This window comes from Corvus moneduloides, chromosome 11 (genome assembly GCF_009650955.1).
Source record: "Corvus moneduloides isolate bCorMon1 chromosome 11, bCorMon1.pri, whole genome shotgun sequence".
In the NCBI taxonomy this organism is placed as follows: domain Eukaryota; kingdom Metazoa; phylum Chordata; class Aves; order Passeriformes; family Corvidae; genus Corvus; species Corvus moneduloides.
The window spans coordinates 11,667,074-11,928,467 of record NC_045486.1 but is presented as its reverse complement, the minus strand read 5'-3'; the positions used below and the strand labels follow the sequence as shown (position 1 = coordinate 11,928,467).

The 261,394-nt window shown below is 50.6% G+C and overlaps 1 protein-coding gene, 2 long non-coding RNA genes and 1 other non-coding gene across 4 annotated transcripts; all 4 read left to right on the top strand.

The window, feature by feature from the left end:
- The first annotated feature begins 20,149 nt into the window (after positions 1-20,149).
- On the top strand, positions 20,150-136,158 carry PLXNA1 (plexin A1). Its single transcript, XM_032120422.1, has 32 exons — positions 20,150-20,259; positions 33,936-35,282; positions 41,538-41,720; positions 69,727-69,867; positions 71,934-72,034; positions 72,491-72,614; positions 74,710-74,863; positions 75,548-75,647; positions 84,597-84,711; positions 89,319-89,519; positions 97,642-97,738; positions 98,034-98,224; positions 101,788-101,939; positions 102,250-102,370; positions 102,716-102,852; positions 103,406-103,573; positions 104,456-104,549; positions 105,023-105,262; positions 105,420-105,563; positions 106,271-106,505; positions 107,870-108,012; positions 110,495-110,751; positions 114,671-114,737; positions 119,316-119,462; positions 120,292-120,451; positions 121,005-121,108; positions 121,535-121,631; positions 122,300-122,490; positions 123,165-123,334; positions 125,026-125,238; positions 128,266-128,416; positions 131,797-136,158. The coding sequence occupies exons 2-32, from the start codon at positions 34,080-34,082 to the stop codon at positions 131,890-131,892; spliced, it is 5,697 nt and encodes a 1,898-aa protein (XP_031976313.1). The 5' UTR covers positions 20,150-20,259; positions 33,936-34,079; the 3' UTR covers positions 131,893-136,158.
- A 12,514-nt stretch (positions 136,159-148,672) lies between these two features.
- Positions 148,673-171,738, top strand: LOC116449542. Its single transcript, XR_004242417.1, has 4 exons — positions 148,673-148,948; positions 151,339-151,507; positions 161,124-161,227; positions 170,264-171,738. It is a non-coding gene; the product is annotated as an uncharacterized LOC116449542 (long non-coding RNA).
- A 17,875-nt stretch (positions 171,739-189,613) lies between these two features.
- LOC116449565 lies at positions 189,614-228,522 on the top strand. The gene is made up of 10 exons (XR_004242440.1): positions 189,614-189,833; positions 190,797-190,868; positions 193,975-194,370; positions 195,966-196,113; positions 196,221-196,332; positions 211,011-211,232; positions 217,973-218,103; positions 219,985-220,161; positions 220,552-220,672; positions 227,095-228,522. It is a non-coding gene; the product is annotated as an uncharacterized LOC116449565 (long non-coding RNA).
- On the top strand, positions 200,935-201,017 carry TRNAL-UAA. The gene has a single exon. It is a non-coding gene; the product is annotated as a tRNA-Leu (tRNA).
- Positions 228,523-261,394: the final 32,872 nt, after the last annotated feature.

The following is a 261,394-nucleotide window of genomic DNA, read 5'->3' as shown; positions in this document are numbered from 1 at the left end:
CCACTAACTTTTCCTTCCAAGCTGAAATCAATTGTTCCCTCAGGGCTATGTAACAAACTACTCCTGAAGCTGGTTTCCCCTTGTGAATGGCCTAAATTAGATGCTCTCCCTGGTTGCCCTCATTGGAGTAGCTTGTGCTTTATCCAGCCATTCCATTTGTGCCATTTGCTAGGAGATGTTGATAGCACTTGTCTGGTTCCTGCTGCCCTGTGTTGTTCTCTGTGGGAGCTATTGCATGGAAGGCCTGCTGTCCCAGGGAGTGTGGAAGAGGCAGTAGGAACCTGGAATCTCATTTTGATTCCTACTTTGCATCCTCCTTTGTTTTCAGAAAGTATGTTTAAAAATAATTTCTGGTATCTTTGGAGCAGATTTGCTAATTGACATGAGTTGAAACAAAGCCCTTTGGCTCACTTGGATCTTTTTGAGGAGTTAGAATCTGTTTGCCTCCTTATGGATCCCTAAAAGCTTCGTTTTAAAATTATTTTTGAATGCTGAATTGATATTGGGGTGACAGCTGCAGGGTAAGTTGTTTTCATTCCCATCTACTGCTAACATTTTTGGCAAACTGGTGCGTGCAGCTCAGTCCCATACACTTCCTACTGCCTGCTCTACAGAATTTAAAAAAAAAAAGTTACCTTCAGTGTTTGAGACCAGAAAACAGTTTGGAGTCATCCAGACACTCCAGCCATGACTTCTGTCTATGTGTCTGTGGATGAGCAGCTCTGCTGGAGTCTCTGGGTGGGCATCTCCTCCTTGCCAATGGGGCAGAGCTTTTCTTTATTTAGTCCTTGAACTGTCTGAGCTAATCTCTCTAATGGCCAGCAGTGAAGGACATGAGTGACACTCCCTCAGGAGGAGTAAAAGGATGGGTTTTTTTCCCTCCTGCAACCTCTTGGACATCCCACTGTACCCATTTTCTTGGTGATGGAGTCCATCATCATAGTGAGTTTGATTTTTATTTTCCACGAATGGGGAGTGCCACTGTAAGTCAGGATTAGCTAAACATAACATTAAAAATAAAGCACGGCTATTAATTTAATGGGTTCCTTGTTACAACCATCATAAAACAAGTAAACAGGAACTCTGCCAGTGCTGCCTGCAGTCCTCCTCCAAGTGGCTGAACCAAGGGAGAGATTTGAACTCTTGCCATTTGATAAAGCCATGTGTGAACATGGCTTTTTAAAAATTAATTCTTTACTTTTGCTTTAGTAGTCTTTCAACTGCTGGAGAAGCCTGGCCAGTGACTGCAATGGAGATTTGTGGCTCTTAATCAGACAGAGGGGAAATGCCAGTTCAGGACTTCATTTAAATCGTATCAGCCAAAATAAAAACTTACAAAAGGCAGAGGAATTGTTCTTTGTGGACTGCCTCACTGAAACAGCCTTCGTAGTCCCTTCAATCCTTACTTACTTATTTTCTTTTGCAAAGAAGAATAAGTAAGTTTTGCGTTGGGACTTTTTCCCCTCTACTCTTTACCTTGCAGAGTGCTGTTCTAACTAATGGCAACTCCCTTGGGTTGGAGTTTACTGGATTAAATGGATCACACTGTGGATCTGTGGTGGCCACACAGACTGGGTGACTGCTCCCAAGCAGAGTTCTGTCATTGCATCTCAGGGCTCACACAGGCACACAGGTGTCCAAACAGTGCAAGCTGAAAGCAATAGAATTATCTGTGTGATGAGCTTCTTCCAGACTTAAATCAGGTGCTTGTGCAATGCTGTGGGGTCTTCAAGTTAAAGAGGTTACAAAAAGAGAAAATACTCATCCGTTTGTTTGGAGACTCCATTCTAGGATTTTTATATAGTGCCTTCTGGTATCCTGAAGTTTACATTCCCAGACTGGAGGGTGGTTTACAAAACGGAATATCCACAGTAATGTATCTAATATACTTCATGGCTGCTTTCCCTAACCTGCTAAGGAAATCCAGCTGTGAAGCCTCAGTGCCAGCTGTTGGTTCCACCCAGCCACTGGTTGGCTGCATTCCCCTGTGCCAGGAAAAAGGAACTCTGCTGTCTGAAGGAAAGGGTTGCCATTTAGTAGTCTGTGGCCAAACAGATAAAGAAGAGGATTCATGCTTCAGAGTCTAAGCTGATTATCTTCGTGAAAGTACCCTCATCCGGCAGGGTCTGGCTCGTCAGCTTCTCAGAAAACAAAGCAGATGTCCTCTTCTGAGGCTGCAGGTGGTCCGGTATTGCTCACTGCTGATCCAAAACTCAGGGTGTTTTATTTGAGGCTACTTTGACTCAATGAATGTGATTAGATCTCTCTAGGTTATAGTAGTCCAATGTTGAGGTAACAGTATCCAAGTGTGGCATCAGGAGAAAGAGATATATTTGCTTCCTTGTACTGGTGGGCAGATGTTTCCACGTGTGGTTCTTCTGCTGGGTGAAAGAACTTCATTCAACACTGCAGGGAATTGCACAGAAAAATGAGACCCACGTGCACACCATAAATTTAAGGTGATCTATATCATTCTTGTGACTGTGAACTTGGTCACTGCCAACGAGTGCTTACCTCATGGGATTGCTTGGGAGGTCCAAACTCAGTTCTCTGGAAAAGCCAAGCACACCCATTACAGGAAGGTTTTATTAAGTTGTACTCAAGAGAATTGTGCTCCAGATCTCTTTGCAGTCACCCCTGAGACTGGGAGCTCTAACACTGCTACAGACCTTGCAGCACTCCCGAGCATGCAGATGACAACATAATCACAGCTGTTCTCAGGAGGCCAGAATTCTGCCATTCTCAACTTGAAAGAAAATTGGATTTTAATGAGGAGTACAAGGTGAAAACTTCTGAAACTTGGACGCCTTTCACCATCCTTTGAGAATGTGGACCGTGGAGCAAAAAGCATGAAAGGTGGCTCAGCCCTGCTCCTGCCCACAGGGCTAGCCTGTGAACAAGGCTCCCTGGGGAGAGCTCCTAGCTCTCCCTGCTCTCCTTGCTCCATCTGGCCCACAGGAATTAGATCCCTTCCATCCAGCCTTAGATTTGTGGGTTAAGTGATTTATAAACCAGTCTGCAATATTTCTTCTTGTTGCTGTATATCCTGACATATTCTCCCGAAAGTCCTTTCCAGGATTTTAAAGTTATATCACATCTCTACCTGCAGACTGCAGAAGAAGCACCTTCCCTCTCATGGTATCTGTATGTCCAAGGAGGCTGTGCCTGGCCCAGGGTTTTCCCTCTCATGTCAAACCTGGAAACTGAGTAGTTTGTGGGAGTGAAGGGGAGGTGCTATGGGAAAAGGAGTGGTTGAAAATGTACCTTGACTGTTAACTTGGGAAAAACTAATAGCCTTGGTTCAGGTTTTCTAAGGATTCTCCAAGCACTGAAAATTTGGGTTAGTGAGTATGGCAGGTGAGTCTCAGAGCTGTGCCATAAATGAATGGACTTTTCCATGGACCTGTGTGCAGGGTATGAAGTAGTGTAATAGTGCCCTTAGTCCAAACTTCCTAATGCAAAGTCATCAGTGATTTTGTAGCCCCTTACTGTTAACAGAGGTACTCCCTACCCCAGGAGTGACAGGGACTTCTGGAGAAGCCTTAGGTACTTTCTGCCTTCCCTAAAGCACTCTGCAGGGCGCTGACTGTGGGGACATCTGTGCAAACTGAAAAGCAAACTGATCCTGCTGACTCTGCCTCATTTTACTTCCCCTGACAAGTAATTGAGTGGTTGCACTTTATTAATGCTAATGACTTTCTAGTTTGAGCTGTTAGTGTACAGTTTGATATTTATATTTATTTATTTGTAACATCCAGACTTTGTACTGTCTGGATTAATCCTCGAGCTAATCTGATGCTGAGCCATTATTGTGACAATTGAGTCACAATACAATTTGACATTCATGCTTACCTGGTGTAGCTAATTTATGTAACCCAATTTATAAATTACATAAATAGGTTACATAATTTACCACATACCTTGTACACTTCACAGTAATATTCCCAGCTTGCAATTTAAACAATCTTTATACTGAGAATAATTTACACTGAAGACTCTTGAATAATTTTGCAATCTATTCCAGGACAGATAAGGAGTCGTGTTTGTTAAAGAAACACTTCCTAGTGTTGATTTTAACTTATTAATCACCCTGTCCTGCTTCCCAGATAATCTGTGGCCTGTCCTGGGTGATGCTCTGCTGGCAAGGCCAGACCTCTGCAGAGGTCCATGTCTTCAGCTTCTGCCTTTCAGGAGCTGCTTGCCTTGGAATGATGAATTTCTCCCTCTGTCATGCAGCTGAAACTTCAATGCAGGTGGTCCTTGCTGGAAAACCATCTCTGCTGCCTGCAGGCTCGTCCAGGGGTGCAGAACCCTGGCTTCTCCATCACCCACCCGGGCACATACATGATGGTGGTGGCGTGCCCATGGTGAGGTGGGGCTGGAGGCGAGGAGGGGGCTTTGCCTTGATGTGGGAGAGGTTGTGATGCAGGGGTAGAGGACACATCCATGGGGGGTGGCCCAAAGATGCTATATGTGACAAGTCCTTGGGAAGTTTCTGCTTCACCCAGCTGGTGTTAAACAGGTCCTACTGCAGACCTTGTGGCACCAAGGTGTCAAAAAGAAGAAGTGAAAAGCATCGTGCAGCCTGTTCGTGACAGTGCCTCCAGGCATCTTGCTGGCAGCACCTTGTCCCCAAATCTCTGTGCTATCCTCCAGGAGCAGCTCCTGGCAAGCAGCCCCAGCACTGGGACCCAGAGGAGGAGGATGGTGCTGTTCATCACCCCTTGTTTGAGAGGCCTGTGGGCCCATTTCCATCGCTCCTGGTCGCTGGGGTTCTGTGAGTGGCCATGAATGTCATTGTGGGGCTGGCAGGTGTGAGCCTGGGTGTCTGGCAGTGCCCAGGCCCCAGAGGCAATGCTGCTCCTTGCAGCTGGGCACTGTGTTGACATGCTGGTAATGTTGCCAGAGCTCCTGCTCTCCAAATCTGTCACTCCCCATCTTTTGGAGTCCAGGCTGTGGCTAAACAGCTCCCACATGGCCAGCAGTAGAGAAGAGAGGCACTGGGGCAAGGACCTGGAGGCAGATGCTCATGCAATCACCAGTGTCATCTTTGCTTTCCTTGTCCTGTTTTTCATCCTGCTGCCACTTCCTGGCTCCTCCACTTTTCCCAGGAGGGGCCAGTGGTGACAAAGACCATTAATTTTGCATCAGCTGCTTCAAAACCCCATCAGACCCCTAGCCTGTCACCCTGATATCAAGCACCACAGATACCAAACCTGCCAACAAGATATTTAGGTGTGTGTGGATGGAGGTTGTCTCACAGCGCTGGCAGCCACCGTGGCCACCAGCCACCTCCCCCTGATGCTCAACACTCTCCCCTTCCCCGTGGCCCTGCTGGGAGGAGATGGCCCCTCCATGAGCTCCGTGGTATCTGGGGGACCACGGCTCTCCCCAGCTCTGCCTTTGCTCCTCCCAATCTGCATCCCAGTCAGAGCCAACAAATGATCTATTACGTGCACGCAATCCCAGCACGTGCACAAGCTAGATTCACACACCCCGAACCCGTGTGGACAGACCCCGACCCGGCCGGCTCCTGTAATTATCTCCTGCAAGGCAAAACAATTAGGAGTTTCTGCTCTCCCGTCCCTCCCTTCCCCCTTCCTCTTCACTGTTCTTGGCAAAAAAAGGTTAATTAAACTCAGAAAATATCCCTTTTCTCCCCCCTCCTAAGCATGAGACTTAATTTTCTCTTTATATTTGTATTTAATTAATTCCTGCAAAGGCTCTGACTATATTTTTTTGGTATAATTTCTTTCTTTGTCTCTCCCATTGTTAATCCTTGCATATTCAGTTTTTCTCCTCCCTTTTCCCCTAGATTTGAAATTCTATTACCATTTCAGAAGGCAGGCGTTTGAAGAGAAAATTGAATACCCGTCCAGTCTTGATAAGAAGGGACATTTGGTACTAACAGTAATTTGTGAAGCAGATTTCCCCACACCCCGTGGTTGGTCCCCACCTTTCCCTCCATGTTTGCTGTGGATGATGCGTGTGTGCCATGGGGGCGTGAGGATGTCACAGCATTTTGCAGCCTTTATATCCCTGGATTACTGCGTCAGGGCCATAATGCCCTGGCAGCAGCGTGTGGGGATGGGTGGCATGGTGACATGCTGTGTCTGACACCTCCCATGCGCCTTCACACCCCTCAGGTGCCGACCCTGCACCCCCACTTTGCTCTTTTTGCTCAGGGATGATGCCCTATCGTATTGTCCCCATGGTTTTAGGGGAAGCTGGACTGTGTTGTTTTCAGGAGAGCTCCTGTTCCCAGCTCCAGGAGTATCCCCGGTGCCAGCAGGACTGGGAGCAGCTGCCCTCGGCCTCCCTGTGCAGAGCACGAAGGGTCATTCTCGGGCTGTGGCTGTGGGAATGCGCTGGCCTGGGTAATGCATCCACACCGGGTTGGATCCGGGGAACCCGGGGTCCTGCAGCTCCTCCATCCCAGACATGGCCCTGGGCACAACCGCGCCCCTTGCGCCCTTCCCCACCTTGTCCTCGCACCTAGTGCGGGGTGCGTGGTGCTGAGGTTGGGGCATCTGCTGTCGGTGCCAAAACAGGTCTGGGGGTTTGTGGTGACTTTTTCCCTGCTCCGGGCTCGCTGTCACCTCCTGTCGCGTCCCCCGCACGGGGCACTCCGCACTGCCGGGGCATGGGGAGCGCCCCGAGCCCGCAGCGTGGGCCGGGGACCCGCGTCCCTCGGTCCGTCCCTCGGTCCGTCCCTCGGTCCGTCCCTCGGTGCCGGCAGCAGCAGCAGCAGGTGGCACTGTCGGCCCGCGCTGCCGCCGCTCCATCGCCTGGGGCCGCCGGCGGGGCTGCGGCCGAGGCCGGGCGGGCCCCCGGGTGCGGGGCTGCGCTGCCCGAGGCGCCTCTCGGGGACGGTCCCGGCCGAGCCGGGCGCTGCCCGCCCGGTGCGGGACAAGTAGCGGCTCCCCGAGTGTGCCGAGGGGGTAGAACGGGCCCCCGACATTGTCTGGGTGATGCCCATGATGGCTTGGATTGAGCTGAAGTGAAATACTCTGCTTCCTTGCCCGAGAGACTCCCTGGGCAGCCTGTTCCAATGCTTGACAGCGCTGTCAGTGAAAAAAATTTCCCTCATATCCAATCTAAACCTCCCTTGGCACAACTTGAGGCTGTTTCCTCTTGTTCTGTCCCTTGTTATCTGGGAGAAGAGGCTGACCCCCACCTGGCTACAACCTCCTTTCAGGTAGGTGTAGAGAGACAAGGTCCTGGTGTTTCTGCCCCAGAAGTGCCCAGCCTGAGCTGGACAGCCACCACTGCGGTCACTGGTGAGTCTGTGACCCCAGAGAGCCCCTGCACAGGGCTGGGTGTTGGGTCCTGTTTGGTGTCACGCTGGGGCTGGAGGATATTGGGTCCCAGCAGGGCAGGACCATGGTGTCAATGGACCTGTGAGTTCCAACAGGAGCCCCAGGGAGAACTCCCCATCCTGGCACAGCCGTGACGCTGAAGTGGACATGACGGGGAGCTGAGGCAGGATGTGAGAGTCTGGAGAAACCTTTTAAGTCCAGGGGCAGCAGCCTGGGCGTGGTGGGCATGGGGATGACTGCTGGAGCTGCAGAGCCCTCAGGGAGCAGCACTCTCCCCACCTCCCTCACTGCTGGGTAAATCATGACGGCTTGGACTGAGCTGAAGTGAAATATTCCCTATTTCCTTGCCCAAATCTGTAGTTTCCTTCTGGCTCTGAGGCTCTGGGCCATATTGCACATTTGAATTTAAAAGCAGACTTGTGCTTGGGCTTGTTATTTATTTATTTATTCTAGAATTGTTATTTTCTTTAAAATCAGGGTCCTTTTTTTGCTGCAGCTTTGTGGTTCCTCTTGGAGCAATGACTGATGGACCTGGGTGCCAAGGGCTGGGGGTATGAGTCAGAGGTCGGTCCCTGGTTGTGTGGGGTGTCCTTGGGGATATCTGAAGCTGGCAGGAGGAGAGTGGTGGAGGGGAGAGCCTGGTGCTGGCTCCCAGCCCTGAAAAGGGAGATGCAGAGTTAAGGCGATAGCTGGGGGTGCTAATGGGCACCCCTCTTCCCCTCCCTGCTGTAGGATTTGCCATCTGCTGTGTGAGAAGCGGCATTTGCTCGCTTCAGGGATGTCACACTGGGGATGACACATCCCTTCTCAGCGTTGCTGGGCTGTCCTGGCTGGGCTGCACTCTGCCCATGCCCGGCGAGCCTCGTGTCCCGCAGGGCTGGGCTGCAGCAGTGTGGGTCTGGGCCCTGAGTTGTCGTGGTTTTGTCTCACTCCCTGGAAAGCCAGGAGGTTGGTCCCTGAGACTGTGGCACAGGATGCCCAAGTCCCAGTGGCCCTTGCACGGGCTCTTGGGCACCGGCTGGGAGCCGAGTGGGGCAGGCAGGGACCAGCCTCACCCCTGCTTTGGGGATGGGAGCAGTGCCACGGAGCAGCTTTGGAGGGCGATGCTGGCGGGGCAGGTGGGAGGGAAGGGTGGAGGGGCAGGAGGAAACAAGGATAACTAGAGGAGGAAGGAGAGGGGAGAGGGTGGGACAGGCGAAGTTGCGCAGAGAGAGGAGGACACTGGGGAAGGAGGGGTACAAAGGCAGGAGAGAGCCCCGCTGCAGGAGCAGCCGCCCCGTGCCGCACGCCCAGCAAGCCCATCTCCCTGTCAAGCTGCTAACGAGGATTAATTGCCTGTTCCGGGCTCCTGTGCGGGGCTGCAGCCGCTGCCTCCTGCCCTCCGGTGCGGGTCCCCAGTGGCTCCGTGGGTAATTTATGGCCGCATCAGTGCAGGCAGCTGTTCGCAGGTTGGCAGCAGCGCCGCTGGGAGCCGGTTCTTGGTTTGAGCCTCTAAATAACCCCATCGGCTCTGCAAACCATCCTGGCCAGGCTACCCAGCCAAGCTGCAGGGAGGAGAGGGTGGGAGTCAGAAATCACTGGTCCATCCCCACAGGCATCAGGGTCCCCAGGCCAGGGGAGCAGATGGCTGCAGCCAGCTCGTGGCAGCCTTGTCACAATGGGGTCCCTTAAATACCGATACCACAATTAATTGGGATTCACTGATCGCTGCTGAATCTTGCTGCCTCGCTGCACATGGGGCAGGCGAGTGCCGGCAGCCGGTGCGATGCCCAGCGGAGGCTGGAAGCGCTGCCGGCATCTCTCTCCGTGCCCTGGGATATGTGTGGAGACATATGCTTCCCCAATCTGCTCGAGCCTTGGTGCTTTTTGACCATTCCTTGTAAACGGCCTCAGTGGGTTTTAGCTGGGTAAGGAGGTGCCGGGGACACTGAGGCAGTGAGATGGTGGCTGCCCCACAGCCCCATCATATCATGATGGAAAGGGCTGGAAGGGGAGGGAATAGTTTGAGGTGCAAGAAAAGCCCCGGGGCCATGTGCTGGATATTTTGGGGATGCTGGCTCTTCTAGAGTTGGATCTCCATCCTAGGGTGATCCAAATCACCCTGAGCCTAGGCCAGCACAGCCAGAGGTATAACCCAACCTATAAACCTTTTCCTTCAAGGATTTAGTGTCTCTTAAGCCTTGTCCTGGCTCAAAACAACCGGAAAAGCAAAGCAAAGCTTGCAACCACCTCCCCAGAGTCCCCTGGCTGCTCTGATCACACACTGCCAGCATAATCTCACTGGTTTGCAAGCCAGAAGGATGTGACCTGACATCGTGCCTCATCACTTCCTCAGGTGAGGTGGCCACTGGGGCACAGGGGAGCACAAGGGCTCCCCCAGCTGCACCCAGGGCAAGCCAGGGGACCATGCTGGCTGCTGGCCTTGGCCATTGGCATTCCGGGGTCCCTGGGGGAGCACCTCACGTGCAGCCTGCCCTGGGGCTAGCTGCTGTGGCTCTGTACTCCAACACTTTTGACAGAGGCGATGTGTTTCTGGTGTGCTCCTTCCCACAAGCAGTGATTTTGCTTTCCAAGGGGTTGCCTCAGTGTTCCTGAGTTTGCTTCCCCGTTTGCCTCATGCAGCAACTTGTGCTCTTCCCTGCTCTGCTCCTCAGGTGCTTCTGCCACCAGACAAATCCAAGTCCCTGTCATGTGGGCTGAGGTTCATGGGGAAGGCAGGAGCCCAAAGGATGGGGAAGAGGCATCTGGGGGTCCTGCTAGGCCTGAGGGAAGAGGGAGAGCCCATGGGATGCAGGGAGCTTGAGAGGTGACAGCAAAGCCCCTGCCAAGGGCCAGGGAGATGCGGGGGCTCTAGAGGTGGCTCATGCCTGCAGGATGGGGGTTTCCTTGCTGATGGAGTGGGGTTCTATAGCCTGGAGCCCAGTGGGATTGCAGCAGGCACAGTGTTGTGCTGGGCTTTATTATGAGCCAGTTAATAACTCTGGACTGGATGGTTCGTTAAAGGAGTTAATTTACCCTGGGCTGTTCTCTAATGTGGGCTACAAGGCTCAGCTGTGGCCGTGTCAGGCTGAGCCTCTGCTGCCTCACTGCCCAAAGACATTTCCCTTCAGCCTCACTCCCAGCAGCAGGGCTTGTGGGGTGAGGAGGTGACAGCAAGGATGGGCTGGGGTTCCCCCGGGGTTTCTGCTGGCACCCCCTTCTTTGTGCCCCCCAAGCCCTGGCTGGGACATGCAGCACCCCCTCCCCACCTGAGTGTCCCCATTCCTGCAGTGAGGCACCAGCAAAGCCCTGTGGCCTGGCTCAGGGGCCTGCCCTCCCTGGTCACCCCCAGGTGGCTGAGCTTCCTCGTGGCACCGCACTGGGAACCGGATTTAGGAATACATATTGACATTAAAAAAAGCCCCTTTGTACCTATTAATTGAAGTCATTAAATTTAATGGGATGGTTATTGCATGTTAAATAAATACTGGCTAATTATGAAAAACATATTTGCCAAGGTTTAACTATAGAAAAGATGCCTCAATTACATGGTTATTAAACCTCAAAAAATATACACTTTTAATAATGAAGTGACATTTAAATAACATACATTAACTGTCTTATTAAATGTTGATTCTTTTCATATTTGAGGACTTTAATTTAGAGCATTTTCCCTGGCACTAACTATACGATGCATCATTAGCTGTCTTTCACTCTTCATTTTGTAAACTTTTTTAATAAGTAGGCTGCAGTGTTTGTATCTGCTTTTGTTTTCCTAGCTTCCATCTCTCTCTTCAGGCAGCAGGGATGTGCCAGGGGAGTGTGCAGGCAGAGCAGGAACTTCCAGGCAGCTTCTTCAAATCACTAAACCCTTCCTAAAGATGGTAAACCCCTTCCTAAATCTGTCATCCTAAAATAGGCAGGCAGCCAAGCTCTTCAGGACTTTTGACACATTCTTATGGGAAGGACCACTCTGCCTTGCTCTTGGTTTTCCAGATCGAATTGGTTTGCAGAAAGTTCCCAGGAGATAGAGAAGAGGGTAAGAGCAGGAGCTCAAGGCTGCAGTGGAAGCACCATCCTGGTATGGCAGAGGGAAGCTTATTTCTGTCTCTGCTCCCAAACCATGGCACTAATCCTTGGAAAAATCAGTATTTCCCAGGTGTGGGGAAGCTGCCTGGAGAGGGATGCTCTGTGGGGCACATCCCCCGGTGCTGCAGCACCCAGCCCTGCTGCTCACAGGGATTCCTCTGCGGCCAGAGGGGCAGGGAGCAGGGTCTGGGCTGTGGGAATGGCGTGGAGCAGCACAACCCAGGGCACACAGCCTCCTTCCTTAATGCATTTATCGATTGCAGTGAACACGTCAGGATGTAATTTAGAAATCACTCTCCCAGAATCAATTAAAGACCTTACTGGCAACATAGGCACCTCTTCTAGTTAAAGCCTTCACCCTTCCCTCAAATGCACACCCCACCATTCCTGCTCAGCTTTTGGGGAGTTCTTGTCTCACTCCCAGCTATCTGGGAGTGTGGGTGCTGGGGTCACCCTCTGGCAGACCTGCTGCCTTTCTGAGAACTGGTGTTGCCTCAGCTGCCTCCCAAACCAGCCATCAGTTGTGGGCTGTCAGGGAGCCAAGACCTCTCATCTTCCGGACACATTCTTAATGTTCCCCGCGTCCACAGCGAGGTGAGTAATCTGTGCTCGGGAGGCCCGGTGGGCAGCACAGAGGCACTTAAATTAATTATGGAGGAGTTAAGTCCCGGGGGGCTCCTGGGGGAGCGGGGCTCAGGCTGGGCTCGGGGGCAGTCGGCTGTGCTGACTGCTTTGGGCAGGGGCTGGAAGGTCCCTCGCCTGCCCTGCGGCTGCTCCGTCGCTTTGAGGAGTTGCCCCAGCGTTAGTCCACAGCTGGGGTCAGGAGGAGGGGCTCCTTAAAGGCAGCAAGTGGGGCTGGCATTGTGGGCAAGGGGATGTGGCATGTCCTCTGGCTTTCAGGCCAAATGAGTATGGCCACCATGGGACGGTGACGTGCCAGCTGGTCCGTGCTGGCTCCTGAGGGCTGGATGTGATGCCTGTACCCCATGATGGCTTTTTCTGGGGCACAGCCAGGGCTGCCGGGTACATGGAGATGGTGTTGGAGGTAGATGGTGTCCCAAACCCATCAGCTCATCCATTTCCCTTCTCTCCTATTGCACCATTTGGTGCTGGCAGGGAGAGCGGGGTGCACCCCCCAGGCGAGTGGGTCTGGGACCAGCTGGTGGTGGCCCCAGGTCTCCTAACATAGAGAGACATCAAGGTGAGGATGGCTGAACCCACATGAGTGCAGCTGCTGGTGCTAGGCCAGCAGGCCTACAACCGTGCAGGTTCAGCAAAGCAGAGTCTGGGCTTGTTTGTTTGGGCGCAGAACCTGAGATTCCAAAATGTATCTTGGGTGGTAGAGGGATACAGTTGTTACTCAGGTTCCTGTGCTGCAGGAGAGGGGGCAGTCAGAGTGGGCTGCTGTAGTAAGCGTCAGGCTTTGTATTCTGGTTTTGACTTTGTTAATGTTATGGGGTTTGTTCACAAAATGGAACTGAAAAATCCTTTTACAATGGTAATCTCTCTTCCAAGGCGTAGACCTTCGACCATGTTTAAAAGAATTTCCCTTTTGTCCTTTTTTTCCCCTTTTTTTACTGTTGTGATGAACTTTCATCAAAACAATTGCAGATTGGGTTTCAATTCTGTAAAAACCACTAAAGTGGTTTTTACAGAAGTGGAAGTGGAAGGCTGGGATTTGGGTCCTCTCTTTGCACCCTCTCTCCTACCGACTGTTACAGGTGCCCAGACTGAAGCCAGAGCCAGAGTGGAACATCCCTGCTCCATCCCAGCACCGTTATGCTCACAGTGGTGATGCCAGGACTCCTCTGGCAGCGGCCTGAGGAACAAACCCAGCTCAGCTCTTCCCCTGGCTGCCTTGGGGGCACCAGGCTCTCCAGTTCCTCCCACCCCAGAAACAGAAGAAACACAATGACTTACAGACCCACCTCAGGAGGACCAGGAAGCTGAAGCCAAGAGACCACAGGTACCCTCAGGCTGCAGTGTCCTGCTGCCCTGGGGCAAGGCTTGTGGCGCTTGGTATTTCACATTTCTTCCTCACTGAGGTTTGTGATGCTCCTCAAGGGATCTCTGTGCTGCAATATAACATCCCTGTATAGGGAAATTGTCTTAAGTAATGGTTTCTGCAGATTTTTTTAAGGTATATTTATCCTATCTTTTATTGGAATAGAATTATAGCAAAATTAGAAACTAAAATAACTTTAATTACGAACTTCATGATTCGGTATGTTGTAAATCTTTCAGCATAATATTGTGCCATAAAAATGCTATTTTGTGATAATTATTATTATTATAATTAATGTTCCTTAATTGCTGATGTCGCAGGCGTGTGTTATCTCCCAGGTTTTCCTGCAGTATCTCTGGAGGAGCTCTTCCACCGCGGGGGAGATGCAGAGGAGATGCAGAGGATTCAGGCTGGTGCCTGGGTGGGTGCTGCTGTGTGCACATGGGCGGGTGTCCGTGTGCCCAAGCGATGCTGCTGGCTCATCCCACCCTGTGGATTGCTCTCGGTGCTTCCCAGACGAGGAGGAGGAGGCTACAAGCTGTGGATAATGCCTCTGCCCCGGGCTTTGCTGTGATCATAGCACACTCTGGCCGCCCACAAGCTCCCTCCCGCTGGGAGATGGGCTGGGTGTGGTTTGATGGCTCTGCCTTTGGTCTGATGAGAGCACCCCTGTCTGGTGAGAGTGCCCGTCTGTCCTTGCAGGGGTGGGTGCAGATACTTGTGAGCAGGAGATGCAGGGTGCAAGCAAGAGGAATATGTGATGGGGAACTCAGACCGGCCAGAGGGAGGTGGGGACAAGGCAGTAGGATGGAAAAATGGTGGAATGGATGCAGTGGCCAGACCAGGGCTTAGCAGTTCTTGTTAGCATCCTTTATCAGCTTGGAGGATGCTGCTGGGGTCTGGGAAGCAGCAGCAGAGAGTGGGTCTCCGGGCCCAGGTGCGAGGGAGGAGCAGGAGCACAGGGATGGAAAACGCCTGGTGCCAAGCATGTGAATTTTTCATGTGGCCCAGAGGCCTCACTTGTAACAGCATGGGGCTGTCCAGGACCAGCTGAGAGAGGGAAGGCATGAAAATAGCCACTGCACCACCTGCTTCACAGTGGTGAGTGTATATGGGATGAAGCTGAAACCAGGATACATTTTTAATGACTCAGGCAGGGCTGGGTTTCTTTAAATAAGACTAGACAATGAATATGTGCTCCCGAAGCTGTGTAGTGCACCACGAATGCATTATTTACAGCAGCTTCTTCCTTGTCCGTTTTAATTTTACATGGGTACTGGAGAAAGGGAAGGGATTCCTTGGTGTCTCATGGCCACCCACTTGTTCCATGTGACAAGAGGTGAATTTTTGAGCCACCAAAGGATTTGGTGTTGATCTTTCCACTGACTTGAGTCGTGGGGCAAACAGCCATCCCAGGAGTGGAGCCTGGCACCTATAGCCCGAAGTTTCATATGACTGGTGCATCATCAGGTCTTGATTGTGCCATTTTCTGCTTTCTCCCCATGGATGAAGTGCAGGGGGGATGCTCTTAGGCCACTGCAGCCTCCCCTTGTCCCTACCCATGCTCAGCACTGAATCGCTGCTCCTGGCACTGGTGGGGGCCAGAAAGCCTTTGGGAAGTGGACAGTGACACATGATCCTAAGAGTGAGGCAGGAGGAATCTGCTCTGTGAAAATGGTCCTCAGGTGACCCTGGCAAGGGAGGAAATGGAGCAGGTAGGAATAAACAGCATTACAGTGGCAGAGCAGAGGTGGAGGAGTGCTCCAAAGAACACAAAGTTACCCTGTGTCTCTTCTGGCTGTTCCCATGTCTCCCAGTGGGATGGGTGTCCCTGCACTGTGTGGCAGTGATGCCACGTCCGTCGTGGTGCATCTTGGAGACTTTGTGGACCTGAGAAACCAGGCAGTGACTTTTTTCCTACCTTCAACATTGCCCTGGCTCCAAGTCTGTGCTAGCGGCACCCTGTGCAGGGACGTCGGGCTGCCAGGGGAAGCACAAAGTGGTTCCAGCACTCCTGAGTGGCTGCAAAGGTGGGATCAAAGTCTAGGAGCTGACGGACACGAGGCTGCTTTCCCCAGCACTGCCGGGCCTGAGAGGGTTGAGATGGCAGCTTGACGGCTTGGAAAATAGGCTGAGATGAAGGAATATCAATACGGAGAGCGAGCTGTTCCTGCCGAACAGCCCCGGGGCAGCTAACGTGAAATGCTGGTTGTCTCGGAGGAGTTGACAGGTGTCTGCATCAGGCATCCTGCTAATTAAGCACCGTCATGAGTCACAGGGCTAAGGGATGAAGGAGCTGGGAAGGAGCTCAGCCGGAGCAGGTATGGCCAGAGGGGATCTCTGCAGGACCTCCCTGCCCTCCGGGAATGGACTGGTGCATGCATGATTTGCCGGCTGGTGGATACACAGTCATGGGGCGGGTGGGTCATTTGGGAGCTGGGGATCAGCTTTGAGAAGAGCAGAGCGAGCCGTGCCACCGGGTGTTTGTCCTCCCTCATTGTGGCTGTGTGTCCTTCCCTGGCTCCCGTGTGCTGGCACTGATGTCCAGACCAATCTCCTGTCACTGCCCTGGCAGGGTCCCCCAGAGCATCTCCCACACCCACAGCTCCCAGCACCCATCCCATCAAACCTCCTCCCAAATCAAGGTGTGCATCACTGCCAGTGTGACAGGCTGAGGAAATGAGGGCATCCCCAGACTTGTCTCTCTCCTGATCCCCTTCAAGAAGATCCTCTTCTTACTGAAATGAGCAGTGGTGCTGTCAGCCCAGCGAGGCCTCTGCCAGAAAATTCCCAGGAATATGAGCATGGTGGGGTGGAGGAAGGGGCTGCTTGCCCCTTTGTGGACACTGGTGATCCAGAGTGGGCCGGTAGCAGCAGGCAGAGGGTAAAAGCTGTCCTGGTAGACAGCAAAGTGCCTTTCTTTCTGGACAGAACTGGGAGTGAAGGAAGGCTGCCACCCGGATGACAGCCCCTGTGCCACCCTGTGTCCCTTCCCCGTGTGCCTCTCCAGCACATTTTGCTGCTGCCCTTCGTGCCTCTGCAGCTGCGATCCCCTGAAAAATGGCTCTATTCATTACCCATTTTAATTCCACCCTGGATCCCCAGAGCTCTGCAGACACAGTTTGTTATCCTGGCTGTCAAGAAGCTTAAAGAGCTGCTGATGCCTCCTGGAAAACTTTGACAAACCCTCTGGTCAGACCCAGTGCTGCTCCCCAGCCCGGCTGCTCAGCCTTTCTGCTCCTGAGGCTGGATTAGCAAAGATGTCTATGAGGATGGGAGGAGGGAAAAAACCCCATTGCTGCCATCTGGGCAGAGAGGATCCCTCCTGCTGCCCATGCCCATCAGGGGGATATCCTGGGACTGTCTGGGCAGAGCAGAGCTGCAGAGTTTGGCTGTGAGGGTCCCCAAAGCCTGTATTTGGATTCCAGGCTGTTTTCTGGGCCAGTCAAATTTCACAGCCTAAAAACCTTTGGGCTGAGGCTACTGGGTTTCTCTCATCCCTGTGTGTTCAGTGCAGGGGGTTTAAAGTGGGGTTCCAGGTTCTGGGGGGTTAATTTTCTGAAAATTTTTCCACCTGTGGGTGATAACCAAGGGAGGTGACGGGGCTTGACTCCTGCACTGTGCAGAACTCTACCTTTTAGCAGAGTTTTTTAGCAACCAAAAGTTGGAAAGAGTTGAAAAACCGTGAATTTTTCTGATTGTTTTTGGTCCCTCACCGCTCAGACTGGGAGAGCAGAGCAGAAGAGCCTCCCCACCTCTTCGGGCTCTCTGCAGTGACCTAATCCTTTCCCAGTTAGCTTCTGGTTTTGACAAAGTAGTTATCAGGCTGCTTTTAGAGGACAGGATGCCCCTCAGTCTCTCTGGTAACACAGGCAAAGTGCCCCAGCACCCCAGGAACAGTTTGTCTCCCAATGTAATTTTGGTCGGAGTTGGGTAAGAAGCGCCGAGTCAGCGCTTAGCGCCATGAGAAGGAGCCGGGCGAACCTCTCTCCCCTCAGTGCTGGGATTTGGCTCCAGCTGCCTCCGGAGCCATCCTCTGCCTCCAGCCCTTCCTCCCAGCACCCTGCGGAGCTCGGGAGTGCTTTTGAGGTGCCACTCAAGCCGCTGTCCTCGGGGCACGGGCAGGCTGTCAGCCCGCGGGGGCTGGCGGGGAGGGCGTGAGGATGCGCAGGGAGGCTGGGGATGAACCGAGCTGTCGAAGCCCCATGGGAGGCAGGATAAAAGGCCAAGCTTCCTGAGATAACGAGGGTCTCTCTGCGGGGGTGAGGTGCCCAGACGTGGGGGAAAGCCATGTGAGTGACAAGCGTGTCCCAGTGCCCGCTGGGCGTGGTGTGGAATGAGCCATCGGAGCAGCCACGGGAGCTCTGCGGGTCGCTGGGAGCCTGAGGCTGTTTCCCACCCAATACAAACCCGGGATCTCCCCTGCCAGCTCCCTCCCGACTCTGTGCTGGGCCCTGGCATGGGGGGGTTCTTGGATTTTCTTTCTGTCTTCTCTCAGGGCTGGACCCTCCTTGGTGAATCTGGAGGGGGCTGGCAGTGCACTCTCAGCCAGGTGCCCGTTCTTTTCTCAGCTCCACCACCTTGGTTCCCCTTGTCACTGGATGTATGTGGACAAATCCATCTTCCAGCAAAAATAAATCGCTCCAGTTTCCTATCCCAGAGGCACACGGGAATGGTAGCACCGGCCCAGGGGTCGCTGCTGCTGCGTCACTCAGTCCTGCTCTGGGGAGGGAGAATTCATCCCTCTCTTTTTGCCTCTGCGGCAGGAGACGGCAGCCATGGGACCAAGGTGCCCGGGCACCAGCCCTGGGAGAGAGTGGATTTAAAAGCAGCGGTGGGAGATTGCCTGAATATCTCTCCCTTCTTTTTTATTCGTTTAAGAGGTTTCGCTGTCTCGGTAACTCCCGTGAGAGACAGGAGCAGCAGCCTCTTTGGATGTGAATACCTGACAAGTTTTTAATGTGAAAGGAATTCACTAAATTTAGTCTCTTGGAGGAAGGGAAATAAAGAAAAGGAGAAGTGTTTCTTTCAGTCTGGGGGAAGCGATCCAAATCCCAGCCACTTCCCTGCCGGCAGAGCTTGATGTCTTCTCTGTCCTGAAAGCTTTTAAGTCTGGCCCCATGTGTGTCCCTGCACAAACAAGAGGTGGGAGAATGGCAGGCCCTGATGCTGTGCCCTGGGGGAACAGGCCTGTTGTCAGCTCCTGGAAATGGAGGTTGGTGAGGTCTGGATGGGGAGATAAATGAGAAGAAAACCTTGCTGTCCAAGTTGCAGGGACATCATCTCTGCTCTCAGGTGGGCTCTGAGTGAGGTGTGAGCACTGAGATGCTGAGGGTGCTGAGGGGAGTGAAGCTCTGCTGTTGAACCCAACCAAATCACCCTTTTCCTCCTCCATTTTCCTCCCTACTCACACTGGAGCCTCTGAAGGTCCATTTTTTTCTCTGTTTTGGTACTTGAGACTCGCCTGTGCCTCATGCTCTCCTTCCATGTCCCCTCCCAAAGTGTCCTGTGCTGCTCTCCACAGCCTTGGGATTCAGTTCCTCCTGTCAGACAGGGCAAGGAGCTCCTGTGTGTTTGTAGACACACACACCTGCTGGGATCTTGCACAGGAGGCCTACATGTGTGCCTGCACAAGGTGACCGCACACCTCCCTTCACAGATGGGGCAACTCCCAGACTCCCACGGTGTGTCCCTGTCTAAAGGACAAAGTGTTGAGAGCTGGTGGGGCTAAAGGTCTGGCTGGCTGCACCCAGGCGAACCTGGCTGAGCAAACCACCTGGCACCGATTGCCCCCGTGTGGCAGCACACGGTGGGGTCCCGGTGGACCAGAACCACTTAGAGCTCCTTCTCCTAATGGGGAGGTCTGGATAGATCCGCTCCTTGTCGTTTCCATCCCAAAGGTCTCTTCTGCAATCTGTGGATGTCCCGATGAGAGGCACTGTATTTATTCCTGCTGATTTTTACAAAGGTCCCTCCCTGACGGGGAGATGATGGAGCATTTCCTTAGGGCCTACCCAGACACAGGCCAGGGGAGAGGCAGGGTGCCGCGGTGGCACTACTGTCTCCGGGAAGGGACTCTGTGGCTGGCACGGTGAGAGGGAAAAGTAGGGGAAGGTTACAAGAGTGGATAATACTGAGTGTGCTTAAAAAAGACAAACGACCACTTCTAGCCTGTAATTAATATTTTTAAACGTTTTTTATTGTTTTTCTCCCCTTTGCAATTTTAGGCGGAGCGGATGCGGTGCCAGGGGGAAGATGCTGAATGGACACCCCCGGGGAACGAAGTCCCGCCGTGGCGTGCAGGGGTGCGGCGGGCGAGGACGCCCAGGTGGGTGCGGGCCCCTCCTCGCCCCGACGCCCCTCGCGGTCGCCTCCGCTCGGTGAGCGCCGTGCGGGAGCCCCTCGGTCCCTCCCTGGCGGCGTCGCCCCTTTAAGGGCGGCGGGGGGCGGGGCCTCCCCGCTGCTCTCCCCGCCCCCTTTCCCCACCTTGGGCGCCCCCTGGAGGCCGCGCGCGCGCGGGCGCGCCCCCGCCTCCCCTCCCCTCCTTTCCCTCGCGCCGCCGGTGCGGGGCGTGCGCGCGTGCGCGCGGCGGGCGGCGTTCCGTCGGGGCCCCGCGCCCCGTCCCATTCATGCGGGGCAGCGGCGGCGGCGGCGGCGGCGCGAGCGAGGCGGGCGCGGAGCCCCGGGCGGCGGCGGCGGCGGCGGCGGCGGCGGGGGGAGGCGGGCGCGGAGGAGGAGGAGGAGGAAGGGACGGAGGAGAAGGAGGCGGTGGCGGCGGAGAAGGCGGCGGCGGCGGCGGCCCGGCGGGCGGCTTGGTGTGGAATGCAATTATGGCTGGCACGGCGGAGGCGAGCGGGGACCGGAGCCGTGAGTAACCCGGTTGCAACTTTCGGGCGCGGCGCGGCGTGCCCGATCGGTCGGTTCGTTAAAAATAACGCGGATTTGGCTTTATTGCCCCCCTAAAATATTTGGCTTTATTGCCACCGCGGCGACGGCGCGGGGCTGGCCCGGGCAGGGCACGGCGGCCCCGTCGGGGGGCGCGGAGGGGCCGCGGCGGCCGGGCAGGGCTGGGCCGGGCCGGGCAGGGCCGGCGCCGCGCTGCTGCTGCCGCCGGGACCAGCCCGCATTGCGCCCGGCGGCTCCGGGAGCCGCCTCCCGCGGGGGGACAAAACCGCGCCGGGACCGAGCCTCTTTCTTTATCCACCGCAAGCCCCGCATGGGTCTCGTAGCGGGGTGTGCCCGGGACCGGGCAGGTGCGGGCTGGACGGGCTGAGGGCCGCCTCCCCGCTTGGAGCTGCTCGGGCCGGGGCGCTCCCGCGGAGAGCCGGTGCCAGCGGTGCCTCCCTGTCCGGTGTAGCGGCGGGGCTTGGCCGCCTCCCTCCTTCCTTCCCTCCCTCCCCGCTGCACCCGCCCGCCCCGGCTCTCGGCGGCGTTCGCTGCCCCAGCCCCGCCGCCCACCCGGGTCCGGCACTGCTGGGGACGTGAACGGGGCTCAGCCTTTCCCGTGCTCGCCGCCTTGGATCACGCATCCGCCCTGCCCTGCATCTTCGCTGCCATCCCCGCATTGTGCTGCCCCACATCCTCGCTGTCATCCCTGTGTCCGCGCTGCCCCGTATCCCCGCTGCCATCCCCGCATTGTGCTATCCCATATCCATTCACGCGTTCTCGCTGCTTTACATCTCCGCATCCCGCCGGGGCGCGGTGAGCGGCATCCGGGCTGGGCTCGTCCCGAAGCCCACAGCGCCGCCGTTCCCTCCGCGTTCCTCGTTCCCCAGCTGCCGGCGGGGAGGTGCCGAGGGTGCCCTGCGGGATGGGATGGGATAGGGTGGGATGGGATAGGGTGGGATGGCTGCCGTCGCCCTCGTTATGATCGCTACTATTGTGATCGCGCTGTAGTTTGGCAGCGCAGCGCTGGGCACCTCCGAGCGAGGCGTGGGAGGCTGCGGTACCTGTGTGCGGGGCTGCGCCGGTGCGCGCCTCGCGCCGCCGATATGAACGTGGAAGGTGGCGAATAAAGCCGGCTGCGCGCTCGGTGCCCCTCAGCCCCTTCACATTCCTGCCCAGCGAACACACACGGCAGCTTCGGCGTGCGATCGGGGAGGGATTTGCAAAATCTCTGTGGCATGCTGAAATAAATCCCGAAATCCCGCAATCCCTTCTCCTCCCTTGTCTTCCTTGCGGGAAAATTCTTCCTTCTGCCTCTGGCCGAGCGCCGGGGTAGGGGGAGCCAGGGGAGGGGGACTGGTGTGTAAACAGGGCTTAACATGAAGGTCACTGGTTAAAGAGGAGACGGATGGGAGAGAAAAGACAGGCATTAACCTCACTTGTTAGCTCCCCCCTGGCTCCTGCTTGGGGAGGGCAAAACAAAAGCAGAACCTGCTAACGGGGGGGATGAATATTCATGATCCTTCTCGTATGCTCCGGGACACGGAGGGGAGAAAAGTTGGGCAGATGAGCCGCCTCCCGAAGCTGCTTTTCCTCCAGCTTCCGAGAAAATCCCTTTTTGCTGAGCGAGAGCTGTGTCGGGGGGAATTACCAGCCTTTTGCTGGATTTCTTTTTTTTCATTTTTTATTTTTTCTTTTCTTTCGTGTGCGGCTTCAAGAAGTAAAAAAAAAGGAGAAAAAAAAGAGGAGCCGAGGCTATTGACTACATCAAAGGTTATCCATTTGAAAACACCATTTTCCTCTGAACAGCGGCTAATTGCTTCCTGAACAATCCCAGGGTCTTTTGTATATACTCAGTGGGTAAAATGAGTGACTCGATGTCTCTCTCTCAAGACACTGGTGACCGAACAGGGCGGAAAGGTGGAGAAGCCAAGGAAAAGCAGTGGGGCAGATGCCTCTGGGAGGATGCATGGATAATTTCTTAAGTGGCTGCAAGGAGGAAAGGGTTTTTTTTCTTCTTCCCGCTCGCCGCCGAGTGATCCGCTGGTGCCGGTGGATGCCGGTGCCGGCAGCGGCGTGGCGACACGGGGCCGTAAGGAAGGCTGGTAAGGAAGTTTGGATTCAAAATACCCGATCATATGTGTGATCTGGTGCTCCCCATCCGCTTGCGGCTTTGGCTGCCGGTGCCGCTCCTCCGAGAGAGGCAAGCCTGGATGCGCTCGCTGCTCCCGAGGGGCTGCGGGGAGGCAGCGCCGGGGGCTGGCTGGCTCCTGCTCCGTTGGGTGGCTGGGCTTTTTCTGCAGCTGCTACCCTGAAGATTAAAGTTTTGGCGACGTTGCTTTTGTTAGCATGGTGATAGCGGCGTCGGGGAGACTTTTCCCCTCTTGGCTTATTTTTTTTAATAGAAGCATCGGATTTGGAGCAGAGCGCAGGCATCCGCCTTCGTGCAGGATCGGGTTGCGCACGGAGCTGCGGAGCGGAGTCCTTGTGCTCCGTCACACAAAGCCCTTTCCCCGAGCGAGGCAGTGCCCTGCGGGAGGTAAACAAACTCCTCCGAACTCCGCTGGAGACGGGGCCAAGGGCCATGCCGGCGGCTCCCGGGGAGTGCTGTTTCACCGGGGCTTTGCGCAGCCGAAATGGAAGAGGGTAATAAAGCGGCGCTGCTGCGTGCTGGCAGGGCTGCCTCCCCTCCTCCATGGCGGCGGCAGCCGGGGCTGGCCCCTGCCCTGCTCCCTGCGTGTGAGTGTCACGCCAGGCTGGTTATTTCCGTGGGTTCGCTGCGTTTGACTTGTGCTGAACAAAGCGAAGGATCTGGCCCTGGGATCGGACTTAAATGAAGGGAGCTCGGATGTGTTTATTCTCTAGGCTGAGTGTGGGTCAGGGCCTTTGTTGCTGCCTGCCTTGCTCCTGGCTGCAGCGCTCGCTGCCTCCGAGAGCCGGACCCGGCCCTGAGCTGGGAATTTCCGAGGAGCGGAGACTGGTGCTGCCGTGCTGGTGACACCGGCTCCCTGCAAACCGGGGGAGCATTACCTGTATCGGGCTTCTGCTAAGTCCCACTGGGCTTTGTTGTAATTGCCTTTCTGTGTAGGGTGTTTTGGTGCCTTGGTCTTCAGTGAGAAGTCAGTCACGGTTTTTGGCACCTCTGGCTCAATGGAAGGGGAGCCTTGAAAGAGCCAGCATAGCAGAGGTGCTGCCATGTCTCTGTGCAGCAATGGGAGGGTGGGCGTGGGTCACCCCAATGCCCAGATGCTGTCCTCACTGCCTGCAAGCTTGGATTTTTCATTGATCTGAGCTGGTGGAATGTATGTATTGAGAACCTGGGTTGTGGTTGTCTCTGATCTGTAAATGTCTCCTTCAAGTTATGTTCTTAAGTAGTTGTGTGCTATATGGAAGAAACTAGTGAGTAGAGAGTTCCTGGCCAGAGTTTGACCAGGGAATGGCTTGGTGAGGTATCTTGTATGTAGAGGAAGGCCCAAAGGCCGGGAATTACGCGTGATGTGGAGCTTGGTTCAGCACGGACCATGACTCCTTACCTTTCTTGAGTTTGGATTGGGGCCCCTTTTCCCATCAAGGTGCTGCGTGCCATGGCTTCATGCAAAATGAGAAGGAGCAAGTGTTTGCCACCATCCAGTGGTGAGGTGGCTGGTTTGGCTTTAAACTGGAGACAACCAGCTTCTTTTCTGGCTGTAGCCTGGGAAGTGTCCCATGTGGTGCTGTGGGGAACATCCCACTCCAGGTATGTGGTACTTGGTGAGAACACGTGTGCTCTGACACTGTCCCTGATCCACAGCCTCATCCATGCCCTCTTAGTCTTCCCCAGGGTGCAGCATGGAAGCCATGTAGATACCCCAATATGGTCTTCCTGCTATGCTTGGAAGTCACATTTGAGCAAACCTCTTGTGCATCATGGAGGAGAAAAGCTCCAGCCAGTAAATAAGTTTTGATAGTTTCAGTGCCAGACATGGGCAGTCCTGGCTCTTCTGCCCTGCACTTGGCCTGTGGTATAGCCAAACACACACCTTCTCTTGGGTTTGTCAGAGCGTGGCCAGGCACAGGAAGGTGTCCTTGTTTGCCTTGCTTTCCTGAGCACTCTGCGGCTGCCTCCAGCCCTTGTTCTGTGTGGAAACCACCATTTAAAAACCTGAATGAAAAACATTTCAAAGTTTATTTTCCCTTTAGGCTTGGCACACCTCCTCTTTGTTGCTGGTGTGCCGAGATGTTTGAGTTTAGAAGAAAACTCCACATCCAGATTGTCAGGCTCACACTCCGCAAGTACTTTTGCTTCTTTTTGCTCTGAAGTCGCCTTGGATGGTGCCAGATGGACTATTTTGGGTCACTCCTCTGTCGCTATGGTGTCTTGGTGTAATGAGGACCAAATCCACCCCTGCCCTGTGGGCTGCTGTGTGCTGGTCTGTGCCCCGGGGCAGAGACCCTTGTGAGCTGCCTGAAGCACAGAGATTTTTGTATTGCTGGGATCAACTCAGGGCCTGGTGCGAGCCAGGGTGTGATATCCTCTTTGCTCCTTGAGCTGAGATTGTGAGGGATTTTGCTAGAGAAAGTGCCTGAGGTGAGAACATGCCAGGGGTGCCAGGGCTAGGCTGCTTGGCTCTGGGGGATATGCTATGCAGGGACCATCTCTTCCTCCTCTCTCCTCCTCCTCACTGGCAGCCTGCAGATCGGCCCTGGGGCTCGCTGCCCACCTCCCCGTCCCGAGCATCCCGCAATCTGCCAGCCAACTTGGCACAGAGACCCGGGAGCGCTGGTAATCCAATTTGGGCAGTTTAGCTGCACTTTGCTCTCTGTGCTGCTGGCCGGAGCTCGGGAGCTTTAATCCGGCTAATGACCCCGGCTTCATAACGACCATTTGCCTGATGCAGTTTTCCTTGCTGTTGGCGATGGAGAACAGGGGCTGAGGCTGTTTCTGAGTCTTGTCTGTGGTGTCAGGGACGGTTTCCAGGTGTAGGTACGTGTAATGACCAGAGGGTGAGGGCAGCGTGGAGGGACACTGCAATCCCTGTTTTCTCTTTGGGAGATTTCTCCTTCCCTCTTCCCATTTTTCATCTTCTCTCCCTCTTTTTCTGGTAAAGATAAGCCTTTCTTCCGGAGTTATTTTGCAACGTAGTATTTTCAGAAAGGCAAAGCCAAGAAAAATAAAAGCCTCTCTCTTCCTTGGGTTGCCTACTGTTTAATGTACAAAATATAGGGGTGGTAATTGCATTAAAACATATATAATTATACTGGAGGGAGGAAAAAAAATTCCTGCTAATTGCATGTGTGTTTTGAACTGATAAATGTTGAGTGATTCTTCATGTTTTCTTGGGAGTTTGGAGGAGCAGAGATGCAGTCTGGCATGTGAGGGGTTGGGAGCAGGGCTGGTTTCCCAAAATTGTTGGGAAGCTTGGATGCTCTGAGCACCTCTGGGGCAACATCAGTGCTGGGGGCCCAATCCTTTGTGGATCCACATCTGATGCTACCTCCATCCAGGCAAGTCTTGGTGTCATTGTAGTAGCCCTGTGAGTCCTTTTGCTTTATGTGCTTAGTTAAACAACTGTTTGTGTGTCAAAATATTCAGGCTCTCTTGCAGAAGCAAATTCTTGGCAAGAGAAGAGGCAGATTCCTGTATTAGGGGGAGAAATTTCCCGTGTGATGTAGCCCCACATGCAAGGGCTGTCCCCCCACTTTACCATGGTGTTGGCATGAGTGGGTGCTACTGGGGGGTGGGGGGAGGAAGGATGGTCGCACTCGTTTCAAGTGACACGATGTGAAAACCACATTTCCTTCTGCAAATGCCGACCCCGTCAGAGCTGCCGATAACATCGCAGGTAATTAGAATGGCAGTAAGTTGTTTGCTTTGTGCATGTGGTCAGGCTTTGTGTACGGGCGTTTGCTTCGCTCTTCCTGTGCAGACTGTTAGTTTCAACAGGGGAAGAGGAAAATCCAAAAATATTTTAAGAGGAGTTTAAAAATAATCTTGGAGCTTGGCTGGTGGGCAGGATATTTCACAGGACCGTGTTCCCTGCTGGTCCGTGTCCAGCTTTGTGGCCCTCGGAAGGCTTTGCTGGATGGTGTTAAGTCCTGTCTTGTCATTTTGGCCAGCCTGAGGGCTTGCTGCTGGGCTCTGGGAGCTGGAGTGAGATGGGAGTCTGCCCTGGGATTTGACTTTTGCACTGGGTAGGTCTGGCTGCCCTGTAGCAGAGCAGTGTCGGAGCCGGGACGCGAGCCCCAGCTTACAGCTGCCACGGCCTCTGTAAAACATTGAAATCTGTTCCCCAGCGTTGCATTCCCTCCACCCCCGTCTGCTTCTCCATGGTTTTTATTCCTAGAAGTGTTGGCATGCTGGCAGGGTCCCTGCCTGCCCACTGCTGCTTATCTCCATGTCCGGCTCCTGGATGGCTGCTTCCTTTCTAGAGCCAAGGGGGGGCTCTCCCGTCTCTGGCAGGACCAGAATCGGCCCGATGAGCCCTGCTGAAGTCAAGAACCTGTTTTTCAGGCTGATGTCATCGGGAAGAAATGGGGGAGGAGGAAGGCAGGAAGGCAGCGCCGTTTCCGAAGGAGAGCCGACGCCGAGCCCCATGACGCTGCCAGCAGCCCCGGCTTCCACGGCTCCCAGTGTTATTCCTTATCAGCATGGCCGAGGTGCCCGTGGGGCTGCTGGCACATGCAGGACGGGTCCTGCTCTGTATAGCCTCGTGCCTGCGTGGGAGAGAGCTGGGAGGGAGGGATGCGACCGTGCCAGGGGAGTGTGTAAGCTCCCAGCAGAGCAGGATATCTCTTGGCCTGCTGGCTGTGCCTTGTATGGCTCCCTGGCCCTCTGTGGGGTGATGGCACTTGCTGGAGCTGCCATCCAGCCACTTTCATTAGCAGAAAGTGGGTTTTTGGCAGAGATGCTTGGACAGCCCTTCCAGCAGGGGCGAGCAGCTGCCTCCTCTCGGTTTTGCACTGAAGGAGCCGATCCATTATGCTGACGCCTGTTGGAATCTCAGCCCCTCGTGTATGGTGTCAGGCCATAGTAGCAAGGTTGATGCCTGTGTCCAACATGGCTTGGGGCTGCAGCTGGGATCTGCAGGAAAAGAAGCAGCCTTGCTCTGCCCTCCCTGCCAGCTAGCAGCTCTTGGGCTGCACCCATGCTTTGATGTGTGCTCTGCCCAGGTCTGGTGGGTGAGACCCCCTTACTGTGGGAAATTGGGATGGGATGTGCTGTGTTGGCGCTGCCCATAGGAAAGCAGAGTGTGGGCACGGCACCTCCATGGCCATGGAGATGCCTGTTAATATCAGATGCTCTTTGCCTGTGGTGCTGTGAATGAAGCCTCTTTCGGACTCTCAGAACAGGTTCCCCTGTGGTGGTGTTGCTGTGGGGGGACTTTTGGGCTCTTCCCCTTCCCCTCTCTGCCTGTCCCATTGCCAGGTGAGGCTTTGCTATCTCTCTGGGTGTCTCACTTCTCCTGGGTCAGCTTCACCTTGGGCAAATAAAACATGGGGCTGTGCTGAGCTGGGAACTCCACAGGGGAAGCAAAACTGGGACCTGAGCCATTTCCAGCTGTGGGTTCTTGGGGCAGCATAACTGAAACAGCAGAGGGGGAAGGATGGGAGGTTGATAGGGGAAGGAAAGGCACACATGGCTTGGGAAAGCTCGTTTGGAGAAGTTTTGTGGTTGTTTCAATCAGAACTAATGTGGTGGCAGTTGTGCTTGGCTCGCCACGGGACAGCACAAGTTCTGGTGTCAGCAAGGGGCCAGGCGGAAGCATGGGAATTTCAGCTTAGCTGGGATTAAACCAACCCCAGAATGACCTCCCTTTGCTGGAGTAGAGGGGGGTTCAGCAACCAGGAATCCTCCTGTGGCAGTGCTCCATTGCAAAGAGGGAGCTCTGCGGATTCCGTCTGAGATTTGGGGGAAGCACTGGTGCCAGAGAGGTGAAAATGCAGCTTGGAGAGCTGGGCTGGAAGAGCAGAATTGATCTGGGCAGGGTAAGATCATGGCTTGTGTTTGTGGCTGCCCTGGCCCAGTGAGGGATGTGGAGCAGCAGGCTGGGAAGTGAGGAGTGATGCATTATGCCCCAGGGAATGAGATCAGACAAGGGAAGGATGCTGATGGCCGAAAGATCTCTTGTTGGACTTCTCTGCTGTTGAGAGACCTTGCTTGTGGGTGATCTTCTGGTCTCTGCAGGTCCAGCTGGACCAAGGTGATCTCTGCCAGCAGGGCAGGTTTTTGGGATATTTATGTGGGGCAGTGGACTGATGAGATGTCAGAATCAGAGTCTGGGAGTGCATGGGCCAAAGCCAAAGGAGATGGTGGCCTTCAGGGAATGTGGTCTGTATTTCTTTGCTCTTGAGCTGGGGTGAGATGTTATTAATTGGTGCTGATTGAGGTGGCAAAATTCACATCAGTCTGGTGTTTGAAGCCTTGAGCTGACCTGGGTGTTGATAGTAGGAATGATAGTGCCATGGCTGGTGTCCTGGTGCCTTGGGTCGGGGTCAGTCAGTCCAGGTCTGTGTACTCCTCTCTTGGCTGCAGGGAGCACAAGGGAAGGTGGGGTGCACTCTCCTCCTGGGAAGCCCAGATCCAGCATGTGGGCTGCAAACAGAAGGGCCCTCGGTGGCCCTTGTAGGGTCCCTGTACGGACTGTGATACCCAGGTGAGTTGTGGGAATAAGGCAAAGGACAGCCACAGACTCTTGCTTTGGCGTAGCTGGACAGAGTTGGGAAATATGTGTAGGGCCTCAGTCCATGCCTGGTTTCTGTGGCAGGGATAAGCAGTGCTGGCAGGACCTGCTGAGACTGTCCTCGTGTGCCTCTGTGCCTCAGGATGTTGTGGTTGCGGGGAGCCTGGGTTTCCGTATCGGAAATGCTTGTGAGCCCTTTTTGGAAGGGCTCTCTGCAGGGCAGCCTGCAGTCTCTTGGTGGTGAGAGCACGTAGTGGCTCCAGAGCTGTTCTGGAGTTCAAGCTGTTCTTGGTGTGACTTGACTTCTTGCAGAGGACCAGAGAGGGGGAATTGCGCACTTGAGAAATGCTATTTAATTTCCTCACTGCTTGTTCTTTTATGCCCCTTTTTGCTGAGGGTCAAGCTTCGTGAGCCCTTGGGCAGTAGATGGCTGCTTCTTCTTGTCACATTTCACAGGACAAAAGAGGTTGAATTCTTTGCCCAGAAGATCCTTGCAGGGCAGGAATGGAAGCTGGGGTGGATGGCAGGGCAGGATGGGCTCCTCAGCCCCTGCTTGGGGGAATGTCAGGAGCCTGGGAGGAAACTGAAGATTCTGAAGATATTCTTGATTGGGTGATAGTAATGGAGATTGAGGCACTGGGGCAGCTTCAGAGCCTGCCGTTGATTTCATCAGGATGTGGTTTGAGCCAGGGATAAGGTTTTTAATGATTTAACTCACAGGCTAGGGAGGGACTGAAGTCAAATAGTTTTCAATGACTGTATGCAGTGAAGGAAAGAGTTAAAGTTTAGCCTTGTTACAGCACTTGCATATGTAGTGCAGCTCTGACTTGTACCACCACCAGGCTTTCCTCATTGTTGCAAGGCTTTTCCCAGGCAGATGAACCTAAAAATACACCAGCTCTATGGTGAGGCTGCCTCTCCTGTGGCCCAAAGGCTTTTCTCTTTCCTGGATAATCTCCCCTCTCTCCCCTTTGCTAATTACTGGCAGCTCAGAGCTGGTCCCTTCTCGACTGTTTCTTATTGCTGAGAGCAGCAAGTGACTTGGAGGAATTACAGGTAAAGATGCCATTTCCCCTAAAATTGCAAAGGGGAGAAAAACAATAAAAAACGTTTAAAAATGCCATTAGATGCCATTTCCCCTTCTGTGGGTCGGTTACTTGGTGGTTTTCAATCCCATGCTTTCTCTCCTCCAACCTCTCTTGCAAAAGTGCAAGGCTGTGAAGCTCTTGGTGTGCTTTGCTGGGAGTGAACCTGCTGGGGTCCTGTCGATGGAAGAGCAGGGATGGCAGGCGGGTCTGTGAGTGCCAGATATGCACCTCTGTGCTTGTCTGCATGTTTTAAACCCTGTCTGCGGGTATTCCCATGAGAGCTGCTGCTTTGTAGGCTAGTGCTGACTCTTGGACTTGCTGCCCGGATGAGTGGAGAGCTGGTCCTTAATGCTCTGTCCAGTCTTTGCCTTTTAAGGTTAGTTTTTCCATCCCAGTACTCCTGCTTTGTGCTATCAAAGTGATGATTGTTTTCCCAAAGTGTGATCTCCCATCCCAAACACAGGTTTTTGGGCATATTGCAGGACCCGGGAGCTCTCAGCCTCGGGGGATGAGTGCTGCTGCCCCTTGCCACCTCTCCAGCAGCCAGCAACTGGGGCAGTGGCATCTGTGGGGCACGTCCATGGCTTGTTGCTGAAAGGCTTGTTGGAAGCTGGGATGTGTGAGTGTTGGCTGTGCTGAGGTGGGTGACCCCCATCCAAGTCTTGCAGCAGCTGCAACCATCTCAACGTGACCAATTTGAGGTGAAACCGTGAGCAAATGTCCTTTCCAGTGGGGGATGAAAGGGGTTGGGGCAGATTTGGCTCTTGTGCTGGCTTTGTTTCTGATGGCAGGTTTCCTGCTATAAATAGATGTATGTGTATATATATATATATATACATATACGTGTGTGTGTAAATCAAAACACAAGCCTGTGGTGCTGTCTGGCTGGTGGTGTGGCCCCACAGTGGGGTGAGCCCTAGGGATGCTCAGTGCTGCAGATGCTCTGCACTGCATCACTTGCTGCCCAGCAGCACAGCAGGGTGTGTTTGCAGTCCCACTCTCCCAGTTGGCACACATGCATCCGGGCTGGGGTGTATTATTTTATTGCTGCCTGTTTCAGGGCAGGGCTTGGCTCCAGGGTATCTGCCTGGGGTTTTCCGTGCCTTTGGACTGCACTGGAGGTGTTGGTGCTGCGGGTCTTGCTTCTCGGTGGTGGCAGTCGTATGGTGGCCCTGGACTGCGTCCCCCCAGGGGAAGGTGGTACTTGACTGCAGCCCCAGGGGGTTTGGGTGCCCTGTGGTTTAAAGAATGTACCAGTGGAGCAGCTGCCCTGCCTTAGCTGCACTGTGACCTCTCCATGGGACTTGGCTGCTCCTCCCATGGGCAGGGAGCAGGGGCTGTGCCACCACCCATATTCCAGTGCAGAGCTGCCTGCACTGTGGTGGGCTTGAGCCCTGCTTTAGTTCAATCCAAAGTTCGGGAACCCGTATCACTGAATCCTGAAGAAAGTAGACAAACTAGCCATTTGTGCTGTTTAATTTTTATTAATTGCTGCTGATGGTTTTGAGCAGGACTGGACGAAACCACCACTGGTGTCAGGTCACTAGGACGAGATGTTGCTGCTGTAGTATATTTAGGAGCAGAAGTCTCTGAGGAGCTCTGCAGAGTGTCATCTCTCAGCTCGCCCCAGCTCTGCCTCACTTTGCTCTCGTTCCAACTTCTGATTTGCAGTTCCCTACGTTAATTTGGGAATCTCCTGTTGGGCTTTCTAGCCCTGGTTTGTGGCAGCAGCTCGACCTCTAGTTCTCTCACCCACTTCCTGAAATAGAAGCAATGAATCACAGAAATGCACCAAGAAAGCATGTTTCCTGTCATGCTCTCTCGTCCTGGCAGGAGATGCTCTGGTTGGCATCCCCACGCTGCACCAATCTCCCACTGTCACCTTCCCCATCTTCCCCATTCCTTCTCTCCTTGGCATGTCACTGACACATGAATTTGGTGTCGGTGCTAGTCTCCTTGCCAGGCAGCCACTATGCTGTTCCTGAGGGGCTCAGCTGCATGGGAGCAGTGGCTTGGTGACAGCTGTGCCAGTTTCTTGGGGTGGGAAACCACTCCCTGGTTTCTGTCAGGAAACCCCAGTGTCTGCAGCTGCTGGGCTGTGGCTTTCTGGGCTAACCAGTGGGTTTGTGCTGACAGCACCACTCGGTCCCCCATCAGTGTGGTTTGGGGCTAATAAGCTCTGATCCGGGGTGCTCGTGGTTATTCTCTTACCAACAAGCTCAGAAAAACAAAGATTCTGGGAAGTGTCAGTGTCTTCTGGGAGTGCTCTTGCTCTGACAGTGTTGTGACTACCTACTCCTTGCTGGGAGGCTCCCAGTGTTGAAAAGGTGTTAGGAATGGGTGATTGGGACCATGGGGATGATTTCCAGGGCTGGTGCTTTGGTTGTCTCTACACCCATGGAGCTTTGTGGCACCTGGATTTGGTCTCAGTGTTGCTTATATGCTGTTGTCCAAATATCCCTTGAGACTGTTGCCTTGGAGGTGGATGTGTTGGGAAGTCAAAGAGAGCAGGATGCAGAGCATGTGGGCAGAGGCAGATCTGCAGAGAGGGTTTGGAAGTGGTGCAGAAGCTTTTCCCAACGTAGCTGGGGCCCAGTGGAGCTGGCAGGGCTGCAGGGGTGGCTAGGGCTGGGCTTGCTGTGCAAAAGGAGAGGGGGGTCTTTTTGGGAGTTGGAGAAGGGGGAAAAAAGTTTCTCCCTTTCATTAGACCTCTCCCAGTCTGGCTCTGTGGCTTAGGAGGGGAGCAGCAGAAGTGAAGGATGCCGTGTGGAATGTTGGGGTACCTGTATGGCTCACTGCTGGCTCAGTGATGATGCAGCCCCCCAAGGTTTGCATGTGGCCTAGCTGGTGGGTCCCACAGCCCTGCCAGGAGCAGGGTGCTGAGGCTGGGGCAGTGTTCAGCCCCACACAGCCCTGTTGATACGGCAGCTGGCTGCCCTCTGACACCCTGCCTTGCCTGGACTGGGATCTGGCGAGCTGCCAGTCACCGTGGGCCATATTTCCTACCTGTGCCACTCCCTGCTGGGGATCCTCTCAGAGGTTATCCTGGGCTGAGTCAGAGATGGACGATAAGGAGAGGGAGGAGAGAGAGGCTCTCCTCCTCCTCCACTGCCTTTTGAAGCGGCTTATCTGCACTGGCTGGGAAGCTGAGCTGGTGTCCCAGCTGGGGTGGATGGGCTGTGTGCTGGCAGGGGGGTTTGCACAACCCCACGCTAGTCCAGGGGTGCTTGTGCCTGTGTGGGGGAGGGTGGATGGAGAAGACAGGGATGGGGTATAACAGAGGGGCTGCTGAACTGATGCAGAGAGCAGAGCTGTGCGTTGCTTTCCTGTGGCCATCTCCTCCCCGCTGCTGGGATACCCCACTGGTGTGGGGGTATTTGGCTGGCTCCCCACTGCTTTGCTGCTCCATGCTGGTGAGCCCCAGCTGTGGCACAGCAGCAGGCAGAGCATTCCATTCCCCCTGTGTGTGCCCCCTTGTTCCTCTGGAGCCTCTCAAACCAACTGCCTCATGTCTGGCTCTGTGTTTTCTAATGCACAGAAATGGCAGAAGGACAGGCTTGTCCTTGCCATGCCTGCTTGCTCCCTCCAGCCCTTCCTGCCCGTGACCCTCGTGGCAGGCAGGTGGCAGGATGTGGGGCAACATGCTGGGGCTCTTGGCTCGCTCTCAGCTCCTTTAAAAGGTGCTTTTGAGATCCTCCTCTGTGCAGGGGCTTGGGCTGTGCGTGCTGCTAACTGGGATTTTGCATCCGTTCCCAGCACCGCTGTGGAGTGGGATTGGGGCAGCAGGCCAGGGTCTCTTCTGCCTGCTAGAAAAATGTGAAGCAGCAGAGTCTGCTGGGTGGGATGGAACACGCTTGGGACTGTGCAGGAAAGCCTCCTAACCCCGCTTTTCTTGTCTTTCTACCTCTAGGGCTGACTGGACCGGCTGTGCTCACGATGCCCTGAATGCTGAGCGCAGCGGAAGCAGAGGAGACTGTGTCCCGTTAGCTCCTCCTCCCTCCCTCATCCCTTTAGTTTGGGTTTATTTCTATTTATTTTGTGGCTGGGTTTGGGCATGGCCTTGGCTGGATGTGAGGCTACTGCAATGTGGCTCCTTTGGCTCAAGCACCACTTGTCCATCCACATTTGGACCTTGCTGCTCTTGGGGAGCACCTGGCTACCGCTGGCGGAAGGCAGCCCCAAATCTCCCTTTAGGACTTTCCCGGTTACAGACTGGAGCTTGACGCACTTGGTGGTCCACAACAAAACCGGGGAGGTCTACGTGGGGGCTGTCAATCGGATCTACAAGCTCTCCAATAACCTCACACTCCTGCGGACCCACGTGACAGGGCCCGTGGAGGACAATGAGAAGTGTTACCCTCCGCCCAGTGTCCAGTCCTGCCCACATGGGCTGGTCACCACCAACAACGTGAACAAACTGCTGCTGGTGGACTACTCGGGGAATCGGCTGATTGCCTGCGGCAGTGCCTCCCAGGGGATTTGCCAGTTCCTGCGGCTGGATGACCTCTTCAAGCTGGGTGAGCCCCACCACCGCAAGGAGCACTACCTCTCCAGTGTCAATGAGTCGGGCACCATGTCTGGTGTCATCATCGAGGTGCTGAATGGGCAGAACAAGCTCTTTATTGGGACGCCCATTGATGGGAAGTCCGAGTACTTCCCCACCCTCTCCAGCCGCAAGCTGATGGCCAATGAGGAGAACGCAGAGATGTTTGGCTTTGTCTACCAGGATGAGTTTGTCTCCTCGCAGCTCAAAATCCCCTCGGATACACTCTCCAAGTTCCCCACCTTTGATATCTACTACATCTACAGCTTCAGCAGCGAGCAGTTTGTTTACTACCTGACCCTGCAGCTGGACACCCAGCTCACCTCTCCTGACTCCACTGGGGAGCAGTTTTTCACCTCCAAGATCGTCCGCCTCTGCGTGGATGACCCCAAGTTCTACTCCTACGTGGAATTCCCCATTGGCTGCGTGCAGGACGGCATCGAGTACCGCCTGATCCAGGACGCCTACCTGACCAAGCCTGGCAAGGCTTTGGCCAAGTACCTGGGCATCTCAGAGCAGGAGGATATCCTCTTCACCATCTTCTCCCAGGGCCAGAAAAATAGGGTTAAGCCTCCCAAGGAGTCTGTGCTCTGCCTCTTCACGTTGAAGAAGATCAAGGATAAAATCAAGGAGCGTATCCAGTCATGCTACAGAGGGGAAGGGAAACTCTCTCTGCCCTGGCTCTTGAATAAGGAGCTGGGCTGCATCAACTCGGTAAGTTCTTTACACAAGCCAGACTGTTTCTGGCTGCTGGTGGTGGTCTCTGGCTGGACCTTTCCCAGTACTTTGACCTGAGCTGTGTTTTCCCAGTGGGAAGGACTGGTGCCATTGGGGCAAGGTGCTCAGTTTGCCTCGTAGCATTCCTTGAGGAAATCACAGCTTTGTGATGCGTCAGCTCTCTGGATTTGGGGTGCAGCAGTGCCCATGGAGAGCCTCAAAGAAGGGGCCCCATGCTGACAGAGGGGCCTGTTTCTGATGTCCCTGCCCTGTGGATTTGAGCAGTGTCAGTGAGTTGGGCTGGGACGGTGGGATGCTCAGGCCTCAGGGCAGCTCTGCTGTGGAGTCCCTTGCAGATGGCACATGTGGGTTTGTGAGTGTTGAGTCACCTGGGACTTGGCAGTGGCCAAGCAGCAGGATGTGTGGGACAGGGAGCACAGACCTGATGGAGGGAGGTGGGGAGGCTGGTGGTCCCAGCAGAAGTTGGTCAGATGTTCAGCATGGAGGGACCACATCCTCTCCATGGGGTGCTGGGAGAGCACAAGGCGCTGTCAGAGGTGGCTTTTGAGAGTGGCCAAGGCAAACTGTCATCCAGAGGTGCAGGAGGTGAGTGCTGCTATCCTAGAGCAGTGATTCCCAAGTGAGGGAGCACTCCCCTCTGTCCCCAGAGAGGTGTTTTCCTGCTTGGTTCTCACCCAGGTGCATCTGCTCCCTGCTGGTGTCTCACCTGCTCAGTGTGGGACCTCTGAGTGGTGGTGGGCAGGGGACCTCCCTGCTTGGCTCTCTGGTTTGTTTTCTCATTGAACTGTTACTGTGTTCTTTTCTGGGCAATGTTATAAACCACAAGTAGTTGCAGGAGGCTACAACTCCCTGTGATGGAGAGGTCATAGGCTGGATAGTCCCCAGGTAGGGTCAGATACGGGGCTGAGGCAGGCTTGGGGTGCTGCTGTGTGTGTTTGGGAGGGTCTGGTGGAGGTCCTGACCCACCTGCTATCACCCACCTGCCCCAAGCCCCGCTTGCTGGTGTTCAGCACCCATCACCAAGCCCCTAGCCCTGCTCAAGCAGGGATTTGGGTGCAGGCAGGTAGGCAGGGGTGTCCCTGTGGAGCAGCCCTGCCTTCTCTCCCACCGTCCTCGCTGCTGCTCTGGAGGAGACAGCTAACAGCTGCCTGACAAAGTAAAGGGTTTGCTGTCAAGAGCGCTGGGCTCGCAAATCAGATTTTGGCTTTGAACTAATTCAATTTTGCTGGAAAATGATGAAATCGTTACACGGCTGCCTGTTGGGTCGCGCAGCTGCTGGCTCGGCGGCGGAGTTGCTCGCTGCTGCCTCCCGCACTCCCGGCTCTCCTCTCCCAGTGCCCCACTAACGCCACGTCCCCTGGGCTTGGGGAGGCTGCTCTGCCCCCCTGCACTCCGAGGATGGTTTTAAACTCTGAGGGTCCTGGGATTGCTACCTGGTGGCCAGCCCCTGGGAGTAAGTGGATCTCAAGGTACTCTCTGGGTCCTGCAGATGTGGCTCGTGGGGTGGAAGGATGTGTGTCGTGATGGGGAGGCTCCTGCTTTTGTATGGGTTAGGCTGGGGAGTGGCACCCTCCCCCAGGGGAGCCAGGTGGTGTTTTCTGTCCCAGTCCTTCTCCAGCTGCCAGGCAGAGTGGGGCAAGACATGACTGGATCGTGAGTCAAGCCCTCAGCTCCTTGCTGTGTTAAGCACAGGCCAAACCAGACCACTTGAAGCATGTACCCTCTTTCTGGCAGGAATTTCTGTGCCCCTAAACAGAATAAAGCCACCTCTGGGGTGAGTCATGGCAGTGGCAGATTTCTTGGTGGTGAGGACTGGCCAGAAAATAAAGAGCATGCTGGCTTTTTTATTTCGAAGGAGGCAAAATGTAATTGCTCAAGTCAGTAGTTGCTTGGAATTTACACCCCATCCATATGGAAAATGTGCAAGGAGCTCTCTTGCTCTGCTCTTTCATGGCAGTAAGGGGCTGAGGCTGGTCTGTTCTGGAGGAGGTTTTGCCAGCACTGCACTCCCAGACCTCGAGCAGTGCAGGGCCAAGGGATGCTCATCCCCAGCACTGCAGGGGGATTCTCTGATTCTCCGGAGCTGGTGCTGGAGCTGGGAGGAGAGGCTGCCAGGCAGCTCAGGAGATGTTAGTGATGCCTCACCAACACTGGTGAGTGGAGCGAATTCCTCCCTCCCATTTCTCTCTCTCTCCCTCTGCGATCCAGTGATCTGGAAGTGGGAAGTGGGGTGAAGCTGGCTCTGCAGGGAGGCTCCTCACACTGGTGCACTCAGACCTGAGCATGGACTTCCAAAAGCAGCAGAGGCATCTTGTGGAGGCACCCAGGCCATTTCCCTGTGCCAGCCCTGCTGCCTAAATCGCCCCTGAACCTCTCCAGAGGCTTTGCTGCTCCCAGTGTTTCACTGAGAGGGGCTTGGTGTTGTGTAGCCAGGCTCTTTTCTTCCCCTGTGCAGTGCAGGGCTCAGAGGTCTTTGTGCCTGTGGCCAGATGTGCTCAGTGCATCTGCCCAGTGCTCCTGTCCCCAAACTGGGGGGAACAAGGGCTGGGAAAGGGCAGTGGGCTGAAGCTGGAGTGCAGCGGTTGCAGCAGGGAGTTCCCGGAGCCCTTGACTCCCGGGCTGGCATTGTGGGCAGAGCCAGTGTCTGGAGCCAGCAGGATGTGGGCATCAGCTTTCCCTGGGCTACCCCAGGGAGAAAATGAGTTTTGACTCCTCAGTAAGGCTTGCTGCCCAGCTTGCTGGCACAGGGCAATGGCTGGTGACAAACTGGCTGAAAGTGGGCCAGGATAAGCCAAATCCTTTCCGGGGCAGCCAGAGAAATGTAGGTGGTAACAAACTGTACCACACTGGGATTATTCCTGAGCAGCGATTAATGCACAAAAAGACTGGCATCCCAGCCTGGCACTTAGTACCAGCCTCCTGTAACCTCCTCCCTGGCTCTTTGCATCCCTCCACATCCTCCATCGCAGGCCCTGGAGATGCACAGGGGGATGGGGTGAGCCTATAATGGTGTTAACTGGCGAATTACTGGCTAATTAATAATGCTGAGTGATGCGAGCCTTGTCGTGCTGTCTGCTCCCTCATTGCTTTCGTAAGTGGGCTTGAAGGGAGGCAATGAGACAAGGCATATCAGGAGACACCCGCTCCTGCTCGCTTGGTGCTGTGGGCCTGCTTCCCCGCTCCTTCAGGTCCCTTTCCCCAGGAAATCCGAATTTCCTGATCCTGTTGTGGGGAGGCAAAAAGTAGTGCTGGGAGAGAGAAGACTGCTGTGCTGTGCAGATAGCAGCCTGGGGTGTCTGAGCCAGGGGCAATAGAGAGGGGTGCCAAAGGAAAGCATGGAAATAAAAGCAAAAGATAAAAATAATTAAAAAAACAGCCCAAGAACCCCCAAAAGAAACACCCCCCCTTGCAGTAGGCTGAAGGTCCCTGCAAAAACCCATGCAAATGCGAGAGTGGGCAGATCCCGACGCCTCCTGCAGATCCCAGTGTCTCCTGCAGATCCCAGCATCCGCGGGCTGAAACGCTCCAAGGTCACTGGCCCTCGCGTGCCGTGGTGCGTGTCGGTCCCTGCCAGCACCGGCTGGGGGACAGCTGTCCCTCTGTGCATCCTTCCCTCCGTCCCTCTGCCTTGCCTCTCCCCACAGCCTGCATCTGCCAGAGATGTCGGTGGGTTCCGTAACCCCGGCACTGCCGCCCTTGGCCCGACCTCTCTGTGCTGCCTGCGCTTCCCTAACGAGGCAGTTTGCTGTTAATGAGCTAATTGTTGGCGTAATTATTTATCGAGGTGGTGTCGGCATGGCGGCGGCGGGAGCTCCTCGGTCCCAGAGCGCAGCTGTATTTGTCATCTCCCAGAGAGTATGTTGAGACAAAGCAGAGAGCAGTAAACACCATAAACATCTCTCCTCTTGCATATTCAGCAGCCGCGCGGGTGGGGAAGCTGCAGATTGAACTCAGAGAGAGCAGAATCTGCACTCCGGAGTGCCAGGGCTTGAATACCTTTGTGGCATTGCCCTTAACCCTTCTGCTACTGCAGATGGCTGGGTGGAAGGTGCTGGGGTTTGTTTGGGCTGTGGGCGACAGAAGTTTTTCCCCAGCAAAGCACCTGAGAAATCCCGGATATTTGGATGGGAGCTGTGTATCGGCTGGAACATCGCTCGCATCTCGCTCTGTGATTAGGAAGATGATTTTCTAGGATCTGCTCTTTTAAAATTCCTAGCCTCGTAATGCAGAGGAGGACGCTTAGTATGTGTGTTGGCCAATGGATAGGAGAGGGCAAGGCTGGCATTCAGAGGATGAGTGGGGAGGTTGTGATTTCCCTTCCCTCTTTTTCATGTGGTTGCAGAGACGCGTGGTGCCCCATGTTCCTGTTTTGGAGATCCCCGCATCTCTCATGACTGGCTATAGGAGTTCCCCCAGTTCGGGGAAGGATGAGCAACAGTCAGGCGGGGAAGGGAGTTGATCTTTGTCTGTACATTAACTCAACACCCAAACCCCAAAGTTAGAGTGACTGAGGGAGCCGCCCAGCATCCCCAAAGTGCCTGGGGAGGCTGAATGTGACTGGTCCTTCCCTGTTGGAAGGCTGGCACAGCACTGAGTTCCTGCTGCAGCAGGGAGTTGCACCACTGGCCTTGGAGCTGAATGGTGGCACGGTGAGGAGGGCGAGCAGCCTTGCCATGGCTGTGGGAGGCTGATGCCATTGTAGCTGCGAGTGTATTGTGCTGGGGCATGGAAAAGTGCTGTGTTTTCTCCCCTCCACATGGGTGACTGTGGGTTGTTGGTGGGAGCCGGTCCGGGCTGATCCTTGCTTCCCAGGCAGTGATGAGTGGGAATTACAGAGCTCTGTGCTGCCCTTGCGTACGTGGAGCTCGGCATTTTCCCATATGCTCTGTGCACATGCGGTATGGATTTAAAACCCCTTGGGGACTGGCATGCATTTGGAGCCTGCTGCTTGCCAAAAAACCTCTCTCCCCTTTAAATTCAAAATTATATAAGGAACCTTGTGAAGCAGAAGAATCCCGTGACCGGAGCAGGCTGTCTCCCTGTCAGCTGTGCCTGCCTTGCCGCTCTACCCTCCTGCACCCAGGCTCGCTGCCACCCTTGGGGATTTGGCAAAGCCCTTCACTGCCTGGGACAGAACAGGGATTTTGCTGGTGCTGTGTGACCATGTGAGGCTGTTGCCTCGTGGGGGAACACTGAAAGGCCCATGTGCCCCCCAGGCCAGACAGCCGTGGCCAGGGTGTGTTGTTCCGCTCAGCAGGTCAGGGTGAGGATGCTCGAGGTAGAGGTGAGTGCTGTGGAGCTGGTCCTGGTCCCACTGCCCTGCCTGCAACTCAGCTTTCACAGGGGTCATCCCTCTGCCTTTGCCTTGCCCATCCTTAGACTGTCCTTGCTGGAGGTCCCTGCTGTCATGGCCTTGAGAGTGGAGAGAGGCCAGTGCAGCCCTGCTTCTGCCTCTCCCTGGGCAGAGCTTGCAAAAGCTTCTCCCAGATGTGTGGGCTCCCTCTGAACTGAGGAGGCAGCTGGCGGAGCCAGGCGCCTTGTCTGGGGCAAGGCAGCATGGAAAAAATGTGGGGATTTCCCAAAGACGTTCCTGTGGGAGGAGGAACAGGGCTGGCAGGTGGGTAGTGTGTTTGCTGGAGGCTTTGCTATGTGAAGTGAGGCTCTTCCAGGAGGCCTGACTTGTTTGCCTTGGCATGGCTTTGTCTGGGAATTGTTTTGTCTTTGGGGGAAGGCTGGGGTACAGGATTCAGACCCTCCTGCCTTGCTGCCAAGCTGGTTTCTTTTTTAAGCTTAGTGCTGGGATGAGGAGGAGAGAAATGTGTGTGTGCTGGGGAGCTTCTGCTGACATCCCACGTGTCTGAGATGGCACTGGTAGGGATGGAGGGTGGAGTAGGGATGCTGGGCTGGCTCATGCTGGGTTTGTAAGTGCTGCTCTGTAGGATGCAGAGGACAGAGAGCCGTGGTCTTGGCCTGCAAAGCCTGTTCAGATGTAAAGAGGGCCTGCATGCAGTGGATCTGTCCCAAGTGCCTTACATCAGTGTGTAGGGAATGTTAGGGAAACATCAACTCATGCCTTCCCTTGGCTGGTGAGGTGGCATGGCTGTGGTAGGGCGCTGCCAAAGGTGCTGTAACTGTGGGGTGAAGGTGGGAGATCGCTGATTGCTGTCTGGGAGGTCCAACACGTCAAGGCATTGGCAAAAAGCTCATCTCTCCTCTGCTTTCTTCCAACAGCCGCTGCAGATCGACGACAATTTCTGTGGCCAGGATTTTAACCAGCCGCTGGGCGGGACTGTCACCATCGAGGGGACCCCACTCTTTGTGGATAAAGAGGACGGGATGACCTCGGTGGCTGCCTATGACTACAGAGGACAAACTGTTGTCTTTGCAGGCACACGGAGCGGGAAGATCAAAAAGGTAGGAAAGGCCTCAGTGATGCTGATGGGTAGGGACTGCTTGCCTCACTGGCCCTTTGTGGGGTACAGGTCAGGCTGTGCCTCCATAATAGAGTGACTTGATGTATTTGGGGTAGTGTGCAAAGGGCTGGGGAGGGACAATTTCCCCTTGCTTCTCTCTGCCAACTGAATTTACAAAACCTCTGCCTTTTGGAAGGGTTATATCATAAGGAAGTAGAGTCCTTGCTGATGGTTGATCAGAGCCCATCCTGTCATGTCTCGGGGGCAGGTGGGCCTGCCCTGGAGCTGCCACGAGGCAGACTCTGTCCATGTGGATCCTCTGTCCATCTGGCCTTGTCATTGACCTGGGCAGGGTGGGCAGAGGTGGGTGCTGACGGCTCCAGCCCTGCGAGGGGGAGACTTCACTTCCTGTACCCCACCACAGCACAAAAGGCTGCTTGTTGGTGGCAATTAGCAAATAGCTCCATGCGTGCCTTTCTCTGCCTGCATCTCCACGGGGCACGGATTTCCTGTTATCATAACATCATGCCTGTAATTACTGCTGTACATGCCCTGTATAAACATAGCTGCCATTAACACATCCTCAGCCAGGGAAAGGCCGCGTGAAGGTCCTGGTAGGGTCCCTGCTATGGACCAGAGCTTGGCTGAGGGGTTTGACCTGTCCCTCTGTGGCTTGTGAGGTGTTCCAGCACTGTCTTGGTCACAGCATTCTGCATTTTTGCTACGTCTCCTGCTCTGTGCTGGCCAGGGTGCCCTGCAGGAGGCAGGGTGGTTTCCCTGGCAGGAATCTGGAGCAGGATGCCATTGTGTAGTCCCCATATGTCCTACTCGCTCTGCCCCTGTTCCCCCAGGACCCCTGACAGACTCACCTGTGCCCCTGCCTATTAGCAGTGTTTTTGGGGCACGGGCAGCACATGTTGGGATGGGGAGCAGGAGGGAGGGGTTCTCTCTAGCCCCACATCTTCTGCTTTGCTTTCTGGAGTCCTTGGAGGGGTGCAGAGTGGCAGCAGGGCTGTGGGGATGGAGGCAGCTTGTCCTCCCTTCTGGATCGATGAGGGATCCAGAGGGACTGGTGTCATGTTGCTGCTGGCTGCTCCTGCCGCTGGGCTCCAGATGGGAGCTTTTAGATGGGGATGGGAAGGAAGGAGCATGTGGGAGGAGGGTTCAAAAAGCCACAGCAACAGTGTTACACCTCTAGTTCCTCAGTTATCTAGAGGGGCTGGTGGTTGGCTTTTAGACAGCAAATTGGATTTTTCTTCTAACTGCTTTTTTCAGTTTTTCCCTGGTCTTTGCACCTTCAGAGCCATTTGGAAGGGGTCATCTAGGCTGGGTGCCTGGTTGGTGGGTGGGCTGCATGCTGCAGCCATGGCTGTGGCCAGAACTTGATGCCCAGGTGTGGTTTGAGCGTCCTCCTTCCCTGCAGGGTTTTCCCAAGCTTTGTTTTTCCTAATTTTAAACTTGGTGCCCCAAAGAGCTGGTGTGGCTCTCTGGCCCTGCAGGGCGTGAGGACATGGAGCTGCTGAGACTGAAGAGATGGGTCTCAGTCCTGTCTCTGCGCTGGAATGCCACGTAGGTTTTATAGGCTCATCCTGCCCGGAGCCCCCAGATCCCCTGGGGTTGCAGAGCTCTCCACTGGCAGCATGGGAGCACTTTGCAGGCTCCAAATCCTGCGCCACGAGGTCCTCTCCTTGTCCCTGCAGTGACCTTGAGGTGGGCAGCCCAGCCCTCCTGCGGCAGGGGCTGCCTGGCTGCCCAGCAAAGCGCTGCCTCAGCAGCTACCTGATCCTGCTGCCTGGCTGCCAGGCCGGAGGCAGGGGAGGGTGAGGAGGGGCTGCTGACCTGGCTTTGAGTGGAACCAGTGTGTCCCCAGCCAGGAGATGTGATACCTGGCAGGGGTTCAGCAGAGTGTAGCCAAGGTGGCTCCTCCAGGCAGAGAGGGTGTGTGGGGGAGTAGCACGGTGTCGGGGGGTGCATCCTTCAGCAGTGCTTGCAATCCCTCTGCTTTTAAGCTGTTGGTGTTTCCCACCGTCCCCTTGGCAAACACCCACACTAGGCTTGGTGCAGCCTGCCAGCCCCGCCACCCTTTCCAGAAGCCCTGGCATCTCCTTTGGGAGAGGAAGGGCTGTACCGACAGCTGGGTGCCCTCCTCCCCACCCCCAGGAGCCCTGTAATGGATGCTGCTCTGCTGAGGGGCACCGATCTCGCCATCTGGGCCGGGGTAAGGTCAGGCCAGAGTCAGTGCTGCGTCTGGCTTTTCCTTGGATGGCAGCTCCCATGCCCAGCATTTGTCCAGACTGTTGCATGCAGACAGAGCCTCCCTTTGTCCCCCCCAAAAAGCCACGCGAGCCTGTGGCTGCCCTGCAGCCTCTCCCCAGCCCTGCCACCAACAGTTGCTGCTGCGAGGGCAGGGTGCTGGGCAGCACCTGCTGCCACCACAGCTGCAGGGAGACCCCAACTCCGGGGGGGAGGAAGGATCCTGTAGGCAATGTCAGATTTGCAAAACTGTCTGCAGGACAGGGGCTGTGGGCTGGAATGGGGAGGCAGCAGGGGGATGGAGATCACAACCCCTGGGATGCTGAGCGGGCTGCAGCAGCGGAACCCATGGCAGCCCAGTCTCAGCTTGTCCTGCAGCATTACCAGGCAGGCAGTTATCTTTGGCTGATCCTGAGTTATGTGGAGAGGCCAGGCTTGGAGAGCCCTTGGTCCCGCGTGCTCGCTGTCCTCTGTGCCAGCAGTCATGGGACTGGGGCACTCAGGGAATTCCAGCCGTGCCCAGGTGAACAATGCAGGGATGGGTTCCAACGCTGCTGGAGCTGGCACTGAGCCACTTCCTCTGTACTCCTGAGCTGGCATGGCAGGGACCTGGCCTTGTACCCTATAGTCTGAGAATGCTGTGGATGGGGAAGTGACATGGGGACGTGAGCCATGAGCATGCTGCAGCAGGGATGTCAGGGGATGTTTTTGAAAGGGAAATGAGACTTGCTTCCTAATGCTTGGGTTTTTCCTGGAAACCACCTGTCCTCAATTGGCAATCTTTTTATTAGGCAGTTATCGTTTTCCCAGGCTGTCTTTTCTATTTTTTGGGTGGATAGGAAGCTGTGTGTATGATTGCAATGGGAGTGCTCAGTCGTGTGCTGGAAAGGTACATTTGACACTGCACCCGTGTCAGCTCTTGATGTGTGTGCCAAGGACTTGATTTTGGGTGTGCTTGAAGTGTTGTATGGAGGGAGGGAGGGAAGAAGGATGGCACTGGAGGGGGTGTGCTGATGGTGCAGCCCCCTCCCAGTAACTGCACCATGCTGGGCTGGAGGCTGGAGCAGTGGGACATTCTGGGAGGTGCAGCACAGACCCGGCTTCCCTCCTTTGCTGCTCTGCTCCTCGTTATGCACACAGCACCGCCTTGGGGCTCTGCTGAGCTCAGTGTAGCCCTTGTGGGTTGACCCAGTTTTGGGTGCTGTCTGGTTATTTTTGGGGGGATGAGCTGAGTTCCTCTCTCAAAGCAGCTGGTGGCTCTCTGCCCACAGCTGTCCCTGGCTGCTGTGGACCAGGGAGGCTGTGAGCTGTCCCTGCTGCCACAGCCCTGCAGGAGATACCCAGCACCTCTGGGGATCCAGGTGCTGGAGATCCCTAAGGCAGGAGTGATTGTAGAACAGTGCAGCCAGTGCATCCCAGCCAGGACAGCATCGCACTACACATCCCTTGCAGCCAGCTGAGCTCTCATTTTTGGAGGATTATCTGTCTCCCCAGTCACCACCGCAATCCCTGTAGCTCCCTGTTCTGTCCTGGAACGGGCTGGCCTTGGGCATGAACACATCATGTCTCCGTTGGGAATCTGCTCCCTGCCTGGGGCTTGCGCTTGCCACGGCTTGTTTATTCTCTCCCACAGAAAGCACAGCTGAACTGGGCCTATGTCTGGCTGATTTGGTTTCACTTCTTTGATAAAAATAAAAATAATAATCTCTTCACACTGTGGGTTATCCCCATCCCTAGCAACAGGACGTGGTGCTCCTCTCCTAGCCTGGGGAGGGTTGAGGGGCTCCATGGCAGCTCCCTGTCCTGCTGTGGGCAGGGAGATGAGGGTGCTTTGGGGGGAGCAGATTTGGCAGCCTATGGAGGCACCCCCTTTGAGTTCTCTAAAAGCTTTGGATTAAGGATGCTTCAGTGTGCTCACAACCCTTGGTGTGTCTGGACAGAAAATAGGTGCTGTGGAGAGGGGGAGTTGCTGACTGGGGCCTTTTTGGGATTTCCCTGTTGCCTGCTGGCTCCCTTCTACCACAAAAACCCCTGTGTGTTGGCCTCCTGGGGATGATGCATGACCTGATCGTGGTCTATGTGAGCTGGGAGAAGCAGCCGTCAGGCTCTCTGCCCACCCTGCCAGTCCCTGTCCCCACGGATCCTTTCTCATCACCCTCTCTTAGTGCTCAGGGTAAGCAGCTCTGGCTGAAAAGGGGCCCTTTGTGTCTCGGCGCGTGAAATCCGGCTCCCAGAGTGCGCAGGAAGGCTTGGCCCGCCTCGTGACCCTGCTGCTGGCTATCCTACTTACTGCCTGTGCCTTGGCTGGCTTTTCTTTTGGGGTGTGTGAGGGGGACACAGGACAGATTTGGGGCATGAACCCAGCCCTGGCCCTGGCGGTGTCAGCCGGTGACCCCTGCGGACTCCCCAGGCATCGACCCCTGCGCAGCCCCTGGAAATCCTCTCCTGCCCATGTTGCTGCCTCTTCCCAGCTGGCTGCCCGGCACAAGGGCCTTTTGTTCCTCCTGCCTCTTCCCTCTGCCCTCTCCTGCTCTGTCCCCATCTCATCCTCTGGAGACCCCTAACCCCCTCCCCACACACATACAGCCCCCGTGGGCGCCTGCGCCCAGCCCCGTGAGGGAGATGCACTCCTCGGAGCATGCGCCCGCGCCTCTCCCCAATCAATGGCAATAATTTTATTGGCATGACAAGGTAGCCGACGGTTGCCAAAGTGAATCCATCAAATACCTCTTGGCGGCTCCCCGCCCCCTCGAGAGCTCTCACTGGAGTCGTTAAGCTGTTTTAATCAAGGTGGAGGCTGGAGAGCAGGCGTATTAAGTGGATGGGGTGGTGGGGAGGGGGCGGTGGAGCCTTCCCATCCCCTTGGCTGGTGGCAGGGAGCGCTCGGCATCGCCCCATTCCTGCTCAGCAGGAAGGGGCCCCGCTCTCGCCGGCGTTGGGCTTTGTTGCACCGCCCGGCTCTGAACAGGATGTCTCATTGTTGGAGGAAACAATTAGAAATTCTTCGTGAACCGTTGGCCTCTGGGATCTGCCGGGGCGGCGAGGCCGTGGCTCCAGGCAGCTGCCAGCTTCGTCCTGGGGTGACTCTTGGAGGGGACTGCCACTGGGTTCCTGCTCCTGCCTCGTGCAGGATGGATGGGCATGAACATTTTGTCTCCTGGCACTCCAAGGGATGCTCCAGCATGCTCAGACAGCCTTGGGGAAGGAGAGGAGGTGGCAGGGGACCCACTGCCCTCAAAGCCCACTCCCTCCACCCTCCGTGCCCCCAGGCTTTTTGACTCACAAGCCACAGCCCTCTTTTTTCTTTCCCCCCATCTGCTCCGCTCTCAGCACAAAGCCGGCAGGTGAGCGAGGCCTGGGAGCCTGGCGCCCGGCCAGCCGGGGGGCAGCAGCAGCAGCCAGCGCTGCTCCAGCCTTCGCTGCCGAAAGCGCTGACGGTGCACGTCTCGCCTCTCCCTGGCGCCGGGCGCCCGCAGGCAGCCGTGTGCTCGCCCCCATCCATCAGCCCGCCCTGGAGCCACGGCAGCGGGGCTGCTGGACTTTGCCGGTGTCCGGCAAGGTGACTTCTGGGGAGCAGCGCGTTGTGCAAGCCGGAGGAGGCTCAGGGGTGGAGGCGGATCCCAAAGACCCCCTGTCTTCAAAAGGGCTACCGGGTGCAAACCTGACTTCTGTAATCGCCCTCAAAAGGGGTTTGAGGGCAAAACGCACTTTGGCAGCCCCTCGGGACGGGTCGGTGCTGCCCTGCGGGGTGTGCTCAGGAGCTGGCAGGTCTGTGCCAGCCAAACACGGCGGCATCACCTTCACAGCTGGTCCCTGCTGACCATCCTATGCCCTGGCAGGGGCTGCCACATTGGAAGTATTGTGGAAATAGGGCTGGGAAAGGAAAAAGCAAGAGCTTGCAGGGGTTTGTGACTGTGCCTCGCTGGTCCTGCCCCTGTTGTTGCAGGGCTGTGTAACGCATTGGTGGCCATGGCTTTGCAGCGCGGGGAGAACAAGGCAGACGAGTGATCTTTGGGGTCGTTGATGGGGATGCTGAGCCCCCATAAATGTCTGGGTCACAGTCATTGAGGACTGGCGTTAGGAAAAGGGGTGTGTGGGCTGGCTGGGGGCGTGCAGTGCCAGCAGTGAGCAGCGGGTTTTCCCTCTTAGCTGGTGGGGTTGGTTTGGTTGCTGAAGCGTGAAGCTGCTGAGCATTTTCTTCTGCATCTCTCTGCTGCTGAATGTAGGGCTGTGGCCTCTGTCTGTGACCTCTATTCTGCTGGGAAGAGCGGGAGCACGACTCTTGCTTTGGACTGTGCCTCCTGCTGGGGACCTCTGTGGTGGCTCCAAGGGGACAAGGCAGGGGGAAAAGCCACTCCATTAAGATGGAAATGAGCTGGGAGGGCCCAGCTCTGTTGGATCCCTCCTGTTGGAGCCATTGTGCCTATTCACTGGCTAACTTTCACAAACACTGACTAATTTTGGCTTTTCAGGTGGGAGAATGGCCCCTACCTCCCACCAAAGGCAGCCAAGAAAAAGGAGGATGGCTTGGCTTCTCAGGAAGGCAGCAGTTTGGGAGGCAGGGACTGTCCCTGTGCCTGGTGTGAAGGGGCAGTGCTGGTGTCTTGCTTTGCCTTTGTGCAGCCCCCATTAACCCAGATTTAATGGTGCCTGAGGAATTTGCCCTCAGCCCCTGGCCTGCTGGAGGAGGGAGGATGTGTGTTTAGCAGGAGCTCAGCCAGCTCCAAGTGTTGTCTGGGTCTCTGCATGTTCTAGCCCTGCCTCAGGTAGACACATGACCGCGGGGAAGGTCAGACATCCCCATGGGCTGACCTCCCTGCTTTTCCTTTCCAGGCTGGGAGGAAAATCCATCATCAAGAGCAAGGTGGAGGTGTGGTATGGCACTTGGGGATGCAGGATGTGGACTCCAGCTGCCCCTTAGTGGCTGCTGGATCCTGTAATCCATCTCTGTGACTTTGATACATGGGGGGGGTCATTTGTCTCCAGGTCCAGGCGGGGATGGTGTCAGTCCCAGGCTGCTTGGAAGAGCTGTTGTTTGGCCTCTTGCCCTCGTTAATTATGGGTTTTTCTGAAGTGGAGCAGGAGAAAGGATGCTAATGGCAGGCTGGTACTGATGGGGAAGGCAGCAGAACTGTGTCCCGTGGGGTTGGCATTGTGGGGTGAAATAGGAATAGAAGAGAGCTGGGGTGGGTACTAGGTGGTGGTGAGAGTGCAGACCTCTGGGACAATGTCCCTGTTTCTCTCTGGTGCATTCCAGGGATGACCTGTGCTACCACAGCTGATCCTGGCACCTCCCTGCTCTTTGTGTACCCATGGACCTGCTGCCAGCACGAAACCTCCCCGTGGCAGTGAGAGCAATTGTCTACATGGGAAGCAAGCGGGAAAGTTTTATTTAATGGATGCTTAGTTCTTTTAATGCCATTTAGCAGCTGGAGAGAAGGAAGAGAGCCAGTGCTGTGTGACAAGCCGGCTCTCTGCAGACGGAGAATGGGCTGAAGTAGTGGGGAGCATCCCTACGGTCTGGCAGAGAGAGGCAGGATAATGTGATAGTGCTTTAATTTGTCCACTCTTTGTGCTCTTGAGGGCAGCATTGGTTGGTGCCTTTGTGCCAGGACAGATCTGGCATGTCCAAGGTGCTCAGCCCTGAGCTGCAAGGAGGGGTTCTGTTGGTGGAGCAGGTGCTGGGGGAAGCATCTCCCTCCCACCATAATCCCTGTGTGGGCAAAGGAAACAACGCCGGGCTGAAAAAAGCCAGCGTGGTTTTTATTAGCTACAACCCTAATGATGTATTTTGGATTGCTCTCCTGCGTGGATAAAAATTACCAGTCCTTGAACAAAGGGGGAATAAAAAAGTTGCTCTGACCTTGAAGCTGTTCGTTCACTTGTCTTCATTTCATTCCCCTTGGCTGGGGATGCGGGTCAGTTTTGGGTGCTATTTATAGTCCGCTTCGTTTGGTGGTTTTCTTTACAAAGCGAAAGGTTGTCACCTTTGTTTCTGATACTGCAGAGAGGAGCTGCTCTAGGGAAAAGGAAGAATAAATGAGAAATTTTTCAGAGTGTTCCTGTATGCGGCAAAGCTTTGTAATCTGGGAAGATCAAAAAGCCCTGGACTGCCAACTGGAGCTCCTTGTGTGGAGGTAGCCAGGGTCCATGGTGCCTTGAGGGATATGGGGTGATGCTTTACCATGCTGACCAGTGGCTGCTGGGGCTGATCAGAGCCTTTATTTGCTCCAAAAGAGAGATGGTTTCCCTTTCCGGGCGGCTTGGCTTATGTCTCCACATCCGGCATGGTTGGCATTGTCGAAACAACGTGTGGCTTGATTCTTGCCTTCTCCTGCCCCCAGAAAGGAAACTGTGGCTGTGTTGTCCATCTTCACTGAAGCCACATGTCCACAGGAGCCCCACTGCCGAAGTGGAATCCCCTGCCTGTGCCTGCATCTCCTCCTCCAGCCCCGTCCCTGACAGACAGACTCGTTGAAACAACAAATGTTGCCATAATTTAATTTTCAGGCAAACAATAGTCCGGGGACAATGTTAAATTCATGAAACTGGCTTAATGCGATGACATTTAATGAAGCAATTTGTGCGCTAGCCTGGCCGTGCGTGGCTCTGGAGCAGTGGGGATGCCGCTCCACCCTGCTGGGCAGTCCCTCTTTGGGAACAGACTGGGAATGGTTGGTGCTCCAGGGTAAAAGAGGGGGGTTCTCCTGCTGCCCTCCAGGCTGTGCATGCTCTTGTGGTGCAGCTTTCCCATGCTGCTCTCTGATGCCGCTGCAGTGTGGGCTGAGAGCCGGTGGGTCCAAGCTCTGTGGTTTGGCCCGAAGGGGAGGGTTGATGAGAATGTTTCGGAGCAGGAGGGGACTTGTTCTCTGCAGCCTCTGCTTTCTTTGGACTTTTCCTCCCTTTGTCTGGAGCCCTGGAAAGGTTCTTTGCCCCCCAGCCTCCTTAGTGGGCCAGATGGAAGCCTCAAACCCTGCAGCACCCCATCTCTCATGCATGCAGTGCCGTCTCTGCCCTTCAGGGCCACCCTGGGTTGCAATATCCCGTGGGCTGTTAAGAGGCTGTTCCCTTTGGAGCAAGAGTTAGCAATGATGCTGCCCTGGGAGAGCACAGGCTTGGCTTTGAGGGGGTTTACAGTTCATAAAGCAGGTGAGGAGAGGCAGTTTGGAGGGTGGGGATTCTGGCTGCTTGCTCCAGGGGTGGATTTGATTTGTGCCATCCCACCAGCATCCCTTGGGCATCCTGGCACCAGCAATACGTGGCCGCCTGCTGTGTCCCAGGAGAGGGTTCCCTGCCGTTTCTTTCTCCCCTTGATTGACAGAGCCCTGTAGATCTTAATTATGTGCTGGGATCCACAGAGCAAACCTGGTGCTGCTATGGCTGGAGGCTTAATGCTGGTAATGCTACTCCATGGGCTGGCAGTTCCCAAGGTAAGGGGTTTCCTTGCTTTTCTAGGGACAACTTGTAGCCCTTGCTGGATATGATGGACCTCTGGAGCTGTGTGAGAGGTAGCTGGAGTAGTGGTGAAGGGATGATGTTAAATGTACACATGATTTTGGTGTGGCTGTTCTTCAGGGAACCTCAGGGAGGAGGGAGCTGGAGACTCATGGATGTCCCTTCCTTGGAGGACCCCTGGTCATGTTTCTCACCTTGAAGGACACAGTATCCATGTCTCCAGCACAGCTTTTCTCACCTGTAGTCCTCTCTGTCCCTCTTGCATCCTCCCAGCAGCAACCCTTATCAAAACCTCAGCTCTACCAAACTCATGTCACTGCTGATGCTCTTCTCAACCAGGACTTAAAACTAAATTTTTACGGAAAGACAGCCATATCCTTCTGAGGATGGATTTTAGGCTCAGCAGAGGTGCTTGTGGGCAAGCTGGAGGTCTGTAGAGCAGTTTGCAGTCCTGCTGGTCTTGGAGGCTGGGTCAGCGCCTGGCTGTTCTCTGGTTCCCCTGAATTTTGCTTTCCGTTGACAGTGGTCAAAAATTAATTGGTAGTTGTTGAGCAGAATGCAACTGAAAAAATTAATGGAGAAAAATATGATGCAGTTTGATGTGTGCATGCATGTGTGTCTCTCGCTTTCTACATATGTATTTATTTTTCTTTGAAAGTTTCCAAAAATAGGTCCATGTCTTGGCCGGGGTGACTGCCTCTGTAACTAGCTAAGGAAAGTGGGTGTCTTGGTGACAGCCACACAGAAATGCTCAGCAGCCCTGGTGAGGATGTCAGGGTGGGGGACCTCGGAGGCATCTTGTACTGGCAGCTTTCTTGGCAGAGGGAGGGGAGCAGCCTCTGCCCCCCCTGGGTGCGAACACTGGATTGGGTTGGGCTTGCTGCCACCACCCTTGGTTTCCTGGGGGAGGGTGATGCTTGTGATTGTTTATTTGAGAACTAAGCAAAGTCCTTTAAAAAGACCCAAACCCCTGAAAACTGCACCTTGCAAGCACAGCCCGTGCCAGCTGATCCCCACCCTGTGCAAAGGATAGGAACTTCCCAAACTAAATTCTCCCTTTATTTCTCCAGGGTTACTCTGTGTTGCTCTCCCTCTCTTTCTGGTATGTTTATGAGCCTCAAGGGATCTTGTTTTTATGCTCAACGTTTAAAATTAAAGATGTGTTTCTAGTAGGTGAGATAAACACTCCCTGTCTCAGCTGGGGGTTTCCTTCCTGCCTCTCCTTCCCTCCTTGAATCTGCCGGTGGGAAAGTGTGAGCCTGTGGCTGGAGCACATAACCTGGGAATGAGATTCCTGGGCTCTCCCAGGGGGATGAGTCAGCTTCAATGCAGGATGTGTGAGCTTTGGCTTCTTCCTCCAGTGGTTTCTTATTTTAAAAGAGGCCAAAAAATTGCTGCCTTCAGCATGGGGATGGAGGAGCAGGGAATGGGAAGGGGTAAATGTGCTTGCTCGAGCTTCAAAGTGTGGTTCACCTTGGTGACTAAGGACACACCGTGTGACGATGTGGTGCTGCTGCCCATCTGCAGGTGTGCTCCTTAAATTGTGCTAACTTAGTTGTATAGCAGCATCAGCATTTCTGGTTGGCACCCACCACCTGTGGTCCCTGCTGGATGTACTGCTTGGTGTGCCTTGAGCAGGTCCCCCTGCTCTTTAGCCACTTATCCCAGAGATGGAGCACATCTGTGTCCCACCCTTCATGGAGTCCAGCATCACGACTTGCCTTCCCCCTCTGCAGCCCCATCCTTCCAGACCGTGTGCAGTTGAGGTTGTCCTTCTGTGCACTGCCTGCTCAGCTGGGATACTGAAATGAGACTATGCTTTATTTTGGAAATGGAAGTGATAAGGAGCATGCCACAGCTCTGGTACTCCCCGAGACTGTATCTGCCCGGGTGGCTGTTGATGCCTCCCTCTTGGGATGGAAGCATCTCCACTTACCTCTGCTCAGCTTTGGTTCCCCTTTCACGTGCTGTCACACTTGTGTGAACATCCTCACCACTGTGCTGTAAAAGCCTTGGCTAGAAACCCAGCCCGAATCTCCAAGTACATGATTTTTTGGCTGAGACTTGGCCCACTGTGCATTTCTGAGTCGGAGCCAGAGGTTATACCTCATACCTGAGGACCTGAGGTATTTTTGCAGCATCTACTGACCTCCAAGTCTTGCCCTCAGTTTCCCTGCCATAGGTGGCAGCTCTCACTGGTCAAGGCTGTTGAGTCAAAACTGTTGTTTTTGACCCCTCTAACCTCCCTAATTCTGTTTATGCTCGAGAGCAGGGAGAAACAGAGAGAGAGCAAACGTTTTTTAAATAGCTTGCGAGTTTCTGGTGTTGTTTTTCATTGGGAAAACGACAGTTGTATAGAAGCAATTAATTGGAGGAAAAGTTATTATTCTGGTAATAAATGTCAAGAATGTTTCAAGGATAGTTTGGATAAAATACACTTATTTTTAAAGCCTCACAGCAAAACCAAAAGCCTTACCCTATTTTGAACCTTGCCAAAGAGAAACAACTACAAAACTTCAATTTTCTTTTTTTTTCTTTTTCTTTTTTTTTTTTTTTTGGTGTGTGAGTGTGTAACGTTTAAGTGCTTTTTTCCCTGCTCAGCCTGTGCTGCTTAAACAAAAGCATGTGTTTTCCTGGCGTGCCTCCCTCGAGGCAGCTCTGTTGGAGTGGAGGGCAGGGGCTGCGGAGGTGATGGCTGCACAAGTCCAGGCAAGTCCTGGTTTTTGGCAGGAGCTGGAGTTCTCCCTTCCTCGGGGCAGGGGGGAAGGGAGGTGATGGAGGATTGCGGTCAGTTCCCTTCTCCTGCCTACATTGCCCAGTTCTCTCCTCTGTGCCAGTTGTGGGTGGTGACGCCTGCAGCCAAAAGGAGGAGCAATCCTGAGACGTGTGGAGTACTTTGATATCCTGGGGCGGAAGGTGATAAAGGAAAGAATTAAAGCTTCAGAGTGATGTTAGAGCCTTGGCTGCCTCTCCCGGAGCAGCCATTGCCTGCGGCTTGTGGGCTGTCGGTAACCCCGCTGTGCCTCTTGCTCCCTAGAACCTGGGGAGATTGGCATGGAAAAACTGACATTTTATGGGGGAGGTGATTTCCTAGTGGGGATGTCTGTTTCTGTGCGTGGTCTGAAACATCCCTGGGGTGCTGTGGCTGTGTGAACCTGCCAGGGCGCTCTGCTCACCCCGGAGCGGCCGAGCCCTGCTGCACGCTGCCTTCCAGCCACAGCCATACCTTTGGCCCCAGCTGTGGGGCTCCGCGCTGGTGTGTTTTTCATAAAGGCTCTTAATCACATACAGGATGTTTCTGTTTGTTCAAGCAATGAAATCACACAAACAACCCACCCCCAGTTTGGCTTTCGCAGAGCATCAGCTGCTTGACCCAAGTCCTCGGCAGAGCCGGAGCAATCCTCCTCTCTCCTCCTCCAGCTCTCGACCCAGCAGTGCGGCGAGAACGCGCCTTTCATGTTGTGGACATGCCCTGGAAAGCCGCCCGGCACCGGGGACGGGATTACATTAGGGTTGGGAGCTGGGGCTGACTCATCGCTGGGGCGCTTGGCCGAGGCAGCGGCCGCATCTCGCGGGAGCTGGCAGAAAGGCTGGGAGACCTGGAGCCGGGACCAGCCCTGAATTCTGGGGGCTCGGTTGCAGGCAGGCTCCACATGAGCTGCGGTGCCCCCCCAGCCCTCTCCTAAGAGGAGCACGGTTGTTTTTTGGGTGGGTGGGAGGTGGCTTGCAGGCATCTTCTCATTCCTGGGCACAGGGGTTGTGTATTTTTGCATTACCTCGAGTACTCAGTCCTGGATGGAGGCATTACAAACCTGCCACTGCATTGTCATCTTTCGCTTTGGGCTTTGTCCTTCGGGGTATTAAGCAGAAAGAGAATAGGAATGCGTCAGGGTGGATTGAAATAAAAAAAACCCACCCTGACTTTTCTCACTCCTGTTGCATGCGTTGGTCCCATGGCTGCTGTTTCCATGGTAAAGCAGCAGGCCTGTAACCCAGCCCGCCCCGTGCTCCTCAGCGTTTGGAGGAGCAAAAATCCTCGGAAATGACAAGAATAATTTAACGAGCCATTAATGAGAGTGGGGGAAAACACCGGAGGAGCTGGAGCAGGGTCGGGGTGGGGGCGAGGAGAGGCAGGGCTGGCTTTTGGCAGCGAGAGGGTCACGTTGGCAGCCTGCTCGCCTTGCCTTCGATGTGTTACGAAGTTTTGGAGGTTGCTTGAAAAGTGTCTGGGGAGCGGTGGCGAGCCAAGCGGGCCGCGGGCCAGCTCGCAGCTAAACATGTTGTTGTGTAAAATTGCAGTCAATTAATTTAAGACCTGCCAATTTCAACTGCAAAGCACTAGGAGGTTCTGTCAAGTTTTCAATGGGATAAAAAAGGGGAAGGGGGGATTAGTTTTCAGCGCTTGGAAGGGCAAATAGTGATCCTCTGCCCAAGCCTGCAAAGCACCTCCTCCTCTTTCTGCTTCTTTTGCTTGCAGTAAACTCAGCCTCCACTGATGTTAGAAGTCCTACTGGTGTGTGCTGTCGGGGCTGAGATGGCTGAAGGATGTCAGACAGGGCCTGGCGATCTGCTGATGACCATTTCAGGGCTTGGGGAAGCGCTGGCTGCAGGGGGATGACCACTCCCCTTTGACTTTGCAGTATTCCTCTTCCACAGTCTTGTGGGGAGTATCCCTTCTCTGGCATTCACAAAGTCATCTTTTCCAAACTTACAAGTTTACAGGCCCGCAGATCCTTGGCATGCTGGGCAGTGCACTGGCTGTCTGAAATAGAGGAGGAGCTGGAAGATGCTCAGGGCAGGCCCAAGAGATGCCCTACACCCCCTGCATGCAGCCGTGGAGGTCAGTCCTCACTCACGATGAAGTGCATAGGTTGGTACTCACCATGCAGGAAGACAATCTGCCCCAGAGAGCTGATGGTCAGGTGGGCAGTGTCTGAACCCCAAAAAGGCTTATTCCTCTCATTTCATGGTGACAGTGGGGCAGTGCTGCTCTGCACAGAGCCCTTCCTTCTGGCTGTGCCCTCCTTCCAACTACTCCCCGTGCCTGTTATCCTCTTGTGCTGCAGGATCACAGCACCTCCAGTAAGGGGACCTGGGCTGAAAATCTGGCTGAGGTTTTACTCTCGTTACAGCAACTTTCGTTTGAAAAGTGTTTCCTGTGTTCTGGGGAGTGTGTGTTTGTATGTGCATCTGCAAGCTGGCTTTTTTCCCCCCCTTCTTTGTTATTTTTTTCTTGTTTTACAGCTTAATGAAACTTCTGAGAAAGTGCAGCTCTGCTGTGAGTAAGAGTCATGAGACTGGTGGGGCGAGCCGGCTTTGGCTGTTCCCCTTGGGCTGCTGAGGGTTGAGCTCCTTCTTGGGGCTGCTTGAGCTGGAGACTTGGGCCTCAGCTCTTCCCTGTCCTTCTCCCCGCTTGCTTTTCTATCCATAAAAACACTAGCTTAAATTTACACACATATATTCATGCATCTTTCCTTTCCATGGTCTCATCCCTGGGCTTTTGCTGTTACCTCTGCCATCATGGCTCTATGTCCCCAGGACATCCTCTCCAACCACTGTTGCTTTCTATTTTTTCTACTTTTTTCTATTTTGTCAAAGGGTGTAAATCCACTTCTGCCAGACTTCTGGGGCTCAGAACCAGCTGTGTACCCCACCACATCCAGGGGTTTGTGCTTTTCTGAGCAAGGGCTTTGTGCTTTCCTGTGCAAGGCTTTGCTCAGCGCCTGTGTGTGCAATGGAGCTGCTGCACGTCCCTGCAGGGCTGCAGACTGGCTGCTCCTTGTTGCTTGCAGGAGAGGGGATTTGGAGGCAGGTCCCTCTAGAGCCAGCCTCTACTGCTTAGGCACTGCTGTCTGCGGACTTCCCCAGAATATATTAAGCGTAATTTCCTCCTGCTTCGGTGGAAGCTTGTTAATATTTCACTGGGGCACGGGGGCAGACTGCAAAGCCCACGCTTCAAAGGAGGGCAGCTTTCAGCAGCTCTGGGGTTAGCTTTTGGTTTTCCCAGCTCTTGCTATAACTCATTCTGTGTGGTTTTGAAAATAGGTAAAAAACAAAAAACCACCCAGCAGAGGAGAAAGCCCAGGCAAAGCCCACTGGGCCTGCATGTCCATGCCTTGCTGAGCCAGGCTGTGGCTCTACTGTCTGCTCAGCTCCACTCTTCCTGCACTGGCATTTGGGGAAAAAAATTGTGAATTCATGTCTGGATGCTTTGTGAGGCCCCTTGGGTTTGAAATGGCTGGGAGGAACCCAGTGCAGCCTGGCTGCGCCCTACTGCTGCCAGCAGGGCTTGCAGGTGGGCTGAGGTGGGTTCCCCTTCCCAGAGAGTAGAATTTTGGGAATGACTTTTAGGGAATTACTTTTGCCTGATCCTGGACTCCACAAATCGGAGCAGGATTGGCCCACCAGGAGCAATAACAGAAGAATTACTGCATTGCATGGGCGTCTTTATGTGTTTTTTAAACTGTGCCTCCTAATTATAAATAATGGCTGCGATATGAGATATGATTATGATGGATGGTGATTCTGTATTCCGTGTGCATTAGCAGCTTTAACCTTGCCGGGGTAATTATGTCTCATTTCAAATTCTGATACTATTTATTTGAGGTAGGGGACTGGGAATTTAATTTCTACTGCTTTGTCTTTTAGTATTATTATTATTTGAAAAGGATACCTTTGCAAAATTGTTTTTTAATCATTCCCTCCAGTTGGCAGCACCAGTTTATTAATATTTTCAGTGCCCATGTGGGGCTGTTTGGAAATGTTTGTAGAGGTAGATGTTTTGGGGGAATGTGAAGCTGAGGGCTGATGTATGGGAAAGGAGCTATTCCTTCAAGACACCGGTGTGCACCCCGCAGCTTCAGTCCTTGCAGAGCAGCTGCCTTTGGCACTGGCTGCTGCTGCTGACCCATGTGTCTCTGCCAGCCTGGGCTCCCTCCTCACACAAGGTCCTTGGAGGTCCAGGAAGGGCTGAGCCATCGTCCTGCCCACCCCCTCACCATCTTCGTTGGCACGTTTAATTAAAAACCGCATCAACCCGAAGATTGTGCACGTGGTCCTTAATCAGTTTGAAGTCTCTGTGAGAATAAAGTAATTATACTACTCGTTTGGTTACAGTAATTAAAACTTTAATTAACATCATTTCCCACCCCTTGGCCTCCCTTTACAGATATTCAGGCATGTGATGGGTGTCTGCCAGGGTTGCATCTTGGGATAAAGCTGTTTATCCAGGGGCTGTCTGCCTGTCCCCATCCCCGTTCCCTCCAGCACCAGGCTGGTAAGGTCCACCTGTTCCTGACCCTGACACAGCTCTCTCCAGGCTGCCAACTGCATTCCTATGTGGGAATGCTCCATGGCCAAGGTGCTGGCAGGTCCTGATGGGTAGCAGCTCCACTTGAGGTCCCCTGGGTGCACTGGGAGTGGTGGGGAGGGTGGTAGGTGTTCCTTAAAGATCTCCTGAGAACTTGGTTTTGAACGTGGCATGTGGTCTGGTCTGGTCCTAGCAAGAGCCGGGCTTTCAGAGAGCAGCCCTGCATTCCCAGGAGGAGTTTGTTAAGGAGATAGCCAGGCTCTTCATTTCCCGTTGCATGGACCTGCAAGAGCTGAGGTCACAATGATTTGTAGCTGAGTGCTATCACACCTGGAAAGCTCAGGGTGGGCTCCAGCCCTTCTGTGCCCCATTTTACCACTCTGGGTGAGCCCTGTGGTCAGTGATGGGCTCTGTGTTGGCCAGCAGGACCCTGTGCTCCCTGAGAGCCTGCAGAAGGGATTGCTGCCTGCAGAAGCAGGGCAGGGAGCTCTGCGTCGGTGCCAAAGGAAATCCATGCTGTGTAAAACCTGAGCTCTTAAATATCTTCAGCAGCATCCTTGGGGAAAGCAATCTCTCTATTTAAATCTTCTCAACCTCTCCTTCGAAATTGCTCTGATGCACAGACTGAAGGGCCTAATTTCCATTCTGGTTTTGAGCAGGGAGCCCACTGCAGACAAGTGGTTTTATTTGCTCTGAGTTCTGCATGGTGGGGAGCCACACCCCCATAGCTCTCCCCTGGCTTTTTGGAGATGTATGGAAGGGTGTGGTGTAGCCAGGGTTGTGGCTCTCTAGGTTGGAAATGCTGTAGGAGGGCCAGAAGTTTAGAGTGTGGGAATGAAATTTTAAAATGTGAACCGAAAGGAAGATCAGGGAATTTAGCATCAAGAGTTCCAGCTGGAGTGAGTGAGAAGGTCTAAGTCTATTGCAAGCAAAATATTTGTAGGCACTCTGGTGTGCTCAGTGCTCAGGCTTAGCTGGCTGTTATCACCAGGATCACTGGCCATGGAATGTTGGAGGATTTCTTCTCTAATCTTGAAGGTGTTTGTGTTTGGAGCAGGGACTGTTTTATGAGGAAAGGCAGGACCTGGAGTTTTGATCGTGGTGTGTTGATAGTGGAGCTGCTGATCAGAAAAAGTGAAAAAAAAAAAAAAAAGTGTGGCTGTAACTTTCTGTCTTCTCCTGATGACATGGATTGCATTCCCATGAAGTCCATCACGTAATACATGATTTTGTCATTGAATCTGTAAGAGATTCTGCATGCCCGGGCCTGCTGCCTGTGCTGGCTCTTAATATTTAATGCTACTGCGCCCTGTGATATTTAGACCCTGATTGTTTATTGCTTATCAGCTTCTCTTGGGCAGTCTGGTGTGATTTGTCTGTGGAGATAAAACACCAGGACAGCCCAGAGATGCAGTAAAAAGAGGACTGATGGGTGGGAAGGGATCAAAGCTGGTGTTAAATGGGCGAAGCTGAACCCCCCATGCCATCGGTGTTGTCCTTCTCCCTGTGTGGAGGTGAATGAGCAGTGGATTTTGTTCTGTTACAACCACCTTGCTGCTGGAAATGGCTTTTGGCTCTCATGGAAACAGTGGCTGGTGCACTTATGTGGTTGGAGCTGAATGAGCAGGGGGCTGAGATGGGGCTGCAGAAGGCATTGGAGTCTGATGGATGCGTAAATCCAGACATGAGCCATTGTGCCCTGCACAGGCAGCCCCACTGAAACGGGCTTGACTGGTGCTGAATCTGTATGTGGGGCTGCTGGGGTGGGCACTGGGGTGGGAAGGGACCTGACCAGGGGGAGTACCCTGAAACAGATCCTGCCTTGGGGTATGTCCCTCCACAGCCTCTGCTCTGTGGACTTTTCCTGCCACTGGCTCTTCTGCAAGGCCAACAGCCCCTGCCTAATCCTCAAGCAGCTCCTCTCTCGCTGCTGTGTTGTTTAGGGACCAGGAAGGAAACAGCTATTTTCCTGGAGCCGAGAGGGGAGGAGGGATCCAGCTGATCTCCAGCTGTGCTGCAGCCCTGGGAGCTCATACTTCCTCCCTGACATGTCTCTGGTGAAGGCCTGCTACCCGCTCCCTGCCTTTTTTCTCTGGAAATGGGGCGGTCCCTATTCATGTTCTCAAGCAGCAAGGCTTTGAGCCCCTGGCCATAGGCAGAGACTTTGCCTGATCATTGCTTAATGTCCCAAGTGGGCAGGAGGGTGAGGGTGGTGGGACAAGCCTTTGGCATTCATGTTGGGGTTATCTTGGTCTGGTTGCATACCTGGGCAGAAGCTGAGGGAAGCTCAGGAAAGAAGGTTTATGCTGCCCTGTTGAGCTGAGCAGCATTATTAAGAGGTAAATAAGTGGTGCTTTGGATTTGCAGAATAAATAGCAATTTCTAAGCTGTGGAGAGGCTGGGGATGGTGGCTCTGGGTCTGCTCTGCTTGCTGTGATGGGCTGTGTGTCAGGGGGCACCAGCAGCCAAGGGTTTGGGCTGGTCCCCATGTGATCTCTTTGGAGGAGCCAGTGCCTTGGCAGTGGAAGAGATGGCTTTTGTCTTGAAAACTCAGTATTGAGTCCTTCCGGTGAGAGCTTTCTCTCCAGGGCCTCTCTCTAAGGTTTAGGTATTAACTTGCCCCAGGCTGGTCACGTGCAGTCTGAGTCCTGTGGGAGCTGGGAGGGTGACACATTGCCATGGCTTCATTCATGCCTTTCATGCCTGGGGCCTGCTGGGACTCTTGGGATGCCTACAGTAATTAATGAACAGGAGAAAAAATAATCCAGCATTTCTGTGATGTGCTCTGCCCTTCACTGCTGTCACCCAGGGCTTTATTTTTACATGGAGAAGAGCAGTGGGATGCAGAGAGGAGATCCCTGTCGCATTTTTCTTTGTGCTCTTACCTTCCATTTTGCAAGGCTAAAATTCCTTCTCCATCTGTTCCTGGGCTTTCCTACCTCCACAGCTCCCTCCTTTCTTCCCAAGGCTTGAGAAAAAGCAGGATTGTCTTGCCTGCCTGTGTTTCTCTCCCTTGAGAGGAACATTTCTGTGGTGGGATATGGTGCTGGGGTTTCACTGGATATTTATGCTGGAATGGGCACAGGCACTGTGTGGCTGGAGGCATAGTTTTGAGATGCTCTGTCGCTCCCTCCCCAGGGAACTGATCCCCTGGCAGCTGCTGTGCTGCCCCCAGGGAGAGCCTGGAATTCCTGTCAGTTCTGTTTAGCTTTGGAGGCAGAGCCCCTGCGTGGCACCCAGATCGTGCAGGGCTGGTGGCTGCACGCACGCTCTGTGCAGGGGTTAAGTTGCATCACTGTTGCTTGGCTGAGGGTCAGCAAAGACCAAGGACTGCCACCTTGCCAGGTCATAGCATCACATGGAGGGTCCCTGGGGTCCCCCATCCCCCTTCCCGTGTGCCACTCAGCAGCTGCCAGCACCTCCTGCCTGGTCCCTGGCAGCCCCAGGGCAGCGCCTGCCCATTGATTTGCTTGTTGGGGGCCCCCTCTGATGGCCTCAGCCCTGAGCAATGCTGATTGGGAAATAATTGCAATAATAGTAGAGATATTTTGCTCCTGAGTGACTAGACGATATGAACTGGGCTCTGAGCCAAGAGGGTTTTGAAGGGCAAAGCTGAGAAATCAATGGCTCAAGACTGATGGAGCTGCTGTGGGGCTGGGGGCTGGCAGGGACAGGGATGGGACCTGGGGCTTTATTCAGGATGGAAGTGGGGCAACTGCCTTAACCCATCCCACACTGTGTGTGGCTCCCAGTGAGGGGGAGTGCCTGTAATTCCTCCTACCACTTCATTGTATCCATCAGTCCCTCCTGCACCTGGATTTGACTCTGCCAAAGGCGCTTCTCCTATGCATTACCCCGGCACTTGCTCCCTCCTTCCAGCAGTTCAGTTTTTGTACCGAAAGATGGAAAGGATTTTTCTGACAGTGTCTTAATTCTGTCAAAATTGCTGGAACAGTGTGCTGGGCTGTATTTCCCATCCTGCTGATGGAGCAATGCTGGCAGTCCTGGTCAGGAGGGATTTTGGGGAGGTCTGCAGATGGTGAGCACGGAGCTGGCCAGTCCTATGCTGTACCATGTGGGGTGGTACTGGTGTAACTGGCTCAGCTGAGCCCACTTAGCATAGTGGAGCACCACTTGTGTGGGTGGCTGAACAAGAGGAAAAGATGGAAATGAGTTTAAATGAAAGAAAAAGGCGGTTGAGAAGTTTTGGGGAAGATGTTGCTGTGTTTTGGGGGGTCTGCTGGGCAGGGTTGCTGCCCTGCATCTTCCTCTCTCTCTTCTCTTTCCTGTGGCAAACCACGGTGCCTTCACCCAGTTCCCACCCCTCCTCCCCGGAGAGGTGCAGTGAGTGTGTCTGTGCTCAGCCCACATGGCTGAGCTCGGGATCCTGCCTGGGGATGGCACACTGGCAGTAACACGAGCTCCAAAACCAGCTGGGTGAACCTGTGCCACATCTGCCAGTGTTGGTGAGGTGCTGGATCTGTTGCTGAGCATTTGAACATTGATTTAGATGAAATAGCTCCTCATTTTTTGCTTTATTGTACCAATATGATTAAAGTTCCAATATTCTCCAACTCAGGATGATGTTGGGCCCAGGATAAAAGCCTGGCTTGTACCCATCTTTATCAAGTGAATGGGTTTCACTGAATGGAATCGAGCACCTTACCTTGCTCCTGGGCAGGTTAGTGATGAGGCAGGAGCATCCCAGCCCTGTGTGAGTGCCCAGTGACACCTTCTCCTGCAGAGGAGGCCGGGAGGACAGGACCCAGCTCTGCCGGGTTTGAGCAGCCCGCAGCTGCCTGCCTGTCTGGCGGGAGGCGTGTGTCTGATCCTGGTGCATTCCTGTGCAGGCAGCTGGCGGCATGGCAGGGAGGGTGGCTGGGGGAGCAGTGGGAGCTGGGGTAGCGGCTGCCAGCCTGCCCTGCATAGCTGGGATGTTTCTGCGGGGCCCATCCTGTCACCAGCCCCTGCGAGATGCATCCCCACGGCCTTGCCCGCAGCCCTGCTGCCGGCTGTCCGTACCCTTCCGCTGGGTGCCCGGCTCCTGCCCCGTGGCACAGAGCAGCCGTAGGGTGAGGCTGAGGCACTCCTGGTGGCAATTTCCTGGTTATCTGAGCAAAGCCAGAGGCGAACCCTCACCACCCTGGACACCAAAGTTTGGTAACCTGCAATACAGCGGGAGGGAGCAGGAGCCACTGCCTTCTCCTCCCTGCTGTTGACCCCCAGCATGCCAGTGCCCTCCTCTCCAGCAGTACCCAGCTCCCAGGGCTGTGCCCATGGGACAGATGATACCACAGCCCTGCAGCTGCTCCTGCCCCTGCCTTTCACTGCATCTTTCTGGGTGAAGAGGAGTGTGTGTCTCCTTGGAGCAGCTGATCCAAGAATTTAATTTAAACCCTTTCCCTTCCTTTGGAAACTGGAGAGGGGCGTGTGCATGGCAGCTGCTGGTCCTGGGGAAAGGCATGTGGAGGGGCAGCCGGTGTCCCTGTCCCCACATTGTCTTATTGCCTTGGGGTGACCCCAGGCCATGTGCCAGGAGGGGCTGACCCCCCCAAGGTGATCCCTTTCCCCACGAGCATGGACATGGGATGTGCCTTTTCCAGCTTTTTGTAGGTTTGTCAGCGTGGTGTTGTGTGATACTCTGCAGCAGCTGTCACCTCTGCCCTGGAGTGGCCAGGCTGCACAGGCCCTCTGTTGCCTCTGGGAGGTGGCCCCATGGCCTGGGGGGCAGCTCTGCCAGGACCCACTCCTCTTCTGGTTATGTTTGGCCTGTCCTATGCCTTTTGGGTGGATGGTGCCAAAATCAAAGCAGAATGCTGGGGGTGTTTGCACGGCCCTGCTCTCTGGGAAGGGACATGTGTGCCTGCTGATTTGGGTGCAGGAGCCTGAGGCTTCCATGGTGCCTGAGCTGTGAGCACCAATGGCCTGGGGAGGGGAAGGTTTCACTTCTGGGGCTGGACTCTGCCCTCCACCCATGACAAAGCATCTTCCTCCTCCCAACTCAGGGATGTGCTACAGAGCTGCTCACCGGTAAGATGACAGGGCAGGAGGGGGCCAGGACATGGGCACTGGTAGGGCAGGGACCTCTTTCCAGCATCCTCTCCTCACAGCCTCGTCTTTTCCCCGCCTGTTTAATCTCTGTCCCCGGTGGAGATCCTTGGGGCTGGGGAACTCTCTGCTTCCCTCAGCGTGTGTTGAGAGGGAAGAGGGGAGGCTTTGAAATGCACTCCCATAAATAAGCCTTTCTTTCGCGTTGCCCGTCAGCACCGTGCGAGCCCTGTGGAACTGGAAAGGGTCCCCGTGAAAAGGCTGCAGAGTGTGTTTCAGACAGATAAGTCCCTGCCTTTGAAGTGTGGCAGGCGGGCAAAAGCGCCCTCCTCTTGTAGCTGCTGCCAGCCGCTGCGAATTAATCACAGCCCTGCACAGATAAGAGTACAAAGCCTGGCTGAGCACTTCTCCTGCCCGGAGGAGGGGTCTGCGGGGGACTGCTTGGGACCCAGGATGGAGGCTTGAGAGCCTGGAGGTGGGGAGAGGCCAGGCTGGGGTGGGAGGGCCTGTGGGAGGACTGGCTGTGGGGCAGTGAAGAGTCCCCTCTTCCTGGTGGTGGGCTTAGGGGTGTCCCCTGGGAGATCGGGTCTCTTGGGGACCTTCTCTGTGAGCCCCCTAAGATGTGGTTTTGGTCCTGAGAGGAGCCAGTGGCCCACCCAAACACCTCCCAGACCCCGCACAGACCTCTGCTGGCACGTGTTAAATCCAAAAGCAGCCTTGGCATGTCTGCAGCTGCCTTCCCTCTCCGGCTGTGCTTCCTCCCTCCCCACCTGGTGTCCCTGGCCCAGGCTGAGCTGTAAAGCGCTGTCCTCCAGTGCCGTCCTCCTCTGGACCTGCTGCCAGCACTGGGTGGGCGCCAGGTCATGGCTGCTGCCCTGCATTCCTCTCATTGCCTGTCTTTCCAGAAGCTGGCTCTGGGGAGATGCTCCTTTCTGCCTCGTGCCCATTGCTGATGCCGTAAGGATGTTGGGAGATTTTCCTGCTGGTGATTTGCTGATCAGCCGTGGTTAAGGCAGTGGGGAGGTGCCCCATCACCTGGACAAGCCTGAAGGGCACCTTGCCCAGGGGAGAAACGTGCTGCCGTGGAAGGAGCTGTTCATTAGCAAGGCAATGTGCTCGCCTTCTCCAAAGCCTTGTCTGGGATGGCAACTCCTTTCTCCAGCCAAGACAAAGCCATCCCCAGGAACCGTCTCTGGGTCTCTTGGGAAGGGACTTTGCATATGCCCAGCTGGGGTGTGCAGTGTGCAGTCACTCATTACACCAGGGTCCCCAGGGGTTGGAGCATTGCACCCCATCCTTTCCCTCATCCTTCCTTTGCCAGGGTTCTCAGCTTCTGGGGGTGCAGGTCTTAAACCCTTCCCTCTTCAGAGTGAAGGGGTGCTGTGTGCTGGCCACCCAGCTGGGGTGTGCTCCTTGTTTGAGTGGGGCGGCTGTGCACAGGGGCTTCTGGCAGAGCAGCCCCTGGGCTTGCTTTGAGATGATTCACCCAAGCAGGGAGTTTATAATTTCATGCTTCTGGTCTTCCCCATGTACTTAACAAGGCAGCAGCCCTTCAAGCCGACCCTCACTCCTGCTCCTGTGCTTCAGTATAGCCCCAGGAGCTGGTTGCCCCTTGGGGTTCCTGCAGCTCCTGGGAGGAGGCAGCACTGCTGAGCTGCTGCCTGAAGCCAGCCTGAGGCAGGCAGGAGCGAGGGCAGGAATCCTGAGCAAGAAATTAGTGTGAGTAATTATTAGTATTGGGTAATTATATCAGCATCAAGATGAGGAGAAAGGTTAATATATATATTTATTTATTTATTTATGGTAAATGTCTTTTCCCCTGGGCGGGAAGGCAGGCAGAGTGGGCAGGAAGGAGTGTGTTTCTGAGGGGGTCTGCTCTGATTAAACTGCATCCTCTCCCCCTTTCCCTGCTCCCATCTACCCTGTGGGTGCAGGGAGGAGGAGGAAAGTGGTCCCTTCCAGTGTCTGTAAGAGATGGGAGGCTCCTTGTGCATTCCTCGTGCATTCCTTGTGCTGCTGCACTATATTCCAAACAGCCCATCCTCATTCTTCTAGCCAGGATGGGTAGGTTCATATTGGGCTAATCCTGCTGGGAAGGCCCTGATGCTGTGTTCCCACCTCTGTCTGCACAGAGTCCTGCTTGGTGTGGGGGCAGTCTGGGGTCTATCTGCTGACACAGGTTGCTCATGGAAGTTGTGGATGCCCCATCCCCAGGAGTGTTCAAGCCAGGTCGGATGGGGCTTTGAGCAACCTGGTATAATAGAACCAGGGAGTTGGAACAGAGGTGTTAGAACTAGATGATCTATAAGCTTCCTTCCACCCAAACCTTCCTGTGATTCTGTGGTCTCCTCATGCTGGAGAGGAGGGTTAGGATGCATTTTCCTACCATGACCTAACTCAAAATCTCCCTCTTTGGCCAGCCAGAAAACAACTTGATTACCAAGTCTTCCAAATTTCATTTTCCTGAATCCCAAACACACCTACAGATTATCCTTAACAGGGAGAGAGGTGCTAGAGAGAAGGGTTCCCGTGTATGCGTGGCCCCACCAGAACATCCTGACGTGTGTCAGGCTGGGTTCCAGCCCTGTTTGACTACTGAGAGTATTTTTAGGTTCTTCCTGGAGCCTCAAATTAACTGGAAGTGCTTCACGTCTGTTGTTTTTTTAATATATCTCTTTCTCTTTCCCAGCACTGCACAGTGCAATAATGTAATGGGGAAATTACCCCGCTAGTTAAAAATTACTGCCAGCGCGACATCCAGCCATAGATCTATTTTAGAACCAGGGTAAAACTGTATCGATTATTCTGTGCCGCAACTGTGGCCCATAAAAGGATTGGAAAGGTGCGTTTGTCACTTTGCCATAGTGAAGTGGGGAGATGGTGCCTTGCTGGGGAGTGGAAGGGGTGCTCCCCTTACCCTCCTCCAGAGAGCTGGCTTGGGCAGGACTTTTTAGGGGAGAAGCTGAGAGCTGGAAGGGGAGCAACTTGCGAGGAGATGTGGGGAGGCACGGTTGTGCTCTGGGGGTGATGCTGGGTACCAACGTGCAAAGGACACTTCAGGGCAGGGGTGCCACGTGGCCCTGTACTACAGGGGTCTGGGGCTTGACCTCCTCTGATGTTTGGAGTAGGAACAAACATGGTCCTGGACCTGGCAGATACCCTGGGCAGAGGCTTTAGCACCTCTGGGCTCCCCAGCCTGCAGTGGTACCAAGTGTGGGCTGATGGGGAGCAGAGACTGTGTAGGGGTCTAGCAAAGGATGCTGAGAAGGTGGGTGAATACCAGGACCATTTTGGGTTATGGTGAAGGCTCTTCAGTCCTGTGGAAGGAGGTACAGGGGGTGTTTGGCTGTCCCATGAGCTCCCAAGAGTTAGTCTGGTTCTGCAAGCCCAGTTGTCACATCCCTGGGGAGAGGGTGGCCCCTTTGCTCACTGCTATGCAGGACTCATCTCTCTCTGGTTGCTCAGGGGTCTCTTTCTTAATTAAATACATTTGTTTTGTAAAACTGCCTAAAAATAATCCGGGGCTGGTGCATGCAGGAGGCTGGCAGTGAATCAAAGGCGCCGCTCTAATTAAACGGGCCCCAGTTTGTTTGTGAGCCGCATACATTTCCATGCTAATCAGCTGCACACCGGGATCCTGCTTTCCCGGCCCGTATCCTCCTGATTGGGAACTGTGCAAACGCCGGTGGCAATTTACTGCAGGAGGGGGTGAGGTGTCTGGGATGCTGGGGCTGCTGTGGGGGCACAAGGGGTGGTCGTGGCTGTGCTGGGCTGTGGGAGTGATGCTCAGGGCAGGGCTGTGGGATGCATTTGGGGGGTGCTTCTAAGCAGCCAGTTTGCCCCTCTGCTGTGGGGGGATCCTGAGTCCTGCAGATGGGGATGCTGGACCAGGTCCCTGTGTGTGCCAGCACCAGCGCGGAAATGATCCCAGGCAGAGTTTGCTCCATCTTGCTGGGCACGATGCTTCGCTGCCTACTGCTGGGATTTTTGCAGAATGTACTGCTGGTGTGGCTCCGACCCCACCCCACCCCACAGGAGCAGCCCAGACTCTCTGAGCGATTTCTCTGGCACTGCCTCCCTTGAGGCTGTCTCAAGGTCAGCCCCCAGGGTCAGCCTGAATCTGGGGATATCACAAGTGATGGTATGAGCAGGAAGTACCTCTGGCTCGTGGAGGTGCCAGTCAGGTTATGCCAAGTTTAGCCCTGTGTGGTGTGTGCCTCCAGCTCCACGGTGCCTCCTGATGTGATGATGGCCGGGCCAGGCAGGAACCAGTGTGCTTAGGAAGAGCTTTAACGTAATTGTGAGCCATAAGGAGATTAAAGTCTTCGTCATGTTCCTGCTCAGGGAACAAAGGCGCTTTCTGAACCTCTGTTGACCTCCAACTTCCTTGAGACCCTCTTGACTTCCCCGGTCATGAGTCCAAGTGTTTCCTCTGATGGATGGGCTGATGGGAGCCGTGCCTGCGTGCGCCACAGCATCCTGCCTGGCAGGGCTTGGAGCGGGGCGATGTGCGAGCTGCTCTCGGCACCGCTGGGGCAAGATGGGGTTTGATGCCTTACTGCAAGCTGGGGGCTCATCTGCTCCATGCTATGAGTTGGAGGGGCTTTGGAGCTGAGCAGCAGCACATAGTGGGGTGCAGTGTGAGAACCAGGGATGTGTCCTCCCTCCCTGGAGAGAGACGAATGCCATCAGCATGAATGTGGTGCAAATGCACCAGGCAAATGTAGTAAAGGGAAGGAGGCATTGCAGTTTGGTCTTCTGGAAAGGGTCGGGATGCTTGCAGAGCAGCTGGTGCTTTGCTGTGCTGCAGGGGCTGTGGAGTCACCACATGGGTGTGCGATGGAGGCTGGTGTCCCTGATGGGGCACATTCTGTATCCCACATCCTGGGTGGGGGTTGAGGTGTGTGAGGGATCATACTCATCCCCCTTGCTCTCCCCACAGATCCTGGTGGACTTGCCAGCCGAGAGGAGGCACCAAGCTCTGCAGTACGAGAATGTTGTGGCCCACGAAGGCAGCTCCATCCTGCGAGACCTGGTGCTGAGCCCCGACCGTCAGCACATCTATGCCATGACTGAGAAACAGGTAAGGGGGAGGGCTCAGCAGCCTTCTGCTCTCCTGACTTGACGGCCTGCATTGCAGCCCCAGCTGTAGTCCCATGTGCTGGGAAGCCTTTTGGGCTGCTCCCTAGTGGGGTCTGCCCTTTGCTTCCTGGGACTGGAGCTGCCTAGGGACCCTGGGGCAGCTCCTCCCTGCTCCTCCCTGCAGAAACACTGTCCTGAGGCTTTAATTGTTAGCAGCAGCTGCTTGAAATTCCCGTGGTCCCTGGGGACCAAGGGCTTCCTGACCCTGCCTTGCTGTGAATGGCTGGCCATAAACCTCCTCCCTGTTTTGGCTGTCCCCTCCTGAGCAAGGGTTTTGCCGGTCAGCAGGAGCTCCTTGCTCTGAACAACTTTTTGTCCTCTGGAGCAGTTGCTTTTGCATGACAGGGCAGAGGGGACATAGGGCTGATGCAACCCCAGGCTCCTGGTGTGCACCTCTTGAACCCTGCCTCTGCTTGTGCTGAGCTAATGGGAGGTACAGACCCAGTCTGGATCTGGTGCTGTCACCCTGGCAGTGTGGTCTGGGCTTGTGATAGGAGGTTTTGGTTGTCTTAGTGAGCATTTGCTTGATTTGTGATCTGTGGGAGGGCTGCTGGTGTGAGTTCATCCATCCATGGGCTGAATTGGAGGGAGTGAAGCGGGTTCCTGTCACAGTGGTGACGCTTTCTGGATCTGGTGTCAGTACACCATGTCAGGGTGGCCGTGCTGGGACATGGTGTGCCTGTGTCTCGCAGCACCTCTGCTCCTCTGCCCAGCCAGAGGTGTGTGCTTGTGAGCGGGACTGCAAGCAGAGCTGGGAGCCTCACAGTCTCCTGGCCATCAGCCCGAGGGCTTGGGAGGGGGAAGGATGCTGGAGCAGGGCCGTGGGTTTGTCTAGACAGCCCTATGGGGACAGCAGAGTTCTTCTCCCCCTCCTCCCAGTGGCTGTTTCTGGTTTCTGCTCTGCTGCAGGAAACATGCAGCGTTCCAGGTGGGGCAGAAACTGCATTTGGGCTCCTCCATGCAGCTCTCCTGGGCTGTGTTTCCAGCCCTGGCTCTGTTTCTGTCCCAAAGCTTGCTCAGCTAAGCCTCTCCTCTGCAGGGGAGATGTTGGAGAAGTGGATGCCAGGGGGGCAGTTGCACTGGCCTGGACTGGGGATCTCCTCCAGGGACCACCACACTTGCTGGGACCTGAGACTTGGCTGTGCAGGGTCTGCCTGGGGGGTACCCTCTGCCACCACCTGCCTAAAGCAATGTCAGGGACAAACAAATGGGAACATTACAGCTGTCCTCACCACCCTGAGGGAGCTGGTTGGCCAGCGTATCCCAGCCCTGTAGACATCATGCTGAGCCTGTGCTCTGCTGGGCTGTAAGGAGGGAGAACACCCCAGGTTTAGCCCTCAGTAGAGAAGTTTACAAATTTTAATTAATGAGTGAGTGCTTCCCCGTGGGAGCAGTGGGGAACTGAGGCACAAGCACGGCAGGCATGGGCAGCTGCTCGGTGCTGCCAATGCCTCGTGGCAGGTGAGCAGGAACCCCCTCCCTGCACCCCCTCCCTGTCCCCCCTCTTCTCCTCTCCTCTCCTTAATAAAGCCCACTCTCTTCCCTAGTACGCTCAGTGTTATCAGAGTGCTGGTGGAAAGTAATTAAATGAACAGTTGTAACAGAGCTCGAAGGGCTCAGAGAATGAGGGGATTTTAATCAAATCTGGAGGAGCAATTAATAAAGGACTGGTAACCCTTTCGGAGCAGGGCTGCGGCAGCCACGGGGTGCCTGGCTGGCACTGGGAGCCGATGTGGGGCTGAGCTGGCACAGCCCACTCCCAAATCCTGCAAAGGTGCAATGAAAGGAGCTTGTTTGGAGTAAAAGTCTCTCTGGGGTGGAGGTGTTGCCTGCAGATGTGCTGACTGGGCCTGGGAGAGGAGTGGATGATGGTGAGGGGCTCAGCCTGCTCCCTCTCCTGCCTCCCCACTAACAGGCCAGGGTGAGTCTGTGCTGGGTGTGTCTGTGCCATGCCAAGGTGTGGGCACAGCAGCCCGGCTTCCTTCACTCCGTGCCTGTTCCCCGCAGGTGACCCGTGTGCCAGTGGAGAGCTGTGAGCAGTATGAGAGCTGTGAGCTGTGCCTGGGCTCCCGGGACCCCCACTGCGGCTGGTGTGTCCTGCACAACATGTGAGTACAGCAGGATTGTCCCTAGAGCTGTGCCAGCGACCTACAGCTGACAAAATGTGTCCGTCCCCACTGCTGGTCTCCTTGAGGGCATCCCTCCTGGACTTTGGCCCCAAAATGCCGAGGGATAGAATGGTCCAAGGGGTCAGTCATCCCCTCCTGTGGTGCCCAGGCTGTGCTTAGGAGTATCCATGCATGGTGAAGCTGCTGCCAGGGCCTGCTCATCTTGCCCATGGGCTCCTGGGTTCAGCATTCTTGTGCCAATAAGATAAACTGAACACAAAATACCCCTGAAGTCTCAGGGGAGAGCAGAGCTCTGGTATGGGCCTCGGTCACCCGACGTCCCTACCTGGGCATCATCTCCATGCCAAAGGGTCTGTTTGCACTGGTGCCAGCCCAAAGCCCTGCAGGACCCCAGGGGATTCTCCTCCTCACCGTGGTGCTTCCATCCCCCTGCAGCTGCTCCCGTAAGGACCGGTGCGAGCGGGCGGACGAGCCCCAGCGCTTCGCCTCCGAGCTGCAGCAGTGCGTCCAGCTCACCGTGCAGCCCAAGAACATCTCGGTCACCATGTCCGAGGTCCCGGTAAGACACCTCTGCTCCCTCCTACTCCTCCCCAGCCATCTCCTGACCCTCTGGAGGGGAGAAGGCAATTAAAAATAAGTGATGACTTTACGATGAATAGGGAGAAAGGGGAAGAGAGATCTGAGACAAAACAGAGCAAAGTGCAGGGCATTGATGAGGGCAGGCCATTTGCTCCATATTGATGGAGATAATAAAGCAGTTGATGATTATTCAGAAAAGACACAACTGAGCAATAAATATTTCTCCATAATGACAGCACGACCATCAGAAATGCCATTCATAGCCCAGCGATCTAGCTCTAGTTCAATAGCTTGTCTCTGACTCCAGCCTGCAGTAGATATTTTGGGATGAGACTTTGATGCACAACTCGCTGCTCTCTCTCTGTGCAGGCAGAAAGGATGATGGACTTCCCTGAAGTATTTTTCAGGCCATTAGCACCATGAAGAGAATAAGAAACAGCATATACCAGCAATAAACCGCCAGGTCTGGATATCCAGCAGTCAGGAATCCTAAAAAAGTTGGCCAAGGAGTTCTGTGGCCTGGGGATATATGTAATAATATGACTTTGTAATAAACAACTGAATGTTGAGAAAAGTCCCAGAAACGGAAAAAGTGCTAATTTTTTTTCTCAGTTGCAAAAAGGACCAAATAGTCAGAGAGTGCTTAGTTTTACTTCAGAAGTAGAAGAAGAAAAGAAAAAGAACAGGTGCAGGATACACCTGATAATGATTTAAGGATGGGAATATAATTTATGCCAGTCAGCGTGGGTTTGTGTCTGACAAACCCCATTTTGCTCTTTGATGAATTTATGACTTGAATTAGAAGAGGGACTGCGGGGATGTGATGTCTTTAGGCTCCTACAAGGCATTTGACTTAGTACAACACAACGTTCTGATTAAAAATTGGCATTATACAATATTGATAAAGCACGTGTTAAGTGGATTAAGAACGGGCTCTGTGACAGATCTCAAAAAGTTCTCATCAGAGAGGAATTGTCACTGGATGGAAACAGTGTGGAAAGCACTTTGGCAGGGCTAAATGTTCTTTGGTAACGTGGAGATAAATGTGATATGGCTGCAGACAGGACCTGCTGGGATCCTGGGACTGGAGACTGGTATGGGTGAGAGTTCCTTTGGAGTGGTTGGGTTTGAGTGGGGCTGTTTAGCAGAGAAACTGGGGTTTGGTATTGCCAAGTCTTAAGTTAAACATGGATGAAGGTTCACCTGGTGTCCTGAAAAGTGGTGCTGGGGCTGGGCCCTCACTGCAGGCTCTTGATGCTCCTGGGGTGAAGCCAGGAGCTGGGCAGTGCTTTCACTCCTGGGGTAATTATCTCCATACCAATGGCAGGATGCTGCACGTCCATGGATGACATGGGGATGCTCTGCTTGGGTTGGAGTGCAGCTGTCAAAGGGAGGGACTGAAAAACTCCCATAAACATCATGTAAATGAGTTGAAGGCTGGATAAAATGCCTTGCAGTGAGAGACTTCCAGAGCTCAATCTGCTTAGCTTATCAAAAAGAAGATTAAGAGGTGACTTGATTACAGAGTATAAGTGCCTTTACAAGGAGCAAATATCAGGGACTAAAGGGCTTTTTAATCTATCAAGGAAAAGCATAACAAGAACTAATGGCTGGAAGCTGTGAAAAATTCAAATTAGAAATAAGGCAAGCGTTTTGTAAAGTGAGAACTGCTGACCCTGGGGATGACTTTGTGAAGGAAGAGGTGGATTCTTCCCCTCCTCATCTCTGCCGGAGTGGGTGCCTTTCTGCCTTTCTGTGAAACACACTTCAGCCCTGATGCTGTTCTTGTTCTCTGTAGAGAGGTGAGGCGTAATGGCTTGTGGTGTGCCCAGGGCAGAGGACAGAGGCTGTGAGTCATTCCAGTTCTTAACCCATTTAAATCCATGCTCCTTGCTTGAGCAGAGAGGTACATGGATGGGGCTCCCTTGCAAAAGCCCAGAGCAGGTCTCCCCGCCACGTGTGGGTGGCAGAGGAGGGATTGCACTCCCTAGTCTTTTCTAGATTTACACATAGCAGCCACAGAGGAGCCTATTTTCCTAGTTTTCTGTGTTGATGCTCTTGCCTTTCCTTCCTAGCTGGTCCTGCAGGCCTGGAATGTCCCAGACCTCTCAGCAGGAGTTAACTGCTCCTTTGAAGACTTCACCGAGTCAGAGAGTCGCATTGAGGATGGGAAGATCTACTGCAGCTCTCCCTCTGCCAAGGACGTCATCCCCATCACCAGGGGCCGCGGTGAGCTTGTGCCCCAGAGTGGGAAAAAAGCCTGAGACAAGTGTTGTCCCATGTGTTACCCCACAGGCAGGTGTGGAGGAGGACAGTCCTCCCGTGACAGTGATCCCAGTCTCAGGATCTGGACTCCACCTGGGCTCTTGGGGTATAGGAAGAGAAGGAACTGCTGCTCATGGGAGGTTGGTCCTTTAGTCTCCTCCAAGCCATGGACACAGCTGCTTGGGCACAGCCTATGGCAGTGAACTGAGTAATCCTTAAGGTCCCTTCTAACCCAAACCACTTTGTGATTTTACTTGCTGACCGCTCCTGGGCACCCTGGCCCTATTTCCGTCTGTAGACCATTCCTGGGCAGATGTAGCCGTGGGCTCTAGGACATTCTCCTGACCCCAGAACTACTAAACCCTCCTTCAGTATGCCCAGTATAACCCAAGGCCTCAGTCTCCATGCCAGCAGGTTATATTTAGCTGTAGGAGCTCAGAGCTGTACTTGGGCTCTGCTGGCCTCTTTGGTGTCTGAATGGGGGTGGGTGAACACTCTCTTTTTATTGCCACACTCGGGGGATTTTGTTAATTAACTGGACTGAGCGGTGATGCCCAGCTCCCTCCAGCCCATCACAAGCCTTGGGCTGAATGCTGGGCCATGCACTTTGTCCTTTCTGATGTCTTTCTTTGCCTGGGTCTCTTGCAGGGGACAAACGAGTGGTGAAGCTCTACCTGAAATCCAAGGAGACGGGGAAGAAATTTGCCTCTGTGGATTTTGTTTTCTACAACTGCAGCGTCCATCAGTCGTAAGTGGCCTGGACTTTGTGGGAGGGCTCCAGGAACAGATTGGTGGGATGGTGTGAGACTGGAAGAGGGAGTTCTCAGCTTTGTGGGTGCTGATGTTGCAAGAGGAAAGGGCAGTTGAGTACAGGGGTGTTTACAGTGAGAAACCTCCTCCTTTTGCCTGTGTAAACTGGGACGGTGACCAGAGCACCCACAGTTGGTTTGGGTGTGTGGGAACATGTAGCGTCAGGACAGAACCTCACGTAAAAACAGGGCTTTGGGTTTGGCAAAACTTTGGAAGAAAAAGAGTTTACTGCACTGCACACTGTAGAAATCAATCCGTGTGACTGAAAATGCCAAGCGTCTTGTTATTCCTGGAAACAGTTAATAGGAGTGACTTGGCCATGCAAAAGGAGAAGCCTGTACTTTCCTGCCACGGTACCTGCTTCCCAGGCTTGCTGGAGAGGGAGCTGGAAAGTTACAGCAACATGGGATGGAACAGGCCACATGTCCTGGGGCATTTACCCAAGAATTTCCTAACTGGAAGTAATTGTGAATTTGCTTTCTTGTCAGGCTGCCGTGAAATCTACTCCTGCAAGCGTTTTTAGACAGCTTGAGATATGCGTTTGATAAAATAGAGGAGGTGTGGATTATTGATGTGCTGTCTAAGCAAAGTGTCTAAAGTCTCAAGCCACAACTCCTGATGAGGAGCTGCAGACAGTGTTCTTGAGCAGTGGGGGATGGCTGTGCTGTAGGACCGTCAGAGCTGATGCTGGGGTGTGTTTGGGCAAAGAATTTGGAGCTCAAGAATGCAAGAGATTTCATTACTCTGCCAGAAACCTCCCGTGGATGGTGGCGCTCCAGCTGATCAGTAATTATAGATAAGCAAATGCCAAGTGATCTTTTGAATGTCTTCCTGCAAAGTTTTGAGCCTGGCTTGAGGGCTCTGCTGGAGTTTGCTCCTCCAAAGCCTGTTCAGAGTTTCCACTTCGATCAGGGAAGAGCAAGTGAGATGCAGGTGCCCTGGCTGGGAACCCACCCACAGTGAGCTCCAGGAGGGATGTGTCAGAGAAGAGCCCCTGCAAAGCTCCTTCATCACAGGGATTCCTTCCCTCCTGCTCTTTGCACAGGGAGCAGGGCTCCTCCTGGAAGCGCTATGCTGGTGAGGGAGGAGAGACTTTGCAAACTTGACTTTCTCCCTCACCTTGACTCTGAGATGAGCTTTGTCTCCCTTCACGTCCTGTGGTTTCAATAACATTAGCTCAGCTTTGGCTCGGGCTGGCTGCATGTCATTATTTTGCAAATCAAAAAGCAGATACGACTTTTATTTTTCTAAATGAAAGAAAGATGACTTTTAAGTACAAATGGCATCATATTTAGTCCAATCAGCGGTCTGGTGGGAAGAGGTGGTAGGGGAATTGGCATTTTATTTTATGTGCCTGACACAGGAGGGGAAAAAACACCCTACCCCCCTGAAACAAACCTACAACAAAGAGCCTGACTGATTTATTACTGCGTTGATGTTTAATTTTGGATGCATTATTTAAAAAGGCTAATTATGGATGCATTAATATGTATGGACTCCAGTTGAAGCTGATAGAAAAGTCCATGTTCTAAGCTGGTGAACATTATTATTTTTTTTTTACGTTAAGAGTTTTAGAGTTTGGAGTTAGTTTTAACTATGTGACCTGCAGTCGAATCGTAGCCAAAGAGCATGACAATACCTCCTGGGATGATGCAATACTTTTAAATACCATTTGCAGACAGGCGTCTTTAATGGATGTCTCTGGAGTTAATAGCCTTTCAGATCCAGGTTTCATATTTTGTGGAGGAAAATCTATACATCAGCCTGATAAATTCTGTATTAGGAACAATATGCTTTTCCACGAGGCTAATGTTTTTCCTGTGGAGATCTCTGATCACTGTGCGTTATGTTTTCTTTTTATATTCGAGCGGCTTTGCTGAGGTTGGAAGGCAGAGTTCTGCGTGTCGAATCATTTCTCAGCTGAGGACAAAGTGTTTGGGTGAGATTTTTCAGATGGTTGTGGAGAGATGGGAGGCTTGTGAGGCAGCTCTTTGCTGATGTCAGCTGGGGTAGCTCCAAGGGAAGCCAATGCAGCTCCACCGTGTGCACCAGGGAGAATCTGATCTCTTGTTTTCGGCAGACATCTGGAAAGGCATCAGCAAAATGCGGGCTGTGGGGCTGGTCCTGCTGCTGCATGAGCATCCTGGCTCTCTTATTTCCCACCACCTTGGCAAGTCTTCTTCCCATGCATTTTCAAGTGCCTGGTCAAGGGAGGGATTTGCAGAAGGGAAGATGCTTCTGATCACTTCTACAGGAGAGGAGGGTACAGAGGGGGTTTTGCTGCCTGTATGTTTAGCTGTGATGTTCTGGGCTGAGGGGATGTCTTCCAGGTAGAGCTTCAAAGCTGTCCCATCTGTTAATGCAGGGCTTTATGCCTGTGTGATGGAACTGTCCCCATCACAGACCAGCGTCAGTGGCTCCTGGGGTACTTTGTGCAGGGTCCCTGAGAGCCCTGGTTTGGAATTTTCGTTCCCTCTGGGGCTTCATTCCTTTCCAGGAGTCACCTGGGCAGCTTCTGGAGGTCCCAGCTTTGTGTACTCAGGGCTCCTGTGGGGCTCAGGCAAGTGTTTCCAGGCAGTGGCATCTTTTGGGCATCCTGCTTGTAAAGGCTTGCGCATGAGGCAGGGGATGCTTCTGGCTGAGCTGTGGGAGATGCACTGAACAGGGGAGTGGAAACCAAGAGTTCAGTGTGGGGAAATGAGGCCCTTGCAAAGAGGGATGTGGGTGGCTGAGGGTCTCTGCCAGCCCACAGCAGGGGAGCAGGGCTGCCCACAGGCTTCTCTGCAGCTCCTGGGGACAGGCTCTGGTTCCTGCAGTGGAGGATGAGATGAAAACCCCGTGGCAGGGACTGGGTGGATTCCCTCGAGGGATTCCAATGGGACACCGATCAAGTGCAGGCATTTAAAGGCTGCTCGGCACCTTTGATCGTGTAATGAATCAGCCCGAGTCCAGCGCGTGCACGGGCAGATGTTGAGGTCGTCTTTGTCAGAGTTAAACGCCTTCTTCAAAGCATTTGTGGGGAAATGAGTCCCCTTTTAAGATAAAGATGTAATACCAGGCTCCCTGCCTGCCTCTGGCAGAGCTTGCCGGCGAGGTGGGTGAGTAGGGAATCCTCACGGAAAGCTAGTGAGCAATTCCAGGGAATACGAAGATGTATTCATTTCTTCCCGCTTTTTCCATGTTTCCTCGCTGGATTTCTCCTCTGGAAACTCTGTTTCATAAATCATGTTGTGGCTTGGCATTTTGGAGTGTGTGGCTGTGGGAAGGGAGCTGGCAAGTGGAGTGGGATGGGGAAGAAGATGAGAGCTTTTGGTGCTTCTTTCAATTCTGTGGGCAGGTTTTGCAGAGCTGCTGTTTTTTCAAGCACCAGCGTGCCCAGCGCATCACCAGCATGTCCTGCCACTGCAGTGTGGAAGCAAAAATCCAGGTGGTGGCACAGGGAAAGGGGGAAAATCATGTCAGCAAGTCTGATTCCAAGAGGGGATCTGAGCATCCTGGAAACCTGTCTCGAGTGTGGGAGGTGGTCATGATGCCACCAGCCTTGTGGTTGTGCCTCACTGTAGTGACAGTTGTGACACCCATGTCCTATCAGCTGCAGGGTGCTGAATTTCTCTGAGGCTAGAGCAAAGGCAGACATGCCAAATGGCTCTAACTCCTCCAGGCTGGAGAGATGTGACTCTGCTGTGTCTCCATCCCACAGGTCAGGCTTTCCCTGTAAGCCTCCATTAAGTAAATGGGATTTTAATGCATGTCCCAAGGGCTGGGAGCAGTGGGGTTGTGCCGGTAAGGCAGGGCTGGGCTGTTCTGGTGACTGAGGCACCCGCTGGCACCTGTGGGACAATGCCAGCCCTTGTGCCTTGGCTCCTCTCTGCAGCCATTCTGTCTGCCTGCACATGGCATGGCTGCTTCTCTGTTGGCCCAGTGCTGCTCATTTCCAGATGCTTACAGATGCTTTCTTTTCAAAGGCATGGACAGATGGCTGCAAGCAGTTGAGTGAGTGTATCTGAGTTTGCATGGCTGAGCTGTGTGGTGGTAACAGATCCCTGTGTGTTCCTGGGCGGGGGCAGGTGGAAAATCCTGTAGGATGGCCCCAGAGACAGCTCAGGATAACCTGGTTTATGTCATGTATGTTGTGAATGAGGAGGGCTGGTACAGCCTGGTCTTACGTTTCAGTAAGGGAAGGCAGCTGAGGGTGTTTCAAGAGAATTATTTTAAAACCCAGGGCATGATTCTGCATCCTCCAGCATGATGGTGGATGCTCTGGACCACCCTGTGAGTAAGGACCTTGGCGAAACCCAGCAGAGATGGAGAAGCATTGGGTTGGTGCAAAAGGAAGGGCAGAAATGGATTGAGATGGGCAGGGATGGAGGGAGGTGGGAGCTGACTCCCACCCCACACCTTTCCGGGGCACCAGTGGGGAAGCTGCCTGTAGGTCCATGTAGGGGCTGGGGGACACGGACCGTCTGGTTCCACTGCTCTTCAGGATCTTCCCTTCTCCCTAGGGTAGAGAGATGGATATAAAGCCCAAAGCACTGCAGTTCAGCCCCTCAACCCTGACAGCTGCTGCTCCAGATGCAGGCTGTGCTGGAGCTGAGTATTCACTAAGGATGCATCCTCCTGCCAAGAGGAGATCTGAGGAGCAGTCGGGGGGCTCACAGGCGGCTGTGCTGTGCCTGCACAGATGCTGTTTTCATCAACACTGTGTTTATAATTTCCCTTCTTAATGGACCTCCCCTGCTCTGCTCTTGGTGCCGTTCAACTTCCCCCTGTCCCTCCTCCCTGCCCTTCACTCCATGTCCTTCCTTTCTCCAGTGACGTGCTGCGCCGTAGAAATAGCCTCAGTGTCTGTTGTGTGTGTGCCATGCTCGCACCTCCTGTCCCACTCACGTTTGCTGCTCAGGCTTATCTCACTCCTGTGGATGCTGTTTTTGTTTTCTGCCCTCGCTGTTCAGTGTGATGAAGAGCTTTGTGCTCCTTTGGGCACGTGGCATGCCTGGGGCTGGGAGTGCAGGAAGGAGAGTGAGTGAGGAGCCTGAATCCAGCACTGCTGGCTCTCCACGCTACATCAGCTACAGCATTGCTTTGGGTCATGTGTGGAGACAGCTGTGACCTCTCCATGGTCACTGGAGGTGCCTGCACACCCAGGGAGGAGTCAGTCCCTGAAGCTGCCCCTGGATCTGGGCTCATCCTGCAGTGATGCTTTTGGCCCTGCACCCACCCTGGCAAGGTGTCTTTACTGTCCTTCTGCCCTGTCTCTGCCTCTGCTTCTCTACAGTCCTGTCAGGTGTTTCCCTAGGATGGCCTTATCAAGTCTGGGATCATTTATGGAAGTGGAGGGGAGCAGTGCTGGGAGTTTTTGGCCCAGCTGGTGGGGTGAGATGTGGGCAAGCGTGGGGGCTGTGGGGAGGCTCTGGCTTTGACCCTGGAGCACTCAAACTTGGGCAGAGCTGCTTTGTTGCCTGCAAGGATGCCTCCTCTGGCTGGGGGAGGTTTCAGGCCAGCAGTGAGCCTGGACTTGTTTTGGAATGGGGCACTTGGCACAGAGTGACCCTGAAATGCTGCTCTGAGGCTGGTGCCACGCCTCTCTCACGAGGTCATCAGGAGACAAGGACGGCACTGCCGGTGGGTCTGGCTCCCTTCCCCTGCCTCGCCTGGGCTTCATCTCCACCAGCACCTGGCAGGGCTGGGGAGGAGGCAGATGGGGAACAAGCTGTGGGTCCCTATCAGTGCTGCACCCCCACCATCGGTTTTCTGCCTCACTGGGCTTCTTGCTCTCCTGGCACGCTTTGGGGAGGGGGAACACTTCAACACATGAAGGAGAGCCTCCCTCTAATTATCAGGAGTGATGAAAGCCTCTTAGGCAAGAAGTGGTGAGGGAAGAGTGCCTGACCGTGGGAAGGAGAGAGACGGCACAGATGGCATCATGCTGCTGAGCAGCCTGCTCCTGTGCCAGGAACAGACAGCAGTGGCACACGGACCCACCGGGATACGGACACTCTGGGACACAGCCCCAGCCACGCTGCCCAGCCTGACCAGCAGCCGGGGATCCCTGCCTCAGCTCCTGTCCTGGGCTTTGGGCAGCCTTGCAGGGCGCTGTGGTGGTCAAACAGCCATGCTGAGGCCAGCAGCACTGAGGCAGGCTGTGAGCAGGGTTTCACCACGTTACTGGCACCCGAGTGCTGACTTACTCACCACTTTGACCCGGGCAGGCTCTAAACACAGCAGAGATGCTGCAGAGCAAGGTGTGTGTGGTGACTCTCACAGGGGCATTTGATGTCCTTATGGCAGAAGGAGAACCTTGGCAGAAGGGAGAGGGTGGAAACCATCTCTGAGGATGGGGCTTTAGGAGTGGTTCAGTTAAGTTAGAAGCAACTGGGAGAGCTAAAGTAGGGAGGGGAAACCACGTCAGGGTGCACATGGAGGATAACCTGAGATCCTTTGACAAGTGGAGACCAGGAAACCAGCTGGGACCTGCAGTAATTAAATGGCAAAGGAGACCCTCAGGTGAGGAGGGTCTAGAAATAGCCAAGATTTGGCTTTGACCCTGAAGAACTGCAAAGTGGAACTGCAGTTGTCAGGCTGGGGTGCCCAGGGCAGGGCTGAATTGGGAGCTTCACCCAGCTGCTTTGAGAGGCCTTGTGAGGTGGTGGAAAGGGGATTGGGGAGTCTTTTTGCAGACCCTGAAGGACCTGGTGACTGGAAAATTTCTTCTCTGGAGGATGGTGGGGGCAATTAATGGGAGGTTGTGCCCCAGCATGTGGCTTGTGGCTGCTTGTGCTTCTATCTTAATGACCTCTCTGGGGCTACTCTACTCCCATGAGGATTAATCTGTATGTTCCCTGTCCTGCCCCTCCATATCGTGGATTTATCTGTCCACTGGTCCTTGCTTGAACCCTTAGCAGGAGGGCAGGAGCTGTCCTTTGGCTTTGTTTGTGTTCTCTGGTTCCCCTACCCTCTGTACCTCCCTCCATCAAAGCAACCAGAGATAGGAGGCTGTGGCTCTGCTTTTAAGTTGAATCTCTGCAGCTGAAATAAAACTGCATATATTTGCATAAGGAGCATCTCAATTAGCATATTTGTGGGTAAAGCTAAAAGGGCTGTTCATTTGGAAGTGAAAATGTGAGCGAAACATGGAAATGACTTCCAGCCCCCTTTGCAAGCAGCTTAATTAAATATTTCCTTAGTGTGTGCGCATGGATTTGGGAAGCTCTTGCTGTATCTGTAATGGTGTGTGAAACCCCCGGGCAGGCCAGGAGCCCTGGGCCTGCAAAGCCTTGGGTGTGTCTTTGCACCCTGGGCTGCCCTTACCCTGTGGCTCCCACACCTCCAAAGTGATAATTCTGCTGGAGGGCGAGGGATTTAGCATGCCAGGCTCTGCCGCCAAGGATCTCTTCTCCAGGAAGATTGTCTTTCTGCTGCCTCACAGGGCCATGCTGTGTTTTCCTGTCATTTCCCACGGGTAGAGGCAGAGAGGTAGCTGTGATTAGGAGCAGGATTGGGCTGGGCAGGGCTGCCTGCCTCCTACCAGGGCTGTGTTCAGGGAAAGAGCCTGTCTTTGTTTAAATATAATTGCTTTGGGCCTGATCCTTTTGATGCTCGGATCAGTGAGGAGCAGGTATGAGCCTTCTAGGGAGAAAACTAGTGTTGCTGCTTTTTTCTTTTTTCTTTTTTCTTTTTTCTTTTTTCTTTTTTCTTTTTTCTTTTTTCTTTTTTCTTTTTTTTTTTTATCTTTAAGCCAGGCTGATTATTTTTACTGCCTTTTAGCTTATGCCTCAGCAGCTCTCCCATCTCCTCCTTGGGAGAACAGCTTGGGCTGCACAGACACGCCTGGTGCAGACCCGCCCTGTGAAGGCTCGTGCACTAAATGCAGGACCTGTCTGGTATTTTGCCCCCAGGCAGCGTGGCAGGGGGGCTCAGCCCCTTCCCTCCTCACAGAGGTGAAACCCCCAAAGGCCTCCCTCCAGCTGTGGGATGCCCTGTGTCTGCAAACAGGGATGCCTGCGAGGGGGTTAGCAAGGGGACAGGCTGTCGAGGTGCCACTCCTGTGAATGGCTGTGGGACTCTGTGTGTCCCCTCCTGCTCTGGGGAGAGTCATCAGGTCCCTGGGGCTGGTTTCTTTGGTAAGAGGAATGGAAAGCAGAGCATGGGAGCTCCTGGCATCCCTGGGTCCTCAGCATACTCCCAGAAGAGATGGGGAGAGGGGAGCAGGAGTGATCCCTGTGCACAAAGAGCTCCGAGAGGAGGCTGGGGAGGGAGATGGAAGCGTCTGGGGCTGAGGGGGGGGGGGTGGAAGCCACAGACACAACGTACGCACGGCTGTGGAGGGCTGGGGCTGAGGGGGCTGAGGGAGGGGGTCACACACAACCTATTGTGAGCGGCTGAAAGGCGCTACAGTCCCAAAATGTTAATCTGACCCAACCTTTCGCCAGTTATAATTTTCTTCTCAATGAGCATGCATTAATCTGGCCCTTTCTCCCCTGTTCCCCTGCGGTGCAGAGCCCTTGATGTGCTGCCTCTTGCTAAAATCGCCTTTCAGTGAACCCAAATAAAGCTCCCGAAGTCTGGAGCTCTGCCCCTGCTGGAGTGGGGCAGGCAGGGTCAGTCTGCCAAGAGGAGGAAGGAGCATGGCCTCTTCGGCTGGGACACAAATCCTGCAGTGCCTAAAAGGCCATATCCCCCCACCCTGCTGTGGGCAAAGCCTGGGGGTTCGGGTTGTGCAGGCATCTCCCTCCCAGCGCACGGCCCGTGCCTCATGGCTAAGGGATCCTTTCCACCCCGAGGTACAGGGTCACCTACAGATGCTGTCCTGCTGAAGCATCCTAAGAAATGTCCCTGTGGGCTCTGCCTCGGTGCTGCCCTGATGCTGCCCACTTCTCTCCTTCTGCAGCTGCCTGTCCTGTGTGAACGGCTCCTTCCCCTGCCACTGGTGCAAGTACCGCCACATCTGCACCCACAACGCTGCCGACTGCTCTTTCCTGGAGGGACGTGTCAAGCTCTCTGAGGTAAGACAATGTGCGACTGCTCCCCTTACCTGTTTGGGTCCTGTCATGGCCCCCTGCCCTCTGGGGAAGGGTTTAGAAGAAGGCAAACTGCTTCAGAAACCATTCTCACTGCCTCTCCTGGGATGCTGGGACTGCCTGAGAAGCAGTGAGGGAGGAAAGGGAAGTCCTGACGGGACCGTGTGCTGGTGGAGAGAGGCTGTGTGGCTTCGGAGAGGCAGCTTGGGAAGTCAGGTGAAGCCCGGAGCACTTAAGGCTGAATGAAAGGGAAAACAAAGGCAGAGATGCTAAAGCATTTTCCTTTGATGTTTGTGAAGGGAGCAAGCTGGAACTGTCATTGCAGAACAACTTGTTTTCAGAGAGGGGAAGGTTGAAATCTGTAATACAAACTGTTTTGCTGCACCTCACGCCTTCTTCATCTCAACTGCTTTACTAAGGAACATGTTCTTTTGTGGGGGCTCATCCTGTGCAGCATCCGTGCCACCCACTGGGGAAACCTGCCTGAAACTGGCAGGGTGTTTGCAGGATGTCCTGCTGTCCCCAGCCTGTGGTGGCATTGCTGGCTGCGTGGGTTGGGTCTGGAGATCTGGCAAGCCACTGCTGGCTCTACAGTAAATGCTGATTTGGATCCTGAAGGGAGAGTTACAGGAAGGAAAGTTTCTCCTCTGTCCCTGTTCTAAAAGGAGGCTCCAGTTGAACTTATCCGGGTTTCCCATTGCCTGTATATGGGCCCAGGGAAGGGTCCTGCCACCTCCAGGGGAATTTGCTAACCCAAGAAAGTTGGAAAAAGCTGTTTTCTCCTAGCCTGTGAAGAAATCCAGTGAGTGATCTGCCTGTCTCAGGCATCCCAGCAGCCTGCTCCTGAGGTCACGCTTCCAGCCAGCTCTGGCGTTGCTGCTGCAAATGCAACATGTGGTGTCCACACCACTGGAGCCCAGCAGCTCTCGTCTGCCCATTCCCCTCAGTAAGGCCATGGCATCTGCCCCCCTCCCTGCCAGGCCAACCCCAAAGCATCTGGCTGTACCCCACAGCGGTGTTGCCCTAGTGCAGCTCTCCCACGGACCGACTGCTCAGGAACTTGTGTCACTCCCCAGTGTGAACAGGGTGTCCCCCAGCAGACCTTCTGGCCACACTGGGAAATGGACCAGCGCCTGGTTTGAGGTTTGGATTGCCTGGCTCAGCCTGTTTGCACATTAGTGTGGCCTCAGCAGTTCCCAGCAGGGATGGTGAGGCACCCTCAGACCAGCTGCTGCTGTGGGCTGTGTGACCAGGCTGGGATGAGACATCCTGTCCCCATCCTTGGCCATCCTGGTCCCCAGCAGGGTGGTGTGGTGGGTGGGGGGGCTTGGTGCCAATCCCATAGCACCACTGGGCAAGTTAATGGTAGACATCCAGCCCCATCCTCTCTGCAGGAGGGTTATTTTAAGCAGGATTTGGTCTGTCTGTGTTGGCTGGAGTGTCGTGGGCACCGGTCAGGAAATGCAGGGACAGAGGGTAACTCTGTCTCTGCTCCTTCCCACGGGTATTTTGCCACGATTTCCTGGGTGGGAAAGTGGTCGTTTTGTAGGAAAACAGAGTGACCCATGGCACTCTGTCCTGGGCATGCCAGGAATGTTTGTCTGGTTTTCTGGGGGTGGCAGGGCTGGAATGGGGCGTGGGTAGGAGCCACTACTCACATAAATGTGCCTGGAAATGGTGACAGCAGGAAGGATGTCCCTGTCCACTGTTGTGGAAGCTTTAAAGCCCAGGCTCTGGAGATTGGCCTCCTCTGTGGCTTTGCTGGGGGGTGCAGGGCTGGGGAAGAGGTGATGAAGCAGCCCAGGCTGCTGTTCATTTTTTCCACTCACGATGTGCAGTGGTGACCAGAGGGTGGTCAGTGATGGACATTGGAGCATCCCATCCCAGAAGGCTGCTCTTCTGTGACAGCCCCTGCTGATGCAGAGCTGCTGTGGAGGGTGAAAGGCTCCTGGACTGGGGGGATGAAGTGTGTTGGTTTAGATTAAGCAGGTTCGTCTTTGTTCTTCATTCCCCATCAGTGGGAATGGCTGAGGACTTTGTGAAGGAACATCAAAGCTGGGGTCGGGCCCCGTCCCAGACTGCCTTCATCCTACCTCTGCTGATGCACAGCCTTGCAGCTGGAGCTGGGAGCTGCCAGAGAAACTCCAATGGCAGCATTTGCAGTGTGATTCTAAAGCTCTTACCTCTCCAGACAAACCCGGACACCCATGTCATGTTCTCATCCAGCTGGAAAAATGGTTTTAATGGAGAAAATCCAACTTGTGTGATATTTGGGAATTTTTGTGAGTTGGGGTCTTGCTTTTCTGCTCATCCCATGCCTTCATAGCTGCCTCCTCCTGAGGCCTGGGACTCTGCTGGGAGGGGCTATTTTTGGCAGGACACAGAGCTCTGTGGGCTGTGCAGAGTGTTCCCAAGGGATGGAAGAGCTGGGCAACGCCGGAGCCAGTTGTGTCAGCGGTTGGACTTGCTCAGAGGGGAAATGAGTCGTCCTTGTACCCCCACCCCTCCGGGCACCCTGGGCGCCCACCAGCACCAGGTGCTTCCTGTTTGGGCACAGGCTGACATTTTTGCTGGATGAGACACTTCTGCTGGCAGATGTGGAGTGTGTGACATCATGGGGGGATTCGGCTCAAACCGCGAATCGGCAGAATGAGCCCTCCTGCCTGTGTGGGGAGAGGGACACACGTGCCTGCTGTGCTCCCTGGGCACCAGCCTGCAGGGAGCCGTGGTGAGCCCAGCCCGGGGGGCATGGACTAACCCACCACCCCAGCTGCACTGTGGCAGTAATTACCAAAAAAAGAGGAGATGGAAGTGTTGGAGAGTGAGCCGGGAGTTAATACTTGCCAAGTGTGTATGTGCCCCGTGGGGAAGGCTTGTGCCACCCCTGGGGTCTCCCTGCAATGTGGAGGGGATCAAGCAGGTGGGGGCTGCTTCCTCTGACAGCACTTCCAAGCTGGGAAATGGTGGGGAACAACCACTGTGCAGTCGTGGGGACACTCCATGGAAATGGTAGCAGGCATGAGGTGTCTCCCCACTGTGAGTCAGGCTGATTGTGGAAGGGGGGGAACTGAAGCCCCCCTGTGCAGAGTGGTAGCTGTGATATGGAGCAGGGAGGTGGCAGAGCAGTGCCAAGGATCCCCAGACTGCCCCAGCCCTGTTGCCATCTCCAGGTTGGGGCTAACACTACTGTTTCTCTCTGCTTTTATTTTGTTTAGTATGTTTTGGAGATAAATAGTTTCTTCCCTTGAAAACTGTGCTTTTGGGGAATACAGACTTGTTAAGAACAGAAAACCCAAGGAGTAAAACTAGTTGGGTTTTTCTGTCAATATTTGCTAAATGAAACAATTTCTTTTTCTTTTCTCTGCATTGTTTGAAAGTTAATTAATCATAGCGGCTGAGATAAAGCCTGGCACTTTGCAAGGTCCGGCCTGGCTTGCTGCGGGGTGGCAGGAGACAGCTGGGCAGCCTTGGTCACACATGGCTGCTGGTGGCCTTGGGGCCAGAGCTGCCCCTGCAGCTGCACTGTGGCCACCAGAAGCTTTGTGAGAGCAGTGGAGTGGCTGTGTCCACAGCATTTCTGTTTTTAAAGCAGCTCACATGTTATTCCCTCCTGATATTATTTCAAGCCAGCACTCCCAGGAGTAGCTGCCGTAGGTGTGAGACCTCTGCCCGACTCAGCAAAGGCAGCGTGGGATTGCATCAGGCTGTTGTTTGCCGAAGTGTCACCCACCGGGGCTGCAGAGCTGTTTTGCTGCCTGAGCTCATTTATTTTTGCTCCCTCCTGCTCCCCTGTGCTTTGCACACAAGAGTCACCAGCTCCCCTGGAGCAGCTGGGAGCCCGCGGCTATTAAAAGTGGTGTGTTTTGCCCTCCCAACGTCTCCTTCCCCAGGGGCTGGCAGGGAGGTGCTTTCCTCTCCACCTCGGGCTCAGCAGCATCCCCTGGCTGGAGGCACTGCCTGCTGGGCAGCCTGCAGCCGGGCTGGGTGGGGTGACACTGCTCCAAGCTGGTGCAGATAGAAGCCGCAGCAAAATTTGCTGCAGAGCAGGTTCTCTGCCACACTGCAGGAGCACATTGCTGTATCAAAGAGGGAAAATGCTTTTCTGTCCACTTGTGAAGGAAGGGGGATGGAAGCTGTAAGGGAAACAGGAGGGCTGAGCAGGTAGCTTGACAATGCACAGCCCAGTGGGCATTAACTCTGAAACCTACTGGCTGCAATGATGGCATTGAAGTCCACGTTGTTACCAGTTGGCCCAAACACATGTTGCTGTTGCAGTGCCAAGTTACAGATTCCATAGATGCATCCTCTCCGCACCTCCCACCTAAATCAACCTGAGCTGTAGAAAACACTCTACATCTGCCCTGCCACCAGATTCCTTTGTGCTCTTCTTTCCTGTCTTCAGGGCTTTGGGTAGAGCAGCCATAGGATGCTGGTTTGGGGTTGCTGCACATGAGGATTTTCTCAAGCATGAGCTCAGGGTGGTGTTTTTGCAGCACATTTCTAAGCCTGCCAGCCAGGAGAGGGTCACAGGGGTGCTGGGGGAGGCTGCACAGTGTTCCCATCTCATCGGCTGCCTCTTGTTCCCCTTATAGGACTGCCCTCAGATCCTGCCTTCCACCCAGATCTACATCCCCGTGGGTGTGGTGAAACCCATCACCCTGACGGCCAAGAACCTGCCCCAGCCGCAGTCAGGCCAGCGCAACTACGAGTGCATCTTCCACATCCCCGGCAGCACCACCCGCGTCACCGCCCTGCGCTTCAACAGCACCAGCATCCAGTGCCAGAACACCTCGGTGAGTGTGCCGGGAGCTGTCCTCGGCAGGGGCCCTGGCTGTGGGCTGCTCCTTCCTGCCTGCCCCAGGACCATCCTGGCTCGTTGCATGGGCAGCTTTGCTCTCTTGCAGGCAGGTTGTAGGGGTTTCTGTTGATTGTGGGGTGTGAGGCGGGCTCCCCGCCACTTCCCCCAGGTGCATTGGGAGGCTGCTTGGGGTTGTTCCAGATAGGATCAATGTTGAAGTCACCAGGCTTTAGGAGCACTTCCAAGGAAATTGGGTTTGCAAAGCTGAAGAAAGTTGCCTGAACTGGAGCCAGCTGGGCCCAGATGTGCTGGAGCCCTCCCCACCCCGTAAATCTATCCCACTTTACAGGCAGGATGGAGCTAACACCTCTGTGTCCCATTGCACACATGGAGTCCTCCACATGCAGCTGTGCTTGCCAGCCCTGCAAGCGCTTTCCCTCCTTCCCTGCAGCCTCTGTCTGTCCCTGACTCCATCCCTGATCTGACCAGCAGCTGCCTCCTTCCCCTGCCTGCCTGCCCTCCATCCCTTGCTCCCTGCATCTCTCCCTGCCTCTGTGTCCTTGCCCCCTGCAGCCCTGTCACTTCAGCTCTCTCCTGCAGGCATCTCTGCCTTCTCTGCCTTCTCCAGGCACCTTATCTCCTAAGTGGGAGAGGGTTTTGCAGCCCTGGGTGAGCTGTGTCTGTGCTCCTTGCTGTGCACCAAGCCCATGAACAAAAGCCACTCTGGGTGCTGATGGCCCCACCGGGAGCTGCTGTTGCCCAGCTCCTCAGCTGCCCACTGTGCTCTGCACTGACCTGTCCTCATCTGAATGGAGCCAGCCCCTCTCTTTGCTCTCCCATTTAATCCTTTTAAAATTTGTTTTTCATCTCTCATACTGTGAAAGCTCATTTGCAGCCTAACACCAGCGCCGATCCCTGCTCCCTTTGGTGGCAGAAGTGACATTTAGAGGCCATTTAAGATGAGCACTGGCTCCCTCCTTCCTCCAGTGATCCCAGGGCTGCAGAGCCTTTGGACAGAAGGAGCATCCTGAGTCATTGCCTCCTGCCCTGGGCAGCAGTCCTGGGGAGATGCTGTGCAGCCAGTCCAGTCTCCTGCCAGGTCTCCTCTGCCTGGAGCTGGCAGCTGCCTCCTGCCCAGTTCTGTAGTGTGGGGTTTGGTTGAGGTTATTCCAAAGCAGTTTGGGATATGTGTGCTGCAGGATGCTCCCTGTAGGGAAGTGCTGTGGCTGCGCAGTGCTCACAGCAGCAGCCTGATGGCTCCTGTGGGGTGTTGAGGAGAGGTGCCTGCATCAGAGGGGAGCCTTTACATAACAGAGATGGAGCTTGCAGAGAGGCTCTGAACGATGTGGGCTCATTTCTCCTCAGTGAGTTTAAATTTGTCAAGGAGGGAGATTTTAAAGCAGAACGAATGCCTTGTGTTTCCCAAGGGATGCTGTGGCTGCCAGGATTGGTGTCATGAGCTGCATGGCCTCTGCAGCTCTTCTCCAAAGGGATAGGAGAGCTGGAACGAGCGCTTTATCCTGGGCTGACAGTGGTGGATGTTTGCCCTGGAAATTGTCAGGGATGCCGTGAAAACAGCACAAATTGTCAGAAGAGCATGTATGAGGTGTTGTGAGGTGCATGGGGAGCAGGTAGCAGCAGCTCCATGGGGCTGCAGTCTGGAGCAGCAGATGTGGCTTTCGGGTGCAGGGTGGCTTCACAAAGAGAAAAGGAGAGTTTTGACTTGAAAGAAGCCGCTTTGCTTTCAGGGTCTACTTGCCTGCTTTAACATTTGAGGGCATTGAGCCAGGCTGCATTATGGTGTGGGGGATTCAGATTCACACTTGTGTGGTGTTTGTCTCCTTCGTGCCTTTTTGCAGTCCATCTGGCTGCTTGATAGTGCTTCAGGCTCTCCCAGCCATGGCCCAGTGGCTTCTTCCATTGCACTTCATCCTTTGAGTTAGGATTTTGGTGTGGTGAACACTGGCGAGTAGAGATATAGGAAAAGGATGACATCTTCCCAGCCAGCAAGTGAAGGATGGATGCCAAAAGGCATTTAAGCACACATTGTTTCCAGGAGTTCAGTGGGATCTAAACAAGAGGTTAAATACTCTGTGGAATTAGGGATGCTTTCCTGAATCACTGGTGAATGAAAGGGATAATAAGTCAAGGCCCTTAAAACTCTTTGTCTTTTGTTTTAGTGCTTGTCAAACTCCAATGACTTGTTAGCACTTTGAAGAAAGGACATCTTGGTTAAATATTCAGCAATCCATTCATTAAGGTCTGAGTGTTGACTATAAACATCGTTTGAAACACCCAATAGATCTTTGGCAACCTCAAGGGAGACCAGCTCTGGTATTCCCCAGCATCCCAGGGCATAAACAAAGCCAAAAGAACCTTTTTTGCCTCCTCACTTTGGTCTCTTCTGCTCTTCAAAAAGAAAGCCACCCTAATGGTTTTCCACATGTATTGTAAAGATGCAAAAAGGAAAGACAAGCCTAACTAAGAAAATGAAGATCTTTGCCAATAAACTATTTTTTTGCCAATTCATTGCTTTTAATCTTCTGGAGGCAGACTTTTCCAGGCTTGCTTTTTGCAGCAGAGGATGGAGAAATGGTCACGTGTCTTAATGCATAAGGTTGATGCCACTGAGATTCATTTTCCAAATATCCCTGCCTTTGCCTGTTCTTTCCCCTCTGACATCCCTCAACAGGGCTCATCCTCCTGATTCTGCAAAAATGAAACAGTTTTGCTGTTGAAAAGCGCCACAGTCCCAAATCTGCGCTAACGCTTGTAACCTTGGACTTGATCTGATTTAGTCCTGGCCTTTGCAAAATGACTACAGGTGTTTCTCGCTGTCAAGGGTTTGGCTTTTTCTCTGTAAAATGTTCCTCTTAAGGCTGAAATAGCCCCAGAGCTGCTCTTTCCCTTTAAATGTATAAATAGGAAGAACCCCTGATCTCGTTTTCATGAGCTTGTTGTCTCAGCACTTTAAATTAAGCCTCATGCCTCAGTTATTTCCCTTTCCTTTTAACCAAAGTCCTACGTGGTGAGGAGCAGCTGTGTCACCTCCCTGGCTCCCTTTTGGCTCCTTTCTCACCAGTACCCCTGGTATGGAGAGCCCACCTTGCCCACTGTTTCTGCTGTGGCTGTGGAGGCTCCTGCCCTCTGGCCAGACTCACGTTGGGATGTTCACCCTGGAGTGAGTATTATTGCTGGGACAAAGTGATGTGGGTGCAGAGCAAGCTGGGCTGGCAGGGTGGGCACGTGTGGTACCCTAGTGTGGATGCTGAAGCCCGGCCCCAAGTGTGGATGCTGGGGAGTGAAGTAAGACCTGTCAGATTCAAGTTTTCTGGGTATTTTTTTGTTGCTGCAGAACCTGGGTGTTGCTCTGACATATTCCCAGGGTATCAGGTTCTCACACCCTGCTGGATTTGAGGCAAGAGGAATCCAGGTGAAGAAGCTTGTGTGTGATGGGGGAGAAAAGGAGGAGATCCAGAATGAGAGGCTGAGCGTTACCGTCAAGTTGTGCTGTTGTGCGGTATTTTACTCGGCCCAGGGTATATTTATAGAGCAACATAAATCATACACACATGCCCTGTTCTGAGCACTGCACACCTCCAGTATATGTATCTCTAATTAACCAGCCATGGAGAGGGAAGCAGGATTGGAGCCCACAGCCCCAGCTCCGTCCGCCAGCAAAGCCGCGCTCTCCATCCTAGCGGTGCCTACATTTATCTTTCCTGCAGCAGTGTTTAAAGTGAAAAGGGAGTATCAGGAGAGTTTGATAGGATCCAATTAAATTCCAGCAGATAAAATAATGATGAATTGCAGTTGAGCCCTGGCGAGACGCGATGTACATTACTGCCGTCCCCGTAGCGCGGGGAAGGAGTTGAGGTCATCAACTACAGAAAAATAGGACACAGCTGCAGCCCAAGCGCTCCTCCAGAAATGCAGCCCAGGGGGATGGTGCATGTGGGAGTGAGGGGGGTTGCACAGGAAATTTGGATGTGTGGGTTTGCTTACAGAGGAGCAGCCCCTCTGCTGCCTTCCCCAGGGATGGGCTGGGCAGGTTGTGGCTAGAGTGGGAAGAATGCCCTGTGGTAAGGGATGTTGATGGCTGTGGGGCTGCCCTGCTCCTCTGGGCTGAGAAGGGCTAGGGCCTTGTCTAGTTGGCATGGCATTTGTAGGAGCATTCCAAAGTGCATCTCAGTGCAATCTGCCCACAGATTTGGGGTGTTTCCTGCTAGCTGCAGCTGTGTCCCCCGTGTGGCTCCCTGCAGGCACCTTCTCAGAGTGCCGAATCTCTCATCCCAAGGGAAGCTGGGTAGCTCTCAGTGCCCGTTGCTGCTAGCTGGTGGGTGGGTGAGCAGTGGGCTTCCTAGAATCAAAAGTGGGACTTTCAGGGCAGGTGACAGCTACAGCCCTTGTCATGTGCAGGGCTGGTGGCATTCCCCACAGGGGGGCAGAGTGGATGTGACAACTGGAGATGTGAGAAGAACATGAGGTTGGTGGTTGCTACTTGGGAAGATGCCTGAGGTAAGTTTTGGGTAAAGGGCCTTGAGAAAGGCTTAGTGAGGAGTTCTCTTGCCTGAGCTGCATCTCTGCAGAAGGAGACCTTGCTGGGAAGACCAGTATCCAGGTGGGTGGGGATGAAACATCCTCTGTCCTCCACATTCGTGTTGTAAGCTCTTGATGGAGGTACAGGGAGGCTGGCTGGGTTAGGTAAGGAGCCAGGCAGTTCTCATCTCGGTTGCTGACTCACTTGATGACATCTTTTCTCCCATCCCCTTCTGTGGGCTGTGCTGCATTAGAACACATCACTTTGGGTGCCGTTAGTTCGCTCTCAGGCTGTGCCTGTCGTTTTTTGCTCCCAGAGCAAACTTCCCTTTCCCACAGCTTGTCCTCATAGCAGCTGCCAAACCAAATCATCCTTTGGCACAGCTGGGGGTCCTGGGCACCTTTGTAGAGTGCAAGATGGTCTGATAGCAGGACTGCCTGGGTAGGTGCATCCCCCCACTCACACCCATCCTGGCCTACTCTCCTGCTGCTCATCCCAGTCTGCTGCCAGCCACAGAGATTGATTAACTGGGAAGTTAGTAACAGTTAAGTGTTTACTGGATTTTTAACACCATGTTAGCTCCGAGCAGGGAGGAGACAATGTGATGGGACCTGTCTGTGAGCTCTTTTTTGGGTCCCATAGGATGGACAGATTGGTAAGCACACCCTGCCTGATCCCCACCAGTTGTGGGGCCTTCAGGAAGGTGGTTGCTGCTTTACTTGGATGCTGCCGCCTTCCTGGCTGTGGCTGTGCCTGTGGGTGGAGAGGCCATTTTTGTGCTTACACTATGGCAAGAGCAGCTGTGAGTAGGCCTTTTGGAAACACCTTTGAAAATACAAGATGCTTTGGAAATTAGAGAGGGATCTGATGGATCTCCAAGTCCAGGGAAGCCAAGCCCAGAGCCCCTGCAGCTGCAGCTCCTGCCCGTGCACAGCCAAGTCCTGACTCCAGCTCCAGCATCCTTCAGGGACCAGGAACAGCATCCAAGACACAGACCCACTGCTGTCTCTGCAGGGCAGGTGAGAGGCTGCTGACAGACACGCAGATGCCAAGGACACATTTTTCATTGATATCCATGTTCCCTTGGTGATCCCACACTTTGAACACCAGCTGAGGCAACGACTCCTGCTCTGCCACTTCCCTTCACACAGTCCTGTGCTCCCGCTGCTCCCTGCTGTCCGCTGCAGCTCCCTGTCACAGCAAAGTCAGCATCCTCAGCACCATGTCCTTTCTCAGAGGGAGGCAGTCTCTTGTGCAATTGGTCTCTTGCTGTCTCGGAACCGGTGCATGAGGGGTTAATATTCTCCCTCCTTCTTCCCCTATTCTTCTTCCTCCAACCCACCTCCCAGAAGAACTAATTTCCAAAAGTAGCCGGGGCAGAGAGATGCAAATAAGTGTTTTGGACAGCTGCAGGCTGGATGCCTTCCCGAGATGCCAGGGCCCCAAATGAGACATGTCAGAGTACAAATTGAAAATGCCAATTTCACTTACGCTGCCACGTGGCTCGTCACAGCTAAATTCTGCTCCGGCGCTGCCACCACCCTCCCCAGCATGTGCTCCCTCCTGCTGCCAGGGAATGGTCTCTGTTCACTGCTAAGGGTCCGGCCAGCTCCTCATTGTGGTTCTGTTGAGGATGTGCTTGGGTGGGAGTAGGATAGGGCAAGGTGAACAGATCTGGACTCCTAGCCAGGTTCTGGCTTCATCTTCCCAAGCCTGATGACAGGAATGCTGCTGAGAGGCTCTGGTGGTAGATGGTGCATGGTGGAGATGTGGTGAAGGTCATCTGGGCAAACATGACAAGAGGTGCCATGTCTGGGGGCTGTGCTGGGGGGTGCTGGGGCTCTACCTGCAGAGACGAGATGGTGCTGAAGCTGTTGGGTTTGCAGCTGGATGTGCCTGACAGCTGCTGTGTACGGCTGACCAGCAGCAGCCTTCCTCCCTGGGGAGGGCTGCATTTTGGGGTCTTCCACCCTGCGTTTGGGTGGACAGAGGATCACTAACCACAAGCTGTAGTGGAGGACCAGGCTTGGCTCTCACTGGCACCCTGTGGGGCTGAGCGAGGGGTGTGCTGCTGTAGCCAGGTCTCACACTGGGCGTGTGCCCCATTTTGGTGCCGTGTTTGATGCTGGACTGGTGGTGCTGCCAGGCTGGGAGAGACTCAGCGCAGAAGGGACCAGCTTTGATGGTCAGGCGAGAAGGACCCAAATGTTGTTCTTCTGGGCATGGCTGGCTTCCTTCGTGGGTCACACCCCTGTACCCCGTGCGGGGGTCAAGTAGAACAGACCCACTGCAGAGGGTCCTATGTGGGGCAGCAGCTGGGGCAGTGCTGGAGGAGGTGCTGAGGCCACCTCTTCCTGGTACAGCCTGGGGCTGTGGAAGGTGGTGCTGGGACTGGCTGTGGCCACTGCCGGTGAATGGCTGCTGGTGCGTCCACTGCTCTCTAACAAACTCCAGCAACCCATGAATCATTCATTTAATCTCTCCTGACACGCCTGTCATTTTCTCAGGCGAGGAGCGGGGAATCTCTTGCCGAAGGAGGTCATTAGCTGTCAGGGATGGTTCCAACTGCCTTCCTGCCTCCGTATCGATTAAACCTCTCTGTCTGCATGCAGCGGCTTTGCAGGGAATATTGATGGTGCTGCTGGGGCTGGGACTCAGGTGTTGAGGCAGGGGTGAGGGGTCTGGGTGGGGAGAAGAAGCTGGCCAGGCTGGAAGGAGAAATGGAGGTGGATGTGTCTGGACAGCAGCAGGTCCTAGGACCTGAGTTTTGGGTGCCCTAAAGCTGAGGGGGTAGGATTCCCTGGTGTCACCGCCCTACATGGGAGCTCAGGGTGGTGGTGCCAGTCCTGAAATGGAGTGTAGCCAATGTCTGAGCATGGTGTGGAGCCGGGAGTGGGGCAACTGGGGGTGTGGTTTGGAGAGGAGGAGTGCTCTCTCCTGAGATCTGAAGGTTGCTGTGGCACTGGAGTGGTCCTTGGCTCTGTTCCACCCACAGCCATGTGGCCACAGCTTTATGTCATTTTGTTATGGGCGATGGGGCTGGAGGGGACTGCGAGGGACATCCCCCCACTGGCTGTCAAGGGTGACTCTACTGAATCCACTCCTGTGATGTACCCAGCCTGTCCTCCCCCAGCTTCACCAGTGATGACCATAATCCCAAATATTCAACTGAGCACCCCTGGAGTGGGGAGGGCATGGAGACGGGCTTGGGAGCCTTGTGGGGAGAAGTACATCTGTGCTGCAGAGGCACCATCTGTTTCTTCCTCTTCCAGCAGCAGCAGCTTCAGACCTTTGAGCTGATGGGTTTTGGGTCTATTTAGAAACCCTCTGTTTTGCTGCTTTATCTTTTTTTGTCAGTCCAGCCCACTGGTTTCATGTGCTGTGACCGATACTTTGATGAGTGGCTGTCAGACCTGTTTGTTCCTAGCCAGCAAGTCCCAGCCAGGACCCCATCCCTCTCCTCTGGGCTGATGGGAGACATCCATGTAACAGGATTGTATGTCTTTCTATGCCCCTCACCAGGACATCTTGCCTCAACAATTAACCGGCTCTGCCTCCTTTCTGTTTCCTCCTGCAGTATTTCTACGAAGGGAATGACATCAGTGACCTGCCCGTCAACTTGTCTGTGGTCTGGAATGGGAACTTTGTCATTGACAACCCCCAGAACATCCAGGGTGAGTGAGGGATGGGACAGGACCTGGCTCAGTGCCCCCTCAGCCTCCAGCCCACCCTGGCTCTGACCATAGCTTGCACGAGTGCTTTGATGGGTTTCTAAATAAGAGGCATTTTCCAAGAAGCTTTGGTAGACACCTTTGGCGTTGAGTCCAGGCTGCTGCTGCCTCCTGCCTGTGGGGGTTTGTCCCATTGGGAGTTGGTGGGAGGGGCAAGAGCAGGTGCCTTTTTCCCCCAGAACCTTTGCCCATGGGTTGGGGAGCCCATGCTAACCCTGCCCTGCTCCTGCCATTGCAGCCCACCTGTACAAGTGCTCGGCGCTGCGGGAGAGCTGCGGGCTGTGCCTCAAGGCCGACCCGCGCTTCGAGTGTGGCTGGTGCGTGTCGGAGCGGCGCTGCTCCCTGCGCCAGCACTGCCTGGCCTACGAGAGCAGCTGGATGCACGCCAGCAGCGGCAACAGCCGCTGCACCGACCCCAAGATCACCAAGGTATGTGGGGACGGGCGGGTGGTGATGCCCCGTGCCGAGGGACTCTGATGGGGGATGGGGATGTGGATGGGGCTCTCCAGTGGCAGCTCACAGCAGCCAGATCTACTCAGTGTTTAGTACTTGAGTGTTTTTTGTCACCACTTTCATTTCCAAGGCTAAAATCCTCTCTCTACCACCCCCATGCAATGGGCTTTCTGGCTCATTTCCAAAATTCCAACCCCTCCTGCACATGACTGAGGGATCCAGGAAAGCTCTAAGTTGCTCCTCCATGTGTTGCCATGTGCACTGGGGCCAGTAGTTCATCATCATCATCCCATTTCCCTGACAGCTTTTATGACCTTTGCTTATAAGATTGTGTATATTAATATTCGCATGCCTGTTGGGCTGGGATCCAGGTTCACAAGGAAGGACTGGTGGGTATTTCAGCTGGATACCTTCTGCTTACCCATGCCTGGCCAGGCCTCGATGGTGTTAATTACTGGAGTCTTAGCACAGGATCTGATCTGTTTGGGTTTTAGTGCCTTATCTGATGGAGGCTGGAAATGAGAGTCTTGGCTTTTCCCAGTGCGTGCTGCCTGCCTCTCACATGGATGGGCCCTGCAGTGTGCTGGGTGGCAGCCATGTGGAGAGGGGGGAACAGCCCTGCTGGGCATGCCCCTGCCTGCAAAGAGCCCTGCCTGCAAGAAGTACTGCCTGCAGAGTTGCCTGGGGCTGGTGGAGTGCTGGCAGGGAAGGGATTCATTCCCAGGGAAGTGGGATCGAGCCTCAGAGCCTGCATCCCTACATGGAGGTCTGATGTTGTGTGCAGAGCTGCGGGGCTCCCTGTCAGCTTCCCACCGTGCTCAGGCTGAACTGCCCAAATCTGGACCCCTAGGGATGATGGGAGTGGAGAATGCAGAGGCAGGTCATGGCCAGGGTGGCCTTGCTGTAGGCTGTGCCCTTGTCCTCTTGTGTTCAGGTGACCAGGGCTGCAGGCATCTACACACACACTGCAGCTGATGGTGCCCGGCGTTGGTAACAGCAGTTGGTCCAGAGCTGATGGTAACAGCTCTCCCGCCCTGAATCATTATGAAATTTTACAGTAATTGCAGGTGCAGCAGGAACAGATCTGTTAGCAGGTGGGCTTGACCTTGGCTCTGCTCTGCATTAGTGCCCTGGGAGGTGGCATTTGGTGTGGATGTGCAGGAGCTGTTGGTGTGATGCTCTTCCTGTAGCCTGCCTGTTGCCTGCTGCCTCCCACTCCCCCAGTCCCGCATTTGGGCTGTGGGCAGGCTTGCAAATGGTCCAGGGAAAAGCCTAGTGCAGAGAGGGCAGCATGGGCTGATGGGGGAGAGGGGTCTCCTACAGTGGTTTCATGGGGAGCTGGAGCCTGCTTCCTGCCCAGCCCACTAGAGTGCAGGTGTCTTCATGGGTGGTGGGGCTGGGCTGGGAGATGACCACAGTTCTTCACCCTTGGAGTGAGGAATCACTTACCCATTTTTCAGTGGTGGGGACAAGTCCTTTCCAAACCTCTGTGGTGTCTCACCTAGTGCTTGCTATGACCCTCAGCGTGACACCCTTTCCCTTGGGAAGGGGGTACCCCTTGGCCTCAGCGCTTTCTGGCCATGCTTTGGCCACTGGAGCTGGGAGCAAGCCAACTGCTTGTACCCGCTGGAGCCGTTCTCTTGTTGATGTAAAAGGACCCTATGAAACCAATTAGGAGAAAAGCAGCAGTGTTTGTTGGGGCCAGGGGTGTGGAGGTGGAGGGGGGAAAGGGGAGGGTTGAGCAGCTACTGCTGTCCTCGGCAGCTCCCCCCTCCCACACACCTTGTTTAGCTGTGACCTCCCTGTGCTGGGCGGCCAACGATGTCATTTCATTCCCGGGCTCCTTCCTCCCCGAACGCGTGGCCCTTGTCAGCTTTGCTGCTGTGGAGGAGGAATCGAACATGCCCGGAGCAGCTTTTAACACTCATTTAGCAGCACCAAACAAACAGCAGCTTCTTGCCAGCTGCCCCGCCTGAGCTTTATTTAAGGAGAAAACCCAACCTGGTGCTGGCTGCAGCTGCTAGAACGAGCTCCAATCCCAGACTTGGGCAGGGGCTGAACAAGGTTTAGGCAAACAGTGGTTCCCCACAGCCCCAGAGGGTTTTGTTGCTGTGTAAATAGTGAGTTGTGACTGCCGTGGTCAGTCACCAGGGCTCAGGCACCAGTCCTAGCTCTGATGCTGGCCTGGGATATGTCCTGCAGGATGCGGGTGTGCAAGGGGCCTGGGTGCTCCCATCTGAGTTTGTGTGTGCTGAAGGTGACCAGCCCAATGTGAATCCAGAGGGCAGAAGTTAATCCCAGTGGTGATGGCTGTAGTGGGATTGTGCAGAAACAGCCCCTGGCTGCATGCAGTCCATGAGGGTTGGGGATGTGGACAGTGTCTGCTGCTGCATGTTTCCCACCCTCAGCTCGTCTGCTTTTCCTTGCTGTGGAGATGATGTTCAGGAGTGAGCCCTTCACAAGGAGGAGGAGGAGGAGGAGGAGGATCCATCTGGCTCAGGCCCCAGGGTTGCAGCTGCCCAGATTTGCCAAGAATGCAAAGAGCTTACACGTGCTTGGTTGAGGCTTGAGCCTGTCCAGGAGCTGAGCTTAGTGTAGGCAGAGGTGCCTGCCAGTGCTAGAGGGGATCTCAGCCAGGAGAGCAGAGGAGGCCATCACCTGCAACAGAACCATCCCTTCCCCTGGGTCAGGGTGTGATATCTTCCTGGACTGACCCAGCCTGCATTCCTCTCTCCCTCTCCTGCTGCCTGCAGCTGCCTTTTCCCCTGCTGTGTCTTTGTGTCACTGGGGACCCAGCTGCATCCCTGGGCCCACTCGGGGCTAGCAGTCACTGATGTAAAACTGCCTGTAATTGCCTGGTTGGAGGCAGTGTCCCCACATACCTTGGAACAGAGCCCACACCTCTGTTCATCCCTCATCCTGCCACTGTCTGTCAGGCCACACCTGTCTGCTTTACTGGGCATCATCTTGGTAAATGAGGCGTGGTGCTGTGGTGAGGTCCCCTCCCTTCTCAGCCAGCCTTGGCACAGGGTTTGCCAGTGAAGAGAAAAGCATTTCCCCCCTGCCTGCCATTTCCCCTCTGCAGAGACGTGGTGGAGATGCTTTCTCCTTTGAGGACATCTTGAACATGGGAATCTCATCCCTGGGCATCTGGGACCTGGCCAAAAGCCAGGCACATCCAGGTGCTTCCTTGCTGGTTCAGCTGGAGCCATGGCTGATGCTGCCCTGTCTCCTTCAACTCCGTGTCCTTGTCACCTGGGAGATGGCTATGTCTGCATCAGGGTGTCCACATCCCAGCCCTCTACTTGGACACCTCTCATATCTCCTGGCTTGTTCCTGGGGGGATTTTGTGGATACAGCTGTCACTGGGGAGGTCTTTCCCTCTCTGTGTGCAACTTACATATGTGCTGGCATTTCTCATCACCTGTCTGCTCCTTGCTGCTTGTAGCACACACCCTGCAGCTGCCTGGGCTGCAGCCTGCCTGAGTGAGGTGTCCCTGTGGCTCTGCATCCTTGTGACAGGCCATGCTCTCTCCTAGTTGTTCCCTGAGACCGGCCCTAGACAAGGCGGGACCCGTCTGACCATCACTGGCGAGAACTTGGGCCTGAAGTTTGAAGATGTTCGCTGGGGTGTCCGAGTGGGCAAAGTGGTGTGCATCCCCATTGAGAGCGAGTACATCAGCGCTGAGCAGTAAGTGCTGGCGAGGGGTGGGTGTGCTCCAAGTCACCTCAGTAGGTCAGGGACAGCAGTGATGATGTTCAAATGCTGCCCGCGGCTGCAAAAGACGTAGAGCTGACTGGGCTGGACTGGGAGGGAATTATCTGCTGGTTATGGTTGCTCTGGGAGAAGCCCAAAGGCTTTGGGGAAGCTTCTCTGAGGGCTGGCAGTGTCAACTGCCACCACCTTTGTTTCTCATGGAGCTGCTGGCACCTGAGACCTTTGCTTGGCACAGGGAGTGTCTTGGTGCCAGGACACTGAGTTTCTTACCTTCATCTTTTAGGATTGTGTGTGAAATCGGAGATGCCAGCCTGAGCAAGGTTCATGAGGCACGGGTGGAAGTGTGCATCCGTGACTGCACGCCCAGCTACCGGGCCATATCCCCCAAGACCTTCACCTTTGTGGTAAGCCCTGTGCTGGGGAAGGGTCTGTCACCTTGAGAGGGAGGTGATGCTGGGTGGTTTTGGGTGGTTTTCTGGCTGAGTTGGAAAATTTGCCGTCATTTTCGTGCAGGGCAGGCAGGGATTCTCTGGTCAGTCATTGAGTCATGATGATTGAATTTCTCCAAGGCTGCCTCTGCTCTGCCTCCCCACTGTCCTTCTGGCACTGCCAGGCCTTAGTACTGTGCTGGGCTGCTGTCCCACAGGTCCCTCTCCTCTGTGGCCTGGTCACCCGGTTGAAGCTGCCTGGGGATGTGGGTTTCGGTTCCCAGCCTGTCTGACTCCAGGGATGCTCTTTTCCTTTGACAGACACCCACTTTCTCCCGTGTTGTCCCAGCCCGGGGTCCTCTCTCTGGTGGCACCTGGATTGCCATCGAAGGCACCCACCTCAATGCCGGCAGCAACGTCTCCGTGACCATCGGGGGACGGCCCTGTGCTTTTTCATGGTGAGGGGCACAGAGGGTGGTGGAGGATGGGCAACAGGCCCCTTCAAAGGCACTGGGACCCCCAGACAGAGCAGCAGCCAGAAGGAAGGAAGCCAGGAGGGACCACGGGAGCCATACCCCCAGGGTAGCCAAAGGTGTCTCCTCTTGAAACCTCTGTGTGTCAGAGGCTGCAGGAAGAGCCCTAAGAACAGAGATTTTTCTCTAAAAGCACAAAGCCCTGAGGCATGAAGTGGATAATTTTTAGATTAGGGATGATAATGGAGCGGCTCTTTAAATATTTTCCTGCGGTAATTACTGGTTATCAGCCCTAATCGCTGCTGTTTGCAGCCGCCGCACGATGGGAACGCTCAGGAGCTGCTCAGTCTTTCCCGGCTGCCTTTTGTTTCATTTCTTGGATTTTTGTTTTTTCTTTTTTTTTCCTCCTTTCTCTCTTCACACCCCCCCCCCCCCCCCCAGCTGTTTCAGAAGAGGAGAGGGGCTGGGGCAGGGGGCCCCTGGCTGCCCTGGGCTCCCTCCTGCCCAGGCACTGACATGTTGTGCATTTCTGCCCCAGGAGAAGCGCTCGCGAGATCCGGTGCAGGACCCCCCCAGGGCACACCCCCGGCGGCTCCCCCATCCTCATCAACATCAACCGGGCAGAGCTGAGCAACCCAGAGGTGAAGTACAACTACACAGAGGACCCCACCATCCAGAAGATTGATCCTGAATGGAGCATCAACAGGTGAATCGCAAGCAGCTCGTGGGATGCATAGGGGACTGTTTCCCACATGGATTTCCTGCTCCTGATGGGCACATCTCAGTGCTGTGATAGCTGCCAGGCTGCACTCCAGAGATGTGGCAAGAGGAGTGTGAGCAATGGCTTGGCACCAGGGCCCTTCTAACTCCTGGCCTACAGTGCTCAGCCTGGCAGGGGGCAAGAGCAGAGAGTGCTTTGGATCTGCTTAATTTCAGCTTGACATTTGGCAGCGGCAAATAAAATTAAAATATTTCCCATCGGGGGATTTTTTGAAATGTTTACATATTTTTCTAAAAGGTTTGAATTGGCTGGAGAGGAGGCGAAGGAATCCATTAAGAGCAAATGCCAAGGGAAACCTTCCCCAGGCTGTTGATGAGGAGCGAGCTCCCCAGAGGCATGGCTGAGGTCTCCAGGACCACAGGGCTTTCAACACCAAGCCATGGAGAAAACCCGGCAGAGTTCAGCCTGTCCTGTCACCCGCTGCCTCTGTGGTGGAGAGAGGGTGGCAGAGAGGAGCTTGTACTTTTTGAGATGCTTTCCTGTTGTGAATGCTTAGTTCATTCAAGTCTTTAGCTTGGGAGCCATCTTCAGACCCTAAACCTGCACACAGGGTGGGATGTCAGTGTTTATTACCAGGTTTTATATCTCTAGTTGGCCCTTGGGTCAGCTGAAATGATTTGACATTGGTGCATGCCAGGTCCTGCCAGCCATGCAACAAATGGGTGGGATAAGACATCCTTGGGGCATGGTGGCTCACCCAGGCTGGGGCAGATGGGCATCTGGGTGGAGATGATGGCTGCTTCCTTCCTGGCACTGGGGATCCAGTGCCAAGCTTCCTTTCCTAACCCATAGTCTCCATGTCTCTAGTGGTGGGACATTGCTGACTGTGACTGGCACCAACTTGGCCACCATCAAAGAGCCCAGGATCCGGGCCAAGTACTGCAGCTCTGAAAGGGAGAATGTAAGTGGTGCTGGCTGGGGCTGGGGGCAGAGCACAAGAAGGAGGGATGCTGTGTGCAATGCAGGGCAGAAGGTGCATCCTTTGCCCTTCAGGTGTGATGGTGTGGAGAGGCTGAAGTCCGGGGGCCGCTGCCCCAAAGACAGGCACCGATCTCTCTGCAGACCCTCCAGCCAGGTGCTGTCCAGAGAGGGTTGAGATCTCATTGTTCAAAACTGGTAGGAGGTTCGTGGGACATCTGTATGATATTGAGGCCATCACCAGTGACATCTCGCCTGCCGCCCCTTGCACATCCATTTCAGACAGGAGTCTGTCTCTGCCCTGGGGTGGGATGTGATGCCTGTTGATAGAACAGAACAGGAGATTCCAACTCTAAACCCTGTGTCCAGAGATGCTGCTTGCAAGGGATTCTTGTGGGGTCTGACCCTGACCACCTTGTTGGGAGTGGGTCTGACCTCGTTCCGTGCCTCCTGCAGAACTGCACCGTCTACAATGACACCACCATGGTGTGCTACGCTCCCTCCATTGACAACCCCGTGCGGAGCCCTCCGGAGCTCGGCGACCGCCCGGATGAGATTGGCTTTGTCATGGATAATGTCCAGGCCCTGCTGATCATCAACACCACCAATTTCGTCTACTACCCAGACCCTGTCTTTGAGCCACTCAGCCCCACAGGGATGCTGGAGCTGAAGCCCAGCTCTCCCCTCATCCTCAAGGTAAAGAGTCTGCACCTGGGAGCAGAAGTAGGGACATGTCCCTCTGTGGAGGTGGCCTTTTTTCTCTCCTGGAGCAAAGATTTTGCCGTGTGTTAGGTTTTTTTAAACATTCTCCATTGCATGAGAACTGACAGTCTCATTCCTTGTTCCCTCAAAGGGCAGGAACCTGCTCCCGCCGGCCGCTGGTAACTCCCGCCTCAACTACACGGTGCTGATCGGAGACACTCCCTGCACCCTCACGGTCTCCGAGACACAGCTCCTCTGCGAGTCCCCCAACCTCACTGGCCAACACAAAGTCACAGTAAGTGCTGACACTGGTGCCTCGGCTCCTCGTGTCTCCTGTGTCTCAGAATTTCAGTCTTTATCCCAGCATCTTTTACCCTGCTGTGTGCTCATCCTTGAATAAGGACCAGATAGTAGGTGTATGTGCAGGAGCATCCTCAGGAGTCATCTTCCTGCTCCCTAGGCATCTCTCTTCCTAATTACATGTTTGGTAGGACCAAATACATTGTCACCCCCCCTGCACACTCAGCTTGGTGTTCCTGTGCCCTGGCTGTCTCTGGGTGCAAGGCAGGGGGGATTCCCACCTCTCCCCTGCAGTGCTGGCACACGCTGTAAGGCAGGCTCCTTTGTTTGTGGGGTTGTAGTGCAGCAGTGCTCACACTCCAGGACTCTGCCGTGTTAAAAGGGACCCAGCACAGTCCTCCCCAAGCTCCCCATCTGTGGGGGAACTCGCTTTACATCCCGTCTGTTACTGTAATGTTGTCTGAATGAGACATCAAACTCTCTGCCTGCTCCACGTGCACTGCCAGCATGTGTGCTGCGTGCCTTTAAAGTGCCTCGCGCTGCTCCGGCCCTGCCCCTGCCATGCCTGCATTTTTCCACCTCCTTTGTGCCATGGGCTGGGAGTCATGCCCCAGTTTCCAGCATGGTGGGCACAGCAGGGAGGGATACCTGTGGCACATATTCCCTGACAGCAGGTCCATTTTTTCCCCCACCGTGGTGCAGATCAAGGCTGGAGGGTTCGAGTTCTCCCCGGGGACGCTGCAGATCTACTCAGACAGCCTGCTCACCCTGCCCGCCATCATTGGCATCGGTGGCGGCGGTGGCCTGCTCCTCCTCATCATCATCATCGTTCTCATCGCCTACAAGCGCAAGTCCCGGGATGCTGACCGGACCCTGAAACGCCTCCAGCTGCAGATGGACAACCTGGAGTCCCGGGTGGCCCTGGAGTGCAAAGAGGGTGAGAGATTCCTGTGCCATCAGTATGGGGGTCTTGGGGGGTTTCTTACTGCTCCAAGGCTTAGTGTGCTCCTACCCTTTCCCTGCTGCCTTTCAGAGAGGGAATGGAAATGAGAAAAGCTGCTTTGTTAGTGGAAGTGAACTCATTTTAGGGGGGATTTGAGGATTTTTCCAGTTAAGAAGTTATTTTCCATTTCTCCAAGTGGGAGAAAACAGAGCAAGGAGGGTAGCAAAGGCTTCCTGTGAGTGGGCAGTGGATCTCTCATTATGTGACAGACAGATGCTGTGAAATTGGACAGAATTCCTTGTATGATACTGCTGATAAAACCTAATTGCCCATTATCCCCCTGAGCTGGCTCCAGAGGCCCCGACCCTGCCAGCCACAGCCACAACCAGCCTGGATGCTCCGAATGAAGCAGGCACCGAAAACAAGATAATAAAAAGGGGAAAGAAAGACAAACCCTTTGCTCCCCCAAGTCCCCATCCCTTCACATGCCTGCGGATGGCACTGGTGACAGGGAGAGGGGAGGGAGCTGGTAGAGGGGATGGTGTCTTGTCTTCCACAGCTGGCAGATAAAAGGATCTGCTTTTAATTAAAAGGCACAATCTCTTCCCTGCCTTTTCTCTTTTCTAGTCCCGCTAGTTACAGATAAGATAGCACGCCTTTCAAGCTGACGGTTTGTTTTTTCTCATCAGGCTGACGAGCCTGCAGTCCTCTGCCTGGCTTTCAGCTCCCTTTAAAGTACTGTTAATTTGATTTTTCTGAGGGTTTTCTACCCCCACCCCAACCCTCTTCCCTGGTGCATCTCCAGGACTCTTCTCCTATCAGCTTTTCCCTGTAGGTGCAATTAAAGGTTCAGGACCCCCCTGGATCACGTTCCCCCTGGAGTCACAGCTGCCTCTGCTGGGATCGGGAGGTTCCGGGGTGGGTGTGTTCAAGCTCTTCTCTCAAGTAGTATTTAGGTCAAAAAGAAATGAGGACAATCTTGTGATTTAGGCTAATGTTTTCCCCAAGAAGCTCTGTTTTTGTTCAAGCCTTGCTGTTCCCCCCTTCCCCCACCATCCCTGGGAGTCTGCAAGTGCTGGGCAGGGGGGGATTTGAGCCCCCTGGGACCTGGCAGTTCTGTTCCCAAATCTGCCACTTGATTTATTCTGGGAATGTCATCCCCACACTCTGCAGCTCAATTTCTCCATCTGTGAGATGGGGACAGCAATCACAGCCTGCCAGGAAGAGGAATGCTGAGAATATTCACACCTTGGGGGGGTCCACCCGTGGGGTGCTGGGGGTGTGGTGAGGGGCTGAGTGCCAATGCTGCGTGCTGAGACTCCAGGATGTGTTGTTTAATTCTGCTTTTCTCACCCCAGCCTTTGCTGAGCTGCAGACAGACATCAACGAGCTGACCAACGACCTGGATGGGGCTGGCATCCCCTTTCTGGATTACCGCACCTACGCCATGCGTGTTCTCTTCCCGGGGATAGAAGACCACCCCGTGCTGAAGGAGATGGAGGTGTGGGTCTGTCTGTCTGTCTCTGTAGTGTTTCACATTGGGGATGTGCCTCTGCACAGTCCCCTGCATGAGTCCCTGTGCCCCAGGGCTGGAGAGATGCTTTGGTTGGATGCTGGCCCGGTGCGGTGCATCTTTCCGCGTGGCAGCTGGCACGGATGTGGACCGGCTGCCAAATGGTTACTGCGCTCTCTGACATTAATATCAATATTTATATTAATATCATTGCTGCTGTCATTTTCTACAGCACTTGCTTTATTCAATTGGGTTTGTTTGATGCCTGACCGGTCGCTCGTTTTTAGCAGGGTTGTCTGACATCGCCTGCTTGCTTGGCTCCATTTCCTCGTGCAGAACCCATTCTTGGCATCCTTCCTCTGCTCCCCAAACCAGCTCCTTCTCCTCTCCTGGCCTCCGCACCTCTGTATAATTTAGTGCATGCAATTGCACAGCAATTGCTTCTCATGTGCTGGGCTGCTGAGGCCACTCTTGGTTAGAGGAAGGAGGGGGGTGACCTTCGCTTCCCCTCACTGCTGACCCAGCACAGTAATTAATGTCGACGTGGGCTTCACAATGTATTTAGGAGAAGTAATTGGCCCTGGTGCAAGATGCATGGTCACTAATTACAACACAACAAGCTCTTACCAACTGCAAGTGCACGTGCTGGTGTTGTACACCAGCATGGCTACGGCATGGGCCCTGGCCTTCGGCCTGCTCTGTTTCCCCAGTCCCTAATCCCAGCTCTGGAGGGTGGTGGGGACCCTGTTTCCATGGATTTCCCCTTGCAGCTCAGGTTTCCGGATGCTCAGAACCAAAGCAGGCGTGTAGATCTCCCTGGGGCACAGTCCTTCCTGTCTGTGCAGATGCCTGGCTCTCCTCTCACCTCTGCTCTTGTTCTTAAAGATTTTCCCTAAAGAGGGAAAGTGGAAAGGGTATCAAGAAGGGTATCAGAGGAGGAATTTTGCATTTGCTGTGTCAGGCTGGGTGGACTTTGTCCACTTCCAGCTCCTAACTCAAAACATCCTGCTTGAGAGCACACCAGCTCTGCCTGGCCTGGGAAGCAAGGGGTTAAATTTGCGAAGGGGGAAAAAAAATCCCCAAAAGAGATTAAATAAAGCAACTACAGTTGTGTAAGCTTCATCTAATTTAATCAGGTTTGCTTTTATTTGTCTCTTTACTCAGAGTGTAACATTAGCTGTTGCAAGTGACGGAAGGAAGCGGTGCTTGCTCACGCACACGCTAATCCACAGTGAGCACCGGTACCAGCTCCCTTCCTCTGCAGGGTTTAGGGGCAGGCTGGTTGCTTTGTGAGAATTTAAGCCTGATTAAATATTTAATTCAGTATTGTTCATTTATTTATTTCTGCTAATGATCAGCAAGTTGAACATGGGGGCTTAGAATTGACAAGAACTTGGTGGGAAACAGGGTTTTTGTCCAGCAGGAAAAAGTGTTTTAGAGAGGGAAGTTACAACTGCGAGGAATTTCACTGAACTGAAGAGCACCAATCCAAAGTTTTGATTGAAGTGAAATGATTTGATGTGTCAAAACTCTGTTCTTCATTTTGAGTTGGTGTTTTGAAATGAAAAGTGTTGTTTTATCTCCAAATACCGACAAGAAGCAAAATTTTATGCTCATTCCCCCAGTCAGGAAGACAAGGGGCGGAATTAAAGAAAAATGGATATTTTACCACAGGAAGGCTTTTATTCAGAGGAAACTATCTTGTCTAATGGGAAAACGGAGTATTGTAAAAATATTCATTTCTGGTAACGAATGTGGTCAGGGCTGGCCAGAGATGGGCTGCTGATGGCAATGCAGGTGTGAAAGTATCCCAGCCCAATCCCTGCTGGGTTCTACGTGGCCAAGTATGGCCAGAAATACACCTTCAAATGTCTCATGAGTAAAGGAACTGTTTCAGGGTGTGTCTGCAGTGGGACAGAGCCAGATTTCTGCTATTATTTCCCTATCTGAAATCCATCCCCCCAAACCAGGTGGGTTTGCTGCTGGTGGAGCTCAGGGTTGTGGCTTTATTTGCTTTCTGTGTAATACCCAAAGCACATGTTGCAGTGACTTGGGCGGGAATTGAGCTGCTTGTTAGCTGAAATTGAAAATTATAATTTGTATGTGTGCTTGGGAGAGAAGGAGTGTTTGTTTATGGGAGGGAAATGTGTTTATGTGTCTGCATACAAGTGGGAGAGAGTCTTTGTATGGAATGGTGTGTCTATATAGACATATATATACATTGATGCCCTGAGAGTGTGTTAATCTGATGCTGGGATTTTACAAACTAGATAACACTTCTGGGGGAACTGAGACTGATTACCAAAGGGGAAGCATGGTAGTAGGGAGAGACCAAGTCCAGCTGCTTCTTGACCCTTTTTCATCATTTCTTCTTGTGGGATTGAGGGTGAATTCAGGATGGTTCAGTCCAGCCACCTTCTCGTCAGCCTCCCCATCATGCCTGTCTCTCAGCTTTGCTCTATCCTTGCAGGTCCAGGCCAATGTGGAGAAGTCCTTGACCCTCTTTGGTCAGCTCCTGAACAAGAAGCACTTCTTGCTGACCTTCATCCGCACTCTGGAGGCCCAGCGGAGCTTCTCCATGCGGGACCGTGGCAACGTGGCCTCGCTCATCATGACAGCGCTGCAGGGCGAGATGGAGTATGCCACAGGGGTGCTGAAACAGCTCCTCTCCGACCTGATTGAGAAGAACTTGGAGAGCAAGAACCACCCCAAGCTGCTCTTGCGGAGGTGAGTGCTCCCCTGAGGGGCTGGAGCTGGGGGACAGTGCCCAGGCACTTCTGAGTGCAGTGACATGAGCTGGTGTCCTTTGGGGATGCCGTCAGAGATGGCTTTGGTGTTGGCTGTGGCAGTGAGAGAACTGTCTTTGGTCAAGCATTTCCTTGCTTGTCTGTCTGCAAGCATGAGAGGGATGTAGGACCACCTGGCCCCAGCCAGCTCAGGAGGCACCCGTGGGATGTTTTCACTCCAGTTTGGCCTGTGTGGGCTCATGTTGCCTGGGAAGGAGAGAACAAGGTGCTCGCCAGCTGTGCAGGCTGGTGCAGGGAGGGTACATGCTGGTGTCAGGCACTCTGGCGTGTTGCTGTAGGTCACCTGGAGAAGGGAAGGTGAGCAGGTGGTCCCCCCCATCTCTTGGCATGTGGGGCAGCACTTGCCTTGCCTGGTGACTGCATGGGTGCCTCTGTGGGCTGGCAGCAGACAGGAGTCCTCCTTTCCCCACTCCCTCCTTGGGGCTTACCTGCCTTGCCGGGCACATGAGGGTTTTCCTGGGAAAGTCACTCAGATCTCTGCAAGCCGGGAGTCTCGCCAGGGCTGGGGGAAGTGCAAGCAGGAGGCAGCCTGCCAAGCCCTGCCGTGAGTCTGCCTGCCCCATCAATATTTAACGATAGCTCTGAGCTCTCCTTCATCACGGGCTGATGAATATTGAAAGATACACCAAGTCCTGAACAAAAACTATTAATAAGCTCCACTGGTTCAGCTCGAGGCTGTCCGTGCCATCTTCTCCCTTTGCACACCATGCGGTGCCTCCCCATCTCCACCTCCAGCAGCCTGGTGCCACCAGCCTTTGGCAGAGATACAGGGATGGCTGACAGGCACAGGGCTGGCATGTCAACAGAAAGGCTCAAGAAACCCAGAGCATCTTTCAAACATCAACTGATGTTCATGGCATGGCCAGACTGGACAACGCCTGCCAGGTTTTGTGTGGGTGGCCCTGGGGAAGCACCTGGAGAAGACTCAGATGTGAGCTGGTCCCAGTTACATCTGTGTTGCCCATCTCGTTAGGCACATTGCTTTCTTACTCTCTCTGCTTCATTTATCACGTTACAAGGGTGCCCTTAATGTCTCGAAGCATCTCATTAGCAGCGTGTCAGAGGGGATGTGTCGTGCAGACCTGTGGCTGTCCGGGAGTGGGATGGATCTTGGAGGTGCCAACTGCTGTTCCCCATCCCTCTCCCCTGACTGCATTCTTAGGCTCTTCCCTCCCGATCATCCCTCCATAACACCAGGTTTCACTGAAATATTTAGAATGCATTTCCAGCTCCTGAAGTAAATCAATAAAATATAAATAAAAGGCATCATGAGGAGGCCGGCAGCAGCAGTGGCTAAGCCATGGCAGCGGCACAGGGGCAGAGCCCAGCCTGTCCAAAGACTGTCAGTCCCCAGCCACAGTGCTTGAGAGCCATTGCAGTTAGGACAGGGATAAGGCCCCCTGGCCGGCACCTTGCTTGTGCCTCCCTGAGTGATATTTAACAAAGAGAAACTGTTCTTGAAGCCACGAGTGGTAAAGAGGGCTGTGCTTCTCTATCTGTTTGATTAGCCCTGCTGTTGGGTGTGAGAGTGTGCTTACTGCCCAGGGCAACTGGATTAGCATTGATCTAACTGGGGAGAGCTGTTATTTATTTATTTGGTTGTTGGATAATCCCCCCATTGCTGTGGCATCTGGCTCTATCCTCTATGGATAAAGACAAACATCCGCCAGAGCCTGAGTGGTGGCACTTCAGATAAGCGTTACGGGCTTGTCAGGTCCTTTCTAGGGCCAGGGAGGATGTCTCCTGAATAGCTGCAGTCCACTCCTCCCTTGGCTTTCTCTCCACATCCCTTTCCTTCTCCCTTTTTTGTTCCCCATGGTGGATTTTTCTTTCCTGGTGGGGGCATGAAGCCTTCCCTTCCCTGAAGGCTCAGGTAATGCTGTCCTCAAATGCTTTAAGGAGGGCTGTGCTATTCCAGGGAGGGCAAAAAGGGCTAAGCCCCATTAGCACAAGAGAAAACCTTGGAAGGGGCCATATGACACTGAGTCATCTTGAATGAAGTCTGGGAAAGTAGATTTCCTGCCCCAGCCATCTGTTCTTTGGAAACTGCTCCTGGCCCATCTGCAGGGCATGGCATTGCCATTGGGCAGTGCATGGAATTGGGCAGTGGGACTCCTCCTGATGGCTCTAACATTTTGGTTCCTTCTGGATTTTGTTTCTTGAGTGAGCCATTTGTATTTGTTTCCCTGATGCAAGAGGAATGCAGCCACGTCCCTGAGGTTATTAGTATTGCATGTGCTTTCAGGACCGTCTGCATTTGCAAGTGGCTGATCTGATAATTAATGGGTGGATAAGCTGAAGAAGCCTAACTGGAGAGGGTCGAGGGACCGGCTGGCATTTTTACTTTAGAAGGAGTGAAGGCCATGTTAAAAATAATAGACATATTAAGAGGAGTTTTAATCTTAGGGCGGAGAGGTAAGGTGTGGTGCAGAGACAGGCATGTTAAGCTGCCCTTGTAGGGCTGCTCAGTTCACCAGGGTCTGATGGCACCCTCAGCTCCCTCCACGCCTCCATGTCCCTCTCTCTGCTGGTGTGACACATCCTGGCTGCAGTGCCAGCACCCCAAGGTTCCCTCACTCTATTGAGACTCACCTTGTTTCACACCCATCCTGAGGGATCCTGCTCTCCCTCTTATGCATGGTCCCCAGCAGACACAGGCAGCTCCCCTGGACCTTCCCTGCTATGCTGATTTGGAGCACAGTGGCATCTGGGCTTGAACTGTGCTTTAGGAAACTAGGGGCAATGTATAGGTTTTCTCAATGCAGCTTTGGCTGCTTCCTTCAACTGCATATCCAAAAGCTGAGAGGCACAGCTCCATTTTTAAATTCCTTTTGGTGCAAGTGAGTGCACCACTGTACGCTTGCAAACTCCTACATCACCACGCCACTCTGAGGAGACATACAGAAACCATAAACTTCCACCATTCAGACATGGAAGGGTTAAATTCCAAGCCTGGCACAGTGTCTGTGTTCCAAAAGTATGTGGAAAACAGGTTAAGCTTCCAACTACTGCTCTTACTCCCTCCTTCTCTAATCACCTTGTTTTCAGATGAATTAGTAATGGGGATAAGTTTGATCAAAAACATATTTGGGTCAAAGTTTCTGGACCTAAATCTGGTCGTGGCTTTAACCAAGGCCATGTACCAGTGGACTGGTGGTGGTCAATGTCCTCTTGCTCTACTATGAGCCCTGGTCTTTGAGACTTTAGAGATCAAGGGCTGCTTCAGGGGTTGCAGGGAAGTCCCATGTCACCAGCAGTGGTGGCCTGCATCAGGGCAAGGGCAGTACTGAGTGCTCTGCAGGACCAGAAGCTCCCAGGTGGGGAAAGGGGCTTCCAGCTAGATCTGTCTTTGCCTTGGAACCTCAGCTCTTCCTTCAGGTTATGCTTTAACTGCAGAGCTTCAGGTAGGTTTGGGGATGGTGTACCTGGCTTAGGTGCCTCATACAATCCTCCTGTGGAGGGGCCTGCCTGGTTCCAATGGGACATCATAGAAGAAACAAAGTTCATTGAAGTAGGAGGTACCAGGGAGAAGCAGAAAGCTGCTCATCCCCTGGGTGAGACTCCTGGTGGGACAAGGTTGAGCTTGACTTGTTGCAGTTCTCCAAATACACTGGAGACCAATTTGCTTTTCTCTCCTGGGGAGCTGCTGATGGGAAGGCTTTCCACTAGAGCTTGTGCTGTCTGCTTGTGCCCCTGGCTTTGAGCCTCCTGCCTTTCCAGATGAAGCCTTTTAAAGCCAAAAATAATTTAGCTGCAGTCTAAGGGTGGGGTGGCAACAGGTGAGATTAGAGACCCTTAATATTCTCTGCTGATGGCTTTGCTCTCTACCTTCCCTACAGAACGGAGTCAGTGGCAGAGAAGATGCTGACAAATTGGTTCACGTTTCTGCTGTACAAGTTTCTGAAGGTGAGTTGGGGAAGGGATAGCAACTCCGTGTGGACAGGGAGGTGGTTCCTGCCTTGCTGGGCCAGCCAGCTACCCAAAGCCCAGGCTGACATGCTCCTGAGCATTGCTGCTCCCTCCCAGAGCAGAGATTGCTTCCCAGACCTCCTTTCCCATCCTGGTTTTCTGAGATGCGATTCTGGTCTCCTTTTTGGGAAATAGCTGAGATTGGGAAATGAAATCCAGATCAGGATTGCTTAATGCATAGCGGGTTTGAGATTTTAACAATGGTGCCCTGAGGAAAGATAAATCTGAAGCAACTCAGCTGACTCTTGGAGTGGTCCCCATTCCTCTCTTCTTGCCTTTGCTTGTGTAACTCAGGAGGAAAAAGCCCTTAGAGCTGACCCTTCTATAGGCATGGCTGTGATGGGAGGCTGTTTCTGCCTCTTTGAGTTGTAGTTTAGTGAGTTGCACTCTTCATGTAACGCCACTGCTTTTCCTTCATCTCTCCAGCACTGAGGTTCTGTGGCAGGGGAATGGTTTCCTGCAGGCATCTCCACTTCTGCTGCTGCTTCCCCTGCCAAAGGTGCCCTGGTGGGGATGGATGCCTTGAGGGGCTTGTTGACAGCCAGGGACAGAGCTCCCCACTGCACCTGCATGAGGCTGCAGAGCCTGTTAGCTTGAATTCACCTGTTTCCCAATTTCATTGGGGTAACAGAAGAGGATGCCCCAGTGTAAGCTCTGTTTTTACCACTGGTGCATCTACCCATATGGAGAATATTAATGCCATCAGCACCAGTGCTTCCACCTGCTAGAGCTGCACCAGTTTCCATGCAGATTACACAGCAGCAGCTCCAGTGCACGGACCCCTGGCTCAGTCCTGCTGCAACTTTGGGATGGCTCTGACGGATGAACGGCGCCCGCGATCCTGCCGCTGGTTTGTCAGGCAGCAGGGCTGTTTCTTGGGATCCTGCCTGGTGTCGGTGCAGTGAGACTGGGTGGCACACAGCCGTTTTTTGTGGGATTTCATCCCTCATTAAGATAAAGAGGATTTGAACCATTTCCAGCCAGGAGATGTGAGCGAGCAGGAGTCTGAGCAGAACTCAAGTGATCGTCAACGAGAGATGATTTATAATATCACTTACATGCACTTGGCTTTTTGCCTCTGTCGAGGAATACCCTGTATCTATAAAAATCTATCTAGCTTGCCAGGGGTGGGAGAGGAGAAGAGCTGTGCTGGTCATGGGGAGATGTCAAACCTCCCACCACCCCTTTGTGCCAGGGCTTTGCCCAGCAGGGCCCTTGCATCAGCACCGCCCGGTGGGGTTGGGTAGAACACTGGCAGAAGGCTCTTTGGGCTCTGTGAACTTGGTGGCACAGGCAGGAGTAGCTCACCTCAAGGCTCCCTGAAGTGAACAGGGTTATACTTTGGCCGAGCAAACTGCAGTGCACAGCCTACGAACACCTGCAGCAGTGTTTGGGGACATTGCATTTGTGTGTGTGACCTGACATCCTTTATCTGTCCCTGGCTGGACTGGGCCATGTTCAGAAGCTACTTTGAATCAGCTCGTGCATCACCATTGTCCTGCATCTGTCCTTGTCGCCCTTCAGACAGGCTTCTGGGCACATGACCAGGTGTGGGGCAGGTCTGAGGGTAAGGAGTAGCAAGTGAGAGATGTGGGGATGGTGGGACCAGGGCAATGCCTCTTTATAAAAAAGTCCTTGGCTACACCATGACTTAGGCATGAGAAAACACCTCCAGTCTCTGGGTGGTAGCAGCAGGAGAAAGGTCTGATCTAGGTGCACCATTACAAGAGAAATATACACAGAGGGCCTGGATGAACTTGCTGGCTGTGAAATTTGTTACTCTGGGATTCATCTCCTTGGGAAGTGGTTGAAACTCCACTGCTTGAGTCACTTGAGTTAAACTGGAAGAGACTCGAGGATGTGCTCATGGCCTCTTCTGGGTTAGTCCCACCAGAGGAGACCCACGAGGCTGTTCTCACCTGTCTCTGGGCAGTGAGGATCACAGGTGGCAGCAAAAGCAGGAGAAGGCCATGGAGTAGATGGAGAGTATCACAGCAGACAGTTTGCCAGCAGGGAAGGTGCCCCAAAGTGTGGTAATTGTGCATGTAAATGAGGCAGACAGCCACGTGCCCAGCTGCCAGATTGGCTCTCAGCAAACCTGCCCCGAGCAGGGCAAGATACACTGGGGTGAGGGATGGGCACAGGGACAGGACAGCCCCTCATGCCCTGGGCCAGCAGTGTGGGGAGCCAGCGAGGGCTGGCACTTTCAGGAGGGCCCTATAGTAGCATTTATCAGACTCTTAATGAGATACCTCAGGGAAAGGGAGATGGATAAACTGAGACAAGTGCTGAAAAATGCACAATATAAGGTTCCTGATGAGCTAGATCTAGTCAGTAAGACAGTTTGGGAATTACCTGGCTTGTCTCAGCCTGCTCCCAACATATCAACACAGGCATGCACAGGGTGTCTGCAGCTGCCCTCCTCCAGCTCGGCTGCCATGGAGAGCTCCCAAAGCTCCCCTCAGCCAAGTTCCCAGCAGAGAGCAAACTGCATAAGGGCTGGCAGCATGGGCACAGTCACATTTGGGGGGCAGGCTGCCCTTCATCAACCTGAGGGGCCATCTGGCCACATCTCAGTGGTCTCCTCCTGTATGTCACCTGATGGAGCTCCTCTCAGGTCAACTGCCCAGCTCTGGTTTCTTTGGTCCCTGTTCATTTTGTTGGTCTCTGTCAAAGATGATCCCTAAATCATCCTCATCTGCAGTGTCTCAGTGAGCTGTGACCCACAGCCGCATCTTGGCCCTGGTCTTCAAGAGCCGGTGGGACAGTGAGGCTGGGAGTGAGGTGTTGCATTTTAAGGGTAGGATCCACATTAGGAACAGATGGAGAAGCCAGTGTGGGAAAGACTGAGCCCACCTCTCTTGGTGTGGATCCCCAGAGGTGGTGCAGAGCTGCAGATACGGGGCAGCAGCCATGCCTTACTGGAGAGGTGAAAGCTGTGGGCTGAGACTGCAGCAACCATGGCAGATGGAAGCAAGAGTCCCACTCCAAGCTATCCTTCATCCATACCACTTCCACAGACTTGGAAGTTTCACAAGGAGTTTTTGCAAGCAACCAAAAAAGGCAACTCGAATCCTTCCACCAGAACCAGAGAGGTAGGCTTGGGGTGCCCTGGGACCCCTGGGCTGTCACCACTCTGCAGCCAGCCTCGCCTTGCTGGGCAGCCGGTGATGTGCAGCCTAGCACCCACTTGGGTCTCTCGCTTTTCCAAGCTGACTTAATGAAGCCAAGTTTGCAAATGATACATAATTTCAAAGACAGGCGTGTTGTCGGAAGGTCTGGGGATGATGTATGCCTGTTCCTGCTCGTTAGCAGCTGTCTCTTTAATTACCGCAGATGCTAACGAGATGCTAACAGCATATGGTGACAGGGAGAGCAGCCGCACTTTGCACCAAAGTACAATTTATTTGTGAGGCGGCCGGGAGGGAGGGATGAGGGCCAGTGGGGTAAAATCTGCTGGGACTTCTTCCCATCCTCTCTGTTCCCGTTGTACTCCTTTTTCTCCCTTAGGGCTAATGGCTGTATCTGGAAGGGCTCATTTGGATGCAGTTCAGGGGAGATGTTTGGGCCCTGGGTGATGAACGGGTGTCCACTCTGAGCCCTGCTATGCCAAATCCTGGCTCCAGGCTGGCTGGTGCTTCCAACCTTGGCAGGTCCTTTACTGTTCCCGAATCCAGCATCCAGCATATTTTAGGGAGAAGTGTCTGGTCCAGTTTCCCTTTCCCTTCCTCACATGTATGAGATAGATGCTGATGTGGCTCTGTCTGGTGGCTAAAGCTGGCTCTGACTACCAGGCTTTGGCAGTGGAGATGCGTAGGTGGCAAATGATTTAGCTGCAGGAAACCTCATTGCCTGGTCCCCTCCATCACTTAGAGACTCAGGGCAGGGTTGTCTGTGGGTTGCTCCCTTGCTTTTCCTTTCCAATGGATCTGTCTGGCTGTGCCCAGCTGTCATTTGGAGAAACCTCCTTTGACCTTCTCTCATGTGAGACTGGGCTCGTGGAAGACATCAGAACTGCAATGTGCTACCTGGGCAAGAACCCCCAGGCTGTCCTACTGCAGCATGCCCTTTCTAATTCTCAGGTGCTTCTCTTGTCTGGAGCAGCTCAAAAGACAGGCTGTATCCCATACTCAAGGTCCCCAGACTCAATCTGCTCTTCAGTAGACTTGAATTTACCCTTTTTAGCTCATCTTTGGCTTGCAGAATGAGCAGAATTCACGCAGAAGTATCTGGAAGTTCTGAGAATCTGAGCCAACAGGTTGATAGACAATCAACTTCCAATGGGCTTGGAAGGAGAGAATAAGTTCCTTCACAGGATGAATTTTACCATGAACCCCCTTCCTTGCAGTCTTGAGCAAGGGATGGAGACTCTTTATAATGCCATGTGTGGGGATTGATGCTGCAGGGCCACAGGAGACTTCTGACACAATGGTGGTTCTTGAAAGGCAAAGCTGGTGCCTGGCACCTTCTAACTCTTCTCTCTCCTCTCCTCTCCTCCATCCCCCTGTCCCACAGGAATGTGCCGGGGAACCACTCTTCATGCTCTACTGTGCCATCAAGCAGCAGATGGAGAAGGGACCCATTGATGCCATCACAGGAGAGGCTCGCTACTCCCTCAGTGAGGACAAGCTCATCCGGCAGCAGATTGACTACAAAATGCTGGTTAGTGCAAGCAGAAGGCTCAGTGGTGTTGGTGCTTGCCAGGACTGCCAGGTCCAGCTCTTTAACAAGATCTTGGAGGCACACAAAGTACTTTTAGAGAGAGTTTTGTCCGTTGTTCTCTCCAGCATTCCTGGGTGCCTCTTGGCCTGTCTGAGTGGGGCCCATCTCAGACAGGGTCAGAAACAGGGCCTTTCCTTGGCAAGGTTTGCTCTTGCCATGGGCCCAAGGAAGCCAAACATGAACTGAATCCTTCTCCATATCTCTCCAAGCAAACCCCCTGGCAGTGGCAGGTTTAAGTGAGAGATGCTGTTGAGCTTGTGCTACATGGAGCAGCCCATAGCTCATGTTGAGTGTGGATCGAAGTTAGAGCTTTGAGGTTACTGCAGGAGATGGAGAGATACTTCTCTTCTTCCTTCTGAGCCCTCTCCTCTGTCCAGCTAAATGATAAGCCAGACTCTTCCCCTGGCTGAGCCTGCAGCTGGTTCTTCACCTGCAGCTCAGTCTCCACTGGGATGGTTGGGAGAGGAGTGGAGTGTACCTGGGCATTGCTTGTTCTCAACAGGCTTTGGTGCATTGGGCATGGTTTGCTGGCCCAGGATTCCTTCACTGACTCTGTGCTCCCTTTCTGGGAATTGGAGATTTGAGAGTGGCAGGGAGAGGTGGGGAAAGGGGAAAGGGGAGCAGGAATGTGCCATGTGGGTACAACTCTACAGCAGTCCAGGAGGTGGGAAGACACGGCCTGTAGACAGCTGTAGCCTTGTGTCCTTGGACCTGCCTTTGCAGCCAGTGTATCACAGCCTCTCACTCGAGCCTTTCTGACCCTGTGCAGACCCTGAACTGTGTGAACCCTGAGAATGAGAATGCCCCAGAGATCCCTGTCAAGGTGCTGAACTGCGACACCATCACGCAGGTGAAGGAGAAGCTGCTGGATGCTGTCTACAAGGGTGTGCCCTATTCCCAGCGACCCAAAGCTGGAGACATGGACCTGGGTAAGAGAGAGGCCAAGCACTTCCCTGTGGGGAACAGGGATGTGACTAAGAGCAGAAGTGCCAATAAATCTGGGCAGGGGAGGAAAATCAACATATCCTACAGGAGCACATTTGTGCTTGTTCAGTCCACTTTTGCTATGCTGACTGGCACTGACTGTGTGTGGGGAGCCCTGGCATGAGAATGGGGATCCTGCCAGTTGAGACAATGGGGAGAAGAGCCCCTTTGGCTCTGACTGGGGTCTGAATTGCAGGCTTGAGGTGTCTTGAGATCCAAGGAGGCCAGCAATAGTTGAGAGCAGTGTTAATAGTCTGTTCTTAAAGGGGGGACAGGGGAATGGAGAGGAGCAAAGGTAACAATCACCGCGGTCAAACTGATGCTGGCTTTCCTTGAGTACTTGGATTTGCCCAACACACTGATAGTCATCAGCCTTGGGGCTCAGAGAGGGGTAGGAGGGCTCTTTAGTTGATGCCTGGGTACCATGCTCCTGCCCTTGCCTTAGCTTTGTGCTCCTATTATCCGCTAACCATGAGCCCTTCTCCCTCACGGGGACAGAGTGGCGTCAGGGCAGGATGGCCCGGATCATACTGCAGGATGAAGATGTCACCACAAAGATTGACAATGACTGGAAGAGGCTGAACACCCTGGCCCACTACCAGGTAAGGCTCTCCATGATGGAGAACACGGAGCAGTCACCAGCTGCTTTGAGCTTGAGCATCTTCTCTCCCTCCTCAGCTTGGTCAGGGCCTGGGCTCAGCTCTCCAGGGCCATGGCCAGGAGGTCTGCAGTCACTTTCCTTCCTGCACCTCATGTTTATGGTCCTTTTAATTGGGACATTTCCAGAGTTCATAGAGGCTGTTCTGCACTCTGACCTTACTCTGCCATTTTCATGCTGAGCTTTCTGGTGTGTTCCTGTTCTGCCCCTTCCCCCATCTGTCACAGAGCTATGTCAGGCTTCTTTGCTGGAGATGATGTCCCTGGGGTGGTGGCAGTGTAGCTGCATCCCTCTGGGGCTGGTTTCTGCCGTGGCTGTTCCCCCTGTGCCTCTCTGGTGTGGCAGCCTCTCAGTCCATCTCTGCCCACAGGTGACGGATGGCTCCTCAGTCGCCCTGGTGCCCAAGCAGAACTCAGCATACAACATCTCCAACTCCTCCACCTTCACCAAGTCCCTCAGCAGATACGGTGAGTGCACAGGGGCATCCTCCTCTGGGCTGGCAGGGGAGGTGACACTGGGCTGGGTATGTGGACCCAGGCACAGGGCAAGCGACTATAACTGTAACTCATGTGAACAAAGTCCTCCAAACTCCCAGCTCTCCTGCACGATGCAATTTATTCTGGTGTTGGAGAGGGAACAGGTGCCCTCAGAGCCGTCTTTCTTTGCAGTGTGTTGGACTCAGGGGAAAAAGGCAAATGTTAGATGGCTGCTGTTAAGGGATCTTTTCCCTTTTATTCCCCTGAAATCTAATTAAAAGAAGCACAGAGGCACTTAGCACTTAAAAGAGCAGAGTTGAAGACTCCCACGAATGTGCTGGCATGTATACTTCAGCCTTGGTTTGGGAGGGAATAGTGTGATCAGCTCAGACTGATGCACAGGAAGCATCTGTGATCCTGTCACTTGTGTGCTGGGAGCAGGACAGGCTCTGCAGAATTCTATGCAGGGTGGTCCTGGCCCCTGTACATCAGCTGGGCTTGCATGTGGCTCAGCGGGATATGAGGATGGTCACAGCAGAGCTCCCAATCCATGGTGGCTGCAGGGGCTGAATCCCAAAGCTCCTCTGGAGGGGAGGGCAGTGATGGGGCTGGTGGCGAGGCAGAGGTGGCAGGGTAGGAGCATCCCCCTGTGCTTGCAGAGAGCATGCTGAGGACAGCCAGCAGCCCCGACAGCCTGCGCTCACGGACCCCCATGATCACCCCCGACCTGGAGAGCGGCACCAAGCTCTGGCACCTGGTGAAAAACCACGACCACATGGACCAGAGGGAGGGCGACCGGGGCAGCAAGATGGTCTCCGAAATCTACCTGACCCGTCTGTTGGCCACCAAGGTATGGCCCAGAGACCCAAAGCTGATGCCTGGCTTTTGAAATCTGAGTGGGGAAGGGTTGTGATTTGGGTTGTCCAAAAGTGGTAAGCACTACTTTTTTGTTAGCCTCCTGCTCTAGCACAGGAAGAGGTCCTCATTTGATCTCTTTTCTGAGCTGGAGGTGAAGGGTTTGTGTGTTGAAACCCTCAGTGAACATCCCCTGAGTGGATTTTCCTATTTGCTTTATGCGCCTTTTGGTGTTTTTACTGTTGCCTGTATCCTTGAGCAGCTGCTGGTCTGCAAAGCAGAGATATCCTGGGATAGGTGCCTCTTTGGTGTTTGGGATAAAGCTGCAGAACTGGTGATGTGGGAGGGGTGATTACCCCTGGCATTTGGCATTGCAGCATGTTCCACTTCCCTCAGCACATACAACAATTTTTGTTTTGTATGGTGCTTTCCTTTGTATACTTTTAGCATGCCAGATCATACAGTGAAGGAGATACCTCATCACTGCACTGTCTGTTTCCCAGTATAAACTACTGAGAACCAGTAGGGTTACACAGACTGTACTGTGCTGCTCTTCCAGGTGTAGGAATAGAAGTGAAATTGATTTAGAGGCTGACCATTAGTTAAAGACTCACCTCTCTGCTGGCACAAGGTGTTGCTGAGCAGCCCTTTTCTCTTTCTCCTCCTCAGGGTACCCTGCAGAAATTTGTGGATGACCTGTTTGAGACCATCTTTAGCACAGCTCACCGTGGGAGTGCACTGCCCCTCGCCATTAAGTACATGTTTGATTTCCTGGATGAACAAGCTGATAAGCATCAGATCAATGATTATGATGTCAGGCACACCTGGAAGAGTAACTGGTAATGGAGAAGGACAGTGGGCAAGGGGGGTGGGCTAACAATATCACAGCTTCCAAGCCCTCCCACAGGGAGCAGAAATATGTACCTGGAAATGATCCAGGACAAGAGAGGCCCATATCTCTGTATTTGGGGTGTGGGTAAATCCCTTGCATGCCTTCCTTCGAAGAAAAAAATCCCAGGAATGCAATGTTCCCTCAGCCCTTCCCCAGATCCCAAGCAGCACGCTCCCCCGATGGCTGCAGTCGCTGAGGGCCACAGCAGCTCTGTTCCCATCTCACCTTGGCCTATCCATCCTCTGGGCTCCTCCAGGGATGCCAGCCCCAATTCTCATCTCTGCTGTCCTGAAGGTGTTTCCACGCTCCTTGCTGTCACTCAGCCGTGCCCTGCCAAAGCCAGCACAGATCTGTGTGCACACCCTCGCTGCCCTTGCCCGCAGAGCCAGCCCCTGCTCTGCTAATCTCTGGCTGAACGCTGGGGTGGGCGGCTCATGAGGCCTCCTGGGTGCTGTGCTGGGGCCGGGGCTGCAGCAGGTGTTGGCTCCTTAGCCCCCTTTGGCATTTCTCGTTTCTGCTGCCTCACTGGTTCCACCTCTCTGATCTTGCCGTGACTGGAGACGGGTACGTATGTTCCCCGTGTCTGGCATTTGTTAAATGGCAGCCAAATTGCTTTTGTGTAGTTCAGTAACTGTTTGCAATTAGCAGGGCAGGAAAAGAAACATTTTTAAATGGAGATGTGAGAGCGCGGAAGTGCTTGGAACTGATTTATAACTCAGCTTCCTATATTAAAAGAAGGAGTGAAAGGCAAGGGAGGAAAAAAGCCCCACTCTTCAGGGGCTGGGCACGAAGGCTCTTGCATACTAATGCCTGTGCTTATCTCTGGGTGCTAATTCGACGTGTGGAGCTAATTTCTCCAGGCCATTCCCTTCACAAATGAAATATGTACACGCACCCAGTACCCTCATTAGGAAAGTCCTGGGGAATGAAGTGTGTTTTGTTTAAGATAAAAACATTCACTGAATGTAGGTGCTGGGGGATGACAGAGCAGGGAGGATTTCTGATGGAGGAGGCTCTGAAGCACTCCTGGGAGAGGAGGGGGGCAGCAGGATTGGGAAGTGGAGCCATGGAGGGTGGCATGTGTGTCAGTATGCAGCAAGCAACCAGTCGATGGCTCGCCAGGAGACCTGCTGTGTCTACAGCTGAGAGCTTTATTTCCAGCACCTGAGGCCACCTTAATTTTCCTCTGGTATTAAATGTGCTAATGAGTCCCTTGAGGAGTCCAGTTAACTCCCTCCTCTGGCATGGGAGATGTGTGAAATGCCACACAGCGCCTTCGAAGGGATTATTGATGTGAGAGAAAGGGACCGTGCCTGGTTTGACCCATGGGCTCAGCAAGGTCTCTTCAGTGTGAGTGGATCCTTGGAGAAACCACAGATCTGCACCGCCCTGGTTTGCCTTTGGAGATGTTGGCAGTGCTGAGGAATGTCTTCACAGAGATCTGTGTCTTTGTGGGGGTGGGCAGGGGGGAATGGACATTTACCCAGGATGTTTGCATCCCTGGAATGCTGGGGAAAGCAACCTACCCAATTCTGCGTTATGGGGAGCTCCTTCTCCACAGCTAGAGGTGCATGTATGTGCCAGCTGCCTTGCAGGGTGTGGTTCAGGTGCTGACTCCTATTTTCCTTCATCCCTCAGTCTACCTCTACGTTTTTGGGTGAATGTGATTAAGAACCCCCAGTTTGTGTTCGACATTCACAAGAACAGTATTACTGATGCCTGCCTATCCGTGGTGGCTCAGACATTCATGGACTCCTGCTCAACTTCTGAGCACAAGCTAGGAAAGGACTCTCCCTCCAACAAACTACTGTATGCCAAGGACATCCCCAACTACAAGAGCTGGGTAGAAAGGTGAGTAGACTTGGCCATATCTCCTTGCTTCACCTGGGGGACTTGCAGTGGATGCTCATGGATGTGGGGACTTGGGTTGTTGGGAGGGCTCCTCTTGGCAGCTGACTGAAGCAGGACTGTACTAATGCTGGCAGAAGGTGATCCTCTTGTTTGGGGGATGATGCTTTCTCATTATTGTCTCCTGGAATGAGTTTGCAATGACTGTTCTGAAGAGCTGTTTATGACTTGCTTAAGGGGTGCTAAAAGCAACATCCACTATTAGGTTGTCTGATGTCTTCTGTTGTAAAAACTTGGTCTGTACTAGGGAATTACTAACACCTCCCTTGATTGCTTTTGAAGAGCAGTGAGAACTCAGCCTTGGACTAGAGAAGTGCCTCTTTTGTACCACAACAATTCACCCAGGTTTTGCTGAAATGCTTGAAAATTGTAATTTCCCATCTCTCATCCTTCAGTACGTGTCGCCTGGAATCCTTGTGAGGGTACATGCTCTGAGGCAGTGCTCAGGCTGCTGTCTCTGTGCTGAGGAGCAGGGAGAGGAGCAGGTCCCCTGACACCTTCCAACACCCTCCACCTTCCCTGTTAGCTGATGAGAGATGTCCCTCTGTCCCGCTGAATTAATGTAGTGTTAAAGGTTCAGGGTTTGAATGAGACTGATTTTGATGCACTCAGGCATAATACTGTGTTTAGCTTTATCCTTTTGGGAGAGAAACCTAGGAGATGTCCTCCAAAGCCCTCCAAATAGAGCTACTGTTAAAATGTTACCGTCCTGTGAAGTGGAACTTCATAAAACTTAAAAAATGGCAGATTTCAGGTTGCTGATGCAACTTCTCCTTTGTGGTGATGTGCTGGGTTAAAGATGATGCTTGGTCTTAACTGAGGGCCCTTTTTCAGCATCTTGAGCAAATACAGAATGAACTAAATGAAGAATGCCCAGACAACAGTAAATGTAATATTCTCTAGTTTGTAAGGGTGGAACTTTGTAGCCTAAATCACCTTGGGTACTCGCTTGTGCACAGATATTTTTGTTGCACCATTGGCATGCCTGGTGTTTTGCAGGCAAGTACAAAGACAAGCTTCTTCCCTTGAGGAAGGTAGGGCTTGGATCAGAAGGAAAAATGCCCCTGAAATATGATGCCTGAGATGAGAGATGAGCTGCATTGTAATAGGAGGAAGTTCTTTGTGTGGGGCTGGATGGGGCTTTGGAGTGGGGTCCCATAGGAACATCACAAGCTTCATAAGGTGAATTTCTTTGACCTTGCTATCTCTATGACAAAAATATTCAGCTCTGTGTATGTGCCTGGAAGAAAAAAGGTATAAAACCATTTCAGAGTTAAACATTGGTCTAGACATTCTGCATCCCTGGGGAGGAGGTGGGAGATCTCAGTGGTGACAGATGTTCCTGCCATCGCTTACCTCCAGAATGGTCCCAGAGGCAGATGAGCAGGGGGCAGAGATGTCCTGTGCAGGGGGTGACTATGTCTACCACTGTTCTTCTACTGCAGGGATTTATGGCATAGTCAGCATTTCTGGCTTTTGGCACAGTAACAGTCACAAAGCTTTGCAGAGGAGGGTTGGGAGTGGTGTGGGGGTGGCTGAGTGGGACTGCCAGTCCCAACAGCAGGTCTGTCTGCTGCTGTGGCTCAGGCACCAGCTGAAAAAAGGGCATCCTGCCAATCTGAGGCAGGAATAGCACAGGGAGGGGCTTAGGAAGTGGGGAACCTGGGGAAACCCAAGGGGACTGCTGCTGGGGTCACATGTTATATGTCCTCTGGAAATGGTCGGTGTGACTGGAATCTTGGTCCACATGAGCCAGGCACACCTTGTATTGAAAAACGATGGTTTCTTCCCATCCTATGTGTCATGATAACACCTGGAATGTGAAACTGCTGCTTTAGGACACGTCACTCTGAGGTGATCTTTCTAGGGGTGTAGGAGATGCCTGGTTTAGTCAGAGGTCCTCACCCCAGACCACTGCTCTCCCGGCACCATCCAGGAATTCTCTGGCATCATTTTCTGGGTGTGAATGAGCCTCTTTGTAAAAACTGCCCAAGTAGTTTATCACTAGCTGAGTTCAGTGCTGTGGGATGGAGTGGATCCTCATATTCATCTCCTCAAGTGGTCTTGCTGCCATCTGCTCCTATCCAAGTGCTTCAGCAGTGTTCCATCTCAGCGTTCAGCTGATGACACTAATGATGCTAATCACTGTACCAGAAACTTCACTGAGTGAGGAGTCATGAGGAGCAGAGCAAACCTGGGAGAGGCTGGCACTCTGTATTTCCAGGTGGTAATGCTGGTAATACTGGTCCCTGGGAGCAGCCAGAGCTCATTTGCTGTGGGCAGGGTTTCTTTTTAAAGAAAGGACACAACCCTGGTTTCCAAAAAGTCCTCAGCAGCCAGCCCACTGGTGCATCTGCTTGGTGTAACTCTCCTGCTGTAATGGGATGCTGCAGCTTTGTCCTCTCAGGGTTTTGGTGAACATCCTGTTGGATATTCTGTTTTTCCACTACCACAGCACGTGTATTGCTGCAGGGGCAGGATGTCACCTGGTCTCCTGTTCACACCCCAAGTATTCAATTGAATGCAAAGGGGCATTGTTGGCTTTAGGGACATGGTGACCTTAGGAGAGCAGTAGCAAAACCTTGTGTGTTGCTGCAGGTGTGGAGGGTCCTGGTGCATGTGGTTTGGTGGCAACACATGCCAATGGGATGGGAAGGATAAAAAATGTGTCGTTTAGGAGAGGGTGGAAAATCCCTCAGAGCAGCATCTCTTGGCTTCCCAGCACAGTGAGTAGAATTGCTGGGTGCTGTTCCATCAGGACCATGTTCCTAACGGTGCTGACTGCTCTGTGGAGTGCTCAGAGACCTCTTAATGAGCAGTGTTATAATGGGTGATCACATGTCACTGCTTGGAGGTAAGATGCTCTTCACTTGCCTTTCCAGTGGCTGTTCTCTGTGAACATCGTGGCAGGGACCCATCCCCTCCTGCCTGTCCCTGCTTCTGACCCACTCTTCTGTTCCTCCCTGGCAGATATTATGCAGATATAGCTAAAATGCCAGCGATCAGTGACCAGGACATGAGCGCGTACCTGGCAGAGCAGTCGCGGTTACACCTCAGCCAGTTCAACAGCATGAGCGCCCTGCACGAGATCTACTCCTACATCACCAAGTACAAGGATGAGGTAAGACGTGGTGAGGCAGAGTCAGGCCTGAGCTGCCACTTGATTCCTTTTGTCCTTGTTTCTGCAGTCCTCTGCTTTTTCCTATAAAAACACACCATGAAATGCGGAATAGTAACATATTCCATGTCTGTGCTTGGACCTGGTGGAGAAGGAAAGGTTTGGGAGGCATGAAGCCAGGAGCTGGAGTAGGCAGTGCTCATTCCTCGTATTTTCTGCAGTGAGTAATGTGGGAAACACCTATTTTTCTACACATTTGGCACATGAGCTCCATGAGGCTGCAGAGTTCCTGGCATTATCTCAGCATGCCTCCCCTATCCACTGCCACCAATCCTGCACCATGGTGGTACCAATGCTGTGGAACTGTACAGGTGGTGTGTGGTTCCACTCCTCAGAGATGTTAGAGGATGTGGTGGCCTCTCCAGTGCTTGTTTTGTGAATGTCAGTAAGGATGGTTAAGAACTCCTCTGTTGTAATTTATACAAATTAATTTCTCAAAGCTCTGCTCAAATCCGCAGCCTACATCTTATTAAAGCAATAAAATATGTAACTACTGTAAAATATGGGTCTATACACAAAGCATGATAGTACAGGTTTTATTGTCCCAATAAAGGGGTTTGATGACTGTGTTTGAACGGTGGCTCATTTAGGTGACAGAGTGCCAGAATATCTTCTCACTCAGAGCCAGGAGAGGAAATGGGGTGCCTGTTATACCATGCAGCAATCCCGAGAGGCTTCTCCCAGTGCCTCTTTGAATTTAAGGGGTCCATGAGCAGTTTGTAGCAGACCTGGCCCCTGGGTTTAAGGTCAGCATTGGGATCATGGTGGCCAATATCCTATGGAACTCGGTGCTTTACAGGAGGGAGGAGGAGGTCCTGGCTTCCCTGGTTCTTGGGAAGGTGCTGGTGGGACCTCTGTGCCACTCCTTAGATGACTTTGGATGGCACATCCCAGAGGCCCCTGTTGCTCTGGGTAATGGGTTGGCCATGAAGGGGTTCTGGGGTTTTACACTTCGTACACAGTTTTGTGGCTACCCTGAGAGTGCAAGTGGAGCAATCTGGAAGATCTAGATTTGCTGTGGTCCAGCTATCATCCCTCAGCCACCATCCAATGCTTGCTTCCTCCAGGCTAAAAGTACTACAAGCCTTAAATAAAGCCTCCAAGCCCTGGGTGAGAGCATGGAGGGGACCATGTGAGATGAACCCGTGGCATTAATGAGTTGCTCTTTAGGAGCACAGGTCCTCTTCTTTCCCAAGAGAGCCTGACATCTGTTGAGTGTCTTGCTGTTGCCTGCTCTCTGAGCATCACAAGTGTGTTCACAGCTCTCAGGAACTTCTTTTATTATTTGTAATGGGATTAATAAATCGCAGCTGTTCCCTTTGTTTGTTTTCATTCATTAAGCACAATTATATGCAGCCCGATTGCACCCTCTTTGATGCAAAATGGGAGAGAATAATTTTTCCTGTTGTTCAGTGCAATAATATGCTGTCATTGGCTGTGAATGAAAATCATAATTAATTTTCATTTGGGTACTTGCATCTTGGTAATCAGTGGTCCTGGCTCCTTACAGCAGGTGACAAACCTGGGTCTCTCTATGCTCAGCACAGGTTTCCTTTGACTGCATTGTTTCCATAAGGCTGAGATAAGAGAGGGGTAAATAAATGCATGGGCAGTTTGGGAATCTTTTGACACCTCAGCATCCCAGGATATACAGCTGTCTGATTGGGAGGGGCAGAGGAGGCAGGTGGGTGGAAAAGGCTTCTCCTTCACTTCTCTGACCAATCTTGTTTGGTTCCAGCTCAGGCACCTTTCAGGCATGTGGGGTTTTGACTTCTGTGTTAGTATCACTATAGGTGTTTTACTCTGTGTATAGCATGAGGGCTGACAGCATCTGTGGAGATGGATGGGGGGGAGTGTCCCCAGTAGCAGGTTTGTGGCAGAATCCATGAGTTCTTGCCAGTCCAGCTGCCGCCCTGAGTTGTCGCTGCCAGGGGAGGTAAATCAGATGTGTCCAGCTCTTGCTGGTGATTTTTCCCCTCCTCAGGAGCTGGCACCAGTGCCCAGATGCAGCTTTCCCTTTTCTTTTGGGAAGAGACTTCCCATCAGGCATCTCTTACTGCCCCAGGAGACAGGGGCCAGGCTGGTCCTGCCCCAAAACAGCCTGAAGGAGACCCAATGTGTTGGTGGCCAGAGGCTGGTTGTGGCAGTGTGGTTGGATGCTCCTCAGCACACCCTGCCTGCCTCTCCACAACTCGCCAGTGCTGCAGCAGCTCTTAATCAAAGGGAGCTGATTCCCCATTAAGAAGTTACCTGTAGGGCTCCTGATGGACTTTGCCTGCCTCCTAGTAAGTCTATTAATTATACAACAGTTTGTTTCCAATTATGCAGCCAATGAAATGGTTAATCAAGTCCCCTTTGATGGATGCCTTGATATATAATTACAAAAAATTTGCTCTCTCAACTAGCTCACCCGAGGAGATGAGATTTCTGTCAGGTTTGTTTTTTTAAATCGGCTTTTCTGCTCTGCTGGCATGATGTTAGTGAGACGAGACTCCTGGCTGCTGGGAGGGCAACTGCCCCTTTGTTTTACACTTTGTTACTCCCTTTTTCCCACTCTGAGCCTCGTCTTCTACCTTCCTGCTGCTGCCAGTCCTTCCCCCAGCCCTGGGGGCATGGTCACATCCAGCCCAGGGCAGGGGACTGACCCTCCAGTCTGCAATCTGTCATCCTGATCAGCAGCTTGTTCAGGGGAAGGATTTTAAAGGAGGAAAGTCATTCTCAGGGGTCTGTGGGTGCACCCCTTTAACAGGACTGGGGGCTCCCAGGCTTTGCTGGCGCATCTATCTGATGTCCCCTTCCAGCACCCCACTGTCCTCATTGTCCACTGTGGGGAGAAATGTGACAGGTTTTAACTCTGGTGGCAGCTGAAGCCTTGTGGATTTGGTGTTTTTGTGCTTGTGGAACCAGTTCATGGTTTGATTGTGGTCTCTGAAACACAACCCCTGCTTCCCTAAGGTGTAACAGGATTGTTGGAGTCACAGACATGGCGGGAAGGTGTTGTTGGCTTGGATTTGGGGTTCACTCTCTGTTTGACTGTGTTTCCTTCACTTCCCCATGTGCAAGTTGGCTTCTCGTTAGTGTCAGGCAGGCCCCTGGTGTTACTGCAGACCCTTTGGGGTTCCCAGTGGGCTCGGTTTGTGGAGGGCACCACTCAGAGTGGTGTCTTCCACCTTGCACTTCCTTTGGCCCCATTGGGGAGCAAGAATACTTCCCATGGGGCCACATCCCCATCTCCTGATGCCGTCAAAGAGCCAGCGGGCCACAGGGAGCCGCTTTAGGTAGGAAGACACCTCCTCACCCTCTCTCCTCGCCTCTCTCCCCAGATTTTAGCTGCGTTGGAGAAGGACGAGCAGGCCCGGAGGCAGCGGCTGCGGAGTAAGCTGGAGCAGGCGATCGACACAATGGCCTTAAGCAGCTGAGAAGGCGGCGGCGGCGGCAGCGTCCGGCAGCGGGGGCGGCAGGACGGAGGGAGGGAGGGAGGAAGGACCGGCCAGCGGCAGCCACGGGCACAAGACTTTGGGGCTGGCAGCGGCCGGGCCCGCGGGAGCCGCCGCGCCTCCGCACGCTTCCCACGGACAAACACGGAAACCTCGCGCTTTAGCGGAAAAAACCACAAACCCCGACGGCAGCAGCAGTGTCGATAGAACTCCCTGACCCACAGACAAACCCCCCAGTCCAGCCGGGATGCAGCGGGGACCTTGCAGAGAGGCGATGCCGGGAGGAGGAGAAGGGGGTCGCCTGCCCCGTGGAGCTGCTGGGCATCCCTTGCCTGGGCAGAGCCCCTGAGCCCACAGGGAAGGAGGGTCGGGACCGCGGGGCTTTCTAGGAAGGCGTTTGGATGTTGTTGTTACTTTGGTGAAGGGAGGGTGGGTGGGCTCCTATTTTTACTGTACTTGACTTGCTCTCCCTTCCTTCCCCCCAGCTGTCCACCTCCTCTCCTCCTCTCTCTTTTTCTCTCTCTCCCCCCTTCTCTCTCTCTCTCTCTCTGGCCTTCTGCCACTAGTGTTAACTGCTATATTTGCACAATTTACATGAGACAAACAAAATTTTTAATTTAAAGGAAAAAAAATATTGTAACAAAAAATGGGAGGGGAAAAAATATTCTAAATTTTTTGCAATGAACTAACAAAAATGATTTTAAGAGATAAGCTAAAGGACTGATGCTGGGGAGATTTGGGGTGGGGGCTTTAGGGGTGGGCAGGAAAGGGAGAAATCCCTGAGCTTTGATATTTCTAAAATATGTCCTGTGCCATGTTTTATTTGAATGTCGTTTAGTGTGAAAAAAAAAATTGAAGAAAAAAAAAAGTTGGGAGTTTTGTTAGCTGGATAGATGCTGTTATTTTAATGCTGCTGAGTGGTTCTGGAGGTCAAAATCAGAGAGGAAGGGAGATCCCAAGGCTGTTTTTTTCTTTTCCTGGGTGATTGCTGAAGGATGGTCGGTGTTTTGTTGAGCTTGTCCTTGTTTTCCCAGTTCGGTGGCCATGGGGTGGTCTGGGCAGCGCTGCCTGCTTCTGCCTGTCCTGGGATGATGCGGGGTGGAGGATGGTTGTGGGGCCTTGGGGACTGTCAGGAGGGTTGATGGAGAGCCAGCCTGGCTTTTTGTGGCAGATTCTCTGGCACTGGAGCTGCCTTAACAAAGGCCCTTTATGTTTATTTTTCCCCATCATCTTTTTGTGCCGATGCAGGGGAAGAGACCAGATCCCTGGCAAAAGGGAAGGCAGCTCCTCTGCATTCCTGACTGAGATCCCCCCTGGCAAACCCCACTGGGTTCCCAGCCCATGGAGGGACTGGGATTCTGGCTGCCATGGGGCTGTTGCCTGCTCTTCCACCTGGGGACCCCAAATGTGTGCAGGACCTTCCACCCAAGACTGACCTTTCTTTCTCTTGTCTTTTCCTTCTTTCTCCCCCTTTCTCTCCTTGCTGTCACCCTGTCTCCCCTCCGCTGCCTCCGCCCTGACAGGGCTTCGCTGGAGACCTGAGGTCTCTCCCTCAGTCGCCCCCTTGGAAATGCCAGTTCCTTGTGGGTTTGTGCTTTCCAGAGATGAAAAGGTGCTGAATGCTGCCCTGAATGGCAGCAGGTGACCAAAAACTACCAAAAGAAATGAGCAAAACCCTTTCCTTTTCTGTACTGAGAACTCCTGTCACTGCCCAGGCCACGGCACCCGGGGCCACACTCTGCCAGGAGCGGACGGCTGTCGAAATCCAAGTGGAGAGAAGCCCAGCTGATTTCTGTCCATTCCCTTAAATTGCAAGTTAAGGGGGGGAGAGGGAGAAATAATGAAGTTTTTAATTAAAAAAAAAATAATAAAAGTGTGTATATATATATATGTGGTTACAATCTAATTCTCGTGCCCCAGTGGGGTGCTTGTATATTCAACTGAAGGAGAATCGAACCAATATAAATATGAGATGAATTTACACAGCCAGTTAAAACAAAACAAACAACAACCGAAAGAAAGAAAAATTAAAAAAGGATACCAAATGGTCTGGAAGGAACTTCCAAGCCTTTCTCACCATGCAGAACAATTGTTTGAAGCCTGCACATCTCTCATTATGTTGTAATTTTGTTTGGTTTTGTTTTGTTTTAATAAGGAGGGAAAGGAGAGAAGATGCTGATTAAAAAAGAAAAAAAAAAGGAAAAAAAAAGATGACAAAAGAATCCAACCACAACAGCAAAACTATGTTTGAAAAAGAATTTATAATTGTTTCCCAAACCTACGAACCCTGAGCTGTCGCTGGATTTCTGAGAGCTGTGGGCTGTTGCATGACTGTGCTAGATTTTAGTCTGAGTTGATCTTTTTAAGAAACAGAAGAAAAAAAACCCATAAAACAAAGAAACTGCAAGTATTGAATTTTAGAGGTTCGTTTAGGCCTGTTACCTGTTTTTTTTTTAATTTGAAATTAATTTGCCACTTTCTCGTCCAGAAGAAAAAAAAAAAAAAGAAACAGCAAAATGAAAGACTTTAGAGGTTCACATCTCAAATGTGGTACTTGGAGAGCCTTAAAGGACAGCTGTGTGCCCTGTGCCGGGGCCACCGCTGGATGCCAGCATCTCCCTGGGTGCTCTGGTGGGACAGAACCCTCCGGGGGTCCCTTTGTAGAATTCACTGCTGCTGTGATGGGGTGGAGGGGTGCCTGCAGCTCCCTTTGGTGCAAAACTTCTTCCTTGTGGCATTGCTGGCTGCGTGGTACTGGTGGAGGTCCTGGAAATCGCCCGGAGGATGGCGGCAATGCATCGGTGGTCACTGCGGGTTGACGGAAGGGGAGCGATGGCTTTGAGGTCTCTGTCCAGGACCTGTGTAGGTCCTGCCTGTTGCAGTGGTAAGAGTGTCTTGGGGAGCTTTGGTTGGTGTTGAGGGAGCCAAGCACATGGGTTTTGTGGTGGTTGAGAGGGGATGGAGATGTGTTTCTAAGAGCATCTCCCTGAAAATTTCCCTTTGGACAGAGAGGGCTGGAAGCACTGTTAATTGCTGAGGTCTATTAGCCTGTTGCTTTCCCAGCAGCAATGCTGTGGGTGCTCCCTCAGCCAGCCTGGAGGGACAAATTAGTTTTTTGGCCATAGTGGGTCTGAGGTGAATTTGGGCAGCAGAGAGGCTCCTGGGGAGGTCATGCTGGGTTGAATGGCAGTGCCATGGTGTGGCTCTGCTTTCTGGGCTCCCCTTGTGCTGTGACCTAGCTCTTCCAGCCCCCTGGTGATGCTGACTGCCTGTAGTGTGGTCCTAGGGATGAGTTCCGGTTGGCTTCCTCCTGGAGAGCTTTGGGGTGTCTGCAGTTTGCTCCAGCAAAGGATGCCCCAGCATCTCCCCACCACTCGGGGGTCCCCTTGCTGCCTCTAACGGGGAGGGTGGTGGTCAGTCAGGTGGGCACTGCAGTGCTGCCCGCAGCCTCTGGCGCTTCTTGGTGCTACCTTTGCCTTTCGCATGATGCCCAGCGTCCTTAATCGTGCCAGGCAGCTGCCTGCCCTCCCTTGACCAGCCTGGCGGGGTCCGAACCGGCCCTGTCAGACCCTGCCTCAGAACGGAGAAAGGTGTGGAGAAGCTGGGAAGCACCCACAGGACTCCTCTTACTGCTGGTGTAGCCCCTGCCCCAGAATGGGCTGAGATGGAGAAGTATCCCTTGCTGTGAGCCTGCCTTTCCGGGCACTCCTGCTCTGGACACCACCAGAGGCAGCTGGGCCATGCAAGCTGATCCCCCACCGCTGCAAGCAAGGGGGGTCCCTGGCTGCTCTCATTGCCTTTCTCTTCAGTTTGGGGTTAAAAAATGTGCAGTCCAGCCTGGACGTGTCCCCTCAGCAGGAGCCCTGTGTCACCCCCAGAGCTGGCCCCAGCCTGGGGACAGGGAGCAGGGGGATGGGTGGGGGGACCCCCCCAGGCTCACCCGCTCCTGACCAAAGCGCACAACGAGCTGTCCTTTAAGAAAGCAGGGGAAAACCTAAGGCGGACCCGGCGAGAGGCAGAGAATTCTGATAGTTTTAGAAAATTAAATGGGGAAAAAAAAAAAATCACACTCCGGAGTCCTGATTCCCTTTCTGTGATTGTTTCAGACTTGAAGCAACAGGCCAGCACGGCTGGCCGAGCGCCCTTTGATCGTGTAAATATCCTGCTATTTCCTATTTTAATGTTCTTCAGATTTAGTACTTGTAAATAAACACATGCATCAAGGAGAGATTAAACATTTTTGCTAAAGCTGGTGTTTTGCCTGTGTTTTTGGGGGTGATGTGGGTGCGTGGGGCAGGCAGCTTTGGGAGCAGTGGGCAAATCTGTGGCTGTGCCAGAGGATGTGATGCAAAATGGCATGTGCTGTGATGGGCCAGCAACACGGTGCATATGTGGGTGTGGGGGTCCTGAACTCTGGTTGTTTACATCCCCCAAAGGAGCTCCAGGCTCTCACAGGGGAATATAGATGACTTCCCCATCAGCCCCTTTCCTGGGTGGCTCATGTTAAACTGCTTTAAACCATTTGATTTCACACGTCACCTTTCTAAGTGTTCAAAGCTGCTGATCAGACGCAGAGGGGCTGAACCTGCAACGCTGCAGGCACAGAGAGGTAGATATCTGCCTGACTGTTCTGCCACTCACTGGGATCCACAGGAACCGACCAGGGCTCGGAGAGCTTCACTTCTGCCTCTCGGACATCCTGGCCCTTCCTCCCATAGAGATAGAGTGGGGTGACAGCACAAGTGCTTGGGAGGAAGTACACGGTGGTGAGGTGATGCTGCAGTCGTGTCTCTGCAGGCTCTGCACACTGCAGGGCATCTTCTTTTCCAGCTCCTGATCTTTTCCAGCTCCTGATCTTTTCCAGCTCCTGATCTTTTCTAGCTCCTGATCATTGTCTTTAAAACTGTGTCATCCCGTAGCTCTGGGTACCTCCAAACTCCATTGTAGTCTCTGCAGGGTCCCAAAGTGAAGCACCAGGAGAGCAAGCCTAGGGCAGCAGCTGGTTGCCTCAGCACCCTCCTCACAGGGGCACCTTCCTCAGCAGTGTCTAGTGGCCATGGCAGGCGGGGCAGGCATTCCTAGAGAGGAGGGGGTGAGTTTGGGGGTGAATCCCTGGGGTTTGGGGTCAAGGCCAGGACTCTGCCCAGCACACAGACTGAAATCAGACAAATCCAGCTGCTTTTTTGGTTTTTATTGTTTCCTTAGCCTGTTCCTGCCCTGGGACCAATCTTCTGAGGGATTGGGCTGGCAGGTTGATTGTACTGTGGATGCTGAATACATCTTTTCTCTGCATTTAGCATGTGTATAAACTGGATGTTTTTCATGTTCTCTCTTGCAGTTTTCCTACTATCCAGCAAGAATATCAGCAGCAGGTATTAAACACCCACTATTTTTGCCATAGTGTTATTAAAACAAAGATTGCTTTGATCTTGTTTTTCTATCTTAAAAAAATAAAGTTTTCTTTTACCAACCTTTCAAATGCTTAAGAAGATCACATTTGAACCGAGTTATGGTCAGGTTTCTGGGAGGATTTAATTGAGGGCAACGGGAAAAAGACCCTCACCTTCCCCAATTTCATGCTGCAAACACTGTCCTCATGGCCACGTGGGAGCAGGTGGCAGCTGAGCATCAAACAGGTGAGCACTGTGGTGGGTAAAGAAACTGTCTTTAAGTAAGTTGTCAGTCCAACATATGGTGGGGCTTTCATTGCTTTTTTCAAGGCATAGAGATGAGGGTATCTCCCTGAAGAGACCTTGCTGGACCTTGCTGCTTTACTCTGAGCCCTTTGCAAGCAAGATTTTTATTTTAAAATTTTTTCTACTATTTTGCCAGGGAACAAAAACTTTAAAACCTCCTGGTTGACCAAACAAACAAATAAATAAATAAATGTCTAGTATTTCACCATCGCCAGGATGTTTGTTAATACAAATTGCACTGGTTTTCCCAAGGAGTAAGAGCTTCTGGCAGGAAGCCAGGCCCTCCAATGACAGCTACAAATGTCTTTGTTTGCCTCCTCAGTCCTAGTGCAGAGCTAACCAGAAAAAGATTATCAAGGCCTGCAAATGATTGTGTAATCCACAAATGCACTTTATTTGATTAAATGATAAAATGCGAACCTTCCAGCAACAGCATACACTGCTGCCGCCTGAGACGGCACTAATCCAGCACATCTGTACCAGCCCTTGGCTGTCTGGAGCTGCCTGGGGTTCAGATGTGGAGGCAGCCCTCCCTGTGGCCTCCCTGGCTGACATGGGGGTCTTGGAAACCCCCTTGCCGTCATCAAACTCAGACTCTGGGTGAGTGGCACATCCCAGGGCACCTGTGTGGGGTCTGAAGGTCTCATCCTCTATCCCCTCACCATCGCTATGGTTTTGTACTTTCCCTGTGCATCTCCTCGTCCTCCTGCCCTGGGAGATGCTGCTGCTCTGCCTTTGGGTCTCTGTATAACCCTTTGCTTGTCTTACACATGCGGTGAGGGCCAGGACGTGCAGATGGTAGCTCTGCTCCCGCAGAACTGCGTGCTCAGTGCCACATGTCACCTCGGGTTGTGCTGGGTGTGGGATGTGGGGACCCGTAGCCTGCAGCACAGGGACACGCTCATCTCCCTAGGCACAGCTGTGGACAGCCACATGCTGGTGGTGTGAGTGTCAGTCACCAGAAAAGCTCCTCCTGCCTTTCATGAGCTTTGCTCCAGAAAGAAATGAGGGCTTGGCTTGGGGCTTTAACATCTCTTTGACCTGCCACTGATGTCTCCCAGTGTGTGTTTGCTTCTGGTGTCACCACTGGTGTGCTCAGAGACTCAGAGTCACTAAAAATGACTTTAGATTCATCCTCTTCTTCAGGTTTAGCCTAAAGGTCAGCAGGAACATCTCCCTTGCCCGCCAGCCCCAAATTCCAGCCATGGCCACCTGCACCTTCCCTTCCTCTTCTGCACCATCACTCTGAGCAGTCCTGGTCCTTAGGCTGCTGCCCCATGGCCTAGAGAGCACAAATGAAGAGAGCAGCTGGGCTAATTGGGCTGTCCCTCACTGCCCCCTGAGCTCCATAATCCTGCAGGAAAGGGATCTGCCACATCTCCAGGGGGATATGGGGCAGTCCTCAAGCAGCCACTTTCCATGGGAAAGAAGCTTTATTTCTCACATATGAGGTATATCTATATAATCCATAGTCTATAATCTAAATGTACATATAAAATTGATAACTATGTATATTAATAGAATAGAATACAAATTAAAACCCAGCTGGAACATTAACATGAGCTGCAAGTGCCAGGCCATGTGCTGTGTTCAGACTTTGCACAGGAAAGGCCAGAGCAGCATCACGTGACCCTGCAAGTTGAAGGATACGACGGGGGGTTTCTTCCCCCTCAGAGGTGATGATTAAGTTTCTTCTGAGCTGCTGGGAAGAGGAAAAAAAATAAAAAGAAAATCCATAAATTTTGAAGGTAGTAAGGGCTGAGCAGAGCAACAACCCCTTCCTCTCCCCGCCTGGACTAATGAAAATCGCAGCCACGCTGGGAGGCAACTGGTTTATGTTTGTTCTTTGGTTTAAATGTAGTGGTAAAAAGCCCACAGTTTTGGGCACGGATCAGAGGTGGGATCATTAGGAGGTGGCAGGTGATGGCTGATACACGTTAATGTGCCGTGAGCAGAGCTCCACTGTGTGGGGTTTTTTTAAACGAAGGCAGATTACTGCTTTGGGAAAAAGACTGTCTCTCCTGGTGGAATTAGAGCAGGGGGAAGGGGGGAAATTGATTTGTCTCGAGTTTTATTGCACCAGATTGACAGCTCAGGCTCAGCGAGCTGCCCCGCTGCAGAGCCGTGGGACAGAGGGCAGGTGACATGGCTCTGGGCACTGCCACATGCCCCTTTCCAGAGGGTCCTCCTTTGGAGGCAGTGGCAGTGGGGTGCAGTGACCAGTCTGGAGACCATGACCACTGGGAATCTTGGGCACGAGTGTCAGGACAATTTTTCCATACAGTGAAGAAACACTGCTGCAGGCATCTTGCCTGTCCCTCTGCTCCCCAATGGTTTGGTGGTTCATCACCCTGTTTCTGGCACAGGTGTCCACCAAGGTCACCCTGGGCTGGCAAACCCTGGGGTGGTGCCGTCTATGTGTGGGGGAGTTGCACTTCTCTGGGTGCTTTTCAGGTGGTGACTGATGTGACACTGCATGTGCTGTTTCTGGGTGTTCTTCCCAGCAGTAACCCCGTTGCGATGGACTTCAATGGGCCTTTCCCTCCCTCTGCTGGAAAAAAGCAGATATGTCCAGTGTCCATCCTGGGGACCTGGATGGCAGCCAGGGGCATCTCCTGTCCCCTTGCTGCAGGTGCTGTCCCTCGGCAGCTGTGGTGCCTCTAGCAAGGTGTCTGCTGCTGAGGGATGGGGACTGGGGGGGTTATTTCAATGGTCGCCTCTCTCACTTCGCAGGGGATCACAAAGCACATTGTAAAATAAGACAATAGCTCACAGACCACCCAAATGAGTCCCAGTGGGGGAAACTGAGGCATGAGGGCAGAGCTGCTTGGCCCAAGGTCGCACAGAAGGTTGCAGTGGGGAAGGAGTCACAGTCAATACTGAAAACCCCAGGAAATGTGTTTTGATTATGGTCCCAGATGCCTGGGCCACTTTGGCTGTCACACTGTCCTGAGCTGGAGTTTTATTTCTTCCTCAAACTGGTTTTTTTTTTCCTTTTTTATGAACGAAGTTCTCCCTTTGCAGCTCCTATTCTCTTAGGGGCTCTTCCACTCAGCGGTAGCCCAATTTCCTTTTATAGCTCGTACAATGACTGTCCTAATTACAATTAAAACCGGGAACACTCTAATCAAATCTTTTACTATTCCAGACAAACTCAGAAAATGAGTAAAATTAGTGACACATGGTGCAAAAAAAAAAAAGGAAGAAAAAAATGTCCGTGAGCCAGTGCTAACACAGAGGGAGTTAGAGAGGGCAGCGGGATTTCAGCTCTCATCTGCAGTAATTGGTGGTGGGAGGAGGCACGGGCACCACTGTGGAGCGGGACTTGAGCATCCCTGGGGGTTCCTCCATCCTGCTGACCCTGTGCTAGCTGGACCCGTTGGTTTGAATAATCCCCCCCAGGAGTTACCATGGAAACAAAGCCTTTTGATGGTGAAAATCTTCAGCATCAAGAGTTAATCAGACCCTAAACCAAAATGGGGTTAAAGGCAGAGCAGAGATGTGCGAACAGTGGGGTCACTGGGGCAGAAGAAAAGCAGCGAGTGGAGAGTAAATAATAAGCAAGGAAGAGGGGTCTGATGTCTGCTTGAGCTCCAGACAATGGCCAGAGGGGTTTAACTGGGATGGGAAATCACAGGAGTAAATTAATAGGCTGCATAATTATTTTTAATTTTCTGAAGGGCTGGTTGTATGATTTTACCACCCTGCTCCATCACATTTCCCAGATCTGGGTGCTGATTTAGCAGGGGGAACACCCCATGCTGCGAAGTTGAAGGTTGGGTACGTGTCCCACCTGGGTGGAAAGGTGCCCCTCATCTGGTGTCCTGTCAAGGGATGGGGCTTCAGGCCAAAATGGGGCTTGCTGGAGTGGAAGGACTGCACATGCCATGGGCTGACTCAGCGTGTTGTCAGTTTGGGTATCTGAGCACGCTACTCCAGACTTACCAGCTAGAAATACATGATGCAGAGAGGTAGGCTCCCATGTGTTTGTGTTAGGGAGGAGACAAAGGGAAGGATTTATGGCTACATCTCTTGGATTAATGCTCCTGGATCATGTAAGTCTTGGTGAGATAGGATGGAGGCAGAGCCAAGGAGTTCAGCCATTTCTGTAGTTTGCTGCTCATTTGGGGTTACAGATCCTGTCTGGGCGATCACTGCAGGTGGTTTGTTTCCAGAGCTAGCATGGTTTGCAAGGGATTGACGGAGGGCAGGGACTGAACTGGGAAAGCAAAACTTGGAGCACTGCTCCTACCATTGTTCCTACCAAACAATGAAAATAGTACTGTCAGGGTAAGGGTGTGTTTTTCTGCTAGAGTGAGGAGATGTTTGCAACAAATCCCAGTACTATGTTGTTACAGCGGCCAAGATTTGTGAGGTCCCTTTGAATGAAGGGTCTCACTCATGTAGGGAGAAGGACAGGACACCATTATGGGGAGGAACCTGTGTTCATTTTTAATATCAGGCTGTATGGGAAGAGTCTGCCCTGGTTGAGGATTAGTGTTACAGTCAGGGATGGAGTTAAAAAGAAGGACTTTTGGTGTGACGAACTGGGTGGAGCAGAACTCCCAAAGAGCCAGGGCTGTTGCTGTGTTTCATGTTGCCTGGCATCCCAATTTTCACGTGATTTAGTATAGTGAAAGACCTCATGTTTGGACCCACCCAATGCATCAGTGTTCTCCCAGTCCCAAACTGTGGTGTGATATTCCCCTAACTCCTTTCTCAGGGGCAACTGTAGGTTTGCACTCTTCAACAGCATGCAACAGGGCTTCCTCCACTCAGGATGTTTTTCCTGCTGAGCAGCCTAAATATTCCTTGTTGCAATCCTCTTTCTACTGGTCCTGCTCAGCAGAGAGGTGAAGACCAGATTGCTCACAGATGCTGTTTTTGGAAGGACGTCTAACTCCAAGGTCTCGGTTATCTCAAACTTCCCCCTGCACTCTTCAGTTTTTGGAGATGTCTGAAGTTTCAGCAGTGAGGGAAAGGGTCTTGGACAAAATGGGTGGTCAAGCACCTTTATACCTTAGAGTTTATCAGCTTTCCATCCAGATCATGCAAGCTCACAGCTGGATGTGTCCTGAAGGCTCCATGGTGGAGGGGTGCCTTGGAGCCAGAGGTTTGGTTACAACACATGAACAAAGAGCTGGTTGATCTCCTCACTCCTTTCCTTCACTCTCCATCTTTATTACTTTGTCAAAGTACTTTCAAGTATAATACTTAAATTTTATAGGTCTGAAGCACAAGATTATTCAATTTGCTTTATAGACCCAGTTTGATAAATCCACTTGGAAGCCCGTGCTGTGGTAATTGAAATGCACTGCCTGGGGAGGAGGGAATTTCTGCACTGGCTTCAGCCTTCACTTCTGACCGCTGCTGGCTGGCTGCACGGGAAGGACTCAGCAAAACCTGATGGGATTCACAGGGCAGGAGCTGCCTGGGGGCCCAGGTGGGTCTGGATGAGATGGGAGCTGGGAAAGCTGCTGGGACAGAGCGCTCTGAAAATGTTAATTCCATGTTCCTCCTCTTGTTCTGATCTTTCTGACCCAACCAAGCCTTAAGGGCTGTTGAACTGTTGGGGCCCAAATTGAAATGACATATTACACAGAAAGCAAGAGGATGGCCAGGAGCTCAGCGTGGCTGCCACTAGGTCGTTTTACATGCCTTCAGGAGCAGCATTTGATAATTCATCCCTGTCTGCTCTGAGCCAGCAGCAGCTGAATTTCTCAGCTGCCTCCAAATGATCAGAGGCTGAAAGAAGGTTCTGAGGGCAGAAAAAGCCTCTTCGAAGGGGTTTGACACCTTTCTATTGGAAAGGATGCTTGTGGGAAACCCTCACCTTTGCCATGGTAGTAGGAGAAGACTGTGTTGAGGAAAGTTTTGGTGGGTCTGAGGCATGAGGAGGGTTTGGACATGAATCTCTGGTTCACAAGGCTTTTGGGAGCCATTCAGTTTCTCTCTCATGCCCCTTTCCACCTTCATTTTTGGGGGATTTGAACCAAAGCTTTGAGCTTTATGTTTATTAAGGGATAATACGTCATGGTGCCTGTGACAGCAGGAACTTGGTACAGTGAGCCAAGAAGCCGTTCCCAGCCTCATGTTACAGATGTCCTTGATGTCCAGATCTTCATCTGAAGTTTGTTAATTGATCTTGGTTCCTGGCTTTAGATGAACCCACCTGTGACAGACCAGGTTTCTTCCAGCATTAACTCTCAGAGGAGCAGCATTCCCCAAAAGCACAAGGTTTGAAATCTGATGTCAGTTTTCCCATTTAAAGAAAGGCTCTCTCCTCAGGGATCAGTTCTATGATGCAGCAGTGCTCAGGGCTCCAGGGAAAGCTGTGGAAACACCACAAGGGCAGGGACCCTGCAAACCTCTGGGTCATGTTCCTGAGGGTACTGTGGTGAGAGGTTGCTGTGCTGTGTGTTGGATTGAGGTCTTCCATCCAAATGTTGTTAGAAATTTCCTCTCACTGTTCAACAAAAAAATGTCAGTGTTATGCTGAAAGCAACATCGATCCTGTGTGACACCAAATATTTTGCAAAGCCTTGGAAAAAAATTGGGAAAGTTGGTTATTGTTTTATTGCTTGAAAGGTTTGGTTTGGGCTAAAATGATGCTATTTTTTCTCAACTGAAAAGTTTGAAAAATGCCACAGCTGGGTCTTGTGAAGGCCTCACTAGATGGAACTGATCAGGTGTGAAGAGGCACCAGTTTCTAGATTCCTGCCTGCCCTTAGGGCAAAAAGCTGAGTGTAGAGAGTATATTTTGAAGGCAGATTTAGGAGATGGTCCTGCCTGCTTGGTGCTTCCCACAGGCACAGGGGACAACCCTTTCTGCTTGTTCCCTGCTGGCTATGATGAAGGGAGGCGGCATATATGTCACTGGGAGGTGCACCCCATAGTCTTGACTCCAAACTTTCTCACTTCAGCCAGGCTTTGCATGGCACTGGGAAGAGGGATGGGACTGACAGTTCATTCCTTCTGCTGGAGAAGTTGCCCTTCTTTTCCTGTTTTAGACTTCATCCCCAAGGGCTGTTAATGCAGCATTTCCCAGAAGGGCTAAATTTAAAACAAATTGAAGCATATTATATTTTTGGCTCCAGTAGGTAGAACTGTATAACACTCTGCCTTCATTTTTTCTTTCTGTCTCTCTGCACAGAGTGTGTATCATAGACTGTCATTGTATTTAAATAATAAAGCAGAACCAGGATTATTTTGTACACTTTTTTCCTCCTCTCTGATCTCCCCATTGAAAAATGCATGGAAAGCAACAGATGTTTCGACTTTGTAGCTTGAACCTTCTCAACTGTTTGAAGATTTGATATAAAGTTCTTTGAACATCAGTTTCAGAGGAGACTCTCTTAGTAACAGTTGCCATGCAAAATTCATAATTAATGAAGATTTCAGGGTTGTGGTGGGTTTTTAAAATGTTATTTCTTTATTTGTGTTATTATCTTGTACTCTTCTTAATCAGCTTGGAGGAGGGGCAGCAGCCAGCTGGAAGAAACAGAGTCTGAACTGCCCCCGAGCGTGTGGCATTGGCTCAGGGTGCCTTCTCCAGACTGTGTGGCTCAGGGGCAGCCAGAAGGTCTCTCTGACTAGCCATGGAGGCATGGATGCTAACGGAGGCAGGAGCTGTTGAAAGGCACCTGGTAATTAGTTGCTGGGGTTCAGGTGCTTACCTCTGCCCAGTGTATCAAAGCAAGAGCTGATCTAACTTGGAGGACTGGATTACCCTCTAGTGGCTGCAGATTAAATAAAGGAGGGACGTGTGTTTCTTGCAGACATGGCTGTGATTTACTGAACGCACCTGTCCAGGGGTGCAGTGTAGAGGGCAAGCAGAGGTTGCAGGGGAGCCAGCACCGGTGCCATGGGGGATACTGGGGCCCCAGGAAGAGCCCCTGCTGCAGAGTGATGCAGATGCCCACAGTAGCCGCAATACAATACCCAACGCCTGATTGCCAGCGCCAGGAGGGCTGGTTTTGGAAGTGCCTGCTGCTGGGAATGCTGTGGCCAGGCTGCCTGGCACAGCATCGTGCTGTTGTGGCTATCACACCAGAGTTGTCTTTGGGATGTCTAAAGCAGATGGCAGCATCAGTGTGGGTAGGCAGGGAAAAACTGTGACTCACGGATGGGCTGTGGGTTTTCTCTTGGCTGTCCCACATTGCCACCCAACAGCTGCTCTGGATATTTCTGTCATGGGGTGATCCCCTTCTCTGTCAAGAGGTGTGGCAGGACCTTTGCTGGGCTGGCCATGGCTGTAGCATCCTTCTTAGCAACAGCAGACATATCCAGGTCTGTGCTACCCCAGATTTTGCACAATCTAAAAGAGATTATTTTTTCCATTGGGTTCATCCACTGTTAATACTCCAGGGAGGTTTGGGGTCATGGCAGAGTGAGAGTCCCCTGTTTTTAAGGCAGGACATGAGTGACTTTATGGTGCAGTTGGCAATAAACCAGCTGGTACACAGGGATGTGTCACACTGGTGAGACTGACCGTCCTTGGCATCCCTTGGGAGAGGCAGCAGCTCAGCAGTGTCAGCAGTGACCAGTGATACTTTGCTGCCACCAGCAAGCCACCACTGGCTGCCATGGCAGAGGCAGTCAAGTCATGCATTTAATTGGTGTCTATTGGATTTTTTTCCTGCAGCTACGGTTTGTGCTACTTATTGTGACATCCACGAGAAGGGGTGATTTGGGTTTGTTTGTGTGTCTGACTCGGAGGATTTCTCCACGCTGGCATCTGACTCCTTCCCCCCATCCTGACAGCTGTTTTTCTGTGTCACTGGGCTGAAGTAAGGGGAAGTATTTGGGTTGTGGGTTGTGGGCTAGGCAGGGTCAAGGGAGCAGAGGAAGGAAAGCACAGCCAGGCCAGCCATGGGGGGCAGCTGGAGGGACGTGCCAGTCTCCTCGCTGCTGATGCCTCAGGACACGGCAGCCAGGCTGGCCTCCAGCACAAAGCTGCAGCCAGGCCTCTGTCATGTCACTGTCGTGTCACCACGCACCCCAGCTGCTGGCTGAGCTTCAGTGGCTGTGGGGACAGAGCAGACAGGCCAGGCAGCAGCAGAGCTGTGCAGTCCCGGGGTGGCACACGCTGGGCTTTCTGCCTGCAGAGCTGTAACTCTAGAACATTTGGTGGCTTCTCCCCTTGGAGGTGAGCAGAGAATGGGTGGAGTGCAGGCTGTGCTAACCCTTTTGGACCCATTATGCCTCCAGCTGGGGTTTCCCTTGGATTTCCACCTAGGCACTATCAGCAATGTGTCTGATGGGCAGTGACTCCAAAGTGGGTGATGGACAGAGAGAGATAAAATGAAGGGGAAATGCTGAAAGGCGTCCTTTGCCAGAAATGTGCATCCTAGCCACAGCTAGGAGTTTGTGATATGTCCTCATCACTGGATGGGACAAAGTCTTGGAAGTTCTGGGTGTGGGCAAAACAACAGAGACTTAGCAGAACTTCTCCCCCAGCACTGATACCTCTCCTTCTCACTCGGGAGATCTGGGCTGGAAATGTCTGACTGACTGATGCACCTGAGGTTTGTGACATTTCACAAGCTATATCTACATTTCTCAGCTACCCCTGCTCTGCAGAGTAAGTGGAATGAACTCCACAGCCATTAGTTCTGGGCTTGGCCAGGGGTCCAAGGCTGCTGTTCAGTCCCAGCACTGTGTTAACCAGCTGCTCCGGTGCAGGACTCTGGTGCAGTACAATGGGCTGCAACCTTCACCCTGAGGTGAAACTTTGTGTCCCCAGGGCATTGACCACCCTGGTGCTGGACATGATGGTCCCTCCCGAAGGACTGGCTTTGATGCAGCCAGAAATGGCTGTGATGGGTTGGGTGCTGCCAGCAGACCTGTCCTCTGAACGGAGGGAAATACCTCTGGTGGTGTTTCTAAGAGAAAGAGAGGAGAGAGGCTTGACGTGGAGAGGTGTGTGCAGCTGGGGACAGCTCTTGGCTGTGCCAGGCTCTCTGGATGCCCACTCATCAGGGCTCTGGGCATTGTGCTGGCCCTGCTGTCCTTCAAGGAATGCAACACAATAGATGGTGGAAGCACTTAGAGCTGTCAGACTTGGCCTGTCATCCTCAACCAACACAGTGGAAGCCTCCAGTGCTTGCTGCTGTCCCCTCCTGACCAGTTTGCTGGGCTGCGTGCACGTGAGGACTGTCTCAGCAGCTGTCACCCTCCTGCTTCTTCCCAGACTGGCCGCTCAGCTTCTTGAGCAAATGTCTCTGTCCTTTTTGTCCACTTGATGATGAAAGGCACCTTCCTTCCTCCCTCTGGTCCTTCCTTTGGATGCATCTTTGGTGTGGTGCTGGACTTCAGCCAGAGCAGAAGGTTCTTGTGGCATGGGACAGGATGCAGTGAAGTTAAAGGGGCTTCCTGTGGGAACTTGTCTCCTGACCAGGCACTTTTTTGGGATGTTGTGGGCAGCAATGCCTCCCAGAGAGCAGTCTGAGTGAGGTCACTCTGATTTTGGGAACAGGTTGTAGGGTGCAGCTGTTTTGAGCCATGCTGAGTCACTTGCCTTGGGCCGAAGACTGTGCCCTGCTGTATTTTCTATACTTACCTTTATTTACTTTTATTTGTGAGTGTCTCTGGAGTGGTCCGAAGAAATGCTGGTGCAAACCCAAAGGATCCATATCCCTGCAGCTGAAGCTCACCCTATGCAACCATCTCCACTCCTTTATAATAATGTTCCCACTTCTCCTTCACCACTTCACCCTTTCTGCTTGGCCCCCACCTCTCAGGGCGAGCTGAGCTCGGTGGGACCGTGCCTGTCCCCCACAGCAGCCGGGAGCGATGGCTGTGGCAGGGTGCAGCCAGCACTGCCCCTTGTCACCTCTGTGTCTCCATGCCCTGTGACAGTGGCAGCCCTCTGGAAGAGCCCGCCGTGGCAGATGCGGTCTCGCAGCCCTGCTGGGGCTCTGTGCTCGGCAGAGGGGAACGGCTCCGGACTCTAATCCAAGCAGACAGATTGAGGTCAAACGCGCCCTTCGTGCAACAAGCAGGGAAGGGCAGGGGAGGGGGAGGAGAGGAGGGGGTGCCTGCGCTTGGGGCAGCAAGGAGGGTGAGAGAGGGACCACTGGGGACTGGGCAGCCTGGGCCCCTGCTGGCCCCTCTCCGAGGGGGCTGGGGTGGTGAGGGGTGCCAGGCCCCCCAGTTTCACCAGTGGGTGTGAAGTGCAAAGGCAGGGCTGGCTATGGGGTGGGACAGATCAGCACTGGGCACATCTCTCCCAGCACCCCATGCAGTTTGTTTGGCCCTTTTCTGTTGTGATTTCAGCTCCTGAGAGCCTCCCGAAGTTGAGGAAAGTGAAAGGTTCTTCCTTGGGACAAGGAGCAGGACGGGTAAGTGTCAGCTGCACCTCATCTTGTTGGCAACCTTTGAAGTTACCGTGCTGGGGACTGACCTGCTACTCTTGTGGCAAGTTATGGGCTCACAGGACTGGGAGGTTTCACTGCTAAACCTCTATGTGTCAACCACTCCATCTGCTTCCATCCACCTCTCTGCCCAGTGGCATGTAAACACCTGTGGGAAGAAGAGCCCACTGCAGAGCACCCTTCTGCCTGCTGCCCCATTCCCAGCATCTGGGCTTCCCTCTTGGTTCAGCCCTGCTGCCAAACTGAGCAGCAAGGGATGAACAACAAGCAGCTGGAGGAGGATTTATTCTGCTCAGGTTTGCTCTTTTGTGGTGCTTTGGCATTTGCACACTGTGCTGTGGATGCTGGTCACTGCTGGTAGGGCAGGATTTTAGTGCTGCCTGGTTCGTGTCCAGGCTTTGGTGTGGGGTCTTTCCCCTCTATCATTCAGCACAAACAATACGGAGTAAAAGAAGGGACAAGGCTTTAAAAACCCAAAATAATTCCCCCCCAGAAATGGGGAGCCCTGGCTGAGCAGTCTCTTTTTTGCAGAGTCTGGTGGTTGTTGCAAGAAAACACATTGCATTGAGCATAAAAAAATATACCCAGGCATTGGGACAATGGGTGTCCTAAACAGTGTCTGTTCCCATGTACATGATGCCTGTTAAAATGAGCTCTTTGCTACCTGGGTACCATGGAGGCTGCTGGTACCTTCTCATTTGGCTTAGGATGGAGATGGCTCAGTTTTCTTTCAGTCCAGGTAAGCCTGTGTTATTAAGGAAGTCTTGAGTGGCTCTGAAAGCATCTGCTCCTAGCTGGAATTGCTTGGACATGTCTAAACTGTACAATAGCCTGCGATGCCTGAACTCATTCTCTGCTTGCCAGGAGGGGTACAGAGGTGTTTGTTGTGTGGCCAATGTCCCCCCTGGCTGCCCAGGACCCTGCTCCTTGTGCTTAAATGTCCAAAGGCAATGTCTCCACGGTGTGACAGGCTCAGGGAGAGGGGCTGGGAGCTGCCTGGCTCTGAGAGCTGGCCTACTCTGATGCAAATCCTGTTAGTGGTGAGGCAGGACGAGAGGGACAGATGTGTGGAAAGAGAATCAGCTCCAGACAGAATATATGTATTTTTTTGCCTGCTCCCCGGGAGACTTTAGGGAGTCTCAGAGCAGCATTTCACATAGTTGCTCAAGTGGAACTGCGCTGAGTAAATAGTTGCATTTCAGCAGTGGAGATTTAAAACCAAGGTCTTGGTAATTTCTGGCTGCTGAAAATCCCTTGGTACTTTTCAGAGTAGTGAGTGTGTTAACCCCAGTACCTTGGCCAAATTCCCAGCTGGGAACCACCTCATAAAATCCCTTTCATACTCCTAGCAGGACCCATCTTAAAAAGACTTCCTTCTTTGTTTTTTCATTGTTTGCCCCAGCTGCCTCCCTACTCTGGTGAGGCATAATTTTGAGCTTAGACATGTTTCTAGCTTATATATTTTTAGTACTCATGTCATCCTTCTACCACCATTGCTTTTTCCCATGTTTACTGACTATAGTTGGAAAGGAGACAGAAATCACATCTCCTTCATCGTGATAATAAATAAAAAAATTCATGTACCTGCTCTGCTTGGGCCATTTCCCATCCACTGGTTATCCTGACAGCCTTTCTTTGCATCTATTGTTGCTCTTGAGAGTGGCTGACCAGTTTAATTTGTGAATTGGGAGATGCCCTCCTCTGCTGGAAATCCTCCCCTGCATACACCTTAGGATCAAATTTACCTGCTTTGTGCCTTTATCTCACTAATCAGCCTGTAATTGACTCCTACAATCAAAGTCCTTTCCTCTTCAATCATTTTCAACTTACGAATTCCCCATTTGCGGCAGAAATTCTTGAAAACTATATGGTTTCCTTCAGGGATTGAGCCGTGTTCAGGCTGTGCTTCCAGTTGTCTTCCCTGGTTTCTCCTGCTTCTCATAGGCTAGTTTAATTAAGAAAGACTCATTAGGGAAATTGTTGACCAGGACAAATCCTGAGACCACTCTGCAGGGAACTCCACTGCTAAGCTCCCTGCAAGCTGTACCCTTCCCTCCTTGTCCACAGCTATCCCTCCATCAAATCCTACTCTGCCACTGTAGTGCCTGGGATAAGCTCTTCCTCTTTCTCACAGCAAATCATGGCCCTTCATAATTGATTCACTAAAATGTGTATTTTCTTTTACCTAGAAGATCAGTTAGTAGCACAAAAAGGTGAGATAAAAATAAAAACAACCCCAAATGGGATAGTCCTGCATCCCCCACGTTTCACAGCCCTGCCCAGTCTTTGCTTCCTCCCTTGCAGAGGGCCGTGGGTGACAGCTGCTCAGATTGCTTTTTCATCCTTCTTACTTACAGGTGTTGCATTTTATGTTCCTCACCTCCTTACTGGTGGATTTATTGAAGCCCTTGCTCTCAATCTGTCTGTTTCATGGAATAGTTCCTCCAGGAATCTGGGTTGTGAGATACCTGGCCTAGTGATTTGATCACAGAAAGGTCTTGGATCTTCCCTTCTCTCTCAGCTGTGGTAAGTACATTTTCCATATCAGCCACTCAGCTAAGTTCATATGCTTGTAATTATTGTCACTGTCCAGAGCTGCTGAGAAGAATTTGTTTAGTCTTGGGACCTCACCTAGATTTCCTGTGAACTCTCTTCCCACAGACTGAATCACAGCACTGCTTCTTCTATCTTTATTACTTTTGTGTTTGTATGACCAGAGAACCTCTCACTATTTAATATCCTTCCTCAGGTCTAACTCATTTGACATTTGGCATTTCCCACTCCATCCCTTCTATTTTCAGCCCCTAAAATCTTTGCTCTTTGCTGGTTAATCATTTCCCTTTCTGTGCTCTCTTCTTATTCCTTTTGTCTGCATTGCTCTACTCATTCTAGCAAGTTAGGAGCCGCCCAGGACCTACTCCTTCACTATTTTTCTGTGTTTGGGGTGAAGTCCCCAGGGAGCTTTGCCTTTGGTTCAAAGACATTTGAACCTGCCTTTTATAGGCAAGGCTGGGTTTGCCCTTTTGAAACCAGGAACCTTTAGGCAGCACTCTGCTGTTGTTTATCTGTCTGTTCTGTTTAGAGTAAGTCAAAATGAGGCAAGAGTTTTAAATAAACCACTCTGTCCAAGGTTATTTTCCAGTTACATCTCTTCCACCGTGTTTTTATCATTCACCAATATCGAGTCTAAGTCACAATCATGTCTTGATGATGCATCTACAGTTGATGTTCAAGTCTTTAACTGTTCCATCTAGGATGTGTGAGCTTTCACTGTTGCAGTTTTTAGGTTTTATTTGGGTAGTTAGTCTCCTAGAAGGGACATTTTTCATCATTTCTCTCTTTTTATTATTAACATTAACAGAAATCTCAGTGTCCATCCAAACTTTCAGCACTCTCCTAACGGAGCTACTTCTATTTCTTTTGTCCAAGCGGTGGTGGCCCAAAATGATCTTCCATCCTGTCATATGTCTTCATCCATCACATTCGTGAAGGCATTGCTGACTTTACAGCTCCTCTTTCCCACCTTTCCTGAGGGAAACAGTGACATTGGTACCTTTGCTCTGTCAGGTTTGTTGCTCCTCCTGGCTTTTGACACCTCTCCAGCACCTGGGGCCATGGCATGCAGAGCTGTTGTGTCCTACTGGGTGTGTTTGTTCCTCTGAGCTGCCTCCATCCTTTGCCTAAGGGGACCTGACAGAGCAAGGGATGAGAATGTAAGTGCAGAGCGAGTGCCTGCATCAAGGTCCCCCCTTCCCAGCTCTTTCCAGCTGTGTGACCTGGCCAGCCTAGAGCTCTTTGGCTGCACAGATGGAGAGACAGTGTCTTTTGTCTCCTTCAGCCTTTTTGTAGCTCAGGCTGTTGGTGCCCAAGCCCTGGAGTTGCCCATCCCTCTAACTCCTGTCCCAGCTCTGCCTCTCCAGTGTGATCCTCTGATGACCAGGAGTGGGGACCCAGCAGCTCCTGCTGCATGGACAGCTCCTGCTTGGCCTCAGCAGCACTGCAGAAATATGTTTTCCTCTGAAACTTTTCCATAATTACCTTCCTTTCTAAATTTTTTTTTTCTTTTCTGTAGCATATTGTCAGTGTCTTCTGGACTCGGGCCTCTTGGGATCCTCAGGAGAAAACACGAGCTGATTTCCTCTGGAGAGGGAATGAGCAGCCTCCAACTTGCCAGTCTGGGTGGATTATCTTGTCCTCTTGCTTTTAATAAGATGCACAGGATTAAAGAATGACTGTGGATTAGGTTGGTTGTTTTTGTTTTTCCCTGAGTTTTAGCTTGGCATATAATTGGAGGCAAAACAGAGGGTTCAGGGTCCTCATGCACCCCTGCCTTCCACACTGGGACTGGCAGCAAACCTATTAGTGAATCCAGCCAGGGACAGGGACCAAGGGGTTTGTGGCTTTGAAGGACTTACATGTTGTTAAACATTTCACAGTGTTTGAATTTTTGTATGTGTTGGTTTTTGTTTTCTTCCCCCTTCTCCCCTCTACTTCATCTTCAACATCTGCTCGCCACAAACCTGATTTTGAAAAATGCATGCACTTATTAATTTATGAGCTGTGGTCAATGCTGTGGGAAGAGAGACCTGAAGGGAAAAGGGGTTTGTGGAAGCAGCAGGGCCCGTAATGAGATCAGGGATAGGGGAGGCTCCATGTTTGGACTCTGCTCCTGCTCTCACTGAGACACTTGATCCTCAAGGGAATGAACATAGCAAATGATATCGTCAGCTCTCCAGCAGTTTAATATTCCTCTAAATGATTGATAGCACAATGTACGGGACCTTCAGACATAAGGATTGAAAGGTTTAGACCACAAATATCCTGTGTTTATGGCTGATAGCAGTGTCTAGAGGAGAGCAAGTGCCCTGATGCTCTCCTCTGCTTGCTGGGGCAGCAGTGGCCATTGCCTGGGGAAGGCAGTCCAGCTGTTCACCTCTGTGGGGGGCAAGGAAGGTCTGTTTCTGTTACAGCAACATATTCATAGATGCTCTTTCTTGGTGTGTCCAAAGCCTTGTCTTCCTCTGCTGATGTAGGGAAAAACAGAGTCAAAGGTGGGTGTCAGCTCCTTCTCATGGAAAAAGGACCAAGGCAAAGCTTTCCAGCATGGTGGGGTTTGCTGGCATCATCTCCTCCTGGTGCATGTGGCTGGCACCTGGGCTGAGGCAGGTCCCAGATGGCATCCTGTAGAGACCACAATGCTGGAAGGTACTGACTCCTGCACTCTTGAGTGCATTTACCTCAGTTAAAAAGAAAAAGATGTGAAAAATGGTGGATGGTGGAAGTGTTTTCCTGATTTCAAGCACTGTTTCAATTTGATGGCACTTCTACTGTAGTCCTACTGGAACCTTGCAAATGCGATTGATTTTCTCTCTTAACCCTCCTCCCCTACTCCCATCCTAGAAACAGATTTTGCTTCTCACAAGCCCGACAGTGCCCCAGTTTCTGGATCCCCTGAACATGCAGTTTGTGTTGAAGGAGGTGTTCGTGCTGGGCTGGTGGTGGTGGCTCCTCCAAGAGCTGTGCTCACCAGCCTGTTACTGCAAGCTGTTCAGGAACATGGCAGCGCTGGACAAAATGGGCTTGTGCTTGAATGGCTTCTCAGAGGACTTTGGTGGCTTCAAGCAGAAAAAGTGCAATTAGTACTGAGGCATCTGGGATGTGTTATGACTCTTTTGACACACAGAGAGTCATATGGATTTTTCCAAAGGGATGTAGAAAACATAAAGACAGGTCATCATTTGGTCCTTCTGATCTCAACATGCATCCCATTAGCAAAGGGAAAAAATGATGCAGGAAATTTGTGAGTTGGCTCAGTTGCCTGTGGGAAAAGATAGAAGTGAGGAGGGGAAAATACTACTTTAAATGTAACATCCATATGCCCATTTAGGATTTAATAAGAGACTTACCACATCTCTGGTAAGTGACAGCTGGTTATTAGAAGCATACGCTGAAGCTGTGGATCATCTAAAGTCAAAACTGATGCTTAGCTATTTGTACACCAGTACATCTGCCTTTAATAATGCTTTTAATTTTGTTAACATGCTTTAACTAGCTTATTAAATCAAAATAAAGTGGGAATCTTACTCTTAATGCAACCGCACAAAAAGGATCCAACCTCAAACCCTGCCTCCCTGGCTGTATCCCATGATGTCCCAGATAAAAATATGTCCAAGGATAGGTTTAAACCAGCATGTTATTCTGGCAGAGTTACAACAATGTTATATTTCCTCTCTCTATCCATTCCTCCTTTTTTGACTTCTGCGTTTCCATGCTTGGCACCCTCCACAGCTGCTGTGCGTGGCATGGGTGGGAAGCTCAGCCTGGTTTAAAGTTGTTCCATCTAAAAAATAGGCAGCAAGGGTAGTTCCTCCCGACTCTTTCAGAGGAGGCGGCACTTCTGGCCTCTCTAGGTGAGTGAGTGATCAGAATCAGCTCTTCAGAGTGCAACATCCTGAGTGCGAGGGAGCAAAAGCCTGGACTCGGTGGCACAGGCTGCATCTGTTGTGTTTTCTGCTTTAATAATGACAGACTGAGATGCTTTTAGTGTGGTGGGAGTGTCCCTCAGCCCATCATGCTGGATGAGCACTGCCAGCACGCTGCTGCTGCGCTCTGCGTTTGCAAACAGATTTGCTTGGATTGGGCTCGCCCTCCACTTTTCCATGCCAGCCCTGCTGTTTGTGCCAATGTACTTTCACGGCGTGGAGGCAGTGCTCTGAGATGGCTGCTGGTGGCTACCATGTGGGCAAGAGGCAAATGACGGCCCTCCCTGCAATCTGTGCTGTGACAGAGAGGGAAGGAGGGCAGCTCAGCCTTTAGTGATGCCAGTGCCTTCCAATTCCTGTCCCACAGCACTCTCTGCCCCTCCCTGCTAATTCCCACGGCCTCTCTTATCCCCTGCGTGGAGAGATGCACCAGTGTGAAATGTGCTCCTTGAGTACATGGAAGAAGGGCAGCAGCATGGTGTTAGTGCTTTGGGTCCCATGCAGGCATGCTCTAAGTTTGGCTTAAAAGAAGAGATGACTTTTTGGAATCAGTTTTTTGGGTTGCCTGCACCACCTGCTTGCCCCTCTCCAGCTTGGCGAGGTTCAGCAGTGGTTCCCTGCCCACAGGGAACGTGGCATGAGCCCGAGGCTGAGGTGCTGCCTTATAATCATCTATATGTTTAAGTCTATCTACTCTGTTTCAGCCAGTTTGTTACTTTACATATTCAAATACCTCCCAATTAACAAAACCTTTATGGGATGCCACCCTCAACTCTTCTTTGTCGCCATCCCGAGACTGTGTCTCACAGCAGGTGTCTTGCTCCTGCCTTGTTCCACCCTTCTCTCTGGTGAGTGCTGCTAAGATGCCAGCACGTGCCGGCAGAGCGGGCCCTGCCGAGCTCAGTGTGCTCCGAGACTGTGGCCTCATTGGTCCCCACTTCCGTCTAAGCAGCAGAGCGGAGAAATTGCCTGTTACCTCGGGTCGATTCTTCATGCACTCCTAAATTGCTTTGTATTGACACGCTGTCAGAAATGGATTGTCACATTAACCCAGCCGGAGCTGGGCCGGGGCTCGCGAGCACGTGCTGTTGGACTGATCTCCCTACAGGGTGAAGGGCAGGCTGGTTTCCTCTTGGGTTTGCAGAGATGTTTTGCAGCACTTTCTAATTATGATTCAGATGAGCCAGTGAAAGGCAAGGCTCCCTGTATCCTCTGTTCTACAGCCATTTCTTCTTCCCTTGTTGGATCAGAAAAGTGACTTGCAAGAGTGCTGGCCTACTGGTCAGACTCACAAGCTCTCTTCCAGGGTGAGAGTAAATGACTGAGCACAGACTCCCAAGGTTTAAAGGATTAAATTAAATTAATTTCCCCAAGATGAATCTGTTTTGCCCATGACGGTAGCTGTAAGTGATCTCTCCCTGTCCTTATCTTGACCCTTGAGTCTTCATTATATTTTCTCTCTCCTGTCCAGCTGAGAAAGGGAGTGGTAGAGCAGCTTTGGTGGGCACCTGCCATCCAGCCAGGGTCAGTTCACCACATCAGTGACTTCGAATATGGGGAATATAAGGAAGCAAGAGTGATGGACTCACTTTTCCCCATGAGCCAGATTGCACAGAGACTCCCATTTCTTCTGGTCATTTTTCTAGGTGATGTGTAATTTCTAGAGCTTCCCATCCCTACCCCTAATGACCTTTTCAATTTCTCTAATAAGGTTCCTCCTCAGAGATTAGCGAATGCCTCGTGAAGCCAGAGTGTACACCACCCACTTCATTCCCTTTGTCTCTTATGCAGCTGAAAGAAAAATCCAACGCAATGCTACGTGAGCTGGCTAAACTCAGCCCATGAAGCCAGAGGTGCAGGCAGTCCTTATGCAAGAGGGAGTGAGGGCTTGTGCCCCTCACCCCCTTTATGAGCTAGAGAGGTAACCGTGCCTCCTTGTAGGCAAGAGAGTGATGAGATGCACTGGGGTTTGCATGGGAATGCTTTGCCTGAGCAGCCGGTTCCTCATGAGGTTCCTTCCTTTGTATTCGTGATGTAGGTGAGCACAAGTCTGTTGTCCTCTTTCATGGATTTGTGGAGAAATCCCAGACATAAAAACAGCTATAGAGGTGTAGTTTGGATCCTCAGAGCCCCTGCTCAGCTGCCTTGCAATATCATTGCCATATTTCTGTTTCCCATCCTCCTGAGGATCTGCTTCTTCTCTCTGCCAGACTCACCTCTGTTTTTGGTGTGCTGAACCAGTCAGTGCTGTTGGAACACCAGGTTACTCTGAGCACATCTGGCTTACTGGCAAAGCCCAGTCTATGAAGCATCTTCTGGGCATGGCTCAGAGATCAGGGTCTGCATGGAGTGAGAAACTTTGGCCACTCTCACAAAATAGTGTCATGGCTAGAGCACTCCCTGCTTCTATCTTTTCTCCCTTTGGAAGAGACTTGAACCCACCTGGAAAGACCCTCTTGATTGTCAGGTAATTCTGATTTTGAGCTGGCAGGAGAATCTGCTCAGTCCTCCTATTTGGACTTTTCAACATTAGAAGGAGTAATTAAATATTTTTTAAACCTTGGGTTGCAGTGAGCAAGTGAAAAGAAGCAGGACTTTCAGCCTAGAAGCTCAGGCACTCACCTGGGAGCAGGGGAGATGTGGGTGCCTGTTCAAGCTCCGGTGAATACTTATATAAATTATGCTATGGAGCCATCTCTCCTCATTGCTCTCCTCGCTTTCTCTTCAGCCCAATGAATATTTACTCATTTCATGCATGGTGGAAGATACTGAAATTCACAGAATGAGCATACTTGAGTAATCTCAAACTTTTATGCAATGTTCCAGGTCTCCTCTCCAAGTCCTTCCTCTCCCAGAAAGGGGAGGGACCTCCTCCCTCTCCACTGCAGTGCCCTCTCATAGGCATTCCTCTGAATGTCTGTTTAAACTTATTCACCTTTGCTTTCAAATGAGCACAGCTTTAGCTGATTCCTCAGTTGCTCCTATTTTGTCCAGCTTTGTCTTTCTTGACTGTTAGAATTGCAGGTACCTTCCTATGTAGGAAAACGTTGGGATGGCGGCATGAGAACTACCCCACATCATTCCTGCAGTGAACGTTCCCTGCGCTCTGTGAACTTCTCCGTGGCACAGGAGAGGCAGCCACAGTGCCGTGACTGTTTGGTCGTTCTTGGCTGAGGGTGCTGCCATCAGAGCCAGCTCTGGAGTGGCATTTGGCCAGGCACACATTTTATCTGGTAGCTTTGTCGCCACAGCCCACTTTACATTAATTGCCATGCTGCTGATGTGGCAGCGCGTTTCAGCCCCTGCTGCCTGAAGCCACATGGATGAGAGACACCGGACTTCAGCCCAGGAGCCCTCCCAGGAGTTTCCTCCACCCTCCTCTCTGTGAACCTGTATCTGAGCATCTTTGTCCTGTTTGGTGCCTGACACTGCTGCTATATTGCAGATGAAAAACATCCTTTCCTGTATGGAATAGTTCCTGCCATTTTCCTGCTTGATTTGTCTTTCTCCTCTTTTTTTTTTTTTTGCTGTTCAGCCTTTTCTTCTCATTCCTGTGCTTCCTCCCCCCTCGCCCTGATCAGTCAGACTTCTCCTAAGCCCTGATGTGTTGTGACTGGGGCTGACTGACAGCACTTCGTGCCTGACACACATCTCTGGGATGCAGCCCAGGATGTGTATTTAAGAGCAAAGTTGGATTGTAAAGTGCCATGTGGGAGTCTCTGAGAAAGGAGTCAAAACACCGTCAAGCCTATTCTTCCTGAGAGGAACGGAGATGTTGTGTGGAGCCTGCTGATGCCAGGAGAGACTCTGAAGGCTGGGTCATCCTGTCCCATAAGCACTGAAAGCTGCACTCAGCCTCTTTGCAGAGCCGGGGCAAGGGTTGAGGGGAGCTATGGAGAACCAACCCCCCTTTTCTGCATTGGTGATGCTACTTTTAAATTCACATTGGGTCTATGTGGATGACATAGAGCAAGCAAGGGAGTCACCGTTTACTGCACCTGTTCTGGGTACAGGACATGGTGCCCTGTGGTGGCTGTTTCTGGTATTTTGGCAGAGAAAGGTGAGAAAATTTGGGCTGCAACTGAAAAGAGGGAGTTGATCATGAGTCTTCTTTCCATCTCCTCTTCATCAGAGGACTTCAGAGGAGCTGTTTCCCACCTTCCCAAAATTTGTTTCTTTCCACCGCAAACCTGGAATGGGTGGAGATTGTGGAAACATAGAATAGTTTGGGTTGGACAGGACCTTTAAAGGCCATCTAGTCCAACCCCCTGCAATGAGCAGGAACATCTTCAACTAGATCAGATTACTCAGAGCCCTGTCCAATCTGACCTTGAATATTTCCAGGGATGGGGCATCTACAACCTCTCCAGGCAGCTTGTGCCAGTGTTTTACCACCCTTACTGTAAAAAACTTAATCTTTATATCAAATCTGAATGGACTGTCCTTCAGTTGAAAACTATTTCCTCTAGAGATGTGCTGGCAGAGCTCTGGCTGGACTCACAGCTCTGAGCCACTTTATTCAGCCACCACACTCGACTTGTTTCAGCCCTGCCTGGGGTCTTGGGCTATTTTTATTGTACATGAGAGCATTTTACACAGAATGGGCCCTGATGAATTTGCAGAGAGCTGTGGCTCTGCTGGGAGTGAAGGAAGGTTGTCCTGGCATGGAGGACCTGGGTGAAGTAGAAACAGCTGTTGTCCTCCTCTCTCAACACACCTGCAGGCTCAGGGCCACTTGCCCAAGCTCAGTGATTATCTCCTGGGGCTTGGAGCCAGTCTGTTCTGCTTTCCTCCAGCCAGTTCAGGCTTTAGAGAAGCTGGCTGGGCTGGAAGGTCTAATTTGTACTTGGAAGAGGCCTGTGGTTTTGAGGGCCATACTGAGCACCATTGTGTCACCATCCCCTGCCTGCCACCTCCTGAGTTTTCTGAGTGTAGAGTCATCTCTGCTCACTGAGAACCTTCTGAGCTTATCTTCCTGTCTGATGCAAAGTCACCTAAAAATCCTTTTTGCTGGTGACCCTGGTGACCCCAGGTGTTCCTTGGAAATCTCTTGGAGAAGTAATCATCCCCTTTGGATTGCAGCATCAGTCACCTTCAGTCCCTCTGACAGTCTCAATTATCTTGTGTGTTTGGCTGTAGAGCACCAAAAGTAAAACACAGTTGTAGGCTTCTGGTTTGTAGAGTTTTCTTCACCTGGGAGAAAACCAGCAGGGTGACAATTTGTTCCTTGATCTCTTCACCTGCTGCCCTGTCCGTGCTCTTCTGGTGGCTCCTTCCTTTGGTGGAAGGGAGGGATAACACCTCAACATAACTGGTGCTGCTGGTGGGAGGTGTTCTCACTTCTGTAGGTGGGGAAGAAGTACATTATGATTACACTGAGAAATGGGGACTGATTTTGGGGTCTTTGCCTCCCCCCACATAGCAATAGTGTTCCTCTGTTCTGCCATGGGACCAAGAGGTGTGGGTTGAAAGAGACCTCAGGACCTGCTTGGAGCAGGTTTAGATCACTGAGGGCCTTCTTCACTTGATTTGACTTGTTGTAATTTGACTTGACTACCGTGCTAATTTTTCTGCTGTTTCTTAATGCTCCAGCTTCTTTCACCTGAATCCTGTTCATATCCATCCTTCCATTTTTTTTTTTCTGTTTTCCCTTTTTCCAGCTACAGCACCAGTCCATGGCAGAAGGGGAGTGTCGGAGCCAAACTTGCTTTACCCCTTACAGACACAACCCTCCACTCATATTGCAGAGATACCTCCTGAGCAGGTGGGCGTCAGAGGTGCACCAGCAAGGGTGAACTCTTCCAGGAGAGACCCAGATAGAGCTATGAAAATGTTGCCGACTGATGTGGTATCTTGGTTAAAATTCACTTCAGGAGGTAGCCTGGAGCTATTGAGGGCCATCCCTTCAGATGGAGGGGGTAATTCCTGGGCAGGAATTAGCAGTCAGCACACCTGTTACTACAAGAGACTCCAGCTGAAAAGAGAAGAAGGATGGGAGGGGGTGAGGAAGAAAAAAAAATAGAGGCTCTTCAATTTAGTGCAATTATCTCAATTTTCCCAGGATAAGGATCCTTGAGATATTTATCTGATTCATAAGGGTGCGCGGCAAGGCGGCAGACACGTCCTTAAAGAGACATTTATCAATTTCTTAAGCGTGCAAGAGGGGAGAAGAAAGAAAAAACAAATGAGTGAGAAGGAGACACCGCACGGAGACTCTCCTGGAGTTGGGAAGGAAAAAGGAAGCCTGCTTGCTCTGTATGTTTTCACTTGTGATTTATAATCTGTGGAGAACCACAGAAGCAGGAGGAGGTTGGCTGGGCTGGGACAGCAGAAGAGATCCTGTTGTAGACCGGGTTGCCTTTATACTTTCAGCAATTTATATTCCAGGGACGTGTATTTAGTATTTCCTGAAGAATTTCTGCTTACACTTCTACTGGGGAAATGCTGAGGGTTGGATTTATGCCAGGCCTGGAGAACTTTTCCAATTGCAGAAAAGTGCTCTGAACCTGCACTGGTTTGGTTAAGGTGGTACAAGGTTTCAGTAGGATTCATCTTGTCCAAGTGCAGATGTTCTGGGCTCAGGGAATGCATGATTGTTTGCACTCACATTTAGGAGAGGGGAGCAGAATTCACCTGACACTCTTGGCTGCCCACTATTGGAGGGAATGCACTCCTCTCCATTAAAACACAGCCCTCTTTTTTATCTCCTTCAATGCTATCAGACTTTTTCCCTCTTGCCCATAACCACTGCTCTGCCCTTTAGTCCTCCTCCTCTGTGCCGAATCTTAATGCCTCTTCCTCTCCTTATGCTCTGCAGCTGCCATTGTTCTCTCTGCACCTTAGTAGCTAAAATGGTTCTGGGGACCTTTTGCGTCTTGGAGTCTGCATCTTTTCTTTCTTCCTCATCATTGTCTTCATATTACCTGTACAGGGGAGCAGGTATGAAAATCCTCATCTTTCCCAAAAGTGCAGCTGCCTTGCTGCCGTTCCTGCAGCTCCTCATACCTCCCTTTCCCCTCCATCACATTCAGGCTTCTCGGCAAACATCCCCAGCACTTTTGCCTCTCTGTTGCTCCTTCACATCTACATCCCTCATTGTTCTGCCACCACTGTCTTGTCACATTGTACCCTACTCCCTGGATTTGACAATAGAGGGAAAAAAAGAAGGGATTCAGTGGAGGCGAATGAAATGGGAAGCGGGAGAGGAGGAGCAGAGAAAGAGAATATCAGAGGGAATGAGAACAAATGCTCGTAGCTTAACATGGCTCAGGAAGTCACCTGGGGGAGTCACTGACTGAGGGGTCACTGACCCTTGTGAGTAAATTTCTGTAATAAACTGGTAAAAGTACTGGCAGGCCCAAGTGATTTAGTCTAGAAATTGCTATAGTTCAGCTTCCCTCAAATGCAATTCAGCAGGACTCTTAGCAAGCACAAAACCCTTGCCAGCCTAAATATGGATTACTTTCCTTTGTCCCTTAAGTTTGTCTCTTTACAGCGTGGTTATGTTCTCATAAATTTGCTGCAGCATGTTTGCCAGCAGCTGACCCGTTGGAAAGGATTTGGGTCCACCAGAAAAGCCTCTTGGATAAACCCCTCTTTGGCAATATGCCTTTTTAAGGCCCTCCTGCACACAGGTTGCTCTAGGAAATAACTGCTTTGTCAAGGACCAGCTAACTCCACTACCAAAGGTCTGACTGAGGCAGCAACCCTCAGCTCTCACACATGGGCACCCACTTGTCATCACTGGCTGTGGATCTCACACCTCCTGCCCTCCTCTGTAATAGCTGACTTTGATAAATGAGATGCAACCTTACTATGAGGGGAGAAATTTTCAGATCCCTGGTCTCAGTGAAGGTTCTCATGGCATTAGAAAGTCAGAGATGCTTATCTGCCTGTGGTACTTAAATTCTTCTCTGGTATCATCTTCACTTAGGCCTGTGGCTGGATCTTGCTGGCATGGGAAGGGAATCCATTAGCCTCCCCTGGGCTGCAGAGCTCCAGTTGTTCAGCTGCCTATAATGGCATTTGCATGGTACAGGCACTGTTTTCCTGTGTTGGTGTAACAAATGTGAGATGTTGCTTGCTAAAAGCTCTGTTGAGATGGACAATATATAATATGTATTTCTGCTCCACTGAGCAAGAGTAGGTGGCAAATTATTTAGAGAATATATAGCTTGTTTTGTGCTGGTATTTGTGTTGTGGGATCCTGCTCCATGGGTAGGGGCCAGAATACTGCAAGTGGAAGTACAGTCAGGTGCAGGGAGTTTACATTTATCCTGTTTAATTTTCACCTTGGCCCATCTGCCCACCATACCCCGCCGTACAGACTGGAGCATGCATATGGGCTCTCGTCTCAGTACATCCTCACCTTCAGATCTCTACAGACCTGGCAGCCAGGGGCTTGTGCTGTCCTTCCCACCTGCACATCTGCCTCTCCAAGCAGGTCACCATCTGCATTGGTTCCCAGAGGCAGGTAAAGCCTGTGCTGGAGGTATGACGCTCATTGCAGAAACAACAGCATCTGGGGTACCCTGGTGAGTTGTGCTGTGCATCAGCTGTGATTTCACATTACTCTGCTGGATCTGTAGGGGTGCAGTGGGTACCCTTAGTCCCTTTGGGTACCCTTAGTCTCTCTCCCAAAATGTGGGCAGTGACCCAGCGGATGTGGCAGTGGAGAAGTAGCCCCAGCAGATGTGAGTAAGCGTTGTTGGGCATCCCTTTGAAGCAGAAGCAGCCTTGCAGGACATCCCTGGTGTACTCTGGAAGAAGTGATCAGTGTGTGGAGCCCTGCTACCAGCAGCCCATTGCTACTCACCTGCCCTGTCCCCACTGAACTGCCTTTAGTCATGAGCTGTGCTGTGCATGTAGAGGGGAAAAAAAAAGAGAAAGAAAAAGAGAGGAGGGGAAAAAAAAAAATCAAAGAACAGTGTGTTTCTTGTTGTTTGATCTTTGAGGAATGCTGAAGAAATCTCTTAGGCCGCTGTCTCCCCAGTTGTGCTCGTAAGGAGATTATGGACCTCATGCTTTCACAGGAAAGCACCCGGCTGCTGGGCCTGGCACAGTAATCCAGACAAAGGATAACAGTGGCCTAATTAATTCTCATGTCTCTGAATCTGATAACAGCACAGTACACAGACGAGTCCGTAAGGACTTAATGAGTTTAATCGACTGCACTTGATGATTTTATTTGAAACCTTGTGCCACAAATTAAACTATTAAAAATGCACTTGAACTTGATTGGCAGCTGTAATCCAGGCAAAGTCTACTTAATCCGCAGGGGCAGGAAGCAGGGATGGATGCAAAAGGCTGGAGATGAGGAGAGGGGAGGGGAGGCTCTGGTAGGTAAGGGGATTTTGGGGTCAGTTTAAAGGAAAGCCGGAAAGGAGGGCAGAGCCTCATGGAAGCTGGGGGTGAGGGTGGGAGGGTAGGGGGTTTATCTGTGCTCACCCAACCCTGGCCTGAGCTGTGGGATGTGGAAAGGGTTCAATCTGTTCTTGTCCTGTGCTCTGCTCTGGAGGAGTCTCCAAGCAGCTGGAGGGGTTTTTAGTTGGTTGGAGTGAATCAGCTGCTGGCTCTGGAGTGAGGTGTAACACCAAGGTTTTGCACAACTGAGGTAAGGAGGGTGTGAACCTTGTGCCCAGCCTCCAAATCTCATGCACACCAGCTGGGTGAAAGGCCAAGGAAATGCACACAGGGATATTCACTGTGTCCCAGGCAGTGGTGTCACCAGTGTGCAGGCACACACACAAATACTCAGTTGCTCTTCATCTGTAAAAGCTGCCCCGGTGAGAAGCAGCCTGTAAAAAGGTATCTGTGCAGAGACAGATACACTGTCCTGTGTGTTCTCTGCTACCTGCTGTCACTCACATATCTGGTTGTGATCCAGACAATGTGTGGTTGTCACATATCCAGTTTGCTCCCATAAATAAATACCTATATATATATGTAGATGTGCACAAGCAGTGATTTGGCTCAAAATGGGTCATTAGCCAAGGAAGGCATCAGCATGGAAGTCTGCTTTGAAAGCCCCTTGCCCCCCACTCTGCTATTTAAAGTAATTTGCAAAAGATTTGCAAAATTATAAACCAATTTGCAAATAAATGATCATGATTAATGGCATATTCTTTAGGAGGTGACGGATCTGTAATAGATCTGTAATCCCCCTTATTATGCAGGAGCCATTAATAGCAGTAGGTGTTAAGAGACTACATTAAAGCTAGAATGGGCTTCAGCTGTATCTGTGGAGTGGAACAGGTCAAGTTTTTGTTGCTACGGCTTCTTTACCTATTATTGTGCTCATAATTGGTAGAAAGCAGTGTATGTCAGTGCCACTTGGGTTTCACAGCTTGCTCATGTCACTTATCCTACCCTAAAACTCCCACTCTTTGGCAGCAGAGGGAAAGCCTTCCTCTGCTGATGAGTGAAGGCATCACACATCCCCATGGCAGGAGGGGAGGGTGGCTCGTCCCTTTGTGCATCTCATCTCCAGCTTTCCTCCTGCTGTCGCCTGGAAGTGATAGGACAAGGGGTGATGGCTTCAAACTGAAAGATGGTAGGCTTACATTAGATATTAGGGATAAATTCATGGCTTTGAGGGTTGCGAGGCCCTGGCACAAGTTGCCCAGACAGGCTGTGGATGTCCCATTCTTGAAAGTGTTCAAGGCCAGGTTGAACAGGGCTTTGAGCAATCTGGTCATGTAGGTGTCCCTGCCCACGGGAGGGGGTTGGAATTGGATGGTCTTTAAGGTTTCTTCCACCACAATCTAGTCTATGATTCTGTGATCCACACTGCTCCTGGATGTGTCTTGGGGTCTCATGGGAGTGCTGGGAGTGAAGGGTTTTTTTGCCAAGCAGCTCTTGAGGCTGTGTTGGGTGGGTGAGGCTTCGGTGCAAGGGGGAGAGGAGCAGGAGGGAGAGCATGCAGCATTTTCTGGGGGGAGCCTGTGGCACACCCACACCCTGTGCTGGAGACTGAACCCACCACCTGAAGCACTCCTCAGAGACACTGAGGGATCAAGAGCAGTGCCAGTGCCTTTGATTTCTGAAACAGCAGGGCTCTGCTACATGGACTTAAGCAGATGATCCAACAGTCCACAGCACACACCCTGCTGTGAAGGATGGTAAAAATCCTACTCCATTGATTCCCTTCGCTCAGAGAAAATCCCTCCCTGACCTTACACCTTTCGAGGGGTTTAATGCATTGTACATGGATGGGACAGACTGAGAAACTGGCAGAGGAGTTCCATCCATCCTGCTGAGTACCAGCCTGGGGCAGAGGGCAGCCTGGTCTTGCTCTCTCCTGCATACGCTTTCACTACGATGCTGTGAATTTGCTGTATTGACAACTAGCTGAAATGTTTTTATCTGATAGGTTGCAGCTTTATCATTTTCCTCCCGCCCTCAAATTTTTTTGCATCTAACACCAAACATGTGGCAGGTGCTGGGCAGTGCCACAGGGGGTTGTGATCTTGTGAGGTCTGTGGCACCTGCAGTGGTCTGCCTTTGTACCAGGTTGGGATGGGAGTGTGGGTGAGAAAATGGGCTCTGCAAGCAAAGTCATTGATTAGTGAGTTGGTGATGCTCTTTATAGGGAAAAGGTGTGTTAGGGGAGGTTTTTCCAGGTGAGTTAACACTGAGATCCTGGCTGCTTCTCTTTCTGAAGCCTGGCAGTTCTAGAAAGCACAGAGATGGTAATTTAAGGTGTTGTGCATCCTGACTAATTACATCGGTCCTGGCCATAGCTGTCTTTTGTGTTTCTCACCTTAAAATACACTGTAAAGTTGCAATTCACAGTTAAACAGATGCTGTATGCTTTCCCAGTAGTGGCTACTTTTTAATTTTTTTTACTGAAAGGAAAATAATTGGCATATCTTAGACAGAATAATTCTTAAGGATCTTAACACGGGAGATCAGCTAGGGAATGGCAAAATATTTTCATCTATTTGGTGTTGTTAGTGCTTTGATTAAACAGACTGATATTTCTGAGTCTGTCACTTAGCATGAACAGCAGGATATTTTGTTATCAGGTAATTCCCTGCCTACAGTGGCTGCAGAAATGGTTGGATGTAAATCATGCAGTTAATAATACAGTACAGAAGGCAGATGCAACTGCTAATTGCGGAGCCCGGGATGCTCGGTGAAATCACAGCAACTTATCAGCCTCTGTCAGGTCACTTGGGCTCTCCTCCAACCTCACAACTTCTGCCAGGCAGGATGCCATGGCTGGTGGCACAAGGGCTGTCCCCTCTACTGCCCTCACAGCTGAATCGCAGGGTGATTACGGGCTGGGGACACAGCCAGCCCACGGCTGTCCCCCCGGCAGGGAAGTGCTGGCAGCACCGGCACCGTGGGCAAACAGCCACAGAGCCAGCGCACGCAGCGCGCTCCTCAAATATTTACCCTTTGTTTCAATCCCGACCTCTTTGCCTCTCAAGATAAATAATTTAGTGTAGAAGCCTTGAAGGTTAATCTTGCGTTTATTTAATGTTACAGGACACTTGGCTCACTTACAGCTAAAAGCCCTGCGTGCTGGTTGTTAGTTTATTTAATCCAAGTGCAATTTTCTTCACCCTCTTCTCTCTGAATTGCTGAAAGGGACGAAGGAGAGGAAGCGAGGGGAAGGAAGAGTTATCTGTATGCGGCTTTTAGCTCCTGCTGCAAACTCCATCAGGAGCAGCACCCTGGGGAAACGTCGATATGAGTGCCTCAGCCCAGCCAGGCATGTCATTCGCCAGTCGATCCGAGAGGCTGGCTCTGAGCGCCGCTGAGAAAAAAGGGGAAAAGCAGAGGATCTGACACTGACATCCCTGCACACCGGCTGTATAGAGCTGCCTGCCTTTGCCCAAATCTGTCAGAAATTGCTGGTGTGACAAAAAAAGGAAAAAGAGACAGTATGGTGGGGCAAGGAGGGGGCAGAGGTGAGGCAGTGGGGAGGAAGAGTATGTTTGCTTTCATTGATGAAATGCTGTTTCTCTTCTTTGTCCAAAAGCATCAGGTGGTCCTTTGCAGGAGACCTCTACAGCACTGGTAGAAAACTAATGCAGAAGGGAGGGGGTCTGAGGGAGGTGTGGGCTCTGATTTACCTTGCTTGAATGATGTTTGTAGTAATTTCTACCAGGTCAGGCCAAAACTTTTGGGAGGTTTGCAGTTGGCTCAGCACTGGGAGGCTCAGCACTGTGGGGGTCAGCACCTTTTCCTGCTGCCAGGGCCAGCAATGAGGAAATGGCCAGGAGCTTCCAGGTTTCAGCAGAGGTAGAAATCAGCTTGTTGCCCAAGAGTTTCACACCGATGGATGTGAAGAGAGTTGCAAACTTACTTGACAGTAACTTGCAATGGAGAAGACATTTCAGCAGCATCCTCTTTGTTCTCGTTTCCAGAGATGCACAAAAAGAAATGCAGGTCCTTCCTGAGAGTTTGTCAATATATCTACACTCCAGACAGATTGGACAAAGAAGCTGGAAAAAAAAAGCCAGACACATGGAGCAGACTGGCTGCTGAAGTTGGTTTGGCTTTTACAGCCCAGCCCACAATTCTGGATCAGAAATTTGGTGCTAGCTGCTCCCTCCCAACTGGGGCTTACAGCCAGGAACTCAGGAGGGGGGCAAATTCCAAGATTTCAGAGCAGCCTGTCTGTATTTGTTCAAGAGCAGACCCACGTGGACAGCAGGCAGTGAGGAATCCAGTTTTTCCTATCCTCGTGGCCAAGCCTAGCGGAAATGTCACTCCCACATTGCGGCCCCAGACTGCCCTCCCAAGCTCTGGCTGAAGAAATCTCCCTCCCAGCCTCAGCTTATGCCTCACCAGGTCTCAAGAGCCACTTTGGCAAGCTCTGCATTCGTCTGGATGTGCTCCTCACCTCTTGCAGTGATAGCTACACTCATCCACCACTTCAGAGCATCTTGTCAACTTCCTTCCCACCCCTGTTTTTAGAGGCCTCCTATGGTGAAAAGTCTCTGATTTCTCTAAAGGAAATAATCCCTACATTTGGTAGCATTAGGACCAGCAAGGGGAGAGGAGAAGTGTCAGAGGATGCTGGCAGTGTGATCACACTAGCATGTCACCCTAGCATAGTCACATTTTCACCTGCTCGTGTTGTCCAGCCCAGCTGTGACGTGCTGGTAATTACTTGCTTGTAGCTGGTGTGAGACTCCCAGTTCTCAAAGCCATCTGCTTACCTCCAGGTCCCTGCTGTGTGATCTTTCATTTGGAGTTCACCTCTACAGTTTATGGCTGTTTCCAGGATAACGTTCCAGCTGGAGAGCCTCTCGACTCCATCCTGTGCTGGCTTTTCTCCTTTTAAAGGACACTTTGCATCTTTCAAAAAACACCAACAGGATGCTGAACGTAGTCTGGCAGGATTTGACCCAAAAAGGATAGCCATGTGTGATGGGTGGGAGACTTGAGCGTCTGGGTGTTCATTTGTGCAATCCAAATCTCCTCAGGTAGAGATGTGGACAGAATGACCTTTCCCATGAGCTTCAAGTGCCTCAGTATTAAATGGAAAATAGCACAAGATCAATGTGTCTCGTAGCTTTTCAATGCCTCAGTCTGAACCAGGAGAGACAGTAATAAGAAAAAGAATAATTTAATAAACCGTATGTGTTGGGGTTTTTTTTCCTTCTAGTGAGGATTCTCATATGTGTTTGGATTGGTGAATAGGCTTATTTTTGTTCAAGACAGTAATTCAGCTTCGTTTTAATTTCATTTTGGTTCTTGTTGGTATGTACTGGTAAGGATATGAGAGTGGGATCTCTGGGAAGAGGCTCCTAATTTTGACCCCTGCCTGAATTATCTTCTGCAGGAATCACTTTCCCCTTGTTGTGGAGGAATATCTCCCACCTGCTGCCTGGAGATGCCCTGCATGTGAGAACAGTGTCTGGAGGTGGGACTACCTGGGGAAGTGGTGAATTGCAATTGGCTACTGCTTCGTAAATCCCCCCACACTGGAAGAGGTTTGAGCTGAAGATTTCCTAAGGGCAGCTGGGAATTCACAACCCTGAGCTGTGTTTGGCTCCTGGGACCTTTGAGAAGAAGCCATGTGGACGTGTTTTTCAGACATTTTTGTGTCAGCCTTTATGTACCACTTCCACGGTTTAATGTTTTAAATCATGACAAACACCCTCCCAGTCGAAACAGCTCCTATCAAAGTGGCACTCGCTCTCATAACACCCTGCCACCCACAAGGATATGCTGATTGCTGCCAACCTTTTGGCAAGCTCTTTGCTTTTGTATTAGGACAAGGTGATTGACAATGCTTTGTGTGTCTTGATAATGGAGAAATGTACTATTTAGAGAGAGAAAAATTCACATAAGTGTCTCCCCAACACGATCTGCTGACTGCCTTTTCCTTTTTTCTTCCCCCCATATTGAAAAAATGTATCAAGCCAGACAGCTGCAGTGGCTGAAGAAAGCAGCTAATTCCCCTAACAAGTCTCTTGCAGAGAGAAGTGCCAGCCAACCCAACTCTGAACATGGGACTGGAAGTGTGTATAGGATTAGGGGCATATCTGGTGGCCCAGATTCCCCAAAGCCAATTAATGACTGTTACAGAAGGAGGATTTTCTTTCTAAGGTTAGAAATGAATCCTTGAGTCTGGAGGGGGAAATAAAAAAAAAGAAGAAGGAAAAAAGCTAGAAGAGCTCAGGACTCAAAGGGAAAGTTCAAAGGGTTGGTTTTTTTTGGAGCTGGAGTTCAGAAGAGAGGAGTTTGTGTGAGCGTGTGTGTTTCTGTACTGCTCTCTTCCTTCCTCCAGCTCTGTTTTCCTTATTGATCCCTCTCGTAACATGATTTCCCTCTGGTATAATTGAGCGAAAAATAACTGAGAGTAAAGTCTTGTAGATTTGCTCCTGACCGAGCGTTAGTCTTGTCCTAGATGGCCCTGGACCAGCACAGAGGCCAAGTGCTGTTCAGTGCTGTCCCAACCAAGCCCAAGGGCAGCTTTGGAGTAATGTATGAACACAGATGTTGGGGGCTGGGGCTGCTCTGCAAAGCAGGGAAACATGCCCAGTTTTCCTCAGTCCCTTTTTTTCCCCCCTCAGCAATCTGAAAGTGGGGTTCCTGGAGAGCAGAAGGATTTGCTGGAGATGCTCTCTGTGGCCGTGCACCCACCTTGAGGTACCAGTGGGCAGTGACTGTGCTGGACCCAGAGGTGGCTTTTGGGAGCCCATGCAGTAGGTTTGCACCACTCCACTGCCTCTCCCAGCTTCCATTCCATACGCATCCCTGTCTCTGTTTACTAAGGGCTTTGGGATCCCCTGTGATGAAGGCGTGTGAGCAATTATCACTGGAGCTAGGACACAAAGCAGAAGGCTTGTTTGTTTTTTTGGATCCAGGGCTGTTTGCTCAGCTGCATCTGTATCACTGCTAATTATTAAGACATTTATTACCATGCTTTATTTATGTGTGTGGGTGCTTGTTTACCTTTCCCTGAAGCCTACAGATTTAGTTGTTCTTGAAAAAGGGTTTTTGGATCCTCAGTAGGATGGTTGGTGAGTCCCAATGCTCCCACTGAGGGGTAGGGAAGTGAGATATTTTTGGCAGTTCAGGACTTACACCTTTCATTTCTATTCCTTTATTCCCAAGAGCTGAAATTTTTAAAGTTCCCTGGAAGAATATGGGATGTCTGCTCTGCTCTTTGTTTTTTATGTGTCCCTCACCCTCTCTATTTTAATCAGGAAATCCTGTGCTCAAGAGGCTTCTCTTGTCTCAAAATCCAGCTTGAAGTGCTGGAACAGGAGAGATGACTGGTGCTGAGAAGCTCTCTGGGGGCCAGGGCAAGGCGGGGGATTAATGAAAGGGATCTGTTCACACAGACCATTATGAAAAGCGGAGTTGAGGCTTTGCAGGTGTGATGTGGGGATGGGGAGATTAACTTCTGCTGGGGCTTACGGTTGGGATCAGGGCAGGTGCAGCTGGCAGTAGGTAAACAGAAAATATGTGAGCTTGATATTAAAAAGGGGCTTTTATGCGGAGAAAGCCTTGGAAGCTCTTCACCTCTGCCCCAGCCCTGCTGCAGCTCACCATGGAAGCAGGAACATGGAAGGATGTGTTTTCCTGACGGCTTAGGTACTGTTTTTGCTGGACCATTTCAGTGACGTCCTGGCAAGGGATGGGTGGCATTGAAATAATCTCCATGGCAACAGCTATGGAGGGCACAGATGAAGTGGTTAGGACAAGGATGTGGGAGTCAGGATCCTAGTTCCTGTTTCCAGGATTCATGGTGTGATCTTGGGACAACTGGTGCAATATCTGTAACCTGGCACTTACCATCCCAGCCCCTGTAAAGTGGGTCAGAGACTGAGGGTTAAAGGTGTTTGCAGGCAGAGCAGGGAAGCAGCTCTTGAAACTCCTGCTGACTCCAATCCCAAAGCCAGGGTGTCCTCTGCCAAGCAGGACCATCTTTAACTTAATGACGAGGTGTCTTCTTCCCTCATTCTTTTCCCACTCTTGCCTGGTACCTGTACAGTGTCTTTTCCCTGATTTGCATGGATCCGAACCAGCTTGGCCTTGCAGAGTGCTCAGAGCCTCTGTGGCTGTGAGGCGACATTATGCAGGAGGGATTGGATAATTTCATGAGTGTTTACATACATCTGCATTCCATATCAGCTCCAATTTGCGCATTTGTCAAAACCAGCATGCTGCTATTTCTCAGAAATTTTGCTTTCCCTTAACCTTTTCTGTGCACAGCAGAGAAGAGCCTCTGTCCCCTGGGCAAAAGCGGAGCTCACATGCAGAAGCTGCCTGCCTGTCCCAGCAGCTGGGGGGATGCCCTCTGATAAACTCTCAGCTGGATGCAGAAGGATGGTCCCTGGGCTCCCCCACTGGGGTTTCTCAGCTCCAGAAGCAAGGGAAGGGCTGTGGCCATCCCTGCTTCATCGCTTACATGAACATATGGTGCACACTGCAGCTGCAGCAGAGCCAACTGCTCTGTGCAGTGAGGAAGGGGATGCTGGCTGGTCCCTCCTCCTCTGTACCTCCTCTCCATCCTGGGCTTCTACAGCGCAGCAACCAGGGGACTGTGCAGGCAGAAATTTGTTGTGTAGCAGCAAATAATTCTAGCTGATCTTTTTTAAGGAGTTGGTGTTTAGTGGCAGCTTGCATTGCCTTTCTTTGTTTTATTGATTTGAGGTTGCTGCAGAGTTGTTCATGTTAAAAGAGAGGAGAAAAAGCAGGCAATGGGGACAGACCTGGGGGATCTTGGAGCTGGCACAAAAGTCTTGTCTGAGTTCTCCACTGAAAGACTTTGTGGGTCATGAAAGGAAACTTGATGTAGTGTTCTGGCTGTGACTCTTTTGGGAATGATCCTGCAGCTAGGAAAACTACATGGGAAAGGTGTGATGCAAAAAGAGATGATGTTCAGCCACATCCTCCAAATACTTTCCAGTTTGAAGCCTGCTGTGATCACACACCCTCTTTTGAGCCTAAAGGCAGAGCAGTGCCAGTCCAGGGCTGCTGAGCTGTGTGGTGTTTGCAAACAGAGAACTTGCACTTCCCAAGCCAGACCTAAATCACCCAACAGGTTGGCAATGCTCAGCTGGGTGAGGAAGCAAGACCAGGGTGCTGACAGACACTGATGGTGTAGCTGGGACTAAGGACTGGAAACAACCACTTCACTTACAGGTAATATCTGACTTGGGTTGGAACCCTGGGTGCTCCATCAGAGAGCTTCAGTTAGATTTAAGGTGTACTTGTGGGATGTCAGGACATGGAGGTTGTCTGAGAAAGGCTGGGCACCCCAAAATCATGGGCATCCTTATTCAAGGTGTGGAGTTCAGTAAGGAAACACCTGAGCCTAGTCAGGAATCATGAATCAGTTGGGGTTAACTATGCTCAGGTGGCACCATGACCCTGCCAAAGAGCTGGTCTCTCAGGGAAGGAGGTGGGAACAGGCCCAGCAAAGCAATAGGACTAGATGGAGCTCTGTTCTCAGGAAAAATGACTGTGACTGGTGAAACCAGTCTATTATTATAGGGTGTCTCTCGCTTGCTGCAGGGTCTGGATACTGGAAAGCATGCAAAGCACAGTATGCAGACACTAGCCATTAGTTTAGTTCCTATTTACTGGGGTGTAACTCTGAGAATTAAAAAATAACATAGAAGTTGGCCAGTTCCCAGCAAACAGTGGTTTGGGAGGGATGAGAACAGCCTTTCCTTTCAGACCAGGATACACAGAAAAATAGATCTTCTGTTATCTCTTCCTTTAGAGAGCAGAGCTGAAATGACATGCCTCCTCTTTCCCCTCGTTGCAGGATTGCTCTGATTGTTGTGATGATTGCCTCAATCCATAAGAATTTTAAGAAAAATACCTTTTGATTAGTCAGCCCAGCCTCACACAAGAAAACCAGGCATCCCCAGTCAGCCAGGTAAGCATCAGCTTTCCCAGCCTGCTGAGGGAGGAGGATGCCCTGTGGAGCCAGTCCCAGCATTTGGGGCAGAGCAGGCTGGGCTGCCAATCACCCAAGAGAGTGCAAGCACTAGAAAGAGGAAAAAGGTGAGTATGAAGAGGAACACAAACTGTACAGATGATAGCAGCAGCCATGTCCAGGTACTGCTCTCTAAATGAGCCTTTTCTGGGAAGAAAGTTGCATCAGCAAATAAGAGCTGGCATTTACCAAAGCCTTTCCAGTTGCACATGTCATTTCTTCTTCACTGTTGTGGCATGTGCTGCAGCCAGCCTTTCATATGTCTGACCAGTAATTAATTAGGAGAGGATCAAGGCTGATATTTCCCTGTAATCCCTTCTCTCTCATCTTTTTGTTCCGTAATCCTTTTAATGCTAGCAACTTGGGGGGTGGGGAGTGGCAGGGGCAGCAGGGGAAGCCTGAGCTGTGGTGCAGTGCTGGTGCTGGCAGAACCTGGCTTTGTGATGCCAGAGCATCCCTCTGCCTCCCTCCAATGGCATCCCCCAAGGGAAGCACCCCAAACTGCGGGCAGCTCACAGGGCAGCATAGGAGAATTTTTCTGTGGGGAGAACAGGGTTGGGGGGCAATGAAGCAGGGGTAGGGCAGACAGCAGAATCCCTCATTCTCCAAATGCTGACAGATTACAGTTTAACCTCAGGATCTCTACTGAACACCACATTTCTTCTATCACAAGAGGCTTTTCATAGCCAGATCTCTGCAACGACCATTAGGAGATCCCTTATTTGCATCCAGCTCTGTGCTGTCCCTCTTGTCATACCATGAGGACACTTAATCAGTGCTCTCCAGTGTCTTGTAATCTGGAGAGGGACACTGCCACCCGAGGAGGTCTGATGTCTGCAGTGGTCCAGATGTTGGCAGCACAGAGGAGATGGGGAAGGAAGTCCTGGATTGGGAGACAGGTGGGAGGACTTGGCTATGGGCAGAGTGCAGAGCTGCTGCTGAGTTCAGGTGTGTAGGGGAGGAGTGGTCAGAGACGGTGGGTTTTGAGCAGAAGAGGTTTAGGAAATGAGAAAGCTGGCATCTGATGTGCCAGTGACAGCTGTAATAGCTCTACGCTTCCATATGAATTAGCCAACATGAGTACTGCTAACACTGGCCCTCCTCTCCTGCCAGGTCAGGAGGAAATTGAGAATGTTGCCAGCCTGCATGATAAAGTGTTTGGGTGTTGAGAAAGGCCAGCATTAAATCAGCCTCCAATCTACAGGAAAGTTGCTCATGTCCCATAGCCCAACATCCTCATCTCCCTCTGACTCAACTTCTTTAAATGCTTTCTTCCCTGACAGCTGGAAGAGGAGATGTGAACCTGCCGATTCCAGGGACTAAGTGGGTCTGAAGGGCCTTTTGTTTGATCAGAGCTGTGGTTATTACCCCTGACAGTCACAGGCAAGGAAGTCTCCAATGTGTGTTTGACTGAGTTAAGGTGCCTTTGATTCAAACTTCTCTTTATTCCATTTAAACTGCAGATCATTTCCATTCACAGTGAGAGGAAACTAAATAATTCAGTGCCAGACAGCAGCACTGATGCAGCTGGAGGTATGGAATGCCTTTACCATGCAGAAGACATGGCCTAGTCTGCTTGAGAGGAGGAGGGAGTTTTGGGAGATGCAGGACCTCTCTGGGTTGCACGGAGCTTTGACCCACAGTAACAAATCGTGATGGAGCAGCTAGAAAAATGCACATGGTTCTTTATAGACTGAACAAGGGCCACTTGCTATCACAATCCCTAAATCCCCTCTCTCTGTGTGTTTAATAGCACAGATGTCTATAATGTAAATGCCAGCTGATTATCAGAAAACATATTTGCTGAGCAGAGACAACTTTGCAATAATCGAACACCAGAGATAAACACTGACTCTATGGTTTTGTAACCATAGGTTTATAATCTGCACTGTACCAAAATAATAAATGCCCCTCAAGAAAACTCTTTTGCCTCTGGATCATGGTGCAAATCCAAGCTGAGTCCCCGAAACTGTGGATATCTAGTGGCTTTTACCTTGCTTCTGTCGGGGATATAGATGGAAGTCTGGTTCCTGGATGACATGCATTGTGTCTTTCTAATTCTTCCCTCCTGTTGCTGTGGATGGTCTTTCACTCAACTTTCAGCATGACTTCTAGCACAAAGCATGGCCAGAAACATGTTGTCCACAGCACCCAGCAGCCCGGAGCCTGCCTTCATCCCGCTCCTCACCTTGCAGGGATGTAGTTCAGCGTTTGGAGGTGAGCATGGGTATTATTTACTGACATGCAAAAGAAAGCTGGGGAAGCCTCTAGCAGGTTTGCTATTGTTCCCAGCTAAATGACCATCACCTGGGCAATTTTCTTTGAGACAGTCATCTGTGTATTCCTTTCATAAAGATCCCTCTGTACACAGATAGGAGCACATGGGCTTCTGTTCGTCCAGCCTTTGTGCTGAACTGCAGCTCTGCTGTGGGCTTTTTTTCTATGCATCATTTAAAATAGCACAGAGTTAAACATCTATTTTAAAATAGCTTTGTTAAAAAAAGAAAAGCTTACTCCCCGTGGCAATCAAAGGAAGAAAGAATAACCTCTCCTCAGCACCCACCAAGTTCCAGGTGAAGGGGACTGTGTGTGAAATAAACACGGTGCCTCGGCCTGACACTTCCGATGGGGTCAAGTTTTCCCTGCACCATAATGAGGTCTTGTTAGGAATGTGGGAGCAGTGAGGTATGCTCCTTTCTCTTGGATCTCTGCATTTCAAGCTACCTGCAGGAGGAGTGCGGTTGGGGATGGGAAGGAAAAAAAATTACTTGTTAGATATTTCTACCTTGGGCTTGGATGTTCTGAGGATAAAGCAGTGAAGAAAGAAAAGATGGGGGCAGGGGTAGCAGGAGGCCAGGCAAGCTCTGAAAACAGTGCTCATCTTCCCCTTCTTTCTTCTTTTGTGCCAATCTTTGTTGGTGCCTCCATTAGATGTTTTAGCTTCACTTTCTGTGATGAGGAACCTGGGAGATGTGTTGGCAAAAGCTTTGCTTTCCTGGCAATAAGAAGGCTATACAGATTTGGGGGCTCTTGTGGCATCTAAGTGGATGGGGAGGGGGAAGGAATCCAAACTTTCAATCAAGCCCTGCCAACTCTTTTCCATTCAAGAGGAATGAGGCTTGCCTTGTTAAAGGCAGAGCGTGAGTGAGAGCAGGCAGCATGCCAAGAGCCATTTGAGAGGCAGGTGAGACTTTCTGAAGTAAGAAATATCCATTCCACTCTAAATTGAAGTGTGTTAAATAAAGATGCTGTTCAGTGCTAATAAGGTAGGGAGTGAGCTGGAGAGCACAGCTGGGGTTACGGCTCTCAGAGAGCACAGAGGACCTGCGCTCGGATTTGGCCGCGGCTCTCGCTGCGTGCAGGGAAATGAGCTCCAGGCAGGTGTTGCCCTACTTCCTGAGGATGCTCATCGGTCAGCAAAGGCATGGTTTGCTTGACTTAGCTTTTTTTTTGGAGCATTTGAGCCCTAGGGTGGGAGTGATGGGGGTTGTGGAGGTCACAGCTGAGTGTGCAGAGGGACAGGGCTGGGTTTGGAGCTGGCATGATGCGGAAAGCTGCAGTGATGGACTGCAGCATTTGGACTTTCCACATAGGGATAGGGGAAGCTGGCACAGCACCTGCTTTCATTAGGCTTTTCTTTACCTGCAGGTCCCAACCCTCACCAGGAGAAATGCTCTAAATTTTTTAAAAAAATTTAATTTTTAATTTATCTTCTTTTCTAAAACGCTGAAACATGGAAGAGAAGATGCAAATTAACACATAAATCCAGGTTGGAGGGTGTCACCAAAAAGATAGGTATTGCACAGTAATTAAAAAGCATGAAATTTTCCATGAGATATTTGTTAGTGTGCTCTAAATAGCCAATTGCTGTTCCTTAAATATTCAGTAATTACTGTGACTGGATGCAGTTTGGCTTGGAATTTAATAAGAGCTTACTGGAGAGTCTATTAGATCACCAGGAGGCCGGTGGGATAATTTAACAGTAGTGCCTGTCTCTGCTTATTGATTGTGTCCAGAAGGCAGCGCAGTGGTGTCCATCGATAGGGCAGGAGAAGGGAGCACGGGGCACAACCTGCCCCTTGCTTCACTGCCAAGGGGGCTGGGGTGAGCCCTGGGGGTGCTCATCTCCGGCCTGTGAGGGACTTTGTGCTCCACAGAGCTCTTCTTCCCAGAGCTCTCCCTTGATTTTATCGGCAGAGCAGGAAGGTGCAGGGGTGGGGATGTGTGTTTGCTTGGGTTTGTGCAGCTCTGCCTGAGCTGACCCTGGCGCTCAGGGGAGCCCTGTGCTCTTTGCAGTAAACCTGAGGCTGCTTTGCCTCTGCTATCCCGATATACTGGATCCTTGAGGTCTGTTGCCAAACCCTCCTGCCCTCTTTGTGTGCATATTAAGGACGAGGAAACACACCCTGGATATTTACCTCATGACATAGTGGAGAAAGACTCTTTGGGAAAAAATGCTATTTCCATCCTTGCTGGCTGGTGGTTTGGAAAACATGAGCTGCCAAATACACGTTTCCCTGAAACAATACAGGGCCTAGGAAATTACCCACGAACAGGGGATGTTGCCTGGGCACAGCTGTGCTGTGGGTCAGCTCCAGGGCAAGGGAGGCTGGTGCGGGTGGGCAGCTCTGCTGGGCTGCCACAGGAAGGGGCCCCATTGTCCAGGTGGGTCCTTTGTGAAGTTACTTCCAGGCTTTGTCTTGGATTGTTTCCAGGATGTCCCTGGACACCTTCTGGAAGTTGGCTCAGCCTAGGAGCTGTGCCCAAATGGCAGCAGGGATCAGACTGCCCATTCCCAGGCAGAACCTCCCGGCTGGCTCTGCACTCCTGAGCATCTCCATGTGCCTTCTTGATGTACTTCAGGGCACGCATCTCACAGCAACAGATGATATTCCTCTGGCAAGCTGCTGGGCAGCCCCCCAGTCATCTGAGATATTTAGGACTGAAAAGTTTACCAGCCCTACTTTGCTGCTGTGTCTTGCTCGGTGCTTTGAGGGGACGGGTAAAGTGCCCTACTGAAGGACTGGCAGGTTGGTTCCTGCCAAAGGCTGAGCTTGTGCAGTCCTGGTTGCTCTTAAAATACATGCTTGGGAGACATGCTCTGCTCTCAGACAGGAAGGAGGCAAATTCCTTTATCATAGCTCAGACCTGCCCACCCAGCTCCCAGCACCAACCAGGATAAGTCCAGTATATCTAAGCAATGACTGCAACATCTCTTTATGCCTGGAAGCGATAAGCTCTGGTTTAAGGCCATAATAGTGGATTTTAAATTTCTATTTCCAAACATTGCTTCTATAATTAGGTGGTTTTGTATTGTGTGCCTCTCTCACAGGAATGGGAAAAAACCCAACAAACCTGTGAGATATTTTTGCACAAGTTCCTGCCCTCCAAAATGGAAAAACAGACTTGGGGGCTGAAACAACTCCAGCTGCTCAGTTAATTCCATTGTTGCAAGTGAGGAACAGCCACTTCAGAAAGAAATGCTTCTTTTAATTGCAAACCAGTTTTCCATGATAATTTATTGCTTTTTCCTCCTGAATGAGATTTCATCCTGACCTCAAAACCACAGCCCTTTGGATCACACAGACAAGGTGTCACAGGATTCTTTTCACTCAGGGAGGGAGACTCACTTCCACAAGAATTCCTCTATAATCCCACTGCTTGAGCTACAGTTGCCTGATCTTTCAGACACATAATCTAAGTGGACCTGCATCACTGGAGCCCAATTTAATGCCAAGCCATAAATTGAAGGATCAGGAGTGCCCAGCCACAATGAAGCCCTGTTCACAGGTTAGGGAGTCCTGGCCGAGCAGCCCTAGAAATTGAACTGGGGGACTGGACTAAATCAATTTTATTCACCCTAAGGACAGTGACACTACTAAAATGCATAAAACAGAAAAGGGCAGGATTTCCCATTACCATGAACCTAGATAACGGGATGAGCCATTCAAAAGTGCAGTCTGACCTTTTCTAGCTGTGATGTCCCAAGTGCTGGCTTCACTCTCTGTCTGTTCCCTTTATTCCCTTTTCTTTTCCTCCCCTCCCCTCCCCTTCCCTTCCCTCAGCCTGAGTAGTTGTAATTTTAGGCTCTAGGTTAAAAAGAAATGATGGTCCTGAAAAGGGAAATGGCTTCTATACAAATCTTAGAGTGGAACTGAATCAGCCACAAGTCCATTCCTTGGCATGGAACCTGGATAACCTTAATGCAATGTAGGTACTCATGGGAAAGGGAGGGAGGAGACCAGTGTTCTCCTGAAGGAATATTCCATGTATGAGATCTCACTGGGACCTCAGGTGGAGAAAGAAGGGCAATGGGGTGAACATCTCCTGAAAGAGAATGCATTGTGCCACCCTTCTGCCGAGTGCTTTGTGGATTATCTCCCCCTTGCAGGAGAAATCAGTGATGTGGAGCTCGAGCAAGTGCTCATTTCACGCTCAGTGTAGCAGTTCCGGAGTGGAAAGGGACAGGGAAGATGGGAGCTGATGCCATGAGCCACGAGCCTTGCTCTCATAACTCCAGAGCTTGCTCATGGGACAAAACTCCACTTAGTACAGGGGGAAAAGCAAGCTCCCATGAAGCTTGCCATGTCTCCATAGGAACAAAACCACTTGGATGACATGGAATATGCACTGTTCTTCAAGCAAAGCAGTTCATGCAAGGAGGCAAAGAATGTGGCTCAGGAAAGGCCTCCCACCCTGGCCTTCTCCCACTGCTCAGCACATCATTGCCTGCACCTCTCTGTGGCTGCCAAATGTGACTGGAGTATGTCTGGGTCAGGGATGCCCTGGTGCAGCAGGAAAGCTGATGGATGCTGCAGATGGCTGCAATGGGGCTTGGAAATCCACGGCCTGGGAATAACCCTGGCACAATTCTTGATCCCTGGGAAAGCACTGCTACTCCTGCTTCAAATCATGACCCTGCAGCTGAATCTTTGATGGAGGACGCACGGGGAGTTTACCAAACAAATTGTGTGTACATGTACACTCATACCCCACACACATCAAAGGCATCTTCTGTGGAATTTCTCCTACCCACAGTATTCTTGGAAATTGCCCCTCTGCCTGAAGAGTTTGCAAACAATAATGACTGGCCCTTGTTCAAAACACTAGCTGTAGCTGGTGGGAGATGGCTCACCACAAGGCAGTCAGCAGAGCAGTCTATCACAATTCAGATGTGGCTCGGTCAAATTCAAGGCAGTATAAGATGTGGAACAGATTACAGGCTGGATCATATAAGCCACAAACCACATTAAAAGCATAGGGACAACAATAGATATTCTGCTCTCACACTTAAACATGATCCTGAATGAAAGGATTTCCCCTGCCTCCAGCCCTTCTTCCCCTAAAGCAGTATTTCTGTCTCCAGAAAATGCCATCCAGTTGCATGAAGAGCCTTGGGAACCGTGAGCATCTTTGCATAACAATGTCACGTCAAACAAATTCCTGCCTGCTCCTCGTCTACCACCTGATGTATTGTGCCCCAAAATGGTTTTGACTACCTGCCACCTCAGCAACACCCGCTGGCTATGAAAGTAGCAATTGCAGAGGCAGCTGTGAAAATGAAAAGTAAAATGGGGTGGGAGAAGGAGGGGAAAAGCCAGCTCCATGGTGTGCTGAAGTGTTGGGAGGATGGAGGGAAGAGGAAAGCCAGCTGGGGATAGGTTTTGCCTTCCACTTTCCAAATGAGAGATGATGTCTCTCAAGTGCCATACAAATGAGCAATGGTGTGGAAGGGCTTTCTAATCATTAGTGATTGTTAATCAGTTCATTAACAGTGATGGTCGGCATTTTTTAAGAGGGACGAATTGCTTTCCTCCAGAGAGTAGAGCCTTCTCTTTCTGCGGCCCTACCATTATTTGTGGATGTGTGTATAGGGGCAGCAGGATGAAAAAGAGGGTGTTTTGGTGCCCAGGGCCTGACACTGAGCCACTGCTTTGGTTCTGGCAGCACCCTCAACCCCATGGGTGCTGTGTTGGGTCCCTGGGAGATGGGGAATCAGGGCTCCCCAGCATGTCTAGAGCAGATGTAATTAAAGCCTTCTCTGCCTGCCACAGAGCATATGGGACATGTTAGCAGAGTAATTAAATTTTGTGAAGTGAGTCTTTGCTGGAAAGCTGGAGGGTGGGTCGGTGGGACCAGGGAGAGCAGCAGTGCTGCCTCTCACCACCTCCGGCCCTCACTCCAAATTGCTCCTTGTGTGACAAGTTGAGGAAATAATTAAGTGGTGGCTCATTTGCATTATTTGTTTAGTTTGTACATATTAAAAAATACTGAGGTAAATGGGCAAGCTGTACAGATGTTGCAGATGAAACAGAGGCTTATTTGTGTGTGTGTGACTTCTGAGCAGAAAGGCAGATGTGGGGACTGGAGAGCAGAAGGGGCAGAGAAGGGAGTGGGCTGAACAGAAAATCTGGTTCTTGCAGACATGGGTAAAATACATGCAGTGCACAGTAAATGTGCCAATTAGTGGAGGTACAGGAGGATGGAAACTGCTCATGAATTGGAGTCAGTGCATGTCTGTGGTGAGGAATGGAGGGAGAGGGATCACAAAGGCTGGAAGGGTTGGTTTGCAGGTTTCAGAATAGGACATGTCTTTTCTTTACCAGGTGAAACTTTCAGAGAAAAAATCTTTACAGATTAAAATTACATTTTGACACAGTCTTTTTCACTTAAATGAGAGAGGGCCTCTTTTTTAGAACAATAATAAGGTCAAATAATAATTCAGTTTAAACAAAATTCCTGTCAGGATTGAATGAGTCATTTGTAGTTGTCCCACACTGAATGTTGTTTTGTTTTACTTTCCCTCAAAGCTGAGATTTGAGGCAAATCATGCTCAGTTTATGCATCATACTGTTTTCTTTGGTCCAAATCTTTTGGTTTCCCCTATTGAAGTTGGTATTCACCCCACACTGTGTTTGTGCAGCTCTTACAAAGGAGCCAGTTCTCATAAACACCCAGCTTCCAGCAGTGATGATTGTGGAGCTTACTAATACATGGAATGGGTTTATTTCTCCTGAGAACACATCTACAATGACCTACCCTTTTCTCTCTGCAAGATGCTCATAGAGCAAATTGTGGATTGGGAAGGCTGGAAAATGATGACCAACCACTGACCTCTCTGAAATAATTGCTGGCTCCAAAGCTTTTGTTTGGGGCAGTGGTGAGGAAAGGGGGTAGGTTTGCTCCTGCACTACTGGGACATGGCATTCCCTGTCAGGCACAAGCACGGGGCAGCTTTCAAACAGCTCAGGCAGTTCTGTTTGAAGACGTGCTCCCTAATTACCCTCCTGCTTGATGAGAGTGACAGCCCACTGTGCCAGCCCTAGCTGTATGGCTGCAGGTCTCCCATCACCCACTGGAAGCTGAGCTGGGCAGTGGGATGCAGGCTCTGGCATCCCCTTCTCCCTCCTTCAGGGCACTGCCCCCCTCGTGTTCCAGCAGCCTCAGCTGACAAAGCCTGAGCACTGCCTTGCTGTAGGTCAGGTGTGACACTGTACCTGTGACGTGTTCTGGGTTTTGAAACACATCTGAGACGTGAGAGGGAAGGGAGAGGGAGTGGGATGGGGCTTTGCTTTGGGAAAACCCTCTTGTAGTGTCGAATCCTCTGAACTGCTGAGGCATGGAAGAACAACACAACAGCAATGTTTACTTGGTGTACTGGAAAAATTGCTCTACCCAGTTGTCCACAGGACCTTGGATCACCTCAGCTGCCTGAGAGAGACAAACCCACATGTACAGGCAAACCCATTCTTTTTCCCTATTCTGAAAGTGATGATGAGGCAGGAGCAAGGCTTTAAGTGAATGAGTGACGCTGAAAAGTGGGGTCACAGCAACTGTTTGCCAAATGAACTCTGTCTGGCTTCATATTCGTTTAGCATCTGCTGCAGCATCTCCTTTTCTGGAGATCCCTTGCTTCAGCTGCAGGGGGTAGCTGTGACTGAGGGCATGAATCTCCTCATATTGCCTCCAGTTCTCTCCGTCAAGATATTTTTTCATTGAAAATGAAACATGCACATATCAAAAATACTCCTGACCCAAAAAAAGCACCATTGGTAGTTTTGAATGGGGAAAAGTTCAGGAGGTTTCAGTGTTCTTTTCCCCTTGTTTTCAGTTAGAAGTTATAGACTGGAGACTCCCCACAAGTCATTAAAGCTCCTACATTTAGCATCGATTCTTCCAAAATACTGTCTTCCCCAAAGGGTTTGTTCATCTTTTGGAAATGCTTCCCTTGGTAGTTCCTCTTGCCTCTCCTGGAAGCTGCTCCTTTATCTAATTGCTCAGCAAGAGCAGAGCTTTCCCTGCACCCCATCTCAGCTTGGTGGGTTATGGTTTAAGGTTGTCAGGCTTGTAAGTCTGCAGTAATAATGGATACTTTGGAGACCTGCAGTGAATGGATTTAGATCTTGTGTGCTCCTCCAAACTTCCTGGCCTCCAGACACTCACTAGTTCAGTGTGCTCAGGTATTCTTGGCTGTCCTTGGGGTACAAAAGGGACCAGACCTCATGATCTCACCTGGGATCCATGGCAGCCTGCTGATCTCCAGTGCCTGCTGTAGGAGCATGGTGTGAGTTGTGCCAGCCCAGTCTGACGTGTGCCCTGCTTGCCACCGTGTGCTGTGGCCAGAGAAGCTCTGCCACATGTTGGGAAATCCAGGTTCAGTTTGGGAGCTGGCTTTGCAAGGATGCTGTACCCAAATACAGAGAGGAGCAGGGTCTCACCACGGCCATAAGGCTGTGCTTGCTGCCCCTCTCCAGTAGCACATGGGTGTATCTGGGAATGAGTTAAAGCTGTCAGAGGGCTCCTGGCTGTGTCAAAACACACAGTGAGTGAAAGACACCATCCCTTCTCCTCCCTGCTCCCAACTCTATCAGAATTAAGGGGATCAGCAGCACTTGTACATGGCAGCACCATGTCACCCCTATAGTTGCTGGCTTTTTAGGAGTCTGGGGCAGATCTGTTTTGTGCACCACCTCTCCAGCAGCAGGGGCTGCAGGACCTTCCTAGCCTAAGGGAAGACTCCCTCGCTTGAACTGCACACCAGAAGGATGGAGAGAGTTTGTTTAATGAGCATATGCCTCGTGTGCTCTGGAGGATGAAGCTGCAAGTATCACCAAGTTGTGGGTAATTTCCTACTGTGCCAAAAATGAGAGGCAGCTGTTGACACATGAAGATGGATGAGAAGGACATGATGGACAGAGTCACCTTGGATGGGGTGATGTGGCACAGACAAGTGCCTTTCCTGCACCTGAGGTGGTGCTGCTTGAGATGTCCCCATCTACAGAACTCCTGGTTTCTCCTTGTGTTGGCTTAGATGGCAAAAACTTCATGTACAATTTGCTTTGCAACATGCCAGCCTGGCAACTGTAGTGAGAGAAATGGGGAGCAAAGAAGAAATATGTAACTAGGTCAGTCTGCTCCACATTACAGCTTCATCCTTTACCCAGGGAGGAGTTGTGGTCTTTGCCCGCCTCTCACTGTTCCCATTCAGTCACTTGATGGGGTTTCCAGCTACTTTGAGCCTGCAACCTTCAGATCAAGACTTTTTCTTTTTTTTTTCTTCCTTAACTTGGCTTTCACGTTTGACTTTGTTTCTTTCAACCTGTGTTCAGAGGCTCACAGTGGAAGAAACCTTTTGCTGTATTTAATTGTAAAAGTTCCTTCCCTATAAGAGTCTTGGCAAACTGGGCTGGCTCAGTGGTTAGTTCTTTGCTCTCCTCCTTGCAGGGGCAAAGTTCAGTTACTTAGCATCTGGCTGCTTGTTCCTTAATCCAAGAAGGAGTTTTTAATCACAGCAGGACTGGATGGTTTGGCTTATTCACAGCAGGCCTACAATGCCAATTGCCATTAGGTCTCTTGTTCGAATATGGCCTGGATTGTTAGCAAAGTTTTAACTGTTTTGTGGCCAGGGCTGAGGAGTCGCTGGGCTCAGGCTGTCTGCTGGTGGGTTCATGTGCCTGTTCAGTAAGCACATCCATACAAGGAGCACCAGGGCATTTCCCATTGCCCTTTTTGTAGCCCCCCACTCTTTGTTTGTGCTATTTGCTAAAGACCAAGGCACGCATGGGATGGATGAGGTCAAGCCCTTGAAGATGTTGTTGAAGGCTGAGGGATGCAGACAGGGACTAGTGTGTCCTCCCTGTGCATCTGGAGGCAGAGAGCCTCCTGCCTCACTCATCCCTCTGCACATTCCCCTGTGGCCAAATGAGCAGAGCTGTCCTACTACGAACCTTTCCATGTCCCTTGTGTAAAGCCCTCCCACACAGCATTTTAGCTCCCCCCACTGAGGCTGCAAACTTCCCCTTCCTTGTGGTAATCCCCACTGATGCCTTCTTGTGTTGTCCTCCTTTTCTTCTGCTTTGTTGGACCAAAGCTGGAGAGACAAAGCGGCCCAGCCAGGCTGGCTTGATTGGCTTTGGAAACACTGCTGGCTTGCTATCGTTAATACTATCACCAGTATGAAAGTAGAGATGGCACATATGGGCTGTTAGTAAGCATGTTAATTATGGAGAGGTGCTGCTTTACTCACTGTGGGCTAGATCCTGCCCTCTGGCAAGTGGCACTGTCATCACTCTGTCCTCCCTGCAAATGGGTGCCGCGGGCAGAGCGCATCCTTCCGTCGGTCCATATGTGCACCTGTGTCTGTGTGGGGAAGCTTCTTCCTTCTCTGGGACTGGATCTGACAGCAAAAGGTGGCAATACTTTGGGTAAGGCACTGGAAGTCATCAAGAAGAAGAGCTCTGCTTGTCAAATATTAGTGAGCATTTTAGAGACAAAGCCAATTTTTTCTTGTTCTTAATGATTCTAGTAGAACACAGGCTCAGACAGTATTTGCAAACCATGGGGAGAAAAAGATTTAAAAACAACAACAAAAGAGCATTAGCAGGAAATAATCTCATCAGCCCCAACTCTCCAGCAGTGCTGAAGACAAGAAAATGATGCCTTTTTATTAGCCTTATTGTCTTTAATTAAAGCATTCAGCAGAACCCTCTGATAATGGACTGCAAGTGAGGTCGGCAGCATTTGTAATAACACAATGCAGAGTTCAATTAAGTTGTACTTTTGTAGCTTTTCATCTCCAGTTTAAACAAGCTCATGATATATACAGAATGATTACCTTTGTGAGCTAGGGGAAGAGAAGCGGGGCACAGGGGCTTGGGAGACAAATCACTTGTTGCTGCATAACTGATGCTGTAAACCCCCTCCATTTCCCCCCACAGCATTTTCGTGTGTTCAGCCAGCTTGTAGGGCTGGTTGTAATTTGGCTGCTGTACTGCAGCCATTAGGTATGGCTTCCTATACCACAGTTTCCTATCACTGTGGGTAACCACTGCAGGTTTCCTAAGCCTGAACCTTTAAAAAATATATTTTGGTGGTTGCAGTACCTAAAGAACTCCAAACAAACATGGGGATCAGAGATGGCAGAAGAAAAGGTCAGAGGTCCAGGTATAACCATTTGAGCTGAAAGACTGTGGATGATTGACAAGCAGTTGATATTTGCTGCTCCTTCTTTCCCCTGCTTTTTTGAATTATTGGTCATAAAACACCCTGCAGTCACACTCTTGCTGTGTCAGAGAGAGAGAAGCAAAGAAAAGACCCACATGGCTAACAGTTAACTTTATCTTCACCATTAAGTAATGCTAAATTAGAATGAAATCACTCTGGTAATACAGGTGACAGCTATATGGAGACCAAATGAATTCCCTATGATCAGTGCCGTTAAAGAGGCACATCGGCAGAATTCATGATGACGGGGCACTTACTGTGCATATAACTCATGTGCACACGCAGGAAACTCATGGTAAATCTGGCTGGTGGTTTATGTCAGGCTTTATAAAAAAAAAAGTGGCTTTTAAAGCCTCTGCTCAGTTTCTCATGTCTCCAGCCCTGATGTAAATTTGCAATAACTGAACTGCACTGCTAACCTGCTCCGGTGGGGAGGAAGGGATGTGAATGGGAAGCAGGGACTTCACTGAGGCTTCTAGAAGAGATTCTGGATGCTTCCATCTCCCATGCTGAGGCTGTCTGGGCTGTGCAGCCTTGTGCTGCTGCCCAGAGATGGTCATTCATGGCCTGGGACAGCAGCCATCACCAGTGGGAGTGTGCTCCTTGGATGGAAGTGCCAGCTCACAGCAGCCAACAGCTCCCTGAGTACAGCTGAAGAGCCGAGTCTGACCTGGGATGCCTACAGATAGGGATTGCCATGAAGTTAATGTGGGACTGTTTCTGGGACACTTATGGCCCCTACTGATTGCTGTAGCCTTATACAAAAGAGAGGATTGAACCGTGCTTGACCTCCATCACAGCTGTCCCCACAGGCTGTGTTACTTGCTTCCATAATGTGAAAAAAACCAGGTTTTGGATAGGGGTTTATGCCCACAGAGCTTTAGCATGTGGGTTGTCCTTGCTATGATGCTGGGGCTGCCATAGTGGTATAAGTCAGTCGGTGCTTATGGCACAAGAAAGTCCCTTCCCCTGTGCTGATGTTATGCTGTGGTACCCCCATTCTTTGTCAAGCAAGGACAGTACCCTCTGCATACAGGCAAAAATTACAGCAAGATACAATTATCTCTGCCTCCTTACATCCTGGTTATACCTGAATACAGTTAATTTTTTGCGTTTTTTTACCATCTCTCACGTAGTGCAGCTATGTGCTGTTCAGCTCCACCCTAGAAAAATAGCTTCAATAAAGTGCATTTCCCATACAGGTCATATATTGGTTAATCCATCCTTTTGGGAGAACTTCCAGACAGGAAATGTGGAGGCAGAGGAAGTTGTCCCAGCAGAGCACAACAATGGTTAAATGAAATCCAGCCCTGGCTCTCACTACCTGCCATTGTTCCTGAAATTAAAAGAGAAAGCAAAAGGACTGAGCTGCACCGGGGCCGTGTCACTGCCGGTGCCGAGTGCTCCATCTCACAGGGTAGCTGTTGGCAGCTTTATCCTGGAGAAGGTGAGTCAAGTTTTATATGATAACGTCTTCTGTGATTCAACAACCAGTCTTTTTCTGTCTTCTTTGGCTAAAACAGTAGGGCAGTGCCATACCTATGCTATATTCTAGTCAAGGCACAATAGGTGGGTAAAGGGGGACACTAATGTGCCCAGCTCCCTTCATTCATGGTGTTAAATGAAACAGTAAAAGGGAAAAAGGAAAACACATTGGAGCTATCTAGAAAGAGAACTGACCTCTGGTAGATTTTAGAGTTCAAGGAGGTACAAAAGGGGCTGCCTCTCACTGTTCCCCTTGGATCACGTAATTCACCAAACCTGTTTGGGCTTGTGGATATGACTTTGTGTGGTCATGGCAGGAGTGACTTCTGTGCAGACCCGGTCTGTCGCGTGCTCTGCATGGCTTTGCTGTTATTGCACCCTGACTGCTGCTGAGACAATTTCTTGCCTATTAAAATGCAGTTACGGCCTGGAAAGTGATAGTGTAGGAATGGCTTATCAGTGCTCCATAGCTATTTGCTCCAATCATCCGTACCAAAGGCCTGAGAATGCTCCCACAGAAGCCAATAAGACTTTTACCATTGACTTCAAAGGCAGCAGAGAGCAATTTAGCTGCTGCCACCAGACAAAGCAGGTTAGGCTACAGCTGGTACTTCCACAGCTAACTTGGCTCTGAAATCCTGACAATCCAAATGTATTTTTGCTACATGGGATGTTTAAAAATAGACAAGACAAAGTAGCGGGGAAAACAGATTGCTGGGAATATTCCCTCCCTGGTAGGAGAAATGGACTAGCTGAAGCTAGCAGGGCTTTTCCATCTCCAATGTGTGCGAGTCTATGATTTTTGTCAGCAAACTAAGCACTTCTGAGCCCGAGGCAGCACAGAATGCCACTAAAAGCAATTTAGAGGTGCTGGTATCATAATTTCTCAATCCAAAAGTAACTTCTGGTTTTGCATATATTGTAGGGCTCTGGAAGATTCCCCTGAATCCAGTAAGATGCAGTGTCTTAAGTGGAGGTGATTCCATAGACGCGAACTGTAAGTCACAATAATGTGAAAGTCTTGAAAGGGCTGCTGTCCCTGCTGCCTCACGGGAGCAGGATATCGAGTGCACAGTGTTGGGGAAGATCAAAGAAGTAGCTACAGCTAATAAATCACCAATAATGGGTGACTTTGTCTGCCCACATATAAGCAGGCCAATGATGTTTAGTGAATCAATGTCTCAATACTTTAAATTATCCTCAGAACAGTTACTTTGAAGGCATGAAAGACTAAGGGTGGGTTTTTATTTTTTTAAAATTTTGTCTTGAGCAACATGGAGAATGTAGATCAAGTCAAATAGCTTCCTACATACAAGGGATCATTGTCTGGCTGTTTGTCACCCTCACGGACTTCATTGAAACTTGGTCAGGAGCTCCAGTGTTCAGAAAGGAGAAGCTAAAAGAAACTGAAGAGTAAAAAATGAAGCTCAAAAGTCAAACCCCTCAGACTATATATAAAGGCAGTTTACTCAGCCCGTGTATATTTTCAGGGTGAAGCAAGAGTGCTGTGTGAATGACAGAGGGAAGGGATGCATAAGCTGTATAAATACCATTTTCTAGAAATGGAACCAGTCTGGAGTATTCAGGAGAATATTCAGCAGACCTGGGCAGGGCTCTGCTCTCTGCACTCTCTCTCCAGTGTGGGATTATTCCGGCAGGAGAATGCCCTGGCTGAAAGCTGGAGGTGCTCCATCATTTCAGCAGGTGATTGCAGAGCAGCCCCAGCTCTCTCCACTGCTTGCTCAGCCCTTCTCCTGCAGCCTGGGCTGGGGACTCACCCCCGTGGAAGAAGGGCCAGGGCACCCACCTCAGCTCCTCAAAACACTCTGCTGGCGCACTGAAGTGGACTCAACACAAACCTGAGTGTTTCATTAGCCAGGTTTTCCAGCTGGGAGGAGAGGCTCTGATTGCATTGACCTTAATGTGAAATTAGAGCTGTTTAAGCAGGTAACAGGCAGACAGCTGGGTGCAGCCATGCGATGGAGGCGTTTGTCTCTATTTGCAGACAAGCTGTGTGTGTGTTTCCGTTTTGCTCAACTTTTGCTGCTTGTTTATTTAGTTAATAGGAGACAGCAATCTGCCTCATAGGGCCATGCAAACAGCAGAGCAGAGAGTGCCAAAGGAAGGGCTTTTGTTAAACACTTGCTGGCCTTATGGCATGGCTTGTGTTTCACCTGCATGCAAGAGAGCTGGAGGGAGATACTTGCACCTGGTGGAGCACATCCTGTCTTCCTCCATCAGCCTGGGTACAGGACTATTTTGTTCCCATCCCTGTGCTGGGCTTAGTCACTAGCGAGAGACTGGGCAGTGTGTCACCATCTCCCTGCTTCTCACATCCAACTCCGTGTAGCTGTACTGGAGTTGCCAAAATTTTGGGTGGTTGTCCCTAAGGGGCCAGACAGGAGGAAGTGACCAGACCCTCCCGTCCATGTTAGAGCTTTAGAGAAAGAAAGGAGAAAGAAGGCAGCACGGACAGCTGCTGCAAAACTTCTCCCTCATCCATCTCCACTAATGTTGCATTTCAGGAAAATGCTCTGCTACTGTCTTTTCTTCTGTTTCTGCACCCAACAGTCCTTACTGAGCTTTTGAGTGTCAGTCTTATGGCCTCCTGCTTTTATCCATCAGCCTTAAATGTCCCAGATGCTGCTAAGAAGTGAAACACAGCTGCTGCCTTCATGAGTTACCAATCTTCCCCTTTGGTGGCAGTGAGGTTGTTCCCCAGCATCACCAGCTGTCCTGCCATGGACTGGTGCTGCAGGCTTTTAGCAAACTAAAGATGGACTGAGATGCAGGAACTCCTTTTAGGGGATCATCAGGCAGGCAATAGATTGACCCCTGGCCCTGGGCCTGTATTGCAGGCATATGCTAAACGACTCTGACTGCACTTGCTCACTCCAGTGTAAACTGTCACCTCATCCCCGTGCTGCCCATGTTTCACAGTGTGTTCTTTGGAAGCCTGAATTACTGGCCTAGGCGTATGATTTCTAGCACTGTCCCCAGAAGCCTTCTTTATACTGAGCAGGTATTTGCACATCTGCCTTTTCTTTCCCAGTGCCTTCACTGCTCATATCTGGACCATTTCTTCCCCTGGTGCTCTGAGTACTTTCTTGCAGTGTGAGGGGATTGAATGGTAAATGAAAGAGCAAAGAGAGGGAATCTCCTTGGGAGCTCTCTGAAATTAACCAGGGAAGGAAATGGCAAATATTTCTCAGCAGGCTCTGACCGAGAGACTGCCAGAGGCAGCAAAAGTCTCCCAGAAAGGACTCTTTGTAGGTTTCAGATTGGGTCCCAGTTGTGTAGAGAATGCATTAAGGAGCCCAGCCCCATCGTGCTGGGTGCTGTATGGACACAGGACAGGACAGAATGTGCACACACATACACACATCCCCTCTTGCACATGTACACATTAATTCAGATGCTTTCGGGTCTTCAGTCAACTGTCTATTATGTATTGGCTGGTCCTCTTGGAGCACAAATGAACACATGCTACCTAGTTTATCCTGTGCTTAGTTGCTAATTAGGAGTTTTTTTAGGACATACAATTTGAGGTGTTACCAATTAACTCAATTGTGGACCAAGACCAAAGCTGTGATTTGCTTTGTCGTAGCAATTGAAAGCCAAATAAACAAATAGAAGTGTCTTTTCAGTCTTTCCTCTGCGCTTTAGCACAGCTGTTCAGCAAAATAATAATAATAATTTCACTGTCTACTTTCCAGAACTTTATGTTTAAAGCAGATCATAAAAAATCTCCACATGGTTTACTTTGCCTAATTGTTACAAACTCAGGCTGTAAATCCCAGAAGAAAGACTATATCTTACTTTAAAAAACCCCAAACACACAAAAAAGTCAAACCAAAAGGAAGCAAATGAAGAATGAAATATTTCAGGGTTTGTCTGTCTGTAGTTTATGATCAGAAGTTCTGAAAGAAGCCCTTGGAGAGAAGTGCTTGATGTCCATAGGACTTTAGAGGGGCTCAGTACTCATTTCAATGTGGCTCTTCCGAAAACTGAGTGTAAAAGAAAATCATAGTTGCAGCAAATCAGCATAAATTTGAAGAACTGATTTTTTTCTATCTTTTTAACTTCAGAAGTTTCTTTTCCAGTTTCCCAGGAAGCCACCAGCCACGTGATTTGGGATAGCTTGCTTGTGTTGTACGCTCTCCTGGCAGCCAGTTCCACTTGGAGATGGCCTTGCCCCTCAAAGGCCTCTGTTCCGTGGGAGGAGCAAAGGATGGGAAGGACAGGAGCCAACTGATGAGAATGAAGTGGATCAGGAAAAACAAAATGAAGAGTGTCAAATGCCAGACAGAATACTGACCATGGAGCTGAAGCTGTGGAACTTCATGGGTTTGCCCTCCTTCATCCCGATCCTTCTCTTTTATAAGCCTCTTTTCCTTCACCTTGGTAGCATGAACATGAGTTACAAGGCAACAAATGGAAACAGAGATGCCCGTGGTCCTGCTGTCCCCCTAGCAGGCAGGGGTAAGCTACAGAAGCGGGTGAGTTCTCAGCCTTCAGCAGTTCCCTTCAAAGGTCGCATCTAATTAGGAGGATCCTGGATTTTGACATTATTGATGTTTTTAGCAAGTTGGTCTCTTCCAAGGCAGCAAAGAAGTCCAGCTGGGAACCCATATGGGGAAAAATATATATATTCCATAAACTTGTTATCCCTAGAAAACTTCTTGTATGTACTATGTGTGAGCTCACTCTGTACACCTACTCTTCTCCACAACCTGATTTTAGACATTGCATGACAGATAGCTGATACCTGTCAGCATTTTAATATTTCTACTTGGAACCCACTGTAAGGCAGGTGATGCTCTCTTTTAGAGAGGAAAATATTTTCCTGGTCTCCCCATAAGTTTTTGGTCACCCACAGAAGTCTCAGTCATCAGTGATTTCCGCATGGACTCCGTGGGTGGAGGATCAAATTCACCCTAATCTGATTATTCACTGGAAAACACAACCCAGGTGCTTGGAGATTATCACCAGTGAGTTCCTTTAACACCCTGGCAGTGGCAATACTTGGGCATAGTCCAAGATTCAGTGTTGTGTCAGTTTGAGTTCTAACTTTAAAACAATTTAATTTAGCACAGCAGATATATGTCCAGTTACCTCAGCACAGATGGTGGGGAGTAAGTTATAAAGGTACTGGAATCCTGCCTGAGGTAGGTACCCATATCCTCAGAAACACAGATGGGGTGAAGCAGACAGATCTTCTCCTTCTTCTAATTCTAATATAAGCAGACTAATGGTGGTCATGGGGATGCATCCTGGCCCCAGGAATGCCCGATCCTTAGCTGAGGTGAAGCTACATGCGCTTTAGCCCACCCAGGGGTGGTAAGTGGATGGCAAAACTGCCTAGCTCAAGGTTCCTCATGGGGAGAGGCACTGACAGCACTGCCTGAACATGCACCTGCATCTCATCCCACGCTAATGTAGGCATGAACTGATGTGCTGCAGGCTGAGCCTGCTCACAGCCGAGGGCGGGTGCCCCCAGCCCACAAGAGATGCTGTTACACTGCCAGCTGGGTGCTCTCCTCGACCGAACTGTATCCCCTCACTTCCTACATTCATTCACTTGTCAAGAGTAGGCTCATTTTAACACTGTGGATTCTAAATTTTCTCTGATGTAATTATTGTTTGACACTGCAGCCTTTCCAAGCACCTTACATAAGGATAAAGGGAGAATTAAATATGAGAAGCCTAAAAATAAAACTATTAAAAGGAGGCAGAGGCTGTTTTGTGAGCAGCAGGAATGATGTGGTGCCTCTGGGAACAGGTACGTGGAGCCAAAGGAGATGTTCTGCTTTTAGGCAATCCCTTTTATTGTATTTCAGTGAAGTTCTGCACTTTTCTGAAGTTCTTAGGTGCAGGGCTTTTAGAAATGAGTCTGTTCTTTCTCTTTGCTCTTGCAAAAACCGCGACTTTCATACTATTTCCCGAGTCAATCTTCTTGAACAGACTGCAGCCAAAATTTCCCTTCCCTAATTAACCTGGGATGGTTTTTGAAGAAGTTTTAGCCGCAGAGAACATCAAATTTAGCTCTTAGCCTGGAGCCAAGCTCTGGGCTAAAGAACACATGTCATTTTAGGAATTCATGCAGATGCACCTTGACATCTGGGATGTGATCTGTTGCCTGCACACCTCGCCACTGAGCTAACGAGCAGGAGTGGGCACTGCTGATGCTGCACGTGGAGCGCAAAAGGTTTTTCCCATTCATTCCAGCACTTTTGTCCGAGGTATGTAAATAATTGCAGGAGACTTTTTTGACAAATGCAAAACTCTTCTGCTGGTATTTGTCCATGTGTAACTCAGTCACCTCCTTTTCCCCTCTGGGTTGATTCAGAGGAGAGCTGCTGCAGTATTTCCTAAGTTATGGTCCCAGAAGGGATGGAGTTCTCCACTGAGCTGTTGCTTACCAGAGCTAACTCCTCTGTCATGTGAAAAGGCAGCCAAAAGTAAGTAACACATAAGATTTTATTGTGTGATTTTGGAACGACCTTAGTAGAACCTGGTTCACACACCTCTGGAGATTAAAACATGCTGAGGTTCAGGTATGGAGAGTGGGGCTGGAAGGGATCATGTGCCTCAAGTCAGGATTGGCCAAGTTTCTCTCTGCAGTGACTGTAGAAAAGCTGACTGACGGCATTAGGCAAGAGCAGATGAACATGCAGTGAATGTCTAATTTACATCAGGTCCCTTTATGACTTCATGGTTTGGGCACTCAGCATCTGAGGCATCAGTACTGCAGTACTGTGATCCTTGATGTGTTCTTGAGCTTTCCCTTCTGCAAAGCTGTGACTCATTTTCTCTGTTTGGAAGACACATGGAATGGCCATAGGGAAAGATGTGCCCATGATGGTATCTTTCACAAAATCTAATTCAGAGTGAACAAAGGTGAAGTCTTGATGAGCTACTTGTGCATCCTGTCCAGAACATCTTTAGGAATAATTCAATATGGACGGTTGATGATTCTGAAATGCTGAACCATCACCATTCATTCCTGACATCTCCTTACAAGCCCACTCAGAATCAAAGCAGTTCAAAACCAGGCTACTTTGAACCCTCAAGATTAATTTTTGAGGAACTTTCTGTTGTCCAAGAAATACTTGTGGAAAATAACTGGAAGAATAATTTAGACTAGCAATAGCTTGTGGAAAATTGTAAACATCTGGGACACCACTTCTGAGCAGGAGAAAGTAGGCAAATCTGTTATTATCTGTGACTTACTACTACTTTAGCTCTGGTAGCTGCATTGCTTTTGGTTTGATGGGGCTTTTGTTGGTTTTTTTGGAAGAATTTACTCAACAAAGAAAACATATTTTCCCTCTGGGATAAATTACCTCCCGTAATTGCACAACTCCACTGGTTTTTAATCGAGTCTTTGTGCCCACAGTAAGTGGTCTTTGGTTTTCTGGCCAAACACCAGTACTTGCAAGCTACATGGAAGACCTTTCCTCTGGAGCTACACAGCACCATAAGGTTTGTAGTTCCAAAGGGGCTGATTTGAGCCAACGAGCAGCAGGGCATCGTGTCAAATTCTGCAGAGTATAAGCCTTCACCCGTAGCAATACAACATGTATTTTCTAGCCATCCTATAACGAAAAACGTCTGAATACAAAGAAAGGCTGGCTTGGTTTCCTGAACTGCCATTCAAGAGGGAGGAAAGGCAGGGAGCAAGAGTGATCTTCTGTGCTTGTTTGCCTGTTTGTTCTTAAACCTACTGAGGACCAGTTAAATAGTAATGCTGTTCAACTCTTTGTCAATGAACTCCAGTTACTCTAAAAACGTGGTCATTTCCAGACACATGAGGGACACCAGTAGTGTGTTTTAAATCTGACAAAGTCCTAAGACCTTCCCCATTAATTTCTACACAAACACAGCTATAAGCAGCATGAAGTTTCCCCCCAAGTCTATGGCACAAGGTGGAGCCAAGCTGTCCTCTCATGCTTAACCTAAGATGACCCTGGCAGGGCTGCCAAACCTTCAGGTCACAGAGCTCCAAAGGGAGCATAGCCCATGTGCTGAACTGCTTTCTTAGCAGGGAAGGGGCTCAAGAGGAGCACAGAGGAGAACCCGGTCCCACTTTTCCCTTTTTCCAACTAGTTTCTAAAGCGATGATGTTGAGAATGTTTTTGCCTCCACATCAATAAAGTGGAGCAGTTTTGGTCTGAAATCTCTCAAAGTGTAATTTTACTTTACTTTGCTCTTACCTTTAAGGCTTTGTATTTTTTTTCTTAATTACCAATCAACCACTCTTCAGCTGCAGTATCAGCATGCGGGACAGAGTTGCCTCCAGTGGCTATTTAAATTAAACACAGACCTACTGAATAGACACCAAGTGCCAGAAGATCTCTTTTGGAGGGAGAAGAGGGGAAAAACAGCTTTCCTGTTAACATTGCCAATGTGTTTCTGAACCAAAGGATGACACCTTTCTGACTTCAGGACATTATTGTCTTCCTCTGGCAGAACATGTGTTCTGAAAGCTTATAGCTGTGTCATCTTCAAGCTGACATTTCGTGGGGGTACTGCAAGCAAGCTACAGCCAGCCTGGCTTGGGATTGCACAGGAGACATCCAAGACAGTACATGTAATTCAGCTGATATTACAACCCTGCCAGAGGCAAGGCTGACTCCAGACCCAGCCAGGGCTCTGTGCAGGTTTGCAGGTGAAGCCAACCAACCTTGTGGATGATGCACAGCCAGGGTAGACCCTGGGAAGCAGCTGAATTTTTAAATACAGACAGGTTGTACCTGTGACCCCCTTGGATATGTGTCATAGTAACTTTGAACCATGCCAGGGAAGCTGAGCTGCCCCCACTCCAGCACCTCTGTAGGCTGTAGGTGGAGATTGTCTGAAGGCTGGGCAGCAGTGGTGCAAGAACAAGCTGATATCTCATTGTCCTGTACCTCATCCAACCCTCCCTGCTCCAGCAGAAACACCAGCCAAAAAGAGGGCTCTGGGAAGGCTGAAGAGGCTCAGGGGCTTCGGGAGGAAGGGCAATCAGTGCCCAGCAGCAGGTCTGTGCTCAGGCTGGTCCCTTCCCACAGTTTGATTGTGTGGCCACCTCCCAGCTCAGCACAATGGACAGGCTCAGCCCCTCAAATGGGTGCACATGGGCTGGTGGCCAGGCACTGGAGGCTGTTTCAACACAAGGATTTATGGTTAGCTCAGGGAGGCTTGGAGGGGGTTGTGGCTGGGAGAGAGTGGTCCCTGGAGAGAGCAGCAGACAGATTGTGCAGCCCTGCTGTTTTGGGCCAGCATCTCCTTTTCTTGCCAGTGCTGGAAGGATGCCACAGAGCAGGAAGCATCAGTCAAGCCTGCTCTCTCACACATCCATACTATCCCTCCCTTCCTCCATGCATGCATTAAACCTTCACTGGAATAGGATTCCACCGCTTTATTCATCCCTCGGGCTGCCAATCCAAGTAGCATTTCCCAGCCTGGACCCAAGGGGTTAAGGTGGGTTGTTAGCTTCAAAGCTGGGCTCTTTGGGGATCTGAGCAGTGTGGGTCATGGACGTCCTGGCGGGCAGGTCCCTTCCCTCCATGCTGTGAAGAGCAGATGTGGCGTAAAAACTTCCTTTTGGGGAGGGCATGATTAATCTTTGCTTCTTAGAGGATGACAAATATATTATATTCGCTGACATGCACACGCATTCTCCTCTGCTGACGGGTGACCCCTGTCTTAATGCCAAGCGTGTGAGATCCAGCTCTGTAAACGAAGAGGAGAGCTTTGCAAGCTCATTAATGCTTTGAAGTCGCTCATTAGGAGCAGATTCCTCGGGAGCTGGCAAGCATAACACCCTTTGTGAGCATGACTTCATTTGATATTAATGTGGGTGCTGCAGCTGGAGGCATCCAGGGATGCTGCGCTGTGATTCTGCACACACAGACCAGCACGGCAGATTGCTGTGGCTGTAATGAACAGGGTAAAAAAGGAAAGTTTCTGTCCCCTCTTGTGAGTTTTCCTCCTGGCAACATATGAATAGGTTGACCCAGTCCTCCTCTGAGCAGAGGATGTGCAGTATTCTCCCATGGGATGACTGGGATCTATCTAGTACCTGTAAGTTATCTCTGGAGGCCAGGGTGACCCCCCCAGATTGAGGAGCTCTGTGTCACCCTCTTTTGAGACCTGGAAATATCCCTTTTCAGTGCCTCTCCCTTTCCATCAGCCAATCAGAAGCCCTCCAAGTGGCTCAGCTACCCCAGGGCAAAGCAATGAGCAGTCCCTGGGGAAGTAAGGAGGAAATTGCTCTCACTTTGAAGCAGAACAGGACCAGGACAGCCTGGCTGAGAGTATCTCCAGCAGACAGAATCCTCTGGTGAAAGGGCCTGGCAGGGTTTCTCTATGTGATAACATCTCTGTGTGAAGGTGCTGGCCTGAGAAGATTGAGGGTGGCTAAATTCAGAAACAGAAATTATCAGGTTCCTGTGGCTTAAGGGCTAAGACTTCCTGAACATGGGCACCTGGGGGTTGTGGGTTTGAACCCCATGAGGTTCAATAGTGGTGTTTGGGTTTTTTTCTTTCCCTAGATGATGGAAAAAAAAGCTGTAATTCATCTCAAAGGAAAAATAAAGACCTTCCTGTAGCACTGTCTGTCCCAGCTAAATGTCCTAGTAGAGTACTGTATGCAGGCAGGAGGGGGGTGAGGAGCGAGACCTGGGGTGCAAAGCCAGGGCTGTAATTGTGTGCTGTGGCTGGCTGAGAGCTGCCAGGCTGTCAGAGCTGCTCCCTTCCCCTGAGGACCCAGTGGGGTCAGGAGGGACCTCCCAGAGGTGTCCCTCCTGCTCCAGGGTCCCTGCTGGCATCACCACCAGTGACTGTGGTCCTTGCACAAGGACCTGGGGTGGCACACAGGGCCTGTGCCATCCTTCGTGGCCCATGAGACCTGCTGTCTCCCAAAGAGGTGTTCATCAGTTGCTGGGGACATTAAAGAAAGCAGTGAGGAGGGAATGGTGTCACTGGGCTTCAGAAGTGTCCTGGGCTGGGACCCGAGGGCTCGGTGAGCTGTGAGCTCTCAGGGAGGAGCTGGTGGGCCAGGGGAGAGCCCAGAGCCCACCAGGATGGCCGAGTGGTGAAGGCGTTGGACTTAAGATCCAATGGGCACATGCCCGCGTGGGTTCGAACCCCACTTCTGGTAGGAGCCTCCTTTTCCTCCAGCTCCAAAGTTCCCAGCCCAGCTTTTGGAACATCACTTCAGAGCAGGGACGGGATCTCTGGCCCTGTGCCTGGGGAGCTGAGGCCATTCCATGCTCCAGCGTGAGGACCCTGGTGGGACTGGGCCTCCCTGCCATGCAGGCTGAATGTGCACAGAGATACAAGCCAGTCCCTCTGGCACACAGGCTGCGGATCTCATCTTCCATGCAGGGAGTGCTGCGACCGTCATAGGCTTGAGTCCCACATGCTCCCAAAATAGCAACTTGTTTTTCCTATGGCAGAAATAGAAAAACCTGACTACCCAGAAGGAGGGAAAAAAAAGGTGTTGAGCACTAAATATTTTGGGCAAGTCACAAGGGGAGACCAGTGCGAACAAGTGGGTTCAGGGAGACAGGTTTGGGGTTTGTGGAGACTGTTCCTTTTATCATCTCCTCCCCACGACCCATTGCAGACTCACTCAAAGCAACATTTGGCACTCTCTGAGGGGATTTGGCAGGGTCACAACCCCCTGGAGGAAGCCAGCATGGCAGAAAGGGGTTCCTTGTGCTGCTGATTGGATTTGGGAAATGCATGAGGAGCTGCGAGCTGCTCCTCTGTTGCACGGTGTCACTGTGCTGTGCTCTGTCTTGGGTCAGCGCCTACAAATGCTCACGAGATTTTTGTTCCCTTCCTTGTGTGCATGCATGGGCAGCAGATATTTCCCCCAGTAGAGGGTTAGGCTGCTGGACTCACAGAGATGCTGTCAGGTTTTCATTTGGCTGCTTTGCTTCAGCCCGAGGCCAATCGGAAATGTCCTACTGCTGGGACATGATTTGAAGTGATGGTGTTAATTTGGTTAATTAGGATTCCTGGGTAGTGTGCGCTTCTTGCAAATCAGCTTACCATTGTAGATCACTGCAAAGAGTTATTTGCTGGTGCATGGGGTTATGTATGAATTTATGATTATGATGTAGGACCATTAATTTCATGTTTGTGGCAGATGATACAGCTCAATTAAAAGTTGCACGTTAAAATCTTTGGCTCTCTCTGATACGTGAGAATCAGACAGTGGCCTCCAGGAAGGCTTACAGCACCTGTATGAGTGGCCATATAACAAATGGGGCAGGACCCAGGGGAGAGGACAGGGGAGGAATTATTCTGCTCCTCTCCCATTTGATCAGTGCTGGGAGGGAAATTTTGTGCGTTTCTGCTAGAGTTGGCTTGTTGCAACTAACCTCAGTCATTAAGTGACGTAAAGAATGACAAACACATCTCTGAGATATCCCAGGGGGTGTCAGCAGCACTGTGTGTCAAGTCCTTTGCCTCTGATGGCTTGGAGTCAGACTCCTGTCTAGTTCATGTGTCAAAGGCATTTGGTGGCTTCTGCTGAGTTCAAAGCTGAAATCTCCTCATTTGAGCTTTTCTGTTGATCCATATTCTCACAAAGCTTGTGTTTTTACTGCCCCAGGGGTATGGGTTCTGTGTGCTTCAGATCCCTTGAGGGCGCTTATCCACTTTGCAAAACTATTGGGCAGACAGAGCATCATCTGGGGGCACCAGGAGCTGAATTAACAGCCTTTGTATGGCACAGACCACCAGAGTTATAGGGATGGTTGGGGCCAAATGTTAATATGAGTCAGGACTGAGACCAAATGACAGACCCCAGTAAGAGCCTGGGGCTGCAGGTTTGGGGACTGAAACAGCAATGAGTCCAGTGGCCAGGGCAGGGGAGGGCTGTGGGGACTGATGAGTGAACTGCGTTCTATTAGGCCATTGCTTTCCCCCTTCTCACCCCACATCCTCCAAGGGTCTGACAGAGCTAAAAAAAGAGCAGCTTGTCCAAAAGCCATTTCCATGTATCATATTTATTAAGACAGTTACTGCAGGTTAAATATCAATAGTTTATTGCAAATATACTTATTATAGATTAACTATGCAGTATCCACATCAGTTATGTTGTGGTTAAAAGTAAGCCTCGGTGAAAGGTTTTTAATAATGAATTTGTGTTGAAGTAGTGTATAATAAGTATCTTTAGCAATCTTACTCTCAATTTCACATGACAGCTTTATGTTCAATAAATACCCAGAGATTATTAAAAACATATTTATCAAAGATTAACAGTGATGAAATAGATACAAATCGAAGCTGTTAAGCTCAATACGCATACTAATAATAATCAATTCCTATATTAAACTACAATAATGGCCTAGCCTAATCTAAATGAAATGGGTTTTTTTGGATCTTTGTAAGTCTGTCTTTTGCTGTGTGATCCTGCTTGCAGGTCTCAGATTAGATCCTGGGACATGTGAACATCAAATAAATCAAATACTTAGGTAAAACAAAACAGTCCTGGAATAACGTGGGCTGTTTCAGGAACAGGGAGCCAGATCTTCAAAGGATGTAGGTCAAAGCCAGTCCACAGGCACCAGAGCAGCTAGCCTAGCTTGCCTCCACTCTGTCTCCCTGAGAAATCCCCACACCCAGTCTAACCTACGGCTCATACCACCACCTCCCACCACACCATTTCCAGGCCTGGGGATCTGGAGCAGCAACTCTCCACTTTACAATCACAGATGCACCCACACTGTTTTGGATACTGAAAGCTGCCGCCTGCCTTGCATCCTGTTATTACCTAGCACTTGGAGGCAGAGTGCTAAAATGAGCTAACTGTTTAGGAGATAAACAAAAATGTTATTGTTTCAGTCTTGTAATGCTGCTGTTCTAATTGCTGGCTGCTGAGTATCGAGAGCTGGTACTTGTGCCTCTGCCTGTGCCTCTGCCTGTGCCTCTGCCTCCTCTGCCTACACCTGCCTGCAGGTGCTCTGAGCTCTGCCCCAGATGCTCACTGACTGTGAAAAATGTCATGGGCTGTCTGGGTGCATTGTGGAGTATTGGTGGCCTTTGGACCACAGGAGGATTTAGAAACCCCACAAGGCATCTCCCAGCTGGTCTGGATCCAGTGCCCCACCCCAACATTTGGTGGCGGTTTAATCCTATGTTTGAACTTGCACTTGTGCACCAGTGGAGCTAAGTGCCAAATCCACATGAGGATGCAAATCATAGGAACCTAAATTTGGGGGAAACACTGTGTGTCTGAAACATGAGCTGTGCCATGACACAAAAGAGCTGTGGTGTTGTCCTTATATATTGAGAGGTATCTGTCTCTTGTGATTACAGGATCTCAGAAAACACTCTGAGAGGGATGGACAACTCCCCTACTGCTGCTCAGCAGTATCTCCAGTACAGAGTGATTTTTCCATCACCCAATTGTCTGTTGATTTCTTTTCTTTACGAGTTTGAAAACCAGGCTCAGGCACTGCTTTAAGGGGCGCTACTTCTCCGTGTTAGATGCTATGGAGCAGCTCTGTAGGATCAGGTGTGTGCATGGGGCTGCCAAGGAACTCTTCAAAGGCAGAGCAGAGTCAGGAGATGATGAAGGCAGCTGCACAGCCTTTTGGAGATGGACAGACCTGTTGGAGAGGTGATGGCTGAGAAGAAGTAGGGAGCTTCTGGCCTGTATCAGCCACCTGGTATATGGAGATACCTGTGTTTATGTGTATATCTCTCTCTATAGATCTCCTGGTTTGGGAGTCCCATCTGTGCTTGTGGCACCAGCATATGGTGCAAATGTCTGCTTTGAGGGACGTGTTTGACTCGAAAGATGGCCCATATGACCAGAGAAGACCTTTCTGTGCTTAGCTGGGCAAGGACAGTGCTGGCTCCATTGGATGCTGTGGGGATCCATCATCACATTTTGGCAAGGTCTAGTCTGCATGATGCTTCCAGTGACCATCTGTGTCAGGAGTCCCTGGCTTCACTTTTTGGCCCATCTGTGAGATGTGACCTGAACAGCTTAGAGGCTTTGTTCGTCCCCAGCGCAATCTCCGTGAACATCAGAGCAGTTATTTCTGATTATATCCCAAATGAGTTTGTCCTGCATTTGTTCTCATCCAAACACTCCCAGTGGAGGATGCTGAGCTGCTAGGGGAGAGTTTCACATCTTAGCAGTGGGCTGCAATTACAGAGGTGGCCAGAGAAAAAAGACAAGCAGGCACGCACTGCCTTTAATAGAAGGCAATGATTCTTGTGGGCTCCAGAGTAATATGAGAGATCTGGTTTTAATAAATTAGCAGCCTACAAGTAACAATCTCAAGCAATTAAACACCGGAATGAAGGTGTGCACTATGGATGTATTCTGGAGCCGATAAGGGGGTGGCAAAGACAGTTTTTGAGCAGTGGAGAAGGCAAAAATAGAACAAAAATTCCCCAGAGAGCATAGGAGAGCTCTTCTCCCCCTCTTATTTCTATAGCACATGCATGTGGAAGTCTCATCTTGCTCCCCATCACCCCTGCTTCCTCCACTGGCCCCAGGGATCTGATTTGGAGCCTCCCTGAGCTCATTCAAGTCTCCATCATCATCACCCTTGTGCCTGGTCTCACCCATGTAGGTAAGGAAGTTCCCATAATGAGGAGGGGATGGCTGGTGGGAAACATGGAAAGTAACTGGGAGTAGTGATGAGCTGAGGGGGGGAGCAAACAAATATGAAATAAAACTGTTAAGCTCCTTCTCTTATATTAATAGCCTGTATGGAATACTCTTTGCCATAGAATTCAATTTATTTCCATTTAAAGGCTGTTCTTCTCAATCAATGCTGCTAATAAATAGCTCCTGATGGCCATGACCCCCTGGGCTGAGGGAAGAATTTATCTTCTGAGCCAATTAAAGGAATTGAGCATTCCTTTTAATAATACTATGGGATTTTAATACAAGAAAAACAACCCCACCCACAAACCCAACAGGAGAGGGAAAGAAACCCTCCCCCTGAGCCTTGCAGGAAAGGGTCAGGCAGGCTCTGCCAGGGTTAGGATTAGATGCTTTAACTTGTCTTGTGAAACTGGAAGGTGAAATACAGCATTTCATGTGAAAGCAAAGGAATGTTCTTTTTTTTCCTGGAGTCTTAAAAAAAAGCCCCAGTCAGAAATCAAAAAGCATAATGGCAAATTATGTTCCCTTGTTTACAGAGCTGTAAAAGTCTTGGAGATATTAGTGAGCTCCCCTAGCCTGGTGGGAGAGAAGGACAGGTGGGGTCAGCTGTGATACCTCTTGCATTGCTGTGATGGGCAGGACACCCTTCCCCAAGTGGGGAATTATCTGGGTGCCCTGTGGGCACAAGGGCAGCAGGCCTAGGGAAGTAGAGCCTTTCACCTCAGGCACTTCCACACTCACAGGGGTAAGACAGGGCTGGCCTCTCCATAGCTTTTTCTGAGGCTCACGTCACCTTTTTTAATGGCAAAAATCCTCACTGATACATATCCTCTCGTGGGATGATCCCATGAGACACGTGGGTTCCCACAGCTGGTATCGGAGCCAACGCTCGGTCAGGAGAGCGTTTGTGCCTTGTAAGACAGACAGGTGTGAAGCAGGTGGCAAGGGAAGCAGAACAGACACCTATTGAGTTTTCACAAAGCCACATAACCCCAAATGGCAGTGGGTCTTCTCCACTCCATCACTCTCCTGTCAATGAAATCTCATGACTCCTGTTGGCATCGGATGAGAGCATCTGTCAACCACACAAGTCTCCTTCGAGCACTCCTGTGCTGTAGGGAGGTCTCTTATCTCCATTTTACAGATGGCAAGCAGAGGCACAGAGAGGTTAATTGACTTGCCCAAAGTCAGCACAGGAGGTCTATAAGTGACACCAGGTCCCTTGAATCCCTGTCCTCTGGCTTAATCATAACACCATCCATCTTCATCTTCTTCCCCCTCAGGATTCCCCAGCATCTGTGCTAGCTTAGGCACTCGTGTTCGCAAACTGCAGGTGGAGACAGAGCTGGGAGATGAGCATTTCCAGCAATGGTTTCTCAACCCCATGTCCCAACAGAGCATCAATTTTGACCTTGAGAGCTTAGGGTTTTTTAAACTCTGCTTTGGGAACTGTGAGATAAATGTGCTTGAGTGTTTGCTCTTTGGGGAAGCATTTCAGAGATTCTAAAGCAAAAGGACATTGCATCACTGCTTTGATAGAGAAAGGAGCTCTTTCCTGGGTTTTAATGAACCCTCCACATCAAAATGGTAAACAGATTGAACCCACAGGTTCAAACAAACAGTGACCTTTATTTTCAAGTGATCACCTCGTAATAGATCCCTGCTGGACTTTGGAGATTTGTCCTTGACAGCCATTCCCCATCTGTTTGAGCAGGTCTGTTCATGCTGGGCCATTGAGAAATGTGGCAGGGCGTGAACATTTCCATCACAATGTCTCTTGTTTCAGAAGTGTGAGTGGAAGAGGTGGAGAGCCCCAGTGAGCCATTCAGGAACATGGAGCACGTGCTAAGTTCCCTCAGAGACTGGGAAGGAGATCACAACTCTAAGTCTGCCTCTTTCAATTTGCATGCTTTCTGCAATATCCCTGTTCTTTTCTCTCACTTTCATTTTTTATTAATTACCCAGTGACAATTTTTCCCAGAAGACTCTATTTTTCCATTAATTATTAGGAAGACTACAGGGGAAACATTGAGCTGTTGGAGAGCTCACTTTAGGAACCTCAGGTGGGAGCATTTCCTAATGCCTACATGTGTATCTTTTTGTCATTCTCCTTGCACAGGAGGCTAAATGACCTGCCTGGGATGCACAACAACTTTTTTTATTGCAGCATGGCACGCTGAGCAAGGAAACTTTATTTAAGTGCTGGTTTGTTGGCCCTGGAGAACAACATACTGCTTGGGCAGAATTGATCAGTGTGCCCTGTGTATGATTTATTATCATGTCCTGTGTGCAGGAGAATTCACAGACAGAAACCAGTGTCAGTGTAAGACTGTGCTGCACTTGCATCGCTGTTTTCCTCAGCTGAAGGCATAGATATGGTAAGAGAAGGATTAATGCTGGGCTGAAATCTCAGGTCCAAGTGGTGACTGTTCCCAGTGCAGATGAATAATGAAGATGGAGGAAGAACATCTGCTTTTTCTCTCCGCCTAAAGCCACGGCTTTTATATTTGTACCTTCTACAGTCCCCATAGTATACTGAGATTCATGGGAATGTCTTGAGAGAAAGCCAGGAAGCTCAGTGTTAAAACTGGAAACTCCTTGGTGTGGCACATCTGAGCACCATAGGCATTCAGCTTCTGTTTGACAGAATAGAAGCTGATATTTTCATGATGATGATGTGAGAACCTGCTCCTGCTGATTAATGGAGGTTACTGAATACTGCTATTTCTAGGGTATCTCATATTTAAGTACTTCTGTATAATTAGAAGAGTGTTCTCCATACATGAACAAGCTTTGGAACAAGCCAAGAGGAGCCTGAATTTCCTTCAGAACAATCCAACAAGACTTGCAGCATCCTACATATACTTGTAGGAGATTTTGGTGAACACAACCTTAAAGATGTGTGGGGACATGGAGCAGAGCTCAGCATCACCTGCTCCCTTCAGAAACGGAAAGAAAATGTGTGCAAACATAATGGGTTTCTGGGCTTTAATTTAAGGACTTTAGGTCGCATTCATGGCTGGTGCCAGCCTTCCCATGCTAGCTCTGTCCTCTGGTCCACTCTTGACTTTGTACACAGGACATCCCTGCTCAAACCCATAGTGCATCCACAAGGGCTCCTCCTGGAGGGCTCTGCTCAGGCTTTGCACAGCGGTAGCGCTTTATCACACGTCAGCTCCCATGCTGTTTTACAACATTGTTTCTATGGTTACCCACCACCCTCCACAACCCACGGAGCCCGGAAAGAGGCAGGATTACATTCCACAGCAGCAGGACCTGTCATGTACAGTGACGGGCACAATACCTGATGAGGTGCTAACCCATAGCCAGGTCCTGGTTGTGAGGCTGCTGCCTTGGGAGTCGTTCCTTGTGCTGGGAAGCACTGAGGGTCAGAGTCAGAGGTGGGCGAAGGGAGGACACCTTGTCAAGCCTCGGGTAATTGTCATGCTGCTCTCAACCACCCAGCTCCTCACCTTTGTGCCAACAACCAGCTGGGATCTGGCACTTGCTGGAGGTCATTGTAAGGGTGGGATGGGGAGGAGTGATTGCAGCAGTAGGAGGTTTTTTGCTAAGAAACATCCCATAATGGCTAACATGGACCTTTTTGGCCAAAAAGGTTTTCTGGAATGAATTTACAAGCATGGCATGTAATTGGATTTGGCCTGTAAAAGCTTTTTCTTCACAGAATAATGGGTTGAATGCATTTCTATTTCATGATCTGGCATAGCTTGTTTTAATGGTGCTTGTGTGGGATATTCTAAGATATTTTTACAGAAGGACCAAGGATTTGATGTGGATAACATGACCACTACGGAGAATGAAATTTGGTGAGAATAATTATTTGACAGAACTCTTTACAGTGCTTAGCTGTCTGTCTAGTTGGACCAGATCATGCCCACAAATCCGTTACTGTAATGTGATATTTGCTTTCTGGTAAACTTGCCAAATATGTGTATGTGCAAGAATGGTATCCAAAAGAGTTGAAACAACTCACAAAAAGAAGAGATTTGGAAGGTCTCAAAGTGAAGATGATTAAAATCTTATTCCCTTGGGGAGAAAAGTGTATTTATTGTAAAAATAATTTTAAGAAATCAGGTTCCTTCTACCAAAAATTATTCATCCTAAACCATAAGCTGTTTTCAGGGGGCCCCTTTCCCCTCCAACTTTATCAGCAATTAACAGTTTTGACAAGTTATTGTAAGGTAAGGCATGGGGGTCCTTGAAGTGCTCGGGGATGACAAACTGGAGATCAATTTGAACCAGTATATTATTGCAAATAAAATTGTCTGCTTACACGGAGGCAAATTGTGCCATGGGAAAGAAACAGCTCTTCCCTATTCGGTTCTGATTTGTCCTTGAAACAAATCACATTCTTGGTCCTGGCCACCATGACAGATAACAGGACCTGGGAGGAAGATAAAAGAAGTGCAACCAGACCACCCTTCTGCCTTCTGATCATTGAATGATCAGATGTTTGGGAAAAATGATTTATGTGGGAAGGCTCAAACCACTAAACGAGGCTACGAGATGACAATGTGTAGTTCTGCATGTGGAAAAAAAAGGCCTAAAAATATCTGAAGGGTGTAAACATGACTGAGAGAGCTGTGGTATCAAAGGGACAGCGCCGAGTACAGGGCTCAGAGCTGGCAGCTTTCCTTGCTGTTCAGAGCAGCGGAAGGGAGATAACTGAGAGGCAGAGCATCATCATCAGATACTTCACTTCAGCCTGTCCCTGTGTGACTTGATTTGTCATGTTCTACTCCAGCCCTGTGGCTGGCATCAGGGCGTGTCCCACTGAAATACTGCCTGGACACAAAACAAAGCAACAAAATATTTTCCACTCCTCTTAAACCTGGTGACTCCCAACACCACGGGGCAAAACCCATCCTGCTGAAATCAAAAAATCTTTCTCTATTGGGCTGTAAAAGCTGCTCTCATGTGCCAAATGTCATCTGTCCTTTTAGCCTCTCCCTTTCTTTTGAAATAATCATACAACATACGGATTATCACTACCAGACCCCAAGTCTTTAAAGAAATAGTTGTATATTTGCTATGGCTCTTTTTAGATGTATGGTTGGATTCTCAGTGGATGGGAAGACGTGCTGATTCATGGCAGCTGAACACACAGCCTCTTGTGTTTTGCCTTGTCTTATCTCACTGAACTTTCCAAGGATCTAAATTAATGCAAGGGAAATACGACCTTGCCTCAGTGAATTGTTGTGAAGGCTAATGTGCTGAGCGATTTATGGGCAAAGAGGGTTTTTTTTTTCCTCTTTCTTTAATAAAAAGTGCTTTCATTCAGCAGCTTTGATGGAAAGCCTGCAAGGACCCATGATAAGTATGTAACCGGAACAGACTCATATTGGCTATCACTGTTACAAATCTATTAATCCCACACATTAGAGCATGTGCTGGACCTGATGAGCTACACTAGTGGGAACAGGAGTAATTCTGTGGAATAGATGTAGCTTGCAAATCTTTTAGACTGTTATCCAATTCCTTTTCTTTCAGTTTAATTAGGATATAAAACATGGCCTGAAGAGCTTGCACGAGTGGAGGGAACTCCATGTGAAGGACAGGGAACCAGCTGCGGGGGATTCCCAGCTGCTCTGGTGCTGAGCCTGGTGGCTTTTGCCTTCAAGTTGGTTTTGCTGCTCTGCCAAGGACTGATGAAGGCAACGTCTCTTGAAGCATTGCAGGAGGACAGAGCTGCTCATGGATGGTTCACACAAGGTGGGTTGGCCTTGGATTTTCTCACCTCCCTTCCCTGCACTGCCAACACCGAGTGTGCTGGGAGATGCTGGGCGGTCTCCCAGCTGCCAGAGCTGCTCTGCTGCCGGGACATGCAGCACCCGCTGGGGCTGAGCCAGGGCCCAGCAGAGCTCCTGATGCGAGGCAGGGGCTGCCAACAGCTCCCTAACAGGGTAACACGGTGACAGCAGACAGCAGCAACGAGGCAAATCAGATGGTGGTTCTTTTCCAACCACATATGCACAGCACCTATAATGAGCAGAGACGAGCCCCTGAGACATGTGATGCTGCTGATGAATTAATATCAAATCAAACCATACACTTTAAAGACAAGAGCATCCAGCCCTTCTCATAACTGATGCAGGACATGTTTCATCCAGAGCATATCTGCTATCATTGGCGCACTTTCTGTTCTTGAATTCATCTGTTCTGTACATTTGGGGACTGGCATGATTAGCATTTGGCTTTGTAGAATTCAGAACCTAATTCCTATGAGTTTTCATGTCTTCCTTTTCCTTGTTTTGATTCTCGTTTGTCCGTTTGTTAGTTTGTTTATCAACATATTTCCTGTTTGAAACAAAAATAGCAGAGATGGGCACTTGCTTTCCTCCTGGACAGATTCCTTTGTATACTGATTTATTTCATTTTTTAAAGATGGACACCTGGTTTCCTTATAAATGAGTGTTGGCAGGCTGGGAGTTGTCTGAAGCTTGGGGGGAGGAGGGGGAAAAGGAGAAATGCATCTGTTTAGAACAAATGCAACACTGAAGGAAAGCTTTATAATATCATTCAAGATGGGCCTGATTGTCTGATTCTTTAAACATATGGTATGCTCCTATATATATTATGCATGAAAAGTAGCTGCATGCACATAGCAGTCATTCTGCAATGCTTTACACAGAGTCTGCCAAATCCTGAACTTCTTATTCAAACCCAGGTCTCGGTGAAGACAATGAGCTTTTATCTGAGCCTCACTGCGTTTGGCATGCTCCATCCCTTCTCCCTTAATTTAATCTCAACTGGAAGAGGATTTCAACATTTCATCCTTTGGCACTGAGTGCCGACCTTCCTGCTCCCCAGGGCATGCAAAGTTGGAGCTGGAAGGGTGTGGTGGTGTGGTAGTGAGAGAAGTGCCACTGGGAAGGAAGAAGAAGCCTCATGTGAGCGTGGTTAGCAGGCTCTGAGGCAGTGCTGACACACCTGCGTGTGTTCCTTGGCTCATGCCCACGTGCACACGGCACAGACTGCCTTTGTCTGGGATCTCTAAGGCAGTTTTCCAGATCCGCCTGGGCGGGGCAGGCACTGGGATAGACCAGGGTAAGAGCTGAGGAGAAGCTGTAGCAAGTCCTGTGGTTTCAGTCCTGCTCTGACACAGACCTTTCCCTCCTACTTAGCCTCAGCCTGGCTGAGCTTTCCTTTGTGGGGTGGAAGGCTGCTGTTCTGGGGGAAACTTCACACCATCTTTGCACTGCTGGGTTTGCAAGAAATTGAACCAGGGAGGGATATTGCAGTTATTGCATGTATTTCTTGGCTACCGTCAGTGCTGTGCTTGGCCCTGTAAGGGATCGTTTCTTCTTTTTGGGGGGGGGAGGGAGTGGAACATCTCCTTTTTCTTTTTTTAAAGTCATTTTAAGGACTGAGAAGAGGGGAAGAAGGGGTTGGTTTTACCACGAAGCTCAGTATCATCATGTGTTTCCTTGCTGTGTTGAAGTGTTTGCCCTTTAGTGGAGGTGACAGACCAGAGGAGCTGACTGGCAAGTGCCGATTTTATGGCTTCATATTTCTTGTGCGTCTGTAAGTGGTGGCACTCCCAAAAAGCAAAGGGTGAACTTTTCCAGAAGAAGAAAAGCAAAGATGCTTCAAATTGCTGGCTTCACCTGTAGTTGAAGCAGAGCCTCCTGTTGCACAGCAAGATGTCATCATCCTGTCAAGATAGCTCCTGAAGGCCTGAGGCATCCAGAAATTATTGTGGAGGGTTTTGCAAGAGTCCCTCTGCCATTAGCTCTGCAACAGAAAATTTGCAGGAGTATGTTGTCTTTGGCAGGTGTAATTATGCCTAATGCAGTGTCAAAACTTCACAGTTTTGAAGAACTTACTGTCAGTCTTAACCCTGCCCACCCACAGCTCCATCAGAGAGGGTCTGAAAAAGGTCAATACATCTTCTAAGCTGGCAGTAGTTGGAAGCCTGCAGGAATTGTAGGAATTTAATTAGAGAGATTATCCTTCCCCTTTTTTCATTTTTAACACTGCACAAGAAAATCTGTTTTTTTCTGTCTTTGAATTCCATTTTCTTCTCCGTCCCAAATGTTACTGAAATCTCCTGGGCTCCATCATTTGAGGAATTCCTGTCCTCTTCTTCCTGCCAATACACTCTGTGGCCCTGCTGCACTGTCACCAAAATCCTATGCAATTAGACCCCAAAGGATGATTCAAATTCAGATTTAATCTTGGGCAAAGAGAAGCCTTTAGATCAAACATCCCCACTACTGTGCAAAGCAAAGACTCTGAATGCACCACCATGTAACGATCATTAGAGGAGCCGAAGATCTGAAATTTAACACTCACGTAGATGAGTGATGGATAAACATCACGTTCCTAAAAAAGGACTTTCTCAGGCTCTTTAATCCATCCAGAATTTAACAACTGGGTGCTGACTGAGGCACAGCTTGATTGGGGAGAGATGAAGGGACAGAGAGAAAGCTTAACACAGAGCCAGCTCAAAGAAAACGCCTTTAATGCTGCTGATCTCAGAAGCTTTGAAGAAGGAGTCCTCGTGTCCTCGGTGGTTCTCTGTGGCAACTTTTTGGCATTAAAGTTTGTGTGAGAGAATTATGAGGTTCCCATTATCACATATGGAGATGTGATCCATTGTGCTGGTTCCCACGGTGTGGAGATTTAACATTCACCACACTTTGTCCTGCAGATATACTGTGATGTGTCCTTTACAAGCTGCAGCTGACTACATTGAAATCTTGACTGACATTTCTTATCTGATGGGAGCTGCTTTTCCACTGGCTGCTCTTCAGAGTGATAAATGTCAGGAGTTTGGGAGTTTGCTTGTATCTAGGCTCTCTATCGGAGACTTTGGGCAGGTAATTATCCTGAGACCATGGAACTTTGTCATGAAATCCACTGCCATGCTCATATGGGGAATGAGTCAGCCAGGGGTCATGGATTTGGTGTATCCAGGAACTGGGAAGCATCCAAAAAGATAAGGAGAGAAGGATAGAATCTGAGCAAAGATTTTCCCCAACCAAAGATGAAAGTAGATGTTTTCTGACATTGTGGGGTTGTCTGTCTTGATCATCTGGGAAGGCCATGAGTTAGGATTGACCCAGTAGCCTCCCAATTTGAGGCTTCAGTCAACCAAGCAAAGCAACTAACCCCTGCAGGCTGGTGTCACAGCTGGAGCAGAGAGATAAACCTCCTACGTGAGGGCACCGGTAAAGAAAGCAGAGATCTATGGCAGTCAGTGGGCTCCAAACAGAAAACTTTCTTCCCCTATAAATCCTAAACACATTTTGTCCTGGTGGAAGGTGCAAGGAGGAAACATCTAGAGACATGAAAGTTTCTTGTGTCCCTTCCTTTTCCTGTGTCTTGCTTTTTTTCCCAGGTCCACTTTGTTCTTCAGTTTCAGTATTTATCACCTGGAAGCTGAAAACAGGATTCAGTGCAGTCCAGGACCCTTTTAGTATAGCATTTCTCAGTGCTCACGAGGACCGAGAAATTAGGGTTGATATTTATTGGAGGAAGGAAGAGATGGGTGGCAGCTTGCTTATTTTTCTCTTTTCCCAGTGCCAGGATGTTCACACCAGTGTGGCTGGAACAAGTACAGTCTCCAGCTGGAATTAATGTCAATCATTTTTTCCCTGAAAAAGCAGCACAACCAATCTCAGCGAGCTCTTTACATCTCCCTACACCACAGAAGGAGGTAAGAGAAGTGTTTTCATTCCAGACAGGTATGGTGACTGGTGAGGCAACTGTGAGAGGCTGCCTGGCTCTGGCTGATGCTGTCAGCAAAGCCTGGAACAGGTGAGCTGGGATGGCTGTGGGGTGGCACTAGAGGATGGAGAGGCTGTCACAGTGTTCCCCACCACCCTGGAGCCAGGTGCAATTTGCTTCCCTTTGGGCACCACAGCTCTGCTGTGGGCTGTAGCTGTGATTAAAACACCCACCGCTGCTGTCCTCCCTTCCTCGCTCCACTGACCCTGTGGCTGGTGGGTCAGTGCAGCCGATGCCCTGCCTGCCCATTCCCCAGGAGTTATGGAACATGCTAAGGGAAACTGCCTTCCCCTTCCCCTTCCCTTTCCCCTTCCCCTTCCCCACCTGATAGCTGGGACAGTATTTTTGTCAGTGCTCGCTGCCCTGTACCTGGCTCCAGGTTCCCTGGTCAGCTCAACCAGTTTGGAGGGACAGGGTGAGGAATGCTGGCCCCTTGTTGAAATACATGACTCAGTTCATTTAGGTGCTTGAGGGTAACAGTTGCTTCATCTGGTTGGCTTTTTTTTTCTCTTGTTTGTGCCTTTGTTTGCTTCCCCCTCCTTTCCCCTTAACATACCCTTTGAGCTGCTCTTTAATTGAAGTAAACGGAGCAGCTGCTATGGTGTGTGCTGTTTTTCCCATTTTCCCCCGTGAGTCACACATTTCCTTCCTTAATGTCTCTATCTTCAGTCGGTCTGTACTAATGAGGCCCCACATCTCAGCTGTTGAATGCTCAAGCTCATCTGCCTGGAATTTTCTAACTCATTTCAATTCATTTCCCACTTTCCCCTCTCATCCCTGCTGTCTTTCTCCCATTCCCATCCTACTCTCTTTATCTCCTCTCCCTGACTTTGACTCTTCTCCCACTCCTCCCTCCATGTGTCCCACCAGCCTGCCTGCAGCCCCCTCGCTGCCTGCTGCCCTCCCAGAGGGAGATGAGACCCGAGCATCATTGCAGATGCAGGATGCATGTGCTGGGAAGGTACAGCAGGGAGTGGGCAGCACTGCCACGGATGCCAGGGCAAGGAGAGGCACAACAGCTCTCTCTGCTGCAAGGGTGCTGGAGAAACCCCTCCTGGGGTTGTGGGAGTTAGGAAACACTAGGAATGGGCATTGTCCTTTTTGTCCCTCCTTGCTCCACAGGGGGAAGAAATAAGGGTGCGCAGTCCCATGCCAGAGATCCGCTGGGAAAGCTGCCCCTTGGCTCTGTGCCTTGCGTGGGTGTCAACTCAAAGCACTCAAGTGAGGAGCAAGCAAGAGCAGTGGCAACATCTCCGCCCTGCTTTGCTCATGAAGGTCATTCTTCGCACAGTTTTAGCTGCTCTGAGGAACGAACAGTACTGTGGGGGGCAGGAAGGTATTAGCTGGTGTGCCCTGCATGCCCTGGAGGCCCGAGGCACAGAGATGTGAACCGAGAGGCTCTGTCCTTAACAAAGTCAGGAATGTCCCAAGGCACCACTGCTTGGTGCTCACTTTCACTGAAATGAAGGTGTGTGCTGATGTCCGCTGAGCGGGGTGACAGTGCTAGTCCTGCTTGGTTTTTTTTCCTCATTATAACTCTTTCTTGTGGGTTTTGTTGGGCAACTCTGACTTAAACACTGAGCCCCGCTGTTCTCTGTTGCATTTATATCCTTACTCTTGCAGAAGACAGGGACTGGTCTTTCTTCTCTTAAGTAGGTGTGGCACTGAGGCACAAAGAAGCAAGGACCCGATTTAAAATTTAGGCTCAGAGCTTATCACCTGTGAAACATCAGCAGCCCTTGCCTAGTGGAGCCTTGGACACATCAGCACTGCAGTCTCAGCAATGTCAAGGAAGCCAGAGAGACCCACAGGAGTCTCAGGTTCTGAAAGCAGTCCCCACTGCAAACCCCGTTATCACAACTGCATCAGACCCCTTCTTGGCTTTTGCTCTTTTCTCTCCTCCACTGGGAGCAGCTGTCTTTCCATTTTAGGAATATGAAGAACTGAGTCCTTGAGATTTAACTGCAGGAATATGATTTCAGACCTTGAGCTTTGCAGGTTAATTCCATCCTTACCAACAAACATCTGAGTCCCCCAAAAGAAAAATCAGGATTAAGATAATTTTAGAGCCATAATAGAGTAAATAAATGCAAATCTATGCCAAGAAGAAAAAAACCACCTTGATGGAGATCAGACACTGGCTTGAGTGCTCCTGGGGGAACCAGCGGAAGAAGCCAGAGTTGTGAGCACTGGATGGCTGGAGGAATTTTGATCTTGCTTCAAATTTTGTTTATGCTGTTTTGCTTTAAAATGCAGGTTCAAAGGAAAAAAAACAAACCATGACAAAACAAAACACGCCAGTGCTTTCCTCTTTGGCTTCAGGGCCTCCTGTTGAGGTTCCCTCATCACTATAGAGATAATATTGCTTGTTAGGCCTAAGACTAGCAGTTGGAATTCAAGTGGAAAAAAGACCTAAACAAACCCATTATAAATCCCCAATTACTTTCAAACTGTCAGGCTTATTAAAAAATGTAAATATCCTTCTCATTCTTGCAGAGTGTATAAAAATGCATGAAACTAAAACTCAGCTGAGCTGAAAGGAGTTGATTTCTCAAATAACTTTGCTGGGAAAATGGCAGAAGTTTCTCTTGTATGGCAGAGGGAGGAAAAAATACACCTGCCTGAGCCGTTGGTCCCAATCATCCCTACTGTTGGTGTGCTGCTGGTGCTACCCTGCCTTAGATCACTGGTTTAATAAAAATTTTTGGGCTGTTTTTCAGGTATTTTCAAGAAATGGTCATGCAGATCCAACAGAGGAAATTTCTGCCAGCTGATAATTACTGGACCCCACCTGCACGTGGCTGAAAGTCCCAGTTTTCAGTATTTACTGCTCACCTCAATGGAACTGTTGGTCTGTTAATGTTTTTCTGCTTTTTCTCTCTTCCCTTTTCTGAAAATGAGGAGGGCATTTCTCTTGTTCTCAAATTTGGTCTTGCTCTAACTGCACAGGAGTTTCTCATGATTCTGTCTTTAGTGCAAAGCCTTTCTTACCATGACCTACACCTGGATTCAACCAGGACTTGCTCTGGAGGCTGGGATTTCCCAGCAGTGCAGCAGAGCTGGTGCTAACCCTGCAAAATGGTGAGGTTGCTTCTGGAGGGAACCAGACTTCCTCTCATTTTCCTCAGCATGAGTTACTTTGAAGACTTCTTTCCCCACTGCTATCCTAGCCACAGTTAACCATGACAGTTTTCAGGAGAGGATGTTATCAGATAAAGGAAGCCTGCCTCTGTTAGGCAGAGTCAAGTGTCATTATTCTGGTGGTATGAAGTGGTGGCCAGTGCTGTTCAGTGCTGGCTGCAAACTGGGGGAAAAGAGCAATATTTCTTCCATTGGACTCAAAGCCAAACATCTGTGACATTGACAGAAGGGTAAAATGCTCCCTGGGGAGCCCTGAAACGCAAACTGGTGTGTCATAGATGTAGGACATGGGCAGTGGAGTGGGATCTTGGTATGCACCATGGCACTGGTAGTAGTTGGGGAAGGGAAAAGAAAGGCAGCCCTTCAAAGGAAGATAAGAAATTTAAACATCCCATTATGACATTGCTATGTGCATACCAATACGTGATACAGGATTGCCATATTTTATCCAATAACCTGCATATATCTCAGAGGTGTATATATTAAAAGAGGAAATGGTTAGCTGTTTAATTAAGGAAGCAAAATTGAAGTGATAACATAAAAAAGGAGCGTAATTGCTATTCTGATCAATCATCAGCCAGGACTAGCTTAAAATGCAGCTACTTTAAAAGCTCACTAGAGACTTCACAGGGACTGCTGAACTTGGCACTTCTGCCAGTTCTCTCTGGAAAAAGCCAGATAGTGGAATCCCCCTTTTCCACCCATTTGCAGGTGCTTTGGCACTAGTTATATTTTTTGTTTGGATGCTTCTGAGAATCCATGATTTTAATTTCTGAGCATTTGAAGGCATCCCCAGAGCCTTGGCAGCAGCATTTTCATGGTGGGGGGTGGGGAGGGGGGAATTCTTGTTTCAGGGAAAAGCGTTGTGGAAGAGGCGAAGGCAAAGCCTGGCCTCCCCCTGCAGTTCTGCTCCACATTGCCTCAAGTGCCTGCAGTCAGTTCCTGATGTGGAGCTGTTTGTAATATCCCAGCAAACGCCCTCTCAGCCTGGCAATCCTGCAGGGACCTGCCATCACCTCTGGCCTGACTGAGCATCTGAGTGCTTTTCCGCCTCGAGACTTCGGACAATGTGTTTCCAGAGCAAAAGGACAACAAGAGTTGACTCTGTATTAATGCCAGACTTTAAATGTTTTGACTATAAAACTGAAACACCATTACCTATTCCCTGCAGAGCTCCACTCTCTCTCTCTCTCTCTCCTTGCCTTCTCCTCTCCACACTGTAGCCCTTTATATGTCTCAGGCATTAATCCCTCGCTGCCGGGTTGTGTAAATTAAAGAATAATAGAGCTGCAGAGGCATAAGCTCGCAATGATGGGGAATGTGTTTGTATGCTAAGAAGCAATTTCAGTGAAAATTAACTCAATTTCATCTGAAATAGTGAAGACCGGCATAAGCTGGCAGATCCCCGAGGATGGTAAAATTACTTTGTCAAAGCTCTGCTTGCTTAAATTAACCAAGCAAGCACTCCAGGTTATTGGCAAGATGCAGCTAGTAACTAGGTTTTAATAAACAAAAATAGCTTTTTGGATAAATAAGAAAAGTGCAAAGCATCTTATGTATTCTGGTGATGTGTTCATCTGTGTGTCCTCAGCAGCAAGACCTTCACATTCCTTCAGGAGCTTTCTTTAAGTCTCCGTGTCTGGCTGGTCTGTCTTCAGAGCCTCTGCAAACAAGTATCAATCAGAAAATGCTTTTGGAGATGATCTTGGATAAGTCTTTTCCCAGCAACTAACAGACTCAATGGCTCAGTCTGCAATACCAAAGTGAGGTAACAGCAACAGTTTCTAGAGGCATTTTATTTTCAAACCAGAAGATGACTGTTACTGGGTTTATGACTGTTAAATTGCCCAAAATAAGATGTGGTGTCATAAACAAGAATTGCTCTACGCTGTCACTGATACAGCAGATTTCCAGATGAATACATTGCTGCCAAAGGCCAGGTCAGGGTGTGAGCTTTCTCCTCGAGCTGGGGGCTCAGGTCTATGGGAAGTGGAAATTTCATCATGACAGCAAGAGTGGCTCAAGGACCAGCTCAGAGGGTGAATCAGTTGAGAATTTGCTGGTTTGTAGAGTTTATTTTTGTTGATTTTTTTGGTAGTTTTTTTGTTTGTTTGTATTGCTATTAATTGCACGTCTGAGGACTCTGTTCCGCAAACAGGCTTTGCTGCTGGAGGTTGTGATGTTTAGGAAGATCACCTTCTGAAAATGCTTATTCTTTTGCCTCTTAGTCCACCCCTCTCAGGAAAGAAGATTGTTTCTTTTGGATCCCATTCCTCCAGGTATTGTGATTTTGGTTTTGGTCCTAATATTAATTAGAAATGTCATTAATTGGACAGAAGGATAAAGAGCTTAGGAACCTCTCCATTGGAGGAGAATATGGAAAAGCTTCTCAGAATTGCAAAAATACATAATCTCCATTGATTCTCTCTCTCCAAATGAAGTAATCAGTATTCAAAGAGCACTCCATATTTAAAGTCTTTGGGCATGTGTCATCAGTACCCTCATCAGAAGCATGGATTGTTTCTTCTTGCTTAGCCAAGTCATGAATTCTGGCAGTAGGAGCTACTTGCATTCCTGTCTCCAGGACCCCAGTAAATGGGACCATTAATGGTTTATCCAAGGAGAGTTGCAGAAGGATCAAACCAGTCAAACAGGAACATGAGGTGGAACCCAAGTATACAGAGGCTGCAGCTCCCTGGTTGGTTGTTAACTCCCCTCCCTTCCTACCATAAATCTCAGTATCTGCAGCAGGGAAAGCAGCTGCATAAAAGATTTGCTGAGCCATCCACTCATTAAAGTGTTTCACTAGTAAAGAAATACTTTCTCTCACTGTTGCATATTTACAGTTTGGAGATTGCTTGTTAGGACAATCTGAGGTTGTATTTTTTAGCTGTGCTGCTTTCAGGTGTCAGAAGAAGACACTTGGTTAATAACCCACAGTTCCTTTCCATGAACTCTAGTGCCCAGACTTGGGAGACAGCTGGCAGCCCCTCTCCTCATAAACAAAAACACAGCCTAGGAAATATGGGACCAGCTCTGTGTAAAATCACCTCACTTTGATAGGATTAATTGCTGAAATGCCACCAACTTGTCGTTAAATCCAACAAATGCATTTGGAGCGAGGAATAAATCGCGCAGGGAGGCAGTGGCTCATTTGGACAAACGCGCCCCGCTGAGACCTTTCATCACAGCACTGCTCCATTGGCTTGTCCATCACTTTTGCTTCTTTTCCCCATTAATGCAGTGGCTGTGGTCAGAAAGGTGCCAGCTTTAAAACAACAGCCTCAAAACCAGCCAGGGAACAAAAGTGATGCCTTCCCCCCGCCCTGCACTATCAGCAGGCTCTCTGTCCGCTCTCGCAGAGCTGCTATCTGCTCCCTGCACGCTGCTCCCGTGTTCTATCTGCTCCCTCCGCTGATAAGACCCAGTTCATCCATTGTCAGCCCTGCTGAGCCAATCTAGCTGCATTCGAGCGAGCTGGATTTTGTTCTGCATCACGTACCAATGACAACTTCCAGCAACGGCCTTGCTTTTAAAACCTGGCTGGTGAGGGTGCACGGAGCTCGAAGAGCAAGGCAGATCTTTAAACACAAAGGGAATTCAAAGCGGCTCAGAAAAGGGCTTTGAAAATAGAGCAAATATGCTGTGGAGGCCATCAGGAGAGACGAGATAAACACGGGACACCAGGATAGCCGCAGGCAGAGCGCTGCGCTGCACCACGCCTGGAACAGGAGTGTTGGTGGGCACAAACACGGCAGTGTGCCTGCTGTAACAGCAGAGAAGGGATGATTTGTGATTAAGGCACAGCAGTGACACTGAGTGGCTGGAGACTGTTGCAAGCCATCTGAGCTCTGGGCTCCCTCTCCCGCAGTGTTCACGGGTGGGCTTGAGAGAGGAGACTCTGCAAAAGGCATGTGAAAGTTGGGCAGGAAGGCAGGGGAATCAACAGGATCCCACACCTAGACCTCTGCCGCCCTCCGAAAATCTCCCCCCATCATGTGGCACTCACTGGGGTAGGAGCAGAAGGGACTTGTCTCTTGAGTTCTAAGCAGGGCTGTGTTGCAGCCAAGGCATCAAAGAGCTACTGTAATTTGAATAATAAATAAAATGTAGCCTTTGACTATGCTTTTATTAACTGGATGACACATTTTAATATCAAATTACTTTGGTACTCTTGACTCAGAAGACTTGGAGGTGTCAAGATGCAGGGGAAAAGCCAATTGCATGGATGCTTTGCCGTGTATGAAACTGCTCAAGTTCTAGTTTGTGTGTATTTCACCTTTAATGAACCTGACATTTTATGAGTCAGCACTGATGGGAAATGTGAAGGTTGTCTTTCAGGAACACCTCACTCCTCGTCTCTGCCTGCCAAGATGTCACCTCCTTGCTCTTTGCTCTCTCAGGCTGCCATGCTTTTCTCCAGCCCTTTTAACTTTACCTACTCAAAAGATTAACCCTACAGTCTCACACTGGAGAATTTACTTCAGCTGCCGAGAAACAGCAGTACAAGACAGATAAGAAAGTAATTGTACCCTGAGGAAGCACGAGGAGTGTCTGCATCATATACACTTGCTTTACAAAACAGCAGCTACTTATGCAAAGCAAGTGGCCTTTTAAAACCAAGACAGGGTACATGGAAAAGCCATCGTGTCAGATGCCTCATTAGACTTCTATCATGGCTACTTGGAGCAGTTTCTGTCCTAGCCTTATTTTAGTTTTCCACTGTGGGAGGTGGTGTATGTCACTGCTTGCCTGCACCGTGTTGTGGCCACAATCCTGGGTCAGGGCAGACAGACTGTGAAAATCCAACGTGAGATTCCTGAGGGGAAGGGAAAGGAAAGGAGGGCTGGGGTGGAGACTCTTGGGGTGAGGAGTTGATGCCAGAACCAAAGTGGGGTTTAGACCTGATCTAGGCTTTTTTCCCCCAAGACATCTCCCAAGGCTGCCCAGAGGAATCATATACTTTGTTTCTGTTTCTGTTTCTGTCTTAATGTGGAAGCCTTCAAACTAAACATGACAAAAAGTGGCTCGTTGGGCACTCCTAGATATCAGAAGTGCCCAGGCAGCAGCTTGTGTTGGTGTCCTTCAGCCTTGCCCTGGAAGGGCCATGATAGTGCAGAGAAAGATTGCGGATATGCAGAAAAAAGATTAGATGATGCCATGGAAGAAAATCCATCAAAGTTTATTAGCCACAGAGAGCCATTATTCCAGATGGGCAATGCCAGGCCTGCGGTCTGGGGGAGCAGGTAGAGTACACAGCAGAGCAGACTCAGTACCCTCACCCTTTCTGCGCCCTTTCCTTGCTGCTTTCAGCAGCGGGGCAGCAGGCTGGACGGATGCTTGGCTTTGTTCACTGCAAAGCTCTTTTCTTTGAACCTCAAAGGCAAAAATAGCCAGAGATCTCTGACTTGGTTCACGCAGGTGTCTCTGAGATGGGAAAAGCTTTCAATTGCTTCCAGCCTGGGGCCAGAGCAGTACCAGTGGCCATGAAGTAGAAGGCTCCACGTCCCATATTAACCAGTGACTGCAGTCTTGTTCTCTCTTCTTTTCCTTGCCCTGACTTTGTTTTTTTTTAGCCTCTAATGAAGCACAAGTATCCGGAAGGAAGGCATGCCAGGGGTGACAGAGAAATGTCCTTCTGATCTCTCCTCTTGAAGGAAGATTTGGAACATTTTAATAAAGTGGATTAAGAACTTGGACACAAAAAGTAACCTGTTTCTCAGTGAAGGGTGCTTTAATCTTCTCCCTGAGCAGCTGATAAAGGCTTTCCTTAAAGAAACCTCCTGAACACAAAAGGGAAAATAAAAGAATGGGAGAATAGACTGAGAAGTGCAAGATGTTTAAAGGCACCCCAAAAAATGAAGCTGCTTGGGTGTTAATTGTGTTCTCTTTTCCCAGAGCCTGTTTCTCTCTTTCGTTTCTGATTTTGGATCAATGCTAGAGGCTGCAAAGCTAAACCAAGGAAGGAAAAAGCCTTTGATTAGACAATCTGAGTGGTAAAAAAGGTATTGAACAGAAAGTGCAGTCAATGAGCTACTCAATACAACAATTAGAAGGTGAAACTTTTTCTTTCCCTTTCGTAGCAAGACACACCTCTGCTCTGCTGGAAGGAGGTGGGTGGGAGGAATTCTCCCCATTCCGGTTCCCAATTGTCTCCTGGACCTATTCCATTTCAAAGAAATATATGACCTATAAAACTGGCCCATTTTCATATCACTCAATACAGTCTATAAAACTATCTGGCATTTAAAGGGAGTCTCACGGTGTTTACAGCGACAAGATTACTGTTACAATAAATTAATAAAGAGATGTAGGAAAGATGTTGCCTCTATAAACATTCCTGGAATTTTTCTAATTATAGAATCTTTCCAACATTGCTGGCTACATAAATGGTTACACAGCTGAAGCTTTGTCCAGATAGGGAACTGTACTGTTCCATGAAAATTACATGGGAATAAAATCTGAGAAAGTTGTGTGGATTGCTCTGACATACTAACATGGTAATTCATGGATTTTTTCCCTATATTGAGGATTGGAATTACTATTATAAAACTGGACATCTTAAGGGATAGTGTCCTTCCCCCAAGCATTTTGAAGCATGGGAGGATCTCAGGGTGCTGCAGTTAGTTCAGTGTGTGTCCATCCTGAATTCCTTCCAGCAGGTCCCTGGGAGCCAGTGGCACTTGGAAGAAGGTCCAGTTAAGCACCCTGTGGGTCTTTGCAGAATCACAACTTTCACAAAGGCCTGCAGCATTCAGAGCACTGTCAGCCTCTTGGGCTATGTTTTGAGCTGAATTTGGTTCAAGAATATGGTGTGTCCTTCAGCCTGGATGGCACCTACCCCAACCCAAGGCAGACCCTGAGCTGCCTTTGCTGTGCTTGTGCCAGGGACAAAGGGTGTCATCAGAGGCTCTCTCAGAACATGGCAAGCAGAAGGAATCTGTGACTCCACTCTTTCACCCGCCAGGCAGCCTCAGATATCAAAGCCACATGAGTCCCAGGAGAGCCTTATTTATTCCTGATGCTTCAGTTTAAGCTTGTCTTTGCAGCCTAGATCTCACAGCAGGAGAGGAACTGAAGAGCTTCTGCCTCTCTCTCCCTCACAGTTTCAGATACATCTACAGCCATTTTTAGCCACAGACCATACCAGCCAAATAAAAGTTGGATTCACATCCCAGCAGCATACAGTTCTGTAAGATCTAATTTCTCATTTTTGCCCCCTCACCTCTGAGAGTCTGGAGCCATTCCCTCCAGTCCCTGAGATGGTTTTGCTATCTGGTTTTCTCTCCAAGCATCAACTGCCCACAAACAGCTGGGGCAGGAAGGGTTAACCTCCAATTCCCTCAACTCCCGACCACACAAAAAGTTACAAATCCTCCTCTACTGCTCTCTTGTTCTGCAGTGTAAAGAGAGGGAAAAAAAACCCCAAAACCCAGAGATTAAAAACCAGGTAGGTTTTATATATCAGCTGCAAAAGGAAAAGCAGAAAGATAGAGCAGAGGGGCTGGGAGGGAGCAGCCCTCAGCTGGCCCTGCACAGGCTTTGCTGTTCACCTCTTTTACTACATCCTTTACTGTCCTATAAACATGGCTAAGCCCTAGCATCACCTAGCAGCATCCCTACACCTCAGAGAGCCCTGTGTCTCCTTCCTCGGAAGCACCAGATCTTCCTCTGCCACACATATACTACCTTCTGTCCCAGTGAGAGCTTTGTAGGGCAACCAGCAGCCCCACTGCCAAATAACACCTTACTCACACAGCTCCTTTGGTGCTCTCTTTACAACCACAGATTCACAAAATACTCATTTTCTTATGCTTTTTCCTCCTTTCTACTGACCCTGTCCCTCCCCATCTGCTAATATCCTATCTCTCCCCATCTTGTTTTCTATGCTCCCCAAATTGTCTTTATCTTTGGGTGCTATTTTTTCTGATTTGCAAAAAAATAGAATGAGTCCAGGAGCTTTGTGATTTTTGTTTTCAAGCACACATTTTGTTTTGATAAACTGCATTGTTTTGTCTATAGAAAAGTATTAACTGCTTACATCTATTTTCTCAAAGACCGCACATGAATATTAAAAGAGATTTATTCCTACAATGGCTTCGGGCAGTTGAGTAATCCATTAGAGGCTGTCATATCACACTGTGGTAATGTGAAAAGCTGGGAGTCCCTCCAATAATATTTATTAGCAATACAGGCACATTTGCACTTTGTTTTTTTCCCCCCCCTCTCGTGATAAGTTCACGTATAAAAATATTCATTAGTTTCTTTAAGCTGTTGCTTGATTTTAATTATGATGGCGATAATGGTAATTTAAAACAATAAGTGAATTTCATGCAAGTGATACTGACCTGGTTTATTGCATTTATTTTAGTATGGACCAGAATGCTCAATATAAGGCCCACAGGCCACCTGGATGGTTCATTTGGCCAATATTTCCCTCCCCAGGGTCTCCTGTGGCCCTGCAATGGAGGAGCCCACAGGAGTGGGCTGTAGGATCCACATCTGCTTTGGGCATGGGGCAGAGGGGGATAGGAGTGTGGGGAAAGGCTTTTCTCCTTCCCCCTGCAACACCAAAGCTGTGCAACAGTGATGGGTGAGAGCAGGGCTCTCACGTGAGACTCTAACCTCACCTTGTGCCTCTTGTCCTGACGTGAGCTGTTCTGCAGTCATTTATTTGCCTTTCTCTTGACTTCTTCCACAGGGGATTTCAACCTTTCTCCTACCTCCCCCATTTCAGTCTGAGCTTTTCCTTGCTGTGATTCTTTGGTGGCAGCACCTGGTCTTCACCTATGTGCCGGATCTGGAGCTCAGCAGTGGTGTCTGTGTGTACTAACACTGAGACACTGCAGAAACTCCAGCGTGTTACTCCAGGTTGATCCCCCAGGAAGGTGCTAAGCTGTGAGGATGGGCTCCCTGAACTGCTTTGTTATTTCCCTGAGGGGCCAGCCAAGAGTCCAGTGAGCACAGCAACTGCAGTGACACAGACTTTCTTTCCACTGGGACCCAAGCCAAGGCTGGCTCCTTATTTCACTGAAGCTGAGTTGTTGCCAGAGGATAATGAATGGTGGTCAACAGTGAGCTGACCTTCCTCTGAACTCACGATCCCAAGGTGAACAGCTCCATTTATCCAGAGCCCACGAATGCCAATCAGCTTTTCTACATTCACCTTCAACTGGATCTGTCGAGGAGGGCAATCTCTGAGTGGTTTTACTGATCTTGGATGGATGCAGCACATGGAGAAAACACTTGCCTCCATCTCCTGCTTCTTCTGATTATACGCACAACCCAAGCAGAGCATGACCTGCTGACAAACACATCCTGGAGACAGAATATGAGAAGTCCACATCATCCTACATTGACAGTTTGCTGTTATACTGGACTAGGTGTCATGACCTTGGAAGCAGCTTGTGGGGAAAAAGGGTTTTCTCCAGAAAATTCCACCTTGAACTGTGCTGTGAGGCTGAGATAGTGGGGTAATCCACAACAGCTTTGATGAGTGAGTAACAATATCTTGGGGTTTTTTAGGAGTTCTCCTGTTTTCTTTTTCTCTTAAAGAATTTTTTCCATATATATTGCCAGGGCAACAAATTACTGTGTGCTTAAGAAAAACAAAAGATGTGGCCACAGAGGGAGGGGTCCAACTGGCTGCTCTCTTTCACCTGGGGGTTGGGTACACCCCGGGTGGGCCCGTGTTCTCGGCATTGGGATGGAGGGATGCTGCCGTCGTTGTGGAGGGATTTCGTCAGCACTGCGGGCTTCTGCTTTCGGCTGCCTTCCTTCTACCGTGAGTGGAGCTTGCTCACTGGAGCGGCTGTTGCACTGGGACCCTAACACCCCACCTCACTAAAAGAGGAACCTGTTCACCATCTGCTTGGGTGCCTCAAGGAGAAACCTTGGGATTCCCAAGCCTGCCTTTCCCTGCCCCCCTGGAATCCGGGCTGTGGCGGCCCTGCCCCTGTCGCTGCTTTGAGCCTTCGCTACCTCGTAGCCCCGCACACCCTGCCGGCCCAGACCTCCCAGTGTTCCCGCTGCAGCTCCGGAGTTTGATACATCTCGTCTGCCACCTGGGATTTGTGCTCGTCCCTGCCGTTCCAGCCTGCTGTTCCCGAGGGTCCGGCCGGACACCGGGATCGGCTGCCCAGGGGTTTGTGAAGCCTTTGTTCCATCCCTTCCCGGGATCCCAGGCCGCCAGTGCCGCATGCTCCCCGAGCTCGCTCCGGAGCGCCCCCTGCAGCCGCGGGGGAACCATCGCACCTGCCCTGCTCACCGGGAGCCGCCAGCGCCCCTGCCGGCTGCGAGCGGAACTGCACCCGAGGGGAAAGGGCCCGACAGCCGAGAAGGCTGGGACTGGGTTTGTGATTGTTCGCTGTTACTGCCAGAGTTATTGCTGTTTGTTTGCCTTGTTATACACATACATACATATATATATATAAAAAAAATAGTAAAGAACTGTTATTCCTATTCCTCATATCTTTGCCTGAAAGCCCCTTAATTTCAAAATTATAATACTTTGGAGGGAAGGGGATTGCATTTTTCATTTCAAGGGAGGCGCCTGCCTTCCTTGGCAGACACCTGTCTTTCAAACCAAGACACAGTAACAGGGTTGTGTAAAGTGTTCATTAGTCCCCATGGGTCACACAGGGCTTTGCAACACCTTCAGAGTAATTTTTACTGGGCACATGTGTGGAGAGTGGCTCAAGAATGGGTGGGGCGGGAGTGGAAGAGGCTTAGGAGCATCACTCTTGGCCTCTGTCTTGCCCTAACTGACTGCAACCTTCTCCTGTAGTTCAAACTGTGTCTCCTGTCCTCTCAGTTGTCACTGCCTGTTATGTGGATAAAAACTGCTTTGAGATTTTGCCAGAGCAAGTCAGCTTGTGTTTGCACATGCCCACATGTGGGACAAACATCTGCAAGTGGAGCTGGGCTTGTGTATGGATGCAGATGGTCCATGGTGTAAGCAGGAGGGTGGGATTGTGCACTAAAACCACAGGGCTCACCTGCATGGCCCCTTTGCAATTTGTTCTGCAGCCAGAACTCCCTGGCCTACACTTGTGACATAATGATTGTCTCCACAGCAACCAATTATGGTGATATAAATAAACCCTCCATGATATTATTGCACTGTGTAGAGGAGAGGTGGAAAGTGATGAACAACAGGTTGGGGCTGGGGGGGAAGAAATAGTTGTGTAGATAGTCAAAGATAACTCTACCTGGTCATGAAGGTATTAATGACCCTACATTATATGCAAACAAACGGTATTTTCAAGATCCTTGTTTCTTACTAGCTATAATTAAGACGACCTCTCATTCAGTCTGCAGTTAGTTCTCCTGAGGAAGCACCTTATGGCCCAAATGGCAGCGTTCAAACTTGGACATCAAACCGAGGTCGCTCTTTTCTTGAAGGGCTGACAGCAAAATCTGTCTGAAGCTGGTGGGCAAGACATCCGTTCTCCTGCCTTTTGTAAAGATTTATTTAGAAGAATGCCCTGGCTTTGGATGAGTGTCTTTGGCTCAATATTGAAGTCTGATCACCTTACACAGACCGAGTGGCTTGGAAAGGAGTTGTCTTGGTTCCTCCGTTTATCTTTGAGCATTTATATATTGCTCTTTGGTTGGAAGGGGGTGCTGCAATGGGGCCTTTCTGTGGGCATTCTGAGGATGAGGGTCATAGGCTCCCTGAAAGTCTCCTCAGGGGATGCAGAAGAGAAGTGAACACTTTCTTTGTGTCCTCATTCTTCCATGTGAACTGAAATTCTGCCATCCCCTGTCTCCCTGACCTCAGCATCCTCTGTTTGCTCTCTACTCATTGCATTGGTCTCCAGCCTCTGCCAGGTGAAGCCTCTTCACCTTGGTTTGCTGGTGGTGGCTGAACCTGCCTGTCCCTGCAACCATGCCTGCCACTGAGTGGCTGTTGGAATCATAGCAGAGTCAATATGCAACACCGCATCTGTTCTCCTTGGATGCTTGCAGAGGATTTCATTCTCCTGCCCTATGTGTAAAACCTGGCACAGATGAATTTTTTTTGCTCCCCTCCCTCTCCCAGCATGATGCTCACTGAACTTCCCACAACTCCCAGACTGGGATGGAAGCTGTGCTTTCCCTTCCTGTGATAATGATGCAATCCCACCATGAACTGGCCACAGAAGTCTAGTCGTTCGCTCAGCTTTAGTTGGCTTGATCTCAACAGTGGGGGGCCTTTTCCCCAAGAGGTCAAGAGCACTTTGAAACCCGAGGCCAGGGACCCTCATGCCACTGTGGGTGCCTGCCTGGGCTCATTATATTGCAAGGGCAGTAGCCAGCTTCCCAGCCAGCCAGCTTCCCCCAGCCAGCTGCAAAGGACTCATTAGCCAGCAGCTATTTAGGCAGTGGCACTGCAGCAACTCTCAGTTGGAAAAGGCTGATTTGTGGTGGCTCCCTCTTCACACTGAGACTGCACTGATCAGGAATATAAATACTGCTAATCCCCTGCGTTAATACCAGCAGCTTTGATCATCTTTCCCCATTATCACTCCCTTGCTGTTAATAAAAGTGATAACCATGGGGGAGAAGGGAAGGGGGACTGGACTAATCAGTTTGCAGTTAGCAGTGCTGTAAGTAAACTGACAGGTCTGGAGACCAGAGAGCTGAGGAAACCCTGGAGAGGTGGTGTTAAATAAACACTTTTGTTCATGCAGGACAGAAAAATGAGACACCCAAAGAAACTTGCCCTTAGTGACAGTGCTTCTGGACTACAACGGGGAGCCCAAGATCAAATTTCTAGCAGGAACTCGCTACCAGGGCACGTTTCTCTTCCATCTGAAGCCATTGGCTGGGGGGCTTCCAAGTTTATTTGGGTTGGTGGGAAAGAGGCAGGGAGGGCCTCTTACCTATTTTACTCTTTGGAAAGAGTAAAATAGGTGTTTATGGGTGCCTGGTCCTTCCATCTCCTTCAGGTTCACACATGCCCTGAGCTCTCTTGTTCTGTTGTGTCTAACCTGGAGTCTCAACTACAAAAATCATGCCCAAGCTTTGGAGAGACTTTTCTTGGGAGGGGAGTGGAGACAGTGTATTTCCCTATGTGGATCCCTATTGATAGCTCAGGCAGACTGGGCAAAACAGATAGTGATTGATAGTATTTGCTTATGATGGTTCCTGATGGCATTTTGAAGAAGAATGGGGAGGATAACTAATTTGCTCAGCAGAATCTTAGCTTTTGAACAAGATAATTGAGTCTCTTGCCTTCATATTGAAAAGATAAATGTGCCTTGAGAATGGCCAATTGTGTCTGATTGTGTCTGCAGAGAGCCTGCATGAAACAAAAGCAGGTGCATCACTTGCACATTAGTTACCAACTTCCCTGATAGGCACTTAAGTGGCCCCTTTATTAACTAGCCACTGCAAGGCTGAAAGGGCAGGGACATCCCTGCCACAGAAGTGCAAAGGATCTATTGGAAATGGCACCACATTCAGGTCTTGAGTGTCCCACTTACAGCGGGATATTGAGCAGAACCTGGGAGAGTACCAACAACCTTTGGTTTTGGACTGACTGTGGTTGATAGCAAGGCTGAGAGAGGAGTACAAGGACCCCTGGACCCAGAGATGGGGGAATCATGTCAAGTGTCTGAGGAACTGGGAGTGACTGAAGAGTAGAGCAGGATGCTCCCTATGACCCCAACACCTCCTCCATGTTCCTCACTCACTGGCCTCTTATTTTCTTGGAGGGAAAGGTGGCTTCATTTGAGGTCACCTTTTCCCCCACTAATTTTCCTGGTGCACCGTCTGCCCTTTACTCTTGCAGAAACACTGAGCAAACAGCTGCCTTTGCAGAGACTGTTCTCTTCTTGTTTTGCCTTCAGCTTGCTTGCTCTGCCCCCTCCAATCCCCACCCTTCCTAATGGATTGCTGAAGAGTGGGATGGGGCAGGTGTAGCCCTTGTGTTTTACTTTGAGACTGCTCAGGCTGAGGTCCACCAGCAGAAACACAGCTCTCCTGGACTGAACACAAACCAGACCGGCTCTGCCCCACCCCTGCAGAATGAAGCTGTGAGAGAACAACATCCTGCAGTTTGAGGAAGCTGTGCCCACATCCATCTATAAGTGCAGGCCTCCACGGCTGGATCAAAGCACCAGTTGAGCCTGCCCAGTGCTCCCATTCCTGACTGCTGCTTCTCAGCCCCATCCACCCAGAGCCCTTCCCCACTGTATTATTCCCTTTTTCTAGTGGCATCTAGTCCAGAGCTTTCACAGGAAAGGGCAAATGGACTGGGACTCTTTTTAGCAGCAAAAGGGAACTTGCAAGAGATTCACAAACTTCTGGATGGGGCCAGAAGGTCTCTTTTTCTGCAGCAGCTGGCTGGAGATAGCAAGAGCAAGATTCGCCTGAACCTTTGATAATTAAACTCTCAGCTGCCGAAGAGCTGGCTGCCTGGCTGCCAGATAAATGCTGTTTCCCTTGAATTAGTGTGGAGCCAAAGTGACATCCAATGGCTGGTTAAGCTCATCAAACTGGCTGTTCTCTACAGCTATCCCAGGGGATGGAGCCCAGGCGGCCATTTGCCAATGGAAAAAGGCAACTACAAATTCCAGGCACGTATCATCCTGCTGAATTTATCACATCTGCAGTTCAGGTACTTTTAGACTTCCTGATGTCATAATACTCCTTTATACAAGAGCTTTCAGGGAAAGCTCCCAAATATGCATTAGACGGAGATGTAATAAGACAGGTCCTGTATATTAAAGAGCTACTGCCAGCTCAAATTCAGTCCCAAATTTAGGGTTGAAATGAATGAACTATTATAAAGCCTGACACCATCAGAAACGTTCTTGTACTACTTATTTTTTGGACAGAAGTTGGAAGAAAAATTGTGGGGGTGCTATTTCTTTAGGGGAAAGCAAGTGCCACCTGCAGGGCCCACAGACAGGGCTGCAAAGTGACAATCGAAGAGCCAAGCATGGATAAACATGAGCCGAGTACTGAGCCTCATCCTCCACGCTGAGAGAAATGGAAAATGCAAACAAAGAGGTAGAAAGAGTGGAGAGCAAATTGGTTTTCAAAAACTCTTCCTGTTTCAGTCATCTCAGGTACTGCTGGATGCAGAGTCCCAGAAGCGTGGTGGTGGTTTTTAAGTGGACAAGGTCCCCTGTGCTCCAGCTGCCTGTGTCAGGACAGCGAATTATTATTGCAAGGTCACTGATGTGCTTTGTTATATGCTGGGCAGGGTCCTTGCTTGCCAGGAAAGGGCAGTTTTAAGTCAGATGGACAAGGCTAAAGAGCTGTGCAGCAAAAGCTGACACTGAGAAACACATAAGGACACCAGCAGTGCAGAGGTTGTTCTCTCTACAGCGTGAGGGGAGGGGAACAGAGCTTTGTCTGTCCTATTTAGGAGATACCTTGAATGAATCTCTTTGCTGGGTCCTGATGCTGTGAATCCTAAGAGGCCTCTGACATAGGCAAAACACAGGGGATAGATGGGAAGGGCAGCAAGGACTAGGGGACCTGAGCTGTGTGTGACACAGCTCCCACAATGAGCCCAGGGAGCAAGGAGAGGGCTCCATGCTTGGCATTAAATGATGGAGGAGGCAGGGTGGGCTGGCAGGAGATGGCTCCTCCCTGCTGTTATTGAACATCTACTCACCAGGGCTAGATGATCAGCTGGCATTTAAATATTAAATACCAATAATAAATCATCTGGAAGTGTGCCTGTCCCAGGCCTGATGAATGCCTGCTGGTGAGGGCTGTGCTTAGGGCCACCTGCACTGGCAGCTCCCACTGCTCCATCCCCCCTGCCACACACAGACACACACAGCGTGAAGGCTGCACAGGAACAGATCGTGAAGGCTACTGGCACTGACATTTTCTTTGAGAAAGAGTAGGGAAAAGCCCTCAGTCCCAGAAATTCAGCACTAAAACATCTCTTTCAGCACAAACCACAAGCACCTTGGTGCTGGGAACACATATTTGTCTGCAAAATCACAACCTTTCAAAACCATATGTCATTGACTGATCAGCCTGATTTGCTGGGCTTTCTTTTGTGAAGACCAAGCTGGAAGTAAGAGTTTTGATTTCCTTTTTGAGCTGGGGAAGAGTTTCTTTCCCAGCAGTAGTCTGTTTGGCCACCTGTATAGAGTCTTGCAGCTCACAGCTACGCCATGAGATCTGATTACACCTTGGTTGACCTGTCTTGACGTTTAGTTGTTTAGTAGAACCAGATCTTTGTTTGCAGTAGAGCTTGTTTGTCTGACCCTATCAGGGATTGGAAGGGCAACTAATATTGACTAATGTCAAGTGGCCCTGCTGCACAAAAATGGGGTCTCCTGAGGCCCCCCATTAGCAGTACTCAGAACTGGGGCCAGCAAAGCTACAGGTTTTCATTAGCAAGAGTGTTTTCCTAGTGAAGGACTTTGATAGAGATCCAAACTGAAGTGCAGAAGGTAAGGATGCTTGGCAGGGCTCTTAGAGGAGAAAAACTGGCAGCAGCTGGTATTCAACACACACCAAGAGCTTAAAATGGCCATTCCTTAATTCCTATATCTCATTTAATTCAGGCAGCTGTTGGGGGTACCAGCAGCACTGCAAATCAAGGATATGACTGGCAGCTGTGGCACAATACTTGCCATGTGCAGCATGAAAAATGAACCTGCTCATTGGATAACCAATCTCCTAAAAGAGCAGAAGCCCAGTCCTCTGTGGCTGGGGGAGCCATGCTGAGCAACTGGCTTACGAAGGCCAGCATCAGGCTCTGGTTTTGTTTAGCTAACTAATTTTAATTTAACAGCTGGGGATTCTTATTATAGCAGAAATCATTCCACATCTCTGTCACTGTGCGGTCAGATGATGACCTGGTGTGTGGGATCTTATGTTTAGACCTCAGCTTCACTGACTTTCCTGGAGAGCTGAATTTCCTCTTCGTGAAAGTGCTATAGCTCCACGAAAATGTAAATACTCCAAGGGCTGTGCTGATTTACTTCAGGCAAATTGTTGGTTCAGTTTTCTATTTTATTTTCTGGAGATATTTTTACTCTGTATCTCTACTGTGGCCTCCAAGCAAATCCAGTTTTAAACTCATCACTGCAGGGCTCTCCTAGTTAGGTCCCTCGACTGAAATCACAGTTGCTGAGGGTGCTACAGGGCTTTCCCATCAAAGGTGATTTTGAGGGTAACTCCCCCAGAATGTGGTGTGCAGTTGTGGGAGATCTTAGCTACATCTTTTGGCTTTTATCAGTCTTTTTTCAAGTATATGATGGCTTCAGTTCTCCGGGATGGAAAGACCCCCATCGGATTTGTCTGGAAAAACATTCAGCCCAGATAAAGCACAAAAAAATACCCAGAAAAGTCTGACCTTCTCCCGTCCAGTTCCCTTGGTAACCATCACCTTGACGTTGTGGTATTCAAACACAACTTCTTAACTTTTCAGAGAATATAACAAGTAGCTGTTCAGGCAGGGCGAGCAGGAACTGGGAAATGTGTTTCCTTTGCTCCCTGGGACGAGGCAAGGTGTCAAGCAGGGAGGTGACTGGTAAGGGGCAGGCTGCTATTCCCTCCTTCAGGGACTGTGAGCTGGTTTTGGGGCGATATGAGAATGGCTAAGGTGTTCACTCTCTTCCCTCTCAATTCCCCTCTTGGAGGCCTGTCTGGGAGGATGAAATCTGGTTTGGGTCAGCTCCCTGGTGTCTCTCAGTTGAGCACTCAGAGGAAAGCTTTACCCTTTGAGTGAAATGATGTTCTTTACCCCTGCAGTGGCTTCTTGCTGGGGACCATTTCTGCATGGTGGTCACTCCCCAGGGCAGCACACAGACACTTCTGCCTGGGGTGGGGGTTGGGGTGGGCTCCCAGGCCTGGCATTGTGGAATAAGTGGTGCCATTCATTGGGAAGCCTGGGCAACTAAAATGGCCTCTGGAGTCTGACACTGCTCCTTGAAGCATTTTGGATCAGTTTGTTCCCAGTCGTTGCTGTGTGCCAAAGCATCGCAGTACAATCCCACACTCAGCACCTCCAGGAAGACCTCCCGGGAGGACAATAATTTTCATGTGCAATTGCTTTGTTGTGTTGGTCTGGGAATACACCTGTAACTCTGGCTCCCTTTGCTTCCTTGCCTCAGGAGAGACCAGAAGACAGGCCAGCATTGCTGAGTTTGCCAGTTCACAGAGAGGTCCTGTTGCATGCAGAGAGTATCACACCCATTCAGTGTGCAGAGTGGGTATCTCCCAACTGCTTCAAGCAAGGGTTACAATGGAAACATCTTGTCCGGATGACAGTCAGGGATCCTGTGTCATTGGAATATCCAGGCAGCAGCCCACGGTTTCCAGCTCCTGCTGCCTTGTGTCCTCCATGCATATTTAAAGCACATGCCTGCACAAACCTCTGCCCTGTCACAGCAGATATACAATACGTATAAAATGTACTCCTGTATTTATTCATAGGTACACTCTCATTTATCAAAGAGGCAATCTCTGTTGGCATCAATATAATAAAGGGTCTCTCAAAGCAGTACTGCCAGGAGCCCTTTTTCCCCAGGGAATGTAATGCTGCCATGAATATGACAACAAGTCAACATGGGATAATGCTGCATCAGAGGGCAATAATACTGGGGACACAAAAGGTGTCGTAAGTGCAGGTTGAAGGACATGAGAAACAGTGCAAGTGCAGTGACTTTCACTTCTCCCTTGAGGGAGTTACATATTAGTCATCTGTTTTGTACATGACCAAAGGCAGGTAGGCATGGAGGAAATAAGTGACATTTCTCCTGCCTGGCAACAGCTACTGATAAGCAAGGAAAATCAAACCTGTGTTTGAAGTGCTCCCATGTGCTGGGCTCCATTCATCACAGCAGCTTAGCACCTTTGGGAGCTGCTCTGTTCAGAGGAACCAGCCAGGCATGATCAATCTTCAAACCAAAAGCTGTGTGATCAGGTTTGCTTCTACATGCAGGTTTGTGCTGGACTCATTTTTGGTGTCCTTTGGGTCCCATTGCTTTTGTGGCTGGGGGAGTGTGAACACCCTTAGGGCTGAGGAAGATGGTAAACCAGTGCTGTGGTTGGTATTCCTCAGACAATAACTCTTCACAGAAGGAGTCAGTGTGATCATGTGGATCAACTCAGCATGAGCTACTTGATGCCAACTCCCACATTTAAAGGAGGCCTCAGCTTCCTGCTCAGCTACAGAGAGACCCTTTATCTGTTCTCCAGACATTTTAATGCTGTGGATGATTTATGGTTTCATGCAGAAAACACACAGAATGCCTGCATTCCCATGTCTGTCAGGGGGTCTGCCTCCCATTTGTCACTCGAGTTCACCACTTGGGAGTCTGCTTGGATGATTATCTCCTGACAACGAGGTATTGGCTGAGGTCTGGGATTGCTTCCTTGTATTTACACTGTGGTCATAACCATGAGTTTTTTCACAGTTTCTTTTTGATTCCTCAATATTTGGCCAAGTGTTAGGTCTTTGTGAAAATGCTTACAGATCTTGACACTTCATAAACATGAATGGGAATGGCAATTTGGATTATTTGGGTTGGTAAGGATGTGCAATGCCTTCCCCAAAGTTACTCTTTGAGACATGAAAACCCTTTTTTTCCATCCCTGCCTATGTTTATACTGCCTTGTTGAAGCAAAACTGTTTCTCTTCAGTGGCCTTTGATGCTGTAGGACATGAGAATCTTAGTCACTGGGGTATTCATCCTGACAGTGCCTTTGTGAGGTGGGACAATGCTGTTATTTCCCTCCATTTTCAGAGGGAGAACAACACACCAATGGTTTCATGAGGCACTTGGGACAGCACAGATTTAACCTGGTTACCTGTAGGTCATTGTGTTTTGCTGGCTGGATGCCTGCAAGACATCTTGCTTTCCTGAGTATAACTGGTTCTATGACACAAGAAGCGTTTTGGTGATGGTTCCTGTGGTACCCTCCCATGGAGCTTGCGTGGAATTATGAACTTCAGACCATTTTTAAGCTTCTCTCAGCTGGCAAAAGTTAGAAAAGCCATCATATGAACTAGCCCATTCACTGTGGGCAAGCCCTGGAGATGGCAGGAGTTTTTTCCCCTTCCCCATCATGGTGAGAAGTGCATCACATCCTGGCAGAACAGCAACATTCCAGTGCCAGCCAACCTCCCCAGAACAAATGGCATGTGGTGTCAGGGAATGCTTTCAAACAGCTGGCTGGCAGAAGAGAATTCATCCAGATGAGTCTGACAATTTATATGCACAGCTGATATTGCTGGAAAGCAGAACTGGCATGGGAATAGCTCACAAAGTGGGGATGCAGGGGAATCTTCAACAAAGGCTTTTATCTACCAAACAATTCAATCAGCTTGGGTGCAGCATGAAAGAGTGGCATGCACTGAAGCAGGGAGGGGAAAGGGGACTTCTTTTGCCTCTATTTATATACCTGAGGAGCTGCCCTAGCAATGAATAATTGCAAATAATAATAATAATGATATCAAAACCAGAAAGGGCAAAGAAAGAGCAGCTCCCTCCCTCCCCTTCTTTGGTGCTGGTGTTTGAGATGTCACTCAGATATGAAGCTGAGCCTGCTTCCAGTGGAAGGAGGCTGGCAGTCAGTGTATCTTTATCACAATCTCTTTCATGCTCTGATGAGCTCCCTACCCTGTGCAGGAGCAGCAGCAGCAGCACAGACAGAGATGCCAACCTGTCTCTGAGCAAACAGAAAGACTTGGGCTGAAGCCTTAGCTAATTCAAAGAAGACCCCTTGTGCGTTTTTCCAAAGTTGGCTGCTGGTTGTTTTTTACTCCCCCCCCACCCCCCGCTTTGTGCTAAGGCATGTGATGGCCTGTGCCTTTTTCCAGCTAAAAGGTCATTGATATTTCATGTGGAAGAATTATCAGGCTCATCATCTTCTGCAGATTATAATGAACAGTATCCTTTTTCTGCTTCCTGCAATCTCAGCACTGGTGTCTGAGCTTGGAAGGGAAGCTCGAAAACACGGTTTGCTTTTAACACTGGAGGAACAGTGTCATGCTCTGGTGGGGTGTTGCAGGGAGGTCTCTGCTCTGGTACAGAACTCAGAAATCTGTTGTGTTGATGTGCTGACCCTCTCTAATTCTGCTTCTCTGGGCCAAGGGGATGGCCACCCAACCCCAGCACCGTCAAACCATTTCCTTTTTCATTTATGGCCAGATGAAAGGAACGGCTCTGGCCAGAAGCCCTGGACCCATTCCTTTGTTGAACCACACTCAAAGGAGATCTTTGAACCTTGTGATCACCGGCTTAGGACATCCTCATTGCACCATTGGGGGATGCCCCTCCTCGGCAGAAGAGACCTGGAGGAGGTCTCTGTCTACAAGCTGTGGTTTCCAATCTCTGCTCTGACACCTGCAATGGGGATGGTGAGGGAAAAGCCTCCCTCCAGCACAGCAGTGACTTCAAAAGAAAGGATTACTGAGACTGTTCAGTGGCAAAGGGAATCCAGCTATGAGGAGAAATCATACCGCACAAGAATGAGACAGGACCTGTCCCTCTTTCCTCAACAGAAACTTTTCAGAATTTCACTCAATTTCATCAGTTTTAAATTTCTGCTCTTGTTTTGGAGAAGCTGGAATCAAAGGCCATGACTTCAGATGATGCATCATACACTGGGTTTTGAGAGAAGAAACACTCACTTGTGAACCCAGTGCTGAACTGAGAGCTGGGATGGAGGTGCTTAACTCCTTCTAACAAGTCCCTTTTTTTTATCTGAAGACCGCCATCCCCTCTTTTTGCTTTTCCACATCAGTGATTAGTCAGCAACATGAGGAGAGATTAATTAGAAGCTTCTGTTATGACTTCTTTAGCTTTCATCCTCAGATTTCTGTCCCTGAATCTCTCCTGAAGTCCCCACATCCCTGGCATTGAGCACGATGTGATCACTGCACAGAGCAGCTCTCTGAGCGGATTTCATTTCTGCTGAAACAGGATACGTGGAGGAAGGGAGGCAGGGCAATAGGGGAGCAGCGCCCAAGGAGAATTAGTTGACAAGGAGAAGCATGTGAAAGAAAACAAGGAGCACTTGGGACTTTGGATGAAAAGTAGTTCATCCCTTCTCAGCCCATTAATAAGTTAATAACTTATCAGAGATTAACTTAACACCTTGAGGCACAGAAGACATTGCCTTGTTCTCACATTAGCTTGGCTCTATTGTAATTCCTTTATCTTACCTTTTTTCCCCCTCAGCTATTGCATACTCACCTGGGGCCACACTAATATAACAGCATAAGATTCAATTACAAAAGACTACAATAAGAGTGCAAAATTCTCTTCCTGACATGCTGAATCAGTGCTCATAAGCATTAATTATTGAGTGGCTAGCAGATTTTTTTTTTTTTTAAGTTGCAGTGGAAAAAAGAAAAAACCTTATGGTATCTCCCGAGTACAGAGCAGCAATTCTCCCCCTAGGATGTCCATGGCTTTGCCAACTCTTGGGGCAAGGCACCGGCAGGAGGGACAGGGATGGGACTGGAGGAGCCAGGAAAAGATGAGGTGTTGAGAAGGAAAGGAGGGGATAAGAGAAAAGAGTGCCAAGCTGGCACAGTCCCCTCCTGAAGAAGGAGAGCCCCAGGGATGTTTGGCACTTTTTATTCCCCTTGGTCTAAGCACAAGGCTTTTTATCACAAAGGAGAGGAGGGAGCCCATGTGGGGGGAAAGATAAAGGCCTGGCCACCGGGCCTCTGCTCTGCCTGGATGGGGAATATCCTTATCAGCCCATTTGATGTCTTCCTGAGAGCCTCAGCATTGTGTCCAGCACTCAAACATCCCTGTCCCTATCACCAGAGCTGCTACTACCTCCAGCTTATCTCCTTGTTACAGGAGCCTCCATCTCTAGAGTACCTAAGCACATTTTACATGGTATCAACACAGAGAACAAAGTAGCTCGTCCTTTCACTGGCAGCTTCAGAGAACCTCGGGTTTGAGGGGACCGTGGAAATTCAGCTCTTCTTTCTTATCTGGCAAGATGCTTGCAGATTGGGACTTTGAGGCAGAGCAATGGGAGATGCTTATGCTGCTGCTCTTGATTTTGTGAACCAAGAGATGATGCCAGGATCCAGATAGGTTAAAGCCCCTTCTTTTGTCCACACAAAGTCATGGAATGTAACATCTACTGGTATCTCCTCATTTTCAGCTGCAGATGGGTTAGATACACTAGAGCAAATGGAATATTTTTGCTGCAGATACAATATTTGCTTCCAGATTTCTGGGAGCAAATATACAGGAACAGCAGAGCTCAGGGCATGGGTTTGCTTGGGATATCCCAGTAGACAGAAAGGGTTGTCCAGTTATTTCAGCTGGAGCTGCTTTAGGCTCACAGATGCCACTACAGAGTTACGTTACGATGACAAACACCAGATGCAATTCCCTCATCCCTCTGTCATGCCTCCCCTTTTCTATATTTAAACATACATACTCTGTGGGGATGAGGACTTGGCTTCGGAAGATGTGCAAAATTCTGCTGCCCCACAGGATTTTAGTCTTGTGTTCAGATGCACCGTGACAAAATAAACACTGTGTGTGCGAGAGGGAGTGAAGAGGATGACATCAGGATTACAAGCAGTGTCAAAGGAGACAGACTTGCCTTTCACAGGCGATATTTGCATGTGTAACACAGGCTCCAAAGACTTCTATCGCCTACCTCCTTTGCCAGCGTTGTGTGTTATGCATTAAACATATGGCTCCACTTAAACCAGGGGCCAGGCTCCCCGCGTGGGGCGAGCGTTTGCTGCGGTCGCCCCTCGTCCTCTGCGGATGGGGAAGTTTGGCAGAGGCAGTGAGTAGGAAGGGCGGATGGAATTCGATTAGTCAGCGATGGCATCGGAGCGCGTAATCCGATCCTCCCCACAAATGTCACACCATGCGCTCACTGGAAAGGGAAGGAGAGGCAGGAGGAGCAGCCGATCTAGCAGACCTAGGGCTGACACCATCACCCATTCTGGGCTTTATCCAAGGACGACAAAACAGGCATGTTTAATCAGGAGACAGAGATCTTAGAGGCCAAAGATCAGGCTAAAGCTGCTTTTTCATGGGCAGAGTAGATGACACTCTCTAATACCTTTAATTGGACTAAAACATGAAATTGCATGTTATATGCTTGTGCTCACATCCGGAGGGATGTGATTTAGAATCATATAATCAAACATATTGTGTGTTGGTGAAAGATGGCATGACATGCCTGCTCTCCATTCACACAGCAGCAGAGGCAGTGCAAAAGGACCTTCACCCTCCACCCTGGTAGATATCAACCCACACTGATGAGCTTGCTAAAAATTTGTGACCTCATCTTTCCTGCACATCTCTGCAGATACAGATACAGTGCAATGTCTTCTGGGTTTATTTTATTTTATTTTATTTTATTTTATTTTTTTATTTTATTTTTTATTTTATTGATAAGTTTATGTTACACAGGACCTAGCAGGTGATGGCTATTTCTCTTTGCACCTTGGGAGACGAACTAGATTTTGACTGATAACTAAAAATGAAAGGCTCTACACCTCATTTCTTATTCCCTGAGGCATCGATTTTGGTATTCTATAAAGTTATGGATTTGAGTGGAGATTACTCTGATGTCTGTTCCTTACCCATTCCCCCAGTAGCAGACTCAGAGAAAACGGCAGGGTGTGACCATTAGTACAACAAATCAAAAATGCCTCTGCAAGCAAGTCACTGGAAGCACAAAAGGCTCGCACCTCTCCCCTCCTCCTCCTTTTCTTTCTCTCTTCCCAGTTCCGGTCTCTCTCCCCTGAAAGAAGTTGCAAGGCTTTGTGTTTAATTAAGACATATTGTCCAACCAATTGGGAAGCAGGAAATAGCAGGAGATGTTTTACAAATAGGAACAATTCTTGTTCATTATCCCTTAATTGAGGCAACAAAAAGGTGCTGGAAAACATCCATCAGATGCACATTCATGTACATCATCAGAGAGGATTGGATTTAGGAGCTCACAAAAGCGACGTCAAATGTTCCAATCAAGAGTTATACAGGCAACAGGGAAACAAAGAATTGGAGACACAAATACATCAGAATTAGCCCAATTGCAGATTATATGCTTCTGGAAAACACATTCCCTGGCTGTCTTCCAGGATTTTCTTATTTCATACTCCTGTCATTTCTAGCTGTGGTATGGAAGTCAATGCTCCTTGTCCCTCCTCTGCTGGCCTTCTTCATGGAGAAGGTGTCGATCTGGAGAGTGTGAGAGAAGCCCTTTGTGAAGACACTGCAGACTGTCACCCCAGCTTGCACTTGGGGTACTCTGAGGACGACACTTGGCGCAACTTCTCCATCCTCGTTCCTTCACATTTTGAAGTTTGGCTGCTCTGCTAAGCTACTATTCTTGAGAGGAAGAGATAAATAACACAAGAGATATAATAACACCCCTCCTGCTGAGGGAAATATTTTGAGCCTGGAAGGCCAGGAAATCCTGTTACCCATTTAAGTATGCATTCTAAATCTTGCTTGGTCTGCTTCTGAGCTCATTTACACTCTGACACTGTGGACCTGCAAACCCAGCCTTTATTTCCACAGGTCTGTTAGACTCGAGTTCTCTGGCTTGTCATTTTTAAAAGGTGCTTTGAGTTTTAAATGAGGGACAAAATATGCCAAGGACCCTCAAGATACCTACTGAAATGGAGCTCACCTCAATGCTTCCTGGAAAGAAAGCCATCATCAGGAAAAATGGCATCACACCTCATTGGACTGTAGTAATAGACCCAAACATGACAGGATATTGTTAAAAATGCTCCTGATCAGTACTCACAGCTGTTGAGCTAATTATTCTCACTGTCTTGTCATAGATACTTATATGGTCTCCAGGGTACCTGAGCATTTCACAATCTTTAATACAGTTCTCTTCACATGCTCCTGAGAGACATGTCTCCACCATCACCTCCTCCTCTCCCTCACCCCCCTGGGATGACTGAGGCACGTGGTGGTTGGCAGCCCATTCCAATGCTGTGCACTGTGGTGTTCCCCCTGGAACAGCACACATCTCACCATCTTTATCTACCCTAGCTTAAGACATGGAATGTAAGATCCCACCATTGATGGAAGGAGGTAGGAAGCATCAGAGGGTCAATTCTACTCATCTGAAGGTGGGGAGTCTCATGTGGGCTAAATCCCCATATCTTTATGGGAGGTGAGCCCAGGGATAAGCATCCCAAGCTGGACCATGCTATAGAACCGCTATGATGCAGTGGGAGCATGGCCTTGTGCTTTATGAAACCATGTGTGGTGGCAGAACACCCCTCCAGCAGCCTGGGGATGGCTTGGAAGAACCTGAACCCAAACCTGAAGATGTCCTTGAGGGATACTCCTTGAGCTCAAAGGTTTTATGGGCTGAAGGAGGAAGCCTGTCAGTCCACTGCTCAGCTCTCAAGGAGACCGTACAGTACCCAGGGGAGGTTTTCCTCCTGGGAGGATGGAGCAGGAGTCTGGCTATGTGCCCTGTCTCAGCTGGCAGCTCTGTGGGTTGGCTCTGTCTTTGCCTTCAGTGAGAAATTCTCCCATGATTTTCCTTTGCACATCCTCCAGCAGCTGCAATTCCAGTGTCGTTCTCCCCTGTCATCCGCACAAGCCCTCTGTGCCTTGTTTTGAAATCCCCACTTCCAACCATGGAAAGTGTTTGCATTGTAGCTGGCATTTGTTGATTTTCTTTAGGTGGCTCAGGGCTGCAGGCATTCCTCATTACTTTTTTATTAGCCAATTTGAATACTCATTTAGCCTCACTAAGCGTGTGATGGTTTTTAATTCTTCCTTCAGAGGCCTTTGTGTAGAGCTTGTTCTTGGTCCTCAGTAATAACACAGGATCTCACCAATGCAACTGAGGTGAGAGATGATAGCTCATGAAACAAGACCCATCAGTCTGGGCTCATTTCATGCAGGTGACAAGGCTGAGGACTCTTTTTGTTTTGTTCTTTGCTTTTCTGTGCAGTGGGACTGCCAGAAATCACAGCAGTACAAGATGTGGCAGGGTGACACAGTATGTTGCACTGGACAAGCAAGTCCCCAAAATACTTTGCAAAATTAAATAATTAAAGTGGCAAGACCATAAACAATATAAATTATGGAAGTGGTAGTGTGGTAATGAGTAATAATTTAAGTAATCCAGCTATAAGGCTAATAAGAGCTAGAAAAAAATTACTATAACCATTACGTATTTTAAAAAAATGACCAGCAGAGAAATATTGTGTTTTGACATCTAGCTCCTGTGCACTGCTTTGGACCTGCTTTTCAGGTAGGCTGCATATCCACACCTGGGCAACACAGACAGTAATTTTTTTTTTTAACTCAGATCAGGGAAGTAGGAAGAGAATAGACGGTGGGAGGAGAATTGGTCCTGTCATTTCTCAGGCTGCAAGGACAAATAACAAACCATGTCCCAGGGATGGATAGTCACTATGCAATATAGCCACCTTCGAAGGCAGAGGGATGGTTGGGATTCTTCATTCCCACTGGAAGGCTCTGGAGGCATCGCTGGGGTCGCAAAGGAGGGAGCATAAGCACCGTGGCTGTCTGAGCTATGTTGCTGTGGATAGATACAAACCTTTGGCCTCTCTGCCTATTAGTCCAGCAGTTTGCTCAAGCGCTAAATCCAGCTGCACACAAAAAAGGTACATTCTGCTGCTTTTTCAAGTGTCTTGGATTCTATTGTGTACAAATTTCCAAATGAACTGCTTGAGTGTTGACTAATGCTGCAGCCTGCAGTCAAGGTAAGAGCCCATTTATTTATAGGCTCTTCAAGGACAAGAAGAAGCTGTATTTGTACAATCCTCCAGCACACAGCCTAACAAACAGTTACCTGCCTCAGCCACGTTCCAGGAGGACGATATATGAGACCCTCAAGGAAAATACACAGCTCAGCCATCGTCTGCTGGCAGGAAGGTCATGCAACACCACCAGCTTCTGATGACGGCAGAGCTGCAAATGTATAAAGAAGGATTTTTTTTCCTGTGCCGTCAGTTTGATTGGATGTGTGTCCAGGAGGTTACTCAGGACATTTAGCTGGAACTCGCTGGGAGCATACAGTCCTGGCTGCTGTGTGTGCACAGCACCCACTCGTTTAAATGAGGCTGTGTGTTTGCAATCGATGGGACTGTCTGATCCCTGGATGCTAGGGAGCTCTTTTTTTCTATTTCCTGCTGATATTTACTTCAAAGGTGCATGACCACACAGATCACTTTAATAACAAGAGCCCAAAAGAAGAATTAATAAAACTCTGAGTGTGTTTTATCCTGAGATCTCACAGTGCTTGACAAAGGAAAGGCACCATCAGTTCTTTTTATATGGGGGCAGAAAGAGGTGAAATGATTTATTTATCCACATTCATGCAGTGAATTGGTGGTAAAGCAGTGAGCTGCACCTCTCCAGCTGTGCTTTGTGGCTTCCTATAATGTCCATTGGAACAGTCCTAAAGCATTTATCCTTCAAGAGTGCATCCTACCCCTGCTGCTTTGTGCAGAAATTAGCCCTGTGAAGAAAAGTTCAGCTTTGCAGTGGCCTGGGCTAGAGCAGGAAAACAGCAGAGTTCTGGTGTCTTAAAGCACATCGATATAAGCTCATGGTCAAAAAGGTAGAAAGACACACAGAAAGGCCACTCATGAAATGGACACAGGGGAGTATAAGATGTCTGGTGGATCTGTGATGGAGAGCCACTTATTCTAATTCACTCCTGCAGTGTTTAGAGGAGGTTGCATTGGCCTGCCCAATGGATATGCCCTTGGTGACAGTTAGAGGCAAGGGCTTCTGCTCAGCTGGAGAGGCAGCTGGGTGCTCTCTGAGCCCCAAGGTCCTTGGAGGCTTCAAGCAGACGTGAGCAAAGAGCCTCTCTGCCATGTCTGTATTTTTCTGCATTCACGACACACAGCGTCGCTGTCATTAAGGCTACAGGAAAACAGCACATCAGGGCACATCTAGAGGACAGAGATTGTTGACCACTTGTGCTGAACAGAGCAAAGGTCTGTAATGAAGCCTGGTGGGATGTGGTCCATCTGGCCTTTCAGCATGTTCATCAAACCCTCGCTCTTCAAGACAGCACCGAAGGCTGGCTGGGGCTTTGCCCAAGCAGCAGCTTGTGGGAGAGAGTGATCCCGAGGGATGTCTGCCTGCACTGCCCTTTGGCTGCAGTGAACTGTGCACGTTTGGAGGGATAGAAGCTCCAAGAGGGCCATGGGGAGACAGGGAAAGGAAACACCAGACCTTCCTGGTGCTTTGCATCGTCTGGTGGGGATGGACATGCATAGGGACAGCAATTTTGCAGCTGCCCAGCAGACACTGGGAACCTGGGGTATTTGCCTGGAATATTTATCCGCTGCCAAATATTTAATTATGCAGGGGAACATACCACTTAGGTGGAGATGTCTTGGTTTCATTAAAGAAGTTGCAGAAATCATTGTGCTCTCCCCCTGGGCTCTGTGAAGAAAAATCCTGCTGATGGAATCAATTGAATCTGGAGGGGCCACAAAGCTGTTGAGCCCCAGGTTAGCAGAGGATTTTGAGGCAGACATGCCCGTGCCTGGGCATTAGAGCATCAGTGTAACCAAGCTCCCAGGCTTGTTTTAACAGATGCTGTGAGCTGATTACAGAATGTTCTCAGTGCAGCCCAGGGCCCTTGCTCCACGTGCCCACAAATTTCATTCCTGCAGATGAGACAGCAATGAATTTGCCATTCATTAACAACAAGTAATATCTCTCAATCCGTCTTGGGTAGGCGTCATTGTGGAATTGCTCTTTCACTTTCATTTTACAGGGTTCCCTGTGATAAATTTAGCTTGTAAAGGGTGATTAAGACACTTCATTATGTTTTAATGTGTCTTTAGGCCTATGTCTAACAGTAATGCTCATTCTGGATCTCCCTGGAATTAGATGGCTGTTGCAGCCCAGAAAAGCCTGCATGTGGGGTATGACTCTGGCTGGGCACCACACCAGTGGCCCCTGCCTCATGGCGGGGAACTTCAGGAAGCCCAAAGTGTGTCTCCACTGCTGGGGACAGTCCAGGTCAGCACATCAGCCAGGTGTGGGTCTCATAGGAGGAGATTAGCTTGGTCATTTCTTCCCCTCACCACCCGGCTTGTCCATCTCAGAGCACAGGTTTGTGGGCAGCAGTAAGGTCCCAATCAGCTCTGGCTGCTGAAACTTGAATTCACCACCAGATTTGGATTTTCTCTCTAACAAGCAGTTCCTCAGAGCCTTGCGTGGTGAAGCTGGTTTAGCGAAGTGCGAGGGGGTATTTGTATTTGCATTCCAAATTGCAACCTGGAAGCCCTCCATCCCACACTGATCAACCCTGAAGGTGGCTAATTCCTATTTTGTGCTTTACTCAGCTGAAAACTTTATCCAGTGACATGTAGGCACAGGAGTGCCCTGGTTTGGGAAGGCAGGCAATTATTTCCTGCCTGAAGGGAGAAAGTTCATACTGTGCTGTGCTTTGTGTTTTCTACAGAGCAGGCAGCTCTGATCGCTCCCAGGCTTCCTCAGTTTGTCAGTCACCAGCTCTCTTCATGGACTAAGTAAGGAGCCCAAGTACCTCATTAAGATGTTTTCAATTGCTCTCTGCAGCCACGTGCATAGCAATGCATTGTGCAAAACCTAAATTAGGCAGTGTGAAAGACTCACAGGAAGATGTCCATGCTTTAAGCATCCTATCTATATGAGAGGGAATATGGTCTGATCCCAGAAAAACTTCTGCCCCATCACCTCGTGTGCCTTGCCCTTTCGCTGCCACCCAGTGCCTGTTCTGTGTGCCTGGGCATTGGGCTGTGACAAGGTAACCAAAGTTATTTTCATTCTTCTTGTTCTCCCACTTAACACTTCTATTACATACTTAAACTATTCTAGTTTCAGGCTCTTCTCTTTCAGAAATCTGAACACATATTCATAAAACTTTTTACATGTTCTGAGAAATTTAATATGTTCCATCTTCTTTCCCTTTCTGTTACTTTTTGTGGGCACCTTATGAGGACTGAACATGTTACTGTAGATAACACCACAGGGAATTAAGTGCTTAGCTGGGAAACCTCTCCCATCCCGTCTCATATAGGTTTAGATTAGGGTAGGATGGCAATCTTTAACACAGGCAGACAAGATCTTGTTTGCTGATTTTTAGGTGAGAATTAGAGCCTTGGGTCCTAAATCAGCCACGACAGTCAGACTGGTGAGGGCTGGGAGGCTGTATCCTGTGGAAAGGTTAGTGTTGGGCTAATTCCTCCTGGCAGTTTGAGGTATCTGTCGAAGCCTTCCTCCCTCCCTGTGTTGAATTACTGCATAGTGTTGCCACATACTGTTAGAGAGCAAGCATCCTGGAAATGCACCATTTCAGAGGCAGGTCATGCCATGGGATGTGTAAAGCTCCCCAGCTTCCTTCAGGATGAAGAGCTGCTCAGTGGCCTGTGTGTTAGTCCCTGGGACACGCAGTTTTTTGGTGTCTGAGAAGAGCAGGGCAGTTGGTGCAGTCCCAGGGAGTGCCTTTCTGGTCTATTTAGAGGCTGTGAGCATAAAATGCTCTCATTCATTTATCAGGGGGTGATAAACAGCCTGGGAAAGGCCTGCCTCAGTCAGGTCACATCCTTGCTCTTTTATGAATGTGACATCTTTAAAAGCATATCTGCTAATGTCACGAGAGACCCAGAGGAAATCCCAGCTTGGTCAGCTTGGCACTAGGTTTCCTGAAGAGCAGCTGGGTGCAAAAGATGCGCAGGTTGTTTTTTTGCAGGACTGTTTCTACAGAAAATAAGTGATTTAAACAGCTTTGTCCCATAAAAAAAAATCTGCACCATCTGGGACAAAGCTCTGCTCTTTAGACATCGGTGTAATGCATTCGTGATTGCAGCAATGGATTTTTTTGCCATGTGTTTGTCACTGGCACAGCTGAGACTACGGATCAAGCAAAGAACCACAGTTTTTGCCAAATTGTCAGTTATCTTTGGGGTGGGAAGGAGAGGGTCACTGCTGAAAAAAAATGGGCAGAAATCTGTCTGATTCAGGAGAGCGAGGTGCTTCGTGCCCTGAGAGCCCCTGTCTGTGTGGCTCTCCATCAGTGGTACTCAGGCTCTCTGGTCTTTCAGGGAGCCAAACTCCCTTCAAAAGACCCTCTTACAAAAGGAAAACCTCAGTCCCCTTGCTGGCCTAGACCTTGCATTTAAGACACTATATGCTCCTGAATAAGAGCATATTCAGTCTGCCTCCTACCTTATTTTCCCTTCTTTCCCAGGAGCACTTGCAGCTTCCAAGAGCCAGGCTCACCAAGGCTGGCTGGAAGCCTTGGGAGCCACACAGGTGCTGCAATGAAAGAAATCGCCCTGCAGTGCTGCAGGAATCTGCAGCTGGTCTCCCAAAGAGGGGCCAGAAGCCGCCCACATGCCAAGCTCTGGTGCTGTACACAGCGTTCCCCTCTGTGAGACCATCTGCAGCAGAGGCACTGGCTGGGGACTTGTGCGGTCACAGCCCCACGGGGGACAGGGCTGCGTGTCCCACCTGGGCAGGCACACCCTGCCATGGACACGGTGACCTTGGAGAGGGCTCATCCCGAGATTCCCATGCAGCTGGTGTTTTGCATTGCAAGCCATATGGCTGACACCATAAACACTGGCTCTAATTGTAGCTCTCAACCTGCCAAAGTCCAAAACAGGGGGAGTAATGGGGACAGAAGCTGGGGGCGGGGGGAAAAAAATAATAAAATCAAACATTTGCCTAAAATAGATTCAGTAACAAGGAAAAGACAAGGAAAGGGAAAAAAAAAAAGAAGTCCTAAAAGGCAGAGGGCTTCATTACTCCAGTAAAAATTGCCTTCTCTGACCTCAGGCACCTGACTCAGCATTTTCCAAGTCGATATTTTACAGTAATAAAAGGGAGAGAGCACCAGGTGTGTGGGAAATGATGGCAAATTTGTGTCTAAAAAGGCAGGGACATTCCTTCTAATGAAGGACTGTAGAGAATATGTTCCTAATCAAACTGCTAATAATAACCTTGTTTCTATAATTTGCCTTTTTTTTCCGTAAAGTGGGGTTATGTGTGACAGGGATTTAGGGACTTTGGAGAGGGACTAGGCAATGCTTTCAGTTTGCTGGTTTTATTATTAGCATAACATGAAGGAAAAGCTGGTCCTGATCCTCCTTGCCTGGGTGTTTGTCAGTCTATTCCCAGCAAAGCTGATGCAAAGTAAGTACCAGGACAAAATGAAGACGCTTTTTATCTATTCTGTAAAGATTTAAATGGACAAGATTCAAGGCAAAGCACTGTAATGCATGGGTTTTTTGGTCTCTTTCCCAAGGGGGAGAGGCACAAGAACAGCCACTCTGACCAAACGTAGCCGTAAGGATACCTCTCCTCCCTGGGATGGTCTGGTACTGTATCCAGAGCTGTGTCTTTTTAGATGCACCAGGAACCCTAAGTGTCTGCCTCCCTCCCTAGAACTTCCACTGGGAAATGTGTGTACACAGGAGGAGCTGGGATCCAGTACAAATATCAGAGCTACCCTGACATGAAATCACACCTGCAAGGTGGGAACTAGGCTCTGCATTTTGGTTTTGGTTCAGGAAGATCAGGAAAGATCTCCACAGCCCCTGCTGAACTGCTTGCTCTGACCAGAGACATGAGGGGAACATCTCTCTCCACAGCTCTAAAGGGAAAGCTCCAAAGACAGTCAGAGTAACCCAAAACGTGGTGGGGACTGTTAAGGCTGGGTACCCACCTCCTTCCCAACACACCCAGGGACAGGGTGTGTCCTCGTGATCCACTCTGCCCTGGGGCCCCCAAAACTTTGGAGCATGTAGAAAGCCACATTTCAGTTCCTTCAAACTGAAAGTTAATTAAAACTCAGGGAGAAAAACCTCCATTGGGAACCAGCAAAACAGGTAGACACCTCTGACTCTAATTTATGTGAGTTTAAAAGTAGTACCAAGGTGGGTTTAATTACCTGGGAACAATGTATGTCTCCTGTATTGCAGATCAGCTCGTTAGTTGTACACTTCTTTTTTTTTTTTTCCACTTCCAGTTGAAATTGATAATACATCTCTCACTCAAAACATTGTCTCCCAATCACCATGGTTACTGCCAGGTTTTTCCACAAGGACCAAGCATATTCATCTGTCAAGTATGCTAATGGAGAACGGACCCTGTCACACAAAGGAGCAGGCTATTCAAACATACACTTGCCAAATAATTGTACATGTCAAAAGAATGATGCTTGTTATTTGCTTAATATTATCCCCCAGAAGTGGGAAATAGTTCAGCTCTCAATGCAAAATGGCTTGCCCTCATCAAATAGGCAATTTGCTGATAATTTAGACTATTAGAGATCTTGGGGTGGGGAGACAAAGGGGGGGGTGGTAAATGTAAGTGGCCTTTTATAATTGCACTGAAAGCAAAATGGTGCAATAAGTGCCCCAGAGGTGCAGTAACGAGGAGCATCGCAGGAGTGCTGACGGCCAATGCGAGGGGCTGCTCGCAGCCTCCCCTCTCACCTCTGTCAGGTAGCTGCTGGTGGGTGGTTAATTACAATTTAGCAGGAACACTTTTCTCAACTGCGTTTTTTTATTGCTATTTATCTTCATGATGGGCCAATTTCCCATTTGTCTATTTTGGTAATTAAGGCAAAGAAAAATGTTGCTGTAGGATTCCTCTAACTTTCCGAGCTTGCAGCAGCTAGAGTTGTTGAGGCTGTGCTGATATATCTGCAGCCAAGGCAATGAAGTGGTCTTTTCCCTGACTTTGAGGCACTTAAAGGCTCTTCCCATTCAGAGCAGGTTGTGGAAAGGCAGAGACAGCCTAGAGACTGAGCGATCTGCCAGAGGCAGGGGCTGTGGTTGGCATCTACACTCCTGCTCCACCACAAACACCTAGCAGACCACAAAACTCACATCACCTGTGCCACATGTGTGGAGAAGGAAAATACTGGAGCTCTGTCCTCTCAAGGTGAAAAACTAACATCTCTAAACTGTTTGAGATGTCTAGAATGTAAAAGCGGCAAATATTCAGACATCTCCCTTTCTTTGAATGGGATGGGCAAAACTCCCAGTACCATCCCATGTACATCCCAGTACATTGTTGTTTCTATCTCACATAGTTTTGTAAGGAAAGAAGAGGGATCACAGATTTTATTTATTCTTCCCCCAGCTCTGCTTTTTCCTCTCTTCTTCCCGGAAGATCAGGTTTGTGCAGTTACAAGATGCTGGCTGGAGACCCCAGGGGCATTGTTCACTGTAAGAATGTGGCATCAGCCTCGGGCCTGCAGTCTCCTGTGCCGTGTCCAATCTGTGTACATGGCTCTCGGCTTCACTGATGTCCTCCAGGCCATGTCCTGTGAAGAGACAGCTTCCTACCAATCCCAAATGTGCACCAGGCTCCAGTGACTTTTGCCTGGGTGATATATCATGACCTAGAACCAGAAGGCACTTCAGCATCTGCCCTGAACTGTGTGGCTCCCCTCCAGCCTGCCTGGTCTGCAAAAAGCAGTGCTGCTGACAGCAGGCTGGGATGGTGCAGTGTAACTGTGCCCTCCATATGTGACATTATTTGCTGGATGTAGCTGAATGATGATTCTTCATCCCTGGAAGTGTTCAAAGCCAGGCTGGGTGAGGCCCTGAGCAACCTGGTCTAGTGAAAGATGATCCTGACTATGTAGGGGGAGTTGAAACTAAATAATGTTTAAAGTCCCTTCCGACCCTAACCATTCTATGATTCTATGATGATTTTCCTTGATTGTGGATTCTGATTGTTGAGCCCTCTTGTGCTTGCTGTGAGATGCAGTATTTTGCTTTGGGGAGGATGAGGAGACTTCATTGAGTAAAATTGGCTCTGTTTGCACTGGAGAGGTAAGGCCTTAAAATGCACACAGGGAAGGCAAGGAAATGTATGATAAGGAAGCTGAGTTTAGGGGGTGACCAGTAAATTTTGTGTGGGATGAAAACAAGGAGGGGTTATGGTTTGCTGCCTGTGGTGTTTCTTGTAAAAAAGACTAATTTTCTAATGAGCAGAAAGAAGAGAAAAAAAAAGCATCAACTAGCAAACAACCTAATCGGCTATTAAAATATTTCCAAGCAGTGAAATTAATACAATTCCCAACTCATAACTTATTTGCCTCTGTACAAAATTAACATAGATAAATAAATTAAAAAAATATAACCTCACCCAAACTGCTTCATAATAAAATGTGATCATAGCAATAATAAGACGCTTCAGTGCATGAATTTGGTTGTATTAATTCACCTCTGGTGTAATTGACAGCTCTCAGCCTTCAGCTTTCCTCTGAACAGTGCACTAGAGCTGAATTATTATACCTGGCACTTCAGACTCTTCCAAATCTCATTGCCTAATTGCGTTCTCTTCTAGTAGGTGAGTGTTAAACTCAGACATTAAAGGATCTCTGCCAATTACTTGAAGCTCAACATTTGATCTGTCTGAAAATCTCACCGATCCGTGGGGGACTGCTCCTCTGTCTGCATCTCAACTGCTGCTTTCTCTCCTTGCCTAGTGCAGTGTAAAATGAGAGTAATTCTACTCCTGGTTTTAAGGGCATAAAAAGAGTGAATAATAGAGGGAATTCAGGCAAGAAATCCAGACCCCCCTCCACCCGTTCAGAATTAGGGCTAGCATTAATCCTGCAGCAGCTGCTAATTATATAGGATTTGTAGGAAAATTTGCTCTCTTTGTCTTCCCGTTGCTGGTTTTACAGATGCCATCCGACCAGTGCCTCTGTGAGATACCCTGTAAAAGAAGCAGCTTTTCTGGGATTACCTCCCCATTGCATTGCTTCTCCTGCTTGTAGTTCACTGGTGTGTTTCAGTCAGTGGTCACTGTAAAGTCTGTGTGGCTCAGAAGTGCTTTGGAGACCCTTGTTTGCAAACCAGTCAGTTAAATTAAGAAGCTTGATTCTCATTGCTGTGTGATGACATCTTCAATTTAGCTGGTGGCCCAGTGAGGAAGTAAACAAACAATAAAAGTGTCACAATTCCTTCTAGTTCCATTAGACAAACAAGAAGTTTATTCAGTGTTTTGGCAAATGAAAATTTAAGCAAACTGTCAAGGGAGACATTTTCCCCATCAGATGCTTTCTGAGAGGGGATTATAACAAGAAAGAGCTATCACCCACCATGTCATTAAAAACAAAGGCTCCTGTGAACCCCTTTTATTAAAGATTAGCAGCACTGATTACAGACTCGTAGGCTGAGCTGAAGACAAATTAGAATATCTTCTGCCATGGGATAACTTACAGTATCCTCCTGGGCAGCCAGACTATTGCAAACAGCACACTCCTGAGAACAGACAATTTTCACCTCTGGCCATTCATTCTCTGCCATTTAGAAACAGCCTGGTGATCTGTCTAGACCGATTTGCTGCCGAACACCAACACTTCATTACACCTCCTGCTGTATGATTCCGGGTGAGACCAGTTGTTCATGCAATCAGGAATACCAGATTTTGGGCTTTTCTCATAGATAATCCTTAAGTCTACTTAGAAAATGTTGCCAAGCCAAGTGCCAAGGATCACTGTTCCAGCAGGGACAGACAGGGATGCTAATGCAATGCTTAGGAAGCCATGCAAATTCAGTCTTCAATGCCATGTGGTGGCCACAGGCTTGGTGCAGACTTAAAGACCCATCAGATTAGTTGTGAGATGCTGACCTTACTGAGTAGTGAACATGGAGCTCCTGCTCATGCCCAACTCAGTCCATGCACACATATTTAGATATGTGTATACACCCTTCTAACCAGCAGAGATATTCTGCGCAGCCCCAAAGACAAAGCAGAAACTTGCAGAAGGGATGTTTGTCCTGCCTAGGATGGCTGTGCAGTCTTCCATGTGATGGAGACAGCCTTTCCAGGCTCCCAGGTTGTTGTCTTTACACTCAGTGCAGGAAAAGTATGCCTTTGTGGTTAAAGGAGAAAATAGCTCTGAAAATAGTGCCCCATGAGATACCATGGTACCCAAGGGTACCCATGGATCATGGATAAGATGGTTTGGATCTCTGGATCCAGATCCAGAGATAGATAACTTTTTGGGTGGTGTAGGCATTAATTCTGGTCCCTGCAGCACTCTCTCCTTCATGCACCTATCCCTGCAAGTCTGCACTGAGCCCTGGGACTGAGCTGCCCTTTCCCATTGCTTGTGCACAGGAGTGGGAAAAGGCTAAATTTGGCACTACCTGGGAGAGAAGCAATCTCATTTCTACCTGTGTCACAACCATGCAGGAGCTTCAGCTGCCACCATAGGAACAGCCGCTCCTGAGACAGTAAGGGATGTTTAAGAAGTGATGCTTCACTTGGTGGTGTGGACTGACCTCTCCTGGATGTGAAGGACCACGGAGCCACTATCCATATCACAAAACAATAATACTGCTTCCCCTTCTCTTCCCTTCCCTTTTCAGGCTCAGATGGGAATGATGGCAGTGAAGAACCAGAGCAGGAAATGTGGTAACATTTTGAGAGCAGTAAGCAGAAGCAGAGTCCTGTGCACACAGGAATGGCAAAAGGGATGGAGAAGCAAAATCCAACAAAACAAATCATGATGTCGTGTACAGGATTCCTCTCTCCTCTTTTTTCAGTGGTATATAAATGTGGTCTGAGTTCTCACCTGTTTGTGCCAGTGTATTTCCAGGTGACACCTTCAGACGATTGGGTACAATGAACTTGCCCTACCTGTGTTCATGTGGGATGAATCTAGATCCCTGTAAGCAAAGAATAACCGAGTCTGTCTGTGGCTAACCTGTCATTTCTGTGACTCCTTCACGATCCTGTTTTATTGTCCTCCAACCCTTACCCATCCCACCTGATAAGATTGCTTCCCTCCGATTCCTTCAGACCTCCAGCTTCAGACCTATGCATATTCCTACACCTCAGCAGAGACACTGCTGGGTTTGCCTCCAGTCCTCTGGGAATACCCTAACCGCAGGATGCTCTCTGTTCCCAGCCTCAGACTTTGCTCTAATGACTCTGCATCAGCAGAGCCAGTCCTGCTGTCCCAGGGCCTGCAGGTGCCTGTTTTTACAAAAGCAAATCTGGCAGGCTTTCAAAACACCAGCCATGAGCTGCAATTTCCAAAGATCTGCCTGTAAGCCTTCCCGGGGCTGGGGAAGGGATTGCACTCGAGATGAGGAGATACTGCGGTAACCCTGCTCCAGCCCCTTAGGTCCAGGAAGGCCACCTGGTTTTGGGGGGAGTTGTTCTCCCAGACACTCCATCCTGGGCAGGCAGGGGACAGCACAGAGGGAGAGCCTGTTTTTAGCAGCAAGAAGCTCATGGTGGAATGAGCCCTGCCACTTGCACAGTCACAGCATCAGTCTTTGTTTATGTACTGAACTGATGAGCAATTAACTTGGAGACAAGACATTATATGCAGAGCACAGACCTGTAAGGTGCTTTCTATTAGGGCTGCCTCACATTTCCTATTATTAGATGCCACTTTCTGTTGCACTTTTCTCAAACTGTAAGCACTCAGGCTGAAATTTTCCCTCCTGGGTGTTGCCTCAGGCTGGACTGATCATATTTTGTGAGGAAAGTTTGTATATGCCTTTGGGGGATCTCTAGTAGGGTTGTGCAATCTTTGCTAATGTCTCTGAATGACACACAGGGAGAAGAGGACACGGGAGAGGCAGGAGAAAATACTAATGCAAACCAGTGAGTGCAATTATGCTGGGATGGAGCTAAGCTGAAGGCAAAGGGGTCTTGTAGAGAGGCCTCTATGATTTCCTGCTGCATGTTCTTTGTTCATAATAACTGAAAGAGTGATCCTTCATTGTCTGGTCATGTCTGGTTACATTTTCCTTGATGTAAATTACAATACAGCTTGTTTGACCTCAGCGTCATCATCCCCAGCAAATTGCAACTGGTTCTCACACTGTTATTATGGAACGCACTGCTATCCAGGGGAGTCATTCTCCCTCCACCTTCCATCACCTATGCCTTCCCATGCTCCTGAAAAGGCCAAAAGCTTTCATTACTGTGCGGCTGAAAAAGTGCTGTGGGTTGAAGCAGCAAAAGATGTGTGCTTCACATGAAAAGGGCAACAGGTGTGGCTCCAAATACCAGTCTTAGGGGCATGGACAGAGCTGGTCAGTAGAAGAAATGTGGGGGCACTTGCTTTACTTTTTTCACTGTTCATCCTTATTAGGAAAAGCATTGAGGCAAGATATTATAGCGAGATCCCAGCAACCATACATTGGATATCTGGCACAAGGTCTGGAGCAGAATGATCCCCTATGGCCCCATCAAGCTGCTTCTCCTCCATGGCCCAGCCAAGCACCAGTCAGCAGAGGGGATACACAGACTTGAGGTCAGGCGACACAGGGCTCACAAATATCGAAGGGGTGGCAGTGGAAAAGATGCTGGTTTGGCCCACCAGGGCTGTTGAGCTGCTGTGTTGAGATGTATTCCTCTGGGCAATAGACTCAGACTATGCTAAGGGGAGAGAGGATTTCATGTGCTGGGATGGCTGACCAGGCAAGGCAAAGAGCCTGGTGAATGGATACCCATGGGCAGACCTTACTTCTGGGAGTCCCTGAGGTATCTGGAGGAAGCGGCCTCCTAGGAACAGTCTCTGGATTGTTTCTGTTGGGCTGCTGCCATCAAGGTTCCATTGCCCCCCAGCATGGACACTCCCAGAGCCAGTGATCCCATTCCCAGAGGTCACTTCACTCGCTTATTAATCTGAGCTTCCACATGCTTATAGAGAAGGTAGTCCCAGCACCCTCTTTTCCTTCTCTTTCTGGGAATAGCTCTGGGCAAGGAGGGTGAGGACGGAGAAACCCACATTGCTTTAAATAAATATGAAGTCAGATGCACCAGCAAAGAAAAAAATAAGCTAAATTATTCCTGCAGCATCTCTGCTCCCTATGTGACGCACAGCCTGTTAACGCTTCCCATATCTCCCACCTCCCTCCCCAAAGCAGATGAGAAACAAGTCCATTATCTGAAGGACATTTGTCTAAAATTCCCCTTTTGTGCTTTGGCTATCTGGGACGTGCAGCTGTCACTTCCCATTCTTCTAGTAATTGCTCCTACTACAGCTAATAATGCATTTATCAAGCAGAATTTACTTATTTATTTATTTGCCTCCCTTTATTATTTTTATTATTTAGGTATAAAATAGGTCTTTTTCTCCACACTGCTTCATCAAAAATCTATAGTCTTCTGAAGAATCAGTGGCTGCTCCGTGCTTCTGCCTCAGCTGCAAGGAATTAGTTTATTAATATATATTGTGCCCCTGCAGCAACCTCTGGGATGTTGGGTTTTCACCTGATCATGTCACCCCTTCCCATGGTAGCTCCTAAAGTGAAGCTCTCACAATGGGACAAAAAACAATCCAAAAAGCAATTTGCTTGGCTGACAATTTCCTCTCTCCCCAGAGGTGTGGTCGGGGATATTTGTGCATTGGAAGGAGCAAGGAGTCAGCCCTCCCCAAACATTTACTGCAGTGGAGCTGGGATCAAGGGGCTGTGATGCTCCAGCTCAGGGCTCTGGCGACAGCTACGTCTGAAGTTTTGTGGCACAGCATCCCAGGGCAAGCAGAACTTGGACATCTTGAAAGGGGGTAGCACATAACGTGTGGCTCTGCAGGCTCAGTTTGGACAACTCAACTCCTTGTTCTTGCCTCCCACCTTCCTTCTCCCCTGTTCTGATAGGGACCCTTGGAAATGCTTCTTTTTGGTGGGAACACCAAGCTTATATGCACATTTTGAAACAACCATCAAGGGAAGAGTTGAGGGAAGAGTTTATCAAACACTCGTGCATCCTGCTTTATCTAATTGCCTTCTTCTCAGGGCAAATCATGGCTCTCTTTCACTGTTTGTTCAAGGGCTGATAGGAAAGGAGTTGAATCATTAAAACTTCAGGTTTCCTACTGCTTTAATAATCTCCCTCAATTGAAGAATTATCAGCAGAGCCTGCCCCCAAAAGCAAAATCTTCAGCTACCTCCTGCTTCTGTCCCTGGGATATCTACTTTGAAAATTGTACATCTAATGAGTAATGGGGCAGAGGTGAAAGGCAAAATGTTGTACTCATGCAATTTGCTCTTGCAAATTAGGTAACAGAATTGCAAAAAAGAAGCATGGGGATGGATGCTGAAGGGACAAAAAAAATCATTCAGTTGCAAGTAAAACATCTGGAACACCAACTGCCCTTTTGTTTAAAGGAATATTGAAGCAGCTGTTTGAGATCTCAAGGAGATAGGAAGGAGAGGTTTGTTCAAGGAGATAGGAAGGAGAGGTTTGTTCTGACATCTGTATGGACATTGTTGAATCTTCAGGTCTCTGGGGCTGAGAAGAAATACACTCCTCCCTTGGAACAGCAATGTATAAACTTGAAAAACACAGGGGTCTTTCAGGTGTCTCTGCTTTTGCCTGCTGCTCCAGTTGTCAGGATGAAGTGATTTCCCTGACCTTTTCAGGTGTGTATGCAGGCGAGCAAAGAAGAGCAGAATTCAGCCTGTCAGATTTACAGGTACAGGGTCTTGGCCAGTTGCTCATGGAGATGCTTCTGACTTCCCAGTCTGGCTGCTTAATTCAGGAACCAGTTGGAACAAATGGCTAATCCAGACTTTGAACTCTTCATTAATCAAAATTTTTGTTCAGTTCCCTGGATGAGAACTGGGTGGAGCCAAAAAAACCAGATGTGTGTTTGGACTGCTAATGGATCCAGGACTTGTAAAAAATTCCCTCTGAGATGAAGGAGAACCAATTCTCCCAGGCAGCAAAAGACCTCTAAAGAGGATTTACCTCATGTGCAGTTGTACCAGCAATACCCTGCAATCCAGGTTACCTCTGCTTGGCGACTTGGGACCTGTGGAATCACTTTTTTAGAGGGAAGGAGTTAGAAAGACTAACTCATTCGGCTGTATGTGACAGGCATTGCCTTGCTTACCAAGCTGAGGATTTTATCTTGACAAGCCATGGGGACATTGATCCCCTTGCTGGCTCAGGTGTCTGTGCCTGGCACTGCAGATGTGCTTTCTGGGACTGAACTCCCTCTACTCCATCCCCTCCACTGCCACCGTGCCAACAAGCCCTCCCAAAAGCAGAGTTCTGAGAGATGTTCAGACACGTTATCTT

What these genes read in the sequence shown, in the direction of transcription:
- PLXNA1 (XM_032120422.1), top strand. Translation starts at nt 34,080, where the DNA reads ATGGCCTTGGCTGGATGTGAGGCTACTGCAATGTGGCTCCTTTGGCTC. An exon ending in ACACCCTGGCCCACTACCAG is followed by an intron (nt 121,109 to 121,534) that starts GTAAGGCTCTCC and finishes CTCTGCCCACAG; the next exon opens with GTGACGGATGGCTCCTCAGT. An exon ending in CACACCTGGAAGAGTAACTG is followed by an intron (nt 123,335 to 125,025) that starts GTAATGGAGAAG and finishes TTCATCCCTCAG; the next exon opens with TCTACCTCTACGTTTTTGGG.